A 243,988-nucleotide genomic window follows, 5' to 3' on the forward strand; every position below is an offset into this window, starting at 1 on the left:
AGTGTTTGTCGTTGTTTTCGGAGTTGTCTTAAAGAATAGAGTAATACCTCGTAACGTAACTGCATTTTTTTTTTTTGTAAAAACGTTATGTTTATGCATCGGGCTAATGCAAACAAACACTGATTGTGCTTTTACAATATGAACTCTGGCTCGCTAACATAACATTAAATTCTTTATCTTATTTTTAGTTTTTTACTACAAACTACAAAGCAGTGGACTATAATCATTATTATAACACAATTTAATTGATAAAAGCATCATTGTACTCCGTGTTATACAATAAGTCTCTGTAAACACTGCTGGGTCATCTGACCAATCAACGCAGATTAGCGTCGCGCAAAGGAGGGGTTTGGAAAAATGAGTCGTTGAACGATTCATTTGGGAGTCGGTGAGCAAATCAGGTAAAAATAAATGCACATTATACGACAACTAAAGTGTTTTTTGTCATTGCATGCATGTAAAACTGTTGTTGGGGACTCCCAAAACAACATTAGGAACATTTTAAATGTCATAATAGGTGCCCTTTAACATATATCTTACCTAGAACTATTAATAAGCAGTAATTATGAGTTTATTGAGTTAATAGTATGTTAATACTGGGAATTGGACCCTAAACTATAGTGTGACCAAACTTTTAAATTAAAAGATTAATTCATACAAAAATATCAACCTTACAAGTGTGTAAAAACCTTACAACCTTTTTTGTAACCATACAAAAAAAAAGTCAAAACCTGTATGACTTACTTTATCTGTGCTGATCACTCTTTTACAATTATGGGGGCTGGAGATTATAGGCTTCAAAAATTATTTAAATGAACAATAAAAATAAAATATAGTCCATGTGAATCATGCTCTACATTTAAAAATTTTTTGGGTCGTATAATAGCTTTGAGTGATGAACAAACCTAAATTGAAATAATTTACTGATAATTTTCCAGTTATTTCTTAGTCATTGTAACTGGACTTGAGAACCAATCATCCAATCCATGAATGACTCAAATGTTTGAATTGAGTGATTCATTGAAAAGATTTTACTCAAAAAAAGGATTTTTAGATGAATTTCAGTCAGATTTTCAGTCGTTCACACAAAACTTTGTTATGGCTATAGAAGACCTGGAATATTATTCATATGGACCATTTTTATGATTTTTTTTTTGTCATTTTGGAGCTTGTGAGTCTTAATGCCCAATATATTCTATGAAAATTCAGATTTTATGTTCCACAGAAATAATGAAAGAAGACGTGTTTAGAAGAGGGGTGAGTAAATTATAGAATTTTCCTTTTAATAGATGCAGGCCCAAATCCAAAAGCTAAAAAAATAAATGGTTTCACTAGGGGGCACTATTGATGCACCCAGTATTGATCATCCCCTCTCTACTGGGGAACCACCCCTTTTCATCTCCAACTGAGCCTTAATATATGATTTGATAATGTGTGAGAGTTAATTTGAGAATGACACAGACGCTCTATCCTAAGCAGGTTTGATGATGATGATGATGACATCAATCTTAATTCACTATTTACATTCAGCTTTGTCATGCCAGTCATTCTGTTGAAAAGATTCTTGTGAAACAATATAATTGTGACTGCTAGTTTAAAAAAGGGTTTCAGCAGAATGTGAGCTACAATGTATGTGGCTGTTCAAAACTAAAAGTTGTTCAGTGACTTTTGTTAGACTGGTAAATTACACTAATGCTTTTTAAGGCAAAATCTAAATATGTTGCTATCTCTCGGTGCAACAGAATGAGTTCACTCATCCCAGATTGTGCACCAACCTCAGTATAATAGGCCAGTGACCCACTTCTCACCCTGTTCTAATGGCAAGCCATTTCTCTTTTGTTGTCATGCTCACTTCATACGAGAAAAAAGACCTCATGAATGCTCTCTGCCCCAAGTGCCTTAGTGCAGAGAGGAGCAGTTGACATGCCGTCACCATGGTAAAGAACTCCCAGCAACAACAAAGCTATCGGGGCTACCACAGATATCCCTGGTGACTTTGAGAGATACTGTCTTGGAGCAAAAAAACTGCCTTTTTTCAGGATGAGCGGGGCGTTGGCTCTTGGTGCGTGTCTGTTTCTGTGATAACAAGACATAAAAACATAATAAAACAAATGGAAGAGTCTCTCATGCCAATACTGAGAGCTCTATCCTTTGATGAGGATGTCACGCTCAAGTTTTCAAATGATTGTGTCAGCTACAAGAGCCTCGGTGCTTCCTGTGGTGTCGCTCAGAAGTGATTCGAACTCATCTAGTTTGACAGGAGCTTTTCATTGATGCCGTTGCCTCCCTTGATGTCAAGAAATTAATAATTTAGTCTATAGAACCGGTCTCATCTGATTGGCCAAGGTTAGCTTTCCAAGAGCGATGATATTTAATAAAACAGTTTAACAGCTTGTACATTAAGTTTCGTTTGTAGGTTATCACTCTGCTTGCTTGTGTTTGCACATTCCAGAAAAACTGCCAGTCTGAGCATTAGTGGTAGGGATTTTTTTCAGTCACTCTTTCTACAAGTTACAATAGGTGGTGGCAAGTGCGAGTCTTTATGAGTGAATCTTTGACAAATTCATTCAAAAACACTGATTCATTTTGGAGCTAAACAAGTGAACGGCTGAATCCGAATATACTTCCCCTATTATATAGTAGGCGAAATAAAGTGTGTGAAAGATTAGTAGAGTCCCAGTATTCATAAAACAGTAGGCAAAGAAAGTACCCGGATGACCTACTACTTCCAGCGAGATTCTGAAGTGTGCATCTAATGGACACTTTACTAAGTACCTTCTCAGAGAGAATGTGTTTATAAGTGAGTGATTGAATCATTCACTCAAATGATTCTTTAAGCAACACCACTGATGTGTCGCTCTGAGATGTGTCGCGTTCGAATGTGCTTTGGCTTTGAATGAAACTATTTTCATTTGCAGAGCAAGAACAGAGAAAGTAACTGTAAAGTAAGTTTCTCAATATTAATTTACTATTCATTGAACAGTAACAATTAGCGTTCTTCCCCTGAAATATCAGCATTGATGTGTTTGATATTTAGTACAACAGCATGTCAGCTCATGTGATATTGTAGGGCAGTGATGCCAAATTGTTTGTTTTGAAAACTGATGACATTTTTTTTTTGCTTATTCTGCAAAAAGCAGCAAATAAATTAAGTGAGGGGCAATGAAAGTGAAGTCTAAGTATTTGTGAACTCATTTTTCCTTAAGCACTCTGGAATGGGATAGAGTCTAGGCCACGTTCCAAGGGGTATTCCTTCACAAGAATATTAATTCAAGTTGTTTGTGCTTTAGTTCAATCTGCAGATTTGACTGCTTGCACTTCAAGCAATCCATGTGGAAATAATCTGAGATTATCCGTCCCCTTCTAATGCTCCACATTTTCAAAACGGATTTCCCAAAACAAGTGCATCCCCATTCCTACAGCGAAATGACTAGGTCATCTTTTTGTCTGGATAGCATCTGTTTTTGTCAGCAAGCTCTCTTTATGATTAAGGACAGCAGACTCTCTTTCGGAAAAAACAAGACGCTGCTCTGCTGGAAATATCACAGCGAGCTGAATATATGCTTGCATGTTTGTTTTTGGTCTTGCCCTTCATTTTACACAAGAATACAATAACAACTCCCACCTATGGTTTTACAAGATTCCAGCCTATGAAGAACAAGCAGGTTTTGTGTCATCTTGGCCAATCATCGTCCCATGATGTTCTTCTAAGCTCAGATAGAAACATGTTTTACAGATGTACTGAAACCCCCTCAGGCTTTCTCTATACTTTCAGCTGTGAAGTCCTTAAGGCACTGCTTCACTATCCTACAAGCACACCTCTCCAAGTACCAATTGAGTGTTGATATCAATCCTTGATGAAGTGCTAGAGGATTGGCAATGGCCTGAGGGGGGAGAGGATGCAGGGATCACAAAAAACAAATATTAGTGAAAGGATTTAAGAGTGAGAATGTGGGTGGGAGTCGACTAGATGGTGGAGAATTTCACAACAACATGTAATGCGCTGAGGTGCTAAACCACAAATCAACTAATAGATAGACAGACAGACAGGAAATTACAAGGAACCGGTGTGTGGAAACAAGCTTTTCTTTTTCAATTTACATCCAATTGATTTCAAGTAATTGCCTAATGCATGGTTGCTATCCTTCCTTCTTGAACACACTGCCTATTTTTTTTTCTAACAATGTCTATAAGATTCATCATCATAATAACTGAAAAGCCATTTTACATTGAACTTAATAATACCAATCATGCAGGACAATCATATACTATCTACATTAAATGAGATTAGAAATTGCCAACATGAAAACCTTTAATTCCATCTCTGAATATACTGTGACAACACTTTTCTAGAATAGAAACATTTGCCTAAGGTAGACAGTGCGACTACACTTGCACATCTATATTAAAACACGGCCAAAGGCCTGTTAAAATTCGAACTCTTCACGCTCTCTCACACTTCTGACAGATAAATCTGAAATTGTATTCTCTTTTTCAGGCTACAAGGGTTACAATGTGGATGACTAGGGGCGTCATGCATCATTTTTTTCTGATCAAAAATACAGTAAAAACCGCAATAGCGTGAAATATCATTACAATTTAAAAAACTGTGTTCTATTTGGATATATTTTACAATGTAATTTATTCCTGTGATGGCAAAGCTGAATATGAATACTCTATTTTGGATACATTTCTTTTTCAGAATAGAAAGTTTAAAAGAACAGCTTTTATTTGAAATATAAATATTTTGTAACATTATAAATGTCTTTACTGTGCGTTTTGAACAATTGCATGCATCCTTGATAAATAAAAGTATTAATTTCTTTAAAAAACTTTGAATGGTATGTACAACAATAATGATGATAATAATATATTAAAATATATATTAATAACATTTATATTACTTATTTTTTAAATAAGTATTAAATTGCAACAAAATTTGACAGCCAGTGATTGAATTTTTTTATCATTGTTGGCAGTGCATTAAAATTTGCTTGGCTTAAAAATCTGTTGGAATATTCATGATGTATCTTTGGAAGACTTCAAGACTCAATTTCACCACATGGATCTATGAAATCCGTGTCTGTCATTGATCTGGGACTCCTTACAGGCCGATGAAATGGCATGGAGGCAGTGTAAGATTTCGGTATCTGGTGGCCTGCAGTGTCTAGGATAAATAAGCTCTAGATTGTTTGTTTACTCTGTGAATGACAAGTGGGAGTAGAGAGGCCGGGGGGAACAGATGGACAAGGTCTTCAGGGGGCTTCAGAAACACTTCAGTCGCAAAGCCGTTTCACCTCACTGAGGGGTTTGGCAAAGTCAAAGACACCCTCTTGTCTGCTCATTCTCCTGATGTTTGAAAATGAGCTCAGGCAGTCCCCTCAACACGCTCAGATCTGTCAGCCTGATTGGTGCCTCCATAACACCTCACACTTGTGTCGACAGCAGCTTTCCACAATCACGGCTGGCAAATCAGGCTGTTCTCTGACAAAAAATGACCGGCGGACACCATCCTGTTTTCGACAAGGGGGGCAAGGCTCCGGTCACTCACGAGCGCCTCTCATTGCTAACAGACCAAGACCGGATCTCGCAGTGCTCCCTGGAAACACACACCTGTTTCTGGACTAAAAATATCAAGGAACAATATCTAAGTCCATCTGTCACTTATGAGACTCCGCTGACATTTTTAATCAGATGGACAATGTGACTGCGCGGCGGTATTATTGAGCCACAAGTAAACAGCCAACTTTGGCCATAGAGGTTGGCTATAATTGAATTCAATATGATCTTTTTTGTCAGGGAAGGAAACAAAGAGAGCTTGCTGATATGAGTAGGCAGCCATAAAAAGCTGGCTTTTCTATGCAGACTGCAAAATCCTTTGAGGTTCAGCCTTGCTTTGAGATTATTAAGTCGGAAATACATCAAAGAATGAAGCAATGAATTGCCTATTATTGCCAAATTATTACTGTTTGGAGATGCAGCCAGGATTGTGTGCAGCTATTTTTCTCTCTCCACCCTTTAATACTTTCCTAGATTTCTGTCATGGGGATAAAGCCTGCTACAAAACAAGCAGCAAATGTGCAATTTAATAACACAACGGCTGTACATCGCAAGGATCACACCCTTCGATTCAAACGAACAAATTCCTTAAAATCATAAACTGGCAAAGCTCAGATTTATGAAAGAGATGCTCCCCGTGTATGTCCTGCTTAAAAATGTCTACAATTACGACCACAAGGAACCGCAGTACTCGGTCACTAATGTTCGGGGAATTATTTGTGTCTTTTTATTCCACATAAGAGTCTATGAAAGAAGGCTGAAAGAGTAAATAAGGCAGCAGCGGGTGTTTGAGCAATGGCGAAATTGGCCCCGGTGTGTAAAAAGGAGGCGGTAATGATCTTAACGTCTCTCCTATAAATTAAATTCAAATAGCCATTTCATCCACTAATGGATGCATAATTCCAGAGTTATAATTGTACTCCATTAGATCATTTACTAGCCTGTGTCTCTGAAAGGGTACCTGGAGGAATGGAAAGCCAGGAAGTGGCACTGTTGTCTTCATAGCTGAAGTACCATCATGTACATCAGATAAATTTGATCCGTTGTCAAATGCTTTCGTTCACTCACGGAATGAGCACCGTATAATCTCAAGCACCCGGTCCGCATTCATTCTCTACTATTCCTCTTTCTTTCAGAGCTTTTGGCAAGCTTTAAGCCGTGCCTGACAGGTCTATTTCGCTGTCCTTCACAGTCAGTATGTGCGGGTCCCGGGAGCTCCAGTTGGCCGCTGACCCTCTGGGGGATTATGTCTCTACACTAACCTGTGAGAGTGAGGGTTGAGGGGGTAATTAAAACTAAATAATAAAAGTTGCTCTTCAATCTAGGGGTGAAATTTCAGATCAATGAAGCCAGAGGGAGGGCAGCTGTTTCCTGCCCTGGTCGTACACTGCTTCACACAGCGTAATTCAAACACTAGGATCTCATTCAGTCTTCACAAATCCATTTTCTTCCTGAAACCATTGACACATTGAGTTAATAACCAAGGTTATTTTGTCACTGACAATAGAAATAAAAACCATTAAATGATAGCGTCTATGTAAACTTAGACACGATTATGACTGAAACAACACTTACAAACAATATATAAATAACAGTTAGTTCTGGCAGAAAACACCACCCACATACATTCAAAACAGCCAGAAGGTAGTTTAAGGTGATTGTATTTGTTTCTTTGCTACAATAACATTGTCTTTCACAATGCATCTGAAAGCTTTAATGCTAAAAACAAGGGTTGGAAATGCTAATTCTGCTCTAAATATAAATGCAATGAAGTCAGTCCTATAGTTACAAGCCATATTAGTCATGATTGCGTGGTAAGGAAAACAATACCAGAAAACCGCAAATAATTGTTTTGTGCTCAAGAAAAACATGGTGCCTCATGTCATTGCAAACACAATGATGAAAGAGAAAAATATGCAGGATTAAACAAAGCCTTTTGCATAAACAAAGAACAAATCCAATAAGGAGGTCAATTGCTGCTTTGGTATTTTGCCACTGCAACATGTTACAAATGGTTGGCTTTGCCCCTTGGTAAAACGCCTGTTTTATATATAAAAAAGAGAATAAAGTATAAAGGACAATGTCACAAAAGGGCTATTTCTAAAATTAACCTAACCTTATATTGCTTGCAGTACCACAGTACTTTTATGTATAGGCTACTTTGGTGCTGAAGGATTACCATATTTACAGGAATTTACCATATTCAAAATAACATGACTTTAAGAATTGAATTGAGATCAAGGATGTGTTTACACTTGTAGTTCAGTTCTCTTAGTTCTTTTGGCTCTTTTGGTCCAGACCAAAAAAGAAAAGAAAATTATACATTTAATCCTGGTTCGCTTAGTATTCACACTCTCATTCTTGAGACCAAACCTAAAGATAAAAAAAAAGAAAGAAGAAGACCTTACCGAACATCCAATGCTGTGTTCAGGGCAAAATGCACTCGTTGTATGTTGCATGATGGTATTTTGACCAGATGAGAATTCCTGAAGAGCTTAAAATGTAACAGCAGCAGGAATCCCTCCGTTGTAAACGAAGATCTGCTGTGAGGAGATGCCATTTCTGACGCCTGCACCGGATTGTAATGTGCAACGTATCTCCTATAACAAGAAAAAAACAGGTATGCTTGAGCGTTTGGTCCTTTTGGGTCGCATCTTTTGACATCACGTCCTCTTTTTGGTTCGTTTAGACGTCTTTGTCCATGTTGCGTTCATTTTTCATTCGAATCACACGAGAGTTTTTTTGAAAGCAGACAGAGACCCATCTTTTCAGCAGCGTTCACACTTAATCAAACCGCACTTACAGAGCAATCGCACCAGACCAGATTTTTATTCGAACCAAACCTGTCAAGTGTGAACGCCCTAAAATGCTGTTTAAATTCCAAAACTTTGATATGATGTAGTAAACAGTATGAAAAATTGTAAAACATTTAATTTCACAGTTGGAAAAATGTCACCATACTGTACACACAACATATGGGGGATTTTCATAAATGCCAAAACATTTTTTGGAATTTCCGGAGCCAAACAAACTGAAGCAGCCGTAAAAGATTTATTTGAATTACAATTCAGTAAATTTAGCCTCCAGAAGGCTTGGGATATAGAGTCTTATGGACCCTTTCGTGGTGCTTTTGAGTCCTTTTTTGAGGCTTGAAAGCTTCAGCCCTCATGGGGAATAAGAGCAACCAGTACAATTATCCTTTTGTGTTCCACAGAAGAAGAAAAGTCATACGGGTTTGGAACGATATTAGGGTGAGTAAATGATGACAGAATGCTCATTTTTGGATGAACTATTCCTTTAATTCCACATGACGTGAGGCGTGGCAAATACAAATTCTGACTTATGAATTGAAAAGGAGTCAATTTATAAACTTTTCCAATACATTTTTTTTGTCCAAGCCTAATTTCATGATATTTTTTTCTTAGTAATGCAAAACATGAATGAGACTGACCATGATTTTTCCACTCCATATCTAAACTAGGCTACTCCTGTCTCACTGGGAGACATCATTAATCCTCGAAACGTTCTTTCACTGTTGCAATCAACAGAGACTGAAGTGTCATTTGCACTCTCAGACTGACCTGGTCTTTCTTCCCCGGTGAGTTCGACAGGAGTGTGAACACAAAAGCCAGCAGTGAAGGGTCAGCTCCATGCCTGGAAGGGTTTGCCGTTACACCGCATGGCCTGATGAGCTTTTCTTCGAGTGCTGCCTGCGTGGTTGCCTGAAAACTCATTTGTTGGTCGAAACCACAGAGAATTATTTCACAATATGATTTATCTTATTGAAACGGCAACAGAGGACCTTCTATGCCACTCTTGATAACTACTGAGTGAATGAATTTCTTATTTGTACAAATCATACATCAATCCTATAATTAATTTTGATTGTCGTTATGGGATTTTTCTCTGAGAAACTATTTCAGGATTAATACTCTCTAGAGCGAGATTTTCATATTCATTATATCTGGCAGCCACCCTATAATGATTACTTATTATGTATTATTTCTGTTCCCTTAACTCACAAAAAATAAATTGTATTGCGTTATTACAAAATACTATTTTAAACTGAACAATGCATTCAATGAAATAAAACCATTGGCAACTGCAATGGGTTTGTGAGAGCATCTGAAAGAGACAACACTTATTTGACCAATTACCAACAATCTTTGAGCAACTGGACAATTATGGCTAGTAGAGTGCAAGGATAAGTTTTTTTGCGAGCTGTATTTTATAAGCATGCGAGTGACATGTCAGTGAAATGAGATGGTAACTATGCACTCACCCTTTGCCACAGACACTGCAGATCTATGAGAGTGTGAGCCTTGTTGCTAGGATACAGACCATGGTTCCTTAAAGGGAGCGCTGAAGAATGGAGAGAAATGGGAAGAGAGATTTTTTTTAAACTAATGGCTTTTCGATGCATTTTGAAATAGAGATGATCAATGGAAATAATTACACATAACTGTACTGGCTTATTTTTTTGTTCAACATAGCTCTCTCTCTCTGTAACCTACACAACACAGCGCAGGAGGCAATAACAAATAGGCTACTATACACAGAAAACACAGTTTTTGTCTGCTTTAAACACCCTTAGTCATAACTTAAGCATAATATACAGTAAATTATCGCAAAATAAACAGTCTGAATAAATAAATACGTGGACATGAACTATCTGAAATTATTTTGTACTTCACCTAAATCCTAAAGCTTCTGCCAAGACAAAAATAGTCATTACAATTCACAAAACAATCAGCTTAGCAACAAAGCCTAACACTGCAACAGTAAAGTTATATTGATAAATACGTATTGATAAATGTATTGAAACGTATTGAATATTGATAAAAATCTCTTTTTACACAATTGATGGTTACACCTTATTTCGATGGTTCACTTAAGACATTCAACTAAATACAAAGTTCTGGAAACTCTTGACGGCACAGGCTAATAGGCCCTTAACTCAAATGCTTGCAATCATATTCTCTATAGGGCACACCTGATTGGGTCCTGCTGTATCAGTAGCCAATGAGCTCGCTGCTCAACCTTCAAATACTGGTTAGCATTTACCTTAGCTGTGCAGCGCGCTTTCAGAAACCCTCCACCTTCCCCAGCTCCACCTGTATAGATCTGCTACGAGTAATTTATGTACACTATATTATACAGCAGCAGCATGTCTTAATTTATCATTAGATTTGATTCTGTTTTTGTGTGTGTGTGTGTGTGTGTGTGTGTGTGTGTGTGTGTGTGTGTGTGTGTGTGTGTGTGTGTGTGTGTGTGTGATAGCATGACACATAAGCTTTGCATATAGGCAGCTGTGCAGAAATGGCTTTCTCTCTGCCTGTCAACAACATCTCTGACCCCATAACCCCTGGTCTTAATTACATGTAGGATTAAAATGGATGGTCGTCCTTTAGAGATCCATTGTGAATTTTATTAGATAGCCTGGTTGCAAGGTCCTTGAGTGGATAATTAAAACAGAAAGGCAGTTTGGGTGATGAATTCAAAAGTTCTGCCACTGAAATTATTCAAATGGTTAAACAGTTCTAAGGCATCATATGGGAGCTGTTATCATCTTATTAATAAAAATGTGGAATGAAAAAAGAAACTGTGGTGAAACATGCCTTGGCAAATAAATCTTTGGTATCCCTGTGGACAATTTGAAGGTTCTTTTGGAGTGCAGGTGCTCCTGACACCTCTGTATCATTTATTCTCCACCTTTCGGCCATGACATTTAGTTTCTCCCCAAGTAACAGCAGAAGGGCCAATCAGAGATGAGAAGAGCAGCTGTGTTGAGTTGCACTCCTTTGCTCGGAGAGGTTTGTTTTAAATGTTTGTGTGACAGGAGCGGGGCATCATTAGGGAACTTGCACACACATGAGCACTGGCTGAGAATGCAAAGACCTGCTTACACTGACAGAAAACAGGATGGCCTCCTCAGACACCCTGATCTTGATGTCTTCGTCAGCCAGACAATCGATAGATGTGAGGAACTGTAAGGAACACTTGCCACCATTGAGACCTGGCAAAGAGCATTTATAAATAGCTTGTTAGTAAAATGTATTTTGTCCCCTGCTACCTTAAAAAAAGAGTTTTATCTGATGAGATGAGCTCACAAAATTACAGCCATGTCGAATAATCTTCAGTTCTACTAAATCAGCAGAGGCCATTTGCATTTTGGAATGCATAAATATACCCTTGAGATTTTCTCAGATGATGTGTTGTAGGAGAATCTCCAATTTTACATGCAAAATGCAGTGACCCTTCTAACCCAAGACAAATGAAATCATCTATAGGCTTAAAATTCTAATCATTCTGAAATGATTGAAATTGGTAACACATGTTTATTCATAATATGAACACATTTTATATGGTGATTAAGAGATCTTTAGTTTGATATTTCTGAATGCCAATGCATGAGTTATTTTGTTTCATGATTGTTTTACTGTTTCAATTTAGCTGAAAAGCCTATAATAGGCAGTTTAATAGCACAGGGACAACTTACCTCATTAAGTATGACAACATTACCTGCTATTGAGGAATATTTTCACAAAATGTTAATCTGTTTTCTTGGACAATAATTATGGAAATGTTCAATAGGGTTTTTATAGCTAAATATGTACCAATAGAAAAATTGACCTTCTAGGAGACGTTCTATTCGGAGCTGTAAATGTCCTCAGACTGGGAATTATGCATTTCTATGGCAACACAATCAATGCCTAAATGTATCTGCAGAAGTCAGGTGGTACAGTGGTCACGTGGTACAACTTACAAGTAAGAGATCTCAGAAAAGTTCCATCTTACAAGCTGTAATTGCGAGCTCTACCTAGACGTGAACGCACCTGTATTAGTTATCACGATAGCGATTCGAAAGCATTCACAGCCGTCTGCTCCCTAATCGCTTTCGTGGTACTTTGATGTCAGACACCAATCGGTCTGCACAGTGCTGCACAGTCAAACACACCTATTCACCGAAGTAAAATGTTTGACTAGTCCCATAACCCCTTTAACTCTTGTCTTTGCACTTTTTATGGAACAGAAACTATTTGATAAAAGTTCACTAAATGCATGGGCATTATTTGCACATTTGAAGCCCAAAATATACTTCGGTTTTTACGCTTACGCGAGGGTCCGCATGATGAAAATTTTCATCACCAGAATAGTGTACTCATCCCCGATTTTTGTAACCCGATCACACTTGCACTTTGAGTTTGTTTTGCACTAATCAGTTGCTCCACAAGGTCCGGGTCGTTGTTTCACAGTAGAAAATTAAATATAAGAGATGAATAACAAAACAACAAAATACCGGAGACTGCAACAACAGTTTGGTTTAGTTTACAAATACATTTTTATTGGTCATAACTTCTGGAAAAAAATTGCTGATTTTGTGTCGACCACCTATATGCTCTCGCACGCTATAAATCGAGTATAGCTTGAAAGGCTACGTGTTCGTCTGTACGTATACGCTAGTGCTTGTGTAAAAAAAACACAAAAAAAACAAGTATACTTTGGGAGAGGGATATTGAATTACTATATAAATGTACTTGGTGTAAACATTTGCAGAGTTTTTTTGTGAGTAACGATGTGCCAGGTTTTAATGCCGTAGAATCTTAAAGGAAAATATAACCGAATGGAAATGCTAAATTAAAATATAATGTATCCCATATTTTAACCAGGCTAAATAAAGAGAATTACAATGTGGTATTCAGGTTTCTGTTCACTGTTAGTGTAATCAGTGTTAGAGTGATCTGGAGGACAAAATTACAGCACCTCAGCACCAAAACTAGCATTTTAAATGTCATGGATTTTTTTTGCACATACTACTGTGGCTGTCTGATTAGCACTTCTTAGAGGGAGACAAAATTGGCAGCTTTCAAGAGAGCAAGTTTGATGACTTAAGCATCTATAAAAGTCAGGCATGCACAGTACTTCTGAATGTTACATGACAAGCTCACATAATACAAATTCTCCTCTAAAGATTTAGTTTTGCTGAGGACCTGATTATGTGACCTAAATGAAACCGCAAAGCATGTGGTGTATTGACATGGTTCTAGACAGATTTATCTCAATGGACCACATAATCTTTACCTAATGTATTTGTCCTCAAACAAACAATACATAAGCACCAGGAATACATCTTTATCTAAATATTTGTAATGCACAAAACACAATAAATGCATACCATATATCATCTAGACCCTAGACAATTTAAGACAAGATTCAGAAAGAAACCCCCCCCCCCCCCCCTCTCTCTCTCTCTCATTATTATATATATATTATCCTTTTGATATTGCATAAAAAAGCACACAAAATTTTAACCTTTTAGTGGGGGAAAACTCACATTATGAAATAAATGTTTTTCTCCAATGTATGTTGACACAATTCTTGGCACTACTAGAAATTCTTATGAGTGAAATATCTCTGAAGTATATTCCCATTAATATTTAAGTTTTTTTTTTAGCACAGTGACTAGGAGCATGAAATTGTCCAGCCATTACTTCCTGTTCCACGGGAGTATAAATATGAGGAAACACAAAGGCCAAATTCCCTTAATCATCCATCACAATGAGTAAAACCAAAGAATATAGATCTGATGTGCAGCAAATAAAGTGGCTATAAGAAAATAGCTAAAGTATTGAAAATTCCCATTTCCACCATCAGGGCAATAATTCCAATCAACTAAAGATGTTACGAATCTGCCTGCAAGAGGATATGTGTCTATAACGTCCTGATGTCCGAAGACTCTCCAAAGATCACAGATGTAGAATTTCAGAAAATGTGTTGAGTCTTGGGGTCAGAAAGGCTAAATTTATTTTTATTTTTTATCAAACAACATCTATCACCACATGTTGTTTGGTAGGGTTTCAAGAAAAATCCTCATCACTCAAACTTGGACACGACTGGAACTTCAAAAGCGACCTTTCTCTATGGTCAGATCACGATGAAACTAAAAAAAAAAGCTTTTTGGCAGCAATCCCACCAGATGGATTTGGTGCAAACAGGGAAAAAAAGTACCCCATGTCCGCGGTTAAATACACTGCTGGATGTTTAATGATCTGGGCCATTTTTTTTTGCTGGAGGTTCTGGACATCTTGTTCAGATACATGGCATCATGGATTCTAGCAAATACCAAATCAAAACCTGACAGCTTCTGCTAGAAATCTTATTATGGGCTGTGGATAGATCATCCATTCAGGACAATGATCCAAAACAAACAAATCAACACAAAAAATTTCTCACTGAGCACAAAATGAAGCTTTTGTATGACCATCCAAGTCACCTGAACCCCATATAAAATGAGTGAGACGAAGAACTGAATAGAAGAAGCACCAGGCTCTTATTGAAGAGGCTCTACAGCGATCTGTCACGACACAAAGAGCCACATTAAAAACGGTATTTATTGTAAAAATAAATAAATAATTAAATGACCACATTTGAAAGTTGAGAATTTGTTATATCAAAAGTAACCAGGGCCGGGATTCCCGATAACGATGTAGCTCTTAAGAGCGCTCTCTACGTGCAAGGCTACAAACGCTCGCGGCAATTCCACGCGCGTTTCACAAAAATACACTTAACAGGAACGCGCGAGAACGCGCTCTACGTGCTACTGAAGTGTCGCTGTCCATTTGCGAAGTGCTGAAATAACATTATATGGAATCCAATTCTGAACATTTAACCTAGTAATAATCGTCATCTGTTGTGAATTAGCAATCAAGACAAATCTAAGTAGCCTACCTACAGGCGCTGTTGGTCTGTTTCCCAAAAGCATCGTAGCTTAAGTAGCGCTACTTGAAAATCTTCTTAGAACTACGAGTGCTCTGGAGTAATCGTACATCCCCAAGTGCATCGTAAGAAGACAGATTTATGAGGTCACCTGCAGGACAACCGGCAGATTACACTTTTATCTAGATTTAACACACTGCAACGTGAGTAATATAATAATGTTTTGATTGTACTTTATTGTACACTTTATTGTACTCGTTTTTTGTTTACATGAATTTATAAATGAAATAATTAAAAAGGGAAGACAAATATAGAAATACACATGTAAATTAAATGAATGAAAAAAAAAAAGATTAATAAAAGAAGTTATGTGGGAAATATGCTTCAAAGACTGGGCAAAATAGGGATGAATTAAAAAAAAATCTGTCAATGACTTGCTGACGTGCACGAAAACCAGCCATGTATTGAGCATTTCTTGGTTGGCCTTGTGGTCCCATGCCATCTTCGGTGCAAGTTTGTGCAAGGCCAGTTTGGCCTTCTTGAGCTCAATGAGCTGCTGTTGGAAGTTGTTGTCTCTCTCATTGGCTTCTTGAAGGCATTGTCTAATGTCTTTCAAGACATCTAGCTTCTCTCTCTCCAGCTGCACTTGGTCATGACTACAGCTACAGACATTATCAAACTGCTGAGGTGTTGTGGCTGCAGTCTGGACCACTGAAGATGGAGGCTGAGGCCTGGGAGGGTTGTTTGGAGGACTAGGAGATGGTGCTCGGAGATGGCAGATGAAACTGATGGTTCCTCTGAGCATGAAGGACCTGACTCAGGTTCAGGCTCAGGCTCAGGTTGAGTTATCCCTACTGCTCCATGGATGCCAATACCACCACTAATGCCATCTGAAGCACTTGTGCCAAGTATTGACAATGCCTTTTCTTCATCGGCTGTGAGAAGGGGGGACTCATTGGTCCCACCACCTGTTTGTTTTTTTATTGCAGTCCTCTTCAGTGCCTCTTCCCTTTTGCCAGGCTTGCAAAATCCTGCCACTTCTTGTGAACCTCCTTCCCTGACATTTGAACACCCCTGGCTGCAGTTAGTTTGGTAGCAATGTCCTGCCAGATGTTTTGATTTTCTTTATTAGTATGTAATATTAGTTCCTTTAAATCTGGTAAAAATCACATATTTGTTTTGCTCTATCTCATTTAAGAGGACATTAATTTCATCCTTTTGAAAGGTATATATATTTTTTTTCAGCCATTTTGTCAGTGTCTCCGCCTGTATGTAAGTGCTTTATTTAGACTTGATTGGCTTGATTGTTAATCCAAAACAGATGACAATTATTAGGTTAAATGTTCACAATACGATTCCATATAAGGTTATATTTCAGCACTTTGCGAATGGACAGCGACTCTTAAGTAGCACGTAGAGCGCGTTCTCGCGCGTTCATGTTAAGTGCATTTTTGGGAAACGCTCGTGGAATTGCTGCGAGCGTTCCTTGCACGTAGAAAGCGCTCTTAAGAGCTAAGATACATCGTTATCGGGAAACCCGGCCCTGGGTCTGTCCCTGTCTGTCAGCGTGTTGTCAGTGTCCTCCTCTCTGCTCCGCAATGTATTTTTCACTGCGTGAGTTGATGCGTGGCGTGAGAGCGGCGTGGTTTGTCGGACATAACAACAGTAACTAAAGTAAAGGGGGAGGGTAGCTTGGTGTCAATCTTTTTATATTTTTTATTTAATATCCACTGCAATATCAGTCATATTTACAACATTCTTTAATAATTTAGATTGGATCACTTATCAAATTGATGCTTGATATCATACCAGGATATGTTTAGTAGCCTAGCAGCTGCTGCAAAAGTGTTCAGGTAAAAAAAAAAATCATGAATTTAAAAATGGACAAACTCTCTGAGAGCGAAGTGTCCATTCAGTCATCATATTTCACTAAAAGATAAGAAACACAAGGGTGAAAGGGCAAATAGTTTGTTTAACTATCACAGAAGAAAATAGAAAAATGTAGTCTGACATGTTTTACAAATGCTTAAGGAAAAAAATAAATTAAAAAAACATATTGGCACTTATCTCCAGAGGACAGGTGCTCCGGTTTGCAATAAATAAATGCTAGCCAAGGCAGTTTTCTGTGAAATTGGCATATATTTGGCAGAGTGTTGAAAATATGCCATAAAAGCAATTGATTTTAACCAGGTTGAGTCCTCCATAGGGAACCAGATTGTTGTTTTAGAGACAAATATATACAAATGCCTCAGATTATACAATTTGTAACTAACTGAAAAAAGATGAATGATATCTCCATGAATATTGAGAATCAGTCTTGAACGTCCTTCACCTAATAACCGACTGGTTGTTACAGCAACACACCACATATCACATAGTATTACTAGCTAAATAACCTTGTTGCATCACACATTACAAATTACATGTCTGTTTTACACCGTATACCATCCATCAAGACAAAGCTGATGCTTGTACAAAATCCAAGAGGACATTTTTGTGTGGTGAGATATGATAAGATGACAAAGATGTTTTTAAAAAAGAATAGGGAAAGCATTATTCTTTCTGCTCATTTGAATATACTCAACTGTCTTTTCCTTCTAATATGAGACCGGAAAGTGACAGGGGCCATTGTGATGAGTTTGGTGCATTCCCAGCCCAAGAGGCCATGATTCATAGCACTTTAATTGGAATAATGTATGAAATGAGTCATGCTTGCAGCCAGGAACGCTAACTCCCAGCTTCGCCAGTCTCGACAGAGATCAATGCACCTAACCTCAATTCAAGAAAACATCCTTTAATGGATACCCTGGGGAATCATGCCAAGCTTCTACCCTTCACTTATTTATTTATTTTTTAATTTGCGCGACTGTACTGCACACTTTCTAATTACCCACCAGAGTACAAAGGGGCTTGTGTCAGAATGCAATTTTTAAATCCCATCACACTAAACAGTGGTGTTTTATCATCTTCATTCAACTTGTGATGTGCAGGTTTATTGTCTCTTTCATGCCTTGATAGTTATGGGGAACATGTTCAGACGAGAGTTGTAAAGTATTGTGCTGTGGTAAAGATGCTCTAACAGCACAGCATCTCGCATTTATAGAGAGCTTAATGCTTGAGATTAATGAGGTGTTGCAATGATGGCGTAATATAACAGAGTTTTAGTACAACAAGTGACATAGTTTTAATCTCTTTGAAAATTGCTAAAACAAGTGTGACCTTTGGAGACGGTCTTTTACCCTCTCGCTTTCTTTCATTTCAGAGGGAAATTAAATATATTAAATACATGCTTTTAGCTAGTTTAGACATGACAGGAGACTTTTTCCCTCTCCATTTTATATGGAGGTTTTCTCAACCTCTGTCAGAGAAAATGTGAATTCCAGACACATTAGCTGATTTCTGCAGATTGCATTAAAAGAACCCAGATGAATGGGATGAAAAAGCAGTCAGAATAGAAGTCCTGCATTTTACATCTGAGCTTTTGTGTGAGGTGTAATTTAGTTTGGTCGCTTTCTTTAAAATAATAGGAGATGAAATTAGGATTTTATTTATGGCAAGAGCACAAAAGGTCTCTCACCTGATGTTTTATGTAAACCTTGAAACCTTTTCATATCTTAAGTTCAGCTTCAGGATCTATAGTTTACATTGGGCATCAAGTGTGGCCAGTTTTGTGGTAATGCATTACAAGTAAAAAAGATGACTTTTTCAAGTAACTAAAGTAATGCTTTACTTTTCATTTAAATTTACAACAAAATATTTGAGTTTCTTTTCAAATAAGTAACATGAGTTACTTTGTTTTTTCATTTATTAACTGACATGTTGAGAGAAATCGTGAGTAAGTGCAGAGGCGTTGTGTGCTCTGTGTAAACATGATGGTTATTGTAGTTCTATCTAGACTAAATCTGAGCATACATTTACTCATCTCACTTGCACAAAACCAGATTCAGTATTCCTAAAAATGAATCAAAACGTTGATAAGCAAACTCAGAATATTAAATATGTTAAATAACAAAAATATACTTTTTCTATTTAATCTCACTTTATTAACCAATGTCTTTGCTGCTGACCTTTGATGATCCAGTTCAACCATATGAATAGGCATTAGAATAAGCTTTAGATAAACATTACATTTTTGTTTCATTTACTAATGCTAAAGTAAGAGTGCTGAACTTTATTCTTCTGCATCCTATTCCTCTGCAATCCAGAATGGCAGCAAATGCTGAAAGGTTTGTTTGAGCTGCGTCCTCTACTGTACAACCGTGAATTAGCATTTTCTTCAGCATGAGGCTTATTAATTTCACTTCTGGTGTAAAAGGGCCTTTACATTTGACAAAAAATAGAACTTTAGTTTTTGTTTGTTATTAAAAAACAAAACAAGCCAGCCTAGCCCCGATAAGAAAAAGTAACACAAACAAAACACTGGTGTTTTGAGCGGTGACTGGATTCTAACTTAAAGGGCCCCTATTATGGATTTTTGAAAATGACCTTTCATGTAGTGGTGTATAACATAGCTCTAAGTGAATGAAAACATCCTGCAAAGTTTTAAATCTGAATGTGCACCGTATCCAAAGTTATTGTCTTTCAAAAGTAAGAGTCGACTCTGAGTCAATGAAATTAATCGTTTTTTCAAACGAGTCATAAGCCGTTTCGTTGTGACGTTAAGACGAAACATTAGCATATTAGCGTATCACTGAGAAACGTCCTGCTCAAGTTGTCCTTGCGATGGAGGCTCGGGTTGAATGAATAGTTCTTCCAATGTTTTATCATCGGACTCGCGCTCGCATTGATATGGTAAAATCGACATCATTGTTTGTTACTGTGTTTAGTTTACGGTGTAGGAAGCCTCCGGACACGCAGAGCTGACGTTGTTATGGCAATGGGCGTTTTTGTTTTCGACGCTCGCGCTGTATGCGGTAAACCAATCACAACAGACTGAGCTGTCTGGCCAATCAGAGCAGAGTAGCTCGCGGAAAGGAGGGATTTAGAGAGATTGATTAATCTGATGAGTCATTTGAGAATCATTGAAAATGTGGTGCCCTATCTTGCACCCAGCGCAATTGACTTTGAACACCGACGCATGTCTCATTCCTATTTTGCACCCGCGCACAGCGGACTCTTCCCTCCACAGACGCACGTCGGTAAATTAGGGAATGAACTTGCGCTCGCTGGGGCGGTTCGGCGCAAAGAGGAGGCGTGTTCCGGCGCAAAACTTCCCTGGTGCTATTTTCCAGTTTTAGAAAGCAATTGCGCCATTGACCAGGAAAAAAACAGTCTAAAGACAGTGGCGCGTTGCGCGTTAGTGATATGGTATTTTAAGGGCGCGTGCTTGGCCATAATGTAGCGTGTTAACGCGCATCCACTTTGATTCTCTAATAATTATAAACAGATGCAGCAGTTTTCATTTTTGCAAATCATACATTATTACAAGGAAAAATATTAACACACGAGGGAAATCATTGTTGTGCCCATGAAGATGTGAAAAAGATCTATCTAGATTAAAAAAACAAACAAATCTAGATTAGGCTACACATTTACCCAAATTACACGACTGTTTATCCAAAGCTAATTTGGGTGGGTTTCTCCCATCATCCCCAATGTCACTTCTCTGTGTTTTACGGCCCTGACGAGAACGTCGCTCTCCTCGGCTGTGAACCGCTACTGGCGTGCGCCTGGCAAATCCGCCGTTATAATAGCAATCCGCCGTGGAACTAGCGCGTCTGCTCTTAAAGGGAATGTGTGAGGACGCTCTGATTGGTTTATTTCACGTTACGCCCAAACCACACCTATGAATAATGAAGCTACTTCAGACCAACCCCTTTTAGATTTGCGCCAGGCGCAAGAGTCGTTTATCCCGCCGGGAAAATAGCAACAGCGCCGGGATCCGCCCACAAAGTTACTTGCGCTTTGCGCTTTGAAACTTGCGTTTCAGATCGTTAAAATAGGGCCCGTGGTGATATGCAAATGTATATTATGAGAAAATGGAACAGTATTTTTTTACCTTTGATGCATGTAAACCTGCTGTAAGAGACTCCGAAACAACATTAGGAAACTTTAAAATAGCATAATAGAGGCACTTTAAAATCCTCGGATTGGCCATTACGTTCAAGAGATCAACAAACATGTTTGTGATTGGCTACATTTCTCTCTGCTGCAAAAACATGCTGTAAACAGGAACAATTTACGTTCTCCAGAGCGCAGATAAAAAAATCCAATGGAGAGTTTGCCAAATCTTTTTCACCAATAATATTATATTATTACAGTATCAACGGTGGTCTTGTTTCAGAGTACTTATATTTAAATTTTACTTTGTGATGTTTTGTTTTTTTTACCTATGTTTAACAAAAAAATATTTGTGATCAAATATTAACGCTGCAGACCCGCATTTGAAGACCCTTGTAGAGTTTGATTGGTCAACAACAAAAAGAAATGAAGCATGTTTTCTTTATTTATTTTGCTATTGTACAGTATCTCAGCATGATAGTTGAATTGCATTATTAGCATTATTTTCATAACAGTCACTGATCTATAGATATTCAAAAATTAGATGTGTAATTATTCCTTACATGTCATGCACACTTCGCATAGCTCAGAGTATGTTATTCTCACATATTGAATGCGGACACAAAAGTTATTAATAATAAGACATTGAATAGCCTCAATGTCACATAAAATATTTGTTTTACCATTCTTTTTTTGCAGTTAGCCCATAGTTCAGACCTGGTGTTTTTTTTGTAAAGGCAAATGCATTACAGTACCTTTGTAGCACACATCAATTATTCATTTTGGAATACTATTATTTTTCTCTGTCTTCTTTTTATTACCACATTGAATTTCCTTTCACATTGATATTATAATGAGTACCTGAATCCAGCAGCCACCCATGCTGGCTACATCCTTTCATTTGTATTTACTTTCTCAGCTTAGTGTCACATATTATGAAAGGATTAGGTATGATTTATGTCTTCCAATTCATGAAACCGAACACAACTAGGTATTCTGAACCCGTGCGGCAAACAATATATACCATTATATATTGCATTACACTGCCTTTCAACCCGGATGTTAGAATGTGCTGAATATTAGCTAAATGAATAAAATCCGGCTAAACATAAACCAAAACGCAGAGAGCACCCATTGTCTTCTTTACTCTCAACGAACTGAAAGCATTGATTTGCCACAGTCCTTTTTTCTCCTTGCCTCACGATTTGCCCCTTTATAAGACTACTACCTGGCCAGACTCCCCACCAGTCAACACTCCACTGACAGGCAACATGATCAAAAGCCAGAGCTGTCACCACCTCACATTCGCTCTTTAATCGCTCTGAGGGGGGAAGAAGGGTGGGGGATCTTCTTTGGAACTGTCACTGTGCTCTTTTTCATACTTTTATACAGCCATTAAAGCAGCTGAGACGGAAGCGGGCAGATGGAGCAGGCGAATCAACAGCACACAAGAGAGGCTTTGCAAATCCACCCTCAGCGTATGCTAATGACTAGTTAGCGCATTTAGATTTCACCTGTCATTTCTTCACTGTTTAGGGTTAACGAAAGCAAGGAGGTGCCTATTGTGTCGTGTTGGAGGCTATTTGGTTTGATTGCCGAGGAAAGGGTTTTTACTTCAGATGGCCTAGCACAAGTGCTTGTGATTGGAGTTAATCACACGCCTGCTTCTAATTTGTATTTCAAACTCACAACTGCATCGAAGAAATTACCGTTCCAAGGTATAAATTATATTGTCAGACTGCAGAATCTGAGAGATTCGACAGGTCATCTTCGTTCGAGACAGATTGGAAGTGGGGAACAGATTTGCCTCTTATTAAAAGACTTCACAGGTAGTCAAATCATGTGCCACAGGCCGTCATTATCCTCTTCTCGTGTACAAATCATTATCGTAGGCGTTGAGAATTTGCCCCAGTTATTGCGAATATGAGTAAGGGGATATCACAAAGCAGGCATTTACAAGCAATAATCTATACTTATTAAGTGAATCAGTTGAATTGGATCAAGAATAGTCCTCTCACACCAGCATTATTCTATTCCATTAAATGTCATTACAAGTTGTTTGTGTAGATAAACTCAGACTGACTAAAAGAACTAAGCATGACTGATGACCGCAGAGTGTCTCTACGCTCCGCTCGTGAGGCGAATGAATCATTTGAAGCAGTAAATTAGCATTTAAGTCAATGATTTTCACTCACCACTGTTTCCAAGTGGCGAGAGATTTAACAGTCACTGGCTCATATACGCTACACAACCCTCAGATACTTCACCGGGACCTTCACAGTTCAAAAGTGTCCACGCGGTTGTCTGTGAGTATCCTCTGAAAGCCTTTGTCATGAGAGTCACTTTAGCGATCATTATGGGGAAAAGGTTAATTAGATTCCACCTGATTACAAGCCAGGCTTATGTACAGACGATTGGCATACAAACATGCTTTTGACTCTCTTGCCCAAGCCGACTGCCTGTCACAAGCCTGACGGATCAATGGCGTTATTCATTCATGCACAATGGAATCTATGCTGCCGTCCCCTCATGGTGCTGCATTCAATGGCTCTCTTACTACAACACATTAAGCACCAATTACTGACTAATTAAAAAAGATCTGCGCATTGGGCTCATACAAGGAGGAAATTAATACATTTGATAGGATTAGTTGCCTGAGAGATTGTTGAAAATATATTGAACCATCAATCAAGGTGCACTTGTGTCTTGTAGGTACTTGGGTTTGAAGGCTAATTGATCCAGAGATGTAAAATATTTGCACAATGTTACTGAAGAAGTGTGAAAAATGGAAACGTCACCGAAGAGCTTGACATTTAACTGACTTTGACAGATGCCAATAGAAGATGCTTTTCTTAAAACATTTGGCAAACATGACCTTATTATATCGTTCGCAAGACACAAGAATGAAGGAATTTAGCACAGATCTGACAAAAATGCAGCGCTGACGCACGTCTTATGAAATTAAATTGCTTTTAAAAAATGAGGTGATATGATAACTGATATTGCCTTGATGTTTTTAAGAGCCAGCATGACAGAGTAAGAATCTGATCACTATCAGTCCTCCATCTTAAAAAAACATCAGACATAAAGCGCTGCTAGCTCATAAACAGAGATCAGGGTTCAGATAGCTTGATCTGTAATTCGGCAAAGCTAATCTCCCCCTGCAAGAACCTTCTGAACACTCATGCTGTAAACTCTTTGCATTTGATTTAGTGCTGGAGTGATACATTTTTTTTAAAGCATCGCAAGAAATAAAATGCTATTTCCATACGGGCTCAAAATGCAAGCTGGCATCGAAAACGAGAGCTAATCAGGTATTAATGTATGTAAATGTCAAGTGAAAAATAGCCCAAGCTCAAAATGCATTAGTTTCCAAATAACAGGAACAGGTCTCATTATATTACCTGTGCAAATGTCAAGTTCTGTGATGTTGAGATGGCACAGCTGGGAAAAATGGAAGAAAGGACAAGAGTCAGCCGAAAAGTGGAATGAAGTTTTGGCTTGTAGTGATGGCGTGTTAGCCTTAGGGCTTGACTCTCTGTCGGGAGATTCTAGATGGGCAATGTCTTGAAAGGTGAAGAGCACTGTCTACATAATTTCAGTTAAGAGAGGCCACAACAATAGCACCAATTTAAATGAAATCATGTTTAGCATGTTTATTTCCTCAAGGGGCATTTTTAGAGAGTGTTCATTTGTAGGTGTAGTACAGATTTGCGTATCCTCCTAGAATACATGAAGAACGCCATTAGTGAAGATGCACAAACTGTATACAGTTGTATCTTTTCAAGATCTTTTCTCAGCTATTTTAATACATTTCACTTGATCTAGATCTAAATCTAAATTGCAGCTATAGCACTTTCCACAGATACAATACACTGCTATCCTTTGACTTTATAAAAACAAAAACAAATGTTTTTTTTTTTTTTTTTAATCTATAAAATGTTTGGTAAACTACTCCAAATTGTAGCCTACAGTACACTGTAAAAAGGGAACATATTGGGAATGTATTGGGCACGGGCGTAGCTTCTGACATCACACTTGGATGTGAGCAGGGTTGGATGTCCACCGCAGGATGTAGCGTGACCTTGATTCCTTGCTGAATGGCGAATTTTGCTTCAATATGAAATTGTGATTTGAGGTTATTATACACATTATATTGCATCAATGTAAAAATCTTTATTGACATTATAAAACAAATACACACTCAAATTTTTTTTTTTTTTTTTTTTTTTGTGCCTCTTGTTCAGTTTAATTAACTAACTAAAATGTGCTAAAGGAACACAATTTAACTTTTAAAGGGGTGGTATAATGCTCTTTTCACAAGATGTAAAATACGTTTTTGATTAACTTATTAACTTCTTAACCCCAGAGTGTGTATGTGAAGTTTTATCTCAAAATACCCCACAGATATTTTTATGCATGTTAAAGTTGTTTTTTGCACCGTTTTTGTGCCTGTCCATTTAAATGCAAATGAGCTGCTGCTCCAGCACAGGTAACACAGTCTCACCCCACAACGTCACATACTGACGGGTCTTGACCATACGGCAACATACGACGAAAAGGGTACCCTTTAACGTCCATGTGTGACGATTCGGGTATGGTTGGGTTTAGGTATGCGTTAGGGTACCGCTAGGAGGCGCTGCTGGTGCGCTTATGTCTGCGTCTCATATTGACGTTATAGGGGAACCCTTTTCGTCGTATGTTGACGTATGGTCAAGACCCGTCAGTATATGACGTTTTGGGGTGAGACCGGGCTGGCACAGGGGGTGGAGCTACAACAGCATGTGTCCTTTTACTTCACACAGACATGCACTAAAAATTGTTCAAACCGAAGTCAGAAAGATGGAGAGACTCAAGAAGAAGTGACAACATGTAGACAACATTTCTGAATGGAGTTGGTGAATTTATGTAGCTTTTGTGTAGTTATCTTCTTGTCATTGATTAGCATATTCTGTCTTGATAATCTATAAATCGTGTTTCCGGGGGCGGGGTTTATGTACATTTTAGGGTTGGTGATGTCACTAACCCGGGAGGAATGTCGTGTAGTCCCTACCAGCCCTTTGTTGTAGTCCTTAAAAAGAAATTTCTTTAAAATAAAATATCTCCCTTTGCTTTGTACTTTGCAGACGTTGTTTATGTTCAAACAGCAACACACACTAACTAATGTTAGAAAAGTGAAATCATATTCAACCACCCCTTTAATTTTGTCACAACTTAATTTATTGTGTTCAATCAACCTAATAAACAGTATTTAAAAGTAAAGTGTACTTAATTAATTTGTGTTAAACTAACTGGTCAGTGGATCTGTAGCTTTGCAAGGGCATTAGGAGAAAAAATTTAGGGATTAAGTGTTATTAAAGTATATAAGCTGTTTAAGTATTATTTTTCAGTAAAGGGAAATAAGTTGGTCGTTTATGTTCATGTTGAATGTTCAGTTATGTTGGACATTTAGAGTTGTGTCTGTTATTGAATGTTGTGTTTATCATTGTGCTGAAGAGAAGCACTTGTGGAAACAGTGTATTATGTAAAATTAACCTAGCATGAAAAGTAGTTTTAAACAAGAGATTAAAGAATTTTAACTAATTCTTTGTATACATTTCTGTGAATAATCACAATTAATCACACTTTATACTAAAATTTCTAATCCAGAATTTAAACAATGAATCTCCAAATGAATGTAGTGTCTATAAAGGAAATACATTTTACATATTTGTTTAATTGTGTCTTTTTACTAACTAATAATCAAGGCTATTGCCAATGTCAATACATTTGTTAAATTGAGGATACAATTACTAATAATAGCAACATTTAATTAACTGCAAATTATCAGACTACTGTTATTGTTTATCATTAACAACAATACATTTCAGTGTCAGTTAACTTACAATCATCTCATAAACCCATAATAATAAATCTCATTTAACTTTGCTTTTATTTATGAGAAATAACTCCAGATGTTTCTCTGTCATTAATTTTCTCAATCCCCTTTCCTGTTTGAATGAGAGATGTCTTATGATTATATTACACAACAATGTTCATGCTAAATAAGTAATCAAATGCATAATTAAAACATTTAGTCTAGAAAACAATATTTTCATATGAAGATAGATTATCTCTATAATGTCAGTGTTGCAAGTATCAATTCTTCTGTTCACACCTGCGTGGCTTCATCTTTGAGATCAGTTTGGATCAACCAGGTATGAAGACTACATTTAGACTGAGTCACAAATTTTGATAACAGTGTTGCCAATGTGGCAAACATTTAAAATGAATAGAAAATAAAACACCTCATATAATATTTAGTTTAATCTCCTGAGGTTGACGATCATTTTCTGAAGGTTAAGCACCCCATTATCTGACCATTTGTTTAAAAGAAGAAAAAAAGAAAAGAAAAATCAAGTCATTTTTTCAGCTCTCTTCGTGAAAAGTGCCTAGTAGTGCCTGAGATGAAACACACACACATGCAACGAATGCAACCGCAAATCCTCTTTTCATGATAATGGAGGTTGAAGAATAATGACTCATCCATGCTGAGTAAGCATATGGGCTTGAGCGGTTCGAGTCGCAGGATAAAGTGAATTTTGAGACCATAACACCAGTTACATAATATACATATGGTCCTATATCTGATGATTTAAGTGCCAGGCTTTACCTCTGAGGGCAACAGAAGGTTGCTGAGATAAACAGTCTATTTCAGGAAGTGTTGTATGTTTGATCATCACCCTGTGCACTGATTTATGCCCGCTATACCTCTGCATGTTTTCTCTTTTTATTGTTTTTGCTTATTTTAAAATTAGGGCTAGACAGACATTGCGTATCGTAATGAAGTGATGTCTACACAAACTATCTAAATTGTGGAAAATATGTGCATGGAAATGAATTATTTCTCATTTGTGTTAGCAGAGCTGAAATCCAATTTATTCCCATAAGTATCATTTATAGTCCAGATGATGCAGTGAGAATATTAGGATTGTTCTGGTCGCTGTCGTCCGTGCTCGATTTTGCATTCAGACTGGTGTATGTATGTATAAATATATATATATATATGTTGTTGTTGTTGTTTTTTACGCAGAGTTTAGCCTTTCACAATGCGGTTGGATAAAAAGGAATAGCAGGGTTTCAGTGAGTAATTGGATCAGGTGGTATGGTTTCACAAAGATAAGTCAAACCCATTACTGAATAAGAATGGACAGCAGATTTGAATGTACTTTTATTATAGTGTGGCTGCATTAATATTTTCAACAGCAGGTGTTTTCGGAAATGCTGGGTGGCGTCTGAGGAACGATGACCTTGGGAAATATCCATAGCGATGAGAGGATACATTCGGATTTGTTTGAAAGTGCTTCAGATGTCTATCGGCCACTCCAGACCGAAATTAAACAGAGAAAAATGATAACAGTATTGAACTCACCACAAATCAATGTCTGCTATGTGATGGAACTCGCCCTAAACTCTTTTCTGTATGCACTGGTTTTATTGTGCAGCAGCAGCAGGAAAAAAACACACACACACCACTGTGGGTTCGTTCATTGTGATGTAATCTCTTGGCGAAGAATGTTAATCTCTCTGTCTCTCATCTGTCACAATGATGGATCTTATTGTTTCACTACTTTAAGCCTTTATCTTTCATTAAAGTGTGACATTTATTTCGCAGAGTGTTTTCCTGCATACGGATGGCCCGAGTTAACACTGGGAAAATAAAGCCATTGAAATGGATGACTATCCAATATACAGAGCCTTTGGTGGCAAAGAGGAAATGTAGTCATTTTCAGATCTCCCTGGGGACATTCCTGAAATAAATTAACAAAAATGTTTTTATTTTTTATTTTTGCACTGTTGCTGAAACGGATGTTAGATGTCCCTGAAGGCATGATTGAAAAATTCTCTTTTTTTATTTTATTTTAAATATCATTATAATTGTGTCTTGAGACTGAGAAACTGAGCATATTTTATCAGGTATATATGCTGGCTAGTTTCAATTCTCTACATCCTTATAATAATTTAAAGTGTTGAGAATTTATGTTCTTACACATTTACCTCATGTAGTGAAGGCGACGGGGGTGGGGGCTAATTGTCACACGTTTTACTCCACTGAATATTTCAATTTTTGTACAGGCCCATACCTTAAAAGTCGAGGCTACAAATAAGCTATTGAACCATTCTGATTGAACTATTGATTTCCACTGTTCCATTTTGACCTTTTGTTTACACTTAATGAGGTATGTTGATTATTAAACAATCTATAAAAGCAAACACAAAATTACAGCAAAAGCACAATACATTTCTAGATGAAGATCATGTGATCAACAAGATTATTTCATATACGTTTTTCAAAACAAAAATATGTTGCTAAAAAAACAACACCAAAAAACCCATTCATTTTAGCTTATTCCAGCAGGACTTCCGTATGGGAGTGATTGTTTCTAGCTGAATAATGTTCAAGTCACTATGGGTTGCTGGGGGTATTCATCTTATTTAAATATTTCAGTGTCAAACTGGCCATATCTCTGCCCTTATATTAATAAAGGGAGATAGCCTACATGAGTGCATGTTGGCAAATCAGATGAGCCAAGTTATGAATCAAATCTGTTACAAGACTTCCTGGAATACGGGAAACCTTGAGTTTCCCCCAGAACGAGAGCAAGATTATGACTGGAGAATCCCCATCCATATTGTTGACATAAATCAATTTGGTCTGCATTGAGGATGAAATTAGTTTAGTGCCAGAAGGTAGGAAATATAAAGAAAAAAAAAACAAAAAAAAAAAACAGTTTGTCTGTGTGTGTTGAAGGAAAGGTTGGCAAATCCAACATATTGCATGAAACCAAGCTGTTGTAGCTTTTAGGGGGGAAGAAAGCAACTATAGATTATTGATGCTATTGTGACACCACAGACGCAATTCTGTAAACATGTACACATCTCTTGACAGGAAGTCGGTAAGTAATTGTATGTCAGCAACAAAATAGACAATAAAAGTCAGACAGGCCTTAGAGGTATGCATTGAACAGCCTACTGACTTCAGGGCCACTTTTGCAGTCAGTGTGACAGCTCCATTAGTGCTAATGACAGTGTGTGATACTCCCTGAAACAACTATACCTGGGAAATAACATCAACAGTCGCTTCTGAAGAGAGCATTTGATTCTAAATAGGTATTCTCCACGTTAGAGACTTCTAGTCGCTTTATCTCACTAAGATCACTTTAGCTCTTTGGTGATGAGGAAACCAAAGAGTCAAGTTTTAGCTGGATAATATAATATAATATAATATAATATAATATAATATAATATAATATAATATAATATAATATAATATAATATAATATAATATAGTATAGTATAGTATTATATTATAATATACATTTTCCAGCTTCTCCTGAGTGATTCACATGGCATTTATGGCTCAAGATATCAGCTAAAAAATGCCAGTGATCAGAGCCTCTCAGGAACTATCAGATTTATCCTATGACCTTCTCCTCAGGGACTGTGGTTAAACAAAAGGCCAGAAGATTATGTTGGAAAATACCATGTTACCTTTATTGAACAAACCTAGATTAAGTCACAGTGAGGTATACATTTGGTTTGATCCAGACTCCATAATCCTGAATGTAAAAAATACCACTTTAAATACCTTATAAAATTGTGTTGTTTAATGCTGTCGCATTTCCACTCACAACTGAACATCGTGGATCTGTTGCAATCCAGTTGCTGACAGTTTACAGAGCTGAGTTAAACATATTCTGAATCTGTAAGCAGTGCACTTGGTTGAAAGAATTATGAATACCGCTTAACGTTTCTGAGGGCGACATTTTCCACAGCTGTCATGACTATGATTTTATTCACAGGCAATCCAGGGTTTTAGGCGCTGATGGTGCTCGACTGAAGTTGAAGTGTGAATTACTTCTAATGTGGAGGGCATCCCTGCTCAATACGACTACATGGGAAGATTCTGCATATATCAAGAGAAGAGACATAATCAACCTGAAATTGAGGCCAATTTCAGTGTGGAGTGCAGGGTTGAAACTCTTTTGGTATATATTCAAACACATTATCACGAAGCAGGTTTAAGTGGCTACCTAGTTTGAGCCAGCTTTTGATTTTCAGTGTGATGAAAGTGTAAAAACAAAAAGAAGTGAATTCTGATAAGTTTTTATTTATTAATACTGTATACACACTTTGGTTTCCGAGTCATTAAGAGTAAGAAGACTATCATGAAAGTTATCATGAAAAATACCTTTAATTTTTAATATTTTTTATTTAAATTGCAATTACACTGCTGCTCACAAAGAGAAGTATGAAAGATACACCAGTGATGCCAAAATTACTCTCATCTCAGATTTATAAGGTAAAATAAATTGTCAACAAAACCTTTTTGTCAAATGCATGACGGTGCAAGAAATGCATCTTATGCGGATTCACTTGTGCCTGTGAGAGTGGAAAAGACGTTATCAGAGGGTGAAATTGTAAAACAATGCGCGATTGAGATGACTAAACCATTTGGAGACGAGAAAATGGCCAAGAACATTGAATCTGTATCTTTGTCCTGCCGAATAGTAACACGTCAAATTTCTGACATTCAATGTCAAGTCCAAGAAGGTGCTTTCACATCTGTAGTTCGGTTCATTTGGTCCGGACCAAGGAAGAAAAATCATACTTTGTAGCATTTGTCAGGCGTTTTGGTTCCTTTTCACACCACACTGATTGCTCTGGTCCGAATCAGTTGATGAAACGAACCAAAATGCAGTCACGTGACAACATACACATCACTCGTTGGCCAGATGGGTCTTGAACGTATTTTCATAACTGCATTTCGATTGTCAGAATTAACGTGCGGGAAAATTCCGTCAGAATTAACAGAATTAATTCCAACAGAACTGACGGAAGTAAAAAAAGAAGAGGAAAATCCGGCAGACAACACGGCGCTTTTAACTATGGAGAAACGACTTTGTGGGCTGATTGTATCCCTGGTCATAGTTTGTTATACAGTTTGTCTACCACTTTAGGCAAACAATAACATTTGAGAATGAAGTTGAGGATGTGGCTTGAAAATAATGTTTTATGCAATGTCACTTCAGGAGGAGGCGACGCGTGCATTAATGTTGCTAAACAGTGACATAAAGCACAGCGCAGCTGGTTTAGTCCAAAAATGCGCAGTTATTTGTCAGTTGGGTCTGTTCGAGGTCGGATCACGTTCTCACCACAAAGTAACCGCTCCAGAGTTCGTTTGAAAGCGTACGCTTGTTTGGTCCGCTTTTGAAGAGACCTGAATGCGATTGCTGCATTCACACCTGCCCAAACGAACCGCACTAAGGGGGACAACGAAATGTAGTGCGATTCAACCGAACTAAATGAGGCAGGTGTGAAAGCACTCTTATGCAATTAACAATTGCAAATACTTTACAGCATGCTGGATGCTGGATGCAAGCACAGTTGTGACCAATGTCAGTCAGCTCCTGATCTTTGCGAGGATTTTGATGTTCAAGAGGAGTTGTTAAAGTTGGCTTCATTACATGGCACCACGAAGGTAGAGGATATTTTCAAAGCTGTTGGGAATGTAGTAAATGTGCTCAGAGTCTTTGCTATATTGTCCGCTATTGTTACTGATGGAGCATCAGCAATGCAATAAACATAATCTGGATTCGCTGGGCTTCTTCAGAAGAGTGCCATTAACTGTCCACTACTGCACTACATCAGGTTAGTTGGCTTATTTTTTATTTCGTGACTTCAATTGAAATGTTATGTGAGGCGATCCGTTATTTTCTTTGTTACAGGAGGCCCTGTGTACGAGGATTCTGGACTTCAGCCATTTTGTGAATGAAGTGACGAAAGTCTTTTGATTATGTCAGTGCTGCTTATTGGTATTTACTGATGCACACTGACATCAGATGGATGAGCCGTGGGAAGTATCTGGAAAGATTCTTTGCGCTGCGCATTGAAATTCCTGTGTTTTTGGAGGACACTATCAAATCAGACACAAGCGCTTACTGCAGCAAACTACAGGATCCAGAATTTAGTTGCATCATGGCTTTCCTCACAGATATGACCGTGCATCTGAATAATGGAAACACACAGTTACAACTAGGACTGTCTCAGATTGTTTCAGACCTCTATGCTCTTATTAATGTGCAAGGAGATGCGCAAAGATTCTCCCAAATGCGAGAAGTTTTTTTTGCCAAGTACAGAAAAGAAATCGAAAAGTCTAGAAGAGCAATTAAAAATGAGATTCCAGGACCTTCATGTAATGCAGCCTCGCACAGACCTCGCCGCAGACCCTCTGACCGCGGCTGTCAGTGAGCAGCCTTGAGAGATGCAGCTACAACTCTTCAGTCAGACCCCTTTTTCAGGCATGTCGCAACAAGAGGAGGCTTGCATTTTGGAAACTGCTAGGCTGTCGTTTTCCCCTCCTCAAAAAAAGATGCACTGTTAATGCTAAGCATGTTTGGCAGCACTTATTATCTGTGAGAGTAGCTCCTTAACAATGAAGCACATCAAATAAAAAGAGAGAAACAGATTGACAGATGACACTCTCTTTCAGCTACGGCAAGTTAGCTGTACAAACTTTCAGATTGACATTGATTCAGTCGGGCAACAGCACTTTCTCATTTTGAGACTTTTTGATAGTAGGAATGTTGTCTGAACTGAATGGTAAATGTTTTTTGGGGGTGGTCTGTTATAGAAATGTATGCACTGAATTGGTTTTATATTCAGTATTTTTTGTATTACTATTTTTAATGCATTTATTTTTTAATAACATTTTTTTAATAAGCACTTTTTAACTGTCCTCTGAGAGTGGGTTGAAAATGTTCTCTCTAGGCTACTAATCAAAAATTGGCCATTTGTTAATTTGTTTGTTGCAAATTTACAGACAATGCAGTTGGGATGTTTACATTTGCTTATCAACTGACAATGAAGTTGCCCATTTGAATTAGCATAATTGCACAAGTTTTATAGTTAGTAAACTCTTTAAAAACACATTGCATTAATTGTACACTGGTTCCCTCAGTAGAGGAAATTGAGTAAAATGTGTGAGTGCGGATTAGTTATCTGGCTCCTTGGTATAAAGGAGAATAAATGCTGGCCCTCATCATGACCAAAGTTGACCATCCCTGGTGTATATAAGTATATATATATATATATATATATATATATATATATAGTACAGGATGGCTTCAATAAAATGCTTGGAAATAGCTGGTAAAGTGGATTAATACACTGATATCACTGATGATTCTGTTAACAGAAACTTGCAGCTCCTTACAGTCTTAATGTAGAGGTAGGCCTACATACAGCTCGTTTGTCTTTGACTAATCTGACATCCAGACATTGGCTGATCCCATTAGCCCCTGATAACAAAACTGGAGCAGCTGTTAGAGGTGCCATCATCATCATATAGTATTGCACTTAAAGTTCAATAAAACCACACTGGTATACCAATTATGTCTTCATTGCTTTTCACATCGCAGGAAAAATATACAAGGTCACTCTAATAACCAAATAAGGCCATGCAATTAAAATACTGCCAATAGCGGGTTATGATTCATTCACTGTGCACTGTCTGCTGGCCAGCCACTGACCTCAGTATTGGAATCCATATGTGTGTGTACTGCCACCAACATCACATAATTTCCTGAACTGCAGATAACACCCACACAGTCAACCATAGCCTCAATTAAAAAAAAAAATGAACTCAAACATACCCTGCATCAAAGAGCTTTGTTTGGAGGAGCCAATACCAGATTGGGTCTAATGGGTCTTCTCCTCTGCCACAGTGCAGACCCTTTTTCTCGACATCACATTTTCCTATTTGCTGCAGATCATTTGTGTGTGATAATGTACATAGTGTAATGCATAGTTTGCCATCCTTATGAGTTGGGGTAGCATCTAATTATAATGAAAATCAGGCATTGTCTGCAAACTCTTTTTTCGGGCTAAAGCTGTGATTCCCAATCAGGGGTACATGTACCCCAGAGAGTACTTAAGATGGTTGTTAGGTCTTTCTAAAGAAAGCGATTGCCCTCAGAACTGACAAAGCTTGGAATAGACATTTAAGCTCAGGTGTCTCATTAAAGGGATAGGAATCAACCGTAGTTTGTTCTATCTCCCACAGTGCTGAGCTGACTGCATTAAGTTTAAAGGTGAATAGATGTAATAATGGCTACTAAAAAAAAAATGAATGTAAATGGCGAATTATATAAAGTATGACACCCTTTAAGAGGAACACACTTCTATTTTGATGCCGATGAAGGGGTACTTGAGTATTATTGAAAGCGTCTGCATTTCCTGCCTGAAGACGAAGGCAAGGGGTGCAGCCGACCCCCCGGGAGGTATGGGAAGGGACCATCCTGGTGGTGGTGGGGAGGATGGAGGGGAAGGGACACCATCCTGGTGGTGGGGAGGATGGGGAAGGTACCATCCTGGTGGTGGCGAGGAGGATGGAGGTAATTGTTTGAGTCAGCATCTGCGAACTCAGACATGTGTAAGTACCGATATTTTATACTGCAAGTATTAGAACATCATGATTGGTTAGATGTGAAGGTAATAAGTGACATAACGATTGAGTCTTCCTGGCAGACTTCCATTTCTTAATCTTCAGCAGAACAGCAATTCACGCTGCTCCCCTCCATGTTTTACACAAGTACAATGCGAGCGGCGGGACCTGTTTTGGTTTAGTCTTCCTGCATCTGGTCATTAATGATTCATACGGCACTTGGGTTAAACGTAATTGGTAACGGCATTTTATTATTTGACTTATGAACACACTATTTGTTAATACAAATATGAACAGTTCTAAGAAAGGCAAGAGAGTCTGTTAAAAACAAATCGCACATATCTTATCCGTACGCTTTTGTATGATCTGCTTAAACACCACAGTATGGCAAGCCAAAGTAGCTTAAATGCTCCCAGAGTTACTCATTGTAATTGTGAATTAGAGAGCTATCTAACTAACAAGTGATAATTATATTACCACTTGAGCGGTACGGTCCAGCATGTGCCACAACTAGCAACTCAAACAGTGTTTACAGGCACATGATGTGTTTCTTTTATGTCACAGACACTTACATTGGTACAGAAGTACCACGGCAAAAGTTTATAGGGCATATAAGTACAATAATGTCAATGTATCAATGCAACACGGTCATCTGATGTGTGTAGCCATGTTTGTTTTTAGGTTGCTAAGCGGCTGTCATTTGCGTTCACTCAAACAGTGTTCATAGGCATTTGGCTGCATATTACTATACAGAAAAATATAAACAAATATGGCTTCCTACATGACAGATAAAATGGTGGCGCCCATCGCACATTATAGATCAGCTAACATGATCATTATAAAGGTGTTCAAACATCACAACACATTAATCGGAATATCAGATCATGATATAGTTAACAAGTTTGGAAAACCAAAATAAAAGCAATACATCTGTCATACAGCGCTATTGCTGCAGTGTGTCACGAGATAAGCATGATGTGTCACCATGTATTATAATAAGTTGATAAAACGTACTCGGTTACTAACGTAACCTCGGTTCTCTCTAGGAGAGGGAACGAGTACTGCGTCGAAAGAACGCTACGGGAAAGATATTTCTTTGTCGAGATTGAAGCCAAAAATTAATCCTTAATTTTGTAATATTGTAAAACGCTTTTCTGAAGCATACAACCTAGGCGGAGCAATACAGCTCACCCATTGGCTGCTCTGCCAGAAAAGCACAGCCTATGCGAGGCCAGGACGCTGAACCAATGAGGACGCTTCGCGCCCTTCTGCGTCACCTCCCGCCCAAACAGGCGTGGCCTAGGCCTATAAATACGAGCATAGCTGTCTAACACGCCGATTTTCGTCAATGAAGCGACGCAGCGTGGACACGCACGGCATGAGACGCAGTACTCGTTCCCTCTCCTAGAGAGAACCGAGGTTACGTTAGTAACCGAGTACGTTCTCTTACGTAGAGTTCTCTCGTACTGCGTCGAAAGAACGCTACGGGAACCCTATGCAAACCGCCGTGCGTGTTCTTGGATCGACACAGACACCTAAGGGCGCGCGCGCCCTGGTATACAAGCGCCTACCCCAAGAAGTATAAGGAGAGCGGCTAAAATAGCATCATCCCTTATAGTAGTGCCTCTTAAGGCATAATAGCATATATATGTAAATATAGATATATATGAGGGGTAATAGCATGCTCATGGGACACATTGTCAGTGAGTGATGCTTAAAACATTGAAGTGACCTGGGCCGCAGCGCGGGGCAGGAGCACTTATACATATTAGACATTGAAGTGACCTGGGCCGCAGCGCGGGGCAGGAGCACTTGTACATATTACCATTGAAGTGACCTGGGCCGCAGTGCGGGGCAGGAACACTTATACATAGTCTTCTAGACCGAGAGCAGTTTAGCCTGCAACGCAGGAACCTCTAGGTTATAGAACCTAATAAATGTAGACGGGGAGGCCCAGCCTGCCGCCATACAGATATCTTGTAACGAGATTCCGCTATACCAAGCCCATGAGGAGGCCATGCCTCTCGTGGAATGCGCTCTGATGCCCAAAGGGCATTCCAAGCCTCTAGATGCGTAGGCTAGCGCAATGGCGTCCACTACCCATCGAGACAGACTCTGTTTCGTTGCGGCTCGTCCCTTGGAGCGCCCGCTGAACGAAACGAAGAGCTGCTCCGTCTGTCGAAAAACAGCGGAGCGGGACACGTAAGCTCTTAATGCCCTGACCGGGCAAAGGGAGCTATTTCCGTCCTCCGAGGCCGGCAGGGCCGACAGGGAGATGACCTGAGCCCTGAACGGTGTGTTGAGGGACTTAGGCACGTACCCATGCTTCGGTTTCAACACGACTATAGAGTCGTTTGGCCCGAACTCCATACAAGAAGCTCTCACTGAGAGCGCTTGCAAGTCTCCCACACGCTTCACTGAAGCGAGAGCCAAAAGAAACACGGTCTTGAGAGACAGGTGTTTCATGTCAACTGAGTGAATAGGCTCGAAAGGGGCCCCTTTCATAGCGTTCAACACTGTAGAAAGGTCCCAAACGGGGACTGAAGGAGGCCTTGGAGGGTTTAACCTCCTGGCGCCTCTCAGGAAGCGGACCACCAGGTCGTTCCTGCCTAGTGAACGGCCAAGCGTTGGATTAACGAACGCTGATATGGCAGCCACATAGACTTTGAGCGTGGATGGGGTTCTTCCCTTATCCAATAGCTCTTGCAAGAAGGAGAGAATCTCCGGTTCTCCACACTGAAGTGGTGACAGACCTTGATCTGAACACCATCCAGAGAACACCGACCATTTGGAAGCGTAGAGCCGTCTAGTAGACGGAGCCCTAGCTTGTTCGATCGTGTCTAACACTCCTCTTGGGAGGTTAGCGGGTACCCGTTTATGGCCCATACGTGTAGGGACCAAAGCTCGGGGTGAGGATGCAAAATCGAGCCCTTGGCCTGTGAGAGGAGGTCTCTCCTCACTGGTATCGGCCACGGGGCAGTACTTTTCAGTCGCATCAAAGCTGGGAACCAGGTCTGATTCGTCCAGAATGGAGCAACTAGCAGTACTGAGCATCCGCTCTCCCTGATACGCTCCAGCACTTGAGGCAGGAGTGAGACAGGAGGAAAAGCATAGAGCGGGCGGCGGGGCCAGACTCTGGCCAGCGCGTTCGTGCTCTTCGAAAAGAATTCTGGGCAATGAGCGTTTTCCTGGTTTGCAAACAGGTCTATTTCCGCTCTGCCGAACGTTTTCCACAGCAGACGCACTGTCTGTGTGTGTAGGGACCACTCTCCAGTGGGAACGTTGTTCCGTGAGAGTCTGTCCGGGCCTACGTTCAAGTGGCCTGGCACGTGCATTGCTCTTAACGAGCGCAGGTTGTGCTGGGCCCACACCAGTATGCGTTCCGCTAACCTGAATAGGTTCCGGGATCTCACGCCACCCTGGCGGTTTATGTAGGCTACTACCGACATGTTGTCCGAGCGGACCAGGACGTGGTGTCCTTTTATCCGGGGACAGAAGCGCCTCAGCGCAAAGTCCACTGCCATCATTTCCAGGCAGTTTATGTGCGGTAGTTCGGCTCGCTCTGACCACTGGCCAAAGAGCGGACTGCCGTCGAGCAGTGCTCCCCAGCCTGAGGTGGACGCGTCCGTGGACACCACCTTCAGGCTCGAGGAAGTCCCCAGGCTTACACCTGACCGGTACCAGTCTGACGCTCTCCATGGTGTCAGGGCTGAAATGCATTCCTGAGTGACCTTGAGGCGATAGCGACCGTGTAGCCATGCTCGGCGCGGTACGCGCGCTCTCAACCAGAACTGTAGTGGGCGCATGCGCAGCAGGCCCAACTGCAGCACTGTTGAGGCTGAGGCCATGAGGCCCAGCATTTTCTGAAATCTCCTGAGTGGCACTATGTGGCCGCTGAGGAAGGATTTCGCCATTTGCAGGGTATTTCGCCTGCGCTGTGATGACAGCTGTGCTGTCATAGACAGTGAGTTCAGATCCAGTCCTAAAAAGGAGATCCTTTGACTGGGAAACAGTGAACTTTTCTCCCAATTGACCCTCAGACCTAAGCACTCGAGGTGATCGAGTATTAGTGTCTTGTGGTGAGCGAGTTCTGACGGCGATTGAGCCAGAATTAGCCAATCGTCCAAATAGTTCAGAATTCGAACGCCCCGGAGTCTCAGGGGTGCCAGCGCCGCGTCCATGCACACTGTAAATGTACGAGGTGCTAGGGATAGGCCGAATGGCAGGACTGTGTACTGATATGCCCGGCCCTCGAAGGCGAATCTCAAAAATCGCCTGTGACGTGACGCAATTTGTATGTGAAAATACGCGTCTTTCAGATCTATTGCCATAAACCAGTCTTCTCGGCGAATTTGCGCGAGGATACTTCTGGTCGTGAGCATTCTGAACTTCCGCTTTGCAAGCGTTTTGTTCAGACGCCTTAGATCTAAAATGGGTCTGAGACCCCCGTCTTTCTTCGGTACCAGGAAATATCTGCTGTACAGGCCCCCTTCGCTCTGAGCTTGAGATAAAGGCTCTATGGCCCCTTTGCTCAATAGCTTCGCTATTTCGGCTCGAAGTAGATGTGCTACTTCTGTTTTTACCGTGGTTTCGACTTTTCCCGTGAAACGGGGAGGGCGTCGATAAAACTGTAGCGAATAGCCTCTTTTTATAGTCTCTAGCACCCATTCTGAAACCCCGGGTAGTCCTTCCCATGCATCTGCACGTGTGACTAGGGGTTGAATGTAATCTGGGCTCTGGTCGCGAAATGGCGGCGACACGAGAGCAACCATGTGCTGTGACATGGACGCCGTGGCGTCTGAGGCGGGGGACATGTTTAACACAGTATGCGTCCCGCGCGCGCTCGACTCTCTGAGTTGAGAGAGAGCACGCGGGGCGAGCCCTACGGGGCTCGTTATGTTTGTGAATAAACGTGGGCGCTTGGTGGCGGGCACATTTATAACACCGGGGACACTGTGTTTGTGTACTGACTGACCGTTCGTTAGTTTCGTTTTTACAGAAACCGCGGAACGTGCAGTGTGTAGTGGTTGTGGGCACTGGACAGTGGGCACGCTCACTACACGTAAAGCACAATCGGTGTGAGCCGATTTTATGTGTGCAAACCCTGTGTTGAACGGGGCTGTGCTTGTGTGAATGAATGGGCACTGGGTGGGCATTGCAGTTACACACATTACACCATCGGCCTTGGCCGGAACACCAGAAATTAAACTCTTTTTTAGATTTATCTGGGTCGCCGTGAAAACGGCGTTTGTGTGCAGGCAAACGGGCTTTACGGCCGGTTTGTTGGCTGCTGAGTACACTGGTACAAACACGGAACTTAGGGCTGTACAAGCGGGAATCTTTGGTGGAAGTCCGGCCGCAGCGGGACCCGAACACCGTCTTTTTCCTAGCAGGGCTAGGATGGCGCCGAGGCCTCGGGCTTGATTGAGATCTTGGGCCGAGGACCACGCGGTGGCGGGCGGCGTCCGGCGGAGCGAGACCGTGGTCTCTCTCGGGCCTGTTGCTGCTGGGCCGGCGCGGCGGGCGCGGGGCGCTGCTGAGTTCGGGCAGGCGGCTGTTTAGGGCGGCCTGTTGCGGAACTGGAGCGCTTTGGCAGGAAATGTCTCATGGCCTGCGAAGTTTTCTGTACCTCGGCGAATCGGTCCGCGAAGTCCTTCACGGAGGATCCGAAGAGGCCAGCCGGTGAAATGGGGGCGTCGAGAAACGCAGAGCGCTCGGATTCCGCCATTTCAGAGAGAGTCAGCCATAAATGTCTCTCAGAAACAGTAGCTGTGGCCATAATCCTGCCGATGGCGTGTGCGGCGGACTTTGTAGCGCGAAGAGCTAGGTCTGTGGCGCTACGCAAGTCCGGAACACTGATCGCGCCCGGGCCTTCCTCGTCTAGCTTGCAGAGGAGGTTGGCCTGGTGGATTTGAAGCACCGCCATGGTGTGCAGCGCCGATGCAGCTTGTCCGGCGGCGGAATACACGCGACCGTTCAGAGCTGAAGACGTGCGGCAAGCTTTGGATGGTAGGACTCCCTTAGCCCGCCGTCCCGCAGAGGGTGGGCAAAGGTGAGTCGCTACCGCCTCCTCGACCGGAGGGAGAGCGTGGTAGCCTCTGTCTCGAGCACCGTCCACTACGGAGAATGCTGGCGAGGCAGAAGTACGTACTCTGGCTGAAAATGGCGCCTTCCATGATTTCGCTACCTCTTCGTGAAGCTCAGGAAGAAACGGTGCGTGTCTGGAGGGGGGCGCAGCGCGGTCTCCAGAGAGGAAGCGTCCATCCAGCCGGTTGAGTGCAGGTTGTTCGGGCGTCGACCAATCGAGGCCGAGGCTCGACACGGCCTGTGTGAGCAGACGCATCAGTTCCGCCTCGATGCTGATCTTCCCTCCTCTGCGCTCTCGAACAGCGGGGGAGGGGAGGTCCACAGAGCTCGCCCAACCCTCGCTCTCCGAAGCGAGAAGCGAACAGCAATCATCATCTCCCTCTGATACAGCTTGCTGGTCGTCATCCATAACGGACAAAGCGGCGTGCTGCGGCTGTTGTCCGTCGGTGAGCGACTCGAGCGAGACGTTGAGAGGAGCTAGCGGCGGCGGCGGCGAGCTCCTCGTGGAGGGAGGTTCCGGGACCCGCTGAGCACGGCGCTTTTACGGCGCGGCGCTACAGGGGGCGGTTGAGCAGCTTCGGCGAAAGATGCAAGGCGAGTCCGCAGAGTCGCGATTGGCATCATGTCGCAGTGATGGCAGCCGCCATCACCGAGAGCGATAGCTGCATGTTCCTCGCCCAAGCAGGAAACACATAACTCGTGGTGGTCCCCGTCGATGAGCGCGGCTCGGCAGGAGCCGCAGGAAAAGCGAGACATCTTTATAAAGACGCTCGTGCTCTTTTGTGAGGAAAAAGCGTGTGACGCGGTAGGCGAACACACACACAAAACACACACAAAACTGAAAGGATATATCCACGCCGGAGAAGCGCAGCAGGGAACGGCGGCTGAAGGCGGCGAAGACCAGCGGCTTCAGGTAAGGGCTCGTCCTGCTGAGGTGCTTGTATCCAAACGGCTGTGGTGGCTCGAATCAATCCAGCGATGCGTGCAGCTTCGTTGAATTTAAGAAAATCGGCGTGTTAGACAGCTATGCTCGTATTTATAGGCCTAGGCCACGCCTGTTTGGGCGGGAGGTGACGCAGAAGGGCGCGAAGCGTCCTCATTGGTTCAGCGTCCTGGCCTCGCATAGGCTGTGCTTTTCTGGCAGAGCAGCCAATGGGTGAGCTGTATTGCTCCGCCTAGGTTGTATGCTTCAGAAAAGCGTTTTACAATATTACAAAATTAAGGATTAATTTTTGGCTTCAATCTCGACAAAGAAATATCTTTCCCGTAGCGTTCTTTCGACGCAGTACGAGAGAACTCTACGTAAGAGAACTCAGCTAGAGTTAGCTCTTGTCTAAGCTAGAATATTTAAAACTTAAATGCGGAATAATAATAATAATGTTTATTTTATATAGCACCTTTCTGCAAACTTAACGTCGCTTTACAATATTATAACAAATAAACATGACAGACCCAATACAGATAAACTGAGATCGGTAACATAATACACGGAGATAGATAACATAACATACAGTACATAAATCAGATCATAAAGTCATGACTTTAATTTTCCATAGCTACGCAGATGACACCGAACTTCACTGTTCTGTTCATCTGTCTTCATCTGTTCTCAACTCAATGTTCATTTCCCCACCAAATATATCAGCTTGTATTGGTGATATACTGTAAATGCTTGGATGACCAGTAATTTCCTCAAACTCAACACAGATAAAAGATCTACTACTTGTTGGTTCACCTCAAATGACATTCCGTTTCTGTGTTGACAATGTTAATATTGCTGGAGTCTTGGTTCAACCACTGTTAAAAAACCTTGGTATAATCTTGGAATCTTCTCTCCTTCCTTCCTCATATTTCCTGTCTGCTTTTACCTCTGTAATATCAGTCGTTTACGTCCGTTTTTAAATGTCAGTGATGCTAAGACCCTGGTTCACACTTTCATCACTTCACAGCTTGACTACTGCAATTATCTTTTCTATGGCTTACACAACACAACAACAAATACAAATATAATCCAATATATTCAGAACTTTGCAACTCGGCCCTCACATAAAAAGAAATCTCCCCACAAAACTCCTATTCTAAGCAGACTCCACTGGCTACCGTTCGCTTTCATATTCAATACAAGATACTCCTTATCACATTCAAAGCACTCCATGGTTTTGCGCACCTGTATATTTCTGATCTCATCCATATCTACTCCCCAGTTCTTCTGATACATGTCCGTTGTTCATCCCAGAACACAAGCATTGTTTGGTGGAAGAGCATTTTGTATCGCTGTCCCCACTCTCCGGAATTCTATTCCCCAACACATTCGACCTCTCATCATTAAATTATTTTAAAACTCACCTTAAAAAATATTTTTTTGCTTCTTGTTTCTCTGACCCCTGATGACGGATAATGTTACCTAAAGGAAGCATGTAGATGATGAAGAGTAGAGGTCTAAGAACAGAACCCTGGGGAACACCATGTGAGACAGCAGTAGTGGAATTAGCCTGGGGAATAGAGATGTAACGCTGACGGTTAGACAGATATGAAGTGAACCAGGATAGGGCAGTTCCAGAAATACCAAGAGCAGAGATTCGTGAGATGAAGAAGTGAGTAGAAGGGTTAAAGAGCTCTCTAATTGGAATTCTTACAGTAATAATTGATTTAGAGAGCTCTCTAATTGTAATTGTAACTAGCAAGAATTCAATTGTACATCTCTTTAATTGGAATTCTTACTAATAAAAAATCAATTGTAGAGCTCTTTAATTAAAACTGAATGGAAGTCAGTGGAGGCATATGAATAGTAAAAATTAATTTAGAGCTCATTGTTACTAGTAGTAATAAATAAATTAGAGAGCTTTCTAATCATAATTGTTACTAGTGATAAATTAACTAGAGAGCTCTTTAATTGTAATTGTTACTAGTAAGAACTGAATTGTAAAGATCTCAAACTAAAATTTTTACTAGAAAAAATGCAATTATGACAAGTAACGGTTGGAAAATGTTAAGCTAAAATGGCCTGCTATACCACAGTGATGGTTATGTTTATGGGTTGACTTTCATTCTTACTTTTTTTCTAAAAATGTATGTGTAGCATAGGTTTGTGTTCAGGGAAGACAACATAACTTTATTCACAAAATAAATATAACAAAACGAAAGCAAAGCCCCGTACGGACGACTGCTGACAAAAAACAAACAAACAACGACATTAAGTCCAGGCCAGGTCGTCACTCGTCCTTTTATCCTTCCAGATCATCTCCATGGGCCTCGAGACCAGTGTGGCTCTCAGCCCGCCTTACTTGCCACAATATGTTTTGTATGATTCACATCATGTGAACTTCTAAATAGTCACCTCGTAAAATAGTTACATTTTCCAATGATATCGAGTTGAGAGATCTGTTGAGTGATACGTTTTCCAGTGTGTGTTTGTTATTCGTGAAATTAATAATTCAGACAGCTTTGTGAACAGGTTTTCAGATTCAAAATAATCAAGTTGATCAAAATATGCAATTCAAAAGAACTGTTTGGAAATTAAATTGGATTGCAAATTTACACAGTGATTTTTTTTGCAGTTCGCTGTCGAAAATGTGTGGGTCTCAAAAAAGAGTTTAGGGCTATTGTATTTTCAAAACTAAAGTGATAGTGAAAGTTAACATAAATACTACAGTAAAGCAGAAATATCCAAAACTTTAAACACATCTGATATCCATATATTTTAACAGGCAGTAATACATCATGACATAAGTTACAAGCAAACATCAACATTAATGCAAATTATTGTCCAAATGAAACCTATTGGATATACAGGCCACAACTCACAGGACCAAAGCATTAGAACAGAGAGGGTTAAATGCCAATCATGCAAGCTTGATTTGAAACTCTATGAAGTGTTTGCACGATTCTAGCCTTAAGAAATCCGTTTCATGGGTAAGTTGAAGCACGGAGGATGCGTGGTGGGCTGGTGGAGCATCCCAGTTTTATTCCTTTGTAGATTGCGGTTTTATACGCCGTCTTGCTCATGGCAGTTCTTTGGTGGAACAAGATAGCGCTCTGTTTACCAGTGGGGAAGTTGAAATGGGATAAGAGGGATTTGTATAGGTTTTGTCATGTGTAGTCAATTTAACCCCAAGTTTCGCAAGCCATTTATTGGTTTAATCTTACAAGGTTCTGCCTGGAGAAAGTATGAAAACCAAATGAAAACCAAACAAACAAACAAACAAGGAGCCAAGAAACAACTGCTTGAAATCTTGACGTCCTAATTAGATTTGCTCTTATTGCTATAATGAAAAAAACATAAACAGGGCTATTTGCATCCTTGTGCCTTCTGGTTTTGCTGGAGTGCTCATTTTTGTGGCATTAAAATCAATGAAAAAACATTCATAAATCAGGCTTTAAATAAAACACTCAAAAACAAGAAACAGCCATCGGCGCTTGCCGCAGGAAGTATGAGGGCATTTTCAGCCTGTCAGCGAAGCCTCCCATAACCACTATTTGCATCTCTCTGTTATTCCTTATCGGGGTGCATTCAGTTTGACATGCATTATGACTGATTCTCCACTCTTGTCACTGATTAAATTTCCATTAGCCATGCTTACCAGTTGTTGTGGCACTGAGAGCTCCTGAAAGATGTTCTCCAAATATGATTGCTGGGAAGAGAGCAGAGGTGGGATAATGACACAGTAACATGATTTTAGGAAGCGCTCTGTGTGACGGCTCCCTCCCTCACCGCTTCAGTCTCTCCCTCACACGTCCTTTCTCATTCTTCCTCTTCTGTGTGGAGTTGCTTCTCATCTGCCATGAGCATGGCAATAAGGCAAGCATATAGGGAAAGACAGAAAGTGTGTATGTGTCGGTGTGTAGCAGGGTGAGATCTATTTAAATCCTAATGTGTACACTCGCACACTCACAAAAATAGCCATGTTTTTCACATTCATAAAACTCCCTTAATCCCTTTATAAATTGTGGTGGTAGTTTAGCCCCAAAAAGGGGCTATATTATGCCCTTTTACAAAGTCTTGATTTTGTTTTTGAGGTCTAATAGAATTAGTTTCCCTCAGACTAAATTGTACATATTTTATGAGTTACCCAATTCGTATGAATTCGTACGAATCACCCCTGACCCCGCCCCTAAACCTACCTATACTGGGGTTTAGACAGTGGTCGTACAAATTAGCCACCTCGTAATCTCGTAAGAATTGGTCGTGAGATAGCATTGGAATAATACCATCTTTGTATCTTTGCAGACATGTTCATGCTAAAATATAACACACTAAAGAAAGTTGAAAATGTAAAAAAAGCAAAGTTAGCTTATACAAAGCTTAAAGTATTTACATTTACATTTATGCATTTGGCAGACGCTTTTATCCAAAATGACTTACATTGCATTATCCTATACATTTATACATAGGTATGTGCAATCCCCTGGGATCGAACCCACAAACTTACGCTGTTAACGCAATGCTCTTACCACTGAGCTACAGGAAATTTGTTCACAGACAAATTCCCCCGCAGTGAACTGTTAATTTGAGAACTGCAGCAGCTAGATAATTGAGTAAACGCTGATTCATGAATGAATCAGTCTAACAATTCATTGACAAACCGTTCAGTCCAATTTGTGAACCATATCAACCAGTTCATTCAAAAGGAAGGCACAAAGCAATGATTTCTTCTCTGATTCAGTTGTCAAGTCAACTCACTGAATCATTGATTCATTTGAAGATGTTCTTGAGTTAACGGAAGTAGTGTAGAATAGCAGAGTAAATCAGGTAAAATTAATTAAAAAATAAATAATGTCATAATTTTTTATTTTTGCAACCTTTCCCCTCATCATTTCAGCCTATGTTAATCAAGGCAGTTTTACTGTGCAAGTTTCATTATAGAGATAACATAAAATGCTTGGTATTTGAATGAAGCTAACCGTTAGTGCTAATGACCAGCAGGATTAATTAGTGAGAGTATATGGGCAGCTCGGAGAGCAGTCTCTCCCTCATTAATCCACTCGCAGGTGTTCTCCTGCCACTCTCTCCCCCTCCGTCTGCACATGGAGAAGATCGACGAGAAGCAAACTCACACCAATTCAATCTTATTAGTCCTCTGCAGAAATAACATCCCTGTAAGAACCTCCAGTAGAGGACAGCTGTAGATAAGAGGAGCACGAGACTCTGAAACACAAAGATATCAGAAAATTGTGCAAACCAGTAGAACTTTTGTGTGAAGGTGTTATCTTCTGTGCTGAGAGACCAATGCCAGATGTTTTCGAGAGACTTTCTCAGGTTTGTTTTCAGCACATTTTCTTCAAGCTCCAAGTCAAATCAGCATAATGTATTATTTCTGTCATTATTTATAATGTCACTACAATTTGAGGGACAACCCAAACTCTAAATTAGGTTGACATATGCTAATGTCAGTTATACTAATGCATGACATGATCAAGAGCATAGAGTAACCAGTTTTTTACCCCCAAGACTGTGTGTATATATACACACATTATATAAATTAGTGCTATCAAATCGATTAATTGCGATTAATCACATCTAATATAAAAGTTTGTTTACATAATATGTGTGCGCGTGTCTGTGTACACACACACGCACGCACGCATGCACACACTATATATATACACACACATATTATGAAAACACAAGCTTTTATGTAAATAAAAAGCTTTAATGTTAATCGCAATTAATCGATTTGACAGCACTAATATAGCCTATAGTTTCTCTCTCTCTCTCTCTATATATATATATATATCATTTAATTAGCAAATTCTAATAAACATATTCAAATAATATAAAATAAATAACTGCAAATAAAATCAAATAAATAAATAAATGTAAATTATTTAAAATTAATGTACTTTTTCGGCTAACATTTACATTTACAGTTATAGTAAAACACTCATGGCAGATCATAACTATTTTACTTTTTGGCGAATTGCTGGTTAATTAAAATTAATTTGTACGATCTCATGCGTACGCTACCAGCTTCTTATGATTCAAAGATGGTTATGTTTAGGGGTGGGGTAGACCATCATTCTTAATTTGTACAATGTCATTTGTATATTTGATTTTTTAGAAAAAATCAATACATTATTTTCCAATGAGATCAGGTTGGTTGAAGACTTTATGACACATTAGATCAAACTAATTTAAACATGAAATAATCATTAATCCTAACATTGGAAACTAAGGCCAGAAAAAGTATTTCTACATTGCCCGAATATGTCCCGGTTCAGGTTACATCATCGGCTTTCCCCTGTTTTCTGACCGCCTTTAACACCCCCTCGGGTCACTTTGAATATTTGGTCATGCCTTTTGGGCTTTCAAACTCCCCGGAGGTCTTCCAGGCACTCATCAATGACATGCTCAGAGACATGGTTGACCAGTTTGTATGCCTTTACCTCAACGACATCCTGATCTTCTCCCAGAACGAGCGCCACCATGTCCAGCACGTCAGGTGAGTGCCAAGGTGGAGAAGTGCGAGTTTCACGCATGTCGGTTCCTTTCCTTTCCTTTTGTTCTTTGACCTGAGGGTATACGAATGGATAAAAGCGGTAGCTGATTGGCCCACCCCCGATAGTCGTAGAGCAGTCTAGTGATTAGTGGGGTTCGGCAATTATTACAGGCGGTTCATTTGGAATTTTAGCCAGGTTGCCCTTCCTCTGACTGATCTCACCTCCACTCGAAAACGTTTCTGTTGGTCGCCGCAGGCCCAGTCTGCGTTTACAAACTTAAAGAGTTGCTTTGTTTGTGCTCCCATCCTTGCTACTCCTGACCCATCTCGTCAGTTCGTTGTGGAGGTGGGAGTGGGGGAAACTGTCTCAGAGATCACCTTCGGACGACAGAATACATCCCTGCGCCTTTTTTTCTCATCTTTAAGCCAGACGCGTTTTCGCGGATCTTTGAGGCTGAGGCAAGATCCACCCTCCCTGTGACTATTCTGCCTCCCGATCGAGTAGTGGTCCAGTCCAGACTCCGCACGGCACTGTGCAACATCATGGTTCCCGCGGGGTGCCTAGAGAGCCTGTTGTTTGTGCCCCGAATCGATCCAAATTAGCATCCTACAGTGGGTCACTCATCCGAACTAGCTTGCCATCCAGGAGCGACTCATACTTGTATGTTAACTAAACAGCGGTTTTGGTGGCCGTCCTTTGCGATGGAGGCTTAAGTTTGTGTCGACCTGTTCGATTTGTGCTGCGGGCAAGAGCTGCAATCGACCCCCAGCAGGGCTACTCCAGCCGTGGTCTGTCCCTTCTGCTAAGTGTGATAACCAGGATCTGAAGAGGGTCTTGCGCTGTGTGGCATCTGCAGAATCTTCATCTTGGAGTTCCAGATTAACTATGGTCGAGTATGCGCATAACTCCTTTGTCTCGTCTACGGCTTTGTCTCCCTTCCAGTGCTGTTTAGGCTACCAGGCAACGTTATTCCCCTCCCAAGAATCCTTCCGCACATGCGTTTATTCAGAGATGCCTCCGTACATGGAGGATCGCCAGAGAAGCCCTCAATCGGACTGGTGACAGGAACAAGGCGTCTGCGTACTAAGCCCCTACTTTCCGTGTGTGGTCAGAAGGTCTGGTTATCTTCCCAGGACTTTCCCCTCAGACTTTCCTCACGTAACCTGGGACCCACATTTTGTTTTCTATCTCTAAGGTGCTCAATCCAGTGTCGGTTTGACTCAAATTAACCCGCCAGTTTAAGAATATCCACCCGGTTTTTCATGTCTCTAAGATCAAGCCCGTCATCCGTTCCTCCCTTTAGGCTTAGAGCTCTTCCCCTTCGCCTCCTAGACTAAGGGGTCGCTGGCTTATACGGGGTAGAGGTCATCAATACCCGGTATACTGGGAGGGCTATGGTCCAGAGGATAGATGCTGGGTTCCGGTTTGTTACCACCAGTCTAAGGAGGCGTCCCTGAGGAAGTGTGCAAGTGTGTGTGGGGGGTATTGTCATGGTTCAGGGTGCATTATCGGCTTCCCCGTTTTCTGTGTTGTCCTGTCTTTTTCTGCAGCTTATGACCTGGGCAACCAGGGCTGATTTTGCAGCAAGGGTGCGCACAGATGATTTTTCTCACCTGTTGCTTGTTCCTGCTACTCTTAATCTCTGCTGTGTCTGCCCCTTGTTGTCAGTAGGTCTTTTCGTGCTTCATCTCATGTGTTGTAGCATTGTTCTGTGTGTGATCTGTGTCTTACCTCTGCTCGTTGCTGTGCCCAGGACGCTTAGACGAGGAGTGACAGCTGATCGTTGCCCTCGCTGTTCTCTCGGTCTCGTCTCGTTCCTCGTCCTGTGTGAGCGCTGCATCTCGGGTGGTCTCCACAGTCTATGCTGTTTACTGAGCACGGTATGGACAGCGCTGGAGCTCCCAGACAATTCCTCACATTTTTGTTCATATGGATCGCTACTTTGGAGGTTGTTGTTTTCTTAAAACCAAAGTTTAATAAACTGTTCAAATATTCTTTGCATTTGAGTCCTCTGTTCACCCCCTCTGACAGAACACAGACAATGAGTTGAACACTATTTCATACTCAATGTCAAAAAACAAATAAGTCCATTATTGATTTTAAATACAGCAGAGGATCACTGATCCATGTCAACTGTAGGTTTTGAGCTGTACTTAGTAGGGGAGACCGAGGAGTGTTTTCACACTGAGTAAGTTGCAACACCATCAGTTTAGCCAATTAGAAATGAGCTACAGGGGCTATCACTGTCACACATGATGACCACCACCCTCCTGAGGTGAGAGCAGCAGTGGCAAGGCTGTTTGTAATTTTAAGGTAAGAAAGTAAAATCTTACATTTGTTACATATATGTTACATACAGAATATAGCATCCACACAAGTTTTTCATACAATAATAATAATTTAAAAATAAAAGATGCCAATTTAATGGCAGATGGGGAGGGTTGTAACTCTACTTTCCAATGTGTTTCTACTGCACAAAGATGCACAGTATGTGCATTCACTTTCAATTTTTGAATTAGTGATGTCTATGTTTTACCATTTTGCTTTAACTAATCACAATTAGTTAATATAATAACTTAAATACTTATTTATATAAACATATATACTTTACAATTCATGTACACAGTTTAAAATGGTGTGTATGTTTTCTTTTAGTGTTACAACTTACCCTAGTAAAGGGATATCGAGTAGAATATTTGCACTTTAATTTGTAGCAGATAAATATAGAAATACTACAGCTAAATTTAAAACACAGTGCAAATTATTTTTTAAACAAAAACAAAACAATCACAGCGGCATTACACCTCCTCTAACTGGTGTTCTCTATTCAGTGCAGCATTTTCTTGAAGTTGAAAGAACACTGTGATGTGGGCCATTAACTGAGGCTTTAAGAGGGCCATTGAAAATGACCTGGCCTGATCTCCAAATGAAAGATAAATATGCTGCAGTGTGGACATCTGTCATGGGGATGTGGGAGGAGGCTGACAGACTCCGAGTACTAAATAATTTCCACTAAACTCTGAGTATGATTCACTCCGTGACCGATCTCACACAATGTGTTTTTCACCACGAAAGGTGAAATGTTTTTTTTTTGTGTGTAGAATGCACTCTATAAACATGAATTGTATACGATGTAACCAAATGTAGTCACTGGGGAATAGTCTTTTTTGGCAATTTGGGGTTTTCATCTAGTGCAGCAGGAGATCAGCTTGTTTCCAGCACACATAAAACGCTGTCTCCCATGAGGCGCTCTTGTGTAGCAGGCCATAGACCACTGACATGGAAACTCAAATAGACAGGGATTAACTCTTTAAACTTCAGCAGTCTCCCCAGTACATTATGTTCCTGATGAGAAACCAAACGAGGAAGGCTAGCATGAAAGACAGAAAAAATACTGCTATAGCATAAGGAATGAAAGTACAAAACTATGAAAGCCAGAGAGAAAATTGTCAACTATAGACCAGCATCAGGGTGTAAATGCACTTTAAAGGGTGCTTAAATAGTTGCTTGCATTTTATTAAGGTGCATTATTGTCCACTGTGGGAAGTAGTATTTTGGCATACAAGTCTATAGATCCATATTATTTATCTTACATTTATTCATATTTATTTCATATGCAATAAAACACACCATCTTATGCTCTTGCTTAATTATATCATATGCAAATGACTATTTCAGGTACAGTGTTTTAAAATAACATTTCATTAAGTATCATGTAAAGCACATTTCACGGTTCCATCACCAACTTCCAACTTTATTAGTATCAAACCACTGCTACAAAATTACATCAAACATGATGAAAATGAACTTGCATACGTGCTATACACAATGTAAGCTTTAAAGTAATTAAAGTATATGATTCTTTTTTTTCTTGACAAATATCAATATATATCAATGCCACTTAAAGCCATATATGTCATTCCAGTGATCTAGAGCCTAAAATATACAACTATATCCCTGGTGGCTAAAGTATCTCCATACACATGTAAGTAAAGATGACCATTTCAAATTTCTCATCACAGAAATTTCAGCTTCAAGAGTTGAGGAAATAAAAGTACAGCCATCCCAATATCGTTACAATGTCCATTTCACTTTGTCACCAAATTGAACAAAACAAAATAAAATATACCAAAATCAAATAAACATGTATATACAAAATAAACCAAAGCTCACAAAATATTTCTAAAAAGCATTAGTGTAAATTTGGATAATTCTGGGGGGTGCCCTCAATCTGTGCTCAATAACTCAGTAGTAGACGGGTGGTTTCACTGGTGGACTTATTCCACTTCACAAAATAACTGCTTAAGATATGAACGGTGCCAACACAAATAACCCATGCCATTCAAAACAGCTAGCAACAAATTACCAGGCCAACCGACATCTAATGAGACATAACAGTGAATTCAAGAGTGAATAGTGTGTTTTTATAAAACCCTAGACTTGCGTTCTAAATTGATCCCTTGCTTTTTACGTAAACTCTCCCGATGAGACTCAATTGCCGGTTTCAAACAGAGCTTAGCAAAAGACAGCTCTGTTAAAACCTTAGCATTATCAAAACCACTGCATCAGTGCTTGGCTAACTTATTTTCCAGCTCAGTGAAAATAATGAGCGAGGGGGTTGACAAAACACTTTATGGCGAGGAAAAAAAAAGCTTTAGAATTCACTCATTCTTGTTTTGGCAGCTACTTTATTATCCAGACAAATATTTTGCCAAGGAATGTTTCTACAGGCTAAGTACAGTCATGGCGGCCGGTTCATTTGTCATCAGTTTCATATCATTTGAAGGTTTAACACAATAGCCGCGAACCAAATGGGCTGCGGGAAGGATTATAGGTTTTTGTTCTTTACGGTGCTCCGTGGAGTCAATTAGAATACTGCAAAACTGCAATTACTGGCAAGCGTTTTGAAAAGGACAGAGGTTTATGTAGATTACTGTCAGCCCTGCCAGAGTGCTGCTGGGAGAGTGAGCGCTCACAGCTGGTTAATGCAGCACCCTCCAGCACTCCACAAAATCATCCTCCAGAAACTGACAAAGGCACAGGAAGAATTTTATTAACTGCCAGGTCAGAAGAATCAGCTCCCCTGACCGCACACACAGCTCTCTCAAACCGACTTTCAAAAGAGTCTGGCCAAGACAGAGATGGAGCTGACAGGTTTTTAATCATTGAAATACCGCCTACCACCCTCATTCTGTCTCGCCAGCAGCTCTGCTCAAGATAGGAGATGAAGTATCTTAAATGTTTGTTTTTTTGGACTGTACACGTGTGGTTACACAACACAGAAGACTTTTCTATACTGATATGTGCTCATAGGATTTATATATTTAAAAAAAATCAAAATTTCTACCTGATACTACACTGCGAGGGATCCAGGAAGGTGTTGGAACTCAAGGGGTCTCCTCAGGCCACAACATAGGCCTACTGTGTTGCTTGCGGTAATTTGAACCCATTCGAAAATAGCATCTGTCTATCGGGTTTTCATGACCACCGGCACCATGCGAGATCTGTCAACAACTAGCGCTTGCCTGACGAGAGCCATTTTGAAACTCATCATTGAATATTAATGCATGTCCAGGAATGTGATTATCAAGTCATTAGATGTTCAGAGTGGAAATTTGCGGCACATTTGCCTGTTATTTACAGACTCTTTTGAAAGGCTGTTACTTTCAGGAGAATTATGCATGCATGAATACCTCTTGTCTGCTTTTTTTGAGCCTTTTTATCTTGATATCCACTTACGCAGTTTTAATGATGCTTTAATGCGCTCTTTGTTGACGTTTAATTCTCAATATTAATTAAAAGAGCATGTGCTACTTCTACATCTTTACAGATCTCAAAATTGGCAAACGTAAAAAAAAAAAAGATCAGCTATTAGTTTGGACTGAAAGAATCAAATAGGAAGCAAGAAATACTGCGCAACACTGATATTTGTCTGGTATGCTAGTTATGAATGGCAAATGCATGAGGCTTAGACATGGCGTTTGACATGGAATGGCAACAGATCATATCAATTAATACTTTTAAAGGCACATTTTATACAGTACTTGCTTCTAGAGTGGACTCAAAATGAAGTTTACGTCGATATGAAATGCAGCGTATTTACTGTTCAAAGCTACTGATATTAATCTGCGATTATGAAGGTTTGTGGTTATGATAAGCAAGTGCAATGTTACTATTTACATCACGACGGCAAGAGCCAGGCCTTGGTGTGATGACACAGCGATGAATATTTAAACGTCCCTCGGTTTGATCTTTGAGGCTTTTTAGGTCTGTAATAAGCAAAGGGACATTAGGTGAAACCTATATGATATGATACTGTGTCTGATACCTCATAATAAAGACTCATGTCAGGATATATCTGTTGTAAGTGTACATGAAATAGTCTGATGACTTTTCCTGTCCTTCAAAATGTATTTTGTGCAAGAAATAATAGACAAAAAGAATGTAAACTTGTCACGCATTAACCAAATAGCCGAAATATAGTCCATAGGAAAGGACCCAATATTGCGCACTGAGCAGAAACGATTCTGTGATGACTTTCACATGAAAAGAACATTTCATCATAGCTCAACAGACAAGCCTCGTGATGTCCAGTAGTGTGGAACACATTTCATTAAGTCAAAGCAGCCTCGAAAACTGGTTTTGTTCTCAAATTATCGATTTATGGTAAGTGGCCACCTTAACATACATATTAACTTGACATGCAGCACATTTATAATTTCTGCACATCTTAGTATACAACAAGTGTGTGGGAACTAGGGTAGAGGTTAAACTAAACCTAGACACTGGCTCTACCAATAAGATAAAATGAATTCTACTTTCTTCGAATATACACACACGTGACTCGTTTTCTATTATACCGTATGACTGGTTCACACCCTCGGAGTTAAAAGTAGATTATTTGATTACAAATGGTTCTTTTTTCCAACTTCTACTCGTTTGACAAGAATCATCAACAGTTGTGGCATCTAAAATGAAAGACAACATTGTAAACTATGCCATACTGCATACGTATTTTGAAATAATATTCATTCACATGTTTGGATCCACACTTGTAAGTTTCATATTGTCCCGACAAGGGAAGTGCATATTCTTTTTTTTTTCTGCTTCCCTATTCAAAACTATTTCACACTGACAGAAGCAAAGCAGGTAATATGTTAATACATTATAAAAATCCTGTTCAAATGAATCCAACCATAAAATAATCTAAAAAAAAAAAAAAAAGTCAACAATGAATCATCATCAGATAAGTACCATTAGAGACTGTCCATAATTTCCTCATTTAAGCAAAGTGCACATGACCCACTTTCTGCTGTCTTTCCCATCCAGTTTGGACTTTGGATCGGCCCATTACTTTATTTTGCAAGCTGCCAACTGCTTAATGTCTTTTATGTGCTATTGTTATTTGATATTTTATTTAATATAGCATCAAATGCAACACTGAATATTTTCCTATTCCTTTTTCATATAGCTCTGAGTTTTAAGACCCCCAGGGCAGAAGGGACATCTTTATTCACTTTATAACCTATTGGCCACTGTATGCATCTCATTTGAATTTTACAATTAGGCTCACAAATAATTTTACAAGATGTAAATTTAAATTGTAAATTTATCTCATACTACATGCATATTTTAATCTCGAGAGTGCAATTTATGATTTTTTTTTTCCTGTAGTAAAACAATTAAATCATGTATATCTAGAATAACTAGAAAGGCTTATGATCTTACTCTGCATAATTCAGTTAAATGCAATTGGGGTCTATAGCCCAGAGGTCTAAACCATTGAGGTATGGCTGCAGTTTTGGTCCAGAAAATGAATAATCATATTTCATTGTCACATTAGCGAATTAAACTAAAGCTGCTCTTCAATTGTTCACTTCGCCTTTGATTGTATTACTTTTGATATCAAATTCAATATCTCTCCCTGTGAAATCTTAAACAATGTTTCTTGGTTCACTGGATTTAAATGAGCTCACCAAAAACCGTATTATTTAAACACTTTGCCCGCTTTATGGGTATGTGAATGATGTACCAGCATGGAGAGCAAGGTGGCACACTAGGGTGTCTTTCCCTTTTCAATAACAAAGACACTAATGTCACACACCCTCACTTTTCCAAAGCGTGATTTTAGCTAATTTGAGAGGGTTTGAAGGGGACAATGTGTGCCGATTCACATAGTGGGAAATCAAGAAAAGAAAAGAACACGAAAGAAAGAAAACAAAACCCCTAAAACCGCATGTATTTACATGATGACAAACACCACTGAAGAAAATTACCATCCCAACATAAGCAATGCTGATTAAAATCCCTTGCTGCTTTCCAAACACACTGTACCAGATTGGATCCAGCCATCAGCAATGTCAAAGGATCTGTAAATGCTCAAAAGGGTTCTTTACAGTCATTGTGTATGGCCGTCCTCAGGGCTAGTAAACGCTGGCGAGAGAAGAGAGAGCCAGGATCAGGTACCACCGGCAGGCCAGCAGGACTTCGGCGCATCCTTTACTTCCATACGGAGCGGTGTTGGGTGCTGTAAACAACAGAGCAGAGACACACGCTGATTAGCAGATTCTCTCTCACTACTGGCAGCAAGTCATAGTCTCAGTCAAGCAGTACCTCCTCCCTTTTCATACGAGCGGAGCTCACGCTGCCTGCCTTCACACTCTCAAATCAAGACTCACGACGAGCTCGGATGCCCGAAGGAGTCCTTCAATAAGACGCCTTGTTTTAAAACCACGCTGGGTACTTAAAAATAAGAGGGCATAACAATTCATCTCAAAGACTTGATGGTATTACCTTTGAGCCTAGAGCACATCAAATCTGTTTTATCTATTAGGAAAATAAATTTGCATAAGATTTATTTTAAAATATATGCAAAAACTTGCTGACATAGCGCTTCTAGGCTGTTCTGGGCGGTTGCTATGCAGTTGCTAAGGTGCGCTGAGTGGTTCTTACACATTACTGCCTCCTTTGCTAGGGTGTTCTGGGTAGTTGCCAGGGCATTGCTATGCAGATGCTAAGGTGCACCTAGTCGTTACTGGCACATTACTATGTGGTCACCAAAGTACTTTAATTTCTTAGCATGTTGCCATGCCATATCAAGGGTGTTCTGGTTGGTTGCCAGGGAATTGCTATGTAGCTGCTAAGATACTAGTGGATACTGGCACATTGCTATGTGGGTGCAATGGTGTTCTGGGAGGTTGCTGAGGTGTTGCTAAGGTTCTTTGAATGTTATTTAACACATTGCTACAGTATGTGGTTGCCAGGCTGTTGCTATGCAGTTGTTTAGGTGCTCCAAGTGGTTTTTGGCACATTTCTATGTGGTTGCAAGGGAGGTTGCTTAGGTTTTGCTAAGATGTTCTGAGTGGATACTTTGCATGTGGCTATGCCATTGGCGTACTCAGACCTCTGCTAGGGCAGGGGTGAATTTGCACTCCGGTTGATATTGTGTTCCGGGAGGTGTGGATGAGGTGGTCGCCCCTCGGTTGAAACCGTGGTTCGGAGAGCACTGCAATATGACTTTATACATGGACGCCACTGTTCTGGGTGGTTGCCAGGGAGTTGCTATGCAGCTACCAAGGTATTCTGGGTGATTCTTTGTAAGTTGCTATGCAGTTGCTCAACGGTCGATAGTAAAAAAAAAGAAAAAAAAGGAGTATTATTCATGTCCGAAGCATGGTACGAGGCAAAATGTAATTTCCAAGTATGAGCAATAGTAATAGTGATGCTTGCCTTAGCAAACGCCACTGATATGCCTGTGCTGACGTTAGGCATGCTCATATTTTCACAGTCAACACCGATCTCAATGGCAGAAAGCCTTCAGGTCTGTCCCCGAAGCAAAACAACTTGAGTCTAGTACTCAGGAGAGGCGCTTCAGAACAGGTGTGAGAGTGTACAGGCATTCATCTTCATGAGAGTTTTTATTTCACAGCTCTGTTAATGACAGACACTGGCCTACCTAAGGAGATTAGCGCGCTCACACACACACACACACACACACACACACACACACACACACACACACACACACACACACACACACACACACACACACACACACACACACACACACACACACGCGCACACGCGCGCTCACACACACGCGCTCACACACACACACGCGCTCACACACGCGCTCACACACACACACACACACACACACACACACACACACACACACACACACACACACACACACACACACACACACACACACACACACACACACACACACACACACACACACACACACACACACACACACGAGATTATGTGTCCTGGCTGGAACTACTGACTTTCTTTTACATCCAGCAATTTTTCCAATGCTTTTGTTGTTTGCAAATACACATCTAATAGAGTCATTATGATATGGATTCATTTGTGGGAACTGTTTTCCCGCATTCAAAACCACAATAAGGCTGAATCACAGCATCAAATAGCACATCTGACAGTAATAAGTATGTTTGTGCATGGAAGGTTGATAAAATAATTGCTTTGTGACAAGTCCTCTCCCGAATTGCAAAAAATGGGAGCTCAAAGCTCAGATGAAAAGCCGCACATCCATTTTCGCTTCCATTCCAGCTTTTATGGCTTTAAATTACTGGTGTTGCTTAAAAAATATTATACCAAAAAATTACAGCCACGTGCAATGGGACGCCTAGCATATCAGAAATGGCTATATGAGATAGAAAATGATGCAAATTGTGATGATGTGCGCGAGATGCATGGTCAGGCCGGGGAGAAAACGAGAAGAGTGAACTGCCCTGTACACTGCGGCTTCATTCTGCCTCCATCCAAAGCACCGGATAATGACACAGTTTTTGCTAGGCAGAGAGAGCGGAGCCGGTAACCATGGAAACAGCTCACATCCTGCATTGGCCCCTTTGCCAGAGCCACAGAGTGTGCACGCTACCAGTGGAACAGAATCATTTGGGCTATAGGCACCTGCTGCAGTATCTAACTATAAGCGCCCTTTGTCAAAAAACAAACAAAGCCATATGGCCTGTGAACAGTAAAAGATGAAAGGCTTTGTCCCTACAGTATATTTCTTTCCACCGCCCACATCGGACTTATAGCTACTGTAACGTCAGCGATGATTCAGGGTCGTGCCAGAAACATCCTATCATCTGGCACTAGAAGCAATTAAGAAAAGCACCAATATTACCTGCCTGGCTGCGTTGTGTGAGTTAGGGAGCTGTTTAATATCCCACTGCGTCTAAATCAGTCTGTTGTTGTGACAGTGCAGGTTGTTACTGCACTTGCCATTTTAATTAACTCAAACCCTCCCCACCCAGACAGTGGCTTCCTTGTGATTACTCTGCTTTAGGTCTAAAGTGTGTAAATACAGTGAGAAAAGGGGTTATTGCGGTGGCTTTTGCAACAACATGGCGGTCCCACAGACATATGAGTGAAGTTAGTGCAGGTAATAAAACCGAGATGATATTTCGCACCAAAAAACAATCGGCGGATTAACGTCTAAAGACGGCATATCTTGAGATGCAAGAGCATCAATTTCCCCATTAATTTCGGATCAGGAGGTAATCAGTCATGCGCGTCTAAATCATGGTTATACACTCTATCTAAAGCACACAAAACGCCTCGTATGATTATGAAGAGTACACGTATTATAATCCTTCATAATGATCGCCGAGGAACGGCTTAAGACCACGGACAGAGGTTTCCTCAAAGCCTATGTATATATGTCCTAGACTCCAATTAAAGCAAATGAGAGCTCTCCCTCTTTCCTCCATTGTGCATTTCTTTTGGTTGATTTAGTTAACAGCTTAAGTTTTTTAAGGCATAATGTTGTTGGTGTGACAGTGCAGAATAAAAAGAGGGGCAGTCACCCTATAATCAGCTGCTGGTTCGAGTTCCACCATTCCTTTTAACTGGCACAAGACCCATCGTTAAGCTGCTTAATGAATTTCATCCTTCCATTCAACACTCTCCCTCATTGTGCCGCTCTTATGCGGTGATAAAACAAGTTACAGTTATAATAAGACTATTTCCACAGTTTCCATTATTACTGTATAATTATAAAATGGATAGTTTTGGTTCTGGCTTCTGATTAGTCAATTCCTACATTTGAATTGAATCTGAGGTAGCTAACAGGAACTAGTAATGCAATTTTAATGAATAATTAAAAGTACACTAACGTTCAAAGTATGGGGTCAGTGCATTTTTTTCCGTAAAGAAATGAAGAAATTATTTAATTCAGCAAGGACACATTAAACTGAACTAAAGTGTCAGTAAAGACATTTATAATGTTACAAAATATTTCTATTTTAAATACAGTAAATGATGTTCTTTTGAACATCCTATTCATCGAAGAATCCCCAAAAAAGTATTATGGTTATGCCAAAATTATTAATCAGCACAACCATTTTCAACATTAATACTAATTCTAAAAGTTTCTTGAGAACAAAATCAGTATATTATATTAGAATGATTTCTGAAAGATCACGTGACACTGAAGACTGAATTACATTTTAAAATATATTAAAATAGAAATTATTTTCATGATTTGCTATCACAAATTTTTATCTTTTGTCAAATCAACTTGGATAATTAACGTGGTTCAGATAACATCATATTTTTAAAATTCAAAATTTGAAGGCAACCAGGTCACTTTTTCACAGTGTAGTTATTTTAAATTGTAGTAATAATAATAATAATAATAATAAATACAATATTACTTTTTTTTTTTACTGTATTTGGTGAGCATAGAAGACTTATTTTCAAAAACATTAATATATGTTACCAACTCTACATTTTGGAACGGTAGTGCAGATAAATTGAATTTAAAGAATTTGTTATAATATCAAATAGTCAAAAAGGAAAGTTTTTCACGACAAACTTTAAATGTTGGATTGACAGCCTGTCTGCAAAAATGTTTCAATAAGGATTTATAGGCCTTACAGAAAGACATATTAATGGACCAGGGTGAAAGAACACTTAACTTTTCAAAAATGCCATTATGTTTAATTTTCTGTGAGACGTAATTTAGCAAATTCCACATCCTGTCATTCCAACTCAAATTCCATTTAACTTCCCGTGAAGCATGACCAATTTCATTCAAATTCAAACTCATGAACTGAAAGAGAGGCAATTCTTAAATTCAGAATTTTGCACAAACCTGATGGCCCTTAGCATCATTAATGTTGGTTCATTATTTAATCAAATAAACCATATTCGACAAACGTAAAGTCAACTGTTTTGATGTGTACTGGTGTGCAAATTCAGAATCATCACTCCTAACACAGCACTGGCAGCAGTTTACATGATTAAATGAAAGCAATCATCTCATTGGCGGTTATGTGAGGGTGGCCATATCTCCAGGTAATCTGCACAGACGACGGCTGGCTGCAGCCCTTCTCCCTGGAGGCTAGTCTTCTCTGGCTTCGAGAGAAGGGTTCAATGTCCTTGACCATCAATCAGTGGCCTATTGTTCCCTCTACTGCCTCCAGAGAAAGCCTCTCCACGCAGGCCTAAGCTTCTGCCGAGTCCTTGGCAAACTGGCGTAAATCCCACATCTCCAATCTTGGATTTGACAAATATTCCCTTTAAGTCCTCTTTCAGTGTTTCTGCTCTCCATATGATAAACTACCTAATTCCCTGCCTCGTAATAGAACAAACATGAAAAACGTTTTGTTTTTCTCGGCTTGCTTTCGCACAAACATTGAGCCGGTTGGCATTATTATTGCGATGAGTGTACTTGGAGGTTAGAAAACTTTGCTTGGAGAACTATTCTTAACTCAAAGGAATGAACGCTTTATATATTTATTAGGGCAGTTAATTTAATACATTAATATGAATTATATTAATATGAATATCATGTACTAGACTGACAACCTTAATATTCATATACCTTGGTTTTTATGTGGTACTGGAGTCAATTAAATGCAATGCGCAAAGTTCTTTTTGTTTATCCATGAAATCAGAATTTTGCAATGAAACAGTATGAGAAAGAGAGAAAGATTTATTCATTAGGACTGTCAATTTAACACATTAATTTAGTATAATTAAGCTGCACAGAATGAGTAAGGGGGTGTTCACACCGTTATTGAATTCAAAAACAGCTGGAAAGAGCGCAAACAAAATGGAATAGAACGCAGGGGTCTCGAGACATGTTTTTCCATATTGAATTAATTTTAACTTAACACAACCAAAGAAGTCAGTCTGAACAGCAAGACAAGACATGACAGATAAAGATGCCAATCTGACTCATGTATGTAGACCAGCAATAAAAAAAAACAGGATGGACGGAACTTGCAAATATGGATTGCTGTGGTCTGTAGGCCAGTTATAGGTTTATGTTCAATGATAAGGAAATATAACAAACAAATGGTTATACAGTAACCACTTCTAAAGTTCACTGAATTTCCTGCGTTTAGTGGCTTTTCTCACAGAGATACATATGTTTATTCCAATTACATTGTTATAAAATTTGATTAATTAATCAGAATATCATGCAATTCATTCGTTTACAATTTTAATCACTCTATTATTCATTTATGATGGTATTCACGAGGTACTTCAAATAATACCATGTCCATAAAACATGAAATTTAGTGGCATGGCATTGTTTTTGAAAGAAAGTGAAAGAAAGAGACAATAAGAAAACTGTACAAAGAGTTTCTAACAATGAGAATAAATAATTTTGTGCATATAATAAAAACTCTACGCCTGTAATTACAATGTGAAAAGCAATTGACAGAACAAACACATGGAAGAGCTGCCACTATGAGTCAAAATTGAATAGCACTTGGAGAAAGTCAAGTGTCTGTAACTGTCTGATCAGTTTTGAGTTAATCACCTTGCTACAACTTGAGGTACTGAGGGAGGTTGTTATATTTCACACAAATGTTTATCATGTTTCTGCTGTGATAATGATAATGGGTTTGAAATCCCAAGAATGCATTATCATAAATAGAGCCTAGCACTATGTGTGATGGTCTGATGAGATAAAAATGAGCTAATTTCAGATTCTGTGCTGAGTAAACGCTCATTTGAATATTGTACACAGAAGGAGTTCACCTGACATGCTGGTAGTGAATAAGACTCGACTGCGTCTCTTTCTGGCCTTGAGCTTCACCTGAACACCACAGCAGGAACTCTTTTTGATACAAAACTGCATAAACACCCCATTTCATTTTGCTTCCCTTGTGGTGCACTGTCCAGCACAGGTGGCTCTTACATAGTTGACTTTCTTAAAAAAAAGAGACATATTTTCTGTGATACCCATGTGCAGTCTAGTCTACTTTAGAAATTTTAATGATTCTAAACATTCTTTCCCCTCAAAGCACGTTTCATCCTCAGCCTTGCCTGTTCAGAGCGGGGAAGCGTGAAGTTATTGCCTGTAATTGACCCAATGTATCGATTGATCATTGTGCTGCATTTTAAACGCCACTATTTCCAGCACATAATTATGCCTACTGGGTTTTGATTAGATCGCAGTGTGCTAAAGACGTCATCAAGCTCTTTGAGAATCCTCTGGAAAAGCAAAAAGGAAACACATCTGTTGTGGAGTAAACATGGGAGATTCAGTGTCTTTGCCTCCTTCATCAACAAGCATCCCATGGGTGGCGTAAATAATGAGTACCATGAATTGGAGCGGTAACACAAGGCTCCGCTGCTGAATCAGCCAGTGCGGGTATAATCTGTCCATTTGTCCATTCTTCCCCCTCCTCATCATGTAACTGGAGACAACTAATGAAAAAACCTGCATCTGTCCGTGATTCTCTGTAATGCATGCATCTTCAACTCTCAATCATGCTGTGAGATCCGTATAGATATGATTGCAGTTCACTTAAACATTTGTGACCATTTTTAAAAGTACAAATATTCCATGTAGTGTTTAAAAAAAATCATCAAAATCAAATAATTATGCACAAATTAGAAAATGTTGTCTAAATGGTTTTAGATTAAGTGTGTGTGTGTGTGTGTAGGTGTGTCTGTGTATATAATTGTGACATATTTACCCTATGATATTTTTTTATTAAATTATTTTTTTTATTTAACAAGGATTCATTAAAATAATCTAGTGACAGCAAAGACATTTATAATGTCACAAAAATGACTATTTAAAAAAAAATCTGTTATTTTCTATTCATAAAAGAATAGTGAAAAATGAAACTAAAAGTATCATAGTTTCCATTAAAATATTAAGCAGAACAACTGTTTCCAACACCAATAATAATAATAATAAATGTTTCATAAGCACCAAATCAGCTGAAGAATATGACACTGAAGACTGGGGTAATGTCTGCTGAAAATTTGAATATTATTTCACAATATTACTGATTTTACTGTATTTTTGATACAGTATTGCCTTGGTGAGACTTTTAAAAACATAAAAAAAATCTCGCTGACCGCAAACTTTTGAACAGTTAATATGTAATGTCAGAGTAGAGGACACTGCTTGAGATTTCAACTACCATTTTACATTTAAAAAAAAGTGTTTATAAAAATAAAAGCAGCATACCACCATTTTGTACTGTAATATAAAGCAAAATTCCACCAATGGTGTATAATTTAACATGCAATATAAAATTTCCTTAAGCACGGTCATGCACTAAGCCCAGATAATAAATGTACGGTAGTTGTTTTAATTATGGAGACTGAAGTTAACATATGCACTGTTGGTAGGGGATTCACTAATTAGCATATGTACAAAAATACATGTTTTTAAACAGCAACAGCCCCTTTAAGCTCTATCTGTGATCATTGCTTTCTTATCATATACTTCAAACTCCAACACATGAAATATGAGTCAATTACATGAGGATGAAACTCAGGACCCTATTGTGCACCGCCCTGGGAAAACCCGGATGAAAGCCATAGTGTCCACGAGTAAGCTATATTCACTCAGCGCACTGGTTGTGTTATGCACTTCTAAAGAGTGCAAAGATCACCTGCAGAATACTAAAAATCTATTTAATATATGTATTATTCATTTATATTCTTCTCTTCCACTCAGGACGGTTTTTGCAAACAATTCTCACCGCTGCAAGGCTGGACGGGGAAATGGTGCTTTTAGTCACACAATGCAACAAACCATTACCACAGGCAAACAAACTGTATACGCTCAAGCTAGAAGTTACATTATTTGCTGAACATTTGCCTAGTGGTTTTCTCGTGTTTTTATCTGATATCGGACCATTAGAGTGTTTGGACTCTGGAAGCTTTTGGTTCAGACGCTGTATCTCATGAAAGATGAAACGTGGTACCTTAGAGTTATCTATTTCTGATGCTGTTTGTTTTAATTCAAAATTCATGTAGCCGGGCCTGTAGGCCATATTGATTGACAGGACTGCTAGCACCAGACAGTCTCTACAACAACTACAATGAGTCTCACAAACAAGCACTTCCACGCACACAAACCTTCAAATGTTATCACCGTCAAATCCAGTCTATCCTTTCTTCCATTGCTCGATCCTTTCAGGCACTCTGACACTATCTGTGGGACTTACAGCACTGCATAAATACCAAACTCCCCACAGTGACACATGCACTTTAGCTTGATATGGATGCTGTCAAACTCCCATCGCTTCAGGCCAGGAAGTGCTTTATACCTTTGTGTTTGAGCCTTTCTGGAAGGGGTCAAAAATTATTGATCAGCCTTACTTGATGATTCCTGACAAATTAGGCTGGGATATTGACCCTATCTACGACCCCCTCTGGCAGCCGCGGTGCAAATTACATTGCAGTCCTGTCAGAAATACATCCACCGCTGGGAAAAATCAAGACTGGAGAAACAACACAGAGGCCCTTTGCACGAGGCAAATCTGTGGGTGAAAGTAACATTTAAGCTCGCAAGCTGTACATAAACCTTGCATGAAAGAACGCTTAGAAAGAACTAAAATGTGTTAAGAATGATTCGTTGTGGATTATCACAGCCAAGGATGCCTAAAATACTAAAATACTTAAAAATTACGCTTTTGCTTAGCTAGTACATGGTCTTCTAGATGTATGTGAACATAATAACATATAAGTAATGTAGCGTAACGTAACATTACATAACTTAACGTAACATAACACAACAGAAATGAATGGGGGCTTAGGGCAAAAATTCCACCAAAACAAAAATGCTTTTATCCAAAGCAACTTGCAAATGAGGAGAACAATAAAAGCAGTTAAACCAACAAAAGGGTCAACAATAAGTAAGTGCTGTGACAAGTCCCAGTTAGTCTAGCACAGAACACATAGCAAGTTTTTTTTTTAAATAAATAGAGTAGAAATACTATAGTTAGTAGTGACAAAAAGTGCAGCACAAATTCACGATTCTGCCATACTGGGGCAAAAAAATGCCACCAAAATAGACAAAAATGCCAAATTTAAGCTACCGGTACCTGGGGGGAAAAAACCCAAGCACAATTAAACTAAAGCGAGCCTAGTTGTGGATTTTCCACAAAAACATTTGCAATATATATTCCGTTAATCAACATAACATTCCAATCAAGGCCAATAATCGCCAATAACTATTTGTCAAATTGCAGCCTTAATGAGTTCTTAATTATTTCATTTTATTATTTAAAAACTTTATGTAGGCTATTTAAAATAGCATTAATCTCATAACATTATGCAATTGTTGCGTAAATATATTAATACCATGTTTAAGCAGCATTAAACAGTCAACAGTGTAAATAAACATGTCATGTAAGAGCTTCTGTGTCACCTTGGCTTTTTTTGTAACGATTCATTGATGTTGATCAAATTTTACTGGGAACAGACTACAGCAGTCTGCTTGATTGATTTCATTAATTGATTACATTTAAATATTTTACATAAAAAAACAACAACACAAGTTGCCCATACAAAGGTAGAAAATGCTCCAGCAAATATTGCCCCTTAGTAGAAAAGTCAATTTCTGACCCTGCATAACATCATAACATAATCGTAACACAACGAAAACATTATGTATCTGTTTTTATTCTGTCAGAAATCACAGATTTTGATGACATCTACCAGCAGGGGCTGAGAGGGCCATGCTAACCAGGAAAACCCTTGACACCTTGATCACAGCGACGACAAGTAGCCTACCTTAAAGTCATCATTACAACAGATTCTTTTACATGTAAAGTCATGAAATTCAGTGTTTTTCCAGTATTCGTCTGCTCGTCCCACTCCTCTCCGAGTAGAGTCTTATTCCCACATTATGGAGCTGACAAAGCCCTTCGACTAAGTTATGTTCATGAATAAGATTTGTGGTGTTTGAGGGATTGTTAATCTCCAGGGAGCAGCCAAATTGCCTTCTGACAAAAAGCTAATGATAAAATGTTCACAAGCATTTTTGAAAGTGTCAGTTCTCCCATCATAATGAAAATTCAATTTTGTGGTGGTTCACTGTCAATTAATATGCTCTTTCAAAACGGAGGAAGGTAAACCTTCATTCTACAGCACCTTTCTCTTGTCAAATTGTCAGGCTATTGTGTAAAATTCAGCCATCCTGTCTTAAAAAAAAAAATCTGTTTATTTTAAGGGCAGTAACTATTTATAAAGCTGCTTCAAAATTGACTCTAAACTTTCCATGTTTCTGTATTTGACATAAGGTCTATATTGTTGGTGGTCAAACCACAAAGTGCTTTGAATAATATTTAAGAATAATTAAATATACAAATATACCAAAGTCAAGAAATATTATAAATCTTTCTTTATAATATAATAATATGTCTTAACACGAAAATGATATGAGGTCAACGCACACAGTATACAATTATAGTATACATATAAACTAAAATACTAAATGAAAAATACTAATGCTACATACATTGTTCTTATTGTACATTTACAAAGTACACAGATTGTTGAATCATTAATTCAATGCAAACCAATATTGAAATTTACCAATATTGAAATATTCATTGTCCTCAAAAAGACAATCGAATAAAAAAAGTGAGGTACTTCCACAGATCTTATTCGAATCTTTTCTTGATCTGTAAAATAACATTGACTAAGTATCTAATAATTGTATTAATAATAATAAAACACCAAATAAAGCCTCTCGTTGGTCTTATTTGTGGTATGGCCATGAAGAAAAAACTCAGCTAATAGTTACATATTCTTGCTTCGTCGCTGAAGAGAGAGCATGAATGAGGCATCCAAACAAAACCACCACCCACAGGGTCCTTCATTAAAGACATCGAAAGAAACCGATACAAGACAAAAACAAATGATGCTCTTCTCTCAGGATGATTGAAAAATCCAATTATAGTTATTTGAATAACTGTGATTGAGATTAACCCTTGGAGGAGCCAGAAGGAGCCAAAAGAGTAAATGCGGCTGCAGTCAAAATGCCACGCTCTTTGTATCAATAGATTGCGAGTTTATACTGGCACCAAACAATCTGATATCTGCTTGTAAAATAGTCTCTTAAGCGAAACTGTTTTCCTTCTTCTTTCCCCAGACAGTGAGCGACACCTCTGCCTCAGCGCTCCAAAAGACCTGCTATTCATCCAAAGAATAAACTCACTTCAATCATCCAAATGTCAACAAAGAAAAGAAAGGACACACCATCAAAAACTAATCTCATTGGAAACATGTACAGCCGTTAGAAATAAACAACCCAGGGTAGCAAACATATCTCAGGAAATAATAATAAAAAAGTCCCCCCACAAGAACCTCAAAACACACTTTGGTGAGGGAAGTCAAGGTTTTAATACTCCTCAGTTTCACTTTGACGAGAGAGAAACACCGGGGTAACGCTGTAACGCTCAAAAGGTTCTGTGACAGTAAAACACTATAAAAATGAAAGCAGAGCAAACTCACTAATCCTCTTTTCTCAAAGCAGCTCAGACAAAAGTGTCTGCCAATCCCTCGCATACAAATTAGTGTTGTCAGTGTGGACAGGATGTAAGACGGGACTTATTAATGCCGATTGTTTGACTGGTCTCGTTCTGGCGGGATCCTCAAAAAAAAAAGTGTTTGGAACTTCCGAGGCAACATGGTCTTGGGAATCGCACCTTTAGATCTCTTGTCAAAGAGATCACACTGCTAACTGACCTTAATCTCTCGCACAGCACAGAAAGAGAAAATGACACGTCCCAAGGAGATTTTTACATGTCTGCTTGTAGTCTTGATGTTATCTGAGGTGTTTAGAAAATGAAAATGATGAGCCCTTGGGAGTGCAGAGGCCTCAAGGCATATTTCTTAATTTGAAGTTAAAAATAAAATGTGTTTAGAGCTTATGATGATAAAGTGCATATCTGTGATTAAAGAGATCTGATTAAAGAAGTTCCATCTGATGGAAAGAGAGAGAGATAGAGAGAGAGAGAGAGAGCGAGAGGTGATTGGTTTGATGAAGAAATTAGATCAGTAACTAAAGTGGTAAAGCTTACAACACAAAACATCTTCCAATATTTATTACTTAAGCGTATTATTGTGGTAATATCATTTGCATGTTGAAGATCGTCATTTGTAGAGTTGCAGATATACTTAGTGGTTACCAAAACATACCCACATGTATGCCATTGGTCAGACAGACAGTTAGCCACGCCCCAAACTCACAACATTGGTTGAGCCAGTGTTTTGATAATGCCACAGTGTTTACACTTTTCAAGGAAATCAACCGTTAAATGGCTTACTTATGGTTGTTCTTTCATATTAAGCTGGGATTGAAGAAAGTATTTTAACATCAAAACAATTACACGTATCACCTTTTAAATGGAAACAGCTGCCTGTAAAATTACATTGACTTTCATAATCATGTTAAAAAAAAAACATTTGTGCCTGGCTGTGCTCATGACATTTAAAAGAAGCTGTGCTTACAGAAATATACATTTGTACATTATGTACAAATGCCATTCTAGCTTTATCTCTATACATTTTTCTGTCGTTCTCCAAGGCAAAAAAACACAAAGTTTCAGCGTTGACACGAACGCTACGCATACAGCCAAATGCATAGACTTTCAAAGTGTACTTCCATCTCCTCAGTATCTTTTTTGACTCTCAAAGCAAATGTGCAAGCGGAGAGTAGAGTGTGTGATTAGAAAAATCAGCTGCATGCGTACTATGCTGATGACGCAATTAATGTCACACGCACTGTAGACATACTGTATTTGTATATGTATTCAAAACTGAAGTATACTTTGGGTTTTAAAAGAAACAGTTCAACCAAATATTCCTTTCCTTAGAATAGCTTTGTTTTGTTTTTTTAACAGAATGTTGGTCTGTGACTGAAAGTGAGTGGGGACCAGTGTTGTTTGGACCCCATTAGCTTTCACTATATGGAGAAAAAAAACCTTTAGTTTTTCATGCTTGCATCATTGAATTATTATTTTCCTGTTTCTCATTGTAAAGCTGCTTTGAAACTATCTACAGGAGACTTGACTACATCCAATGAAGAAACAAATTCATTCAGGTTTTGAGGGTGACTAAATAATGCAAGAATTTTCAACTTTGGGTGAACTTTTGCTTTAACGAAATCTATTCTGGGCACAACATGGCTGTAAAGCACGTCTTAACAAGGCTTGTTTGTGGTTCAGGTAAAGTGAACAGGATTTCAGTTTCGCAATGGTGAGTGAGCAGGGAAGGCTAGGGTGGGTGGGGCAGCTGGCAGAGAGAGAGAGAGAGAGAGAGAGAGAGAGAGAGAGAGAGAGAGAGAGAGAGAGAGAGAGACAGAGAGAGAGAGAGAGAGAGATTTTTTTTTTTGATTTTTAGAAAAAACTTTACTATACAGTAATCAATCACAGTGGGTTTTCACACATTATTTCATCTCAATTCATCAAAAAATAGTAAAGCATTGTTTTCAACTTTACAAAGTACATCTCCATACGTCCAGATCTTCTCAAAATCCATCAAATTTTTCATATGTAGATAAAAAGAAAAATCATGCTTAATTCTCGCTTTTACAAGCCCTTTAAACACAATCTCTATGTTACATTCATTTCCATGTTCAATTTTCTGTTTTCTACTGAGATAAATAGACATTTTTGCTTGACCAATAATAAAATTGAGCAAACGCCCCATTTTTTTCTTTGTTTTTGAGTCCTTAAAACCATAAATAAACACATTTATATTAAATATTTCACCAAAATCATTAAAAATCAATTCCAACAGTTTAAACAGAGGCTTCAGCCTATCACAATATGCAAAACAATGAAATATGGTTTCTCTCTGTTCACAAAAAGCACAACTTTCTTTTACAAGCGGATTAAGAATAGAAATAAAAGCATTAACGGCAATAATGCCATGCATAACTCTCCATTGCAAATCTCCAATAAACTTTGTCAATGGTGGCTTGTATAACGTACTCCACATTGGCTTAACACTAGAATCCACACTTAAATGGCATCGCCAAGGATTATCAGAACGATGCATCAACTGTTCTTTGTTCAACACTTTTACACACATTTTATAAAAACTCTTTCCACCAATAAACATAATATTTCGGTCAGTCCAATCTTTTGACATTGTTAAAGGACAATTATTATCAGTATCTGGCAAGTCTGGAGAAATCATTATTGCTGGAAACAAGTCCTCAGCATTTGACTCGCTTTTTGACGATGAAAAGTCATAGAGAAGCGTCCATTCTTCTTCAGATAAAGAATCTCGACATTTTTCCAACATCTGTCCAACTATTCTTTCGGACCGCATTCCAAGTCTTTGAGTCAATGCAACAGAATTACTCAGATTCCATCCAGTCACTTTCACCAAGTCCTTCATTGTTATGATCCTCTCATTCTTCAATCTTTGTTCAAACCATGGTGCTATTTCACATGACAAATTCAAACGGGATCCATTAATCAATGGTTCTGACATTAACCAATGCAAAGAATTTCCATCATTGGACCTTTTTACTTTCATCAGACTCCATGATTTCCGAACACTTTCATAAAAACTTGATATTTCTTTTAAGCCCATTTTTGAAGAATTTGTCCAAAATAGTTCTCTCTTTAAACCAAACTTCCCAACCACACTTAGAAGCTTAAAAGCTATATTTGTCCAAGACAGCTTTTGATACAGTAGCTTTTTAACAAACTGTAGTCTAAAAGCAGCTTTCCGGCTTGCAAGGTGTATTAAACCTTGTCCTCCCTCCTCTACAGGAAGGTACACAACACTCTTTGGAAGCCAATGTAGTTTGTCCCAGAAGAAATTAACAAGAGAGGTCTGAATCTTCTCCAGCAAGCCCACTGGGGGTTCTAGTACTGCCAGGCGATGCCATAACATTGATGCCACTAAGTTGTTAATTACAAGAATTCTCCCTCTAAATGACATTCTTTTCAAAAGCCACTTCCACCTCCCCAATCTTCCTTGAACTCTTTCTAAAACATTTTCCCAATTCTTCTGTACAGTGGCTTCATCACCCAAAAATACCCCCAAATACTTAAAACCTCTATTTGCCCATATCATTCCACCAGGCAAAATTGGGTTTTCAGCCTTCCAATCACCCATTAAAAAAGCTGAACTTTTTGACCAATTTACTTTTGAAGAGGAAATGACACCAAATTTTTTCACAATTTCTGTTAGTCTGTTAATGTCTTGTTGATCGTTGACTAAAACTATTACATCATCAGCATATGCTGACATTTTTACAGTTAACATGCTGTCATATTTGAAACCACAAATACTCGCCCTTATTTTACTTAACATAGGTTCCAAAGCAATTGAATATAACATACCAGACATTGAACATCCTTGTCTGATTCCTCTTCCTACTTTAAACGGAGCGCTCAAGCCACCATTGATCTTCAATATGCTTTCAATGTCGCCATAAAGGACCCTTACCATGTCTACAAAACCAGAAGGAAAACCAAAAGCTTTAAAAGTATCCCATAAATAAAAATGTTCCACTCGGTCAAAAGCTTTTTCCTGGTCCAGTGAAATCAGACCGCACTTTAGGCCAAAAAGCTTAGAAACCTCCAAAACATCTCTAATTAGTGAGATGTTGTCCACAATCGATCTTTCAGGTATACAATATGACTGATCTCTGTGTACTATCGTTCCCATCACTTCTTTTAGTCGATTAGCCAAAGTCTTAGATAAGATCTTGTAATCAGCACACAACAAAGCAACTGGTCTCCAATTTTTAATTTCCTTTAAGTCACCTTTTTTCGGGATCATGGTTAAAACTGCCCTTCTACAACTCTGCGGCAGTTTTCCTACATTTAAGCTTTCATTCAAAACTTCAAGCAAATCTTCTCCCAAAAACTCCCAATAAGCCTTATAAAAATCAACAGGCAAGCCATCAATTCCTGGTGCCTTACCATTTGTTAAGCTTTGTAAGGAGACATATAGTTCCTCCTTTGACAAGGGTTTCACTAGTTCTTCAAAAGCGTTTTTATGCACCCTAGGAAGATCTTTATAAAACTGTTGTGCCATAAAATCATTTTCTTTATGCTCACTGGTATAGAGCTCTTCATAAAACGTAGTTGCTCTTCTGCGTATATCAGCAGTTTTCTCAAGTTCTTTTCCATCCTCAGATCTTAAACAGTGCATTAACCGACTTTGGCCATTCTTTCTTTCCAAGCTAAAAAAGAATCTAGATGGGGCATCCATTTCAGATATATTCTGAAACCTTGATCTCACCAGCGCCCCCTGTGCTCTAACTCCAAGTAGATCAGCCAAAATTGTTTTTTTATTTTTCAGTGCTTTAAAGTTAGCTTGATTACCTATGGACCCACATATATTTTGAAGCTCCAGAACTTCAAATTCTAGTTTTTTAATAGATCTTGTAATGTCCTTAGTCACATTGAAAGCATATTGATTACAAAATTGTTCAATTTCAAGTTTTCCAGCATCCCACCATTGTTGTAATGAAATAAAATTTCCTTTTTGCAATCTCCATTTTTCCCAAAGAAACCTAAGACATTTCTTAAAATTAGAATCTTCAATAAATGCACAATTAAAATGCCAATAAGCACTTTTAATTTTTATAGAATTAATATAAACAGAAGTAATCACCATAGAATGATCTGAAAAACCTACTGGACATATGTGACAATTTTTATAGCATTGAGACTGAAACTTATAACAATAAAATCTGTCCAACCTGGCCAAAGCAATGTGATTTTCTCTTACATGTGTCCAAGTGTATTGTCTTGTGTTATCATGCAAGTTTCTCCAGACATCACAAAGCTCATTTGATTCAATAATTTGCAACAATCGACATCTTGAAGCACTGTGAGGCTCTAAATGATTTCTATCAATGTCATTGGCAGTACAATTGAAATCTCCACCAAGCATCAAATAATGCTCTTCACATTGCTGAATTGTATTAGCAAGTGTATTTAAAAAAATCATTCTTTCAGAGGCATTAACCGGCACATAAACATTGATCAAATCCAAAATAATCTTGTCATATTTTGCTGTAACTTTTAATAATCTTCCTTTTACTATTTCCTCTACATTAAAGGAATCTGGCAATAATTTTTTGGAAAATAAAATTCCAACTCCTGCACTAAAAACACTGTTATGACTAAGAATGACCTGGCCATCCCATTCCTTTTGCCAATCTACAGCATTTTCTTGTGTGCTATGAGTTTCCTGTGTAAATGCAATATCTATACCTTTAATTTTCAAAATATCATATAGTTGTGCTCTTTTAACAGCATCTCTCGCTCCATTTAGGTTAATGGATGATATTTTAAAGTTACTCATTATGAGAGAGCAAAGCAAAAGGCACAACACAAACACTTTGCTATTACTCCACCATCTGATCACTTTCATTTTGGTTTAATTGAGAATTTAATCTTTGTACAATTTTCTTCAGCCGATACACATCTGGATTTGACAAACAATTTTCCCCTCTTCGCCTTATTGCCAATCTGGCTGACTCAATGAACATCGTCTGATCGGAAAAATAGTCAATAACTTCCACATTTCGCTTTCCCTTAGTAGATTGTAAGAAATGTCTTATTCGATCCAAACTATAACCACTAAAGTTTTCCAAGTTTGCATTAATGAGAGAATCAACAGTTTCTCTTTCACTTTCTGATTCCGAAACCTCATCTGCACTATAGGACTCCCCACTAGCTCCATCATCAGTTGCAACACCATCCTGCAATTTTTTCTTAGATTTAGGCACAATTTCCAATTGCTCAGTTTTTCTTTTAACTGTTGGAACTTTGAAAATTGTCTCATCATCTCGAAAAAGATCTGCTTGTAGCTCAATTAGATTTGAAACATCACTTCCCTGTGTTTCTATCATATTCTCCTCTTCCTCGTCCACATTTTTTCCTCTCTCACCAGCCACAAGCACCTGTTCTGTTTTATTTCTCTCTTTATTCTTTTCCTCTACATCTCCCCCCACAGTGCTATTTTTCTGTATTTCTTTCTCGGTGCATGAACGCATTAAATGGCCTTCCTTGCCACATCCAAAACACTTCAAACTTTCAGTTGTTGCAAAGATAACGTAGTCAAAATTGTCAATCCTGAACTTCAGAACAATGTTCAAATCTTCCAGATTGCTCTTCAACACCATATATACTTGTCTCCTAAATGAAACAACATGTTTCAGCAATGGAGACTTGCATCCCAGAGGAATCTTCTTAATGGTTGAAACAATTTGTCCATGTCTTGAAAGTTCCCTCTCTAAAGTTTCGTCCTTAATAAAAGGGGGCACATTCGAAATCAAAACCTTCTTTGCTGGATTAACCAGAGGAAAAACTTTCACAAAACCATCATTCAGCGTTATTCCTTTCTCAACCACCTCGTTCACCTTTTCAATCTTATCCAAAAACAGAACTACAGCACCATTCATCCTAGATGCAGACCGTATACTGTTATATCCAACAATTCCCCCGATCGCTATACTAACTTCCTCCACGGAGCTTTCACTCCCAACCGGCACTTTAATACCATGCCGGCGGGTGAGCTGAGCAAAGTCCGCTCCCCCCGAACTTTCCATGGCCGCCAGTTTAAAAACTGGCTAAACCGCCCCTATCCCCCTCTCCCCCCTACAAAACCACCCTATACCAGTTCAGCAAGATCAGGAAGAAAGAAAAAACCATAACAGACCGTAAAAGTTGAGAAAAAACTCCAGCCACGCTCTGAATCACTCTCCACTCGCTCAACAGACGCTCACGCATGCGCAAACAGAGAGAGAGAGAGAGAGAGAGAGAGAGAGAGAGATGGGAAAAAGGTGAAGAGTGACAGGGGGTTTGCCACACTCAGGTGAGAGCACAACCCGCCTCACTGGGATTCAGAGATAATTGGATGGTATAAGTAAAAAAAAATCAAGCCAGAGATTATTCCAGAGGAGAGTGAAATTCTCATGCTATAATGACTAGAAAGAAGTTTGACTTTAATAAGACTGTACAAGTCTGTGTAATGAAAGTTTACACAGTCTGGAATATTTTAATGCAAGTCATGTCAGTGAAGAATGATCTAGATCTAGCTAGTATATTACATATATCACTTCTTTGTGATAAATCATCTTTGCTTTCCCAAAATGGCTCATTAGTAACATTAGAAACAAACAAATGTCACAGTGTGGCTGAATTTGCAATAATCTTGCTTTTTACTTTCACATACATTTTCCCCTGATTCTTGAAGAAGTTGGCTTGTGAATTATGGTGTTTTTTTTTGTTACTACATCTAAAGCCTTTTTTCAGCTTTTTTTCCACTGGATGCAGGCACACAAGTGCATTTCCTAAAACGAAGTGACTTATTCATGGATTTTCATTGAGGTCTTTCAATCGAATGCTCTTCAGCGCTTAAGCTGCCATATTCCATATTCCATGAAACGGTCATTTAATAAGCCCCAATGTGAGGAGCAGATGCAACTGTAGTAAGGAGGACAGTAGCTTTATGATGCAACAACTTTACAATTTCATCATTCTGAGGCAAAATTCAATCCCTCAAACATGTAAATAAGCTAGGAAATATATTCTTATGAACACAAGCCCTGAGGTTCAGAGGCCGTTTGAGACATAGCAAGATAACAAGAGCACTGTTGGAGTGACAACTTGAAAGTCTGAATTAATCTGGCTACAAGCTGCTCTGCTAACCTCACTAACATGAGAACTGTGAATTACTCATCCACAAAACCTTTAAAGCATTTTTCTCTCTCTCTGAGAATGGCATTGCCATTACTGGCTAAAGTTAGTGGCTAATCTTTAGCATAAAAAATAAAGTTTGTTCTAAAAGCTCTGATCGGTAAATACAGGCTGCGCTTAGATGGCTGAACAAAAAATGCTTTCTGGCAAGAATGACAGGAGCGATTATGCATCTTCACAGCAGAACTACTGTATCATCAACAAAGAGCTATATCCACTGACACTATCATTCTCATGTCATAAAAACCATTCCACACATATTGTAAACTGTGTCAGTGAGAAACAGATTGAGAGTTATTGACTCATCAGAGGTTTTTGCACTCCAGAAAAAAAAAAGGAAAAAGAAAAATGTAAAACACTCTCCAAGTGAGATCCATTAGTTTGCGGCTTGAAATCACGCTGAAAAGAACATTATTTCCCCCTTTAGCTTAGCCACATGAAAGAGCAATGAAAACCAACTTCCTAATGATACTCCCTATGACATTATCATTTAAAGACAATCCCATGTGCATCTTAAATTAGTAAGCCATCGTTAGTATGAATTTGAATAACGTTCAAATGTCGAGAAGGAAGAAACACAGACCATGGCCTTTTGCTGTAGGCATGTGGTATAATAATGAGTTTTTCTTTAACTTCAGGCACTTTTAAGTACCAGACGTTCTTTTCTTAAAACAAACATATTTTAGCTTTTCTATTTGTTATAAAGAAGAATAAAATTTGGAAAAATATTTTACATGCATTTATCACTTATTTCTTTCAATGTTAAAATCCATAAAAAAACATGAGAAATTACATTTTAAAACTGCTCTAATTATGTGAAATAAACAAATCATTTCGGTTAATTATATAAAAAGTTTATATACATTTTCACAAAAATTATGCAATGGAATCATCTGTACCACAACTAATGTAGCTTTTATCATGTTTTTGGCCACCAACAGCATCAGCGAAGATAAATATGAAAGATGATGTATGAAGTTTATATATACAGCGCGCGCGCACACGCACACACGCACACGCACACACACACACACACACACACACACACACACACACACACACACACACACACACACACACACACACACACACACACACACACACACACACACACACACACACACACACACACACACACACTCTTTATTTCTGTCTATTTCTGTGTGTTCGTACTGTATTTCCAATTGTAATTATGTACAATTTTCAAGTGTAAAAAAAAAAAACTTAAATATTCTTTATTTAGGATATATAAAATGTTATAAAATTAGACTTATCAAGACAAAGGAGGTGGCCATTTTATCAAATAAATCGATCGATCGATCACTAAAATACATTTGGAGCAAAAGTGCCCATAGAAAAAAACAAATAGATAAAAATGTACACATATAGCAGTGGATATATATAGTGCACATCACACCCATGTCTGTGTATGCCATTATGTATTTACACAGTCAGAAAGGACGGCAGGTAATATTCAAGATGTGACTGAAACGGGACTGACAAGATAAAAGCTTTTCTTTGAGATCAAGAGCAGAGAGGAAGGGAGGGAGGAGAATTAAGAGATAAGAAAGAGAAGAGATGGGACACTGCATGTCAAAACAAAGGAAGTTCCATGCAACATCTTGTCAATCCTGAGCATGTGCAAGCATATCCAGTTTCCTCTGAAGCCCTTCCAAAAATGCAATGTTCAGGTATTACAGACTAAATTGATGCATGAGAGATTTCACTGCAAAATTACCTCTGCTGATTCTTTTGTACAAAACTTTTGCATTTATACTTGAACATTAACCTGCTCATCCTCTGCATCCAGGCGCTTGTTTGGGCCTTGATGCTTTTGTGCAGAGCTGGTGCTGGTGTGTGTGGGGGGAAGGGAGAGAGAAGCTACGGATACCATTTAATGGACAGCCCAGTGAAGGAGCCCCAGAGTGGGTGAGATAATCAGGCCGAGAGTGCATGTAGGAGAAGCACAGATAATTGAGCGTAGGAGAGGGAGAGAGAGAGAGATGGGAAGGAAAGGTGGGGGTGATTCAGTATAGGAGAATGGACTGGATGCGAGTGATCCTTTGCTATTGCCCATTTATGGCGGAACATGACATCTCAGAGAGGGTACAGAGCTCAAGGCTAAAGATTAATCTTCACAAGAGGAAGAGTGCATTTTTGCCCCTGGTAGAAGATTTTAGCCCATGAAAAATGCATGTTTTCGTTTTTGTGTTTAGTGTAGGTAGAAAAAAAACAACCCAGCTCTGGCTTACAGAAGCCTGAATACTTTTGCGAGGACAGTTCGTTGAGTTTTGTGTGTGGAGATGCTAATTTATGCATGTGGAAAATGATGAAAGCAACATTAGTGACAAGTATTTTCCCCCTTGCATATTGTGACGAACAGAACGAAATCGTCAGTGCAACAGCAAAAAAAAAAAAAAAAAAAAAAAAAAAACATTAACATTGTACCTGTGTTGTGAATGTGAGATCGTAGTCTTTATTGAATGTGATGCAATAAAATCTGTGTACCGTGAAATAATAGCAAGAATCGTTCTATTGGGTTGTCCTTGAGGGCAGCACATAAAAAAACAAACATACAACACTCCTGACCAGTGTATTCCAATTCCCAAACTAATGACACTTATGAGTCGCTTCTCTGGATGAATAGCTGAGTTATGATGAGTAGATGAGTTATTGCTTTGAATCAGTCTGAAAGATCCTTCACTGAATAAAATCACTCAGATTCAATACCTACTCACTTAACTGTAGTATTTAGAAGTTGTTAACAATTTTGTTAAGTATTTTTAGTGAGGGTTTTAAGGAATATACTGCTACTAACTTCCATTAACAAATCTATTATTTATTTTGCTGGGGCTCTGACGATTTAGGAGGTATTCACACTTGTACTGTAGTTTGGTTGTCTTGGTCCTTTTGGTCTTGATCAAAAAAGTAAATGATACATTGCATACACACAAAGATCTGCTGCAAAAAGACTGTAATGTATCCATAGACAGTATATAAACTGGACACAGCGACCCCATAGGTTTCAACGGAGAAAAGTGAAGCCCTTTTGAAGCACTCACTTCCTGATGGCTGGGCGAACTGCGCAGGCTCAAACTGAGCTTGATGACGTAGATGTGACGTGAGCAACCTGTCTGACAGTTGTAAGTCTTCTAGTAGCTGTGCCGAGAGAAATCTGAATCATTCCCTTCCGAATCTCGCAGAGACGGAGAGCGTGAGCATTAGCTGTCCATGAGCTTATGGGCTTCTCCCTTGACTTGAACGGACTTTATGCCTCCACGTCCCCCCGATTGCTTGCGAGCTTCTCTGCTATACGGTAATTTCTCGACTTGTGCGACAAGAGTCGCGTGGTTATGACGCAATCGTTAGCCTATTTTTACAAAAACTGCTTCGGGGTCATAACGAAAGATACAAGGTAATGGAGCCTTTTATACATTTTCGTGTTTCTTTAGAAATAAACAATGGACAAACGGAGTCTTTAAACACCTCAGATGTAAAGTTATTCGCTGTCAAAGTGACGCCAAAATGAATGGGAGTCAATGGAATGCAAACAGCAGGTGGGGGTCTGCTAATCAATGGCGGCGCCCGGGGAAGCTTCAGTTTCCGGCGGATGGATTACCCCCTTGAATGTATCGAACTGTAATGAGCAACGTAGCTCCTAAGATGAGAAAAAACAGGTATGCCTGAGCATTCTGTCCTTTTTAGGGTTGCATCTTTTGACATCACGTCCTGTTGGTACGTCTTGTGTTCATATTTTAGTCAAGAGGTCATTTGGAAGGGGACCGAGACCCACCTTTTCAGAGGTTTCCGTCTGCTTATTCGGTGCGCACCAAGGTTCGGATTGCAGCATTCACACTCACTAATACAAATTAAACGCACTAACAGAGCAATCAGACCAGAGTTATATCTAAATACTGATGAAACAACTCTCCATCTCCACGTAAAACATGCAAAACACAAAAGTTGTGTGTAGCAAGTAGGGCGGGGCCGAGAGCCGTGGGAATGGAGTGAGGGCGGTGGCGCGAGTGTTAATGAGCGTCACCAGCGCCACACCGGTCTCGAGTCCCACGAAGGAGCTCGGAAAGGATAAAAGGGGGAGTGATGACAGTGCAAGACGAGTGAGGACCAGGCATGGGACATTTATGTTGTGTTTTATGTTTATATGGGGCAGTCATCCGTGAGTGCTTTACTTTTATTTTGTTTTTTATGTTTATCTTATCATTAAAGTTGCGTTGATCGTTTGCCAGTTCCCGCCTCCTTCCCTGAGCCTTTAACATTGTTACATTGTGATTCTAAAACATTGTGTTTCTCATATTTTTGTTTTGGTGGCCAATCAGAGCAGATATGTAGCTCATCACATTAACTATGGACATGTTCCATTAACATTTGACAACTACAAATTGCTAAGTGCCCAAATTCTGTATTGTTATTTTGAACTTAATAAATGATCAAATGAAATTTTTAAAAATGATTTCTCTCTTTTATATATATGTAAAACATTTTTGTCATATTTTTGTTTTGGTGGCCTAATATGAGGAATATTTCACATATACCACATGGGGATCTGGTGAGTGATACTATTAATGAGCAATATGCAAATTTCTATGTATACATGCTACCTGTACAAGTCCATCTGTGCGATATGCAAATTCAGTAACTTTTATTTGACATTTCTATATCTTCATACTCATACTAGCTGTACAGATCCATCTGCTCTACAAATACTCATTCTCTGCTTCACAAACCTATATATAGCAACTCTCTGTAAACATACCACTCAGTGTAGACATACCACTTAATATAATCTTGTTTGGATTACACTGTAAATATATTTTTCTTCTGTTAATCAGCCTGCAATACTGCAAGTTTATGTTATCAATTCAAATTCCTTGTGTGGATGAACTTCAACCAAAACTCATCCTGATTCTAAAACATGCATTGCAACTAAAATAATTAAGGCTGAGAGACATTGATTTTACAAGAAATCTTCCACAGAGTATTACCGCTACACAATTTGATCAGGGGGGGTTCATCCATTGGTGCATAAGAACTAAAAAGAGAGCAACATAGTGAAACACAGCAGAAGGCTTTTCTGTGATGTACAATTAAAGCGATTCACTGTATGCCCCTGAATGCGAGATCAAAGCAGAGCTTATCAGTATGCAGAACAGGGTGCAGTATTGATTTTTGAGCTATTCCGAGGGCTCATGTAAACACAGGATCATTTAGACTGGGGATGTCTTCCACAAAAGCACACATGAGACTCCAGTTGAACCATATTGAATACAAGCATTATTGCTCTAGCCATGCCTGTTTAGAATCTAGAGGTCAAGAAAGATTTATGACATGCCACATGCTTATCATCCACAACCAGAAATTGTGCCGTTTTTTCATAACACGAAGCAAAATGAAGGTCAGGTAGCATCACATCACGTCTATACGAGGGGTCTCTCCCTCCGTTGATCTCAGCCTTCCTGATGCAGCATAAATCTGATAAGTGCACCTGAAAGAATCGCTAAACAGGATTATTCCCCGATAGGCCACTATGCCCCATGCGGTCTATTCTGAGAGAGTTCACGGAGTGCCAGGAGACCACAAGCCTGAAGGATTATACAAATAAAAAAGGATAGAGGCTGAACGACAGCTATGGTAAGCTAAAAAACTGAACTCATTAATATTGAACTTTGGAGGGACAAGGTGAATTTTAATACCAAATATAATACCAAATTCCATGGCAAGCCTGAAGCATACTTTGCCCTTCATGTGGGATGTGCCAGGTCCAACCATTACACTTCATTTTTATTTGAAAACTTGATGTGTGTGTATATATGTATATATGCTCTGTTTATATGGCTTTATTTATTTGCTGCTTAAAGGGATGGTTCAGAGTAATTTCAACCTAGGGTCCTTTGCACCATGACCTCGAGCCAAACACCCCTCCCCAGAAGCTTTTTTTCCCTTGGTCGAACATTATTAAAGTCAGAGCTTATTTAGAGATATCAGCCGAATGGCTTAGTGCAGGCGCTAATGGATCCAAGGTTGTATCTCGTAAATTACCCCACTAATAATGCCCTGAATGGAACCAAACTTCTACGGTAGTACAAATAGGTTCAGTACTCATAAAACGATGCATTGAAAAGTTTGTAAGTACATCAGGAGTTTATTTAAATAACACTTGCCTGATGGCTTATACTGCTAACATGGACGTCAAGGTCACTTCCGTGATTTGGGAAAAGTCATTAGCGAGGTCATGGTGCAAAGGTTGAAATTACTCCGAACCATCCCTTTAAATATTTTTGTGGAAACCATGATATCTTTTCTTTTAGGATTCTTTGAGGCCTAGAAAGTTCAAAAGAACAGAATTTATTTGAAAATTATATTCTTTTTTTTGTCACTATTGATCAATTAAATGCATCCTTGCTATGCATGTATGCATGCATAAATGTGTAGATGCATGTAAAGCAGTGCTTAAGGTTAAAAACCTAAACATTATTGTAAAATGAGAAGTTAATTTCTTTTCAAACAATAAAATAAAATAACACCAGGGCTAACGGTTGAAAATCTAGTGAAAAATTGTGAAATCCTGTTGTGAAAATTATAACATCACTAGACTGAAATGACTGATCTTGACAAACCTGAGATGATATGAATCTTGAACACGCTGGACTAGATTCTCATTAAAGGGATTATATCAGAGTGACAATGAAAATTATTCACTTCTTTCAAAATAATTGACAGATGGGAATAAACTATGTGATTCTGGACAATTAGTACTGAGAGAAGAAGTTGCCCAAACATGTAATCTTTTATTGAACATCATCTATTCAACATTTTTGACAGCATTTACCAATGTAATTAAACATGCTAAAGCCTTCATCATCAACTCACCCTCCAATAAGTACCATGTCACTCATGTGCTGCATTCCAAATCCTTTAGAGCCATATAATAGCATTGTATAAGGAACAGAACAGAATGTAAAATGTTATATACTGACAATCATAGTATTCTTTTGTCCATTAGGAGATTGACAGCCACTGGTCATCAAAAGTTTTATGAAAAGAAGCCACATATTTTTTGTTTGATAATTCATTTTGTATTCCACAGAAATACATCATACGCATGATTATGTCAAAATGTTTTAATGGCTGTAAGTGAAAGTCTCATTTAAAGGGTTCTAGTCAAGTCTGGCACTATAAAACACTACAAGAGGAGATTCCACATGTGTGGGACCTCTCCACAAAAATAGAGCATTTCTGCACGGCATAGATAAAATGGGAGGATAAATGACTTGGGTTTTAGTGCTTAAGAGGCACTTTTTAAGTTAAAGAGTCTTTAGAAAGTTTAAGAGTATTAAAGTAAGTAAATAAAAAAATAAAAAAAGTAGATTAATTTGAGCTCAAGAGGCCTAGATGCATGAAATTATACACTATAATAATACACTAGTAATATACTTTATATTCATCAAAAAGATCCTGAAAAATAATTATAGGGTTTCCACAAGAATATTACATAGCACAACTGTTTTCAATATTGATAATGAAATTATGTTTTTCATGGGCACCAAATAAATATTTCAATTAATTCTGAACAATCAGGTGAGTAATGTCTCCTGAATATTCAGCTTTGCAATCACAATAATTTTTTAAAATATATTAAAATAGAAAAACAGTTATTTTAAATTGTAACGATATTTCACAATATTACTGTTTTTACTGTATTTTATTACAGTATTACAGTACTATTATTTTATTAAATAAATGCAGCCTTGGTGAGCATAAAATACTTATTGGTGAGCATAAAAGACAGCCCCAAACTTTTGAATGGTAGTGTAGTAATCCTTTTACGCTTTTGCCACTTCAACTAAACCATTTTGTATTTTTGTACAAAAAAAAAAAGAAAAAAAAAGAACAACATCCCTGCCATAAACAAGCTGACTGGATGATTAGCTGGTTAAGCAGGTTAAAATACATTTTGAGGACACTAGAACACGCTAAACTTTTTGACAAGGCCTAACAGCACATCAGCATTTGCATAATGCAATAAAAATGCAATATGAACCAGAAATGAAATGGCACAGGGTTTTTATTTAGAAAACCCAGCCCTGACATACAAATGCAGACATGTACAACTAAAAATAAAACCTAAATACAGATTATAAAAATATATCTTCATAATTTCATTGCAGAACATATTTGAGGTAAACAACATAATTATAACCATTTCCATTCTAAGCAAGCGCATGTCCATGGGCAATAACTCTCTCTCTCAGGCTGATGCTAATTTTGGTCAAAAAGGCCCTGTGTTTGCGATAATAATCAGTATTCATGCACCATGCATGCTTGGCATATGTTCTCCCATATGCTTGGAATCCACTGCAAGGATTCGGAACGCAGCGTTGTAACAGTTCACAAGAAAAACACTGACAACACTATTCCATCACGTTTGCCAGATTAGTTCACATTGGAGATAAAATGTGAAAGTTTCATTCGTGATGCTGGAAAGACAAAAAAAACGTGTATCTTGATCTGCTGACAGCGGTAATTGCTTTGTTTTGTAGACACAAAAAATTAGGAATGTGAGTCTCTCAGAGGAAGAAAAAAAAAGCAATGTCAAACTAATGACATCCAACTAATAACCTCATTTGTTGATATGGTGAATGAGACACAGTTGGGCTGGATATTAGAGCTATAGTTATGCTCTTAAACATGATTATGCTATAAAAAGCCCTGTAACTAAGCTAATTTGGAGGTATGAAGAATGGGATCATGAGAAGACAATTGAATGTGGACAGTGTCAAATTGAGATCCTCAAAAAGCTCTCTGTGAAAGGATTTTTGTTTTAAATATTTTACTTTGGATATTTACTTGAATTTCTTTTTTTTGTAAAAGTCACATCATAAAAGTGCTTAATGTACCAACCAGGAATCAGGTTATGATACTGTATATACCTATAGGGTGCCTCAATGTATAGAAAAAAAAAGTCAAATCATTTAAGGTTGCACTTTCTTCTAAAGAACAACTTCAGTACAATCTATGTGACAAAACATCAAGGGGAACATAAATCATAACTTCAGTGTTGTGGCCTGAGCTCTCAATATATATATATATATATATATATATATAAAAACGAAGCACACTCTATTTCAACGAATAAATCCCAATAGCACAAATGCTTCATAAATCTCACTTTGTGTGGAAGCTGTCTGAACTATTTGTCAGAATGGTTACCGATAAGAGACAGGTTGACTTTCAGTGGAATCAAAAGCATGTCTGAATGTAGCAGCTATTTCAGCCAACATGCAGAGAAACACAAAAGTGTTGGCAGTGTGTTTGGAGAAAAGCGCATACTGCGTGTGAAGTAGGGATTGATTTTCACAGTCAATTATAGCCATTTTTAGCGCAGTTGTAAATGTGTAAAGAAAGGCCAAAATGTTTCAAAATCATGCAAGGGAACTATGAATAGGTATTGACAAGCATCTGGTCGGCAAAGATCTAACATCCCCTCCTGTTTCCATTCTGGCAAGTATGAAATATCTCACACATACAAAGTAAAGAATGGATTTAATAGCTATTGAGCAATGTTTTAATGTTATACATACACAGGGAAGACTGGGGCTATAGTCACACTTTTTACGGAAAGGTGGGTCCAAATTTTTTTTGCAGACACATATCTTAAATTCTTACAAAAAAAGCTATTAAACAAATCAGATCCCAGCATTATTGGGCAGGATAAAAAAAAAAAAAAACATTGTTTTGTGACAACATGCCTCTACAGCAGAGGCAATAAGTTGTCACAATAGAACCTGCCATTATAGGCTTTTTAAAGAAAAATGAATCAATAAAACAATTATGAAAAACAAAAGGATCAATAAATGTTGCAATTAATACAAATTACAACATACAAAAGTCATGTAACACCTGACATTTACAAGAAAATACCCTCGTCTCGAAAACCAATTGCCTCGGTCTTCCCTTGTGCATACTCATATACATTTCTATATATCATTGCATTTGCATACCGTATGTATTGCTTCTTTCTGAATACCCATAATCCAACCCTCCTGTGAAGAGATGTCAAAACATAATTAGCATTTATCAATTCATTTATAGTCTTTGTCAAATAAGTAGTGCACCTGTTGTGAGGAATTCAAACTATCCTCTCTCGGCCAAGTCGCTCAACTAGGACATCACAAAATTAACTAGAAATACAATTTGGAACTGGGAACAAAACAAGAACAGTGGGACGTCGAGACAGTTTATCTCAGCGATTGATACTGCCGCTACTGCAGTGGACCATGAAATTGTCATTTGTTCTGCAAGCGTTGCATCAAATGAAAGTTAAGGGCTACACACTGGCAAAGGTCTAAACTCTGGCAGTGAGAGGACCCCATGGCTAATTATATCCATTCCATACAAATGGTATACCTACTAATACAGTGGCATATCTGAATGGAGTATGAAAATGCATTAAGATCTGTAACGTTGAATGATACTCATTGTGGTTACTAAGAGCAGCCATGCAATACAACACATCACACACGCTGTTAGTGTGTGCATTGTGTCCGTGTATGTCAGTTTATGTGTTAAAGAGAAAGCATAAGGGGAAGTAATGCATCCCATTTTAGAGATTACATTTTCACACTGGCTTTCAAAAGACATGTCTTAAAAGAATAGTTCAACCAAAAAAAAAAACTTTGTTATCATTTATTCACATTCATATTGGTCTAAACCCCAAGGACTTTATTTATTCTGTGGAACACAAAAGGAGAAATTGTGAAGAATCTACTGATTGTTCTGAACATTTTGAAATACTGTACATAGATGGCTCATTAGTGGCTGTTTCTATCGGCCGATACACATGAGCCAGCCGGCCGGCATATTGGAATGCTCAAAACACCGGTCCGTAAACACTCAAGAGCAAGTTGACTGTGCGTCAGAAACCATAGTTAGACTCATACCTGCAATAGACTCCAGCAGATGATTTTGCTAAACTAACACAATACAACAAGACGAAGGCATAAGCTAACACAACATCAAAAAGTATAAAACCTGTAATATTGAGTTAATATATAAAAACACCAACCGACACATTCCCACTAGTGAAAGGTTATCAAGTGTAGTGAAATATGCAGTGTTTTTAACATTTTGCTTATTTAATCATGAGTTCTGTGCATTCTCACACAACTCTGTCCTCATTCATTTGTATGTACATCTGTAAGTGTTTTTAAGGGCTGTTTAATATTAGGATTTTGTTTAAATCCTCCAACACAGCATTGCACTGCAACATCAAGTCCCACCCTAAGCACCCCCCATGATAAAATATGTCCCCGCGGCTATGGTGGCCAGTGAACTAAGAGAAGAAGGGAGTAAACTATAGTTACCTAGTTTATTTGTGGATCAGCGGCAGCCAAAACACATTTGAATTGAGCAGTTGATCATGTGATGCACTGAAAGTTCTAATCGCTTTGGTGTGATTGTTCACGTCAAACGGTTAAAGTTTATCTTGTTTTGGGAGTGGAGGTACAAATTGAAACTGAGGGGGCAACGCCACCTTTTGCCCACTTGTGGCGCCAGCCCTGACATGGACCCTAATAATCCGACTGTAATCAGACTAGTTGCACAGTCAGAATAAAAAAAGTACTGTAATATGTAACCACGTCAATCGGATTTATATTTAATTTGGATTGTATATGGTGGTTTAAACCTTTTCTAATCCATTCGATAGTACATGTAAACACTTGATCAGATTGAAAACCGAATCGGGAATGTTCTGAGCATATGCAATGATGTCGAAATGGCAGAATGACGTTTGTCACACGTAAACACTATGTTCGGATTCATCAATTGGAATGATTTAATTTCAGTAAAAGGTGTCCATAGTGTAAATACATTAGTGATTTTAAAGAAAACAAAGTGAACATTAGATAATGGCAAAGGTAATCGAAATGTGAAAATTAGCATATCCGATTATTTATATCCAACAACGGTCAGTGCAATTCTTTGAATTTTTTCCTTTTGTGTTATAAGAATGTCATGTGTTTGAAACAACATGAAGGAGCGTTAATAATGACAGAATTTTAATTTTTGGGTGAACTACACCTTATATACACCCCCCCCCCCCCCCACACACACACCCCACACAAACACTCCGAATTTCCCCAGACAGAGAATATCATGGTCTGTGATTTCAGTAAGGAGCACAACAGTGAAAACACAGCGACGCTATAGATAGTGAGAGACGTTCAGAGACGGCGGAATCAGTTGCTGCTCAGGAGAAGAGAAAATGGCAGACAACAAATAAAAGAGGGATGTCGAGGAGGCGTATTATCAATATCCCGCCCTTCATGCAGCCGCGCTAAAGCAGAGAATGAGGAAGCCAGAGAGAAGCAGTCAGCGTTTAGGAAAGCCACTCGCCCCAGCGCTAGACATGACAGTGCCCACCATAACGCCACAGTGCTCGCTCAGAGGGGTGTCAGTGCTGTACTGTGCAATGCCACAAGTTCAAGAAACACAAAGAAAGAAAGTGAAAATTTAGGGCTGTCAATTTAACAGTTTTTAATTTAAAGTGATTAACGCATAAAGAAAATAACAAAAAAAAAAAACAAAAAAAAGAACGGGCCCTAACACGTGTTTTTTTTTTACTTTTTTAGTAATGTCTAATTTGCTATAAGATTAATTTAAACTGGTTCACAAACTGAATCAGTCCAGGTGGTTCTCGAGTCTACAACTCATGGAACCGAGAACCATCTGTTTTGGACATGATCCGGGTAAACTGCTCACCAACTCGTAATGTGCGAAGTCTGCGAACCAATGAGTGAGCTGAAAGTAAGAGCATTCAGAGTGAACCAAGATTTTGACTGATAGGGTCAACAATTTAAACAGCCAACAATGTTAATAAGGGCTCGCACCGGAGGAACCTTTTCATAGTTCCTAGAACTATTGGCGGAAGTTTGCGGTTTTTGGCGTGTCCGCACCGCAGGAACTAGGAACGATTTTAGTTCTAGGAACTCCTTTTGGAGGAACTAGTTTAGCCAAGGGGGTAATCCATCAGCCGGAAACTGAAGTTTCCCTTGGGGGCTGCCATTGTAACAGACCATCACCTGCTGTTAGAATTCCATTGACTCACTTTGACAGCGAATAACTTTACATCTGAGGCGTTTAAAGACTCCATTTGTCCATTATTTATTTCTAAAGAAACACGACAATGTATATAAGGCTCCATTACCTTGTATCTTGCGTTATGGCCCCGTAGAAGCAGTTTTTGTAAAAATAGGCTAACGATTGCGTCATAACCACTCGACTCTCTGTCGCACAGTCACGAAATTACCGTATAGACAGGCGGAGAAGCTCGCAGACAACTGGGGGGACATGGAGGCATAAAGTCAAGGGAGAAGCCCATAGAGAGTGATAAAGTTGCTCCTGCTGCTAGCTCATGGACAGGTAATACTCACGCACTCCGTCTATGCGAGATTCGGAAGGGAATGATTCAGATTTCTCTCGGCACAGCTACTAGAAGACTTACAACTGTCAGACAGGTTGCTCACTACACATCTACGTCGTCAAGCTCAGTTTGAGCCTGCACAGTTCGCCCAGCCATCAGGAAGTGAGTGCTTCTAATTGGCTTCACTTTTCTCCATTGAAACCTCTGTCGTGGTGAAGAAAGAGCTGAGCCGCAAGGCGAAGCTCTCGATTTACCGGTCAATCTACGTTCCTACTCTCACCTATGGTCATGAGCTTTGGGTCATGACCAAAAGGACAAGATCCCGGATACAGGCGGCTGAAATGAGCTTTCTCCGCAGGGTGGCTGGGCGATCCCTTAGAGATAGGGTGAGAAGCTCGGTCACTCGGGAGGAGCTCAGAGTAGTAGGAGCCTCTGCTACTCCACATCGAGAGGGGTCAGCTGAGGTGGCTTGGGCATCTGTTCCAGATGCCTCCTGGACGCCTTCCCGGGAAGGTGTTCCGGGCGCGTCCCACCGGGAGGAGACCCCGGGGAAGACCTAGGACACGCTGGAGAGACTATGTCTCCCGGCTGGCCTGGGAACGCCTCGGTGTCCCCCCGGAAGAGCTTGAGGAAGTGGCCAGGGAGAGGGAAGTCTGGGTATCTCTGCTTAGACTGCTGCCCTCGCGACCCGGCCCCGGATAAGCGGAAGAAGATGGATAGATGGAACCTATTGGGTCGCTGTGTCCATCTTATATACTGTCTATGAGTTTAGCTCCTACTTCCAAGCAGGGTCTTAGTGTACGCTGATTGGCCGAACGCACGCAAAACACCGGCACCCGCCATTTAAAAAAAAAACTGTTTAAATACACAGAATATAGACTATATATTTACTCCAGAAACTAACTCTACGAACATCGAAAACTGTGATAGATGGACCTCTTAACCTTTACGCTGAGGAGAAAATCCAACGCAACTTTGAGGGGAACAAGTGAAGCATGATTACGTATTTCTGCTCAGCTAGCAACACTGTACATCAACCGCACGGCATACGCTTATAACTTTTCATTACGGTCTATGTGTAACAGTTCGATCTAATATCGTGTTAGACAGACCGCAAACTAATAAACACGGAGAATGTGAGCACTGTTTGTTTGCCCAGGCTCTGGCGTTCTCAGCGGCATCAAAATAAAGGTCCGCCACGCCATCAAAATAAAAATCACAACAATAAGCACGGCTTACGTCACTTCAGAGTTCCTATTGGCGGTGCGAATGCAACCAGGAAAATGTTCCTATGGGAACCATTAGTTATCTGGGAACCATCCTGGTGGCCAGTTCCTAGAACTATCCGGTGCGAAAGCCCCTATAATAATACATACTAGAAATACAATTACACTACTGCTCAAAAGTTTGGGGTCTATAATAATTTGTTTTTTTGCATGAAAATAATATTTTAATTTGGCAAGGATGCATTCAAATGATCAAAAGTGACAGTAAACACATTTATAATATGAAATATTGCTAGTGTATCTAAATAAACTGTATTTAAAATAAATCATGGTTTCATTTTCATTAATCAGGGCAATGGTATTCAACACTGTTAAAGGGGTCATGACATGGTTTTTTTAATTTTATTATTATGTTCCCTTAGGTGCAAATATAGTATTACTATAGTTTTTTTTACAAAAAACTTTTAAAATGTAGTGATTTATGACCTTTTCCCACCCTGTTTCTCATCCTCTGAGTCAAATAGTCTGTTTTGGGGGTGTTTCCCCTTTAAGAGTTCAGTGTTAACGCCCACTGATATGATTGGCTAACGTCAGTGCCTATGCATCAATTATTAACGCCCCCAGCCAGAACCTGTGCGGATTCGGCGCAACTGTTTAGTAGCGGGTGATGCATGCGAAGCGATGGCTCTTGCAATGATAAAACCTTATTATGTTTGAGCCGGAATCAGAGGAAAATGAACGATCACCACAACAACGAAGACTGGATCAGCCCGTGTCCACATGGAAAGTGAAACTATTTTGAATTAATAAAAAAAAATTAACCCGAGACACTTGAAAACGGATTATTGTTACATAATTTTCCTATAGCTTAATTTGCTAACAGTTTAACATTATTTAACTAATTCCAATGAAATGATAGGGTGTACCACGGACAAAAATGCATGCACAGACAGGCCATCTTTGAAGATGCAGCATTGATAAAGGCAACATTTTTAATTTTCTATCACATGTAGGCCTACTAGAAAGGCGACATATTTTCAAGATTCTCTTATACAAATGTGTTTATATTAGCCAGTGATAAAAAGTAAGTTTGCGTCGTCGTTGTTGAGCCCAGAATATTCGGCACGGACTTATCTTTGAGCAACAGTTTTCTGGCAAAGCCAGCATCATATTGGGATTTTTTCCTCAAAACAGTCATCCTTCAAATGTATAGAACAAACGCTTTAACTAACACTGCCGTGACTGAGACGTCCGCAAAACATAAAGTGCATCCATTTTTCCCTGACGACAGGATCTTTCAGCGTATTTAAAAAGTAGTTTAAAGTTTTAAATACATTACTTACAGTTTGCGTCGTCGATGTTGAGCCCAGAATAGTCGGCACGGACTTATCTTTGAGCAACAGTTTTCTGGCAAAGCTCAAAACATTCATCCTTCAAATGTACAGAACAAACGCTTAAACTAACACTGCCGTGACTGAGACGTCCGCAAAAAATAAAGTGCATCCATTTTTCCCTGACGACTGGATCTTTCAGCGTATTCACAGATGTTGTTTGTCCACAGCCAGGAACAGCACATCTGCGGCGTCGTAATCTCCCTGTACACAGACCCACTCGCTGTCCGGCGACTGAACACTTGTGAGGCGCGACAACGATATGAAATGAGCGTAGTTGTCTTGCGCTTTAAGCGTAGTTGTCTTGTGCTGGAGGCGGTCTATATGCAAACGCTGGTACGTCACTTCGTACCGTGACGTCACTTCTTACCATGGATCCAGAACGAGCTGTATTTAGAGCTTGATTAAATAAATGATTCGTTTATAATGGGGAGGACGTCTTAAGCTACGAAACTTGCAGGACGTTTTAATGGTACAAAGACCTCTTATATACCAAAAGATCAAGGCAAATTTGGTTTCTCATGTCATGACCCCTTTAATAATAAGAAATGTTGGTTACAATTTATTTTAAGGTGTCCTTGTTACAGTGTAATTATCCATTTAAGTACTGAGTAATACTAATGAACTACATGTACTTATTATTAGGGTTTGGTTTAGGGTTAGTTGCATGTACAGTTATTATGCATAATTAATAGTTATTACTATAGTAACTACAGTACATGCTAAAAATTTGGCATTACCATAGTAGAAATAAATAATATTTTAAAATATATTGAAATAGAAAACAATTATTATTTTAAATTGTAATAATATTTCATAATCAATCAATGCAGACTTGGCGAGCAGAAGAGACTTATTTCAAAAACATTTAAAAATTACCTTACCGACCCCAAACTTTTGAACGGTAGTCTTGGTTTAATAAATATGTATTAATATACGCAAAAACATTATATGCTAATAAATTGTAGCATTGTTTAATGTAAATGCAAATTTATATTCAGGTTCTAAATTACTTTTTTAGAAGCTGAATCATGGCTACAACTGCTTTCTCAGCAAACATTCATATGTAATGAATTAATCAACATAATGCAATTAATATGATAAAAACAACAACAACCGATTGACAGCCCTAGAAAAAAAATGAAAGTGACGACACACAAAGCTGAATGCCAGCAGGCATCCTGGCCAATCGAGAGAAGGAGAAATTGCAATGAGGAAGAGGTAATTTTTGGTTAGTGCAGCATTTCGGATCCCTTACTGAGCTGCGAACAGCATGTGACATATACTGACCTGGACTTGAGACAGCACTAGTTGTTGTGGGTTCAATAATTGCTACAGGAAAAGAAAAGGAGAGGAAAAACAGGACATTTATATATTATTAACATAATGAAGACCCAAAAGAAGGGAAAAGAGAACAAAAACATGCAAAGACTGGAGAGAGGGGTGTGAAAACGCTTCTGTGGTCAGCGGGCAATAAAAGGGCCCTTCACACCACAAAATAAAACAAATCCCTGCTGAGGTTGATCATCTTGATCAAAATGTAACGTTCAATCAGGTCTTGTTCGGTTTTTATGTTCAGAGGGGTTTTGACGGAGTCGGTTTCAAATCTTATTATGATCGCTGATCTTTGATACTCCAAATTAGAAGCTTCTAAGCATCACTCAATTCAATGGACCGGAATGAAGCTCAGTTCAATTAACACATGAAATTAAATTTGCACCTAGCAGACAGTCGTTTAATCATGACGATGTAATATAGTTTTCATATTATTAATAGATATCATACTCTCTGAATTGCCCCAGCTCCCTTTTTGGGAAATGTTAAAAGCAGGACTTTAATGTCAATCCATTTTTAATCTCATATATGCTCAATATTTTCCAGCGAGTTACTTAACTGATGGTAATTAAAACCTAACTGGGGGGAAACGTCTAGATCTGGGGGAGATATACAGAAACACCTCTGTCTTCACATTTTCCATCTGCTGATAAAGTAAAATATAAAAAATACAAAAGGGATCCATGCCCAATGCAAAGCAGAAGTATTTGGACTCTTAAAAAGGTGTGAATGTCATTGCATTATACAAAATTTCAAGTCAAGTGGCATCTGCAAACAAAAGTAGCCAACTTAATATTTCCAAGCCATTTTTGATATTCCTGTTAACCAGCTGGTCTCAAGGTCATTTTTTATTGGATGTATGAAGTCAATTCTCCTTAAGTTCACACAAATGCCCTTGAAGAGTAACACAGGTGTAGTCCATCACATTAACTATGGACATGTTGAACTAAAGGTCAAGCAAGGTTTCAAGCCTCAAGGTCATGAACGCGATTCATAGGTCAGAGTTCACTTGGACTTTGGCACACATCAAAAGGTGAAACTCTCTGCATGTGCTTGCATTTCAAGTCTTCCACGTTGACATGCGTTTAAATGGAGTTGAATTAAACACAAACTCTAGCCTGACGGGATAGTTTATCCATTAATATTGTGATCATTTACTCTCATGTCGTTCCGAACCGGTACGACTTTCTTTCTTCTGCAGAACACGAAAGAAGATATTCTGAAGGACCAAACCGTTTTGGTTACCACTGGCCAATTGACGATATGACGATACGAAAAATCTCCTTTTTAGGGTCTACAGAAGAAATAAAAGCATACAGGCTTGAAGTAGTGAGTAAATGATGACAGAATTTTCAGTTTTGGAACAAAACAGAAGATATTTCTCAGTATTTTGTTTTTGTCCATATAATTAAAGTCAAAGTCCGATGTAACCCAATGTAATCCAATGGAGCCCAATGTTCTTCAAATTCTATTATTTTGTGTTTCACAGAAGAAAACTGCACAAAGGTTTGGAACAATGAATAAACGATGCCATTTTTTGTGTGTGAAAGAACTATCCCGTTATGTCAACCGAAATTGTCCTAATTCTCTGTATCTTAATTTTGACCATTCTCTCATTATTTATTCATTCATTATTATAGTTTAAAACCAAGCAAACTGCCTTTTGTGAAATGTTTTGCTTAAAAAAGTATTTGTGTTTCAAATATTAAAAGCAACCAATTATTTTATTATAGTTTGGTGTACTTCTGCTCGCTTATTAATGAATAATGAATAAATAACATGTGACAACATACAAGTGGTTGCATGACAGACACTGGTCATTTGCTTTTTAAGAAGGAAAAGACTCAAACTAAGTCACAAACAAACCATCTGGACATTTGTCAAAAGAATTATTATTCCCTTCCAAGATCCTTTGTGACAGTAGAGACGAACTGAAGGAAAAAGGATCCGTGTTTTCTCTTTTGTTGTTCAAATCAACATTACAGTGACTCCGTTACAGTAAGAATGACTTTGTGATTAAGGGGTGTAATGACCTCAACAGAGGCTTCTCTCTGGTAAGCCCTTTGCTAAATTGAGAGCCCTGGAGTTGAAATCACAGCACCTAGAGACAGTTCACATCATTACTGTTCGCAGGTTCATGGCCAGTGTTGAGACAGAGTGTGTATGAAGCAAAAACACAGGCGATGTGTGTTACCGCTTTAAGCTGACGCTCGTGTTAAGTGCACATGCATGCAACCTAGAGCAATCATCTCCACTGAAAGCACAATGCACACTTTGGGAATAAACTAATAAATCAGAAAAAGGTTATACAACCAGATTTATCTAAGAAGTTAAGTTTTAAAGATTATGAACAAAGAGTTATTTATTCAGAGATGTATTGGTTTGTATATCCAGGAGTTTCTTTTTAATTTCTACTTCTGGCCCTGTGGAATTTCAAAAATTAAAATCCTGTTAAACACACTTACGCTAGTTTATCTTTGGAGATATGTCCAACAGTATATATACATACATATATACCACAGGAAAATTCTTTCATTTTAATTAACTCCCATCCATACATTTTATTTCCACCACACCTCAAAGCCCAATTTAATCTTTATGGGAAATTACATTGATTTTTTTTTATTTTGTGCTAATTGGACAAGTGGACAAGCAGTTGTAAAAAAATTATAGATGAATGGATATTTTTGCTATGAAATGCCCAACAACATTCATAGCGAGAATTGTATGCTTCCTACACACACAATTACAATTATTTTTATGCATAATTTGACTATATTACAGCTTGATTACAACTGAGAGACAATTAAAAAAAACTCATACCTCAAGCATGCTCTTCACTGACACTGTTGTCTCCTTGGTACAGAACTACACTAACTTTAGAATTACAACTTATGTGATTATAGATAATAATTTTTGTAAAAAAAAAAAAAAAATCATATTATAATCTCAATCAATTATTTTTACATTTTGGTTAGATTATCATAATTCTATTTATGTAGAATATTACATTATTTTTCATATAGACTTTCCTAGATTTCAGTTTAAGATAACTAAATAAATAACTACATAATTAAATAATCAGAAAAATTCCTTGTTTCTTTAAAAAATCTAAATCTTTATATTGATACTTTAGTATATGGGTACAAATACTTACTTTCAGATATTTTTAATCATTCATATTATGTTTCATTTTTGATGTAAATAGAATGTTTCTCATTCTTAGCAAATTGCCTAAATTGCAATTTTAGTGTAGAATCTCAGTTTTGCTAAAACAATGCTTCTTCTGAAAAAAAAAAAAAGATCATGTTGCTACTGGTAATTATATTCTTAGTTTTTTTTAAAACCCTAAAAATATTTCTTCTCCCTCTGTTAATACTGGATGAACACCTTAATGCGATTTGTGAGAGTTCTTTCCATGTGGAGCTCTCAGTCTTTATATTACAGTATTGCATGACGTGTAATCTTCAGGTACTGTATAGGGCAATGGAGTGCCTGCATTGCATCCACATAAAAGCTGATGATGTGTACACTGGATGACCTCTCTTCACACTTGCAAGAAAAAAAAAAAAAAAAAACATCATCGTGGTGGAAGGAATTGCATTTCATTCTGTAATAACATATTATTTTTTCCTTTAAAATACACAAAGAGAGAAACCCCCAGCTTCTATACAATTCACAGAAATGTAAATTGCCAAGATACAAGTGGAGTGCTATCTGCTGTGCATTGATAGATCATTTTGAGAGTAAAATAAGACTATGAGCTGTGTATGAATTCATTTATTTTACGGCATCCCCTTAACGATGGACTTAAAAGCACAATGCACAATACTGATGAAGAAAAACTTTGGCTGCATCCTTGAACGGCTAAACCTTCTATCTTTCATGCATGGTCAGACGCATCGTAAGGATTGCCTATTTCTCCAGGCGGTTTTAACCGCTGTCTCCGTTAATGATGGGACAGGAGGTGTTTTATAGCCAAAACAGACTCTTTGCATCACAAACACCTTATTTTTCAAGGACTTGCTCGCCGCACATTCAGCGTGCAAATGGTGAGGCGGCCACCCTTTAAGACGTCAAAATGATGACTGTTGTAATACAAGATAAAAGTCAATGAGAAAGATAAATGTCAGTCCATCTGTTCAGCTGTCCTTTTCAGAACGGGACTGAATTTCATTAGGACTTCAAAAGCACTGCAAATGAAGACAACAAAATGCAGTATAACATTAATCTCTCATACAGTATGTGCATCAAGAAAACAGCAACAAAATGGGTTAATGTAATAGCATTTGTAGTCTCGGACTCAGACTGCAAATCCACAGTCCACTTCGTTCACCGACTGTCTGATGCATAAGCACAAAAAAAAACTGGAAAGCACTTTCTCTGTCTGGCAAGCTCTAATCTGATTGGCTGGTTTTATGCAGCTTCTGGGACTAAGGGCACAAAGTTGAGTCTACAAGGCTGAGACAATAAGCGCTTTTTAGGAAGATCAAATCACTGGATTTACCAAAGTTTGCAAAGCTACTGGCATCAAAACTGAAAGATATTCCAGAGTTTTGTTTGAGGCACTTAGCAGCAAATAAACTTGATATCCATGAGTTGAACTGTATATTTTGCTTATTTTCTAGCTATGTCTGTGAAATAATCATTATTTTTGACCAGGCTGATCCCATCATTTGCCTCCATTTTTAGCTTTTTTTGGTTAACTTTTTTAGCTATTAAAGGAACAGACTGACTTTTTGGGACTTTATCTTATTCACCGTATCCCCAAGAAGTCCATACACACCCTTTTCATCTCCGTGCGTGCCGTAACGTGTCTGACGCACCCACCGCTAGCCTTGCTTAGCACAAAGACGGGAGGTAAACGGCTGTGACCTTTTTAACGGCTGTGACTATACAAATCACAACATGTAAATAGGCAAATGTTGGCGTTATTTAGTCACTTATTGGGAGCAGTATGCTAGCTAGAGCCATTTACCTCCAGTCTTTGTGCTAAGCTAGGCTAGCGTTGGGTGCGTCAGACAGAGTTACGGCACGCACAGAGATTAAAAGGGTATGTGTGGATTTATCTAACTCTGGGGAATACGGTGAATAAGCTAAAGTCTCAAAAAGTCGATGTGTTTCTTTAAGGAGAAAGTTGCAAACAGCGTTGAACTCTTACACAAAAAACATGTTTAGTCAGACTTTACGTCATAGTCAAAGGTTTGGCTATGTAAGACTACATAAGTGTTGTCTATAAGTTTGTTTGAAATGTATTCGGAAGAACTGGAATAACATGGTGCATATACCAGCCAATCAGATTCATAATCCATGGGCACTTACCACAGCACTTCAATGTATCAGCATAAATTGTGCACAGTCTGTATTTGGCGGTTCTTTACAGTGCATGTAAAGGTGCTTGTGGGGGAAGGCAACCTGATATATGATTGATGGGGAAATAAGAATAGGATCAGGAGGGCTGGTTGAATGGCAAGATGAATGCACGAGTTTCCCAGCCTGGAGAAAAACGATATTCATGAGAATAAATTCACATCATATCTTTTGTTCTAGTTCACCTTCCATTTCATCCTTTTTTATGCCTCCACCCCATGACTCAGACAGGGTCACAGTATAGTAACCACGACAACAACATCCTCAACAACTCGGTAAGAGTGGTAAAAGAACACCGGGACAGCAAGAAATGGCGAGATATGAAAAGATGACACTGAGGTTATGATTGATAGGCATGGCAAATGAACAAGGCTTTCATTAGCTGGTGCCAGCTGAAGATGTGGAGGCTTTATCAAGAAAGGCTGAGAGCTTCTCCGGGCTATGAGTGTTTTAGTCATACTCCAATGACAGGTTGGAGGAGATTATTCGGCAAAGCCTACACTGTGCTATAAGCAAAAATGAGGGGGGAAAGATAGCTTGGATTACAGAGCAGACGAAATCTGCCAATTAAGGACAACAAAATCTTTGCTTCTCAGCATTGCGCCTTACAGTCGGGACAGCAAAATGTAGAAGAAAGAGTTGCAGAAAAGCTCAGACAGGAAAACACACCAGTTATTAAAAAAAAAGCAGGTTCACAATATACCTTGCTTGAGACAAAGTGCAAGACACATTTACCTCACACATACAAACTTGTTTACGTTATGTAAGACATAACAAGATAAAGCTTGGCTGTGTTAACATTTACATTTCACTGTTTCTATAAAAATATTCTGCACTTAACAATATGCATAACATGAACATTTTTAGTACACACACTTTTCAGATCAACAAACTGAAAACAAAGCAAAACAGAAAATTCAAAGTTAACAGTTAGTTGTTCACCTACATAACAACAAAAAAAAAGATGTAGACCCTCATAAACTCAAAGTAAAGGACACATTGGCCTCTTTTACACCTGCCGTTATCAACGGTATCCGGATAGTATGAACGACATTTATACAGTGCATTCAATGCATTACATTAAAGAGGTTGTGTTAACTGCAATTTTTTTCTGTCATTCACCAAATTTGTGAAACATGGATAAATCAAAATGCTTGCAGATTAAAAAAAGTAATTTGGTCTATTCCATTTGCCTGCATTTGAAACATTCCAATAGGGATTAGAAGTGAAGAAAAGGGTGGGAAATAAAGTTTTAAAGCACCCACATGAAAACAGACCAGGAGAGAGTAAGGATTTGGGGAGAGAAATGAAAGATTTCAAGTGTAGTGCAGTGGAACAATTCATGAGATATTGTTCATTAAATTGGATGACCAAATCGTAAGACCACAGAATAAAAAAGAAAAAACACAAGACAAGAAGCCAAAACACAGCACTTGGTAAGAAAAAAAGAGCTTTTGCCACAGGCGTTCTTGTGATATGAATGTTATATTAAAATGATTAAACAACCTATGTTTCTCACACTACTTGTCTTGCATACTGTAGTTATAGCTGTCCCTGACCATATTTAAAATGTGGTTGATACAATCACAATGTGTCCTGGGTGTATTCAATGAGGTCAAATGCTATCCGATTGTGATCCGATCACCAAAAACGCACTTTAATGCCAGGTGCAAAGGGGCCAAAAGTCCAATCAAATGTGATGACAGTGAGTAATGGAGAAAGAGCCACGTAAATGTCAAGTCAATCTAATTCGCATCACCAATTTTTCTCAAAGCAACACAAAAAAAAACACACACATACCAGCTTGTTAAATTGACCACCTTTGCCCAGTGCCTGCAGATTTTTGCTTTCCAAAAGAGACTGTTCAGTGAACTGGTGTTCGCAGACAGTGGTCAGGAAAGTTTTAGAAATTAAACAAAAGAGACACACTAACTGTCAGACATTTGTTACCTACCTCACAAAACCGCAAGTTTGCATTGTCACGTTTGAGAGTGTGTGCTCGCTGAAGGAAAAATATCAACTACTATACAGTGACAGCATAGAAACTCATGGCCGTTTATCAATTTACGCAATCTTTTGACCCAGTTGTATGCACATTATGTGAGATTATTTTCATTATAGTCAATTACTAATATGTGCTAAACACATCCTTAAGAGTTAATATCTTTTTACACTAATGAATTCCCATTGAGACATTGGGAAAGCAAAGACTGAGTGTGATGCTTTGACATGCATTTTTTATATCAACAGAAGAGAATCTGTCTCTGACTATTGCAACCAAGGCCATTAGCTATATTGGGGTCATTTGGCAATTGGTAAGGCTTAAATAATGCAGTTTTAAACATGTGGTTCGATCTCTGAGTGTATCTGACTCTAACGTCATTAGCAGAGTGCATGCCAACGCTTCATGAAAGTGCACTTTTTCTTAATGAAAATTTAATCTCTTAAGCATAATGTCAGTTAATATTCTAATTCTGCTGTTAAGGATTACATTCAAACATACACTTTGCGTGAAGCATAAAACAATGAGAAATTAAATATTCAGGCCAATAAAGAACTAATGGAGTTGAGACTCGTGTGCCAGCTCTCTTTTAGTGGGAACACTGGGCCAGTGTAGATAGTGACAATGAAAACACCTGTTTTGAGGGTTCATTTTGGAGAAAGTTAATCCAAAAATTCTGTCATTATGTATTCATCCGCATGTCATCCCAGACCTGTTAAATATTTTGTCTCCAGCAGAATACAAAAGAAGATATTTTGTAACAATTTTCAAATGTTTTTATCCCTACAAAGAAAGTCATTGGTGTCCAAAACAACATTGGATCGCAATAAGTTTTACTGTAGGGACAAATAATCTTGTCTTACACAGAAGAAAGAAATGCATACAGTTTGGAACAAAATCAAGGTGAGAAAATGATGACCACAGGTTTGGTTTTGGGTGAACTATCCCTTTAAGAAATGCTAGCAAATATTTCAAAATCAATCCCTCATTTCGTCCAAAAAAACCTAATGAATTTTGACATGCAAGCCCTACCGAAACGTCCTAGCGAAATGGAATAATGGCCTTTACTTTCACCTTGCCACAGAGGACCTTTAATGGGAGCTCATCCCTGCTATTAAAGAGCATTTCACTATGCTAAACACCCTTTGTAGATGCCAAAAGCACTCAATCACCTTGATGTTGGCAGACGTACAGTACAGTAAATGACCCAGCCGGTTCCATGGGGGGGAAGTAGTTAATTCTGTGACTATAGTGGTCGGCTAGGGATACTGCATGTCTAGGATGCAGAGACATCAAAACAAATCTGTGGGAATAATCTAAGAAACACTTTCAATCGATATTAGGTATAAAATATGAGGGAGGAAATCATACGCTGGGCTAAAAATAGAGCAAAATGATAGGTTTCTTCATGCTGAGGAGAAAATCAAACACTGCACTTTGATTAGTACTCCACACCTTGTCTCTGAGGTTGAGGTCCTCCATTAAATATTAATGTGTCCCTGAATCCACCTTTGCTTCATCAATAGTTATTGACCAATATTATAACAGCAATTTAGGCCCAGGAAACGATGACCAGCTCTTGCATTTGCAATCTCTACAGATGTGGAGATGTGCGTGTTGTGGAGGAATTGCTTGCCATTTCTCATTAGGAGCACAGTAGGGTAGGTTTCCTTTTCATTAGCGATGAGGAAAATAAGAACGAAGTAACTCTGGTGGGAGGAGAAGATGCAGCTTTCTGGTCTATTCTGGGTTTCCCGCATCACAGACTGTCGGTCTTCAGTAGAACGTGTAAAGATGCTGGAATTTTCATCTCAGCTGGGCCTTTGATATGCTTCATCTAAAAGCAAGGGACTCAACTTTTCCATCTGCCACTTTTAAGACTATCACTATTTTTTGTTGTTGTTTTTTTCCCCCTCATTTGTTTATCTTGTTAACCCACTTTTATTATAGACTCAGCGACCACTGAAACAGAAAAACACTAAGCATTTCAAACAGACTGCTCAAAGCAATTGCATCTCATTTTAAGAGCGATAGCTCTTTGAAAATGCTTCACAGAAAAACTTCAGGCTCCAAAACAATGACCTATTTGAGAACCATCTTCTCTCATTTCCTCTGCAACATATGTATTAAAGATGGGTGAAAACTGTTTTCTCGGCGGAGCTCTGCGGCGACTGTAACTGCATGTATGCAAACATTCATACCAGCACAACAACAGTTAACCAGGGGAGAGTAATGCTTGTTACTTACGAATCAGAGGCACACTGGCGTTGGCTGTTCCCAACCTGTTGACAGCCACACAGGTGTAGTTGCCATAGCGATCCTGTGTCATATTCTTGACTGTGAGAACTGATCTGGAGCTGAGGTTCTTGATTTCTATTCCTTGGCCCATGTTAATCCTGGAAATAAGACCATCAGTTGACATGAGATGTCAAGCAGTGACAACGGTGTGCTGCAGTGTGACATGCTAACAATCCATCCATCCATCCTTTATTTCAATGTGTTACTTGCAGTTTCTTTGTAATTATTTGTAAACATTTGCTAGCAATTTCTAAATGTGAAAATTGTTGACTAATATTTTCAGTCTCAAATGTTTGGGGATTTTTATAAACACTTTTATTCACCAAGGATAAAGACTTGTATTGTTATAAAAGATTTGAAAACAAAAAATCAGTTTCCACAAAAATATTAAGCAGCACAACATTTTCAATATTGATAATAATAAGTAATGTTTCTCGAGCACCAAATTTAGCTTAGCCCTTACATGAATAAATTAAGTATGTAAATAAATATTTTAAATTTTAATAATATTTCACAATTTTATTATTTTACTGTATTTGATCATGAGTTTTTTTCAAAAACATTTAAAATTTTACTGACCCCAAACTTTTAAATGCTGGTATATATTTAAACATAAAGCGATTAATTGACTAAACAAATTTTGAATATGGTTAAAGAACCAAATACTGTATGCTTAGATACTCTGATTGGTTTACATGCTGTACTGTAGATATACACCATTTGTCTATTGATTTGTTTAAATCAATTTATCTACTTTACTGTATTTTATGTTTTATATATGTTTTATTGTTATTACTACTTGACTAAAATATTATTTTCTCTCAGTGTGGAACCCCAAACAGAAAGACAATAAAGTCAGAACATGTGAGATAGACATGAATAAATCCTAAAAAGGTAAAGGAATTACTACCGAAATAAAGGTGAAATCTATTCAAAGATAAATATTAAAAAAGTAATATTGTTCCTTTGAGGAGTCACAATATGGAGGATGATAACACACTGATTTCTTGTGAATGTATTTCACGTTACCCATCTAAGTTTTCTGTTTTTGACACATATTAATGTTTCTTACACCAAAAGATGGCAGGTAGATATATGGTAGGCTGTGAGTTATGAAGGAAAATTTAAAAAAGATGTTACAATTGTCCCTGATCCTGAGGGAATTGCCAAAAGGAAAATCAGAAGCAGAAAATTTGCACATGGCTTGTAGCTTTGTCGAGGTCTTAAGTTCAGCAGCAGTTGCTCTTGAGAGGCCTGACTCTGGGTCATCCATGTTACTCTCACAGGTAAATGTGCTGACCTTTTGTCCCCCAACTCTCCAATAGCTTGTCTCCCGCTGACACTTACTAGAACAAAAACTTTTCTTAAAACAAAAGACCTTTGCTACCACTGTATCTGAGTGTTATAGGACATACTACACAAAAAGGATTGTACTGATATATCAATCTGTTCTACTTACAAGTAGAGATGATACTACATTTCTCTGCCACCTTTGTAATAATGTATGTAATTTTGGAAATTGACTTATGTACAGTAACTGTTTGTTTATTTTGTATGAATCAAACCCAGAGAGGAAAGTGACGCTCATTAAATAATTATGTATAAAGGGTTGGCATAATAAGCATAGGCTTTAGCCTACACCTTTTTCGGGTATTATGTATATATATTTTTTTACTATGGAACATTATCTGTGAGGACCAATTTTTTTTTTTGTTGAATTGAAACAAATTTCTGTCCCCCATAGACTGCAACGTTATTGCCACTTTTAAGGCCCGGAAAGGTAGTATAGACATTGTTAAAATAGTCCATGTGACTACAGTGGTTCAACCTTAAATGTTATGAAGCAACAAGAATACTTTTTGGGTGCAAACCCCCCAACCCCAATATAATCCCCTCCCAAATAACCACTTTATTCAAGAATCTCTTCTCCTCCATGTCAGTCTGCTACGCTGTTATAGCACACTGACATGGAGGAGCGGTCTATGGAGGGACAGAAAGCTCTCGGATTTCCTCAAAAATATCTTAATTTGTGCTCCGAAGATGAATGATGGACTCACTCTTTTGGAACGATACGAGGGTGAGTAATCAATTACATAATTTTTGGGTGAACTAACCCTTTTAGAGCGCCAAAACGCCATTTATGGTTTGAATTTCATGATAAAATGGACAGAATTTAAAAGCTGACACTTTGTTTCTTATCAGAAGTAACAATGCTAGGGATGTAAACCGATGACTGTTTGACCGATGGTTGACCGTTTCAATGTTAACCGATCAAAGTTGTCGGTAGTCGGTTAAAAGAAAAAAAGTGATCTCTAAATTAGGCTATTATAGACAGTGGACTAAACGCTACTACAGTTAGCCATCTCATTCCAATATATTTTTGTGTGAAGTGAGCAATTCCCTCACACTCAATTTTTCATAACTCGCCTGTTTGTACTTAATCCGGAAGTACATCCGCCATGTTGTCATTATCATGTGACCTACCAGTGTCAGCTGTGTCACTTCACTGCCATTCATAAATCCTCTCCTGTGGCCTCATAAAATAGTAAAGAGTCCATCATATGCACACTTCAGAACACTCACTGCCACCGGAAGTAGTAGGTCATACGGATCATTTTTGCCTACTCTTTTAGGAGTACTGAGAATTCAGACATACTTTTTTCGTCACATAATGTTTTACTATATAGTAGGGAAGTATGCGATTTCGGATGCAGCCACAGTATGAGTTTCAGTCTGACACGTTTTTCCGTGCCCTTTTGATTGACAGGATATAATAGGCCCTGATCATTGGCTGTTTTTAAACAATCGGTCAATGGGAGATAGTGAAAATAATTGCTTTTATACATCTGTGCATCCCTACTTACAAGCAATTACATATTGCAACTGGGAAGTGGAATGTTTTAGGGAGTCGCAATTTCGCAAGTGCTTTCCATCACAAACGAACAATTTCGAGACCCAACTATCTTTATATTTATATATTTACCTCATACAAATATGATTATCACTTTTCATGATTATCTAATAAAAAAAAGAAAAGTAGTTCATGATTTCTCTGCATTATTCCCCTTTGTTTCCTCAATATTACTTGAATGGCTCAATATTACTTGAATGGTTTCTCTTTCACTATTTCCCTGCACCTCACTACCGTTAGTTCAGGAAAATACAGTAAACCAGACAGTTTAGCAACAATGTTCAATGTAAAGCCTTAGATTAAGCAGAGTACAGACCCAATGCCAATAAGCCTCCTTTGCAATTTGAATAAATCGAGTGAAGCCTATAATTACAATTAGCACAGTGTGAACTGCTGATTCAGATCGTACTCAGCAAGAGTGGGTAAATGACGGGTAATAGGGTAATTTGGTATTTAAATTCAAGAACCACCACTTGAGTCATCACTGATTGGTGCGAAGACTTGGAATGTTCTTTACTAGTAATGAGGTTATACAAACATACAATTAAATGTAGGGTTAAGATGTAAGGGAAGTATAACTGATCTTCCTAACCTACTGTAGGTTTGTACCCATTTCTAGTTTAACGTGACTGTATACATGTGTTTTCAGAAGTAGACTTGTATCAAAGGAAATAATATAAGATGACTCTTTTGAGCAAAGCTCCACTCTCATTCCATCACATTTCATTAATTTGGCTGTTTGTAAACAATAAAATGTTATAGTGAATCATAGAATCATTCCTCAAAACTTAAAATTTCTGCTATTGATTCAGCTAGACTCCATACAAAGACGGTCTGTGCCCCAAGTGTGCTCTCTATTTTTAGAAGTATACTTTATGAATTTTTTTATTGAATTCTGAAAATCTCCAACTGTGAAAAGAATTCGAGATGTAGAGACATTTTTTTTAGTCACATCTACAATACAGTTTAAAAAAAACTGCTGGTGCACAGCCACAAAATGTTTACAGAAAATGACAAAAATCCTAAAAAAAGAAATAAAACACTGACACTTCCAGAGAAAGGTCGACACAGCAATAAATTGGAACAGTTAGCAGTGTGCCATTGTTGTTCAGTGTGCTTGCAGTGATGAATATTTGCATACTTAATTGCGATTGGCATTCTTTCTTGCATTAATTTGCATATTGAATTGTGATTGGTCTTATCTCTCTTACATCTACTTAACCATCTGTAGCCATCATTATACTGCAAAAAGAGAATGTCACATTACGTGTTGATACCAAGCGTGCCACACAAGCCCTGAAAAGTGAAGCCAAAACGTCTCGATCGCCCCCGGTGGCTGGTCCTAGTATAGGTCATAAACCCCGCCTCCCCATCTTATTCAACGGGACGTGAGACCAACTAAACAATTAAATTACACCTCAAATATCTTTTTTCCAAAGGTGGTTTCTGTCATTTGCAGTCGTTTTTATCACGCTGATGTAAATTCAAGTGTCTGTTTTTACAATAAGTTTGTTTTTAGTTAGTTACGTGATGCTATAAAAATGGTGGTGTAAAGTTATGATTGGCAGCTGTGATTGACAGGCTCTCTGAGCGAAGTAGTCACTGAAGCACCAACTGACTTTTTTCCGGGATCTTCGGACTGAGGAGATTGTATTTACTTTATTTTAACAAGCCTTGTCGTACTGCAATCAACAGATATCAAAATTGGAGCACAACGGAGGTACGGAGCAGACATAGTCCACTTAAAAAAGTGCAGGGAGAGTGCATTCTGCGAGAGTGAGGGCAGAGCGTTGATTTCGCGGCTTTACTTCCTGCTCACTACTGCGTAGGTCTGGACCCGAGACCGTTACTGCGCAGACTCAAGTCCCAAGATGTCAGCGCCATATCGGGACAATGACGGCTTCAGTTCTCACCAATGGAAAAGAGCGAAGGGGCGTCGTCCATAATTTTTTTTACAGTCTATGATTGATACTTGTGAACAGTTGACTAGACTGTCATGTGATTTGACATTTCATTTCCATAGAAGCAAAGCCTATACTAAAGCATACCAAAACTTATTCCTTCAATGCCTTGTAAACACTAGTACTTCCTTCAGGAGAGTCCTTATTTTAGCACTTTTTGGGGCATGAAAAATTAATTGTGCCCTACTGCCCTCCAAAACCACTAAAGACTGATAAATTGTTATTTTATTTATACCAACTCTTAAAATAATACATAATGCTGTCTGATCAGTCAAGACATCTTTTTGTATTGCTGAAATGTTAGTTTGACTCGGAGCTATTTTAGAAAGTTAGACTATTTTTGCCAGAAGTGTATGACTTTAATTAAAAGTTAAAAATGACGGTTAAGTTGCAAAAGTGATTTTCATGAGCTTATGCTGTGCCAAGAGTCACTATCTTTCGAAATTAAGACTCTTTAATAAGACACTTTGTAATATTTGATAAGCTGCAGATCCATAGCTATTAAACTAACACTACTAAAGACTGTAATTCAGCTTTAGATCAACTTTCAGTGATTAAACCTTAGGCAAAATTCTCAAAACTGGTGTACAGTTTGATTGTACAGTAATTATTCTGTGGATTCAACAAATGTAGTGACTGCAAATGAATACTGATCAGAATATTACATCTTTTTGCAAATGCACACTTGCCACAAAAGGCGGACTCGACCATCATTAATCTTCTCCGTAGTGAGCATTCTGAATCACAAATAAACTCACTTAACATGCATAATGTATGATAAATGATCACTGTACAGCTTAGCTAATGAAATGAATGCTTTAATCGTCTATCACTCTTGGTTTTACCTTTTCTCTCCCTTGTACCACTCAAAGACTGGATTGGGGACAGCTGCTGCCTCACATCTCAGCAGGGCAACCTGACCGGGTCGAACCCCGTGACTTTTCATCTCATGGATTGCTGGAGGAACTACAGAAAGAAAATAAAAACCAATGTGATTTAGGGCAAGAGTGAACACACATAAGCAAACTCAAATAAACTAACCCTTCGAGCCTGAGAGGAAAGGCCTTCGAAAAAAATGCAAAGTTTTCATTTACAGTCGTGTGAAAAGAGGCAGAAATGAATTAGCAACAAGATTCAGAGTGGTCAATGCGTGTAAATCTTATGGGTGCAATGCTGAGAAATACCGTTTGTCCCAAGGGTTAGAGAAAAGAAATTAACTGCTCAGTGATAAATTGTTTAATGGCTGTTCAAAGGCTGTGGAGCTGAGGAAGGTTCTCTGAATATGTGCATGTAAAATGAGGGTCCTTTCATGTTCACAAATGCGGTGTAAATCTCTCTAGCGGCGTCGGTGAGCAAGCTTTAACTACAGGCTGAATTTTTAGTCAAGAAGCAATAACCTCTCTCACTGGAACAAAATAAATGTTTATCATACATAAACCTTTATTGTATATTATTTCTTATAGCATGAGTAAACAGCTACTAGAATGACATGTGATCAAACTCAAAAGGACATATAGAAAAAGGCTATGAAAGAAATGACACCATACTTAATATACACACAAATAAAGCAGGCCTGAACAGAATACTAAGTTGAACACGATATAAAAAAAATATAAGAAAATAACTCCCTTCAAGCAGGTGATCCACTTATGTCTTTCTAGCTAGCGTTAAATTACTTGCTATGTCTGAATTTGAGTGGGGGACATTTATATTCCAGGCAACTCGTTCTTTGAAAATCACCTGCAAGTTATTGAGGTCTGTGTTCAGACTATTTTTTCCTGATTGAATTTTTGACATTCTCTTCTATAGCCCCACAGTTGAAGGTATGAAGTTCTCCAGGCCTTCTGTGTTATACGTTTCATGTTATCGGAGAGCTGAAAAGAAATTTCCACTATTGAAGTGATATCAGTAACAAGTGATGTTCTTAGACTTTGGCCTCCATAGTTACTTCACACAGATATGTCACATCATTTAACAAACATGAAGTCATGAGCTTCCCTACACTGTACACGAAAGTGAGAGTTTCTCTCATTTTACATATCAGGAAAACTAATTTGCAACATTTAAAATATCAAAGCATCTAGCAGTAAGTGTTAGGGAGAAACTAATTTACAAAATGTACAAAAAACACACAAAAAAAACACATCAAACAGTAAGTATGAGAGGAAAAAAACTCACTATAATTATGGTTGATGATTCAATGTGAGGAAGAAACATTAGTCACTGAAGATTAGAAAAAACTGTAAAGTCATATTAGATAATAATTTTAAACTATTTGTTTATTAGGTATCAATGACTTAAATTAGGCTAAATAATATTCAAGAAATGTTAATCATTTTTTTACTTAGGCCAAGAAATCAAAATGTTCAAATATCTAAGTTTTCATGGCTGCGAGAACTGTGCATAAAGAATATGGATATCCATCACTATAATCACTGCGTTGAGATATTTTGTTCCTGTGATACTGTGCTGCTCATCATTTCTTCATTCCACAATCTCCTGGGAAGGAATGAAAATAGCAATGTGACACATCAACACTGCTTGAATGCAGATTTTTGGCATATATTGGAAGAGAAGTCTGTCTGATCCAAAAAAGTGGCAACGGATGAATCTTGTGCTTTGGCTGGATCATGCATTTACAGTACAGGCATCAGCCCATGAAAATGCCTAGGGAGCATTACATAACTTGGGCATCACAGAAGCACGCTAGCATAAAATATAAGGATAACATAAAATAAGAGATTAAAAGGAACACATTGCTGATGACAAAGCCGAGGGCAAATTACTTCTGAGCCCAAAGGACAAGGCTGAGAATACAGATCATTTAAAATAAAAATGTTGTTCGCAACCCATTTTACTCCCGTAATCTGATGTACCTGTACAGTATGTCTGAGTAAAACATGATATTCAAAGAAAAGAAGAGGAAGGAATGGGTGTTAGATAGTGAAAACTGGGCACACGATATAGAGTTTTTATATACCAAGTTACAGATACATATATTATACATGAAGTAACCTGGCATCAGGTGTCAAAAGCAATTCATTATATGCAAACGCATATTTAGAACCGCCAGTCTCTGCAGAGAAAATAATTTTGGCAATTCAAATCAGTGTCAGTCAGGTGGTATGAAAGTGTTCGGATTTGTGATGGCAAGTTCATTTTTTTACAGACAACAGAATATCTAGCTCTGTTCACTTTAAACATTTGCCACACTACCTGACATTTCAGTTGGGATGTAGTCACAGAATTTCACACCTTCTCTGGCCCGTTAATCAGTGTGAGCTTACTGTAAATGGATTTGGATGCTATAATACGGCATTCAGAGGCAGAATCAGAAAATTCTCTGCATATACAGCCAACGCGAGAGAATCCAAGAGTCCTTTTACTAGAAACATCTATGCGTCTGTTATGTGTACATGCTTTAAATCTGCAAAAACACCTCCATATTGGAGGTTACACAAGTGGATTTCAAGTTAATTCAGCTTATGTGTTTAGCACATAAAAACAGAGATTTGAGAGCGGCTGAAATCTGCTGAGGGTGAGATATGGTATGTATCTGTCTGTGTCATTCATCACTGAGATTTGTGCTGTATTGTAAGCTATTGGCATGCCTTGGCAGGCTGCCTAATAGCACAAGAGAAGCTGGCTCTGATATATATCCACACAGCTAACTTCTCGTATCTAACAAACCACTGCATCTGTCCTCACTGAGGGATGATCCAGTTCATTATAAAGCTGCATTAGCAAGAACTACCCAGGGAGGAAAACAAAGCATTAGCCACAACTGCAACCACAACTTTTCATATTAATTAAAACCGTTTGAGCACATATACTGCAGTGATAAAGGGTCCGGGGGGACGGAATTCATGCAAGTCATCTACTTTCAAACATCTAAAATATATTTTATAGTAAAAAAGAAGTAAATGTTTTAGGGAGTTACTGAATACATAGGGGGGAACTAACAAACAAACTACTGTACATTTGGTCAAAAATAAATAAATAAATAAATTCAGAACTTGTGCCAAATGACCAAATTCTCATTTGACTGATTGTGAATAAAGACCATTTTCTGTTTTTTTTACAACAAGAATCTGCTTCTCACAGCTATTCGGCTAATCACAGCTTCTAAGATACAATTACATTAGTCTTTTAAGGAGCTCTCATTATACCGATCACATACAGGCATTCGCTAATGTAAAATCACGGTGTAAAAACCACAAAAGCCCTACAATCCTAGTCATTTACAGGCTTCATAACAAAAGATTGCAACTGTAAATCATTGGTGAGTTTCTAAGCTTGTACCAGATGGGAGGGTCTGAAAATAGCAAAGTTGGCATGAAAAATGAATGCTGCGGGGCTTACTGTTTGACAAATTTGCCAGTTGCGGCTTGATCACAAACGCAAATTAAAATGACAAGGTAGAGATTATGTTTGAGAATACCTGTGAACGCAGCACCTCACAAATCAGTGAATACATCAATATATGCCAAACAAGGATCCCTAGGGTTAAGCGCCTTTGTGATTTTTCTTTCAAGCACAGATTTGACACGTACAAAAAAGCAGGTTGACTAATTCAAAATAGACTGCTATTGAATACTATTTCTATTGTTGGGATAAATCGAGGCTTGGTATAACCTGATCTTTCGAGGGGAAACCAGATCTAAAGTGAAATAGGATTTTCTATTATCACACTGAAGCCAGAGGTTAGTGGGTTAACTGACACTGCATGGTAATCCAGTTTATTATTTTTTTCCTCTTAATAGGTTTTATAACATCACAGCATGTCCGACTTTAAAGTTCACTGATGTTGGTGTCGGGTGGATGTGCAGGATGACTAACTGGCACATCTCCCGTCCAACAATAATTAATTTATCACATGTAACAAAGATGCTTTGGAGGAAGGGATGATTTATATAGTCTTGCACCTTTATCCTCCCAACAAGTATAACATGTTATTTTAATTACAAGATCAATTAATAACCCACCTCTTCAGCCAGAGGCTAAAATGAGTTTTCTTCACAATTAAGGAATGGAATCATCAGTCCATGACTTATCAGCTTATAAACAGAGAGACTGCTCCAATTGCTGTCTCCACCTCATTGTCCTATTCTGTTCGCCAGCCCTGGGTTTAGCAGCCAGGATTTATTAATTCATTAAGTTTTTCCATTTAAAATTCAAGAATAACATCATGTTCTTTCTCTAACACATCCAATCCTTATAAATAACATTCATGCTAAGGGAACATAGGCTTTGTGTGCCCCATAGAGAATATGCGCTGTGGAGAAAAGTATTGAGTTGAATGAAATCATTAACCACAGTGTCACAAATCTATGTAAATAGACAAATGGGCTTTTAGCCTATCATGCTGAAGAATAGGAGCCATATTGTACTGTGCAGGGAAGATGGGCACTCCAGACAATCAGTTATTTATCTGTGAAGCCTTATAATATCAAAGAGGCATTATTCATAGAGTAATTTATGAAAATGTATTACAGGCTTTTGTTAGTATGTGCGCCAGAGTTACATAGTTCGCCGTTTCGGGGGCAAGTGGTTCAATCAGAGAGGCCTTTCGTTACTTCTAATTTCTAGTTTCAAAACCTACATTTACATCACAAAAAATGACGAAGGACAAAGCATAATGTGCATGCCAGAATTACATTAAAAACAGACATCGGCTGCGTCTCAAAGCTTATAGGCAGCTGACTTGTTGCCTCGCTGCCCTATCAGGCAATGATATTGCGCACTAAGGTACCTCACAAAACTGATTTGAGACAAACTTCTGAGGCAGCATAATGGTTTAATGCAACAAAATAGAGAGAGCTTTGATGATAACCAAGTAAATAAACGTTGGCCAAATACATTACACACAAACTCACATGCAACATTCAGATGTCATCTTTTTTTTTTTTTGCTCAAATGTCACAGAATGGAGCTCACAGGATTGTGGGACATCAGAAGCAGCAAAGGATACATCTATGCTGCCTTCAAAAATCGATCATGAAGGTATCTAAAGAGATAGGAAGTGAAGCAAACATTGGATTCCTACCTTGGAATGCATCCTCAGAAGGCAGCATTTTTAAGCTTCCGGACGCAGCCATTTAAAGTACTTTGTGGTTCTTGAGAACTACGCAGCACAATATAATTTTTTTTATTGATTAAACCTTCATTGTAATTAAAAAATGTCATATTTTATGCTTATTATAGTGTTGTGCCATTACCTTAGCAACATGTTAACAGTTAGCACTATTGAAATCAATGGCTGCTTATGTAGGCAGTAGGCAGCAAGGCAGTCAGTAGGTTTTGGAACAGAACTAATGTCATTCATTGATTTCAAAAGCCTATTGTAAGCCCTGGACAACTGTTAAGATTGACTTCTTCTTGCTAGTTTTTATGCTAGGTTTCTACTGATGTAAAATGACACTGCATGCCATCCAAAGGCCTCCCCCATATCCTCCTTATCCAGTCTTGCAGACATAAAGGCTCTTTCATTGCTTTACAATGTTCAGGAATTTTCGCATATCTACATTTGCTGTTTCTTGACTGGGAAACCTGCAACAATTTCAGTCACACTTCAAATCATACAAAAATAATGGGTCACTGTTGGACTGTGCCAAGTAACAGTGCATTTCTTCTCTGATAAATCTCAATGTTCCACAAAATCAGGCCTTGCTTTTTACATATGCTTGGTTGGCTGCAATGTACTGCACAGCCACAGCTGTAAAAGTTGGAAATTATTTCAGTGATATGAAGATGTCCAATCATAAATGCATGTGTCCGTGAATGGATATAATCATTAGAGTAAAATGTCAAGCCAGTAACATGATAAAGTCTTTAATTGCATTTACAAATACCACAAATAATGTGAATACAAATCAGGACAACCCTGATGAAGCCGTGGCTTTTTAAATACGCACACAGTTCAGGCAATTATAGCTGTGAAAGAGAAGAGAATACAAAGTGAATTTAAACTACAATGTAAAATATACAACTGCATTATGCTAATATTAGAAAATGCATATGATAATGTTACAAACTACACATGTATGAACCCCAAAATATATTTTGATGCTTAAATCGCAGCCCACAACTGTGGCCATTAAGGGACAAATAGGGCCATTTTGTTGGTTTATCACTGCAGCACAGACCATGTGCAAATAAAACTATCGATTATTGTTATGATCCATGTTTTGACTGCAAAACAGTCAGCTTGTAACAGGACGATGATGTAATGAACCCAAGTGCAGTTTATTTAATATGGTGAAAATCAGAAAATCAAAGCATGAAACATAAACTATACACATAATACAAAATGTATTAAACCATAATCATAATCCTTGACTAAAGACCTGGCACATGAAACAGAAGACAGCAACTTACTTCAATACCCAAAAAAGTAACAGGGCAAACATGAGGGCTTAAATACATGGACCAATGACTAACAAGAAATAGCCTACATGTGAACAATCAAGACGATAAACCAATCAGAACATGACACATTAGATAAGGGAAACACAAGACATTGGGTGCATCCGAAATCACATACTTCCCTACTATATAGTACTATATAGTAGGCGAAAAAAAGTCTGTGACAAAAGAAGTATGTCCGAATTCACAGTACTAATAAAAAAAGTAGGCAAAAAGTACCCAGAAGACCTACTTCTTCCAGCGAGATTCTATGATGTACACTTTACTATCCCATGAGGCCACGGGAGAGGATTTATAAATGGCAGTGCAGCAATACAACTGATGCAGGTAGATCATATGATAATGACAACATGGCGGATGTAGTACGTCGGTCCAGATTACATTTGTACTACACACATTCATACGAAACATACTTTTTTTTAGCAGTCATGAATTAATTACTTATTCAAAATAAGCATCTACTCAAGACAGAGTATGCGATTTCAGACACAGCCATTATCACATGATGGGCAAGGGAGTCACATGACAAACCAGAAAACAAAAAAAAAGACAAATTTCAAAATAAAAGACATGAAAGCATGAACAAGACCACCATTATTGAGTATTTATTTCCAAAAACGATGAACCTTGAAGGAATTACAGACCTTAATATAAACAAGCTGTCCATTTATAGCTTTTATTAATATTGTTTTATTTTTATAATTTTCATAAAGTTTTTTTGTTTATGTTTTTTGAGATTTTATTCTATTTCAGTAGGAGTTTATTTTATTTTAAGTAATGAAAATTATGGTTTTAGTTAAATATAATAACTAAAACCCTGGAGAAAAGTCACATTATTACATACTTAGCAGAAAATCCCCAGCATTCAATGAGTGACTGAAATCTTGCCCATAGGACCATGGTGATTTAGTTTGTTTTGGGCAAGTGAAAGCCATCTTAAGTTGTCTTCAGCGAGTGAAAAGCATGCACAACTGGATTAGGGAATGATTTGGTTGGTCAAGAGTCAATATCATTCGTCTACTGGGCTCTGAAAAACTCATTGGTTGCATTAGCAGCATTCATCTTCATTACAGCTCACATTACATTAATAAGCAATCACATCACAAGTCAAGGGAGACAGAATTAGCCACACATGCCTGGGGCATAGCACACAGCCATGTCTCACAAATAGGGTGGTATGCTTTGGATCACAAGCACTTCTTTTTCCCCTGTTCTGTGTTTTTCAAACTGGTGATTTGGACATATAGTACCTGCTTTGCCTCTGATCAGTTTATCCTGCTGCTCGACTTAATGACAACATGCTTTATCAGAACTGACACGTCTTTGGTCCTCATGTTGAGAAACTTCAGCAACAAACTCGAAATGCAAATGGCTAAAATTAACTCACGACTTTCTGACAGCTTTCTTGTGCACGAAAAATGCAACAACATGTTTGGCCAAAAGCAACTGGCTGAACAGCCAATTTAAAACAGAAAGAATGTATAAAAAAGGACTGTAATTGCGACATTGCTCACAGATTGTTTAAATAACCTCAAATTAAAGTTGAAGTTTAAGCTGCACTATAACCTCTTAGTAAATGGCAATGTTTACACAGAGTGCAGAAGTGGACTCTTGGCCTCATTAGGCAATAACAGGAAACCGTCATGTAAACACATCTATTTGAGACATGGACAATTACAATTTTGTAACATTACTGAAAACGTATAGCCTACAGACTTGGTTGCTTTTTCCATCTAATTACAATGAATAGACAGTTTGCACATTCCAATAGGTCCACAGCAACATTACCTCAACCAATTATGTGATTTTAGGGCAGGGCTACACTGTAAAAATTATCAATAAGTCTGACTACATATTTTTTTTTACATTGCTTTAACTCATCAAAATAAGTTAGGCACTAGAAACAAAACTTTTTTTATGTTATACAAGATTCAAACCATTTCTTTAAGTCAGAGTAATGTAATTTAAGTTGTAACTTAAACATCCAAGTTGATTGTGCTTAAAAATGAAATGTTTTTTTTTAAAACCGTGTATCTATTTGGTCAACCAATAGCAGACAGGGAAGTGGTTGAGAACTATTTGGTCAACCAATAGCAGACAGGGAAGTGGTTGAGAACATGTCAATATTTTTGGGGTTAGGTTTGATGACGCCAGTGTCACACAAATTGCAAAATTCCAATTCGCTTCAAGCATTATTTTAGTTAATAATATATAAGTAGTAAATAAGGTCAATTTTGATTCCATGGAATCAATGGATTTCATGATTGATTATTTTAACTAAAATTTTTATACAAAGAGATTTTATAGCATCATGCATAAAATGTACAAAAACAAATTGTATGCATCAAAGATTAATATTCTACCAACCATTCATGCAGCTATAGAGCTTAAATCAACCTCTTATGCAACACAATAACACCAATCCCTCTCTGACTACAAATTCCTATAAAACAATAGGAGGTTTAAGGAAGGTGAAATCTGAATGCAAACAGACTGTCTTTCTTCTTAATTTGCAGAACAAAGTGGTTGTTCCAGGACACATTAGCTCAAAATGTGACTTGACAAAATGACACATGAAGTAAAGGCATTACATTGCCGCTCGAAAGCTCTAACAATTGCATTTTGCATAAACATTCTAACATCTGTGAGCTACATGACATCACCTAATCCGTCTTATTTATATATTTCTTTAGCTTGATGTCTTTAGAGGCAGCATATGAATACCGCCTGTGTAAAAGTGGGACTTAAAACTAAACATCTGGTGCAAATTCCAACAGGAAAATAAGACAGCGCTGTGGCATATAGTTAGACAAGACAAACTGAGTTTCATGACATCTCATTTCAAATGAAAATAGTTCAAATTTAAAATGCAATAGTTGTTTCTCGTGTGTGTGTGTGTGTGTGTGTGTGTACAGGTTTAAACTTACATTGGGACCAGATGTCCCCACAAGGATAGTAAAACCTGAAATCACCTACATTGTGGGGACCAGCCAGTTTTTTTTTTTTTTTTTGTGTGTGTGTGTGAATGTTTGGTTTGGCTGGAACTGAGCACCAGGTCTGGGTAATGTTTACAAGAGGCCGAATTTCAGCATGTTTGGAATTAGTATGCACTCAGAGATACAATCGCTGCACACCAACCGAAACAAAAACTTTTTGTTTTTTGTTGCATGAGCTGTTACATGTGGAGGTCATCATGGGCATTTAAAGTGTTAACATTATTTCAGTTAGCTGAGTGATCTACATGACTTTCACAGAATGCTGACAGAAGACTATCCGAGGATTCACTGGGGAACGAGTAACAACAACAGTAAATGATTCAAGGTGTTTGTCACACATGGGTCAGTTGGGATTTTATTATTTCCCACAGGTCTATACTTTTCAGAAGATTCTGACATTGACCTGTAGGTCTTCATTTAGATATTATTAAGGTTGTAAATGGCTGAAAAGTAAAAAAAAAAACTTCCTATTCATACATTTCTACAAAAGTCCTTGTGGCTTCAATGAAGTTATAACTAACATATATATGTGTTAAATGCATTAAAACACAGAATTAGGTTTCATCTAATAAATTAGCTTATTTCAATTAGTGGTCATAATCTGCAATTAACCTGAAGGTCAGTTCCGCACATACCTAAAAGCCGTAATTATTTTCAAACCGGATTATTTTCGCGTGTATTTAATTACACTGATTACCCTTGAAATGTCAGAGTCGAGCCACACTATCTGCAGTCGTGTTAGGCTAATACAACTACAAATACAAAGAAAGGTGTCACAGATGTCACATCAGCAGTTGTTCTGCCCATGCAACATTTTACACAATTTTTTTATAGCAGATTTTGTGTCCATTTTTTTGAATTTATTTACAACTAGCCTACTTGAAATGAATTGGTAACCTAAACTCATACAGAATGATACAACCTGAAATACACAATAAAACCATGCCCACCACATTACACTGGTAATATCCTCAGATACAGTAGAGCATATATTACTATACTCTGATGCAGATTTTTTCCTTTTCTTTTTACTGTTAAGTGGTTGAATAAAAACATATTAGCTCTGCACATTTCACATCGAGGATTTCTTTGAGTAAGGGAATGGGCACTAGCAGAGTACCGGTAGTCCTCTCGCATCCTTCTCACTTTTATTTTGGGACATAATGGTGAGATAACACTTCTCTTCTAAATCAAGCATTGGTGCCTCCATTCCAGCTAATTATTTACCCAGCTCTAGTGGGTTAAAGTGCTTTGATTGATACATTGGGATTATGTCTATCCCTTTTCCAGCTCAAAAGCAAAATGTTTCGAAGGGAACAAGATCAGTTGTTACTGCTTCCATTAGCTGTCACTGTAAATCACTGTGAATCAACCGAAACATCAACCTCTTGGTTCCGGGGAGGTCTATAATGCCTGGAAAAAGCCATCCATTAGCGTAAATGTCACGTGACTGAACTCTCCGGAGCCACAGGAAAATGTCAGAACAATGGCGATTGGCTGATGGCACCACAAAAATGTCTCAAATGTCCCAACAAACCCCGACCACCATCCAACCCAAGAAACACTATGTATGTAGCATATGTAGAATAGTGTAACAAATAGTGGGTATAAAAATGAAGGAATTGCACATTGAAAATGGTCATTAAGCTGAAGAAATTCCGGACCAGCAGACTCAGCACTGAGCTGTTCCTCTATCTTCTCAGCTTCACTCCTCATTAGAGAGTGTCAATACAATCGACGGGGAGGAGATGTGATATGACTTATGACTTCATCCTTGTCATCTAGCCATTCCCGCTCAAATCTTGACATTTCCAAGTGGTTATCTGCCCATTAGTCTGTGTTTGCATGATAGTAAAGGGAGCTGGCGTTTGATGGTCTGAACGCCACATTTATTCTGGTGTGAGTGTCGGCTATCTGATTTATGTGCTCTTGCTGTGCCATGATTCAGCATATGGTATATACGGAGACAAAGAGATTAATGATCCCTGTGACCGCAGATGAGACAAAATGACTTAAAAGAGAACAGAGGAGGAAGAGAAACTGTCAAGTGTCCTTCCCCCTGTATATGGTGGGAGGCAGAGCCTCACTATGAGCATGATGGGTAAAGTCAGTATAATTCATTAATGCTTGGAGTGCTCATTACTGTCTTTTCACACTTTGAGAGACTCATTACCTGCATAATAGAAGACTCCGTATAACACTGAGACCATTCCTCACTGAAAATTAATCATTCCATCCCAGACAAAAAAGGGAATTCTTTCGTTAAATATTAAGGAACTCCAGTACCACGAATTCTATTCTAATTTCCATCCCAGTCGGCCTTGGAGATACAGAAGTAAGACCGTAGCTCTGTTTCAAAATCTAGTGAGCAGCCAGATGCCACAACAAGGAGCTGAAACGGAATTTAAGATGGCAGATGACCGAAATGTGGATTATATATTATAATATTATATTACAAAATGATAATAATCTAGAATATTATATTAGGTCCCACTTTAAATTAACTTTCTTTATCTACTACTGGTATGTACTAACTTTTAAATTAATCATTTAATACAATGCAATTATTGTGTACCGGTACATGTTTTTACATTGATTGTAATTACAGCTGATTCTTAATTTCTGTAAAACATCTATTACACTGTTGACCCTTCCCTTACACCTTAATTCACCCTTAAACCTAACCATACCACCAAACCTGTCCCTAACCTTACCCGTATCCCACATCAATAGCAGCAGAAGTGTTTTGCAATACAACATGACCACAATAAGTACATTGCACCTGTATCTTTTGATGTAAGTATTTAGTTAAAGTCTGAGCATATATTATTAAAATAATAATGGTTGTACTTTATTTTACAGTACATGCACTTACGTGTACTTACAGTGTAAGAAAGTACTGGGTGATACTGTATAATGTACCGGTAACTACATGGGTTAAGGTTAGGTTAAGGTTACCCAGTTATTGCAATTACTATAAGTATAGTATGCAGATGAAGAACAGGACTGTAAAATAAGGTGTACCATTTTAATTATAATAAAAGGTAAACTTATAAAATAGATAATTAAAAATCATTCAGGATCAATAAAATAGTGCAATGTCATTAAATAACACTATTCCAACAGATTTTATTAGGGTATTGTCCCGTTAGCTTATCAAGATGCTAACACCACACTCCATTTAATCAAATGTGAAGTTTCCTGTGTGCTTTGCAAGATGTCTGCTATTTTATAATACATGGAGTTTCTCCCCATCTAGAGCTTTCCAAATCGGTCACTTACAATGTCCCATTTCAGTTAGGATGCAGTAGACAGTTGACAGCCTTACTAGGTTTCAGAACAGAGCTCCAGTAAGTATCTCCAGTAAGAGAGGGGGAAAAGACTCAATGTCATTGTGCATGTGATTCTACACTGTCTGACAGTAAACAAACATAAACAAAATAAGTATATGGTACTCACAGTTGACTATGACTCTCACGGTCTTAGTGTCAGGTGAAGCAATGTCGTTTTCGGCTCCGCACTCATAGTCCCCTGCTTGATCCCGAGTGATGCCTGTGATATTTAAATACTCCCCACTTTCGTACTTCCTGGCTGTGAACATAAAATAAACAAGCACAATCCTTCAGAAGAGTTCTTCCACAGCCATGTACTAATTCATGGTTAAATGCTTAAAGGTAAAGTACAAACACCAGTAAAAGAAACCCAAGTGCACCCAGAAAACTGAAAAAAAAGGTTTAAGGCACATAATTGCTTTGTTGGCAAGACATCCAGTGGGAAGCATCTCCCCAATGAGCCGTATTCACACAGGAAGGAATATTATTGGCGTCAAATAGTGTGAGGAAATTAGAACTGTGCCAATATGACAAATATGACTTGAGGTCCTTGAGTAATGAGAGGCAATAAAGCACAGCATGAGGCGGCCATGCTTCTATTGGACTAAAAACCTCCCAGGGTTCCCCAGACCAGGATCCAACCTTATTGTAATATTCCTCAGTGAAACCTATTTATACCCTACTTTACAGTGAGGTGAATCTGTCTCATGGCACAGAGAGGTAAATCCTGCACTGGCATACAGAAGAGGAGCCTTTGACTCAGCAAAAAACCCACAGAATAAAAAAAGCAAGGAGAGCGATGCAAAAAAAAGAGAGAGAATAGGCTTTGGGAGGGATGTGTTTTTACCAAGTGCTTCGTAAAGCATCAGAGTGATTCAAGATCTGACATCAAAAAGCTTTAAAGGTATAGTTCAGGCAAACATGAAAACTTTGTCATCATTTACTCACCCTCAATATTGTTCCAAAACTGTCCTGTATTGTGTTCTCGTTGCTCTTTTTCATACAAATAAAATGAATAGAGTTTTCAAGTTCCAAAAAGGTCACAAAAGAAGGTATAAAAACAAGTATGTTAAAATGGTTCATGCACTAGCCATAAGATTGCTCTGCAGTGTTTTCCAGAGGATTTTGTGAAACTATGGTGGGCCTCTGGCCCTTTAGAAAGGTTTTGAATATTTTTCAAAGAATATTTCAAAGTCAATTTCTTCACTTCTTCACTTCAATTGTGATCCTCCTTGATTTTTTTTTTTTATATCAATGAACAATTTCAGTCAGAATTCAAGCCCCAGAAACTGCACTCATTAAAATTACAAATGACTTACTTCTGACCAAGGCTGCATCTCAATACTAGTTTTACTTGATCTTATGCTGCGTTCAACACTATAGTATACTCTTAGATCGATTGCAAAATTGCACTGGTATTTAGGGAAAGGCATTAAGGTGGTTTAGATCGTACCTACCTAAGTTACCATTTTGTTTATTTAAATGGGGAATTATCCAAGTTAACATCAGTAAATTTCGGAGTGCCGCAAGGGTCTGTTTTTGGCCCTCTGCTATTTTCAATACACATGCTGCCCCTTGGTAATTTCCACTGTTATGCCGAGGATTCTCAATAATTTATTTAATCACAACCAGATGAAATCGCTAAATTATCAAAGTCGACAATGTGTGTTAAAGATTCAAAATAACACATTCAGGTGTCAGAATAAAAATATTGGATGACCATTAATGTTCTTCTATTAAATTAGGATAAAACCGAGGTATTACTTATTGGACCAAAAACCTGTACACACAATCTCTTAGAATACAATTTGCATCTAGAAGGATGTACTGTTACTTCATCCTCTGCAGTTGAATACCTGGGTGTTGAGCTACCTGAAATATCGCTGAGCTACAGAACATAGAAAAAGAAACCATCCCAGTTTAAATCTAGATTAAGGACACATTACTTTAGCCAAGCATTCCCATTACCTTGCACTCCAGTTATATCAGATCAAATGTGCATGACTATCTATTGCTTGTAATGTTACGTACAGCAGCTACGGTAATTATTTTCCATTAGCTTTTCTATTTTTACCTTAGGATGCCCATATATTATGCCAAGCCAACTCCAGTTTGGATCTAGGCTCTTACAAAGATTTCAGATGACCCAACACCTGTGAAGAGATGACGCCAACCCCTCCGAGGTCTTCAGATGAAACCAACTCTGCCATACACAATAACAACATACACAACAACTGCCAAATTTTCTATATCGTAATCATTACGATCGATTTGATGGTCCTGCAGATGCTTTGCCAAAGCAATGGCATAACATGTTTTTATGTTATTATAGGACGTTTAAAAATATTTTAATAATTAATGGGAAACAATGTTTTTTATGACAAATATATGATAGATATTTAGGTTTGTTAGGGATATCCTTGCCCAGTGCTGTTAACAACTGAGACAAAATTATTAAAGTTAAATGAAGTTGGCGTTAATTGAACTGAAAATCAGTCTGAGTCAAGAAAGAATCATTCAGATCAGTTTTGTAAACTGGATCACTGATTCATTGAAAGGATCTGACTGAAAATAATGATTTTTTTTATTTAACAAATCAGACATGACTTCTCTCCTAAACTTACATTTCAAACTGCTCCTCATACAAAAAAAACATTATTCTGACTAGCTGGTACAACACTGATAGAAATACAAGAGCTCCAAGACCAAATTATTCAATCCTTGTGTAATTTCCATAAATATTTGTGTGTTGCATGACATCTGTATAGTAGGTAACAAACTGAAAAATTGAACAAAATAGTTTGCTTTGGGGTTATCAAGAAACTGACAAAGACGTGTATCTGAGCTGACAATGTGCTATTTGGCTCACAATGCTTTACAAATGAATAGACGCAAAGAATGTAAAATAGGATAAATTGTATCAAACGTATTCATGCAAAAACAACCCATATTCAAATGTACAAAGATGAAAAGAAAAATAGGACATCAGAGGAAGTAAACATTATAGTATGAGATTGCTCACCCAAAACTTAAAGGGGTGGTAAAGTATGATTTCACTTTTCTAACTTTTTATTTAGTGTGAAATGTTGCTGTTTGAGCATAAACAACATCTGCAAAGTTACAACGCTCAAAGTTCAAAGCAAAGGAAGATATTTGCTATTAAAGAAAAGGACTAGAACAAACGGCTGGTAGGGACTACACGACATTCCTCCAGGATTAGTGACATCACCAACCCTAAAATGTACATAAACCCCAACCCCGGGAACATGCATCCATATTTTCACATGCAATAGAAAGTCACTCTGTGCATCTCACAACAGTTCCAGTCACGTGACCCCTAGCCGCGTATCAGCCATTTTGACGGAATAGATCCGTCAGCTACTCAGTGGCAATGGATCTATTATTAGGGGCGGGTAATATATAATATTATTATACTAATAATGTAATTATTGGTATAATTATTTTATAATTAGTCTAAATATTGCAATACTTTGCGCTACAGTATTGATATATAATTGCGTGCGCAAAATATCATCGCACTTATTAGCATCACAAAAATATATATACAAGAGAAAGATAAAGGAATTAGGAATTATGATCCATATGAAGCACCACAAGTTCTTTTTACAGGCATTAAATGTGTAGAAAAACTTCCTGACATTGAGTTCGGTGACATTTACAGCTACTCACTTCCCATCACGCTACACCGGAGCTTCATTAAAAGCATACAAAAAGCTTAACGTTAGCAATTATAGTACCTGTAATAATTTTTAAACTTGAGTTTACAGGTAAAAACACAAAACAAAATCACCTGTTTATTGCCGCCAACCACTTGTTTCTCCGTTTTGTTTCTTTTGGTATATGGTATAAAGATATTCCTTTTGTATGATCATGTATCTGATCGCATCCAACTGCACAGCATCGCTCGGGCATGATAGGAATATTTTGCGACGAGCTGTAGTATCACCTGCGGTTTAGCATTTTCTATTCCGTCAAGATGGCTGCTCCAAATGGCGTGACGTCACGCGGGGCATCCCTTATCCATGACAGAAAATCCTAATTGAAGATAGTTAACTCCACATCAGCAACATAAATTCATCAACTAACCATTCAGAGACGTGCTGTTGCATTCTACATGTTGTCACTTCTTCTTGAGTCTCTCCATCATTGTCTGACTCCATTTGAACATTAAAGGCAAAACAGTTTCTGTCATTTGTGTGTCTGCGTGTAATCGCAGCTGCTAACACACATGAGCTCTTGAAACCCCGCCCTCTGCAGCAGCTCATTTGCATTTAAAGGGCCAGGCACAAAACGGTGCGTTTTTGCAAACCCTCAAAAGGTGACAACTTTAACATGCTATATAAAAATATCTGTGGGGTATTTTGTGCTAAAACTTCACACACACTCTGGGGTCATCGAAAATTTATTTAAATCTTGTGAAAATGGCATTTTACCACCCCCTTAAGGAATGTTTGTTTCTTTCACCATTAAAACTACATGTTGTTTAGCATGACATCTAACAGCCTTTGACGGAGCACAAATGAAAGATTTAGCCTAAGCCAAGCAGGACATTATGCATGCTCTTCAAAGAAAGCATTCGGTATGTAAAATGTTTAAAAGATTAACTAAATCAAGCTGTTATTGTTAACTAAATTAAAACTATTTACAATGGTTTTCATTGTAAATACTGAAATAAATCTGAAATAAAATCAAATATAAAAATTACAACTGTTGCCTTGGCAACCGAAAATAAGCTAAAGTTGAAGTACTAATATTACTAAAATAAAATAAACTTAAGCTAAATAAATGTTATGTGACATAACTAAATTACTAACGTGTAAACTAATATATATATATATATATATATATATATATATATATATATATATATATATATATATATATATATATATATATGTAATATACAAAAAGGGTTCTCGTCGGTTCATAACTGTCATGATTCTGCCATCTAGTCCTTGTCTATCTTTTAAGTCTTGAGGCAGGATCATGACAGACCCATGTTTTGTGTGCAAGCACATGGCCTTGTGTTTGGGCTGTGTGCTTGTGTTGTCTGGTCCCTCAACCCTGCCCCCTTGTTCTCCTCGTTAGTCATTATTGTTTCATCTGTATCACCTGTCGTCATTATTAGTTTCTCCCTATTTAATCCCCTTGTGTTTGCTGTCCTGTGCCGGTTCATTATTTGAAGTTGTGAAACCTAGTGAGTATTCTGTCAAGCGTATTGTCTAGTGAAAGTTTTGATTCTGTATTTGCTGTTTGTTTGTTGTCTTGTAATCTGTAAAGTCCTAGTCAAGTTTAGTCACCCTTGTCCAGTCTATGTTTTGCCCCCCCGTGGGTTTTGTTTTCCCCGTTTTTGTCACCAATAAACCTTGTGTGTTCTGCAAGCTGTCTGCGATTGGGTTCATCCTGAAAATCATAACAATAACATTACGTTTGAATCACTTTAGTCAAATGGACTATTTTAACAATGTCTTTATTACCTTTTCGGGCTTTGAAAGTGGTTAACGTTGCAGTCTATGGGGTGTCAGAAAGCTCTCGGATTTCATTTGTGTTACGAAGATGAATAAAGGTCTTATGGGTATGGAACGACATGAGGGTGAGTAATGTATGACAAAAAAATTTTTTGGGGGTGAGCTAACCCTTTAATATTAAAAAAGTTGGTAATATGAAAATAATTTAAGTTTTAGTCCTGTAAATACATCAATATTGTACATTTCAGTGTCTGTGGAAATGCAAGTAAATGTACAGTTAGCGTAAACTACATTCAAATACTCAATAGATCTCAATAACAGCAGAGACAACAATCATCACATTATTAAAACAACTGTTCTCAGGTAAGAGGCCAACTTACAAAATTACCAAACATTGACTACAAGCTACAATATTTCTTCCTCCAGCTAAAAACCAGAGGGATCATTATCAGTGATTAACTCACTCCATAATTCCCTTAGTTCAGTGATTTATTTTCTTTTTCCTAACAGAGACTTCACAATGAACTATCATTTATCTTACTGATTACACCAAAAGAGGAAATTACCAAGGTTTAGTGACATTTAATAAAGAATGGATCCTTTGTGAAATCAACCTTTGAAGCATCAACCAACTTGTTTGCTATACTACATAAAAACACACACGCTGGAGCATTTTAAAGGCTCAAGGGACACTGATTATGTGCCAGAAACATATTCAAATGTAAACTTGCCCCTTATCATCCGCAATCTCGGCTGGCTGCCGAATTGTGCATGTTGAGAGTTATTTGAAAAGCTCAAGAGAGACTCGTCGCACAGCCTCTGGGAAATGTCACTCCAGCCAAATTAGCCAAATCATAGCAAGGTTAATCTAGGATTCCACATTGCTCTGTGTTAAGTGCAGTCACAGTAAGCACTTTCCCACATTGTGTGGAGAGCACAAAGTACATTTCCTTAAGGTCTGCCTGCTGCTGATATGATGAGCGCTGGTGAAGAATACATTATGGGCTAAGGTGGCAGTTCTATGTACATCCCTTCCCTTAACCTGTGAGAGAACACTGCGGCAGCCCAAATGTTGCATTATGAGAGTCTTCCCCCAGGCATTCATTGAGTTGTCAGCAATGAACCATCAACCATCATTCAACCGCCACACATACTCGCTCTCTGGCTCTCACACACAAAACGCACATGCACCTGAACCGCCTCCACTTTTCCATTCCCGGTATCTCACCTTAACCCTGATAGCCTGCTCATTGTCCCAAAGTGCCCCAAAACAATTGCTGAATATCGGTCCGAGCACTTTTTAAGAGCTGGTCTTTGTATTGAAACCATTTGGCGATGTTTAGACAGACTGTCAGTGCCGAGTACAGAGCTATTGTTCGGGAAACAATAAACCAGAGTAAAGACAATTTTGGGAGGCAGAGGCACGAACAAAGGATTGACAAAAGGACAATTGAACGCTTCACTGTAGCCTTATCATATGAGAAAAAAATAAAATCTGAAGTGTTATAGTCAGCTATTTGAAAGGTCAGAGTTCCTTATATCCCGAGGCCTTAAATCACAATGGAAAAAGCTTATGAAAGCATGTTTGGGATCAAGCGTGCTGGGCCAGGCTGTACGAAGAGCATGAGGCCGCCCTGCAGCCTCAATACGCCCCTATATAGGGCTCACTTTAGGATCTATCATCATCTAGCATACAGCATTTGAAATCATGTCTATAAGGCCATTTTCAATGCCCTGAGTACTGAAAGTATTAAAATACAGAGTGTGATTTAAAGCTTAGACAAGGAAGTGCTCATTTAAAGTTCTTCAGTAATCATTCAAAATCTGCAGCGGTGGAGAGAGTGTGCTGCATACTTGAAAGTCAGTCCAACATGATTGCAAGTGTTTGCGTGAACTGTGGTTCTAGTTTTCGTAACTGAAGTGCAAGTTATTTACAGCATCTAAAACATACATATGAATAGCTTTAGCAATTGACAAATCTTTAAAAAACGTTGAATTGATGGAATTAATAGGTCGATTTTATTGTATTTAATCAATGACATTAAATAAATGTGTTCAACAGCATCACATTTAACGAATGCATTATGTCATCTTTCTTTATAAGTGTCATTCTGTTCTGTGTGTTTTATTCAAATGTTCCAATACTCAAAATATCTATACCATAGTAAAACGTAACTATACAAATATATTTATGATATAAAACGATTCACATTCTAAAATTCTAACGTTTTAAAATGTGTGCATATGTAAATACATTCATATTTTAGATCATGTGATTGTGAATACATCCATATTGTAAGTTTTAGTCTAAAGTCTACAAACGTTGTGAATACTTGAGCATAATGCACTCAGTCAACTACCATTTAGAACAAATTCTTCTTGTGGACCAAACCTTTGAATCTAATGGAAAGCTGTTCATCGTTATAAGTGAAAGGGTCTTTAAGAGTAATTACCTCTTAGGTTTATATCAATGAAAAGACTATATGCCAAGCAATAATTAGAGGCACAGAAGTCAAAAGTCTGATGACACACACACAAAAACGAATGAGGCCAATTGCATTTAGAGTATTTCGGCAATTAAATGTAGTGGCTCAGGGTTGAAGGTTCAGCCTCCAGCAGGGTCATTCAAGAACTACTGGAAATCACAGCCCATGAGCTACTGTGTACAGCTCTGCACTATTACTACAGTGCAACCATATATGCATCAAATACTGTTATACTTGATGGTAAATAATGATATGAGTCTGAACATAACGTTGGCTTGTCCAAAGGAAAAATGTCTACTGTAAGGCATTTTTCCTGGTATTTTTGTAACCATAAGTTTCATGCATATTTGTTTAAATATTGTAAATTAATATTTTTAGTACATCACAACCTTCAGTGGCAGAAGCAGTATCTTTAAAAAAGTTTATATTCTCACTGGCTCTTGCTCATTGTCATCCTCTCTGCCCACCCAGATGTTAATTAGCCAGAAGAAGAATAGTTTAGACAAATGGCTTTCAGTCACATCTGAGCCAGACTGAATCTGTTGATCAAAAGTAAAAGTTCACCATATGCAGGACAGTTAGCAGGATAGTTCACCCAAAAATTCTGTCATCATTTACTCACCCTCAAGTTGCTTCAAGCCTGTATGAATTTCTTTCTTCGGCTGAACACAAAAGATGATATTTTGAAGAATGTCGGTAACCAAACAGGCCCAGGGCCCTATTGACTTCTAAAGTATGGAATAAATACTATGGAAGTCAATGGCGACTATCAACTGTTTGGTTACTGACATTCTTCAAATATCTTCTTTTGTGTTCAATAGAAGAAAGAAATTCGTACAGGGTTGGAACAACTTGAGGGTGAGTAAATTATGACAGAATTTCTATGTTTCTATAATTTGAAGTATCCTAGATTTGGTAAGAAGTGGTTTTATGACTCTTTTGATCAGAATCTCAAAAAGCGGTTAAATCGTAAGATACACTGGAGAATGAAATGAATGGCAGTCCAAAAATAAGTGTAGCCGACTTCAAAAAATAAATTCACAACCACTCAAAAATACTGCTGTTGTACTGAATTTTTTATTTCCTTTGAAAATGTGCCAAAATTTCTGCTTTACCAGTTGAATACAAACTATGAAAGGTAAAGATGAGGTTGATGCTTCCTCAACATGTTGTTTACGCTGCAGCAGAGTGATAACTTAATATAAACCAAGACGTCTTTGTGAGAGCAACAGAAAAATGAAGCGATAATTGATTAAAAGCCTTTCCTAAACTCAATTATGGAGGATTTAGAACAGAAACATGTTAGTTTAATCTTCTGAGCCTCTAACTCCACCACACTGACCAATGGGACAGACATTTCAACTCTGTTTTAAAGATGATGTGAAATTCTGTCTAACATATTAGGGTGTTTCACACTTGAATAGTTAACCCTAGGTCATTGTAAACCGTGGGTAAACGTAATCCTGGGTTATCTTGCTTAACGTTTCACACTGCTCATAATTTACCCGGGGTTAACAATTAATCCTTCCTGGGTATTCATAAATTGACGTTTCACACTGGACATTCCTAAACCCCAGGTTAACGTCCTTATTTACACATTTGCAGTGCCAGTGTCATAGATTTGATGAATGCTACACACGATATGTTTACATACAGGCTCTAGCATTGTGCATCCTCACATTATATAGCCTATTGCTGACTGTACTACCAAGTTTATCCTGAATGGACTTTTCAAACTATAAAGGCAAGAATGAAATGGTGTCTTCCTCACTCCAGTTGTTACATTTTCTGTCACCATTTGACATTTTTCTCCTCAAATGCTGAAACGACTGTTTATTCAACGAGCTGTGTTTCCGTGACTGTTCAAAGCACATGAATATGAGACACGCAATTCGTTGTCTGTTGCTAAGCATCTGGTGTACCATTCTAACACAACATCATTTTACACTATAGTTTAACACCGCAATGCAGGGTTAACACCACAAAAGCGGTGCTATCCCTGCTAATCTCGCTTCTAAATTACTAAGTCTGAAATGTTCCTTTACCAGAGGGTTAAAAAGTGGGGTTTACAACAATGAGAACCTGGGGTTAAGCGCAGTGTGAAAAGCCTTATTGTGACATATTTTACAGTAACTGCTTTGAACTCACCTGATGGGGTGATGTGTCTCCAAGAGATTTTGGGCTCTGGTTTCCCACTGGCTGTGCAGATGAGTGAAACATTGCTGCCTTCGTTTACTGTAATGTCCGATGAAATGTCATAGATTTTGGGAGGAACTGTGAAACAAAACAAACAGTTAGATAAACAAAGCTGCAAATGAGCTCAATGCCAAATGCCTGGATCTAGAATGTCAAGCATAAACAACAACAAGAGTCTATACAGCTGCAAGCAGCAATTATAGAGGTCCAAACACAATACCACTTTATCCCAACAAGGTCATAGGTCTATCATTCATATTTCAAAAGAATAACTGTTCTGCTCTAATCTTTTTGTCGGACATTGTCAACATTGTAATTATTGTATTATCATATCATATACCGTAGTTTAGAATAGATAAGCCTATTTAGTTTTGGAAGGGTCCCACCGCAGAAGATGACTTCCCATGTTCTACGTATGTGTGTCAAATTCTGTGAAAATATGTAATTTTAATTAAGGAGATACAACCATTCACATTAGACTACACCTGATATATCTATGATCACTCATTAAATTTGAATATCAACTTGTTTTTGATCATTTTTGACATTGGGAGACCAGAAAATCGTCTTCCATGGTTTCATTTGGACAGGGTGAAAATCCTAGGATTACTTCACAATTATAAAGCCTATATGATTTAAATGAATAATAAGGGTATTCATAGTTCATGAGCCAAGAGATTGATAATATAAAACGTTAAACAAAACTAAAAACCATTGCGACATCAGGCTAATTTATTCCCTATTGCTTGCTACTATCTACACTGTAAACAAATATTGTTGGTTTAACTTAAAGTAAGTAACCTGGCAAGTAAGTAACTTGATTGCTGTAAAATGTTGAGTTCAATGAAATTACAATTTTTAGTTAATACAATGAAGGAGATTGTTTTTTGGGGTTTTTTTTTACAGTAACAATGCTGACAAAAAAAATAGAATTCTTAGAATTGTATGACTGGACCCCCAAAAACATAAGAAAGAATAAATGAATTGGTATTGTCAAGCATTTACGAATACAGGGTGTCTACAGATATAAACAAGTTAAATGTAAGACTTTTTAATACCTTTTTAATACCACCTGAAATTTAAGACCAAATATGTGATGGAAATACACATTATATTACATACATATATCTATTTAATGTGTTCAATAAAACATTTGATTTTAATTCTTCATGGAATCGTCTTCATGGAATCGAACATTTTGGTGCTAAAATTAAAGTGATGGTTTTCTGGCAGATGAATAACTAAAAAAATAAGTCTAGATGTAAATCTTTCTTTACCCCTATACCTATCACACACGGCCTTCACTCTTTCTAAAAAACACGTCAGTTGTCCAGGGGTTTATGAATTAATGCCTAACCTCCTGGTTTTGCTTTCCTATAAAATATTATTGCAATAAATTGTCAGGAGTCTGCTAAATCAGCTATTCCCTTTGTTCATTTTTTGAGGTCCGGCTATGATTCAGGTTGTTTGAAGTGCTTAGCATTTAAATAGACCAGTTCTGATCATTTCCCTCTCTTCTTCCAATATAATATATACTAAACACCACGCATTTACTGGAGATGCATGTATAATAGCCAAACTTTCTCAAGAGATATTTATTTGTTCTTCTTGCAAAAGGAAACCAAATATTCAGGAATTTGTACCTTGCAAACAAACAGCAACATCATTCATTCACTCCTACACAATTTGATCTCCAGTTTAGGTCTTTCTTATCATGGTTTTTGCAATCTGTTGCCACTAAATGGATGAGTTGAAATTCTAATGAACCCTTTCATTGTTTGAAAGCACTGATCTGACTGTCAAGCTCTCCACAGCAGGTTTACTTGAACTTCCTCCCACTGTTGACAAATGTCCACAATCACTGATAGCACAAAGGGAAAATGTTGCATTCGTCTACTGATCATATCTGCCTTCAACAGGATCAAGACCCTATTAGTCAATGCCTGAGGAGTCAGGTACCGGCCCTTTAAATGAGATGTGGGGCCTTTGCAGATCTTTAAGCTGAACATGTTCAAAGAAACATCTTGCCATATATCCTAGAACTTTCTCTGTGAATGTGCACCAGATTTGAAGACTTTTATTATTGGGGTTTTCCCTCCCAGACACTTCTTTACTATTACAATACAATAATAGCAAAATTGTGTCGAAACAATTGAGCTTTTTGAGCTTATAAGTTGGCAGTGAAAAAGTCTAGAGGATTTGGTGTATTGAAGGAATATCTCTCATTACAGCCCGAGACAGTTTTGACTTTCATTACTGGTCTTGTGTGTACCACCTGTGAATACAGAGTATATTATCAGATGAAATGAAAACCTCTCTGTATTTTCAAGTAGCTTAAAAAAGCAGAGAGGACCGGTATGCCTCGGCACTCCACTGAAATGGCAACATAAACAGATGTAAAGGTCAACAACCTATCCCGGCAAGCTCTTTTAACTACCACTAAATTCATAATGAAATCACGTGTTGTTTAATCTCAAGGTCTGACCACAATTTGACTTCTATGAATCCATTCCGATTGTCAACCTCAATGCTTTTGGCCATAGTTATTTTTAACCTGTTTATTTCCACTATGTCTGTTCAATTGGTAAGGTAATGACGACAAGAGAAAAACAAGACAATGCTAAAGCCCTACCCCAAGGCCCCATTCAAGACAACCTGATGCTTTGTTTTCCATTTAATTCATTAACTGTTGCACGATTGTCATGTTTGCCCATTCAACTCTAATTCTCCCTCCTCCTCTCCTCGGCGGGAGGCGCTGAGATGGAGCTGCCACAGCTGATGGGGGAGGCATTTTCTGTCTCTCAGCCCCAGAGCGAATAAATAAGCCTCTAATGACGCCACCTTGAATTACTGAAACGCTTACAGCTATTAAAATGCAGAGTTTCCTCTGAATAAAGTGGAGTACATGGCTTGCCTTTCTATAAATTCTGACAGGTTCTCCAGGGCTGACTGTTGCCACCCAATTCCAAGACCCCATTGCTTCACACACTGCCAGCCCACATTCCAATTACAGAGCTGAGGGAAAAGTGGGCTCCTGTCATGATGCAGACTAGCATAGGCAATGAGCCAAGGAGAGACAGGCAAAGAAATCAGATGCAGTCTTATCTAGTTGTTGTCTTTTGGCTGGAAAAAAGAATGAAAAAAATAAGTTAAGACTGATGTATAATAAAAATTGACTAGTATGTTACAGTATTGTGGATACATTTATGGCATATATATTATATAATAGCCTGGCTCCACCCTCCTACGTACTTCCGCTCAATTTTCATTTTCCTTCAGTATTACGTCTTGCGGTATATTCTTGGGTTTTCTCCAAATCATTTTTTACCGGTCCAGCCAGCGAACAGAGGGAGTGGTTGAGAACGATGACGTTGAGGTTGTGCGCTAGTTTGAGTTGACATACCTCACGAGACTCACGGCCAAACGTTAGCGATTGGTTATGGCAGATCCAGAGTGGCTCTGGGCAGATCCAATAGTTTTAAACTTCAACAGAGTATCCGCCTTCAAGGAAGTTATAGCTTGTCAATGGAGAGTGGCCAGACTCTCTGTACAAATTAAATCTACGAGAGTCTGGTAGGACCAGGCTATATATATAAGGCCTCTGAGTGGTAAGTTACCAGTGGAATTATAGGCAAAATATAAAAGATGTGCTCTATTGGACAGCTGAGCCCCTCATTAACCCTTAATATATGTTGCATCCCATGCCAAAAATACACAGAGAGCATTCTAAATTAATTTTTCTCATCCTCCTTTCTAGAAGAACTGCAACAGTAACTTACATTTAAATAACAGGGTAAAACATTAATACAGTATATTACTGCAGTTGAAGTCAGCAGAGTTTATGAGTTTTCACACAAGAGCTTTTAGTTCATTTGGTCATTGGAAATAATTATTTTTCATGAACTTATAGTGAACTCTCAGAAAAAAGCTATAAAAGCTTTTACTGGGGTGTCAAAGTAATAATATGTACAATTTAGGTACTGATGTACGTTTAAGGTACTAATATGCACCCTTGAGGGTACAAAGGTAAACCTTTTAAATGTTTTGGCATGTGCACAACTCTTTCAGAGTCTGCCTGAAAAAAGTATGTCTCGTGTGTACAGTTGGTTTAAATGCAATTGGGTCTTCAGTCTGCAAATCTTGCCATGAATCACTTGGAAAAATGTTTTGGATTTCAGTTAAAAAATATTAGGAGAACATTACATTCACTGCATCAAGCTCACACTGACTTATCTAGAAAGAGACGTTGAGATCAGGAAGGCAGAGGGTCAGTAACAACTTTGAACATAATAATCGAGCAACCAATGCGATTCACAATGCGGCTCTGATCCAAAAGCTAGTGAGCTGCCAACTTAGGCAGCACTTGAAGAAATCCTAGGAGCAAACCCAATGCTACGGCTGTTCCAAAAGGTAGGAAGCATGATTGTGCTGCCTTCTAGAATAATAATGTAAACCAAAAGAACAAGAAAAGGACAGAAAAACAGAAGAAACAACCTAATTATAATCCACCGTCACAGGTATTCTTCACAAGAAAGTCAACTTCCTAATTGCTCTGAGACAGCAGAATATATTCTAAATAATTTATGCACTACTGTATGTATTTTTATGCTAAGAGTATCATTTTGTTAGCCTAGCAGCATGCTAACACCAAATTAGTCTCTTTTTTGTAGTCTTGCTATGCAAAGTTGCTGCAAATGTAAAGCATTCCAAATCAGTTAGGATGCAGCCTTAATAGGCAGCGTAACATGTTTTAAAACAAAGTGCATGTTGGGAATACTCCTTATGATTCATCCATGCACACCATTACAGGGAATACTGAATATTTTGATCCAGAGACTATATTGTAGTACAAATATGCACATGCATTTTAAATATACTCATGTGGCTGGAAGTGGAAATACGCTACACTTGCAAAACTGCCAGATTTCACATTCATTCATAGCGGTTCCCAATTCCCCATACAACCTGAAGGCTGCTAAAACCAACCAACTTAGATCCCTAATTAGGTGTCATAGACAGAAACAAAACACAAACCCTGTGACAGGCTGCTCAACCCACTGGGATTTCTTCAGTTGGTAATGCCACGGAACGCGAGACAGTGAGGTTGTGCACGACCCAGTACATGAGCTCTCTTGGTACAACGTGTCCATTTGAAGAGTTAATTGAAATGTAGTACTTTGATTAAATAAAATGAGTTAAAAAAAAGGCATTTCTAATATTCTGATGATATTTCTAAATATTCTTATTTCTCTCATTTAAGATATTAATACAATATAAAGGGTTTCCAAGTAACGTTCTGACATAGACACACTGCTTTGTTCCCCAGCACACTGTATCATTTCTATCTATAGGCAGGAGTGCTTACAGTATGAACAGAGATATCAGGGAGAGGAATATTAGGTATTCATGAAAGGATCAACTTTCACATTAAAGACTTTGCAGAGTTGCTGTGAGGTGCAGACTCACTGGTACAGAATCTAAAATGAGGCTTAATATTTCATGACATTTTAGATGAAGTTCAAAACATCTTAACCTAGCTTAACGATGTTCCACCAAAATTGAGGACTAATGATAGTGATACCAGTGTTGTTTTTTGCTTGATCAATTCAGAATAAGACTATATGCCAATAAATACACACAATAATGTTTTAAATGTATATATGAAGAGTTTCGTTGCAAAACGAGATATATCCATTTTGAGAAATGTTGGTTATTTGACATTATTATTTAAGACATCAACAGTCAAGTTCATTCACAATTTTTTGTACATTAAACTATTACTTGAGCTCAGTGAACGCCAGGGACACAATATTCTTCAAATCCAGGATTTTTTTTATTTAATTTTATGTCCATAAATAGTTCATAAATAAGTCAAAATACATGCCAAAATGCAACATATTTATCTTAACATTGTCAAACATCTTAAATTGGTTAAAAAAACAATAGATAATAAATATATGGAATAGTATATACAAAGATTGATTAATAATAATAAGATTCTGAGTTAGTTTTGGCCAGAACATACGCAACATAACAGCATTTTTTTTTTTTTTTTTTGCAAAACGCTATATATCCACCTTAGGCTATATTCTATTACTGTAATAGCCTACCATTAAGAAAAGCTAGTGAATCAATGTTTTGTGTGTGTGTGTGTGTGTGTGTGTGTGTGTGTGTGTGTGTGTGTGTGTGTGTGTGTGTGTGTGTGTGTGTGTGTGTGTGTGTGTGTGTGTGTGTGTGTGTGTGTGTGTGTGTGTGTGTGTGCGCGTGCGCAATGACCACAATTAATCTTTGGATGTTTTCCCTCCCCTGAATGCCTTGCCCGTTTGGTCTTCTCCCTTTGGTGATTTTCTTTAGATGCCTTCCTCTTTCTCCCAACAGCAGCTGGATTGACCGGCTCCAATCCGTCATCGAAATCAATAACGTTAGCTTGACTCTGAAGCTTTGATTCTCTGACTGACAGACAGCTGTTGATCAGTGACGTAGCCTACGTGACTGACAGATCGCCTACAGTATAAACAATTAAATGATAAAGTTTTTTAGTTAGCCTATTGAATCCTCTTTTTAAAAATATGTTTTTTGTTTTGATATTATCGTTAAATCACTGAGCAAACTCGGAGCACTTCACCGGCGGTGACTCTCTCCTCGCGTGACATCCCGAGCTCGCGCAGCATCCTGAACGTTCCGTTATATCGCACTTTGTAAAGAAACTGGGCTGGCGGATATCGCGTTTTGTGAAAAAATACATTTTGTTGTAGGCTTAAAATGTACATTTTTAAATCGTATTAATGGCAGCAATTCACACATAGATTAAGGTACATCTGAACAGTGATTTCCAATAATAAAATCCAAATGTCAAAAAATGGCGTTTATCGCGTTTTGCAACTGAACTCTTCATATGATAATAGTTTTTGCAGTAGTGTCTACATTGGACTTTTGTGGAGAATTGTGATATTTCACTGGGTCTCTAAAAATGCCTTGCTGGAGCATCTCTATATATGCGCAGTGCTATTAAATGAAAGAAAAAAAAAACTGAAGGAAATATCTATTTGCTAAACTAATTAAGCCAACTAATATTCATCCATCTTCTTCCGCTTATCCGGGGCCGGGTCGCGGGGGCAGCAGTCTAAGCAGAGATGCCCAGACTTCCCTCTCCCTAGACACTTCCTCCAGCTCTTCCGGGGGGACACCGAGGCGTTCCCAGGCCAGCCGGAAGACATAGTCCCTCCAGCGTGTCCTAGGTCTTCCCCGGGGTCTCCTCCCGGTGGGACGTGCCCGGAACACCTTCCCAGGAAGGCGTTCAGGAGGCATCCGGAACAGATGCCCGAGCCACCTCAGCTGACCCCTCTCGATGTGGAGGAGCAGCGGCTCTACTCTGAGCTCCTCCCGAGTGACCGAGCTTCTCACCCTATCTCTAAGGGATCGCTCAGCCACCCTGCGGAGAAAGCTCATTTCGGCCGTCTGTATCCGGGATCTTGTCCTTTCGGTCATGACCCAAAGCTCATGACCATAGGTGAGAGTAGGAACGTAGATTGACCGGTAAATCGAGAGCTTCGCCTTGCGGCTTAGCTCTTTCTTCACCACGACAGAACGGTACATCGACCGCATCACTGCACCGATCCGTCTGTCAATCTCCCTTTCCATCCTTCCCTCACTCATGAACAAGACCCCAAGATACTTGAACTCCTCCACTTGAGGCAGGAACTCTTCACCAACCTGAAGAGAGCAAACCACCCTTTTCCGACTGAGTACCATGGCCTCGGATTTGGAGGTGCTGATTCTCATCCCAGCCGCTTCACACTCAGCTGCAAACCGTCCCAGTGCATGCTGAAGGTCCTGGTCTGAAGGGGCCAACACGACAACATCATCCGCAAAGAGCAGGGATGAAATGTAATAATAAACCCGACACCCTCCGGCCCGTGGCTGCGCCTAGAAATTCTGTCCATAAAAATTATGAACAGAACCGGCGACAAAGGGCAGCCCTGCCCTGGAGATGTCGTCGGACGGTGGAAGGAATACTTTGAGGATCTCCTCAATCCCGCCGTCACGTCTTCCATTGAGGAAGCAGAGGCTGAGGGCTCGGAGGTGGACTCGTCCATCACCCAAGCTGAAGTCACAGAGGTAGTCAAAAAACTCCTCGGTGGCAAGGCACCGGGGGTGGACGAGATCCGCCCTGAGTACCTCAAGTCTCTGGATGTTGTGGGGCTGTCTTGGCTGACACTTCTCTGCAGCATCGCGTGGCGGTCGGGGACAGTACCTCTGGGATGGCAGACTGGGGTGGTGGTCCCTCTTTTTAAGAAAAGGGGGACCGGAGGGTGTGTTCCAACTACAGGGGGATCACACTTCTCAGCCTCCCCGGGAAAGTCTATGCCAGGGTACTGGAGAGGAGAATACGGCCGATAGTAGAACCTCGGATTCAGGAAGAACAGTGCGGTTTTCGTCCCGGCCGTGGAACACTGGACCAGCTCTATACCCTCTATAGGGTGCTGGAGGGTTCATGGGAGTTTGCCCAACCAATCCACATGTGCTTTGTGGATTTGGAGAAGGCATTCGACTGTGTCCCTCGAGGCATCCTGTGGAGGGTGCTCCGGGAGTATGGGGTCCGGGGTCCTTTGCTAAGGGCTGTCCGGTCCCTATACGACCGGAGCAGGAGCTTGGTTCGTATTGCCAGCAGTAAGTCAGACTTGTTCCCAGTGCATGTTGGGCCAACTAATATGATTCACATTATTTTGGTATGGCCAATATTTTAAAACATTTTTAATGCAATGAATGTAAATACAGGTATAGTATCGGTAATCGGTAATGGCGAGTACCAAAAATGAAAGAATCGGTAGGATTGTTTATAGAAAATTCATCATGCATACATACATACATGCATACATACATGCATACCTAAATATTAGGGCTGTGTATCAGCAACAATGTCATGATACGATATGTATCCCCATACACAGGATAGATAACATATAAGATATATATCATGATACGGGTCTGCACTATATTTTACCTCGGCAGAATTTAGAATCACAGATGTTTATTATACACTGCATACTATAGGGCCACTGCAGTTACCCTCTGCATTATGAAGGGCCTCTGCAGCACTGAATAACAATATAGGTAATGTTAACATTGGGCACTTCCCACCAGGTACAATATTCTGATTGTTTTCTTGTAAGCACATAAATAATAATGTACTCATTCTAATACATTTATATTGAAATGTACTCATTATAATAGGCCAACATAAATACAATTATCTTTACATTGCTGCTAGGTTATCATTGCACAAATAACACACTATTAAGAATGAGTATTAGAGTAGAGACTGGCATGGGGTACTTTCCATAAGATCATCTCTCAATGCAAATCAGACCAGCTATAGGCTAACTGAAATAAAACCATGCCAATCTCGAGGTATGGCGAAGGGTATGTGATGATGTGGGGCTATTTTAATTCCAAAGGCCAAGGGAACTTTATCAGGATGCATATCCTGGATCCATGAAATAACTGGCCTTTACAAATAAAAATCCTCTATGGGAATTGGGGTGTACTGACTTATGCCCCCTGTATTTTAAAGAAGAACATTTAATTAAGATACATTATTCATTCACAAATAAAATTGGTGTCCTTAAAGGTTGGATTTTTCCTAATTTTTTTAATTAATTTCCAAAAGATTATTTTTTTTATTCCTCTTTTTAGTCAACTTTAGCATGGTTATATTCACTTATGCTTAACACTGTATATGCATAGAAAATGTTATAAGTGTGTGTGTGTGTGTGTGTGTGTGTGTGTGTGTGTGTGTGTGTGTGTGTGTGTGTGTGCGCGCGTGTGTGTGTGTGCGCGCGTGTGTGTGTGTGTGTGTTTTGGGGGCAAATCTCTACCCAGAAGTGACCTTTGTCCTCAGAAGTCCTCATTTGTTATTTAGAAATAAAATAAAAGTAAATATCTTTTTTTATTGTAAAAATCCAGAAATTTTAATTTTAAAACAGCAGTAGATCAGAACAAAATAATTGTGTAGCGTTTGAAAAAATAAAAACTTTTAACTATGCTACTGGATAATGCAGAAGCAAAAATAACAATAGTTCCAGTTAAAAATCTTCTGTCCAATAATTATTCCAGTAAATTCTACACATAAGTGTGAACTAGCTATTCAGTGGGGGAGAAAGAAATCAGGGAGAATTTAAGTGTAAAACTTCTAAACTTGAAATTTAGACTTTCTTCTTCCATAGAAGTCATTAACAAAACGTATAGAAACAGAAAAGTCCTTTCTATTTAGTCTTACTGTTGCCGCTATACTGGAAAGTATGCAATGCCAGGCTGCCTTGATTTCTTCTTCATTTCTTCTTGATCAATAAAAAAAATGGTGGTTGCTGATGACAAGCAGACCATCGATCCTAATATTTAGTTAAGTTAGATATATAAGGTCTATGTGCAGAATAGCAATACATTTTATCTGTCATTCACTAACTGAGCACATCTCTAAAAGAATAATGTGGTGGTCTCAAACTGCTCTATTTAATGGTGACTCACCAAGGACTTTGACAAATGGTACTGTCTGGTAAACAAGGCTAAGATTTAAGTGGTGGAGAAGATAGGTGATTATTCTCCAAAAAATGTGTGTGGGCTATCCTCATTCGATCCCTACAAAACAAACAAGCACACTCATTCTCTGATGATGCCCAGTATTGACCCGTCGGTTAGAAAGAATGACCTAGCAAAACTGTTTCGTCCACACAAATGTTCTGGATACATCAAGATAGCTCGAAGAGCCCGCAAGTACAGTCTGTTCAAATTTCCTAAAGGACAAATAAGACATTTTAATCGCATTACGTACGGTTTGGGGTTCCAGGATTTGTGCCACTGTAAGAGTCAATCTAGCAATTTCATTTTTGATACAATTCTGCAGGAGATTAAATTTACCACTCACCGATTCCTATTACAAGTCTGCTGTTCATCATGTGTTTCCTGTCGTTTCTCCTCTCTCTCTTTAGTTGTTGTCATTACCCCAACAGTGCTTGTATATTTTCTTAGCAGTGCTTATTAATTATCCCAGATCATGCAGAGATACATGCAAGTAATGGATTCTAAGGACAAAAGATCCATCATGATCATGAAACAGCCCTCGGCTAAGAGAGTGAAAAAGAAGGACATTCATTTTGTTGATTATAATTACACAGAAGAGACTCAGTGATGGGCTACAGGTTACGGCCTCTAACCACACATCTTCAGATGCGAATGGTCTGTATTAGTTTGCTTTATCTCAAAGAGGGTTAGGGTCCTTACAGTGATCCTTCTCTCGTTAATTATAGACGATGGACTTAGAAAACAGTGCGCATAGAAAATAAGCATATTTGCCACTGCTGAGAGTCAGCTCCTCCTACTGAGGTGTCAACGATAAACACCAAGTTTACTTTGCAGGAGAAACACACAATAACAGCCTACCAGAGAATTTAGACAAATATTCGTCATCTCCTAATGACTGGAATGTGAGGGGAAGCCAATAAACAAAGCAGATATCTACACGACAGCTCAAAAGAATTATTAAATACTTGGATAAAAAATGGATATCATATTTATATGCCTAAATATGAACTTCTTTATAAAGCTAAAATTGCAATCAATTTAAATGAGCTTACAAAAAAAAATGCGCTGAGTTGGAAGAGATAGTAAAGGAAAAGCAGCCAACATGGGAACCAGCATACATGGGAACTCCTTCAATAGAAATGAAAAAGCATCCCAGGTGGCGACTCGTGAAAATTCTGTCATCATTTACTCACCCTGAAGTTGTTCCAAACCTGTATAAATGTCTTTCTTCTGCTGAACACAAAAGAAGATATTTTGTAGAATATGGGTAATATGGGTTTTGTAGTTGATGGGCCCCATTGATTTTTCCCCCACACTATGGAAGTCAATGGGGCCCATCAACTGTTTGGTTACTGTGATGTGAAATGTTATTTCACATGGACGTTATCAGTAATTATGCTGCTGATCAGGACAAAGAACTTTTTTTTTTTTACATTTCCAGCATAAATTTGGACCATAAATGGAGCCACTCCTCTAAAGACAGTCTAATTTACTTAAGACTTATTTGCCCACCGTGAAAAAGAAAATGAATCAATAAAAATTAAACCCCATAAAATGTATATTTAGATCCACTTGAACTTGGCAGTATTTAATCATTATGTTATTACGTAACATAAAATCTCACACTACATCCTACACTCCAACTGCTATCTATAGCCTATAGGCTAATTTCTTAAAAGGGGAACACACATGTAGAACTATAATCCACATTTACATAATGAAATTTAAAAGGTTTTCACCAACGTTTGATGATTGCATACTCATTAGTAACACATTCATTCCATATGTTCAGTAAGACTGCAAACATACAGTACATGTATGAAAAACTACTCTAAGCTTTAATTCAAATTTTCTGACATTTTGGGCCCTTTGAAGTCAAAATATACTTTAACGAATATGGATGAAAGTTCAACACAAATTTATATCATCGATTCTATTAATAAATATTGTCAGCAAAGAGGAAAAATATTGTTAATGCAATGCACTTCAAAGCCACCCTCACCCCTAAAAACCAAACTAGGAGTTATATATCATTAAAGTGGTTATTTTATCAATGAAAAACATGGCAAACCATAATGAAAAAAAGTAGTTATGAAATCTGATGAAACACTCACCTTTTACAATTAACTGAATGAGCTTTGGGCGTAGGTTACGTTCACTCTGTATTGAGCAGGTGTACAAGCCCTCGTCCGTTACATCCACTTTCTGTATCTGTAAGCTGTATTCATGTTTATCCCCCACATTCGATACGATGGACACACGAGGATCCCCTGACCACTTGTCATTCCCTGCGTAAATGATACTGGAACGGTTCAACCATGCTCCTTTTGAGATCCCATCCAACAGGTAGCATCTGAAATCAGAACGAAGGCAGACATTTCAAAACTAAGGACCTGGACGACAGATATTACAACATCAGCCAGATCATTTCCATAATGACCAACGCAATGTAGCATGAGCAGCGCAAATTAGAGTCTGGTTTAAGACTGGTTTAAATAAGTGCAAATACCAGTACATTGACTAGCGCAAAGTCACATACCTTAAATCACCTTGCATTATTCATTTAAATACTCTAATCCCATTCATTTTGCATCTGAAAGGGAAACTTCTACAAAAACATATGCAATAATTTCAGCCGTAAAAATAACTGTGTTGTCCACGCCTTTTTAGCGCTAGTTTTTTTTTTCACTCCGTATTCTTAGTAGGCCTAAATCCTGTCAGTACTTTTTAAACGCCAAAAGAGACTGGAGCAAAGCTGTTAGTAATTCTGGCTCTATGAATGAAATTGCAGATTTACACAGAACATATTGACCAAGAACGTGATTTATTAGCTGAAGACTGTTTTAATATTTGCAAGACACAATGCATCTTTCCACGCGTAACAATCCAAACTGACTAGAATAAACAAAACAAAACAAAAACAAAAAAAATATTTAGATTTTATTTTAGACAGTGGGAAAAGTCATTCTGGCTGTTTAATAAACACCACGTGCAATTCATACAAACGACATCAGTCCCTGGTGTGTACAAAAGAAACTGTCAAAAACAACAACAACAAAATAACTATTTAATATTTAAGCGGTAGTTCCCAGCTCGTGGGTCGAGAGCCAAAAATGGGTCACACGTCTGTTCTAAAAAAAAAACATTGTTAAATGCAAATAATAAACTGCAACTAAGAGTATAATCATCCATTTAGGAGAGCAAATTAAATAGGCTTATCAACTTTTTAAAGGAAGGAGAAAGTGGTTCCCCCTGTTGATGTCAAAAGCCACGCAGCCCAATTAAAACCAACAGTATTTTGGTGCAAATCCATCCGTCACTCCAGAGAAGCCAAATTATGCAGATCCTAACATGGACAGGTTGCATGACATTCCTTCTTCCACAAAAAAACATGTTTTTGTGTTTTAATTTCAAGGTCACCCTGTTTTATTTTTGCTTCTGGATTTCTTTCTTCTGTATGTTTAAACATCTTCAAATTGACAGTTCTGATTTCAAAACACAACACACAAAGGTTTAATGTTTTTAAATCTCATGTAATTTCCATATTCCATGGCAGTATTATCAGGCTATTTTCCTGTTGGGGAGATAATGAAAAATTATCTCTAAAAAATTGTGAAGAAAGTCAGTCACACATTTGGAAAGACATGAGAGTGAATTATGACAATTCTTTGTCATAATTGAGGGGTGGGGGGAGGAAGGGGGGACCTATCCTTTTAATATCATCTTATGTTGTACGTTATTTTACTGTTATCCTAAACCTGAACAGAGATTGTTATGCAAAATTGAACAGGCTAGTTCACCCCAAAAAAACTATTTTGCCATAATTTCTCGCCCTCATTCATTTTAACATGACATCGTCAAATTGACAGTTCTGACCTTGAAACACAAGACTTTGAAAAAGTAAACCAAAAAAAAAAAAATGCAGCTTGGAACTTTAATCTGGTAGCACATCTAACATATTTGTTGTTTGTCAGCAGTGGTGTGATGAGAGTTATTCACACAGGATACTCTTGAGGTTACAGGTGAGATGGGAGTCAACATATCCGTCAGTACCTTGAGGGGCTCAGCTCACTTCCTCAAAGTTGAATGGATATTTCTCAAATGTTCTGGATGTGTTCCCATGCCACTCCAAAAAAAAGAAAAGAAAAAAAAGGCTGATGTTATGAAACGGGATTTAACTTTAGTTTCACTTGGGCTTGTTAAAAAGCTTACACACAATGATAAGACAAGATTTAAAATGACACAGTTGAGTTACCATTATGCGTGAGAAAAGCCCACTGGAGAATGTGATTTAGAGCAGATCTTATTAAAAATGTATTGCTGCTTCTATAATACAGCCTCTTAAATTAAAAACATTTCATAATGTCAAATTCCATGTTGTGTGCAGCATCATAAATCCAATAAAAGTAACAACTGAAAGTGACTTTAATTGTTGCTTTTATTAGTACCATTTGTACCATCTGAAATATATGAAAACCCATCTGAAATATTAGTGATGTCATAATTTGTCCATGCCACATCCCTGAATTTCAATGACAGATAATAGGGTATAACTTATGAAGGCTTAAATTCATAAGCATAACTAATTAATTGCAATACAAATGATATAGCCTTCACATTAGCATTAATGTCATAAGAGATATGAGACGCAGCAACAGTTTTTACACTTAAATAAATAATTATCCAAATAAATAAATACTTGTGCTAAATGAACATGCATGCAGTATATAGCCATATCTTCACATTAAGTGTTCAACCAAGCATGCACTACACAAGTGACTGCAGAACATGGCATCACACAATCTTAAGCACATTCCTAGAGTCTGGCAAATGTTAACGCTCAACTTACAAAAGCCATAATTATTCTTCTTCGGAAATCCCCCTGCAGTCAATAATTGTATCCCTTAAAACTTATCTTTGATAATCAAAATGTCATATTTAAATAGTTTTTCCTGTGAAAATAATTTCTTCATGTTTTAAAATAGCTTGAATGTAACTCTACACCCTTTCCACATTTAGGCTAGTACGTGGAACCATGAATATGCAAATTAGCCTGTGCCTCCAATCAATCACACCAGCTCAGACCACCTGATCGACTGTAGTAAACGCCACACAATGGCAAGTGGAAATACTGCTTTAAATACATTTAATTCAGCCATATACAGTACGTTTGAAAAGGAAACATGATTCAGAAGATGAAATGGAAGAGTGAATTATACAGGGTCGTCTACAAGTTGATGTATCAGAATGGTAATGTGTTTTATGTATCTCTCTCTACAACGTCGGACACATAACTGTAATTGATATGATTAGCCTTTGGCTTGACTACGTAATCAAACAGCAAATAATGTGTTGCTAATGTTACACAAGCCATGTTCCCTTTTGCCATCTCAAAGTCAGACAACTACCTTTTAAATATCATCATCCTTAGAAACGCTTTGAACATTAGGCTATATGAAGTCTGTGAAAGCATATACTTCATTATAGCATCATGATATATATCATATACATAATTCACCAGCTATATTGCTATATGTACCCGATTTTTCCTGACCTTTCTTAAAGATGTTCTTGTGCTCACTGTGGAAAAGCCCCGCCCAACACGTTGTCGGTACTGGTTACGTGTCTGTGATGGTAGGAAACATGGTTCCAAACTGCGTTTTTGAGACTGACTTCCATACACTGCAGTTTTCAGAAGAAAATACTAAGCAATGGTGTTGACTTTTGAATTTGCACATAAAGCATATTAAAAACACCACATAGACATATAAAAAACATTAAAAACTTGATTTTCACCACAGGGGGTCTTAATGCTTTTAACATCTTATGTAATTTCCATATTTCATGCCAGTATTATCAGATTATGGTCATGTTATTTCACTATTATTTGAGATATTACAAAGACAGTTTGAAGAAAGAAAGTCACAAGGGTTTTGATTGACATGATTTTAACATGTAATTTCCATATTTCATGCCAGTATTATCAGACTATTTTCATGTTCTTTCGCTACTATTTGAGATATTACAAAACCATTTTTTTAAAGAAAGTCACAAGGGTTTTGATTGACATGATTTTAACATCTTATGTAATTTCCATATTTCATGCCAGTATTATCAGACTATTTTCATGTTATTTCGCTACTATTTGAGATATTACAAAAACATTTTTATAAAGAAAGTCACAAGGGTTTTGAGTGACATGAAGCCGAGTAAACAATGGCAATTTAGAATTTCCTAGTGAACTATCCCTTTAAGAGTGTGATTTGCAATGTTAGATCACTAATCTATTATTTGATAGAAAACTTTGATTATTTGTCAAAAGCTAAACTCTTTGATCTTCTTGTAAAAGCTCCTCAGGCAGACTCCCCTACATCCCTGACAGTGAAGGTTTCATCACCAATTCTAACCCCTGAAACAGCAGGATGACTGGTGTTAAATCACCGCAAAGATCTACTCAGACATAGCCCACAATACCTCCACACAAAGGTGTAAGTAGTTCCCACTGGGGTGTAGGATACTGTGAAGGAAAGAGTACGGACCTCCACGTGTGCTAGATTTCCTTTGTGCCACCTGGAAGAAACAGGTGGAAGAGGTTCAAAGCCGATTTCATGCACCTATACTAGCATGTGTTAGTCTTTGAACCTTTGGACTTCTGTGTGTGTGCACACTATAACTCACTAGGGGCTAGCTAGTTTGGTTTGTAGTTAATGATAGACATATTTCTCATAAATGAAAGATTATTTGATCTTACAATACTGTAACTTGAACTCGACAAATGCAGCAAACACTCAATAATAAAACAGAATGAGATTATTTTGCTTTTTATGGGTTCAAAGGGTTCAAATGTTACTGTTCTTGTTACATATAATGTGAATTGTGCTTCTAATGCTTAAAATATATACCGGTAATGTGATATTAAAGTGCAGAAATACCAGCACAACTATATTGATTTAATGGAAATGCGGAAGGAAGCCTTTTAACTAAAAGATATCTAAACCATGTGCTCACTATAACTTTCGTTAAGAATTCATGACTAATTTTATCCAAGGTTTGGCATGGTTTAACATTTGTGATATGTATAATATATTTTAGACCTGGATATTTTTTGTTTTGACATCTTACCTTGTAGAAAATTTACTTTGCAAACTGTCTCATTAAAAAAAACTCACTTCTCTTAAAATATATTTTTTTCATGAATATCTCTCAATCACAGGCAGCTGTCTATGGTAAAAATGCAAGCTTACCCACTGTCGCATCTTACCCCACTCTCCCCTATCCCAAAACCACTACAGCCCTGTATATTTTGCATCCAGATTTGTATTTCCAGGCCAATTCGCATTGTTACTAATTTAAATAAGCATGTGCTCTCAAAGTCTCAAAACAGCAGAGAGAAGAGACTGTAATCAAGTCATGTTTGTTCTTTCTCTCTCCCTCAAATTTCCCTTAATCATCTTTATTCATCCCTTCAAAGCACTGCTCTATGAAGCTCATAAGGGCAAACCTCTTCACTGGTGGGATTTTTCATCTCATGATCTCTTCAAAATCCACAGAGGCTTTACACATTGTGAAACACTGATTAGGTCTTCATCTGGTATATTCTGATTCAAAACATGCTTTCTGAAAAGCAGATTCATGAGGCCTTTGTCTTTTTTTTTGGCTTGAAGTGCACGTTTTCGGATTTGACGCATCTAAAGAATCGTGCCACCGTAAGTTAAACACACCGAACCTGTATATCCTTTAAACACTGACTACGTTGAGCTCCCCCAATTACAGTTGCTTTTACAGTATAGGGTGTTTTCTGTAATCTAAACTGGATTTTCTTTTCATTTCAGATTGACCCAGATTTTTTTTTGTTCTTCTGATCCCTCTTTCCAGCTGAATGATTCACTTAAGGTATGTTTCCTGGCAAAGCCTTTGAGATGAATTCCATAAAGGTTTAAAGAATTCTGAACACACGGTGTGTTTATTTAAGAAAGATGTGTATTTTATAAAAAATAAATGAGTTTACCAGAATAATTGTGTTCTCCCTTCTAACGTTCAAACTAAGGTTTAGGGTCAGTAATTTTTTTTTTAACATAGACTAAATTAATCATTTTATTTTAAAAAGATGCATTAAATTGATCAAATGTGACAGTAAAGACATTTATAATGTTATGTTATTTCAAATAATCCAGGAAAAAAATTTTTTTATACAGTTTGCACAAAAATATTAAGTTTATTTTATATTCTATCCCCTATAACCCTACCTCTAAACACAAACCTCACAGAAAACTTCCTACATTTGTACATTTTCAAAAAACATCATTTAGTATGATTTATAAGCTGTGTACCCCATGGGGACCAAAACATGTCACCACAAGGTAAAAAATTACTAGTAATATTATCTTTGTGGACAAAACAAACACACACACACAATTATATTTAAATTAAATTGCATATAAGACTTAAGAAATGGGGTTGAAATTCCTGTGTTATTTTTATCAGTGAAACTTAATAGTAAATACTAAATAGCAATACCTACATATTTATTCCTAAAAACTGTAAAATGTCTGCGAACCCCATTTTATGATCAAAACGTGGAAGCATTCAGGAGTGAAATGCCTCAAACTAAACCGCAAACTCAGTGATATTCTTCCTTCTTCAAAGTGGAACAATTCAAGCCAGCAGGCACACATCCAGGCTAGTTTGGTAGTGGGAATAGGGAACAGAGTTTTGGGAGGGAAAAAGCTGAAAACGCACCTTCCAGCTATATCTGTGTTCGCTACGCTAGTTTCATATGGTGGCTGCAGCTAGCAGCAGACAGTATTTGATGCATGTTTGGCTATTTTTCCCTGCTGATCATGATGATGTCAGGCGAAATGAGAAGTCGTTTCAGAGACGGAGCAAGTTATTACATTTGGTTCAAAGATTACAAAGACAATAGCATGCACAGATGAATCGGTCACAATAAGAGCAGGAACACGTAAATAGGGTCTATTTTGATTTCATGTTGACTTCAACATCAGCAAAATACCTACATACCACATACATGAGAATCGCATTACTAGAGCAATTTGTATTACAAGAGGCATTTAGATCAAACATCACAGGGATTCAAGCACAGAATGTCACTGGGATTGCAGCATCCTCAAACTGCAAAGGAGGATCCACCTCCCTCACCCCTCCACCCAACTATTTGTGTCTTTTTTTTTCTTTCATAAGACATATGTGCCTGCCTGTTGTTGACCCCACTGTTGATTTTGCGTGTGCAATAGAGCTAAAGCAAGAGAGGTACTCTTTTATGAAGACCAAGGATTAAAATAAGATTAAGTTGATCCCAGCCAACAAATCTTGTCTCACAATGTGCCACAAGTTCTCAACACCAGATTAAATGTCAAAGCCAAGCTATAATAATGTGTTGAAAACCACCTGGCAACATTCCCATAAGTGCCCTTAGCAATGAGAAATGATGATAATTACATCTGGACGTACGTGGACATGGAAACCGAGGCTATTGGCTGCCAAATGCCAAACAATGGGCAAAACTAATGAAGATCACTGAATGTGGAGAAGCTATTAAAATGCTGCCTAAGTGCACATAGGCTCTCATTTCTAAAGCACAGAGTTCTTTATACAGTTTTAATAAATGAAGTAAAATGCACGTTATATTGCAGCTAACTACCATTTAGCTCTACATCCCTCCCTCCCTCACTCTCATACACATACGTTCACATGCATGCACAATATTATCTCAACATCTGCTATTTCAAATGAACACTGTATCTCCTGTGTCAAAATTACCCATTCAAAACCGGCAAAAATACATCAAGTAATCCACTAGGGATCTCAGCCTCCCCTAGCCATCTGTGCTCCAGTCCAAACCATCAGACAGCTAATAGTTATGGTTATTACGGTGTTACCTCTCAAAGGACAAATTTAAAGTTTCCATTTGGATTTACATCATGTTCGGATTCCACTCACCTAACAAGCTTTTTGCAGGATAATAACAATATTCTCCTGTCAACGTGACTGTTCTGAATATGTCTTTACTCAGTTTGACTTGTGTATTTTTATTCATTTTACATTAGTCAGGGAGCAGAGCATTATGGTGAGCCATATTTTCATTAAATCTAAAATTTGCCAAAATCCTATACCATCAATCATCAATTATGTCACAATTTCTCAATAAATCATTTATTGATATTTGCCTGAAGGCATTTTAGCTGAGTTTGGTTTTATGCAAGGCAAGTTCATCGCTCCAATTACTATTCATTTCATGGTGAGATCCTGTTCTCTCTCTAACGCACTAAAAAAAAAAAAAAACTGTAATAATTAAGGCTGGGTGGAGTATTATGTATTTTTGTGCTAATTATAACATTTTGCAGGTCATTCCAATTATGCAACTTACCTTTTGAACTTTCAAAAAACAAGAGAAGAAAATATACTTGTGTAATATTTTAAGGAAGAAGTTAAACTTTATTAATTAAACTTTAACATTATTCTTTATAGCTTGATTAAATGAAAGGAAATTAGCAGGATGCATAAAAGGATGTAAAAAACAAGTCAAAAAAGTAACAAAATATAACAGAGATAATGAAATCCAATAAAAATCTGAGAAATTAAAAAAAAAATTAAGACACAGGCATATATGATTGGGCCATAATGTACTGCCAACCCTATTATAAATACAGCAATGATTTTAATGCACTTTTAATCTGGCCATTATGTTTCCTAAAGAGTGTTATTCGATTAGTTTCTCAAACATTCCTTGTGACGGAAGCATAACTGCAGATAGTGCAGAGATGTGTTTTTTAATACAGTATCAATGTAGAAGTAAACTAACTGAATGTGACATTTTTTCATGTTTAAAATGTTTTAGCAAAAGACAGCAATTACTACTAACTACCAATAATTATTGGAGCATATGAAATAATTTAAAATGTTCCCTGTGTTCACTACAAATATGCATTTACAAAATTTAAAAACAAATCAGTTTTTAAATATTAATCAGTTTTAGTTCTTAAATTAAAACATTCTGAATCTATTTGGCAAAAAAGCTTTTTGGTCAAAATTATGACCAAAAAAAACCACCTTTTAAGCACACATTGGCAACAGAATCACTACTGGCTAGTAAAATGAGGATTATGCATAGTAAAATTAGGCATTGTAATGGTTGTTTCGGGGAGGAGACAGGGTTGAGATGCATGTACGAACAATCTTCCGCTGATGGGTTTCATAAAGAGACATTTGCACAGGTTTTGGCGTACACAGTGTTTTATAAATCTGAAAACTGTTGTGAGAATGCAAAATCTCGATTTTGTGTGTACGCTCACACTTTTAAAATGAAATATGGCCCCTGGACTTGATTTACACGTAAATCTGGTCAGATATACACAGATATACGCCTATATTCATCCACTTCTTCCCAAAAGTGGAAGAGAGACTTACAACACTGAATAAACCACTTTTGTGAGGAAATAGCTTATTTAAAAGGGTCCTACGGTTTTTCACTTTTTCACCTTTAGTTAGCGTCTAATGTTGCTGTTTGGGCATAAAAAAAGATCTGCAAGGTTACAAAGCTCAAAGTCCACTCCAAAGTGAGATATTCTCTTTAACCGAAAACACTTTTCAAGAACTACAACAAATGACTCGTTGGGACTACAGCGCGCTTCTTCCGGATCTTGTGAAGTCTTCGGGTTGTCGTGAAGTCACAATGTCACTCATTTCAATAATCCTACGGGATATGCCATGCCTGGTTGAGCTGAGCGAGAGACCAAAACCCATTTGATTTGCTTTAAGGTGGACACAAAACAGTGGTTAAAGTTGATTTTTAACACTGTTCCTGAACATTATAACCCCAACATTTATCTGTGCTAAACATTTTACGGACGACAGCTTCCAATAATGTCAAATATGTGAAAAAATTATGTTTTTTGAACAATCAAGAATGAAAACCTGTTCTACGCCCCAAAAACAAACTCAAGACTTCGTAAAAAGGCATTATAGGACCCCTGTAATGATTCGACAGCCTGTCCACTTATCTTCAACATGTTTTACACTAAACAATACTTTTGTTGGGAACTATGTAAATTGTACTATGATAAAATGTTATTTTATGAGAAAAGGTATAGAGAATGTTGTGACAGCTAGGACTCATTTACGGCATTGGACTGTTTAATAATAGATGTTTGTAATATAATGTGATTTTGTATATTGTCTAAAGAAAATACAAAAATATTGATGTTTTTTTTTCTTTGGCTTTCATGTTTGCCAATTAAAATAAGACTTGAATTGTAATGACTATAACTGCCATAGCCTATGTATGATGCTGATATAATGCATTTTAATGAATAAAAAGAAAATGAATAATTTAATTATAAACATTGTATTATGTGTTCTCTATGGCTTCCAGGTTTCAACAAATAAATTAGACTTGAATTGTAATGGTTTATGACTGCTGTGTGCCTAATGATGATATAACGCTTTTTAATGAATGTAACATACACATTTTAATAAATTAATCTTACAGATTTCAACAATTCAATTAATTTGTGTACCACTGCTATGTATGAAGCTGTTTAATAAACAGATTAAAATCTAATCTTAAAGGCCCAATATGTAATTTTTTTTGATTAAATTAATAAAAAAAACACTAGAACAATTGTTATATTTTGTTGACTTGTGTGTCCAAATAAATCAGCTTGTGTGAATTTAGTTTAACATCTTGTGTCAATGTGTCGTCTGTCAATGACGTCATATACGCGTTATCTGCCTTTTCCAGTTCTACTTCCGTAAAAAACAAACATGGAAACACCAAAGATGCTTTATTATATTTGTTTTATCAGACAGGTGAGCAACTGTTTGGATATCTTCATTGACAGAAGACTAATCATTGTTATCTTATTAGTTAGACTTATTGTTAGAATCTCTCTTGTTCTTGATTTACAGCGAGTAACATTTGTCCAAAAATTAAATCAAACAATACTGTTTTGCCAAGTGGCTAACATGGCATAATCTGTATGAGTAGTAATTCAGCATTTGCCGTGGTTCTCTAGAATAAAATAATATAATGTGAAAAAAAAAAAAAACAGAGAAATGTAACAAGCTAATAAACACGATTATGATAGTATGATTTCTGTGTGATTTTCATGCAATTTGGGATATTTTAATATCAATAACGGATGTTTAGATTATAAATGCTAAGCAGGTGTAGCGATTAGCTAAAATGCTATACATAACATATTTATGTAACACTTTATTTTACAGTGTCCTTGTTACACGTTTCATGTACTTACCATAGTAATAACATGTAAATTATGCATACTTGTATGCAATTAACCCTAATCTTACCTTAACCCTATAGTAAGTACATGTAGTTAATTAATATTCCTCAGTACTCAAATATATAATTACACTGTAACAATGACACAAAATAAAGTGTAACCCATATTTCAACTAAATTATATGACTAAAATCCGCATTAGATCACAATCAGAAGTTATTACAAACACTCCTTGGTGGTTTAAAGTGAGTTTTGAGTAAAAGTATAGCCTATAGGCCTAGTATTAATTGTAAATTGTCTTATGTAGCTTGATGCTGATTGTAGCTCTCATACACCTGCTGCACAGGTGCAGTTATACATAATGTATTTTGTCAAAAGAATTCTTGTAAGTTATAAGAACATTTTTTGTTTTGTTTTCTAGAGATACTATTTATAGGTGTATTATTTATTTATATTATAGGTGGATAAATGTATATTGAAATCAAACCGATGTGGATGGGAAAGACATAATGCCAGAATAAAGGCTAATAGCCTGTGAATAAAAACAAAAGAATAATAAAGATTAGATCTCATACCCGGCAGAGGTGTGAAACGTTTGTCGAGTGAAAACAATAGAAACATGAATGGGGCAGTTCGCCACACCAGACATAGACAATAGACTGCAAGTGAGCTTAAAGGGGGCAATACATTTTTTCTTTAGCCTTTTCTAGCACACATGACATGGTCTTAGAAAATGTTCTTAGAAAAAATTCATAGTTTTAGAGATAACATCCTCAGATTAAAAAAGAAGCATGAGCAGACTTGTGGCTTCAGCTTCAATGTGTTTCTAAGTTGCTACAACACAGCCACATAATTTTTAGGCTATATATTTACAAATAATATTCTTAATATTTGTATTTTTGTTTGAGCTTCTATATCTCCATATTAATTACAGTCTGAGGAATTCTGAGTATTGAACTGTAAACTCTCAAGTGTTGGCTTTCTAAATATATGTTGGTTCTGTGTCTAGGCCTATATGTTGGTTATGTTGGACCTTTTTATTTTGGGTATGTCATTTATGCCCCCCTTGCCAAAATGGGGGTTGCATGAAGAGGGGTTAACGTACAGTGAATGCTGAACGACAATAATCTGGGGCTGTAGGTGATGCGGTTAAGGTTAAAAAGTTAAAATCACAAACATTTTAAATTAAAACTTACAATTGACAAAACCAGCTGACTCGCCTGCCTTTTTCTAACCCCAACCTTACCCTAACCTAACCCATGTTTTAAAGTAAAGAAGTCGTATGAGATGCAACATAGTCAATATATATCTGTGCTTAATTTATTTTTAGCCTCTAAAGTGATTACTTACAATGTAGAGGGTTGTTAACCCATTTCAGAGTAAAATTATATTCAAAACAAAAGGATAAAATATTTAATACAAGTAAAAAAATTAATAAAAAATATGACTTGCATTAACTGAACACTAATTTAGGCCGTGTGTCCACCAAAGCGTCGTTTTTCCATACGGCTGGCGTATTTTTTCAATTGTTTTCAATGGGAGTGCCGCATTTTTAAAACGCGTTTGTGCATTTTTTACAGGTCGCCAAGAGTTGAAGAATGTTCAACTTTGGGTAAAAGGCAGCGCTCATCACTGTCACTTTTTACCCAACCGTCCAATCACAGTGGAGGAGGGGCGGGACTAATACCACACCGACAAACCACCACATTCTGCTTGTACAACGTCAACAGATGACAACAAGCAGCATGATAATAATGGAACAAAATTATTTAAAACAAGAGCCAGAGAAAAAACGTTACATTGTATCGACATTTCAATATAGAATAAACCCAGAAACAAAATATGTAAGACTAGTAACACTTTTGCGGATATTCCGTATCATAACAAGGAAAGTGTCTCACTCTCAACTGAAAAAAATGCCCATAGCTGCCCATAGCTAGGCTTTTTTAGCCAGTTTTCAGCTGGCTAAAAATGCTTTGGTGGACACACGGCCTTAAGAGATTTAGGCTTCTCTGTATAAGGTACACAATATAAATTCTAGCAACTGAGATGCGCAAATTCTGTATTTAGCCTTTTATGTCATTTTGTTGTAGCTCCAGTCTATCATCAGGTTTCAAGTGTGTTCAACTAGGCAGCATTTTCTCCCTTTAGAAGGTGCAGCTTTTCCATAATCTCAGGGTTTGTGCCAATCGCTCAGATACCAGGTTAAAAGTGTCAGAACGCCACATTGTCAAAGTGGAAGAGATTCAACAGTCTGTTCTTTATAGGAGTTAAATAGAGCTAGGCCTTTTAATTACACCCCAAAAAGCTATTATACGAGCTATCATTACAATGATTACACAAGTGGTCCTGCTCAGGATGATTTGAATTGAATTCTTTGTAAAGCTATACTTTGAAATGATTCGAATTATGACAAGCGCCATACAAATAATCACTGAATTGAATCGAACATGACAAACAGTGAACAAGGAGCGTTCAGCACTGCACTACGACTCGACCCCTGTTGAGACTAACAGTATGTGCATAAATCCAACAGAGATGGGCAAGTGTCTCTCAACTTTGGGCCTATCTAATTCCTATACAACAAATACTGGATAAATGATGTCTGTTAGGGCCCACTGGGACCCTGCCATATTTTGCATGACCTAATTCTGCTCACTGCCTTCCTTAAGTGACACATTTCTCGCAAGCCAGCACACACTTTGCCACCTAATGTAGTGGAAGAACTAGGCTATAGAAAATCTCGATCATTCACCCCTGATGTTTTCTTTGCGCTGGGAGATATCATCTCAGTGCTTCAAAAGAAGACGCAGCGAGTGAAGGAAACCCGTTCTTTGTGGTTTCTGTGCCAGTATTGAAGGTGCTAACTGTCAGAAAAAACAGCCTTGTTGATGGATCATGACATAACAAACTACCAACAAATATGTACTCGGTTGCCGTTTATAGCAAGAGGAAGACGTACAACATGAAGGCGTGTGTGTTAAGATCCCTAATTTGACCGGATGGTAGGTAGACGAATAAGGAAATTTAATGAGTGTTCCTCCCTCACAAACACTGCATTTTTTGGCAGGGGCTGAACCTCCTTGGGTAAGCTTTTTCAGAGACCATTTGGCAGAGATTATGCCCAGCTTAACGTCCGTCCCACAAAGGTCTCTGATTCATAACAGAGATTTGAAAGCACACTTACATTCATCGAGTAACTAGTGCATGTGAGAACGCTTTAATCAGATACAGCTACAGAGCAAAGGGATTAGAAACACTAAAATGTAATCAGTGTGATTAAAACATTAATGCGTTCACATACAAAAGCATTTCAACAACAACCCGGCTACGCTGTAATAGCATAGTGGCAAAGAAGAGGGGAAAATATTCCACCATGCTGACAGTCAAATAGGAAAACAATTGCAGAGCATTTCAATACTAGATGAGAGTCAACAGGGGGGACCATTTTCTTTAAAGGGACTATGATAGGTGCTGTGATGCTGCAATAGGGGAAAATTGAAATGCTGCAGAGAAGGGAGGCTGAATCAAAGGAAGATCCGTTAAAAATGCGTCCATGCTAAGATGTCTTTAAGACACAGTGAGCAACATGATGTACATTAGAGACACTGTCACTGGTTTCTTCTTAGCACTTGTGTTCCCGATACAGAAAATGACACCCGGCCAAAGTAACCATGGCAACACACCCTATGGACATGCACTAGATAGCCTCTGCTATCTAACACTAGTTCAAACACCTTGGTAGGCATTTACATAACAAGGAACAGTCCACTTGAATATAAACATTTGGTTATCATTAACTTACCCTCATGTTGTGCCAAACTTTACACATAGTAGCAGTTCTATTTAGAACCATATCGTCCCGAAAAACTGTTTTATGATCAAATGATTCTTTGTGTTAGAGTTTAGGGTTTTTTATTCCCGCCTTTTTGTTTTTCAAATCTGTAACTGTCAAAGCCACCTCACTGTCTTGTAACTGGTTTCCTACCAATCATGTCTTTTTCTCTTTTTAAATTTAACAGAACATGTGACCAGCTCTGTTGAGTTAAGGATGCTTCTCTCATTTTCTCCACTAAGAAACAGAGATATTGCATTTATAATCCATATTGTTTGATTTTTTATTACTATTATAACTTCGATACAAAAACAGACAATATTGTGTGTCAAATATATCACAATATTAACTTCTTATTTATTGAACTGTTGTATAAAATCAATATCACATTTGCACTCATGCTATTCGGAATAAAAACAGCACTTGTGTGATATTGTGCTTATTACTCGTGTGATATATCATATCATATAATATGATATATCACACAAGTAATAAGCACAATATCACACAAGTGCATAGGCCCATATATGAGACAAAAACTCATACAGGGCCATGCTTACCCTGATACCTTTGCTTTATCACCCAGTGAGTTGTTGCCCTGCATCATGTTCATCACCAATCAACTAATGCAAGATGAACTATGTAGGTCTGGGGTGGTGCCTTAATTATTTCAACACATACTTTTTCCATAACTAAATAATTAAATTAACAACATTAAATTTATCCCATGACTTTATATCACTTTTTCCTTTTGACATTGTAAAGGGCTCATATCCTGTCCACTTTTGCTACTTTTGGCCTTCGTAAACAACTATTTTTAAACAAACGGATGAGACACACTGTAACTCTAAACTCAATTGTGTATTTCTTCCCAGATGCCATCACATCCCACTCCCTCATCATCTGTAGAGAGAAATTGCCACTCAATTACACCAAAATAATGGACTTTATTAAAATAATAGATTTTTCACAGGAACTTGTACTGCGTCTGAAATCTAATAATTCCCTACTAGGCCTATATAGTATACAGTAGTAAGAATAGAATGTCAGAATATTCGAAAATCAGTAGACAAAAAGTATGCCTAACTGGATGACTTACTACTTTTGTCGAGATTCTGAAGTGCGCATTTGATAGACACTTTACTGTGTCCCATGAGGCCACAGGAGAGGATTTATGAATGGTGTGTAGCGATGCAACTGACGCTGGTCACATGCAAGGTTGTTATAGGTTTACATTTTTTAATTAGTTTTTATTTTAATATCATTTTCAAATTTCCTGTCAATTTCAGTTTAGTTTTAGTTAGTTTCATTAATGGTTTTGTTAGTTTTAGTTTAGTTTTTATTTTGTGAACACATTTATATTTAGTTTTTATATACTTAGTTTCAGTTTTAGTTTTAGTAAAGTTTTAGCAGAGTTAACAGAATACTTCCAGTTAAAGACATTTAATTTCAGCAAAGTTTAATGTTTGCAGTTTAGAGGTTAACTTTTGTGCAAACTTTTTTATTAAAAATAAAACAATTGTTTGAGATTAAACATAGAACCAAACAAATGCAACTTAAAAGTAAAAACATATTAATTTATAGTCATTCATATAAAAAAATATAGGCTATTGTTAAACGTGGTGTATAAAAAAAAGAGAAAAAAATATGCGGTTGATTAGTATGATTATTTCTATGATTAATTATTTTTAAACATTATTCTTGTATTGATCCATTTATGCTTTTTTTCTATTGCATCTTTTAATATTATATACTCATATTCATATGTGCAGACCAATAATACGGTGGCCGTATTATTTCAAATCTGTAAAAACGAGAAAGGCGAAGCTTGTATTTCCAGGTATGTCCCTCTTTGGCTAATGTATTTTCAAGATGGAGGCGCAACATGTCTTCCGCCATTCGAGCAGCTCACCCGTATGTATTATAAATGGCAGATTCTACGCTTACGAGAATACTTGATTAGTTGGTAGAAGTAATTACACATTAATGAGCACATATAATTTTGAAAGAACAAAGTGGTTTTTGCTAAGAATCAACTTAAAAAATGACACGGTGTAGCTTTAACTTCAGTGCCGCATTTTTAGAACATCGTGTCATGCACGAGACGCTGCAAAAGATGTGAGACTTGAGCGCAACGGTCAAAGAAAGAAATCACTCACTGTGCTTGACTGAATAACTTTTGTAACTTAAAAAGGATTAATCTATATTTCATACAAGTGAAAACTATGCAGTGTTATTTTTACATTTGATTAATTTTCTCCACCTGAAACAACATGAAAAGCTTTGTTTATTTTATTTGTATGTTTGTTCTATTGTATTTGTGCTATTGCTCGTAATTTGATTATTATTTTATTACTGACAGTTTACTTGTCTTTAACAATACTTGAAATATTTAATTTAGTTAGGCCAGTTTTTGGTGTCACAACCTTATTTATTAAGGTTATGGGTCAAAAACAAGGAACACATAACTATGCCTATTTTTTTTTTGTTTTTTTGTTGGCCGAGCCAGTAGAAAAAATCCAGAGAAAGTCCTGAGAGGGCACTGATTATGTAGATTGGAGACATCACGGAATATACAACCTGCACCATCATATAAGTGTATTCAACTTTTCCCCATGGTTTACAGTTAAAAAGCAAACAAAAATCCCAATAGCAATATCGAATCGCAATAGAATCGCAACTCCTGAAAATGACTTCTATTCAAAAACAACTGAAACATTACCTTCTTTTGTGTTCCACAGAATGCAAGTCTTACAGGTTTGGAACGAGAGTGAGTAAGCGATGACAGAATTATCATTTTTGGGTGAACTACCCCATTATCCGAGAAATTCATGTAGCACACAAGCGTCATCCAACTGACACAATAGAAGCCTTTTACACCATCCACAGTGTGTGGAAAATGGCAAGCATTGTGAGTTTGTTTTTATGACTAAAACATATTCTCAGCACAGCACTTAAATAATTGCAGTTTGAGTACTCCGCTTTTAGCACAATTTCATTAATGGCCTTTTAAAGAGTCTCAAGCTGTTTATAGAGGTACCAAACACCTTTAAAGCATTAGAGAGCTAACAACAAAGAGAAGTTGGGTGATCCAAAAAGTTAAAAGTAGTGAGCTAGTACAAATTAAATGGCATTGTTCATGTTGGTTGGGTTTTGACAGCTGCAATTAAAATTCTCATGTTCTTGAAGGAAACCAGGCGCTGCCATCTCTCAAGAGGCAACTGCTTTCGTTTCATAAATAAGCTCACTTCCCATCAACTAATATTGTGTCATAATGCCAAATCCTCTCTGGTTCTGACAAATGGAAAATGCAACATTACGCGACCTATTAAGCAGCGCGAAAACAATATGAGATATGCAACGCATGAAAAAAAAGAAACGTTTGGAAGAACTGACGGGCATCTTAGCAGCTGACAGTCAGTGATGATGGGGTGGCATTCCCAGTCTGAGCAAGGCCTCCAGTCTGCCAAGAATGCAGAGGCAAAGCTGTTGAGATGATTGATGACACGCCTCCACTGGCCCTCTCTTCCCTGCTGACATGCACTCACAACCCAACACTTTTCACTGCTAATTGGACAACCTTGCAAATTCCTTCTCTGAGACTGTGGTCCACTAAATTAGCCACTGATAACTGCCCAGAATTGGTTCAATTTATGAACGTCCAGAACTGTCATGCTGGTAAGGTGTCACTCGCACTGCAGAGGCTTTTGAATAAACCTGTGTCAGGCATGTAATTTCCGAGATGAGTTTGTTTCTCATTAGATTTCAATTTTGATGTTTTGATAAAGCTCGCGGGTGACAGTTCATTTAAAGTATAGTTAGGTTCAACTTTGTTTGAAATGGTGAAATAGGCCTAGATGTTTTTGTTTCTAATGAGTCCTAGAAGACAAGAATCACATAGCGGCCATAAATGGGGCATCACATGATCTACTTTTGCTTGTTTGATTAGTTCGAATCACATGCTAATTATGTTTTTATATGATGAGATTCAAGTAAAACAGATTAAGCTATATATATATATATATATATATATATATATATATATATATATATATATAAATTGAAAATGTGAATATAGCATTCTCAATTCAGATTTAAAAATAGCTTCTGGAAGAGATTTTCAATATGATACAGCCCTATGCTTTTCACAGACACTAACAAAGTAAAACTGAAACAGCATCCAGCCAGAAAAATCTAGGTCTGTTATGTAACACTAATGTGGTCAATGGCTATTCAAATTTTTTAAAACTACCAGACTCAGTGTGAAGCTTTGCCAATCTTCTTAGCAGAAAAAGCTAACAACACACAATCGGATATTTAAAATATTTGAAAACATGACCTTCTAATCGGTCTATTCTATCTGGCATTTGAACTCTACAGGAACTCTAAGGAGCTTTGCAGGCTCAATTGTTAAAGTATTGTGCTAGAAACTAAGTTAAATGGGTTCGGTTCGCTGGAAACACACATGCTGATTAAAAGTTTGTCTTGAATACACTGGAAGTAGTTTCAGATAAAAGCGTCTGCAAAATAAATACAACTAATTCTTGGAAAATTACACTGACTATCAAGCTTGTAGTTACATCTAAGATTGCTAAACTTTATGGTTCAAGAAGCAGGATTTTTTTTTTTTTAAATACAACAATTTGGTAGCTGAAATAGGAATCTGTTAAATAAATAATCCCTATAAAAGGGCCCAATCATCCAGAATATTACATTTTTCCATTATACAAGGGAAACTGAAATCAACATGGCCTTACATCAAGCAATTTTTGATTTCTTTGTTGGCAAACATAGTGATATGTCACATTAAGCTCTCAGAGGGGGAAAGAAAGCCTAAATGCTATTGATCTGCTTCACTGCTTTGTATTCCATTCACTAATAATTACCAATGCAGTCCCTCCAATTACTCGGCTCTACTTAACATTTACAGCCACGTGCAATCCACACACATTGATTCATTATGCAAATGACAGGGACTAATTTAAGGCTTGCTTACATGACTCCATTTAAAAACCTGCAGCCATGGCAATGCACTGTGCACAATTGAATTGGGAGACAATTTCCTTTTAATGCTGAACAGAGAACATTACAAACATTTAAACTATTTGTCGACAGACAGATGATAGACGGACGGATGGATGGATAGATAGGCTAGATAGATGTCCTAAGCTGAAACTCAATACTTTGCCATATAGTATGGAGCCAATGAGAAATGAGCCTTCAATATTAACAGTGAATGTGGTGAGGACTGATGATAGGATTACTGTTAAGGTGAACTGCGCAGGTCTGTATGCTCTCCAGTTTGAGAGTAGAGTGGGTGTCTAGCACCTGAGGGACAAAGAAGCTTATCTGGTATCTAGTGAGCCTGCTTCATCAAAAGCCATGAAAATCAGTGACAGGTTGAGGAGAAGGGAGGTTAAATCTACTTAAAAGGCACTACTGTTTTTTTTCAGAAGAGCTTCAGGTATAATTGCTTTGAAGATAACCATTATCTGGTAGCAATGATTATTTTTTTCTGCATATTTTATCCAGAGACTCATGACTTCTCCCACAACTGGGAAAGGGGGCTTCTTTAAATTGTTGCAATTAGGCCTATATTGCCATAGAACAGACCTGGAAAATGGAATATACACATTTACTCTGTCGCAAAGTAACACATAAACTAAATGTTTTCATATTTACTACATTCCTTCAACATAGAAAAACAACAACACAAATATTACAATATTATATCTTGCCTTCTGGTATTCGTGGCTGGTAGCCTAATTGTCAGATACCTGATACCTCCTGAAGGTCTGGCCTGGTTTCTAATAGCTGTATCACCTTTAACCCTTTCGCACGTACGATCACACCCGTGTGATCAGTCTTGGCTGGTCCCTGGAGCGTACGATCACACCGGTGTGATTAGAACGGTCAGCGCATCACGTGATCAACTGCTAAATTCAAATGTGCTTTCGCGCGTTGGCTGGCGCTGAGCCAGAGATGGACGTGCTCGCGCTTGTCATATATCACAACTATTCAGTGTTTTCAACCACATAATGTTTATTTTAGGTTTCAGGCATTTAAAATCACATAAGTACTAGCAAACCAATGAATTTGAGTTTGTAAAATACACACAGATGTCTATGGAAGCGCCAATAATAATCCTTTCCATCATAATAAGACGACATGTTTTATTCATATCAGATACACAATGTTTAAGTAGCTTTACATTTTACCCTATTCTTCTCCCAGTTAACCTGCCACTTACTTTCATGTATTTCGTGAGAAGTGGAGGAATTGACGTGTTGTAAATCCAGCACAAACTAACATGGCGCCGCCCATCGCGCATAGCCTACAGCTCAACTAACGCGATCGTTATAAAAGGGTTTAAACAACCAAACACATCCACATGCACATATTTGACAATCGGAATATCTGTGTTTCATGCTATATCTAACATATTTTTGAATATTTTGAATCAAAAAGAGAAAATTGCATAAAAGCAGATCATCATTCATTCAGCGCTGTGTTGTGTTTGCGCTGTGTCACGTGACAAGCAATGACGCGTCCCCATGGAAACGATAAAGTGACAGGTTCTAAATAACGGTCGCCTTGAAAAACTCACGCTGTGGGGTCAGTTAGAATATTTTAAACTTACGTGTGAAATATCCAGGGCTCTCTCTATTACAAGAGCAGCATTTCACGAGTTCACACTTAGGCCTACATATAATTAGATAGAGTAAAGGATATGAGTATTTGGCGTGCTCTCCGGGGGGAGGGCTCCGAGCTCGGAATTTGGCCGAACCCAGACTACTCCCCCATCCCAGGTTTGGGATAGGACTAGTAAGTGAGGAGATAGGGTGGTAGAAAGAGGCTGGAGAACTGTCATAGAACAGCAGTAAAAACTGCTGTATACCTCCTGATGTTGATTGAGTTGACTGGATGAGCTCCTCACATGATGATTAGATTAGGCTAATTATCTGAACACGCTTCTCCCGAACTTTGTTAATAAAACATCATGCAATACCACACAGAATAAGTGGTTGTATCGCCCCGGCCAATAATTTGGCGTTTTTGTACATTTTTCTGTTTGGCAAATGTGTTGGAAGTGGGACTTTTATTTTGAGTTTTTTTATTAGACTGGAGTACAGTTGTCACGCACAAGCAAACTTTAAAACTTAGATTTTAAGCAATGCTGTGCTATATTCAGTTGTCATATTCATGTCATCTTTACTTTATGCTGCATGTCAAATGAGTGTTACCTTGTCTTTATTTGAAAAATAAGATTCCCAGAGTGCACAAACTTACCAGATATACTGAGTTCCCTGTTGGTAACAGCTTACTTTCTTTTTACCGGTATTCATATTTTTTAAATAATTAATTTTTATGAAAAATACTGTAATCGGATTATAGAATCAAGAAGTTGCCATCTAAAGTATAAGACTGTTTATTTACTTTGAATTCATTTTCAAATGATTAATTTCTAATTTAATTAAATATTAAATAACATAAATATAAACATACATACATATATATCAGCCATCTGCCACCATTCTCTCTAAGATATCGGCATCGGTCATTAAAAAAAACACTATCGGTCGACCACTACACAGAATTTAGTTTTGACTCCTTGGCACACTAAATATTGAAGCTAATAATCTATTATCATGAGCCATTCAACACTTAATTTAAGAACAGCATGATTATTGTGATGTTGAGCTGTATCACTGTCATCATATCTGTAGAATATGTTAATATATTGCAGCCAAATTGCAAATATGAAATGTAGCATCATTGGCAGAAAGTCAAGAACCATTTAAAGAAGATCACAGTCATAATTTATGCTCTTCAGCTCAGGAGAACAACAATGCCAAGGATAAAGACAGATTAGATACACTCTAAGAAGTCATTAACATTTTAAACCCTAAACACTCTCCTTAATACATGATTAAATTTGTGAGCAAAGGAGTTGCTTGTAAATATATTTTTCTATCTATGGGATCTACCAATGACACGATTGATACAATTCATCTGAAATAACTAGTAGGCCTAGCTGTACATCAGCAAAACACCAATATTTCACACCCATTAAATATTTTAGAGAGTTGCTGTTCAAGTCAATAATAAAACAGAGGAGATAAAACAGAGGAGAAAACGTCACATCATTGGTAACATCCTTGGGATTAATCAGCACTGACAGTAAGAGGTGTGGCCTGAGGAGAAAAGGAACAGGTTCCCACCCACGGCTCGAAGAAGCACTGATGCTGGTTAAAGTATACAGGCACTAAGCATTCACAGACCACCAACTGACATTCTCTGGACATCTGGGACAGTCATGATGACAGCCCTATTCACAGTACACAATAGCCTCCCATTACATTTTTTTTACCCAATTCTGAGATACAATAATGTTGTCACATTGAAATTACTTGGCATAAGTGCCTTCACTTCTGAAAATGTAACAACAATACAAGAAACATTCTAGGGTGTACTTTAGTCAAAGCGAAAAAATCTAAGATAACAATCAAGGCTTTTTGGGAGAAAAAAAAGCAGGTGCACAACTGATGTATGAATAGCCTTGTAAACATAGCCTAACCAATTGAGGAAGTTGACCGTTACTTAAGCCAAGCAAACAATTTTATGGAGAACAAAGGCTGCTGATCCATAATTATTTTACCAAAGCTTGAGACAATCAACACAGATAATATGAAAACCTTTAGGCTGCCTAAGAACTGAAATATCGAATGGACCAGATAAAGGTGTTTGTAAAGGGTTTATTATGAACAATTTATGAACCAATTGTTCTTTTGAGTCGAATCTTTTCAATGAATTGTTTTAACCGAATCAATAAACCAGCCTCTAACGATTAGTTCACCAATCGGACTGAATCTGTTCGAGCATATAAACGCTTTGAACCAAGAATCATCTCTGTCGTCGTGTATGTCCGATTCGTAATGAGCTGAGACCCGATGAGTCAGCTGACAGTGATTTCATAAATAATATTTTATATAAAAAAAAATGCAGAAACCTTTTCAGCTGAGAGATGTAAATTAAATGTAGCCTAATAATACAAATAATATTTAGGTTCTAGGTTAAATCACTTAGGCTGAGTGTTTGAATCTTGGCTGCAGCAAACTGAACTGGAACACACAAGCACGTGAATAAAAAATATCAGAAAACCACATTAAAGAGCAACATACTTTTTGGAACGTTTTAGCGCGCGCAACATGCCATGCCAGCGTGACGAGAACAACGTGATTACGAACTTAGCCTACATAAAGTAGCCTATTGCTAAATTTACTTTTTGAACAGGTTCACTGAAACTGATTCAAAAGAGCCGATTCTCACAAATGAGTCAGACTTCCCATCACTTTTCCCACCACTAGTGGTCCTGTGCTAAAAATGTGTGTGCTAAAATATATTTGGAAATAAAGAGGGAGACAAGATAAATTTGCAAAGCAAGTCACAATTAGGCCCTACATCAGAAATATATTCTGACGCATATAAAACGTCATATAATGTGTTAAATGGTTTTACAGTTGTAGCAATATGTGAACGACGTGGATCAATTCTTAAGAAGGCAAATGCACAATGATCAATGGGGAATCATCCAATTTCTGATATTGTGAATAGCCATTATGTTTAAATTAGAGCATAATATCAAGCAGAAAACGACGAGAATGGACTTATGAAACTTAAAAAATAAAATAAAAACTTAGAGTCAGACACTTGCATCAATTAGCTAACGTTACCGTCAGACACACCCATGAAAAAATATTTCAATCAACGTGGACGGGTTAAATTTTATTATAACATGTTTTAGTCACAACGTGTGACTCAAATTCATCATTTAACAACCGTGTGCAACTTCTCTATCTTTCTTTTTTTCTCCAGGACGCAAACATCCGCGAGGCTCATTCGGACGGTGGGAATCATGAATGACTTCATTGTAATTGTGCAAAGTGTTCCGCTTGGCGGGGTTTACAAAACTCTACCCCCTTCCCCAGCTCCTTATGCAACCCATTATTCACTTCAATGTCTATGTACAAACTAATATATGCCTTATCTCCGTAAAAAAAAAAAAAATCATCATAGTCCCATGTTCTGGTCAGTATGAGAACCAGCAGGGATTGTGACCCAAATAAAAGTGATGGAGCGGCACTGGGGGGATCTGTCGAGTGTTGTTTACAAAACTGAGAGCAGAGCGACCGATCCAGGTGCCAGGCAAGTTTAGTTTGAACACTTCTACAGTGACTTAAGTCTCCTACCTGAGCAGCGCGGTGTCTCCCTGTCTGCTGACCACACTCTCGCTGGACGCATAGTTCACAGTTTGTCCTGCGGGCAAACACGATGGTAAAAAGCAGCAAAGACTAAGAATTATAGCGGTGAGCCACTGACCGGAGACGCACGCATCCTGCACTGCAATCATTATGTCCATCACCGCCGAATGGAGTACGATCCGCGCCGTTATCAAAAATACAAATACAAATATCTGGATGAAAATATATTAATCCTCCGCGAAAACCCCGAGAAATGGCGTCCCGTGTAGTTTTCCAGATTTGTTTTGATCGGAACCAGACCGCGGGAGGAAGTCGACTCTCCAGTGGCTTGCACACCATCTAGTGAGGAAATGGGAAACGGGAGCAGAGCTAGCAGCAGACAACCCCCCGGCTCTGATCCTGTTGCCATGCGGCCGTTTCCCAGGCAACCTGTTCCCTGTAGCTCGTGATGGAGCAGTTAAGCGGGTGGTTATTCTTGATACGGCAATACTATTTAAAAGAGTGAGTTTTGACCACCCGAGGTTTAACGTCCTGCAACCTCAAGACGTCCTCCTGCAAACACGCACTTTTGTTTTAGGATTAGCCTATTGCGTGTAACGTCTCGAAAACGAGTCATTGAAAAGGGCGAGATTTAAAATGACAGGGGTCAGGTCTTGTTTGTGTCATCAGTGGCCCGTGCAGCCCTGCAATAGGCTGCTATTCTTTATCAGTAGGTTATAGCTTGACATATTTCATCGTTCTCTTTATAGCACCTGGTTTTTGGCTTAAAAATTAAACAAAAATGTCCTTAAATAAAACATTTCATACAGGCCTATATGATATTGATATATGATATATGATATATAGCTAAGCCCACACAGTAAAAAAAAAAAAAAAAAAAAATCCTGTCTTGTTACAGAAAATAACAATAAAATGGTAGGCTGTGGTTGCCAGAATAATTCTGTAAAAGATACAGTAAAATGTAAAAACTTCTATAACAACCTGTAAACTTTACAATTGAAAACAAAGGCCTTTATTTCAAACAACCACCACAATAACTCAGGGGCTATATAAATAAAGTAATAGAATTTAATTTCATCACAAGTAGTTTTTTTTTTTTTTTTACAAGCTGAGGTAAATATAGATATACACATTTATACATTTATATATATATATAATATATACATTTATATATAAATATAGCCTACTATGCACACAGTGCCATGAACACAATTAAAAAACACCATGGTAACCACATGAACATTTAACAAGACGTAGCCATAAACCCTGTGCGTAAGTGATAACAAAAAACTAAGAAGAAACATAATTCTTTCAATTAAAAACCATCACATGTGAAGTGTCTCAGGGAATTTGGAGTATGTCAGTTTAAAGCTTTACATCAAAAATTGACAGCCTACGCAACTACCACTTTGACGCTTCAAAAACTTGTTAGAGATTGTAAAACTTTCTGAAGCCTGTGAATAAAAGCCTAAATTCAATCTGTTCATCACAAGTGATCGAGTCTTGTCAGAAAATTTGGACTAAACGGCTCAATCGTATGGATTAGTTTTATGATCTCTTTATGAACCTTTTGAAGCGTCAAAGTAGTTTACAGTGGTTTCTGGGTCTTAATGACATTGTATGTCAACAACAAAAGATATGGAAGCAATTCCTGCCTTTTAAACGAGGATAAACTAGTTTGTTTTTGGCAATCAATACAATTAGTCTACATATTTTCATTTTGTTATATTCATTTACAATTGTTTCCCTGCTGTCCATGACCCAATCACTACAGACTTGCGGCCCACCAGTTGAGAAAGCCACTGCTACAGAACAAAGGGAAAAGTGCTTGAAGGAAAAATCATTCACAGCTAAATAATGGTTGACACTTCCCACAATAGAAGCTATAGGCTACACCAAAATCTTTCATTAAAGTAACCTACATTTTTCTTTTTTCCCATCCTGCTCAAGGCTATAATCGTCAGTGCTTTTCCTCTATAGCCTCTCTTTAAGACGAAAAGCATGTTTGGTTTTAGGAGTCACGGTAGAGTACAATACAGCTAGTATAGTTTAAAACATAAAGTGAGGTCCACATCAGCATTTTCACTAATAAGCTAGGGGAATTTCTTGCACTCATCGCAAGTTTTTCCTTTTTTATTTGGCGCCATTTGAAACACTGAACTTTACACAGCCGCAACTTGTGCTTGCTCACATTCGCCTCTCTTTGATGAGGATGATGTGCAGGTTGTTGAAGAATCTTCTGGTGCACAGACATGCTTTGATATGGAATATAGTTCTTCTTTATTGTACTTTTATGTGTGCTCAGTGAATGTTTCCATTTTCTTCTCATGATGATGACTATTCCTTTGATTTCCTTTCCTCTCGCTGGTATTCTTTTTGTTTCCTTTTAAAATATATATATTTTCGTTGTTACTGTTCTCTCTCTGCTTTATGTGGTATTGCCTTCTTTCTTTTTAATAATACACTCGATGTACTGTACAATCGCACAACACTCAATGTCGGTGGAGCCAAAGGTTTCTCTTTTAGATGTGGATCTAAGGTACTACATGTCAGCGTCTAGATCAGCACATTTAGAGGCTTCGTTCGTGCCTTTTGTTTTATAGACTGTGCATCCTGCAACTAATGGATTTATCTAATAAGGAATATATTTACTGTTGACTCACTGACATGGTTGGGCCATTTGTAAAACGGCTCTGATAAAAGCATTTTGAACCTGCTCCTGTTGCGTATTTGCCTTTTAATTGGGAAAGACACGGTTTGGATATAATTGCCTGAATGTCATTAGCGTTAATGGCAACCAAAGTCCCTTCATTCCATTCTGTATCTAAATTGGACTGGCATAGTTGGTCTGTGCTAATCATTTATGCTGCCAAAAGCCAAACACTCATTACTAGGTAATTCTAGCATCATGCCTCCAATAGGGCAAGAATACATGCATATTAAATACACTTCAATTTTTTTCTTTTTTTTGAAAAGTAACAACTATATTGATAATGTTGACATTGGGATGTTGGTTTAATGGGTCATTTAGAATAACTGACACAGAAAAATATAAAAGAAAATAAATGCAATCATATTGGTATTTTGTCACCTGCTGTGAGAGACTGGGGCCTATTATAATGTTTTATATTTTCCTTCATAACTCTCAGACTACTGCTTGCCATCTTTTGGCATACAAAACATTTATGTATGCCAAAATAACTAGACTTGATCATTTATAAGATAATATTGCACTCGCCCAATTATGGGACACATAGTAGTTGGGAACATCAACTTGAAAAATTAAATATATCAATCCAATGTATCTCAAATGAGAGCAAAATTATAATATCAGTGCTTTTACATTATTAACATTTTGGAATGGTTTTCACCTTTAGGGACTGTTTTTGCTTTTATTCAACTACTTGAATCAAATGTTCATTACATATTTGAGGTATTCTATTTTTAGATTCAGTGATTTTTTTTTGTTAGGTAGTTACAAATAGTGAATAATAACAGTGTGGTTAATGTTAATTTTTAATCAACAGTCGAGAGATGGAAAAGATATTCGTTTGAATTCAACTGTTAGTAGAAATGAATGAATGAATCACACTATATTTTTTCTCAGACAGAGAGAGAACTTTGCCGAGCAAGTGTCATCACTGTTATAGTTTGATTGAAGAAATTTGGTGTGTCACAACAAACAATTGCCCTAAATTACAATTACCCCCAGTCTCAACGGCTGAGGTAACAGGTTTGAGTCCGCTCACCCAACAAAACAATACAGCAAAACCCTCACTTAATAACTATAGAATGACTTTTGAAATTCTCTCAAGCACACGGAACTGAGTCTACCTGCTCATGCATGAAAGCTGTGATTATTATTACTCCCCATCCTCAACACAGTTCTGTGAAGATGTGAGGGAAACGGGAGCTTTTCACACTTTTACACAATGCAGCACCTGAAATAATGGACAAGATAAATGACGCCCAGGATTCTACCACAGTGGCAGGGTCTTTTGTTTTGTGCTGTCTTGCCAAAACCTTTAGAAGAAAAAAAAAAGCACATTTAGATTCCATAGTCCTTATTATTTTACCCCCGTGTATTAAACAAGCTGTATCCCTAAAAGAATGCGAATGATTCACAGAATAACCTACAGTACAATGTACAATGTTAGTCAGGGAAACTTTCATCTCTTCATGCACTAGCTACCCAAAAGTAAGCCTGCATGGCTGAAGGCTTATATCACAGAATGTTTTTCCCCTCACACTTGCATGACATCGGTTACATGCTTGACATGAGCAGTCCAAGAATAAGCAGTGCACTCAACAATAAATGTGATGTTATGTAGTCAGAGGACATTCAGGGCCGGCGCGTGCCTATAGGCGAACTATAGGGTGGCAAGAAAGAAAGATATTTAATTTTATTTATTTTGTGGACATTTGTTTGGAATTATTGCACTTGTTAAGGAAATTTACAGTTGAAGACCCAATGACTAGATATGATTAATGAAGACCAGGAGTTAGAAGTACAGTCAATTTAAGACAAGTCAGAATTATAATAAATTGAAAATTTGTTTTACTAAAGATAGTTTGCAGTTTCATCAGGCAGCTTCAAGACTCACAAGGAGTTTGTAGGCCGCCCCGCTTACAGTTACAAAGATCACAGCAATTATACCCTTCACCAAGGTCTAAGCTATCATTGCTTCAGGTTGAATGATTCTGATTGGCTAAGAAATAGATAAACATAGTAAATTTCCACACATGGACTGATAGGCAGTAGCACATCTCCATAGCCTGTACGGATGCCAGCAGGACCCTGAGTTAGGTACGAGTGTCCCTCCGAGGTCACAAGACTGTGTGTCTAGGCGCCCAACATGTCGAAGAAAACAAGTCAGTCAATCGCCAATGCCATTTGTTCCTTAACCTGTAACCAAGAATACTAATACACACACACAGCTTCTTCAAGGTTGGATTTGGTCGGGCTCTAACTATAAAGAGGAAACTCTTCCCAAAACATCCAGATAACATTTTATTATTCTCAGTGAGAGTACGCTTTAATATAGAACAGTAAAGTAAACGCTTTAAAGGATAATTCCGGTATTTAACACCTTGAGTCTATATTGTAGTTTGTTTTGGGTGAACAAGAGTGGTGGACAAATTTCTTTTGACAATGGTTCCTCTCTCGAGTTTTTGACTATAATAGAATTGGCCATGGACCCATTTAACATTGGAGTCAATAGGCATGTCCGAAAATGTCATTAAAACAGCCAATAATGTTCGTTTACAAAACTGTTAAACTCACCGAGTGGTTAGTGGTGTTCGTTGATGATTATAAACAATATATCGTCGCAATATATGATTCCAATCCGTTTATTTTGCTATAGTGGAACTATTTTTTCAGACACTTCACAACCGTGTAACTTCCGCTCAATATTTGAATCTGAAGCGTTAGCACACTCCCGACCACTTGATGGCGATAACCGATGTTTATGTCTCGCGGGACACTCACGGTCACAGTCGAGTTCAACTTCATATTACAAGTAACAATTAATTAAGGTTTTGTTTGTTTATTTTGCTTACTCTCCCGGAGCACAGTTGCTCTGCTCGCTAGCCTTGTGAGAAACGGAAGCGAGCAAAAAGACTACATCGACCAAATGTAAACAGCCCCCTTTCCGTTTCCGGTAGCGCATTTATATTAACGAGCACTCAGTCCTTCAACAGAATTCAATGGGATTTTACAAAATGACGAATAAAACACGACAGAAACTGTATTTCGCAACACTTTTTGTTTCTGGAACATCAACTAACATCACTAATCACTTGGTGAGTTGCACAGTTTTTAAAACTAATGTTAAAGGTTGTTTTAATGACATTTTCGGACATGCTCATTGACTCCAATGTTAAATGGGTCCATGGCCAATTCTATTATAGTCAAAAACTCGAGAGAGGAACCATTGTCAAAAAAATGTTGTCCACCACTCTTGTTCATCCAAAACAAACTACAATATAGACTCAAGGTGTTAAATACCGGAATTATCCTTTAACTAAGAAATGGTCACTTAAACGATTGGTTCCAATGACCCTTGTGACCGTCATGGTGAGCTAGAAGAACAGATACAGTATATGTTTTTAACACATTGAAGACCTTTCTCAAACAAAACGAGTCCATTTTTAATCTCTGGAAGCCAAAAATCCAGAAATCCAGAAAGCCAGAAATCAAAAATATTAATTAAAACCTTGATTATAATCACTCATTAGTTACATTGAAGCAGCAGTGGATTCCAGAATCCTCCCTTCTTACTGTATATCAAAAGGTTATCACCCCATAAGTTATTATACATCTGAATCTAAATTTAAAAAAAAAATTGAGCCACTCCCGCTCCGCTCAGCCCCCCCACCCCAAACCCATTATTTTTGCATTTAGTGGTTGTGTGCTGATTTTTATTTTATTTTACATTGAAGAATGAAACGTTGCGAAATGGGGTGAAAAACAGAATCTGTGTTTAATTGTGAGTGTGAAGTGGGGCGGCAAGACGGTATTTTGCCTAGAGTGGCAGTTGAGCTTGTGCCGGCCCTGAGGACATCTACATATAGGTCACACATATATATAGAGTGGTACAGGTAGGCTATGACATCACCTTGTAGGCCAAAACGCGGAAACATTTGAGCACTTCTGGTTCCATCGTCCCGAAGTCAATGGGTTTTTTGAATGGGGTTTTGTTTAAATGGCTGAAATAAGGTCTGTGGTGAACACAAGCTCGAGACACTTTCACTAAATTTTCAACACAATTTTACTCTACGACATATAATACACCAATATTACCCCATTCATGATTTTTAAATGCTTTTACGTGTCTTGAAGGCAGTTGCTAACAAGTCGCTAAATACATTTTCAGGGATATTAAACACCATCACATTGAAAAGTTAAAGCTGCAGTCCGGCACTTTTTTGGGTTTAAAAATATCAAAAAAGACATTTTTGGAAAAAAACGTAACCAGCCAGTGTTCAAAACGATCTGCTTGCCTTACCTCGATTCAAAACGGTAAGCTTGTAATAATGATTTTAATTCCAGTGGTACTGGTGGATTTCCGCGGGAATTTCGAGCATGTCTTTGCGTCATTACGTCACTTCTGTACACATAGAGAAGGAGTCCCCGGCTAGCGTGTGTGGATGATGGAGGTGGAGATTTAGCTTAGCACTTGGTATGGCGGATCCCGAAAGTTTAAAGCGACAATCACCAGTGACAACTGGAGATTCACCAGTTGTAAAACCCAAAGACTTCGGACTTCAGAGTGGCTACAGAAAAAATATATTTTTCACGTTTTGACGTAATATAAGCAATCGTTAGATTTAATCAGCATGATATAGCTACTACAATGCTTCCCCCCACCCCCCCGAATTTGGTCAGAACAAAAGTGAATGTTACTTACTTGTTCAGATGACATTTTCCGATGAAAATTCTAATGTTGACACTTTCAAAAAGTATACTCTGAGATTGCTGATGACAGTACAGTATCCACAGCGACGCGACAGGTTCTCCTCAATACATTGTGTTCATCCGCGCTGTTTCATGCCGATTTACTACCCACGCACAGTTAATAATTCCGCGAATAACTGCAATTGCAGATTTCTAACAGAAATGGCGACAAAGAGGAAAAACGACGGACTGCAGCTTTAAACTCATATTTATAATCACTCTTTCTTTTCTATTCTAACTCGCACTTTCACTAAAAACCAACTGCAAACTAATGGCTTCAACAAAAGCACATTGATTAGGAACCTTCAGTTCCAACAGGTATGTCTTTAAAGGTCTAAAATATATTGTTAAAAATGTCTCTATTGAGAAAATGAATGGAATTTTACTTCCGGAACCCTATACTGTCACACTGCTTAGGTAAAAATCTTTATCAAATTTGATTGGTTGAATGCCAGTCCCAAAGTGCTGTATTTGGCGCTAATTATCTCAAATGATCATGCATTCAACTGATTCGTTCAAAAAGCTGATTCACTGCAGGAACGCCACTGTGTTGCTGGGAGATACATTTTGACCTGTAGAGAATATATTTCTGATATTTTTAAACTGATGGATTTTTTTTTTTTAAATAAAAAATGTAATTATTTGTAATAATTTGTTATTTGTAAAGAAGTAGTATATGTTTTCCATGGAATAAATCATGGCCAGCAAGCTTTGAAGTATTTGATTTATACCTTCAATTAATCTCAAGATCCAAGAATGACCTTTAAGATGCATCAAACAGTGACAAATGGGGTCATTAGAGATAACCTTCTCTTAAACATTGCATGTTGACTGGTTGATGTGGTTGGTGAAATCCATTTCAGGTATTATTCTTTGTAGATATGCTGTTTGGCAAATAAATGCATAACAAAATTTGAAACTGTAAGATACCAAGTCAAGAACGAGTTATTTGAGTCTAATTATATTAGTTTCAGAGACTTATAAGGATTCTGCCCTTCGTAAATGCTGCAATAAAAACATGAAATTATTTTTTAATGTTTATACCGCTAAGATAAACAAGAATGATATTACTTTTTTGATTATCAAGGTGTGGCATTTTGATGACATTTTCACTTTTGATTAGTAGATGGAGACATGGCAGGCAAGATATAATTAATGCATGATGAGAGTAGTTTAAAGATGTATTCAGAACGTTAATATGTTCATCAAAAGGCTTCATTTGTAAACAGAGATGGTCTACAGGAGGAAGATCATGGGATGAATTTAGTTATCCATGCAAAAGATCCACCACACTGACATTATTGTTCTGCCAAAATGAAAAAGAAAATTCTATCCTGCATTATGCTCAATTGGCATCATCAAAGACAGTGACACTGGATGCCAACAGGATACACAAACACAATTGGAGTCCTATACGGTTCTTTGATTTAAACATTAAAAACTTTACAAATACACTGGAACTTTGTGACTGCAAAGTATAAACTTGGAAGACTTTTTGGATTTTAAAAAAGAAAAGAAAAGAGAATTCTATTTTACTCATATTAATCATTTGTTGATCAATTATCTCTAGCTCAAATGTTTTGAACACAGTAAAAAAAAAAAAATGCTGAAAACTACACTGTCAGGTTCCTTCTCTAAATTACATACTGAGGGGAATCTTTCCAATGAAAATAGACAGTGTTTTAGTGAAAGAACCACTTCAAGAGTCTGACCTTCATATGCCAGACTGGAAGTTAATTTTACATCTCATTTAAAGCCAGTGATCAGAGAGGCTGAGTTTCCCCTGCAGATAGTGCTGCGGAAGACTGGGATTTTCAAAGCAGGTTTTAATCTGCCTGACCCTCTCACGTGGAAAGGTAGACTACCCACAGTGCACTTAGACCTAGAACAGCTTTATCAGAGCTCAGCCTAAATGCAATTTAGATCCATTGCCTTGAGCTGAATGTCCATACTAATACAATACTGAAACAACGAGTAGCCTATAAGGTCTTGGTGAGGACAAAGCAAACAGACTTTCAGTTGCTTATGTCAGAACTCATTTAATTCTTATTTTTATGTTGTTTGTATTAGCGCTGTCAAATCGATTAATCGCAATTAATCACATCTAATATAAAGTTTGTAAAAATATAATGTGTGTGTGTGTGTGTGTGTGTGTGTGTGTGTGTGTGTGTGTGTGTGTGTGTGTGTGTGTGTGTGTGTGTGTGTGTGTGTGTGTGTGTGTGTGTGTGTGTGTGTGTGTATATAAATCAGAAAGTTTCAGAACGATTCTCTAAGCCAGCAATACGAAAAATTATGCGATACGATTACGATTAGTTTCGATTCAGGGCTATAGCCATTGATTTATCGATATTTAGATATTATGTATATAACAGAACATTCAAATATATAACATGACAGTTTAATTAAACTCTTTGAAAATTGCACACCCTCCCCCAATTGGGACATTTACAACAGATTTCATTTGCAAAAACAGTAACTCCGTACTTGTTCATTTTCATAAATCGTGTTTTTGTTATTGTGCATTCCAACTTCAAAATATCAATCAAACTGCAGCTGGGTTGTTTTGATTAAGTAATAATAACAAAAATATATATATACAGGTAACTTACTAAATTAAAGTTAATTGAAAGTAGGCTATGTTTCTTATAGGCTATATTAAACGTTTTTATTTTTTTTAGCAAAAGTAGATAACTCTAACAATCGTTGAGACCTTCATGCTTACAATTTTTTCTAATAATTGTAGCCTACATTTTTGTATGATTCACATAGTACGAATTAATACAAAATCACCGTACATTTATCGTGAGATAAGGTTGGAAATTTCACTAATGTGAGTGACCGCATTTGAACGAAAATATTCACCGTCTTACTGTATGTTTCTACCAACTTTGGCACTCAGTGAATAGGGAGGAGGAAGCTATTTAAAGAGGCCATGCCACACATTTAGCAAAGATCAATATATTCATATGAATGTGGTGACCTTCTCACATTCAAAGACAAGAAGGACTGCCCTCCAGCAGTCTTTTCGAATACTTTCAGTGGTCTTTTGTGCGGCCTGATCATTTCATGAATACCTAATTCAGATCGATAAGGCCTTATTGGTCCAAATATATTAAAAAAACGAAGTAGCTCTCTGTGCAAGATCATATCTTTGATTAGTAGTTCGCTTTCCGCTTTATACAGAGATACACAGTGACCAAGCCAGAGCTCACACTGCAAGCATTTTTAGCGGTAGCTGTCAAGGGGCTCATTAAAACGGGAAATAAAATACATCTGAGAGCTGTGAGTAGTTCAGGAAATGACCAGCAATATCCAGGCTCTTCCCTTCTCGCTCCTGTGGCTGGCAAATAAACCCTAGGAGAAAGCAGGATGCAACTTATTCGGTCTGGAATTGGCTAGATTGTGATATTCAGCAGAAGATAATGAGAAGTGATGGGGCAAGGCAGACAGGCCAGATAAAAGGCCTCCAGGCATGCTGAAAGCCGTTTAAAGGTGGGCACATTGACGATTCGCACCTCACGTTCAGGAGAACTCTTTATCCACCCATGTTGTTTTTGTCCGCCGCTTCTCTTGCCACATAAGCACAAGCTTTTATTTGTAGTTCCTGACAATTTCCGCGAGCCACCGCGGAGCAGAAGCAATGGAGGTGAACATGTTTGTGTGAGGAGAAATGCTATCCAATTCCAGTGGGGTCCCTGTGGTAAGGGCCCAATATCTGCAGACACACAAGCAGAGCATAAGTAAATAGCCATATAGTGCTGAAGAGCCGGTTGGAGTCCATTTCATCTTCACTGAGCCGGTTCAGGAGATGCACTGCATTTTTACTTGCCAATTTAAATGTATGCTGGTGTTTCCATGTGGTAAATTCAGTTTACCACCTGAATTGACTTCCTTACTTTGGCTTCATTTAAATGCAGCTGATGCATTTCAACCAGGTTTTCTTCTTTTCCTCTGCAGGGGGACCTCGGCGTCTTCGCGCGATTCAAAGATACTCGCAGATGACACAGGCAGTTATGCGCCCTCTGGGACGGCCTTTGAATGAAGGTTTGAATGTTTCATATTCAACATGCTTTCTGTGATCACACCTCGCTCATATGAAAACAAGCGCCAGGGATAAGATTTGATTTGATACTTTTGTCCTCCTTATAGTAGTAATTCTTTTTTTTTTTTCAAAACACGAGTTGCTGCTTGCATTATAATAAGGCCTGATATTCCAAGCACACAATTCATAGTCAACTCTCTACTTACAACTTACGTGCCTGGTATTGTTTTTAGAATAGGCCTACCATTCGACGTCTCCTCTGTGTATTAGTGTTGTCTCAGCCGCATTCGTTTGTTCGCATTTTCACGGATAACGTGACAACAAAGGTCCCGTGTTAACCGGGGTCACGTTGCATTCAAGTCAACAAATTTTCCAATGTCCTATTTATGACAGAATCCGCATCAAATTGTTAATCTTTTCAAGCTGCTCACTGTCTTCTCCAATAACTGCGTTCATTTTTTCTCTTTTTTTCAAATACATTTATGCCAAAGCCCACATCACCTTCGGTAAGAGCTCCTTTTAATATATTGCATATAATGACCACAGGGAATTACAAAGACCTGCTAAATGACTTATTCTGTTATCATAAAGTTATAACCTAAACCTCTCAGCCAGGTGATTACTGCTGGGGCTCGGCTGACTCACGTCTCTGAATACTGATGATATTTGACGATATTCAAAATATTATAAATATTTAAAACCATCATCTTGAAGATCATGAATATTAAACCTCTAGATGTTGTATACTTCATATTGTGCATCTCAATATAGATTGTGGTTCTATTATATGCTACATTTATTAAACAAAGTACTGTAATCCCAAGAGATTTCTGCTTGCCAGTCAATGATAGCACACGTCTAGGAACTGTTAGAAGGAAGAGGGAAAAGGCAGTGGATTGTAAAATTCATTATTCTACTGATTTAGGTTAAAATGATGTGGAAAAACATTTAGCTCCCGGTGTAGGTACGTAAAAAAAAAGGAAGGGGGTCTCCTTTTAGTTTGATCATTCATGTGTGCAAATGTTCCTATTTCTGTTCCAAATGATCAAAAGTTCTCATTCAGCTGGCACATAGAGGTCCATCAATCATGTACATACTGAAAAAGTTAGCACGGAGGATTCACAAGGGCAAACTGCAAATAGTTTTCTTCACATTGAATTATTTAATTCCAAATTAGCATCACATTTTAACTTGAGATAAATATAGATGCTGTCATAAAATCCTTTTTTTTTTTTAGCAAAGTCTGATCGTTACACATCATTGGATGTTAGATTATGAGCTCTACATCTTGTGCACATTTGCCGATACGACTTGAATCTCTCTCCTTTTTTTCCCCTTTTTTTTAATCCGACTGTATTCAATATACAGTATAGCCGCTTAGAGAACAACTTTCCAATCATAAAATATGTGTTTTTGCTGTGGTTATGATCAACACCTTCATTTGCCCCATCTACTTCATCAAAGCAATGACCTGGAAATATGTCACCTTCTAGTGTCACCGCGTTCAGTCATCTTTGGAGGCCACCTGCAGTTCGAATGTCTCATTTTCGGATTCTGCAGATTTGTAACACGGTGTCCCCACAAGTTTCCATATAAAATGACATTCTGCAAATACTTGGAAATTACTTGTGATGCGTTTTTATAGGCCTAAAGAAAATTCGCACATCCTTACAGGGCTCGCTGGCACAGTTGATCTCCTGATCTCATCCCTTCTGTGAATTGTGAGCGGGAGGTGAAATTAAATTGACGACAGACTCAATCCAGCCTTTACAAATGTTTGAGCCATTGCAACGCTGTCTATTGTGAAAAAATAAACATTAAATGAAAATACTGTATATAAATGAGCAAAAGCAACCGATGCAAGCGTATGGTACCGAAATGATTGATCTCGACGCCAGAAGACAACCTCCCCACATCCTTGACACTCTACTCTCCCTGAAATTAAGGCACATCAGAAACGATGCACCTTTTGATATGCCTACTGTTGAGGGAGTGAGCAGTGCTGAACAGATGGAGAGAGCAGCAGGGGTCTGGGTGGACCCACATTCCTATAGAGATTCCCCTGGACAGACAGTGGAAACTGACTGTGGTAATTAATCCATCTTCCTCGTTTCTTTCTCTCTCTCTTTCATCTCTTTATAACAGGACGGGGTCACGGTAGGGCATGAGTGTTTTTCTGCTATTTTAAACGTACCTTTTTCAGCTGGAAAGAAGAGCCATAGGTGGGTGTGATACTCATGCCTTATGTTAGAAAAATACAGATGTATTGTGGGCTCCAGTTTAAGAATATAAAGACAGCGGATGGATGGATGGATGGATGATAGATAGATTTGAATGGTTTTGGCATTCCATCACATGAGCACAATATGGAATCCTTCACCTTCCGCTCACTGACCCAGTTTTCTATACTATGCTCATTTATAATGGACAGCCATTCATGTCAATCATAGCCTTAGGGTACAGGAAGCCATGAATAAGGACATTGTAATAAAGTAATGTTTGAGATATGTTTTAGTTATAGAATTGAGAGCTTATTGAATCCTATTTTTAATAAATCAGAAACTCAAGAGATCTATTTTGATGCTTACTGCTTAGTTGGAACCATGGGATATATTTTCTTCAACCCGCTCAAATGTAATAAAGTGTTGATTTAAGACTTTACGGCCTGGTTTCACAGACAGGGCTTAGATTAAGCCAGGATTAGGCTTTAGGTCAACTAGAGCATTTAGATAGCTTTTATAAACATACCTTAGAAAAAAACATTACTGATGTGCATCTTGAGACAAAACAATGGCACTGAGTGACATATTTTAACATTATGCCTGTGAGAGTTGCTTTCTGTTAAAGGAACACTCCACTTTTTTTGGAAATAGGCTCATTTTCCAACTCCCCTAGAGTTAAACAGTTGAGTTTTACTGTTTTCGAAACCATTCAGCCGATCTCCGTGTCTGGTGGTAGCACTTTTAGCATAGCTTAGCATAGATCATTGAATCTGATTAGACCATTATCATCTCTCTAAAAAAAATGACCAAAGAGTTTCGATATTTTTCCTGTATTTAAAACTTGACTCTTCTGTTTACATCATGCACTAAGACCGACAGAAAATTAAAAGTTGTGATTTTCTTTATAAGTTGCATTGGAAGTTTTCTAGCTGGGGACTATTTTCAGGCGCTGCATAATATCATTGCGCCTGCTGCACCCATGGTACGCAGCACAGTTCCTTGATTATTATGCAGGAATGAGTTGGTCATCCCAGTCATATTGGCCTAGAAAATTGCAACTTTTCATTTTCTGTCGGTCTTAGTCGGTTTGATGGGAGTGGTTAAGCGTTTAACCAACCCAATCCGTCAAGCCTATGTCATCAGAAAAAGAACCATTCCAGACCCGGAAGTAACTTTTCAAACTTTGATTAAAGATAACTTCGGCAAACAATTTTTTTCCGTGTATTAACTAACTTGCACGGATTAATTGTTCACCACAAGACTAGTAATATCCGCTAACAAAGTAAATAGGGTCAATTTTGATTTCATGCCGACTTTAACTCTAGGGGAGTTGGAAAATGAGCCTATTTCCAAAAAAAGTGCAGTGTTTCTTTAAAACAGCTCATGCATGCATTTAGTCTATAACTAAGCTAAGCCTTGTTTGTAAAACATATATGTGACCCTGAATTACTCCACAGATATTTTTATATAGCATGTTAAAGTTGTCACTTTTGAACGTTTGCAAAAACGCACCGTTTTGTGCCTAGCCCTTTATATGCAAATGAGCTGCTGCAGAGGGCGGGGTTTCAAGAGCTCATGTGTGTTAGCAGCTGCGATTACCTCACGCAGACACACTAAAATTACAGAAACTGTTTTGCCTTTAATGTTAAACCGAGTCAGACAAAGATGGAGAGACGCAAGAAGGATTGTCGACATGTAGATGCAACAGGACGTCTCTGAATGGTTAGTTGATGAATTTATGTTGCTGATGTGGAGTTAACTATCTTCAATTAGCATATTCTGTCATGGATGGTAATCTATAAATCGCTCATTTAGGAACTGTTGTGAGATGCACACAGAGTGACTTTCTATTGCATGTGAAAAAGATGTATGCTAAAGTTTGAGGGTTTATGTACATTTTAGGGTCGGTGATGTCACTAAGCCAGGAGGAATGTTGTGTAGTTTATTCCAGCCGTTTGTTAGTCCTTTTCTTTAAAAGCAAATCTTTTTCTTTGCTTTGAACTTTGAGCGTTGTAACTTTGCAGATGTTGTTTATGCTCAAACAGCAACATTTCACTCTAACTAAAGTTGGAAAAGTGAAATCATACTCAACCCTTTAAGTAAAGTTCATGTTCCATGAAGATATTTTGTAAATTTCCAACCATAAATATATAAAACGTTTATTTTTGTGAGTGAATACAGCACAATCGAGAACATAAATTGACCATTTTAAAGGTGATCTTCTCAATGTTTCCAGATTTTCAAAACCATACATCAATTAACAACAAAAAAATAAGCTTAAAAAAAAATTGTATTATTACTTATTTATTTAGCTTCTCATGTGATGTATAAATCTCACTTAATTTTTTTTTTGACCCATGTGACTGGTTCCAGGGTCCCATATTTGGGGTAAAAATGTATGAGGGAACTGGCAAGATGTCAGTAAAATGTTAGTTTGTAGCTTAAACTGGTATAAAATATCCAAATGTCTGAATACCAGACATTCATGCTCATGTTGCTGAACATAAAAATGCAACATTAGCCTTTGTAGTAGTCAGTAAATGTAAATGACTTGTAAATGACAGTGACTTGTTTTCATTCCCAGAAAAGCTCTGCCTCTTCCGTCCTCTTCTCAGCTCTTAAAAAAACTGAAAGTTTAAAATAAACCGTGAAACATGGCTTCAGAAAGAGATTGAGTGGTTCTGAGGGTTTGTTTCTGAAGAAGCTGGAATGATTCATAAACTGGAATTAATTTGATTTAAAATGGTATTTCTTTGGTTTGTATTCCCTCTTCCTATGTTCCAGGTTTAATTATTATTGGCACACTGCAGTATCTCAATACCCCCCAAAAATATTACAAATGGATTCATTTCAGGTCAGAAATATCTGACAGTCACAATTTGAAGTAATACAGAAAGACACATTTTACCCAGTTCAATCGTTTTTGTCAGGACTCGTTCTGCTCTCGAGTGAAGAGCAGGCCTGGGAAGATGACTACTTTGATTTTTGTCTCATTTCAGCTTTCATTGTTTCCCACAGGGCAAGAGATGAAGGCTTTTCCCAAAAGACTGCTGCTGTAGACTCAGTTATTTTTCTGGAGGAGGCCCTTGAACACAGAACTGACCTAAGCATTGAGTTTTGAGCCTGACTGCATTGATGTAATGGGGGTGAAGCTTCTTTATCAGTTGTTATAGAGTTGTAATGCCTTCTCCTTTGTGAGTCACAAAAACACTCAGGCAAATGAGCCGGAGGCGTTTCTCGGATGCATGTGCCGACCGCATATTTAGTTTTCTTAGACGTATCTCACCTGCTGCGAGCGACCAACACACATTTGCATTCCGCTGACCAAAATGAGCTCCACATAGTGAGAATGATAACAGGTGCATTATGTTGGTTGCTTTTTTTCCCTCACTTTTTGGTGGAAAACTGGATATAGGCCTAATAATTACAGTACTAACAATGTTTACTCGAATAGCGTCTGGAAAGTGTCAGCACATAATCTTTCAGAGGTGAAATTTAGCATTAGTATGATTTCATTACCAATTTTGATGAATACCAGCATGTATGTTCGCATGTTCTTATTGCATCAGTCCATAATTGCCATTTAAACTTTGACTCATTTTATTACACGGAACCTTGATGAACTGTGATGTTACCATGGCAACAACACTTTACAAGTTTAAGGATCACCCCGGCTTCCCCTTGCAGGAACGAAACAGAAGCCGAGATTTCATGCGCAGAATTACTCCCTCGATACTTCCTGAAGTAACTCCTATAAAGCGCTCCCACAAAATGCAATCAAAATGAAAGAAATACAGGGCCTTCGGAAGCATCCAAAATGTGATTTGAACACTTCTTTTTCTTCCTATGAGAGTTCGTTTCCTTCTTTGATATTCCTGTCCTTATTTGCCATAAAGAACATATTAAATTGGAATTTAATGATGAAATACTGTGTCACTGATCTAGTGGGGGTTCAGAAGCATGGTAACGGACCATTACAGAGCATGCTCAAAGAAATCTATTATGGCAGCCTCGTTTCGCATCATTATATCCTTTCTGTAAACAGAGAATCAATTGAAGTTGAAAATCGAGGGTGGTTTTTAGGTCATCGTGTGTATTTATTAATGTCATTTTCTGTCCTAGAACAAAGATATTCATAGTTTCACAGCTGTATATCACTTTCTAGACTCCACATCGAGGATCAAGTGATGCAACCCCATTGTCAGACTGCTAGAAAAGAGGAAATGTCACTGATCATATATGGCTCTGTATTGAATTATTCAGGAGTGTAAAAATAGAATGTGTGAAACCTTCAATTCTGGGTGGAACTGAAAAAACCGCCTGAAAACAAAGAGCTGATGAGATACTGCCCCCTACAGGACTGCAACAGCAATGCAGATCATGTTTTAGCATGGATTCTTTTCTAATTAGGTCAGAATGTTAATGTACAGAAACCTGTATCCTGTTATTAGAAAGAAAAAATCAATATTACCTCATATGTTATGATTTCAGATTTTTTTTAAACATACAATGGAGTACAGTGTAACTGGAGGACATGTAGAAAAACCTGAATAATATATTTTACTACTTAAGTGGAAAACAAATTGCAGCTATTATCTCTACTAAAATGATTTTTTATAATAAACTTCCATAATAATATTTTATATAAACATTATAACATAAAATAATGCTTAACATATTAAACAACTAATAATTACAAAAGTCACTGAACTTTAATGTAAAGATGTTCATATACTGTGTGACCCTGGACGGCTGGACCACAAAACCAATCACATTGGGTCAATTTTGTGAAATTGAGATTAATACATCACCTGAAATCTGAATAAATAAACTTTACTTTGATGTATGGTTTGTTATGATAGGGCAATATTTGTCCGAGATACAACTATTTGAAAATCTGGGATCTGAGGGTGCAAAAAAAACGAACCATTGAGAAAATCGCCTTTAAAGTTGTCCATTTATGTTCTCGATTGTGCTGCGTTCACTCAAAAAAATAAATGTTTTATATATTTACGGTTGGAAATTTACAAAATATCTTTATGGAACATGATCTTTACTTAATATCCTAATGATTTTTTTTTGGCATAAAAGAAAAAAACGATAATTTTGACCCATACAATGTATTGTTGGCTATTGCCATAAATATACCCGCGTGACATGTGATCCAGGGTCATATATATATATATCATATTTTAATGTATATTTAAATAATTGAAGATGCACTCTTACAAGAATAGAACCTTAAAGGGTTCTGACAGGCGATTCATTATTTTGTTTTATAATTTTTAAAATTGTATCAATTACACAGCTCAAAAACATGCCTTATCCAAGAAAAAATTAAATAGCTAATTAAATATGAAAGTTTTGTTCAATCGTTAAAGACGTTTTATAGTCTTTTTGGCATAAAGATCACAACTTATCTGGTGTCAAATCAATTTACATAATTAATGTGGTTCAGATAACATCATATTTTAAATTGTCTATTTATTAACCCAATCTCCTTTATTTTATCAACCTCACATTTTTAAAAATTCAATGAACTCAAATTTTTTAGGCAATCAGGTAACTTACTTTTTAAAGTTAAACCAACAATAATTTTACAGGTTTCCACTGTGACAACATGCCCCACTATTGTGTTTCCCCCCCTTCTTCTGGGTAATAAAGATGATCTTCTCCAACATGTACAGTAATAACACATGTGAAGAGTGCCATCTTAAGGCACAACAAAGCAAAGAACAGCAGTTCTGTCCTGCAGATGAGGACCGTGCATTGTGGATTTACTAAATGACTGTAAAGATGTTAAAACACTGTCACTTCCTATTGTCAGTGACAAGCCTTCACAATATTTCACAGAGCTGCGGTGCAGTTGATGGATGACATATTCCTGGAATTAACTTGTTTCATCTAGAAATTAACCAGCTATAAAAAGACTACTTCAGAGATCCCGTTCCCATAACCTTTTCTGTCACTGCGTCGAGTAATCAATCATTCTGTTTCTCGTCTCATTTTAATTACAAACTGATAACCATTTCTCCTCAGCAAATCATTTTTGGATACTGCTAATATTGTTCATATGAGGTTTATGTCAGTCTCTCTATGACCAAATCCCCTTGATTATATTGTTACGGCTGATTTATAATAATTCATTCCTGATAAGCCTGAATAGAAGGGGTTAGTTTGTTTAATGGGGCTTAATTAACCTTCAGTAACTCCTTGAAGACACTAACTAACTGGGTTGAGCTCTCAGAGATTCCATCCCGCATGATGGATGTTTGACAGGTTTGTTGTTTTGTTCAAGGGTTCAGTGGCTTAAAGTAATGGTTTGCTCAAAATGTTTAATTCTGATATAATTTACTCGTCAGTCCAATACAAGAAATTCTACTCTCTAAAACAAAAAGTGGATGGGGGACCAAAGCTGATAAAACTGCAAAAAGGTGACCCTGAAATAGATTCATGTGGGGAACAGACAGATATTTAAGTTATTCACTGAACATTTTGCCTGAATATTCTGCTTGATAGTCGTGGCCTTTTTTGTCCAAAGTGACTCATTGCATTTCAAGATAAACATTTGATCAATTCAAAAACTCTTGTTTGTTAAGCCAGTGTTTAGTTACTCATTTTGGGTCTCTAGAGCATGTGGCAATAGCCTCAGGCAGGTATTGTTCTGCACCCCATGTCATTTTTTTCTGGCAAAGCACATAGCATGACTGCAATTACATAAATATGCGCTCATACACGCATCCATTCATCTGATCAATAAAATCCCAACGATCTTCCACTATTTTCAATTCCGTTTCTTGAAACGACTCAAAAACATGGCATGTTAAACTGTACTAATAATGTCCCTGATTCTGACATCTAATTTGATCAATAAGCTGTACAAACAAACCAAATTGTTTCATTCAATAAAAGGGGATATGCTGATAAAAACAAGCCAGCATCATTTAGGAACATGAAAGATCATGAAATCTCTGGCATGAACTGTGGAAACCTGCTAACTGAAATCAGCTTTTGTCTGGCGTACTAAGACAAATTCTAAGGCACAAAACACAAGTAGTCGGTTATAATAAACTCTCTACAGTGTGTGTGAAGATATTATAGTACCAGGTCTAAAGGTACAGTAAATTCTGTCCTCTATCTATTTCAGGTTCATCCATCAAAAAAGCGTGATGAAAAGGATACATGTCTTTAAAAGTTCCTGGTCTGCTACTGCTACAGTCAGGGTTAAAACATGTTCTTACATAGCTATTATTACAGAAAAAGTTTTCAAAATCCAGCCATTTCAATGTGAATCCACAAGGTCAGGCACATTGTGTGAGGGCGGATTTGCGCCATTGACCAATAGAAAGCTGCTAAGTTTGAAAGTAAATTCTGTGTGAGTTTTGCTTCATACATCTCTACACTGTTACCAATAGACAATGGATCTTGTTTGCCTGTGAAATCTTGGTAAAATATCAGTTTAAACCAATTTTTTAACCTTCAAAAATGTACACACACACACACACACACACACACACACACACACACACACACACACACACACACACACACACACACACACACACACACACACACACACACACACACACACACACACACACACACACACACACACACACACACACACACACACACACACACACACACACACACACACACACACACACACACACACTTTTATTTTAGAATCGATTATTCATGATTTGACAGCACTGTAGGGAATTCTGATTTATTCATCAGTCATGAGTGGTGAAATATTAATTAAATGACAGGAGTTTTATTCAAATATTACAAACTATGAAACAAGCTTCAGGGGTTTTAACATACTAAACAGTCATCTAGCAGTTCAGAGGGGCAAATCAACTTAAAATGGATCACAGGCCTGTTCATAACTGACATATAATGGGTCTGGGAAACCTAATCAACTAAATGGGGATGGAGACAATGGTGGGCAGCTCTCCAATGGGTGGAGGGTTGTACTTCTCAACACGCATGAGTCGACGAAGAATGTCATCTCGGTCTCTGGGCCAGGTGAAGATCTGCGTGCTTTGAAGCCATGAAGGGACATGGCACTGACAAAGAGAAGCAGACAGAAATGTTGTAAACTAACGCAGAGGCATCATTACATCTGAACTGGATTTAAGTGGAATATATTGGAGTCATCCTTTAGGTGTTACCAGAGCATTGTACAAACAACCACAGATGTCTATTGCTGTTATAATAGTAAATCACAAATGAGGATTTTGGCTCCTTGAGCGAGTACTTGTTTAAACAGAAATATAATTTTCATTAAAGGGATAGTTCACCCAAAAAAGAAAATTCTGAAGTTGTTCCAAACCTGTATGAATTCCTTTCTTCTGCTGAACACAAATCAAATATATTTTGAAGAATATGGTTAATCAAACATGGACCCTATTGACTAAATACTAAGTCAATGGGGACCATCAACTGTTTGGTTACTGACATTGTCCAAAATATATTCTTTTGTGTTCAGCAGAAGAAAGGTTCATTCATACAGGCTTGGAAAAATTGAGGGAGAGAGAAATGATGACAATTTACATTTTTAAATGAGCTATGGGTTTTACATAGTTTTAATCAGTTGCTGAGACAGTTTTACCTTCTTGGCACCAGGAAACAAAATGGGGATGAATCTATAATTCCTGGCCCCATTCTGAATGAATTCGTTCTGTAACTAAAAGACAAACGTTTTTAAGTCAATTGACAAGAAAAATAAGGACACATCTATTTCCACTAATTATTTGTAAGTTGTACCTGCTTGTGTATGTAGACAGTGTTGAGTGTTTCATCGTTTTCCATGTGAAACGAGGCACTGGTCACAATCTCGTGGTACTTTGGACTAATGACTATGATGATCAGATAGTCTTTCTGTGCATTTAAAAAAACAAACACAAAATGAGACAACTTTATGGACAGAAAGTAGCAATTAGGCCTACTTCAGATAATAATTAAAAAAGTTTGCTCGCTCTGTAAATGCTGAAACTAGAAAAGCAGGGTTTATTGTTCAGAAATATGCTAGAAATGTCCTCCCCCACTTGAGGTCTGAATTTAATTAATTACAACTACTTGTTTCAGGGTTATATGTTTTTATTAGATGCTCTAAAAATGCATAACATTAAAAGTTTTGTTGGGTTTGTTAGTGCCAAGATTGTTCATGCCATTCAGATTAATGCAAAATAAGAATACCTGGGCATCATAAAATCCTACAAATCAACTTGTGTATGTCTAATAAAAAAATACTTATTTAATAATTCTTATTTATTTCGACTCCATGACTGTTTAACACATGTTTGCCACGTTTAAATCAATTCCTCAGAATTCAATAGATTATAATCTGAAAGTCAACGAAGAAAATTAATATGCATACTGGTTGACTATATTCGTTGTGCTATATTATGTGTTTATTGGCAACTCTCAAACTGGCTGTAATCATTTAGAAGCAAATACAATTGAACACAAGTAGGACAGACACTGCCTGAGTGACATTGACACATTGAACCTCTTCAGATTCTCAGCACAAATTAACTCGCCTAAGAGCAACTACTTGTAGACATTCATTTTAAAGGGAACATGTAATAGTAAGGTCACCTATGTCAGGGATCAATCCTTGGCATTTATAAGGTTAACAGTTACATTTAATCAGACATATAACATCAATGATCATTTTTTTTTGGAGATTTGTAAGAACTGAAGACATCCTCAACAAAAGGAGAGCACCCACCAATAGGCTCAATGTGTTGACCATAAACAGTGATATGAGTTCTTCCACTGCTATCAATTCAATAGTAAGCATTGCTTTATAAATGCAACCATTGAACAAGTTCTCCTAGCTTAAGAGGTTACAGATATCTCATGTCCTTGATGATGCATTCGAATTTGATTGTTTATTTAAGAAGCCAAAACTTCATAGATAGACCTTCACAAATGACCAATGGCCTATTCATAAATAATAATAATAATAAAAAAAAGAATGATCGCAGATGAAAATGTATTTATACAGAGTAGAAGCACTACAGTCATCCACACATGATTTAGTCTAATGAGTGATAAGAACAAATATGAGGTCATATTTAACACATCACTATCCAAAATTGTCTTTATGGTCTCTTTTTCTGGTGTTTTATATACAAATTTATATAAATTAAAAATTACATAAATCAATTATTGTGAAATATAATGCTATTAATATATATTGTGAAATATGATCCAATAACCCTGTCCCTGAATGGCCTGTAAAAACAAAAATGGTTTGGTTGCTTTACAGCTTTCGGTCTTTACAATATTACCCTGTAGGTGATTCTTCGCCAAAATGAGCTGCAATGTGGTCTAGAACTTCTGCTGTGCAAGTCAAACTATAATAAACACACTCCCTGAAACACTAGGAGGTCTGAGATAATCTCTACTTACTTCGCTGATGTATCTTTCCATGAAGTCGATCTTGCTTATGCTCTTGAACTGTTGTTCAAACATGTCAATCTGTGCAAAAAGAACAAAAGGACTGAACATGATCTCTGACAGACCCAGTATCAGGTGACACGCATGACTGCAAGGCAATGTTTGGCACAGGTTGCATGTCTTACGTGAGTGTAGAAGCCATTGTGTCTCAGTAAGGCAACAAAGTTGATAATCTCTTTGACATGTTTTTCACTGTCTGCTTCATAAGTAACAAACACCTTCCCTGCAATAATGAAAAGAGTGAAAAAGAACATTTAATAGATCCTTCCAGAATTATATCATTCAAGATAGTATACTCTATTTAGTGGTGATGTCGTATGTAACAAAAGTTTTTGTTTATAATATGTGTGTATATAATTATATTTATTTATATATATTCACACACACACACACACACACACACACACACACACACACACACGCGCACACACACACTTTTTGTTAGATGCAATTAATCAAGGGTATTAATTACACATAAGGGCTGCATGATTATGACAAAAATCATAATTGTAGATTATTTCTTTGAATAAACCCATTCAGAGTGATGCAAGGCCCCTCCACTTCACATCCTGATCACTCTGTCTGGGTTTATTTTGCGATAACAGCCAGCTGGATGTACATTATCCCTTACATAATATGATATTATTAGTCTTTTTGGGGAATTAATTTTTGAAAAAAATATTTTGGGGGATTTAGATTGAAAGTAACATTAACTAAATGTAATCTACAAATAGCATCTTAAACACAATCGCTTTATAATCAGGTGACTCTGATGAAGAACAAATATGATCAAGTTTTGATCATTTTTTCTTTATTATAGTCTGAAGCTACTGACACACACACATCTTATTCAAATTCCACATTCTTTCAGTGTTGCTCAACATCAGTGTGTTCACTCACTTTGCTCCAGGGACAGAGGGGCTGTGCTTGGAGTTAGATTAGCTCGAGGGCGAGGAGAGGTGTGGCCACTGTGAGAGATCAGAGCATTGCATAAAAGACCTCAGTAAACTAAGTTGAATCCATCATTGAAAACCAGCAACCTGTAAAATCACCTATTAATTGACTATAATCCCACCACTATTATACGTTACCTATGAGTGAACTCTGAGCCTGATTGTCTGCTGTTTTCAAGGCCTGTTGGAGATGAAATTATAAAGTGAGTGAGATATTAATCTGCATACACCGTAAAAAAATGCTTTATCAGGTAACCTAACATATAGGTTTTATTGAAACCAAAATATTATTTAATATGATAAGGTCAGATCAAGTAAAAAAAAAAAGTTTATTTTGAATACTTGCCCATTTATAACATGCTTTTCCATCATTTGATGAATTACGGCTGCCATGATCAATACAAATGTATACAAACATCTAATTTTATTAATATTACGTTTACCGCCTGCAGTAATAGCTCAATGTTAACTGTGCCAGACAAATATTTAAAAATAAAATCAAGCAATAAGTTTGAAACATAAAATGGAAATAATCCTTTTTTTTAAATGGCCTAATCAACAGACTTTAAAATGTTTATTTTAATTAATATTTTAAAATCTAGTTAAATGAAAAAAATAAAAAAAAATTACATGGAAAAAAAATAACCTGACATTATTTAATTTGTGTTTTAAAATGTGGTTAAAAAAATTTAAATAGTGAATTAAAAGTAATTTTCAAATGCACATTGTAAACTACATTATAAAAAAAAAAATTTGCCAGCTGCTTTTCTTTATCCATTTGTCAATTGACCGTTCGCAAAGACCCGCCCCCTTTAGTTACTGTTGCTATGTCCGACAAGCTACGCCGCTCTTACGCCACACCATGTTCTCACGCAGTGAAAAATACATTGCAGAGCAGAGAGGACACTGACAATACTCTGACAGACAGGACTTTTGATATGAAAAAGTCTCACCTGTCAAATTTAGTCATTTTTAAAAAGATATTTCAACAATAAATACTGTTTTGTGGCTCTTTAATGTGTCTGACAGATCGCTGTAGAGCATCAGTTAAAGCTGCTCGTAAACCGATCATCTCTTCTTTCTAGTTAATTCATAGCATCAAATAAACATGAATGAACATAAGAAGGAATATTGTTTTAAACGCGGAAAGACGTCAGTACACTCTGTTTTTCAAGTTTAAATCCTCCAACGTTAATCTACTAACTCTCCTGACTGCTTTGTCGGACAAAATGGCGGATGGCGAAGTATGATTGTTCAATGGTCAGATCACCTGTCAATCAAACTCCCTGCGACGGGTCAATTAAGATAAAAAAAGTTCACTGTGCAACCAATCAGCTTTAGAATGGTTAGACTTTCAGCTTTTAGACATGTCGGATGAACTATCACTGGACAGTAAGATATATATAACATCTATTAAAGTGGGAAGTTTATATATGTGTGTCGATTGTAATGTAATGGAAGATGTTGCAAACACAGCCAGTCAGCCACTTATTATTTTTATAATTTACACATAAAATATGCATTTGAACAAAAAGGGTGACAATGACTGAATTTAAATATGACGCAGCAGCATTTCAGTACATTCAACATTTGTCTAAACTATATTGTTGATTGGTGCTCAGTGAATAAAACGTAGGTGTGTGCATTAAAATACCGCACATAAAAGTTATATTTAACCTTCTGACAGTGAGTTCAGTGAAATGGAAACTTGCTCAACTGAACTGCATAAATTTGGTTTGGCACAGGCTTAATTCGCCGTAGGCTTGATAACGATCCCTGATAAAGACAGCGTACAGTTATGAGGTCATTTTAAAGACAATGGGCTTGTTTTGAATGTTGTTTTTATTTATCACTGTTTATGGTCTTGATTGACAAGTATCATTAAAAAAAAAAAAAAAACTCACTTATGAATCATAATCACAATTATTATTAATCATAATAAGCATTGAATTTGAGCAAAGAACCGAGACTTACGTGCAGGCCAACAGGGCATCTGGTAATGTGGTCTGTAATGACAGCCATGATCCATTTGATACACATCCACAGGGTGCTGACTACAGCAGGGCGGCCCACGGGACGCGCAGGGTTGCGGGGGCATGCAGTAGCTGTGAGGCGCGAACGCAGTTGGGATAGAGTGCAGTGAACGTGGCTGTTCTAGACTCCCCTCTCCCAGACTGTGCCTGTCTGGAGAGCAAGAGTAGCAGGAATCACCAGGATAACTGCAGTAATTTCCAGACACCGAGCAAGAGGGAAGGTTGCCACTAGGGTATTCCACTGAACTTCTGCCCACTGAACTCGAGTGGAGCAGGTCTCCGTTGTGTGGCTCTAGGGTGCTCAGACATGCTTCAGTCTGACTGGGAAAAGGCGTCTGGGGACTGTAGCCGGAGGGTAGACCTAGCGGGGGCTGGTAAGGTCTGTAGCTGGACTGTGTGGATCTGTAGTTGGTCTTTCTGTCTCTGCAGATATCCGTGAAGTCAGCCTGTGCGCTCAATGACTCATTCTCAGACATGCAACAGTCAGCGTGGAAGGGCTGGGAATCGGTGGAGCCTGAGTCACAGACGCCGTCCTCAGTAATGATTTTATCCATAGTCTCGTCGTTCTCTTCTGGAAAGTTGAGGGATTGTAAACTGTAGTGGCCAAATGGAGAAAGATTCCTAAGTTAATGAGAAAGAAAACATAAGACCTGAAAATTTCAGATAAAGAGTAGGCCTTGAAAAGAAATGGAAAATCAACATTTGAAGAGTGACAATACACAATGACACTACAATAGATTGAGAATATTGCTGTAGCTTGCAGACTTCCTAATATTCATTCAAACAGCAATGTTTAAATCAAACAACCTTCTTCATGCATTTTGAAAACGTAACAACTGGTTCCCAGATGCGACAAAAATGTTTGAATAAACAGGGCACAAAAAAATAAAGGCAGCCCAGTGCCAGTGTGAGCTGTCGGTTTATGGTAATACATTCCATATTTTATATTATGTTTATAAATTCTTAATCTACTAGCCATTGGCAGGTAATGCAAAATAATAATAATTATCTTGATAAAATTTGTGTCATTATGGGAGGTATATTTTACCTATATTGTAAGCAGCAATGCTGAGCAGGCATCATCCTTGTGTCTAATACAAAAGACCTGCAGCCATTTCATATCGTCAGCACAAAAATCTGTAATAAGTGGTTAATAAGATATGAATACAGGAAGCCTTGACTGCTTGATCACCCTGTGAAATAAAGTTGTATTTGAGAAAATTAACAACCTTTGGCTACTGAAACACAGGAACCCACAATTATGCCAAGGCTTTCTCTCTCTCCCTCCCTCTCTACTTATGCTACTGTATGACAGTATGACATTTCAATGCACTTTACATAAACAGCGGAAAACACCTCAATATGCAGTGGAAACCAATATGAGACATGGGAAATCACAAGTAACTAAGGTCATCAACCTCAAGCACAAATGGGGCAGAGAGGATACCAATACAATAACTTCCATTACCAAACTTAAAATCAAAATACTGTATCAGCAAAATACATCAAATGCAATTATAGCAGACTCTTATTTTATTTAAATAAATAATAATATTTGTAACAATACGAATTTGGTTTATTGTAAAAAAAGAAAAGAAAAAAAAGTAGTAGGCTATTTTGGAAATTTTCGTTGTGTTCCGTTCACGCTTTAAAACTGTCACTGCCGGGGGTTCATAACACGCACTACTCAGGTAAACATTGTACAAGAAAGGTATTAAGTTTTTCATATTTCTTGCTTCGTAACGTTACCGTAGTAGCCAACTATAAAAGTAACACCTTCCAAAATTAAATCTTAGAAAAGATTAACATCTTAAATACTTTACAAACGTATACAACTCAGACTCTGCTCTTATACGTCTCTTAAAATCTTCACCTATTCGACATATTCGACGTCTAACGTCACATAAAACACGTCCATACCTGTAAGCTGACCAGCAGATTTAGTTGCGTGAATTATTTAATTCCGATCAGTCTCTAATCGCTGGACATTACAGACCGCACGAGCTCTAGCACTCGAAGAAACGTTACATAGCCTACTGCCTGAAAGTTTCTGAACTGAACACCTGCCTGTTTTCACAACACAAACTCCGCCCACTTCCCAGAAAGCACATCCTCCTCCTAGTTGTTTATCTGCCTTCATCAAAAATCGTTCTTATGAGCCGATTCTTTTTAAAGATTCTGACGAACCGATTCACACAGTATTTGTAAATCACTTGAAAGTAAACTAAGGGTTGACTTTGAGAGCAAAACTGTGAAATAGGAAAGTTGCAAGCATACGGACAATAAGTAATATAATTAATAATAATTGAATAATATATTAGTTAATATTATTGGCCACAATATTGTTAATTTTGTCAGTACAGTTTGAAAGTAAAATAATGCCAAATGTTTTTGGAATAAAAAAGCCTGTTGAATTGCACTACTTGAAAAAAAAAAAAATGCCCTGCATTAACCATGCTTGCATTTTAATGCATTGCATTTTTAGGGCTTGCATTTTTATGGGCTGAAATTCAACATGGTTGTATATTTAAACTGTGAATATTTCAATTCAAAACATTTCAAACACATTTTCATTAATACAATTGTAATAATCCATATTCACCTTTCGTATTTTACTTCCAAAATATTCAAACCGTTAAAAAATACAACCTATAATATTCAACAGGCAATTTTCGGTCCATTTTATTTCGCTTTACAAATTCGCTTGTGCAGATGGAGATGGAGCAGATGGAGATTATGCTCAGTAATCTACTGCTTTTCCTGCAGTTCCTGGATGTCAATGTTGAATTTACTGTCGAATTTGAATCACTGAATTTGTGGAAGCGAATTTGTAAAGCGAAATAAAATGGACCGAAAATTGCCTGTAGAATATTATAGGTTGTATTTTTAAACAGTTTGAATATTTTGGAAGTGAAATATGAAAGGTGAATATGGATTATTTAATTTGTATTAATGAAAATGTGTTTGAAATGTTTTGAATTCAAAAATATACACAGCTTAAATATACAACCATGTTGAATTTCAGCCCATAAAAATGCAATCCCTAAAAATACAATGCATTAAAATGCAAGCATGGTTAATGAAGTGCATATTTTTTTCAAGTAGTGCAATTCAACAGGCTTTTTATTTCAACAACATTTGGCATTATTTTACTTCCATAGAACAACACATAATTTCAACCATATTTAGATATGCAGCAATTTCACTAAAAATGAAAGTTAAATTGCCACACAAGAATATCTGGGCACATTTCTGAGAGACATCTTTGAATAAACAGGAAGGACTAAATGAACAAGAGTTCTACTAAAATAACTACAAGCATGGGCGTTTTGTTTTTATTATTGTTTTTTTAAATGAATAACTTTCTTAAATGATTTACTCTATGACTATATTATTGTGGTTTAAAACAAAAAGGATAAACAACTCACAGCAGTATTTTGGGGGTTACTTTTTATTACTAAAAATGGCCAATGAGAATCACTTTCCAGAAACGTAAGTACATTATCATAGACATCTGTGGTTTAGTTTTTAGAGCTATACACTTCTGAGTAAAACCGACATCCGAGATCTGACTCTGAACTAACAGCTTTTACACCTTTATCTGTGACTTTGCTTTATAAACAATCTGTAAAGTAGATTTGTTGTATCTGTGTTTTTTTGTGTGCAATTTTATTCATTTGTAATTTATCAATTACATATTTAGTGCCATCTTTTTACAGGACAACATATATGAGCTTATTTATTAAGTTTACCATTATAAAATTGTGACGTTTTAAACCAAAGCAAAACATTTATTGCATGTAAAACATTTACAATCTAACACAGATAAGTGCATAAATACATTAGTGTTGTTTACTGTAAAGTCTCTCCTGAGTGTGTTGTTTCTCTTTAAACAGAAAGCAATGCTTCATTATTTAAATCATACTATGACAAACCTTGATGCAATTTAGCCGTAACTGGATATACAGCGACAGACCAGTTAATTTCAAACCCTAAACAGAAAATAGATGTGATTGTAGATTAGCCAAAGGCAAACTGATTTGATCAGTCACTTCTGAGGAACGCAGGAGGAGATTTGTCAACTTAACCTAATTACATATGTAGACACATTGACTTTCCTTTGGTTAGCAAAGCAGGATTCCAGCCACTTTTTCTTTACAAGAAGAGCCTGAGGGTACTGATGCAATAAATCTTGCAGTTCCTGTAAAGAAAAAAAAGGAGAATAATGCAAAGCATATTTCTGCTACTAAATCTAATTAGTTAAAATTATTATCCAAAATATTAGTATTAATAAATATTAATCTAATTAGTATACGGCATATTTGAAGAGGTCCTATTATGCATTTTTACATTTTCAACTTTCTTTAGTGTGTAAATGTTGCTATGCGAGGTTGAAAGCGTCCGCAGTCACGAAGCACAATCACTACATAGGGAGTTATTCTCTATTTCCGTAAGCATTGTTTCTGACACGGCATGATTTGTAGTCTTAATCTTTCTTACAGGAATGTACATGTCACAATATTCCTCATTCAAATATCCTCCTCAAAACTGCAGTGAACCAAAGGGAATCTCAAAAACGCGGTTTGAAATCGCTGGTGTTTCTGACGTCACAAACTACCTTGTAATCAATCATGTCAACGAGTGGATCTCTGAGCTGGTGTGAGTGGAGGCGGGGCTAATTTGCATATTCATAGAAACCACATATACTAAATGAGGCAAGGGTATAGAGTTACATTCAAGCCATTTTAAGGCAAGGACATTTAAAACATAAAAAAAAATATGTCATTTTGGTGATCAAAGGAGTTTTAAGGGATAAAATTATTGAATACAGGGGGACTTTAATAGTGTGTTGAAACTCACACTGGGCTCGTTTGCTGCGATCCGAGCCCGAGCGCGATTGTTCCCGGCGCCCCCCGCAGCGTTGGTCTGGTTTCACACTCAACTTGATTCTATAGAACCCTGGTGCGTTTGCGTGCATATTAAGTCATCGCAAACGTGCACGGCGCATGATAGAAAACAGAACGCGGGTCAATATATTGTGTTTTTTATTAATTCTGTGTTATTATGCGCAGCTGAGTGAACAACACAGGTTTACTGTGCGTGTTTAAGGTGGCCTTCTGCAGCTTGCAAACAGACTCTTTTGAGGATTCCATGCGCGAATACACTGCAGGCTCACTCTCGCTTGTATCCAAAGTAAATCATCAACACGATCATCCCTTACATGTGTTTTATTTAACTAAATACATCATAATAAGCTAAAACGCATGCGCAGGTCACTTTACTTCCTGAACAAGTGCGCACCCGAGTCCATGTTGCTTTCACATCCACGCGAACCGTGGCAAGGTTCAGGAGCAACCGAACTCAGACCACGTCCTCCAGGTAGTCTCGGGTTCGGTACCCCAGTGCGCACCCGGGTCCGCATGACAGCGTTCACATCAGCGATTTTTGCCCCGTTCCGAACTAAACTGCCGGTGTGATAGCCCCCTAAAGGGGCGTGACATTTCCAAAACATGCTTGAAGCAGTTGATTAATCACAAAACACTGGTCCAGCCAACCCATTAGAGCCTTTGAAAAAGTGCATAATAGGTCCTCTTTAATACGGTAAATGTTTTGATGGTACTACCTTTGCATGGACAGGGCTTTCTACCTGTCCTATGATATGAGTGACGTGTGAGCTCATGCGATCCTCTTCATCACCATCATATGTGCAGAAATGTTAAGGAATCAGCTCAACAAGATTTATCATCATAAATGTAATAAAGATAAGACGTGTTGATGTAGTCTAATGTGTATCGGCTTTGTTCACTATTGTTTCATGCATAGGACACGTATGGGTAATGTAGGGACGTGAAAGGATATGTGATAAGGTAGCGGGCGAGCTTCTTCTTTTCCGTAGCAGCCAAGTTGTAGAAGTAGACATGAACACCTCTCATGAAGTCAGCCAACCCAGGTGTGTCCTGACTTTCATGTGACATAGTAGAGATTTTTGTTTTGTTGTTACCAAGAGGACTGGAGGAGTGTGGGGAACCTGCTGCTGATGCTGCAGGGTCTGAGGTTGATGGAGTAGCTGTGCATGTGGTGGAAGAAGCTTTAGAAGAGTGTGAAGCGGCTCGTCTATAATAGTAGCTGAAAAACATGTCAAGGAATATTCCTGTTTCTAATTGTATTCCTTTAGGGTTCTTTCACACTTGCCACATTTGATGTGATCCAAACTTAAGCTTGATAGTTCCTTGATAGTTCCATTACATTGGTCTGGTTTCACACTCTCTTGATTCTGTCAAACCCCAGTACGTGTGCTTTTATCTTGCTTAACTGCTTTCAAATTCACACTAATTGTGCCAGTTCCAGTGCAAGAGAACTTCGACCTCCTCCTATAGGTAATTTTGGGTTTGGTACCATGGCACGCTCTCTGGTCCATTTGACAGCTTTCACATGCCCAATTTTTCATGCGAACCTTGCTCTGTTTTGAACTAACTGCCAGTGTGAAAGCACTCTACGAGTAGATATTACATTCTATTGACATATCTAGCCAAATGTCCAAGTGATACAAATAACTTATGGCTACAGTTCATGGTTTTTACTAGTAAGCTGTTTTTGTGAAAAATTAGGACTTCTGGAATAGGATACATAGATGTGGAGATGCCTTTGGTGGCCAGGTGCTTGCGAATGAGTCTTTCTGTACCGTACCAATTGAAGCCTTTAGTGGAGTGACCAATCCGAGGCAGATGGACACTTGCTATTGAAGATAACACAGAAAATGTTTAATATCAGAGGTTGAAGACAACATTAACCGGGCATCCACACAGAACGTTGTGTCAATGGTCAAACACATTTTTAGAACGGTGTGTCAATGGTCAAACACATCCATCTAGCGCAGGGGGTGGTCAGCCCTAGGTCTCGAGATTCACTTTCCTGCAGAGTTTAGCTCCTCCAACCCTAATAAAACACCTAATAAAACAAGCCAATCAAAGTCTTTAGGATTACTAGAAAGTTACAGGTGAGTTTAAACAAGGTTGGAGCTAAACTCTACATGAAAGTGGATCTCAAGGGTCAGAGTTGCCTAGCCCTGATCTAGTGCATGTTTACATAAAAAAAAAAGGGTTTGAAATGAATCTACCTCTTGGAAACAATCCCAATCAAACCTCTATAATACTAAAAGGTATGTGCACCGTGCAGTAAACTTGGGTTTTAAGACAGGTTTGCAGCACAGATGGTGTAATTCAGCTGTAATAGCCACATTAATAGATCATCAACCCAAGTCAGTGAATATAAAAGTGAATATATGAAGCCATTTCATTGCAACTAGCTCAATAGTTTCACAAATGAGTGCCGAGTACCCTTCTTTTGTTTGGCATCTCTGTATATCTTCTTGAGGCCCTCATCCAAGGCAGTGAGCCGAATGCCTGACAACTTGTTGGCTTGATCCCTCTGCTGGGCAACTATGAGTGCCAGCTAGAGAGACAGGAGGCATACAATTATTAAATAAATTAATGATTTAAAATAATGAACAGCAGTAGATTAAAGACATAAACAGCTTGCTGACTTACGTAGTCTCTTCCACTGAGCCTTGACTGTTTATCATCAATAGGAAAAAGCAGAACATTCCCAAGTTCTAAGTCTGCAACACACAATTATCACTTTATCATTTATATATTTTGTTCATTGCCCTTCAATTTTGACCCAATCAGTTATGGAATGGAATCTATGTTTGTTGAGTAAGCTGTCATTTCTAATGATTTTTAATTTATTGGTATTGGTCAATATTCAATCAAATATACTGATATTGGATATTGAATTGTGTAAATATTTATATTTAAAATAAACGTTATTCTTTTAAACTTTCTATTCATCAAAGAATCCTAACAAAAAAACTAAACAAATCATGGTTTCTGCAAAAATATCAAGCCTGTTTTTCAAATATCATTACTGTTTTCAAATAATAAAATATGTTTCTTGAGCAACACAGCAGATGACACAGTAGATGACAATGAAGACTGAGTAATGGCTGCTGAAAATTCAGCTTTGTCATAACAAAAAATATATATTTATATATATATATATATATAAAAAAATATATATATATATATAAAATAAATAATTCCTTGGTGAACTTACATTTGAACAGTAGTGTAATCTATCAAATCTCATTCATTTATTTTTTATACTATACATACATTCTAATTTTGTGATCTACTTGTATTTTAAAATGATAATTTTAGTGTTTTAGATGTTATTTAGTCAATGTAGAATATAATTGTATTTTTGGCCAATTTATCATAAAACATGAAAATAATTATTGGCTTATTTGTAGCAGAATTTTAATATCAGTGGATTACTTTTGTACTCTTAAACTGCTAAAATGTATAAGAAAACAGGCTTACAAATGTCTATAAATCACCCCAGTGTAAAACAGAACTACATTATTATGTAGTGTAAATACCAGTTTCATAGTTCTGATACCACAAACTTTGTGAAAGCCACAACTTTCAAACATCACATTAATTATGGGTTTTAAATCAATTCTGACAGTTTTATGCAAAATCAGCTTGCAAGCAACATAGTGAACTGTGTGAACTAGATCCCGTCGTCAGTATGGAATGTTTGTAATGACAGCATGAATTAAACCTTTTCTGTTTGCTGAGACCGGTCTGTCACCTTTCATATCACCAGCCAACTCATACTGTTTCCTCGGCTCATCTGATCTGAGCTCCAGTGCGGTGAACAATCCTCCTCTGCCCCAATATCCAGAGTCATCTACATCAAATACAAGTCAAGTCAAGTCAAGAATATTTGTATAGCGCTTTTCACAATACAGATTGTATCAAAGCAGCTTCACAGTATTAAATTAAAATAATAATAGAACGTCCATGTCTGGTAATGCTAATCAATAGTATTATTCATTGATTAATTAAATTGAATATCCCCAACTGAGCAGGCCAAAGGCAACAGTGGCAAGGAAACGAAAAACTCCATCAGGTGACCTAATGGTGACCTAAACCTAATGGAGAAAAAAAAAACCTTGGGAGAACCCAGGCTCAGTCGGGGGCCAGTTCTCCTCTGGCGGTTATGAACTAGAGGCCGGATTTAACTGTAAGATTAAAAAATTTATATGAATGCCTGGATGAAGAGATGCGTCTTTAGTCTAGTTTTGAACTGGGAGAGCGAATCTGAGCAACGACCAGTATCAGGAAGGCTATTCCAGAGTTTTGGAGCTAAATGTGAAAATGCTCTCCTTCCTTTTGGTGGACCTAGATATCCTAGGTATAACCAAAAGCCTCGAATTTAGTGATCTTAAAGAGCGCGATGGATTATAGGGCGCTAGAAGATCCGTTAAATAGACTGGAGCTAAGCCGTTTAGGGCTTTATAAGTCAGTAACAATAACACACAAATACAGTTAATCACACATAGGGGTACCAAGGTACCACAAGCAGCGTCCGGTGCCCTGTCGGAACCTCGCTACCATTTGACATCCGGGTTGGCGTACATCAGGGATCAGCCCTATCACCGCTGCTTTTCGTTCTCTGCATGGACACAGTAACAGCCAACATCCAAATGAACCATCCATGGACGCTGCTGTACGCTGACGACGTCTTCCTCGCCAAAGAGACCCGCCAGGAACTCAACGTCCAAGTGCAGCAGTGGAACGACCACCTTGGCGAAAGCGGCCTCAAGCTCAATCTGGATAAAACGGAATACATGGAAGGTGGCGCCCAAACCGATGGCACGATCACCATCAATGGGAAGGACTTGAAGAAAGTGGAGCAGTTCAAGTACCTTGGCTCCACCCTCTCGGCTAATGGTGACAGCCTTCCAGACACCAGAACAAGAGTCAACGCTGCCTGGATGAAGTGGCACCAGGTCACTGGTGTCCTCTGTGATCGACGCATGCCCACCCACCTCAAGGCAAAGGTTTACAAGACAGTAGTCCGCCCAGTTGCCCTCTATGGAGCAGAATGCTGGCCTGCAACCACCAAACACGAACAGGCCCTCCACACGATGGAGATGCGTATGCTTAGATGGACATTGGGACTGACCCGACTGGACCACGTTGCGAATGAGGATGTCAGGAAAATCATGGGAGTAGCACCAATCACTGAGAAGATGCGAGAAGCCCGCCTCCGATGGTATAGTCATGTGATCCGAAGTGACGAAGAGTCAGTGGTGAGAAGAGCACTGCGGCTCAGCCCTGAGGGGAAAAGGCCACGTGGAAGACCGAAAAAGAGGTGGATGGACCGAATCAAGGAAGACATGAAATATATCGATGCCGCCCCCGAGGATGCCTTGGACCGGAGAAAATGGAGAAAGGCTTGCCGACAAGCGGACCCCGCACCTGCGCGGGACATACGCTAGGAAGAGAGACACATAGGGGTACTTCACCTATGGCAAAATGGGCTTTCAATAAAACTTGCCTGCCTATACAGTAGAAAGAAGACTTTTTATTTTTATATCAGTGCTACCTGACTAGAAAACAGAGAACAAAGGCTGTTATCTTGCCTTTTGGCAAAAAAAACGTATAAAACCATGTTGCCGTCCAAGGCCAATCCCACCAGTCAGCTATTCACACGCCAGTGAGTCAAACACTGCCTTGCTTTAGTAGGAAATACCTCTTAGCAAACTTTTAGTCACAATGGTGTTGACTTGTTGTTTTTCCCGGGTACAAGAATTCAAAAAGTAAATGTTTAGTGGGAGTGAGTAACTTTTGGTTTCCAGTGAAGGGTCCAGCGCATTGTAGGCAGTGGCTAAAGACTGCAAAGACTAGTAAATACGGAGAGAAAACCTCAGTGTTTGTAGTCATTTTCAGTGATAAATATACCCTTACAATAATAACTGAACTGTTGATAACTGTTACTAACTGCGATGTCCGCTGGATGACACGTTTGCGACATTGTAAAAATACAAAGTGGGATGAAAATCGTCAAAGTTACACTTTAACAAGCCATACGGAATAATCAATATGCTGATTATAGTCTCTGTTATAGGCCAACTTGGCCACGGCATTGAGAAGTTTTTAAGTGACGTACCAACACAGTGCACAATGATGGCATCTTCTCGATCGGTCTGAGGGCGAGTTACATCACCCAGCACATAGCAAATGGCTCTGTGTTCCGAATCGGTGGAGCTCCAGCTGACATCATCATCTTCATCAGACTCCATTTCCTCACCCTCACTGTCGACACTTGGCAAGCACAGCGATCTGTAGCCACACGAGTCCCACCATGCCATCCTGCCATTGAAAAACAAACAGAGATACACATACACACAGGAACATAAATAAATATACTATATACTGGTCAAAAATGTCAATGCCACAATATATATATATATTTTACTTCTTCTTGTAATTTAGTTCTTCCTGTTGTTTCTTCCTTTCCTCCTGTAGCTTTGCCCTCTTTGCAGCACCTTCTTGTCTCTTCTGACATCTCTGTTCTAACTCTGATTCTGTAAGAGGTCTCTTCTTCCTCCCTGGGTCATTCAAGGGTCCAGTCAGGGACACCTGATAGGCAGTGACAGACTTTTGTTTTGATTTTTGTTTGTTTGCTTCAGTAAAAAATTAAGTATATGAATAAATATACTAAAAATCTTAATCATTAGCTATCATGAAAGAAAAAAAGGACAATACATTTGTTAACAAAAAAAAAAAAACTGTTCTAAAGTTGGTAAGATTTTTTGAAGGAAGTCTCTATGCTCACCAAGGCTGCATTTATTTAATCAAAAATACAGCAAAAGAAGCACTATTGTGAAATATTATTACAACTTAAATAACTGTGTTCGATTTTAATATATCTTAACGTAATTTATTCTTGTGATGGCAAAGCTGAATTTTCAGCATCATTAGTCCAGTCTTCAGTTTCACATGATCCTTCAGAAATTAGTATAATATGCTAATTTGTTACTCAAACAACATTTCTTATCAATGTTGAAAACAGTTGCACTGCCTAATATTTTTGTGGAAACCATGATCATTTCAGGATTCTTTGATGAATGGCAAGTTAAAAATATTAAAATAAATAGCATTTATTTGAAATGTGTATATATATATATATATATATATATATATATATATATATATATATATATATACACACATTTCAAATAAATGCTATTTATTTAAATATTTTTACTGTCACAAAGTGACAGTAAAAACTTTTATACTGTTACAAATATATATATATATACATTTGAAATATATATATATATACATTTGAAATATATATATATATATATATATATATATATATATATATATATATATATATATATATATATATATTAGGGCCGGGACTCGATTAAAAAAATTAATCTAATTAATTAGAGGCTTTATAATTAATTAATCGAAATTAATCGTATTTTAATCGCATATAAATATTTTCGCATATTGATATTTGAAGTATTTTTTTTCACATGGATTTTTAGTATACCATTGAATAATGACTGAATACATAAGCTTAAGCAACAAAATATTGTTTATTTTTGTTTAACCAAGTCCAGCAGACCAGTGCTATTTTTGCCATTAAGTGTAACGTTAGCAATAGCCGTTCCGAATTCCTTGTTGCACAGCTTGCAGACAACCATGCTCTTATAGGTTGTAAATAGTTTTTTCTTTGACACTGGTGGCTCATCCAATTTTGTTGTGTTATCCTCCTCGTCCGTCTCTCCCCCAATTTCACACAATAGATGTAAATAGAATTTTTTTTAAAGCTAGCTAGCAACTGCTCACGCTGTTTAGTCCTGGATGTGTGTTGATGCGCGCGCAGCGCAGGCAGTTGCTAGGCGATAAGTTGAGCTTCCAATCAAATAAAAGTAAACGCCTGGCATTGGCCAATCCACTGTTTTACCCGTTTACGGACACAGGATTGGATGTACACAACCATGAAGAAAACAAAGTAACAGTAGACGGAAACGGTTTAATTTGAAACCAGGAAATTCTACTTTAGAAGTACATTTTCACAAAAAAACGTTCGTGTCCCGGGAAAGAATATACATTTTCCGTGACTGTCGCTCAAAAAAGAGAACAATCCCTGGAAAACCGGGACGGGTGGCAACGCTAGAAGTTATCGTTTAAATACTGTCTATGGAAGTTGTGAACGCTAGTTGGTGCTCCAGTATAATCGGTCCACCTAAACTCATCCAGTGAGAAACGTTCCGCGGTGCAAAAATAAGTGCGATTAAAATGCGTTAAAAATGTTTAACGCGTTATTTTTTGTGTAATTAATTAATCTTAATTAACGCGATCAATGTAATGTCCTTGCTGATGCTGAATAAAGTAATTCAATTCTTTCAAAAAATAAAAATACAGACCCCAAATGATTTCATTTTAATAGGTGTGGAAGAAATTGTATCTTTAAGATGTGTGTTATTAAGATGTAAGTTACCCCAGCTTTGTTACGAAGTGCGCGGCCCTCCTTCCCAGCATCCTCTAGATCAACTAACTGCTTCTCAAGTAACAGTTCAAAGGTCTTCTCATCCTCTGCACTGGGGTCTTTAGAGTAGTCCTTCCCCTCGAAGTAGTACATGTGGTCTGGAAGTCAAGAAACACATTAGTTCATTTCATTCTCATTTTCAAGTGCGAGTTATTACAAGATTACTGAAAAGAAGCTAAGTGTTGTACTTTGACCCTCCATGTCCTCATCTTCCTCTTTATCACTCTCATTAAGCTTGACATGCTCTTCATCCGTTAGCCATCGCCCATCTCGAGACTGCCCTAGGATCAGCCTGAGGTCCACATCTTGAATAGAGCTCTCCTCTGACGACAGCAGTTTATCCACACCAAACTTCAGGATCTCACTCAACTAGATTGGTGGGGATATAAAAGTCAGCATACTGAGAAACTGTAAACGTGTGCAGTTTCACAATAAGCGAAACCACAAGTGCACAAAGATATGAACCAGGAAACTGTGCACAGAAAAGAGCTTAAGAGATAAGACGATAAGGACTCGTTCTACCTGAAGGCCAGAAGCTGCGGATTGAGCCTGGTCCAGCAGAGAAAACCGTCCCTCCTCAATCACTGTGTCTGTGAGACGTAGTTTAGACACAGCGCGGGAATAGATGATCTCTTCTACCGTGTCTCTACCGAGGAGCCGGATCACTTTAACTGGCCTGCACACAAAGAAGAGATGAGAATTTATCTACATGGTCAAGTAAAGTGCCCTTAACAGGGAACATTTAAAAGCGTGTTCAAACAGGACAAAAAAAAACACCAATGTCCACATGACATTTTGGCCTGGTCCTCGCACAAAACCATCACATGAACCACTTTTGTGGCACTAATTCCTTTTTTATTCTTGACACTTCAAAACTAGCTGGAACAACATAGAGTATGCATTTTGCCAGTGGAGTACCTTGTTTGGCCAATCCTGTGGGCTCTGGCTGCTGCTTGTAGGTCATTCTGTGGGTTGAAATCACTGTCCACAAATATCACAGTGTCTGCTGCTGTTAGGTTCATTCCTACCCCTCCTACAAACAAAGACTCTGTTGTAAGCCAAGGTGCCGCACAGTCAGCAAATACAGGTACACTACCATTCAAAAGGGCTCAGAAAGATTTGTTTTTGAAAGAAGTCTCTTATGCTCACCAAGACTACATTTATTTAATCCAAAATACAGTTAAACAGTAATATTGTGAAATATTACAATGTAAAATAACTACTTTAATATATTTTAAAGTGTCACATGATCCTTCAAAAATCATTCTAATACGCTGATTTGTTCTCAACAGTATAATTTTAGTAATTTTTTACAATTTTTTTTTTATTATGTCTATATAGTTTTTTATTTTAGTTTTTGAATTTTTATTTTATTTATAGTATTTCAGTACATGAAGTTAAACGAAATGAAAATGAGAAATTTTGCATGGGCAACTAGCTGAAATAAAATAAGTTTAAGTTTTTTATATTTTAATTTATTTCCGCTAACGTTTATTTTATTTAAAGCTTTTTTTTTATGGTTTTAGTTTTAGTTTCCGTAAACTATAATAACCCTGGTTCTCAAGTTACATTATTATTTTCGCAGTTGAAAACAGTTGTGCTGCTTAATATTTTTGTGGAAACCGTGATACCGTTTTGAGGATTTTATATGATCAATATAGTAAAAACAGCATTTATTTGAATATAAATCTTTTTTAACATTATAAATGTCTTCACTGTCACTTTTGATAAAAAAAAATATCTTGATGACCCCACAATTTTGATCGGAAGTGTGTAAAGAGTTTAATTAAATGTTAAAGTGAAAGTGAGGCTGTAATTATAATATGAAAAAAAAGGGCCAAAGATGAACTGAATCTCTCTCTACATCACACAGGTTTTGCACCACCATCTCATACAGAGACTGTGCATGTTCTCAGTATTTATGCATGATCTCGTCATGACTTTCGGCTTTCAATTAATTGTGTCTGTCTAAAATATGCAAATAAGATTTGCATCAAACAAATAAGGCCAATATTGCGACCTCAAATGGTATTTAAATATAACACTCTAAATATTATATATAGTAACTAATACAAAAATGGATTTCCACTGCTGTTGATTATAGAGTGTGAATTTCAGATTGGCTTTCCCAGACCGTGAACTCACCAGCTTTGGTGCTGAGGAGGAATATAAAAACATCTTTGGTGCTGAAGTTTTTAATAGCTAGGTTACGTTCCTCTCCCCGGACGGAACCATCCAGACGTTCATAACTGTAACCTGCGGAGAAGTGGGAGGGCTGGCAGTTACAAGGCCGCTAGCACATTAACACACACAGCAGCAAACACAGGATGTGATACTAAACCCACATGAACTGCTCTAGATCAGAGGGCTAGATTACTAGTAGAACATGTAGGGTACGGTTACATAAATGTTCCAATTTGAAAAGAAACGTACACTGTTTTACAAACACGAAGCTAATACATTCCCTTACATTTTTAAATAAAAAAGATTGAGCATTGAGCAAGCATATTGTGGTAACATTACGTGGTTTGTGATTTCACTTTAATTTCATAATTTAAAGTCTGCTAAGACGATTTTTTTTTCTGCCTTGAGTCTATAAAAAAACAAGCAGTAAGCACTTCTCACTGTCATGCACATTGTGAGATCACAGGTAAATAAGTAAAGGTGAAGGCTCTGACAAAGTCAAAGTGTGTCTTAGTACCTCTGTGCTCCAAGTAATCTTGCAGAATATCCAGCATCCTGGTCATTTGAGAGAACAGAAGAACACGATGGCCCCTGAAAACAGTGACAAAAACATATTTTATGTCACCAAATCAATAAAACACATTTAAAGCTACACAATTGTAACTTTTGGCCTTCTGGCAGCTTAAAAAAATAAAACTGCATGCATCTTTGGTTGTGCTTTAGCTATGCTCCTCTGCTTAAATAAATGTGGTTCAAGGCACTGGTGTACACATGGATACAAGACAACTTTGTTTTTACAACCTGAGGTTTGCCGTTTTTAATGAACCATCGTTTTTTCTTGTTTGTTGTGACATCAAACTTTCAGCTTGAAACTATCCACAGTCTGAGCTACTTTTCTCAGTGTACGGATATGGTGACACATTACATATAACCATTCCGACAGTGTATTTTTGAGGAATTCTATCATTAATTACATTTTGTAATTTTTTTCAATAAAAAAATAAAATAATGTAATCAAAGATATTTAATAAAACAATTATATGATGCTAAACAGTTTAGAAGGTATATTACATTGCTGCAGGCCAAATATGACAAAAAAAGTGAAACTTATGTTTCACTATCAATTGATTATGATAACAAAATCTCAATATCTACAATAGACCAGATCAGTTTGCTTTTGGAAGGAAGCTAGACTTTTAGGTCAACAAGACAAACCCCTCCTGAAGATACGCCAGCATTGGGTCCAACAAAGAGAGCTTCCCACTGGCCTCCACTAAATGCTCCCCCATCTCAAACGGTTCTGGTTCCACACCTTACATAGAAATGGTGTGGAATAAAGACAATTAGTTGGATAAATAAATGTGTTTCCCATAGAAAATCCCAGAAGGTGATAAAGTAATTACCATCAAACAAGTATGGATGGTCCACACATTTCCTGAGCTGCATTAATATGTTCAGAAGTCGGGTCTTAGTGCTTTGTTCTGTCCCGAAGGCATCTGGAATTATTAAACACTAGAATGAACACATCCTTTTGTTGCTAAAGTATTCAATTTTGCCTGTTGTGACATGATTCAGGGCAGTCTTACCAAGGTCTCTCGTCAGAATGGCTTTATAGTATCTCTTCTGAAGAGCAGACAGCCCATGAAAAACAACAAGTTCTGTCTTCTTGGGCAGTTCAGCTGCCACCTCTGCTTTAACTCTGCGTAACAAAAAAGGCTGGAGCACTCGATGAAGCTCATCAGCTGCAGACAAGAACAACAATGTTACAAACTCCCACACAAGGTCATCAGAGTACAAAAAAATGAGAATTTATGATCTATATCCTCTAATAGCCACTGGCAAATCTGACCGGGCGGTGAGTCAAGGAGAGATGATCTATTCTGACATCTTTTTTGTGCCCTGCCAAGTTTGTGAGTTATCTGATGTGTTCAGTTTGGCACCAAATCTGTCCAATTTGTCAGTGTCCCTCAGAACAGTTATACCTGTGCTCTTCTGATGAGCGGACCAAATTGGTTTAGGGAGGGAGTCATGGCACAGTAATTTTCACCACAAACACCAAATAAATCTCTACCAGTGAAAGCAAAGACATATTAAAAACATGATTGCTTAAATAAAGCCCTCAAGGTCAATGATGGCAGTTATTTTGGATATTTAACATTTGCTTGAGCCAACAACCTTAAAGTCGTCATGAAACAGAAGTTGCGATAGTCTTTTCTTCCCTATTGTGATGTGTATCCGAATGAAACGGCTTCTTAAACAAACAAAAAAGGAGGGTGGGACTTGATTTTGTCTATCAGGAATTGATAGGATCATTGTGGTTTGCTAATGCTGTGATCTCATATGGCCCTGTTTACACCTGGTATTAAGATGCATTTTGGTCGATCGGATCACAAGTGGATGAAGCTAAATACAGGTGTAAACGGGGTCTAAAACGTTTTGAGCTTGTTGCATTTGTCGCATTTTTAAGTGCTCGTGTGGTCGAATGCGTTCAAAATGCCACAAAAAGACCGCCTTCTCTCCGCCTACTGACTTAATGCGTAAACATTATGGGTAGTGCGCTAGCCAGACGGGATTTAAACTTTGTCGGCTGAAGACCCAAGTTTGGTATGAAGGCGAAAAACGTACAGTGAGTGACAGGTTGTCCTGCCCTTGCGGCGAAAAACACGAGAAAAGAAGAGATGTCAGTGTAAGAGAGAGGCGTTCAAAGTTGCTTTGATTAAAAATTACAAGGGTATATGAGTTTTTAAAAAAATATGATGTGCACGGATAAATCATTCATAATAAATACTACAGTATTCCATTAAAAAACAAGAATTGTCAATTTCATGGTGACTTTAAGTGCTAATAAGGGTGGTGGAAGACTTTAAAGACAATAAGTTGTCTTTCGGCGCAAACAGTTTGGTTTTCAAACTGAAACAGCAAAGGTTGGTGATGCCATACCAAGGGCAGGTTCAGTCTGTACGTCTGTATAGGCCCTAACAAAGTCTTCAACATCTTCAGGGAGAAACAGACTGGGCTGGATGAAGGTGAGGAGGGAATAGACTTCTTGCAAGTTATTCTGAATGGGAGTGCCTGTCAACAGCACTCGAAAACCCACTGTAAACTGAGAAAAAGCAGACATCAGATGGCAGTTAATATCAGGGGAAAGCTGAAAAAATGACAGGCAGTGCTCGGTTAATTATCAGGGTTTTACACACTGACAGTGACAATAAAAACATTAAAGCATGCCTATATTAAAATGCAGTCGTGTAACCTGTTTGAGGGTTTGGTGCAGCAATGATTCCTGGTTCTTCAGCCTGTGGGCCTCATCAACAACTAAAATCTTCCATTTCCAGCTGTGAGACGAGAGTGGAGTGGTGGTACAGTTAAATTTGAATCAAAATCTGATATTGTCGCTGATAACGATAAGCTGATAATTATTTTTATGTTATGGCCAATAACAAAAAAAAAAAAACTACACTTATGTAAAAAAACAAACAAAAAAACACTACAAAAACAATTATTACTAATTAGGTTTCAAAATGATTAACTTTAAGTGTTAGATGACAGCAAACGGTCATTTTAAAAATAAGGCAAATGAGCATGAAAAATGTAACATTTGATATCCAAAATCGATCAATATATCTCCAATTATGGCAGATAACGGAAAATAAAAAAGCTTTAATATCACCCAATAATTGATATGGTATCAATATGGTCATTTAATTACACATAAAATGTCTGTGTAGCAGAATTGTGTAAATATACTGTATTTTTCATAAAGTTTCATGATATATCTGTTCACCAACATAGATCACCTTTTCAGGAATCTGGCATCCTTGAGGCACATCTATTAAATACGAGAAGGATTTCACATTAAAGAACAGTGCAAAAGCTTTGAAAGCAACCTTTAGAATGTAGTAATCTTACATTTATCCTCTGAAAACAGGTGCACTAACCTCATAGGTGGTGAGAAGAACATGGAAGTTTTTGCCATTCTTGAGCTCTTCCTGGAGCTCTGCCCTTCTCTCTTTATCCCCAGTGTAATAGAGCACAGAAAGACTGGGACAGAAGCTGAATGGGAAAAGGAAAGTAAGAGAACCTTAACTAATCTTGCATGTGAAGCTTATATTGCATTCAAGGTAGATACTAATCCAAAGTTTACATGCTACTGTCTCCATCTAGTGACAGTGACAACATATTGTCTTTCAGGTCAAATCAGTTCATGCTGGATTATTCACACATTCATTGGGTGGCATAAAGTTTCATAGTCCCAATAAAGTAACGAATCAAAATGTTTAAAGTCATCATGAAACGGAAGTTGTGATAGTCTTTTCTTCTCTATTGTGATGCAAATCCAAGAGGCATATGAAAAAAAAAAATTTAGCTCGGGTCTTGATTTTGTCTATAGGGAATTGATTGGATTGGTTGTAGTTTGCTATTGCTGTGATCTCATGTGAGTGACAGTTTGTCACATATTTTGATTTTATGCAGTGACTTTAATACACCGACCACATACAAGTCTGATAATAGAAGTCTGATCATACATTAGTATCCCTTACCGTTCCAACTCTTGTCTCCAGTTCTCCAAAACTGATAAGGGACAAAGCACAAGGAATGGTCCGTTCATCTTAAGACATCCTCGAGCATATGCCAGCAAAGAGATGGTCTACAGCAGAGGATGACATCTGACTTATCTGATATCTGACATCTTGGAATAAATCTTTGGCTTTAAAGCAAGCAATATAAGCAAGATAAACCCATGACATTACTAACCTGACAAGTCTTCCCCAGACCCATCTCATCACCAAGGATGCAGCCCTCCTGGATCTCCATGCACTGTGACAGCCACCTAACTCCATCCACCTGATAAGACCTCAGATTTATAGCTGTTAGGAAGAAGATAAAGTATTGTAGTGTTGTTTGTAAGAAAACTTTAAGAAAATTTCAATTTTCTCACTGGTCAAATTTATGAGGCACATGAAAAGCTAATCACACGTAAAAATGTTGTGAGATGAAATTGATTCCATTGGCATTGGTGTAATTTCAGTATCATTATAATAGACAAGATGAGGAAACATGGCGTCATGATTAACTGCACAAACTTAAATTTGAGTAATAAAAAGTATCCTTTACTTTACTTTACAACATATTGTTGAGACCTACAACAATATTTAAATCTATGGACGTAACGTTACACCATAAGAAATATATTTATTCATTTATATTACACGCGTTTGAGAAATATTTGCATGCATTGAATCTGAAATTGGCATAATAATACTTTCCCGTGTTTCTTTTAAACACAATAGCTTTTCATTCCCTCACCTCCTAGTCCCCATTTTTTCAGGTCACTCTCCGTTATTTCCGATTTGTCCTTTTCTGGTATGTTGCTTCTGACTGCTTGAAGAAATATTGACATTGTTGTGGTTTATTTACGTTTTCCTTAAGCTCTCTAACTTTCGACACTTTATTCAGTCGAATATTAAAGTTATGCTAGGTTGCGCGCGCCAGAGGAGTTTGACGTGAATTACTTCCTGCAACAGTGAGTGGGCGTGTACAAGACAGACGTAGTCCAATGAGTAGTCGGCAATGCAATTACGTATGGTCCACTTCAGTGGCTCTGGTCCACTTTAAAGGCGCCAGTGTTAAAAAAAAAAAAAAAAAAAATGTAGATAGATTAGATAGATAGATAGATAGATAGATAGATAGATAGATAGATAGATAGATAGATAGATAGATAGATAGATAGATAGATAGATAGATAGATAGATAGACTATAAAAAGAAACAAAAGAACAAAAATTATCTGATAAAACTTTTCTTTATTTACAGGATGATATCATTATACAATATAAGGCAGATAAAAATAGAAAGTGCAACTTTCAAAAGCCACCCCCAAAATATTTGCTTTTTATAAATATCTATTTTCAGGTATCTTAAAATCTTTCATAAATGTTCTACAACATTTTTTAAATAAAACACCTTCAGTAAAAAGGAGTCTTATTCTTTATGTTCAGAGTTAAGAAAATGCCATTAAAACAATGTCCCATTGTGCCATTCTGTCAATGATGTTTTGATGATCCCGGAATCACAGAGTACTTGACCAGAAAGTATCTGGAGTGGTGAAAGGCCAAACCTCAGCCTTGTCATTTTACACATGTGGTGAACAGCATGGAGAAAAACTTCAGGATGGCATCTCTGGTTAAGAAAAAGAGAATGTAAGGCCTTTTAAAATATTTCTAACAGACTCAATATTCTAAAGCAACCAGGCCCAAAAAATTTACCAGCTCTACTTATTGCAAAATAATTAATTTATAACAGAATAAAATAAAAAAAAGAACACATTTGTCAATGTCAATCTGTTAATATCTAATGCTGTGCAATTCCAGACTAACCTTGCGAAAGGAATGTAAGACAGGCTATACCTATAGAGAAGGAAAATGTTAATTGATTAAATGTATTTCAGTACAATAATAAACACTGGATGCTGTGCTACTGGTTTAAAAATATACTTAAAATATGTACTGCTGTGTCAATGGAAACTTACCATGCAAATGCAATGACTTGCAGAATGACAAACAGCAAAGTGAGTGCAAAGATCTTCCACTGTGGTACAGAGATTAATGTTAATAAAAAGATAAAAGAATACTGTTTTTGATTCAGAGTTGGTTTTGAAAAATACAATACAGATGGATTAGAACTCACCCAAAAAGCTGCACAGAGTGTGAGAACCAGACATGTCTATAGACCAAAAAATGAAAAGTGGAACTCTTAATACATGGTCAAAAATACTGTATCTGTAATCAGAATCTGTATTTGCAGTAAATGGCAGATATCTAAAGGCTGCACGTAAACTAAAATAATATTTTTTTTTCTTGTGCATCTGATTTGTTTTTGAGATATGGCAATAATTCTAGAGTTATACATATATATATATATATATAAAAAACACTTTCAAAATGAGATGTAGCCTACTACCAAATTAAACGGGATATTAAATGAGAAAACAGAATGCAGCATGCAAATTATTAACATTAATATTATCACCATTCTCCCCTCTTGGTGGCATTGTCTACAAAAGTTAGTTGTTTCAGGTGGAAAAACTTTTTTAGTTAAAAGATTACAAGGAAAAACCTATTTTAAATGTGCACAGATGAACTGTTTACAATAACACCAAGAACATGCATTAAAAAAAGAAAGAAAGAAAGAGTCCATTTTGATTTATTCTTTACTTTAAACATGTTTGTATACAAAAACAATCCAAATATTCTGCAAATTCAAAGACTCTTCTAACATGTCTGCATTATTTTCACAATTAGATTCTCATTTTTAGTTTTATATGAGGAAAAAAGGAATAACTCACTATCATAACAACGGTAGCAAAGGCTCTGGTCTTGTCACACATGCGCTTCAGCTGTTTTAATGGTCCCATCAAAAACATTGTGCTGTGGGGGTGGATTCAAATTAAACAGAGAAGTCAGTATTGTCTCAAAGAGAAAATTCAAATAAAATAATACAAAGTTAGTACATTTAACTTGCTATAGCTTGTTGACCGACCTTATTAAGGAGCATATGTTACCCAATGTGTAAAACACAATGAAGAGAATCAATCCTATTTTAGGAATAAATAGGCAACATACTCCCTGATAAAAGAAAGAAAGAACAAGCTAGTTATTCATATAATTGTACTTAATAGTCACAAAGTTATACCAAATAAAACGAGTTTCTTTCCTAAACTTCTCCTTCAAAATACTAGGATGTACACAGCAAAATGTCATTTCAACGCAATTCGCATTCCTGAGAGCAGGTCAAACCGGTGACACGGCTGTTTCTAAACATATTTCTACCACTCATCGCCTATCCCTTCTCAACATGAAGGAAGTTAGGCTACCTGTGTGTAAAATCTCGCTAATAATCAAAATAAGGTTGCTTAAAGTTTAAGTCACTGACCAGGATCGTGCACACTACTCCGATGACCATACAGGCGAGGAATCCTTTCAGGCGCGGCCCCCATCCCAGCGTGGACGCTTCATTCGCCGCCTTGAGTGAATGGAACAGACAACTGAGATTTAGGCTACATGTTTTTTCCCCTTCAAAATAAAAACTTTCAAAATGTGAAGTAGGAATGTAAATATGTGCAGTTAGCGTCATATTTTAACGTTTATATATCTAAATATAAAGTATCTTAATGAAGATTTATAGCAGAGCACATCCTTACCTGCAGTATATTTCTGTTGTCATTGTTTCCATCACGACCACTCAGAACAGCTCTGAGTTTGTCCATGACTGAACATTCAATTCTCTGTATTAACTGAATCAATTCACTATAAATCCCAGAGAATGTGTTGTAACATCGTCCAGCTGGCACTCACTTGACACTCCTGCTCACCTTTGCCTTTTGGGCTATACCTTCAATGAACATTATCACATTTTGCTCAAGCACGCCACCTACCTTCTCAAGTGCACTAAAAGCTTAGTATAGACTAGAGTATGGATGATGATAGTCAGTGGTTTCTCGTGTTACTCGAACACTTATTGAGAGACTATTTCTTTTATTCGTTAATTCATTCATCTATCTATAGTTGGGTCTTTGAACTATTCAGAAAGAGAAATATATGAAAAAGTATGAATACCAGCAAATACATAGCAATTAATATAAATACATTCACTGCACACTGTTATAGACTAATACAATATTTTATTGGAAAAAGTATTGTTTTTAGAACATGTATTTCTCAAGTCAAATTAAATTAATCAACAAATGCATGTGATAAAATACCATGTCAAGATTCCACATACAATAGTCAATCCTTTTTTTTTTCTCCCTTGTCTTTTCCAAAGAATACCGTGGAACAAACACAAAAGACTAACTGAGGAATTGTAATGACTGTCAAGAATGGTCAAGAAAATACAAAAGTATCGTTATTTGATGACTGAAAAGTGACATAAAACCCCCCAAATCCTATGGGCATTAAAACATAATTATTTCAGCATGTAGATCATTTAGTACAATTAAAAACAATATAATTAAAATATGATATTCCCTTGAGTGACAACATATAAAATACTGACAAGGTACACAAAGAAAATACTCAAATTTACACAGTAATGTCAAAGAGAAAATTATGTAATGCCAACAAATAGTCTACGTAATGACCCAAGAATAATTAATACATAATATTTGATTGACTTAATACAAATTTGGATTAGGGTTGGTCCTGAGGTACATCAGAGAAATGAAGTGGAAGTAAAATAATAAAGTAAAAAGGAATGGCCACAAAAAGATAAGACTGTTGTAACTGGAGTGATCGTACTAGGAACATGCGAGAGATTTAACACTATGACTTTTGTGATTTACTCAGAAAACAATCTTGGGAGGCAAGACTGCCACTGTTTGTCATCTCTCATCTGCTCTTCAGAAAATGAAGACAAAGCCAATATTTAGTGACAATGCCTCGACTGTTACTATCTATCTCTCACTCTCTGTCTCCATATTTTTCTTTGGTCTGAGGCCCAAATTAATTGGGATGCAGGGTTGAACGTGTAAAGACGATAAACACTCATAAAATCTCATCTTCAGACTCTACTTCCTTGTCCCTTGGTTTCAAAAGCCCCATTTCCATGGGTGGCATCCTCCTCAGTCTGGAACGCACAGCACTGGAGGGAGAACAATGAAGGTAAATGAAAAGGAATTCAATAAATCTAACATACAGAAAGGAAATTCCATATAAAATATGATTTCATATGCAATATACATACACTACAAAAGTTTGGGGTCGGTATGGTTTTTTTTATGCTCACCAAGGCTGCATTTATTTGATCTCAAATACAGAAAAAACAGTAATGTTGTGAAAAATGATTACAAATATTATAATTTTTTTTACTATTTTCTATTTTAATACATCTAAAAAAGTAATTAATTCCTATGATGGCAAAGCTGAATTTTAAGCAGCCATTACTCCAGTCTTCAGTGTGACATGATTCTTCGGAAATCATTCTAATATGCTGATTTGGTGCTCAAGAAACATTTATTATTATTGTCAGTGTTGAAAAAGCAGTTGTGCTGCTTAATGTTGTTGTGGAAATTATTATTTTTTTTTAATCTTTGATGAATAGAAATATCAAAAGAACAGCATTTATTTAAAAATATAAATCTTTTGTAACATGATACTGTAGATGTATTTACTTGTCATTTTTGATTAGTTTAATGCATCCTTGTTGAATAAAAGTATTAAATAAGTACTGACCCTAATCTTTTAAAAAGGCATTTTATGTTCCTTTAGATGTAATTTAGGTTTGTGTATTTCATGTTAGAATGGATAGAATATGCTGTGCTCACCATAGAACAGACCAGTACACTACAGCTACAGTGAACAATGCAAACGCGAGGTGCCAGCAGTAGCATAATGTGACAAACATAACATTGTCATGGTCTGTCTGATCCCATTTCACTTGACTGGGCGGGTACAGCACGAAGCCAATCTAGAAAAATACAAGAAAAAAAAAAGAGTTAAACAGTGTTCAGTTGAGTCAAAATGATTTTAAATACGCACACATTATGTATGCACTGACGCACGTACACACAGGCACACACACTGACCTGCCAAAACCAGCTGCCCTGCAGTACGGTGAGAGTGGCTCTGAACAGTTCTAGTAGAATATTCCCCCTGTGGAAAACCTCCAGAAGGCAGATGAAAGCTTGTCCAAAGATGGCATAAAGGAGAAGAGTGTGCACATGGACATCAAGCATGTTTCTACCATGGAGATGATAAAGGAACAGAAATCCTGCAAGAGGCAGACATGTACTTTCAATTTTATGTGTTGATTTATCACAAAAAGTAACAAAGAATAACAAAGAGTGCTCAATTTAGGTAAAAAAATAATAATAATCACACATTCTCTAAAATTAAAAATGCATTTACAAAACACTCTTTCACATCAAATCAATATACCCTCATTAAAGAAAGCAAGACCCAACAGCATTCGGTCTAAAGCCAAAGGGGCGATGTCTGTGCTGTGGACAGTGAGAGATATGGCCCCTGCGATGGCAAAGAACAGGTACATGGTGGTGTGCTGCCAGTTCATCAGCTGCTCCCAGTGCTGAGTGGAAGAATCGTACAGTTGAAACTTGGGCCCACCAGCTAGAAGCTGCTCTGCTAACATACCTATGTAAATGGCAGAAGAAAAACAAAAATAACAAGCAGAAATTACGGGGCCAAGCACCACAGAGGCAGAATGATGAGCTAGAAGTCAAGGCAGCGGGCATCAGACCAACTGCAAAAATGAGTGAAGACATTTGGAGACGATTTTAAGCAAAATGGTTGACAGCCCATAAAAACATTGGCTTGTAATGTGACCTAATTGCTTATTACTTTTGACCAATAGGTGGCGCTGACACCAAATTGATCTGGTGTGGTCAATGTTGTTAATTAGAAAAAAAGAAAGAAAAAAAAAAGGTTCTTAAAACCAAATGTAGGCCTATTTCTTTGCTGAATCTAAGGTGCTTTAAATACACATTTGACAACCTTTATTTGTCTACATCAATAATGAAACCTCACATTATATTGACGAAAGCATGGCAGCAACTCACCAATAATAGAAAATGATAAAATGACAGCTCCTTCTATGATTTCTATGCGGCGTTGTGTAGCTCGAGATGAGAGTCTGCCCGCACCAGCACTTTTGTTCCTGCGGGTGGCGTACAAAAAGGTCTGCTTTGCGGCCCACCACAGACCAGTGATCAGGAAGAAACTTCCAGCCAATGCATGGCCTTTAAAACTTCCCATGATGTCCTGGAAATAAGAACAACAATTTTATTTATTAATAATAAATAAATAAAAACTACAAAACCAAAATACCTCTTAATAATACTAATTCTGAGTGCTTCATAATATCTCAAAATGTTCAGTGCCAAAATGTGTGTGTGTGTGTGTGTGTGTGTATTAAGACAAAATGTCATATTTGTTCACAGTGCATTAACAAACACAACTTTTGATTTTAATAATGCATTAGTAAATGTTCAAATTAACATTATTTTAGAAGATAAATAAATGCTGTAGAAGTCTTGCTCATTCTTAATTCATGTTAACTATAGTTAGTCCTTATTGTAAATTGGGTTGGGTGTATATAGCATATTTATTGCCTTCTTGAACAATCAATTTCACACACTATTTAGCAATGAGTTATATTAAATAGCAATGTGAAGATAGATTTTTTAAGCCCAAACCAAGGCAAATCAGAAAGTCTACACTGTTATTCTGGGAAGTATAAAACTACAAAAAAGCAGACTCCTGTCTTCCCCATCCACATGAAGGCTAAACGTAAGTTGATTTGTACTTGACTGAACTTTAATTTTGTGTTTAAAATTTAAGTTTAAAGATCAATAATAACAACTATTTTTATTTTTATTCTTATCCGTGAAAGTAATCAAAGCAGTAGCCCATACAAGGAAGTTATAGGAATGGCATGTTCCTCCTTTTCTTTTGTAGAGGATGATTTCTGAGTATTATTTAATCAACAGGCTGATCAGTACTAAGTTGGCCTCAATGTCATTCAGGTCCCATGACAATCAAAAGGAAGGTGGTCATCACTGCAGTTTGTCCACAAGACCAAGACCTTTTATCAGATAAAAGTCTCCTGTTTACAATTGCTTTCAGAAAGAAATCTAAATTCAAACACGTGAAAAGGAGGCTATGTAACAGCTCCAATAAGGCAGACCCGGATCATAATAATGAGTTTTTATGCATCTGCAATACATATTTCAACAGAGGGTCTCAAATGTTGTTCTTAAAATTACATTTCTGACATAATTTTCTCATCCTCATGTTGTTCCACACCAATTCTCCTTTTGAGAGTGAGGAAAGAAATGTATACAGACATGAGGGTGAGAACATTTTTATTTTATTATGCACTATTTGACAATGAAAATCAAGGCAATGAGTAGCATCTCTTCTGCTTTGATCTAAACACACTGTTTTTCAGGATGCTCTGCTGTTACCATAGAGACAATCTAAAGCTTTGAGAGTCTCTCCAGTGAAGAGGCCCGATCCTTTCATGTATTTATGACAACATAAGGACGACATTATTTGGAATTGTACATAAAAACAAAGCCCTTTTTGTCTGAACCAAAAAATACAAATAAAAAAATAGAAACCGCAGTGCACTTTTAGGCTACACAACACACAAAAAATAGGATGTAAAGCTACAAATATGGCATAACAGCTTATCCTACAGGTTTCACGAAAGGATGACAAAAAACAAATAGCTAGGCTTTTAAAATAGTTTAAAACCTTAACGTTACCTGAAAAACTTCAGTAGCCTACATCGTGATGGCTTAACTTAACAATGTTTATTGGATAAAGGTCTCTGCGATTTCACTTTTTATTGGGCTAAAGAGAAAAAGCCTCCTGGGCTGGGTCCGTTATTAAACAAAAGTGGAAATGATAACTTAATTTAGGCACAGTTAGTGGTCTGAAATATGATTTAAGAGTTCTTACCTTATCGATTGACCAAATAATTAGGATAGTCTTGGAAAAAATAAGAAGGAACCTCACAGTCGATGTTTTTTCTCGAGTGTCTGCATTTGATGCTGTAACAGTTCACTAAAAATTTTCAAACATCCTCACACGGTTAATTTGAGTCCCTCTTGACCATCATCACTTTTTCCCATTAGGAATTCACGTATCAACTTTTTTACCACTTTTCCAGCTGTTTCGCAACCAGATTTGTGGGGTTTATCTTTTTCAGAGCGTCTTCCTAAGGGAACCTCCCATTCTAGCAACGATTCGTTCATGAAGCCACTAAACGTCATTGTTTTCGAATTTGATTGGTTAGTTCACCTGTCAATCAACAGTTGGTCTCTTTTCCACGTGTGCATTTTTTTTCTCAGACCGAAGCAGTCTAGACTTCACTAGGCTACTACACAAGGACATGTGAGTCCAGTGGTTTAAAAAAACTTAAAGTAGCCTAGGCTAGTTTTTAAAACTGTAGGCCTACCAGTGTATTTTTCTCTCTCTCTGTTTTTACATATTTTGAAAACCTTGACAAATCAATTAGCCTATTGTGACAGACCACAATTCTCGGTAAACTATTTTTGTAGGCTACTTTGCAAGGAAATATAATAGGCTACGCTTGCTAAACACTAACGTTTTGTTACAAAAGTTGTATAATATTTTGCTGACTTAGCCTACTGATTTATAAGAACAGTATGCATAGAGTTTAATTGGGTTTTTACTGTTATTGTTTATTTTATAATTGTACAGTAGGGCGGGACACGTATACGTGCACAAATGCACGTTCCCTCGAGGGCCTGGCAACGGAGATGAGAAGAAAATCATTTCATCTATCTGTATATTCATTATTTATTTCACAGTTTGTAACGTGGCACTCACTTACATAGAAATTGAATGCATTTAAACTAAATAACATCCTACCAAATCTATAAATTCAATCTGTTTTGTAAAAACAAAATAATGACACATACAAAACAATAATGTCAAAATAACAGCATATGAAAACTTTGCAACAATGTAGGCTAGGTATTTCTTAATTCGTGTAAATTCTTAAGTTCAATTTGAAATATTTAATTAAAAGTATGGATGAACAAACATATTCTACATCTTTGGAGCTTAAATTTCTGATCATCAGAAACATCACAATACATTGGACAGAGTCTTTAAACTCTCTGCCTTTGAATTTGGCATGTTAATGGGTAATGCAGATGCGCATTGTGTGCAACACAAAAGTGGAGAGATGGAAAAAGTGAAAACAATAAGGTCATACATTTAGCATGCACAGTTTTCAGTCTAGCCAAATATGTCCTCATGACACTACAGAGGAAAATAAGCAAGAAAGACAGAAAAGGAGGGTAAGGAATGTATAGAGCTGAGGCTCTTGAGAGTCATATAAAGATGCACATCCAATCTCTTATATATCTCAGACAGCGTGTGCAAGTAACAGACCATATAATCATGCAGGATATACACACTCGCCTGTACTTAATTTAAGTCTTAAACCCATGCCTCCACCCAGAGATGATGGTCTTGTTGTTTTTATTTACATATAAACACACTAAATCAGTGCCCGGGGTCACGGGAAGCAGACAGACATGGAAAGTGAAGAAATATGGACATTGTCAGGGAAACTGGACTGGAGCAAAGGACCAGAGGGGCTCAAACATGGTCACATGAACTCGACAGGTAAGACATGACTGTCTCTGCCAAAGCCATTTCTTAATGCACTGTAGAGAGGAAAGCCATATTATGGAGGGACATTCATTGTCAAGGTGTGGCTGTATATACAAATGGAAAACTACTGGAACATGCATCTAAACATGCTAGAATACTGAAACAATTATTGCTGTTAAAGAACTGCAAGAGTTTACTGATAAGTTGATCTATACACTCTCACAAATAAAGTTTTTGTATTATTCCATGAGCAACCTTTAAAATTCATAGAACCTTTCCACTGCACAAACGGATCTTTATTGTGGAAAAAGGTTCTTCAGAATATTGACATATTCTTCACACTGAAAAAAAAGGTTCTTCCTGGCATCACTGAAAAACCCATTGAAACCTTTATTTTTGAATTAAATGCTTAGAATATTTTTTGTTGTTGATTTTTTGACAAATATAGAGTACATTACTAAAACAAACAGTTCTAGTGACATAAAAAACTAAAACTGGTGACATAAATGCTAAAGAAAACAATGTTAAATGAAATGTTATGTTTATTCTCCACAAAATGTTCTATGACTGAGCAGTTTACAAGAGCCATAACGGAGGATGGAACCTGCATGACAACTGCATGCATGAAAAACAGATCTGCTGACCTTTGAGGGGCAAAACCGTGGCCCACCATTGATTTCCATTACAGTGGTGAGATTAGCCACCAGCTTATTTCCAGCATGTGCATTTAACAAGCTACTGTATCTTCACAACTGGAACTCCTGACATATGACCTGCAAATTCAGGATAGTTTCAGCAATCATAATTCATCCAGTCTAGCACCAAAATAACTTAAACCATTTATATTCACAGCCTGGTTTTTAAATCCAAAATAGCTGTATATTATTCACTGAAAAACAAAATTTGATTGAAAGTTCACTAATACGCATAACCATATTATGGTTCATATCATTATAACTAAAGAAAAATGACAAAAAGTATTTAAGAGATTGTAATATTTATAAAATGTAAATTACTTGGAATTTGAAAAAAAAAAGTATCTAAATATTAGCTTTGTCCAAACAAGAGATCACAAGGTTAATTTTTAAGCAAAAGTAATGTGGAGATAAACACAAACAAAAATGTACAATTTCAAATGAACATGATTTTTGATAATACACTGAGTGATTACTGTTTAGTTGAACTAGTATTGGTACCATGGTATATTTCACTGGAAACAATCAACGCTGTCTGCGTAAAGACAGTTGACGACGGGGCAAGCGATATTCCTCTTGTCCAGGGCAGAACGGGGTCTCCTTCCCTCGTTCACATGCAGGTGCAGAACTCTCACTACGTGGACGTGGACGCTGCTCTGGCCATTTTGCCTGCCCAATCTATAACCAGAGACAGAATATTCAGTACCACAGCTGATACAAGAGCAGCAAGTAACAAGATAAACATGCATGCAAGGAGGAATTTTGAAAACGTTCATTTGGTGTCACGCGTAAACCTCTACAACCCGCCGCTTCAATTAACATGGGGTGTCTGGACTCCACACACTAATGAGGTTACACTTTGAACCTCACTTGTATGTTGAGGAGGAGGGAACACATTCGAGATAATGATCAAGCGCTATGTGTACAAATGTTGATGGGATGGATTTGTCGCTGTTTGCAACAGAGGAGAGAATTTATGCAGGATGTGTTTACCTCTTTATGAAAATGATGGCTGCAGTGAAGCTCTTGGATGCCATCCCTTCCATTCCGTAGTTCTTCATGGCGAACAAGACATGTGCTATCTGCATTACCCTACAAATAAAGCAATTAAAATATAATTATTATAGCGCATTGATGCACTTTGTCTAATACATGTATATAAATGAACTGTATTGCAGTATACACTAACACTATACCGTTCAAAAATGTGATGCTGGTAAGATTTTTTAATACTCTTAAAAGGAGTTTCTTGTGCTCACCAAGGCTGCAATTTTTGATCAAAAACAGTAAAAAGAGTTGTATTGTGAAATATTGATACAATCTAAAAAATAAATATTTTGTATCTGAATATTTTTTTTTAAATGTAATTTATTTCTGGCAAACTGAATTTTGAATAGCCATTACTCCAGTCTTCAGTGTCACATGATCCTTCAGAAATCTTTATAATATGCTGATTTGGTAGAAACATCTCTTATGTTCAAAATATTTTGCTGCTTAATAGGTTTGTGGAAACCGTGATACTTTCTTTTTCATGATTCTTTGATGAATAAAAAGTTCAAAAGAACAGGATTTATTTGAGATAGAAATATTTTGTAACACTATACATGTGTGTCTGTCTCTTTTGATGAATTAAATGCAATACATTTAAAAAAAAATCAATTAAAAAATCTGACTCCAAACTTTTAAACAGTACAGTTAAGTATATTAGGCTACATAAGCCATACAATAAAGACGTTCGCTTTTACAAACAGGGGAACTGGGTGTTATAGGGATAACTTACTTTATTAAATAAATGAAAGCTGCACTGTAAAACTGTTGCTGCAAATATTTATATATCAACACAAATTTGTTGAGATAACTAAAATATCCAACTTCACTAAACTAAAGTTAACTAAACGTAATATTTTAAGTCAAACACAAACACATACTTTTTTCAGTTGAAACAACACACAGCAATATTTTTTTTACAATGTGTATGTCATTGTTGTGTTGTTTGGTTGACACCAGACCCTTCTCAGTTGTAACTGGGTCTGGGGAAGGTTCATTCACAGCCCGTTTCCAAAGGGGAATCACCAACAGACGTCGCTCAAATGCCTCCGGGCGCAATTGAATGACCTAAAACCAATCAGAGCGATGTAATGTAAAGCCCGCCTCAACGTTTGTGATTGGTGCCTCGATTTGGAAAAATTGGAAATGGGCTTGAATGGGCTCTTGGCCAGACGGACTTGCAGAGCAAATTTCAAAAATTCCTGAAGTTTGTCAGGGTTTTCCCAGGCTAGTGTTGTTGTTGGTTCTGGAGGAACTGTAAAAGGGGCTGCTGTTTGTTTGTGGTGCTCAGTGACTGTTTGTCTAGGGTGCTTCTCAGATGGAAGGTTGCATCCCAGTGAGGCTGTGTCCTAGTCCAGTCCTTTGGAGTCCACCTCACTATTAAAGGCTAGAATGAGACGCTATAGTAAGTGCATATGGCTTCATCACACACGTTCCACGGTCACGGCATGAAAATACTATTAAAACTTCATTTTGGAAAGATACTTTGTATTAAAAAATCTTTATATTAACTGGCCACTTGTATTAATGCAATACAGTGAATGACTCGTCTGTGGTCTCCCAGTGGCTTAATTTAATTAATTTACAACAAAACAAAAGAGAACATGCATCACAGATAATATGTTATCTGCGAAAACATTATTTTTATCTTACATTTCATAATGAACTCAGAAGAGCTCAGTGCCGACTCGTTTTCCATCAGTTATTTTTTTGTGAATTGGAATGTGTGCAAAGGATTGTGGGTGATTGAATGATGCAAATAATACACTTGATGTATCCTTCAAAATGAGCCGAATGAAGGATGCGAAATGAAGGTTGCCTTCCAAGGATCCTTCAAATTAAAACATCCTTTGACAGAGTTTGATGACGTGGCATGAGATATGCAGCCTTCAGAGGATGAACTGAGATGAATTAAATCTTCTGATTGAGAAGATTGACAGGCAGGTACGGACTGAATGCAAAGATTGGACGGATATTATTTTTTTATTCAATTACTGAGTCTCGTCCCGTCATGGCCGTCATTCCCGAGTCTCGTCCCATCATGGCGGCCGGCCACAGAGCCCTCTGCCAAGATGGCAGCCGCCACACCAGAGTCTCCATTCCCTGCAGTGCCCAGAAAAGCCTTCAGTCCCCGAGCTCAGCCCAGAGATGGCTCCAGTCCCCGAGTCCTGTCCAGCCCAGAAACCCATAGCAAGGCCGCGAACAGGGCCGGCCCGAGGCATAAGCGAACTAAGCGGCTGCATGGGGCCCCCTGGCCACCAGGGGGCCCCCAATCGAGTTTTTATTTTTTATTTATTTTTTACACATATTAGATAACTTAAACAAGTAACATAAATGAATGAATGAATAATTCATGACAAGCGAATTCTGATTTTATGATCAATATACCTGCCTACAACTGCTGCTGTGTCTGCCAGCGTTTGAGTCAAGCGCATAATCTAGACACCTCGCGTGCATAGACAATTCGTGGGTTGGGAGACTTCTGTGATGAAAATAGACTTCAACTTTATTAATATGGTTTTAATAATCTTAATAATGTGACCGAGCGTTCGTATAGGGTTCACCTAACACTAACAGAAATAAGAAAATAATAAACGATAGCAGTTTGAAGTCTTCTCCACTTTATTATATTCCACACATCAGGGGCCGTATTCACAAAGAATTTTAAGGCTAAAAGTAGCTCCTAACTGGCGAATTTAGGAGCAACTCCTAAAAATAATGGGCGTGTCACTTCTAACTTTAGGACTCCTAATTTTTTTCACTAAGAGTAATTCACGAAGCATTTTAGCCCTAAAAGTAGCACCTAAGTCTGGGACAGCTTTAAAGAAGTCGAGAGGACTCCTAACTCACTAAGACCTATTCACAAAGCATCTTAACATCGCCGCGCGACAGTGTGTTGGAAACACTCAATGACACGGAGTTATTACAAAGATACCGCCTTAACCGTGAGGGAATACTGATTGTTGTGGATCTTGTGAGGGATGCAATAACAGCGCCAACTAATCGCAACAACCCAATAATGCAGAATTGAAATGTTTGATAACACTTCGCTACCTGGCAACGGGGGAAATGCAATTGTGTAATGCCGACGATCTAGCGATATCCCAGCCATCGGTAATGCAGACCCATCCACCAAACCATCAATGCACTCTGTAGACCCAATATTATTCGACAGTTCATAAGTTTTCCTTTGGACATTCGCCATCTCCAAAGAAACAAAGCCAGCTTTATGGATATTGCCGGTGTGCCCGGAGTGGTCGGTGCTATAGACAGGACACAGCTATTAAAATAATTGCACCACGTCAGGATGAGGACGTGTTTGTGAATAGAAAAATACCCAGATTGTATTCGATGCAAACTTCACAATTCTCGATGTTGTATCCCAGTGCCGAATTTCCCTTTTATTATAATTTTTTTCCAGCACCAACTGGGCAGCAGCAGCAGTGACTGATCCTGCGTCCAGTTGGGCTTTCTTTTCCGTTTTGGCGAGTTCATAATCCACCGTCATTCAACTATTACATTACTTCAATAGGAGCAATATTTCCTTGCTTTAAGTAGGCTAGTCTATTTAGGCTAATAGGATGTCAATTAACCAAGCAAGTGTTAATGCAAGTGTCGTTTTTCATTATTAGGCAAGTGGCGGTTTTCATTAGGGTATTAGGCTACCTAGAATTTAATTCACAACTTCTCTCTCTCTCTCTCTCTCTCTCTCTCTCTCTCTCTCTCTCTCTCTCTCTCTCTCTCTCTCTCTCTCTCTCTCTCTCTCTAGAATTACACTTCACTGGGGCCTGCACAAACATGTCATTATATATGCATTTCGATTACATTATTATTATTATTTTGTGTAGTAGGACACAGACATATTTAGATGTCGTAATTCCATGATTTGGTGCGTCTGTGTTATGGTTCGCATAATGGCCCTGTCATCTAACAACCAATCACCGTGATCATTGCGAGGAAGCTCGTGCATGAGAATTGACGTCATCCATAGCAACGAAGACTCACTCTTAGTTTAGGAGTTGTCATTTTTCCTTACTAAGAGTAGGTCTGAAAGGCGTTGTGAATAACTTTTAAGAGAACACTCCTAGCTAAAATCTTTTAGTGCGATTTAGGAGTACTCCTAGTGGTAAGATAAAATGCTTTGTGAATACGGCCCCAGATCACTAACTCCAAAACCCCGCGACACTCCAGTACCAAGTGCGCATCTACGGCAAGCCCCGAGGGGAAAAATACATTGCACGCACACATATACAACTAGCGCCAGTACATCATTTGTTGACTTTGTTGGATTCTGTCATGATGCATGTACAATCCAACAAAGTCTGTTACAATAAAAATCTATATATTAAAAAAATATATATTTTGAGGACAGTTACACCGTCAATAATTGTCATTGTTGTTGCTGTTATTATGTTTCTGATTTCTCAGTTTTGTCATTATTTTAAATTATGTAAATAATTGAGAGAGTTAGTAAAAGAGTAAAGTAAAAGTTAAACGTTTTAAAAACAAAAGTGAAAAATGTATGCACTTTCATTATTTAAGTAGCCTATCTATTTTTTTTGTAACATTCTATTTTTGATTATATCCATGTTTGTCTATTTTGGTTTTATTTTGTAGTTGAACATTGCACATTTATTGTACATTTGCAAATAATTTATTTATGTTTTGTGAGAGTTTGTTTTCAGAAGTTTTAATGAGTTAGTAAAAGAGTAAAGTAAAAGTTACAACTTTTTATTTAAGTAGGCTATCTATTTTTTATTAAGTATTTATTTTGTATTAACACATAACCTCACAATATTTATAATGTAGCATTATAGCGTGACATTTGTGTCAGTAATCGTCAAGCACAGGTGACTCCGCGTGGTAGGAGGGGCCCCCAAAATCAAATTCTGCTTAGGGCCCCCAAAAGGCTCGGGCCGGCTCTGGCCGCGAAGGTCGATCCGCCCTGGTCTCCTGACCTGCTGGCTCCACCCTGGTGCCCTGAACTGCCGGCGCCGCCCTAGTGGCTGTCTGTTAACCCTAAGCTACCCATGGCCAGCCTCCAGGGCTCCCACCCCAGTTTGTGCCTTTCAAGGTGTAATGTCACGATTCAGTTTGTGTATTGACTTTCTGTTTGTTTTTTTGATCAGTTCCTGTGTTCATTTGTTATGTTTCCAACCACTCCTTTGTTTCTATGGTCACTGTCATTTATCCCAGCTGTGTCTGATTAATTATCTTGTTTCTGTTTACTTTTTAAGATGCACCCTTGCTTTAGTATTTGTCTGGTCTCCGTTGTGTTAATGTATGATTTCCCTGCCTGTCAGCTTGTTTCAGAGAGTTATTATTAAAGTTTGAGTTTGCATCTTTAATGAGTCCTCAGTCTGTTCCTGAGATAACCACACTGTGTGACTGTCACTTAGTGGTTTGGACCTTGTTTTGGGGGGTATGCTGTTTTCAGATTTTAAGTATGACAGTTTCAAAACCTTTTTGGTCCATTGTATGTGACATATGATCTAGCCTCTTACCCACCATTGATATCACCTTCTGGTTGTGGAAACGCAGCCTCTTCTCTAAGCACTCGGAGAGCTCTGGAATGGTGGTGATGTGACATTCAGGTCCCCCTACTTTAGTTCGGCTGTTTTCGTCTGAAGACACTCGGCGGGCACGAGGGTGAGAGCGCATCTCCTTCTCCTCACGGCTCTTTAGGTGGACAGGGGCAGGGGCCATGTTGTTAGCCTGGAGATGGTTCACCTGCATGGCTTCTAGCTGAGACTTTTCAGTACAGAAACCAAGACAGAGAGAGGGAGAAAAACTATAACATATGAATGGGATATAGTGATAAGCTACATATTCAAATAATCAGAATCTTTAAAAGCTAATGTATTAATTATTTCATTAATGATTATTGTTTGTTTGCATATTTTGAAGTGGTGCCAATTTTTATACTGAGCAGAATGATATAATTGGGGTAAGCAGTCATAATTTCCTATGGCAAATGAATGATGAAGTTAGTTTTGTAAGGCTCAAAACCACCCGTACCACTCTGCCATGGTAAGGATCAAATAGTATAGGTTAATTATTTTTGAGCATGCAGCTCATAATGACTTGTGTAGGCATTTTACTTGAAGTCAAGCTAAGGAGCTTTACTTAACCTTGGAGTTACCATTCATACTGTATCTTAGGACATGTACACTGTTTACAAATAGCTATATTATTTTCCAACACATGCATGAGCATTGCCAAAACTAATTTTCATAGTTCCATAGTTGACATAGTTCAAAAATGGCTGCAGATCAATACACATTTTGATCAGCAAAAAAGTGAACAGAGAACCACCACATCCGAAGAAAAAGTGTATACACATACAGTATTTATACACATTTAACATGCCACCATGACACTACAGCTTAAAGTCAATAATAAAAACTTTTTTTTGACCCAGAGCTTTTCTCTGAATGCATATATGTTCCACAGATAATTTCAAACGTATCCATGAGAAAAGCTAAACTTATCTATGAGATTTTTCCTTTTTTAATGTTTGAAAGAAAAAGCTGCTCTCTAGTCAGTATTTAGTTAAATCTAGTATAACTTATAAAAAGGTTGAAAATTGCTTAACTTATTGTGATGAGTTAAAGCAATGTACAACATATGTTGTCATAACTTATTGATATATAATGTGATTATATCTAAATTCAGAACAAAATTTAGATGTAAATCCAGATGCAAATGATGATGTCCACTCTTAGTTTTTATAAAAGTTAGCGGGAACAAGTGACGTTTATGAAATGACAAACCACGCTAAGCACATAGTGCCATGTCAAGTAACAAGTCAGCCTGAAATTTCTTTTACGTAACATTAATTTGACTGTTTACGTAAATTAGGATATTTAAATCTAACTACAAGTGAAGGATATTCCACTTAATTAATAAGTTCTGGTTTAAATATACCTGGCTCACCAACAAATTCATGTGCTCTTTTTAGAATACTTTGTTGTCATTGCAGATCATTATTTCATCTGTTTTTATTTTAAATTAGCAGTAATCCAGGCAGCCATCACACTTTTTTTTAACATTCTTCTCTCGTTATAAACACAGTCTTGCTGTACATTGTTTACTTTAGGAGGCTGTGAGGCGTGAGAAAGAGCGTGTGATTCGCTGATTTGTGGGGGAAGAGAACACATTTCTGCTGGGTCACCACCTCTAATCAGAGCACACTTTCCTGTTTTCACAGAGGTTCTCTACCAAAACCCATTATGCAATATTTTGCCCAGCTTCGTTTTCAAGATCGACTGCATGTCAAAACGCAGTGAAAATCCTGCCATAAGCCACAAACACACAAAATTTGTCCCCGATTGGACTTCTAGACTGGTCTTTGTCAATGGATTCACTTGCTCCCAGAAGCATTAAGATGTGAGGCTGTGCATTACAGTGATTTTACCATGATTACGGTTGTTCTTATTTTATTCATGGTAAAATCACTAGCTTACTCCTTTTAAAAAATGGCACCAACACCACTATGATAAAAGACACCATTGCTATAATAATTCTAAACAATTTAATTTTTATAATTATAAAACATTTATTTAAATTATTAAAAAATACAGTTAATTATTATAAATAATATTATAATATTTTTTATAATTTTTATACTATACAACTATAATTATAAAATATGTATAATTTATGATTATATTATATTATATTATATTATATTATATTATATTATATTATATTATATTATATTATATTATATTATACACCTTATGTTCAATGTAAGAGTGGGCACGGCCATATGTAAATTGAATATGTCTGGCTTCCGGTCTCATTCATTTCCAGTTCCTTTTAGCTGTACAAAACAGCTGCTTGATATTGAAAATTAGAATTTTGCATCATATTATTCTAATGTATTGTGGTAATTACAAACATGCTGGTTCGTAGTGCAACAAAGTTTTACCATTTACTGCACTTTGTTATTATCAATATATATTTTTATTGTAGCAACATACACAAGCTCTGTTATTCTGTGTTGACTGTAGTTACTGTGTTTCTCCAATTGATTTGTCCAATGTATTTGAATTGACAACATTTAAAAAAAGTAATCTCAAAATTTAGAAGTAAGTAAAACCCCCAAAAAGCCCATGCAAAAAAAAAAAAAAAAAAAATATATATATATATATATATATAATTAATTTAATTAGAATTTATACAGTGGCCAATGAATCGTGAATCTTGCACGTTCACAGATTATTGCAAAAAAAAGATGTATGTTTATGAAAATAAGTTCAATAACATTAAATAATATTCAACAATATTCCCGTCAAGAGATATAGTTCATTATCCTTGGCTCAGTTGGCTCATTTTACAATGACTTTGAACATTTCAAATCAGAATTTAAAGTTGAAACTATCAATTTTATACCAAAATCCAACGAGGGATTTGTTTAGTAACATAGGCTACATTTGTAGCATTTATGACCAATCCCATTCCCCTAACATCATTCCTCACGTGTGATCACTACCTTACCATGCAGGGCAAAGAGGCACGGCGGTCAGTTCTGTTTCGGGAGGGCCTCCTGAAGCTCCTCTTTCTTTCTTTGTCGTGCTCCTCCCCATGCCCCCAGTAACTGCTCATCCACTTGGTGAAGTTCCCATCATCATCCTCCTCATTGTCCATGAGAATGGCGGGAAGCAGCCGAAGAGACAGCGTGAGAGCTGGTGTGTGGAGCTCTCTGTGAGGCTCCTGTCTCCTGGAAAGAAAAAACGGAGCAGTGTGCTGCCGGCGTAATAAGATGATCCAGCTGCCAGACGTGGCTGCTTTTCCTGCTGATGTTGTCCTGGAGCTTCTCAGGAACTCTTTCGTTGAAGGCAATGTGTGGTCCAGACTCCAGACTGTAGACGATAGGCTGGGCTTGGCTTTGTGGTTGGTTGAAATTAGATTCCTCCAGTTAGGTGCTCACAGTGTGTGGGTGTAATTGCTCTATTGCTCGACCCCAAAATATGCATGCACAGCTTTTTGTCAGGTCTTTAAATAAGTGAATCCTCTGTAATCTATTTAACATGAGAGAGGGAGGGGACTATAGTATAAGGGCGGGAGAGAAGTAAAGCTAGGGAGAGGGCGAGATAGACAGAAACAGAGAAAGAGAGAGAGAGAGAGAGAGAGAGAGAGAGAGAGAGAGAGAGAGAGAGAGAGAGAGAGAGAGAGAGAGAGAGAGGATGGTGTTTTTTGGGTTGGTGCTCTGCTTTTAATCTTTCCATTACAGAGCAATGGGCCTGAGGGTGGGAGGAAGGGTGTTAGTCACACACACTCTGTGCAACTCCAATTCTCCCATACTTTCCACTCAATGAGCACATCAAACCTGTCAATAATTATGGACTGCAGCAGGCAAGACCCAGCTGTTACGGTAGTCGGTGTGATCATGTATTTATACTTATACTGTCTGATAATGAGTAAAGTAAGATTACCAATCAATGCAGAATGGCATCAATCGAGTGCGATGGCTAGACCTTGTTCTGATCATGACAAATGCTTTGTAGTATAACCATCGGGGAAGTAATGTGGGTTGTATTGCAGCAATTTAATCAACAAACCAAACAATGATATTGTAACACTTGAAGCCTTTATGTGCAATGCATTAAATAGATATTCATAATGTACATTGTTATGCATTCTATCTTTGTATATCATTGTTATGCATTCTATCCATCCATCCATCCATCCATCCATCCATCCATCCATCCATCCATCCATCCATCCATCCATCCATCCATCCATCCATCCATCCATCCATCCATCCATCCATCCATCCATCCATCCCAACTGAATCCTAAATATGTTATGAATCATTTCGACAGATTATGTCTGCCTACAGCCAGAAAGCTCCGCTATAAATTAGCAAAAAAGCACAACATTTAGCCAAATTGTTCTCACATTCTAAATGTTGCAGCTGCACATTCAGTAACACATGTATTTTCAGCTGACCCCATTTTAGAATATGATAAAACCCCCTCCCTTTCAGGAAGAAGCAATCTGGGGCACACAACAACCACCCCCAACCTCGCCTACTGTCCTGCTCCAGTTGTTCCCACCGCTGGACTCTGGGGCAGCAGAGCGTACAGTATGAGTGGCCAGAGACACTGAAAACACACAACACCTGTGGACATGTCTGTTTCATCCTTAGTCCTTAATTGTTATGTTACTGTAATTGTGGGTCGCTATATGCCTATTTAATTATGTTATTCCTTGTGTTCAGCAAATAAATATATTGCATGCATTATAGTTATTACAGAAACTATGTGCTCATGGGTGTTTCTTCAACTACGTGGACTTTTCTCACAATGTCCAAAAAAATGTATAAGAGAATTATGAATTTTTTTTTTACAGGAAAAAGGGAAATTTCCACTGTGAATTGTCTACCACATTTCAAATAATGTGCTGTGCATAATAGCATTTTGATGTAGAAACTGTTTTGCCATGCAAAGGTATATTTCATTTCTAGCATTTCATGCAATGTTTATATATGCTTACTGTATGTAAATACACATAAATATGCTTAATAAATTAATAAATTCATGTTTTTTTAATATGATATGTATTGTTTCAAATTGACAAGTTATATATAAAATAGTTTTTGAAGGAAGTCTCTTATCCTCAAAGCTGCATTTATTTGATCAAAATACAGTAAAAAAACAGTAATATTGTGAAATATTGCAATTTTTTATATTACTGTAATATATTTTAAGTAATTCAACAATGTTATGATAAATAATTTGTGCCTATATTAAAAAAATAATAATAATAATGCAAGCAAAAGGTAATGCTCTAAAATATTTCAGATTACAAGCATTGGGATTGTGTCAAGCACTGACAGAAAGACCTGTCCTCAACTTAAATGGTTTTGGACTAAAACCCGATTTGTGTCCTTACACTAACACAAGGTGCTTCTAATCACAGAAATCTAAATGACCATCTCTTTTGCTATTCAACAATCTTACTCTTATTATCCTGCTAGGTTTTCACATTTCACACTTATATTATAACACTAAGGAGTTTAAAGTTGATGAATCGTGTTATGGATAACAAGTAAGAGGTATTGCAGGGTTGGGTTGAGCGTGACCAAATCAACTACTTCCTAACAGAAGGAGCAGTTGAACGAGAATAAACATCGACTATAAAAAATAAACCAGTACTTCCCCTCCCAGTTTAGTGCAAACTTCTGTGCAAGCGACAACTGATTTATTTGACCATATAAATGGTTGCTCTGTTTGTGGTTCTTTTTCAAGTGTTTTCTTACACTAAAATAGCCCTAGTTCTATATTATCCCATCTAAAAACAGCAGGGATGACTATTTGTTCTTGATTTATAAACAGACCTCTGAATAATGAACTTATTGTCCAAAAATGAGTCCTTGTAAAATTGGAGCCAATCGTGGAGTATAAGTATATCTCAAGAGGAGGTCACACACACACACACACACACACACACACACACACACACACACACACACACACACACACACACACACACACACACACACACACACACACACACACACACACACACACACACACCAAGGTCTTGATGACGACAGCCTTTAAATGTGGCAGTTAACTAAAAAATATTTTGAACACTGTATAGAATACAGGAGTCGGCTTGACATTGCAATTTACAATATTGGTTCAAACTAGTAATTTAAACTCTGTCTGAACAAAACAGGATTAATCACATTTAGCTGCAGTGTGTTGACCAGAAAGTGTTTATTAGGCCTCAGAAGATGACGCAGTTTACAACACTGAGGAGAAAGTGAGAGTATCTTTTGAGGATAACCTCTGTCCTTAAGGGATCTATAGAATCAACATCTATTTTCAGTGTGTTAATCATATTCTGAGTTTTGAATGGCCTTAACATAAATTCACTGACTGAATGATGAGTGAAAAGACCCAGGCTGAACTTATGGCTATACATGGAGACAACAGCTTTGTTCCTGTCTCATAACTGCGTTACTAGCACAAATACAAATTGATCATGTCTCGTGTTTTAGCTAAGAGCTATGATTGATCTAAACTTGCTATGGCAGTGTGCATTCAATTGACATTTTACATCATGTGTCAACCACAAAAGCATATAGTATAGCAGCCTTTTAAACTGCTGAAACCGTCTTTAAACATTAAAGACATACAGTCAGTAATAAGAAAAAAAAAATTACAAGCAGTAGCACGAACAAATGGAACAAAGATACAAAC

The 243,988-nt window shown here is 37.6% G+C and overlaps 7 protein-coding genes and 1 long non-coding RNA gene across 20 annotated transcripts; 1 reads left to right on the plus strand and 7 right to left on the minus strand.

The window, feature by feature from the left end:
• Positions 1 to 36,865: 36,865 nt before the first annotated feature.
• On the minus strand, positions 36,866 to 39,315 carry LOC307006951 (uncharacterized protein). The gene is made up of 2 exons (XM_079628499.1): positions 37,547 to 39,315; positions 36,866 to 37,493 (listed from the first exon to the last, which is right to left on the minus strand). The coding sequence occupies exon 1, from the start codon at positions 38,813 to 38,815 to the stop codon at positions 37,640 to 37,642; it is 1,176 nt and encodes a 391-aa protein (XP_079484625.1). The 5' UTR covers positions 38,816 to 39,315; the 3' UTR covers positions 36,866 to 37,493; positions 37,547 to 37,639.
• A 13,556-nt stretch (positions 39,316 to 52,871) lies between these two features.
• Positions 52,872 to 172,667, minus strand: negr1 (neuronal growth regulator 1). 2 transcript variants are annotated; one of them, XM_079628468.1, is made up of 9 exons: positions 172,063 to 172,636; positions 146,831 to 147,069; positions 134,088 to 134,213; positions 124,092 to 124,223; positions 111,057 to 111,177; positions 105,289 to 105,437; positions 95,625 to 95,666; positions 88,296 to 88,337; positions 52,878 to 57,812 (listed from the first exon to the last, which is right to left on the minus strand). In XM_079628468.1, the coding sequence occupies exons 1-9, from the start codon at positions 172,230 to 172,232 to the stop codon at positions 57,709 to 57,711; spliced, it is 1,125 nt and encodes a 374-aa protein (XP_079484594.1). In that variant the 5' UTR covers positions 172,233 to 172,636; the 3' UTR covers positions 52,878 to 57,708. The 2 variants fall into 2 exon arrangements, with proteins under 2 accessions (XP_079484595.1, XP_079484594.1); XM_079628469.1 differs by lacking the exons at positions 88,296 to 88,337; positions 95,625 to 95,666 and having other exon boundaries at positions 52,872 to 57,812; positions 172,063 to 172,667.
• A 20,843-nt stretch (positions 172,668 to 193,510) lies between these two features.
• traf3ip2l (TRAF3 interacting protein 2-like) lies at positions 193,511 to 203,329 on the minus strand. Of its 8 annotated transcripts, none has more exons than XM_079627283.1 (10): positions 203,192 to 203,319; positions 200,305 to 200,393; positions 199,198 to 199,850; positions 197,362 to 197,404; positions 197,171 to 197,238; positions 196,396 to 196,493; positions 196,223 to 196,291; positions 194,570 to 194,683; positions 194,415 to 194,489; positions 193,511 to 193,869 (listed from the first exon to the last, which is right to left on the minus strand). In XM_079627283.1, the coding sequence occupies exons 2-10, from the start codon at positions 200,337 to 200,339 to the stop codon at positions 193,723 to 193,725; spliced, it is 1,302 nt and encodes a 433-aa protein (XP_079483409.1). In that variant the 5' UTR covers positions 200,340 to 200,393; positions 203,192 to 203,319; the 3' UTR covers positions 193,511 to 193,722. The 8 variants fall into 8 exon arrangements, with proteins under 8 accessions (XP_079483409.1, XP_079483407.1, XP_079483410.1 ...); XM_079627281.1 differs by having other exon boundaries at positions 199,198 to 199,877; XM_079627284.1 differs by lacking the exon at positions 203,192 to 203,319 and adding an exon at positions 201,177 to 201,359.
• chd1l (chromodomain helicase DNA binding protein 1-like) lies at positions 202,696 to 220,451 on the minus strand. Of its 2 annotated transcripts, none has more exons than XM_079627279.1 (25): positions 220,170 to 220,451; positions 219,618 to 219,730; positions 219,404 to 219,510; positions 218,801 to 218,915; positions 218,660 to 218,691; positions 218,116 to 218,197; positions 217,803 to 217,965; positions 216,449 to 216,604; positions 216,266 to 216,358; positions 216,078 to 216,174; positions 215,380 to 215,453; positions 214,824 to 214,934; positions 213,597 to 213,711; positions 213,201 to 213,354; positions 212,867 to 213,047; positions 212,631 to 212,776; positions 210,588 to 210,751; positions 210,279 to 210,481; positions 207,912 to 208,010; positions 206,804 to 206,874; positions 206,594 to 206,708; positions 205,884 to 205,992; positions 205,116 to 205,382; positions 204,880 to 204,961; positions 202,696 to 203,457 (listed from the first exon to the last, which is right to left on the minus strand). In XM_079627279.1, exons 1-25 carry the CDS (start codon positions 220,261 to 220,263, stop codon positions 203,335 to 203,337), a joined length of 3,066 nt encoding a protein of 1,021 aa, XP_079483405.1. In that variant the 5' UTR covers positions 220,264 to 220,451; the 3' UTR covers positions 202,696 to 203,334. The 2 variants fall into 2 exon arrangements, with proteins under 2 accessions (XP_079483405.1, XP_079483406.1); XM_079627280.1 differs by having other exon boundaries at positions 203,309 to 203,457; positions 204,880 to 204,957; positions 205,112 to 205,382.
• A 196-nt stretch (positions 220,452 to 220,647) lies between these two features.
• Positions 220,648 to 223,349, minus strand: sft2d2a (SFT2 domain containing 2a). 2 transcript variants are annotated; one of them, XM_079629085.1, is made up of 8 exons: positions 223,062 to 223,349; positions 222,794 to 222,883; positions 222,401 to 222,486; positions 222,207 to 222,288; positions 221,549 to 221,584; positions 221,391 to 221,449; positions 221,239 to 221,268; positions 220,648 to 221,041 (listed from the first exon to the last, which is right to left on the minus strand). In XM_079629085.1, the coding sequence occupies exons 1-8, from the start codon at positions 223,125 to 223,127 to the stop codon at positions 220,990 to 220,992; spliced, it is 501 nt and encodes a 166-aa protein (XP_079485211.1). In that variant the 5' UTR covers positions 223,128 to 223,349; the 3' UTR covers positions 220,648 to 220,989. The 2 variants fall into 2 exon arrangements, with proteins under 2 accessions (XP_079485211.1, XP_079485212.1); XM_079629086.1 differs by lacking the exon at positions 221,239 to 221,268 and having other exon boundaries at positions 220,648 to 221,068; positions 221,387 to 221,449; positions 223,062 to 223,259.
• Positions 223,350 to 223,380: 31 nt separating this feature from the next.
• tmem45a (transmembrane protein 45a) lies at positions 223,381 to 228,638 on the minus strand. The gene is made up of 6 exons (XM_079628838.1): positions 228,340 to 228,638; positions 226,434 to 226,635; positions 225,796 to 226,008; positions 225,444 to 225,628; positions 225,183 to 225,325; positions 223,381 to 224,500 (listed from the first exon to the last, which is right to left on the minus strand). Exons 2-6 carry the CDS (start codon positions 226,627 to 226,629, stop codon positions 224,404 to 224,406), a joined length of 834 nt encoding a protein of 277 aa, XP_079484964.1. The 5' UTR covers positions 226,630 to 226,635; positions 228,340 to 228,638; the 3' UTR covers positions 223,381 to 224,403.
• A 79-nt stretch (positions 228,639 to 228,717) lies between these two features.
• LOC307007141 lies at positions 228,718 to 241,891 on the plus strand. The gene is made up of 3 exons (XR_013799589.1): positions 228,718 to 228,774; positions 229,922 to 230,040; positions 241,765 to 241,891. It is a non-coding gene; the product is annotated as an uncharacterized lncRNA (long non-coding RNA).
• Positions 229,185 to 240,751, minus strand: lnp1 (leukemia NUP98 fusion partner 1). Of its 3 annotated transcripts, XM_079628842.1 has the most exons (6): positions 240,601 to 240,751; positions 240,273 to 240,546; positions 237,279 to 237,521; positions 231,717 to 231,815; positions 231,225 to 231,401; positions 229,185 to 230,801 (listed from the first exon to the last, which is right to left on the minus strand). In XM_079628842.1, exons 2-5 carry the CDS (start codon positions 240,420 to 240,422, stop codon positions 231,249 to 231,251), a joined length of 645 nt encoding a protein of 214 aa, XP_079484968.1. In that variant the 5' UTR covers positions 240,423 to 240,546; positions 240,601 to 240,751; the 3' UTR covers positions 229,185 to 230,801; positions 231,225 to 231,248. The 3 variants fall into 3 exon arrangements, with proteins under 3 accessions (XP_079484968.1, XP_079484966.1, XP_079484967.1); XM_079628840.1 differs by having other exon boundaries at positions 229,189 to 230,801; positions 240,273 to 240,747; XM_079628841.1 differs by having other exon boundaries at positions 230,020 to 231,401.
• Positions 241,892 to 243,988: the final 2,097 nt, after the last annotated feature.

This window comes from Phoxinus phoxinus, assembly GCF_949152265.1.
Source record: "Phoxinus phoxinus genome assembly, chromosome: 11".
Lineage (NCBI taxonomy): Eukaryota > Metazoa > Chordata > Actinopteri > Cypriniformes > Leuciscidae > Phoxinus > Phoxinus phoxinus.

Bases quoted from the DNA above. Each gene is read 5' to 3' on its own strand.
- lnp1 (XM_079628842.1), bottom strand. From the start codon at position 240,422: ATGGACAATGAGGAGGATGATGATGGGAACTTCACCAAGTGGATGAGC. The intron at 237,522-240,272 runs GTAAGGTAGTGA...TGTACTGAAAAG, and splicing joins GTGCCTCTTTGCCCTGCATG to TCTCAGCTAGAAGCCATGCA. The intron at 231,402-231,716 runs GTAAACACATCC...CTCTGGTTATAG, and splicing joins GCCATCATTTTCATAAAGAG to ATTGGGCAGGCAAAATGGCC.
- chd1l (XM_079627279.1), bottom strand. From the start codon at position 220,263: ATGTCAATATTTCTTCAAGCAGTCAGAAGCAACATACCAGAAAAGGAC. The intron at 218,692-218,800 runs GTTAGTGCACCT...CGTATTTAATAG, and splicing joins TTCTTCTCACCACCTATGAG to ATGTGCCTCAAGGATGCCAG. The intron at 210,482-210,587 runs GTAAAATATATA...TTTCAATGGCAG, and splicing joins GAACTAAATTACAAGAAGAA to GATGGCATGGTGGGACTCGT.
- LOC307006951 (XM_079628499.1), bottom strand. From the start codon at position 38,815: ATGCTCAGTACTGCTAGTTGCTCCATTCTGGACGAATCAGACCTGGTT.
- tmem45a (XM_079628838.1), bottom strand. From the start codon at position 226,629: ATGGGAAGTTTTAAAGGCCATGCATTGGCTGGAAGTTTCTTCCTGATC. The intron at 225,629-225,795 runs GTATATTGATTT...TGCCTCTTGCAG, and splicing joins TCTTGCTTTCTTTAATGAGG to GATTTCTGTTCCTTTATCAT. The intron at 225,326-225,443 runs GTCAGTGTGTGT...GTATTTTTCTAG, and splicing joins AGGGCAGCTGGTTTTGGCAG to ATTGGCTTCGTGCTGTACCC.
- sft2d2a (XM_079629085.1), bottom strand. From the start codon at position 223,127: ATGGACAAACTCAGAGCTGTTCTGAGTGGTCGTGATGGAAACAATGAC. The intron at 222,289-222,400 runs GTCGGTCAACAA...CCACCCCCACAG, and splicing joins AACATATGCTCCTTAATAAG to CACAATGTTTTTGATGGGAC. The intron at 221,269-221,390 runs GTAAGTTTCCAT...CCTTCTCTATAG, and splicing joins CAAGTCATTGCATTTGCATG to GTATAGCCTGTCTTACATTC.
- traf3ip2l (XM_079627281.1), bottom strand. From the start codon at position 200,339: ATGATGCCTGCTCAGCATTGCTGCTTACAATATAG. The intron at 194,490-194,569 runs GTACAACTTACA...TTTGTCTTTTAG, and splicing joins CTGTCTACATACACAAGCAG to TTACAGAACGAATTCATTCA. The intron at 193,870-194,414 runs GTAAAACTGTCT...TCTCTTTGTCAG, and splicing joins TGTTTCCTGGTGCCAAGAAG to TGCCATGTCCCTTCATGGCT.
- negr1 (XM_079628468.1), bottom strand. From the start codon at position 172,232: ATGGACATAATGATTGCAGTGCAGGATGCGTGCGTCTCCGGTCAGTGG. The intron at 105,438-111,056 runs GTAAAACCAAGA...TCTTATTTCCAG, and splicing joins TGGTACAAGGGAGAGAAAAG to GATTAACATGGGCCAAGGAA. The intron at 95,667-105,288 runs GTAAGTAACAAG...CTTTTCCTGTAG, and splicing joins CGCCAGTGTGCCTCTGATTC to CAATTATTGAACCCACAACA.